Source organism: Moschus berezovskii, chromosome 2 (assembly GCF_049115385.1).
Source record: "Moschus berezovskii isolate FMDL1 chromosome 2, NW_MosBer_1.0, whole genome shotgun sequence".
Classification (NCBI taxonomy): Eukaryota; Metazoa; Chordata; class Mammalia; order Artiodactyla; family Moschidae; genus Moschus; species Moschus berezovskii.
In genome coordinates this window covers 32049419-32262056 of record NC_142461.1, presented here as the reverse complement: position 1 = coordinate 32262056, position 212638 = coordinate 32049419, and the positions used below count along the sequence as shown (strand labels likewise).

At 42.2% G+C, this 212638-nt stretch overlaps 3 protein-coding genes and 1 pseudogene across 6 annotated transcripts; 3 read left to right on the top strand and 1 right to left on the bottom strand.

The window, feature by feature from the left end:
* Positions 1–28762: 28762 nt before the first annotated feature.
* PECR (peroxisomal trans-2-enoyl-CoA reductase) lies at positions 28763–73037 on the bottom strand. Of its 2 annotated transcripts, XM_088827741.1 has the most exons (9): positions 72860–73037; positions 67523–67656; positions 65621–65786; positions 53682–53763; positions 45263–45359; positions 41739–41849; positions 32570–32681; positions 30356–30452; positions 28763–29287 (listed from the first exon to the last, which is right to left on the bottom strand). In XM_088827741.1, the coding sequence occupies exons 1-8, from the start codon at positions 72981–72983 to the stop codon at positions 30358–30360; spliced, it is 921 nt and encodes a 306-aa protein (XP_088683867.1). In that variant the 5' UTR covers positions 72984–73037; the 3' UTR covers positions 28763–29287; positions 30356–30357. The 2 variants fall into 2 exon arrangements, with proteins under 2 accessions (XP_088683867.1, XP_055254415.2); XM_055398440.2 differs by lacking the exon at positions 30356–30452 and having other exon boundaries at positions 72860–73030.
* On the top strand, positions 46359–49633 carry LOC148778514 (tripartite motif-containing protein 75-like; annotated as a pseudogene).
* An 80-nt stretch (positions 73038–73117) lies between the features above and the next one.
* Positions 73118–86449, top strand: TMEM169 (transmembrane protein 169). 2 transcript variants are annotated; one of them, XM_088827738.1, is made up of 4 exons: positions 73118–73243; positions 82017–82413; positions 84100–84701; positions 85370–86449. In XM_088827738.1, the coding sequence occupies exons 2-4, from the start codon at positions 82143–82145 to the stop codon at positions 85421–85423; spliced, it is 927 nt and encodes a 308-aa protein (XP_088683864.1). In that variant the 5' UTR covers positions 73118–73243; positions 82017–82142; the 3' UTR covers positions 85424–86449. The 2 variants fall into 2 exon arrangements, with proteins under 2 accessions (XP_088683864.1, XP_055254598.2); XM_055398623.2 differs by lacking the exon at positions 85370–86449 and having other exon boundaries at positions 84100–85296.
* Positions 86450–90347: 3898 nt separating this feature from the next.
* Positions 90348–177103, top strand: XRCC5 (X-ray repair cross complementing 5). 2 transcript variants are annotated; one of them, XM_088827732.1, is made up of 21 exons: positions 90348–90504; positions 94765–94878; positions 97709–97892; positions 98854–98902; positions 99425–99547; positions 102328–102519; positions 105568–105682; positions 107186–107324; positions 110899–111011; positions 114479–114541; positions 120960–121097; positions 122186–122276; positions 126416–126549; positions 133346–133542; positions 140618–140711; positions 142138–142207; positions 162727–162836; positions 164139–164235; positions 166024–166091; positions 175782–175856; positions 176864–177103. In XM_088827732.1, the coding sequence occupies exons 1-21, from the start codon at positions 90484–90486 to the stop codon at positions 176876–176878; spliced, it is 2202 nt and encodes a 733-aa protein (XP_088683858.1). In that variant the 5' UTR covers positions 90348–90483; the 3' UTR covers positions 176879–177103. The 2 variants fall into 2 exon arrangements, with proteins under 2 accessions (XP_088683858.1, XP_088683859.1); XM_088827733.1 differs by lacking the exon at positions 90348–90504 and adding an exon at positions 90736–90863.
* The last annotated feature ends 35535 nt before the right edge of the window (positions 177104–212638 follow it).

The window sequence follows — 212638 nt, the reverse complement described above, 5'->3', positions numbered from 1 at the left end:
ATTACAGCCTTTTGTTATTAAAATAATGCTGCAGTAAATATCCTTGAACTATGTGTTTGGACATGTATATCTCTTGAATAAATATTTGGCAGTTGAATTTCTAGGTTACAGGTAAGATACCTTTTTAATTCTTGATGGATCTTGCCAAAAAGTGAAGTGAAGTAAAGTTGCTCAGTCGTGTCCGACTCTTTGCGACCCCATGGACTGTAGCCTACCAGGCTCCTCCGTCCATGGGATTTTCTAGGCAAGAGTACTGGAGTGGGCTGCCATCCTTCTCCAGGGCATCTTCCACCCCAGGGATCGAACTCGGGTCTCCTGCATTGCAGACAGACGCTTTACCATCTGAGCCACCAGGGAAGCCTGGATCTTGCCAAATTACCCTCCAAAGAGGTAATTCCAATTTGCACTCTGACCGGCCACATCTGAAAGTACATTTCCCTAGACAATCACCAATACCATGGAATTTTCATCTTTATCAATCATGTTTATTCAACAAATGTTTATCAAACATCTGTAGGTGCCAGGCATGTTCCAGGCTCTGGGGACACTGCAATGAATGAAATAAATAAAAAGCCTTACTTTTTTGGAGCAAACATTCTACTAGAGGAGTTAGACAAATGAAATTCATTATTGAGTGTGTTAGAAGGTGATGTGTACTATGGAGAAAAATAAGACAGGAAAGGGGATAAGCAGTGCCAGGAAGGGGCGTGCGCACGCGTGTGTGTGTGTGTGTGTGTGTGTAGTGTAGTGTACTTGGGAGAGGAGTGGTGGCTGCAGTTTTAAATGGGGTGGTCAGGGAAGGCCTCCCTACATGGTGACCTTTAGGGAAAGATTTAAAGATGATGATCAAGCTAGCCCTGGTTTCATGGGGAAGAGTATTGCTGGGAGAGTGAAGGATGCATGCAAAACCCCACAGGAGAGAGAATAAACAGTAGGGTGCTCAAGAAAGAGCAGGGGTTCCAGGGGCCAGAGAGAGGAATGGGCCAGGAGGAAGAGTAATAGGAGATGGTAGAACCAAGTGGCCTCTTAGGACGTGGTAAGAACTCGATTTTGTCCCATGTGAGTGAGCAAATCTTTGGAGGCTTTTGAATAAAGGGAGAGATGTGGTCAACATGGATGGCAATAGGATTCACTGACTGCTGCCTTGAGAAGAAACTGGGTAACAAGGACTGTTTTAGAAGAGGCGAGTGGAGGCCATTCTAATGACCCACGTGATAGATGACCGCGATTTAGACCAGGGAGGAAGCAACTAGAGGTGGGAAGAAATAATTGGACTCTGAATGGAGTGTGAAGGCAGAGCCAATGAGATTTATAATGGATTGGAAGTAAAGTATAAATGAAAGTCAGGAGTGAGTCCAACGTCGGGGGCTTACAATTTGTGAGAGCAGAATTGTGTTATTGATTGCGATAAAGATGGATGTCGGGCAGGTTTGAGGAGGCGAGGAAGAAGAGCAAGTTTATTTTCAGAAGTGTCAGTTCTCATGGGCAGTGTGTTCATTTAAAAGTGTGTTACTACACCTAAGTTTACCCTGTTCTGGCTACATTATGAGGCCGAAGGAACTTATCAAGTGCATATTCATTGAGAGGCTGGCTACTGAGAGTTAAGGAAGGATAAGAGAAGGTTCCTTAGAGTTCTGACTTAGCTGGGAAAACAAGATAGGGACCATCATGAAAAATTATGAGGACATGACAGAATACCAGTTGTCACCAGGCAGCACAGGGCTCTGGTATCGAACCCAGCACTGTGTCCTTGATACTTACAGCTGTGCCAGGATGGAGACTGTGTTCTTGACAGCAGACTTGCTAGCAGTGGGAAGTCCCTTTGGTGGATGAACTTTGTTCTGAAATTGGATGTTGGATTGAGTTCACTCACCTATGTTCAGGTAGAAAGTGGACCAGGGGGGCTGCTAGCGAGAAGATGAAAGCTAGCATCCAACAACTTTTATTAACTACTGAAGTTGGATTTGTTGAGAATGGAGAAATCAGAGAAGGCATTTAGTTCCTGGGAAATACAGGTTCTCTGCCCTCTACTAACCTTGATTTTAGACAAGTCACTTAATTTATCTTTTTTAAGAAGTTTTATTTATTTATTATTTCTTTTTGGCCACACTGGATCTTCATTACTGCACTCAGGTTTTCTCTAGTTGTGGAAAGTGGGGGCTACTCTCTAGATGAGGTGCGTGGTCTTTTCATTTTGGTGGCTTCTCTTGTTATGGAGCACAGGCTCTAGAGGGCAGGCTGAATAGTTGCAGCGCATGGGCTTAGTTGCCCCACAGCATGTGGGATCTTCTCAGACTAGGGATCAAACTCAGGTCCCCAGCATTAGCAAGTAGGTTCTCAACCACTAGATCACCAGGGAAGTCCCACTTAAGTTTTCTGAGCCTTAGTTTTCTAATTTGTGAAATGGAGATGCTGAGTCGGGAGACTCAAATGAGACCATTGGAAAGCCATAAAGTACTATAGGAAGTAGTAGAATTCAACATTTAGTTGACTAAATCCAAATAGTAAGGCCTGCTGAGCAAATGTCAGTTCCAGTACTACTTGGCTGACATATGACAGTATTTCTTTTCACATTTGTACCTCTGCAGTGTGGGCATCTTTCATGTGGTCCGTTTCAGACTGGATATTTCTGGACAGCCACAGAACTATGTCCATTTTAACAAACTTGATCAGAAGGTTAATGCTCTTCCTTACTAAGGGTTACATCTAGTGTTTGCTTGCTCTAACAACTATTAATTTTTTAATTAATGTTAACTGTTGAAACTTGTGATCACCATCCACAGTCCTGTCTCCTTTCTAGCCTCCTCAGGGTAACCATTATTATCAGTATGCTACAAACCTTTTTTTGGACACATACACACACATATGTTCCCTATAATGCATATATGCCATCATTGTGTGTGTTGTCCTTTTTTGGACGCACCATGAGGCATGAGGGATCTTAGTTCCCCAACCAGGGATCAAATTCTCGCCCCCTGCAGTGGAAGTGCATAGTCTTAACCAGTGGACAACAGGGGAGTCCCTACCTCATCATTTTTGGTAGTGAGTTTGGTTTTAATATACAAGGCATGCATTCATCTACCTGCAAGCTTTTTCCAGTTAATCTCTTGGAGATATAGCCTTTTAGTACACATAATACTACCTCATTCTTCTTAACCGATGTGCATCCATGCTCAGTCGTTCAGTCGTGTCCAACTCTGTGCAACCCCATGGACTGTAGCCTGCCAGGCTCCTCTGTCCATAGAATTTCCCAGGCAAGAATATTGGAGTGGGTTGCCATTATCTCCAACAGGGTTAACAGATGTGAATATTCTATTTATTAGTTTTCTAAACATTATTATATTGGTGTTCTCAAGTATTAATCTTCCCAGAAGTTAAATACCTTCATGATTTCCCTTTTTTTTGTTTTGTTTTGTTTTGGTAACTTGAGGAATGACAGTGTTAACAAACCAGGCAGCTTCAGCTTGTAGATAGCTGAGACCACATTTTGACACCCCCCACTTCCTGTTTCAGATTTCATTAGTAGGAGAGCAGCAAGCTTTCCTTTTTTTAGAGTGATGTTACGTTGTTCCTCCTGCCTGAGTTTACGCCAATGCCACCCACCACTGGCAGCAACATCTGACATTTCCCAAGAGCCCTTGAGCACCTGATGTTGCAGGAGTGGGCAGTGCCCTGCAACAACTGGTGACTCAGAGACCCATCAGCTGCTAGTTACAAGACAGAACTGCCATCCTATAGTTTCAGATTTCTCCATGGCAGAGAAAACTAGAGTTTGCTTGGAAAACAAGAACTGGACACAGCTGAGCAACTAACAACAGTATAGTTTGAAGTCCTATTTCTTTAAGAACTTACTGAGAATTGGAGGAAAAGGCATACTATACGCAGGGTGGGAAAAATTCTTGTGTTCTAACACCATACAATTAGCATTCCACAAAAAAACTATGCTTGCAGCAACATAGCTCAGGTTGGTATCATTCAGTTATTTATTCAACAAATATTTATAGAGTCCAGTACTAGGATACAATGGTGAACTAGAATGTAGGTTCCATTCATGAAGGTGGGGATATGGGTTGTTCTTTGCAATATTCTAGCATCTAAAATAGTACAGACCTATCACAGAGAATAAATAGAAACATAAGCTGTATCACAACTTTCAAAACAATGTAGGTATATGGTAGACACTCAATAAGTGTGTTGAATAAATGTGTGTATGAAGACAGAAAAAGAGCTAATGAACCCAGAGTTTGCATTATGCCAGTTTGTGAAGAGTCTATTAATGAGCTTCCCAAATCCAGTAAAGACTTCAAAAGCACTGTCTTCTTTAGAGAAAAAAGACATCTTCTGAAACAAACGAGCACTCCAAGCCAAGGCCAGCATTATCATCCCCCGCAAGGGGCCCAAGATGGACAGCCCACATGCCTCCTTATGGGACTCTGCAAAGATCCCATCAGAGAGTGGACTGGATGTCACCAAGGTAAAGCCAGCCAAGGGTTCCTCTTGGGTCTGTTGTATGGGGCTCTGCAAAGATCCCATCAGAGAGTGGACTGGATGTCACCAAGGTAAAGCCAGCCAAGGGTTCCTCTTGGGTCTGTTGTTTCTGCCTCTGTGGTGTGCCTTATCCCTCCTTTTGTTACCAGCTCTTTGTTTTCCTTTGAGGAACACCCCCCACCCCCCACCCCACTTTCAATTACATGAACCAGGAAGACAGTGAAGGCACTTCCCCCACCTCTCAGTCCCTGATTCCCAATGAGGGATGAGCCTGTGACCAAGACAGACCAATCAGACACTCTTCCTGAAATTTGCAACTTAAGGGCAAGGACCCAAAGATGGAAAATAATTGAGTTGAGATATGAATTATTTGGGGGACATCATCTTGAAGAGGAGGTCCAACAGCAATGCATATATTTATACCTGTAGCATTTCTGGTTCTGTGTTTTTCCAAAATCTAGCCATTCTAGCTGTTTAGTTTTCCCATCATTCTGTGGGTTACTCCATAACTTGTGGATCAATAGTTCTTTTTTTGCTTAAGTAACTAAGAATCAGATTCTGTTGCTTTCAGAAATAAAGGGTTTTACAAGGCAAAAAAGGGTAATTGTGACAGGAGAGAGAGAATTAAAGAGTTCTCTTTCAAGCCAAGCACAACAGTCCACTTTGATTTAGTCAGGTGAGACTTTTATTTCTGTTTCTCTACTTGGCTTCTCTCTGAAGAGAACCATTCATTATCTACTATCTGAGAATTTGTCAGTTACATCACTCTGTGGTTTCCCATCATACTTTCTAAATTTTGAAACTATCTTTATTTGCTATAGTTTGCTGGTCAGTTTCACTTCCTTCCCTCCTCGCAAATGTATATATTCTGGGAAAACCTTAATAATCAGTCCTTGTTCCTTCTTGAGTTCCAAGCAACAAACATCTTGTCTCTCCTCAAAATTTAGCTGAATGTCTTTTTTAAATAACTTCATACTTAGGAACAGGTCTGACCTTTTAAAAAGAGGCCCTTGGAGAGAATAAAAACACAGTAAGCTAGAAAAAGCTATAAAGCATAAGGAAAGATTCTCCAAGAAAACTGGATTCTTACAGTCCCAACGTGAAAGGAATCTAACCCTGCTGTGTCTCAACTCTATGTAATACTTTCTTTGTCTAGATTTGTGTGACCTCTGTGATAATCCTTTGGGTCTTAATTCATTAATTTTGAATGACAAAAGCATCACTCAGACTAGTTTAAGTTTAAAAGGAATTTACTGTCCCAAGTATCTGAAAATCAGGAAGTCATGCTAGCTTTAAACATAAATGGATCCAGGCATCAAAAGATTTTTAAAAAAAAGGTTGGTCTTTGCTAGAGATAGAATGTTTATGTTTCTCCCTGATTCATATGTTGACACCTAAGCCCCAATGTGATGGAATTTGAAGATGAGGCCTTTGAGAGGTAATTAGGTCATGAGGATGGAGCACTCATGAATATGACTAGTGCCCTAATAAAAGGAGCTTCCCAGGTGGCACAATGGTAAAGAATCCACCTGCCAATGCAGGAGACACAGAGATGTGGGTTCGATCCCTGGGTTGGGAAGATCTCCTGGAGAAGGAAGTGGCAACTTACTCCAGTATTCTTGCCTGGGAAATCTCATGGACAGAGGAGCCTTGCAGGCTACAATCCATGGAGTCACAAAGAGTTGGACATGACTGAGCACTACGCACCCAATAGAAGAGACCCCAGAGAGCTCCCTCACTCCTTCTGCCATAAGGACACAGACAGGATAGCTATGTATGAACCAGGAAGCAGGCCCTCACCAGACCTTAAATCTACTAGTGCCTTAATCCGGGTTTTCCAGCCTCTAGAACCACCCAGTTCATAAGCCACCCAGTCTGTAGAATTTCAGTTATAGTAGCCCAAACAGACTCAGTGGAGAAATTATCAATATGACTTATCACCATCAGTGGTTAACTTTGGTCATCTGACTAAAATTGTGAATTAATTATGTAACTCACCTCCTTGATAATAAAATACTTATATAAATTCTTTGCATTTCTCTGCATAATTTTTTAATAAAACTTATGTTAATATAAAGGAAAAAAAAAAGACTTAGTGGAGAAGGGAATGGCCACCCACTCCAGTATTCTTGCCTGGAGAATCCCATGGACAGAGGAGCCTGGCGGGCTACACAATCCATGGGGTCACAAAGAATTGGACACGACTGAGCGAGTGACACATGAACACACAAACAGACTAAGAACTCCATTGTCTTCTCTGGGCTCTGAGTTAGTGACACTCTCAGACTCCCGATGACACTGGATTTCACCATCTTTTCTGCTGATAATCTCAGCAGAAGACAGGAGCTCCTTCACAGGCCTGGGTCCAACTCTAATTGGCCCGAAATGGACCAATGCTCTTTCAGAAGGAGGAATATACCTCCTGAGTCTCAAGTACACCCTGTAGTGGTCAAGTGAAGAGGAATGGGGGAGAGAGAAAAAGTAAGACAGTTGGACTGAGTGGGAGGGTTTCCTAATGAAAACCAAACGGAGCCACCAAAAAAGGAATCAATGTTGGCAAGGGAAAACAACATATGTCATCAACCCCTGTGGCTGCAGTCAGGATTAGGTGAGATAATACACAGAAAGCACTTAGTACAATTTCATGAAAAATAGGAAGCACCCTGTAAATGCTAGCCATAATCATTGTTGTTAATAAAGCACATGTACTTTAGTCAGCTTGTAACCTATCACTTTACACAGCCAACTGTGACCACCTAAATTTATCCAATTTAACAAACACCTGTGCTATGCTCTGCTAAGTCACTCAGTCGTGTCTAACTCTTTGCTACTCCATGGACTGTAGCCAGCCAGGCTCCTCTGTCATGGGGATTCTCCAAGCAAGAATACTGGACCAGGGATCAAACCCAGGTCTCCTACATTGCAGGTGGATTCTTTACCATCTGAGCCACCAGGGAAGCTCAAGAATACTCCAGTGGGTAGCCTATCCCTTCTCCAGGGGATCTTCCCAATCCAGGAATAGAACTGGTATATATGTGCTCAGTCGTGTCTGACTCTTTTCAACCTCATGGACTGTTGCCTGCCAGGTTCCTCTATCCATGGAATTTTCCAGGCAAGAATACTGGAGTGGGTTGCCATTTCCTACTCTAGGGGATCTTCCCAACCCAGGGATCGAACCCACGTCTCCTGCAGCTCCTGCGACAGCAGGCAGATTCTTTACCACTGTGCCACCTGGGAAGCTCCAATTGAACCGGGGTCTCCTGCATTGCAAGTGGATTCTTTACCAGTTGGGCTACCAGGGAAGCCCAAGAAATACTTATTTGGTGTCAACTTTATAAACATGGCATTGTGCTCAACTTCTTATGAAATCAAAGATGAAAAATAAATAGTACTCATCTTCAGAGCACGACACAGAGCAAAAACTGGAAAATAATGAAACAAGTGGTTCATCTGTGCCCCAACACACCCATCATTTTGATTCTTGCAATGTGCCCTTTCTTACCTCACACCTGACTTCCCATGTTTAACTGCTATGCCTAACTATGCTCTCATAGCTAACTATCCTGTCAGACCTTTACTAACTATGCTCCCACAGCTAGCTATCTTGCCATACCCAACTATGTTTCCATAGCTAATTATACTGTTCCTTCTAACAATACCCCCACTCTAACTATATTCCCACATCTAACTATACATTTATCTAACTTCCCTGGTGGCTCAGAGGTTAAAGCGTCTGCCTGCAATGCAGGAGACCTGGGTTTGATCCCTGGGTTGGGAAGATCCCCTGGAGAAGGAAATGGCAACCCACTCCAGTACTCTTGCCTGGAGGATCCCATGGATAGAGGAGCCTGGTGGGCTGCAGTCCACGGGGTCGCAGAGTCGGACACGACTGAGCGACTGCACTCGCCCACGCACTTACTGTCATACTAACTATTCTGCTACAATAAACACTTTTCAGATACCCAGAGCAGCTTCAATTCTCACATCTTCAGATGTAATCTAGAATCAGACCTTTTCCCACCTCTGAAGACCACCTACTCCTACAATCCCAAGAATTCTACAGTCTCTAAAGTCTCTCTATATTCCATCTAACTAAAGTTAAACATAAACCTAGACCCTTCCATCATGCCACAATTAGTCCTAATCCAATTAAACTCACCTTAATAAACATTTATCAGTGTTGGTGGCTCAGATGGTAAAGAATCCACCTGTAATGCAGGAGACCGGGGTTTGATCTCTGGGTCAGGAAGATCCCCTGGAGAAGGGATTGGCTACCCACTCCAGTATTCTTGCCTGGATAATTCCATAGACAGAGGAGCCTAGTGGACTACAGTTCATGGGTCGCAAAGAATTGGACACGACTGAGCGACTAACACTTTCATTTTTCAATAGCAGAAAATCTGATAATTCTGAAGCAGCATTAATCACTGTCTTGTAGGTGTAATAAACTGGAGGCTGGTTGTTACATTCATCAAAACATACAGCTATTTTATCTGAATAAAGGGAGGCGACTTGATGAAAAAAATAAACACTTATTAAACATCTGCTATACACAAGGTGCGGAGAAGGCAATGGCAAGCCACTCCAGTACTCTTGCCTGGAAAATCCCATGGATGGAGGAGTCTGGTGGGCTGCAGTCCGTGGGGTCGCTAAGGGTCGGACACGACTGAGCGACTTCACTTTCACTTTTCACTTTCACACATTGGAGAAGGAAATGGCAACCCACTCCAGTGTTCTTGCCTGGAGAATCCCAGGGACGGGGGAGCCTGGTGGACTGCCGTCTATGGGGTCACACAGAGTCGGACACGACTGAAGTGACTTAGCAGCAGTAGCAGCAGCATACACAAGGTGACACAAAGTTGTATAAGACAGGCATCAAAATCCACAGTAATGGAGAAAACATGACCACCTGTCATATGTGCTATGAAAGGCCCCTGAAAGTTTGCCCCAACTTAAACCCAATATGAGTGTTAATAGACAACCAAATTTAGGCCAATGATTCTTCAGTTTCCCATTCATTTATATTACCTCTTTCTCCACAACACTCACAGAGATACATAAACAAACCAGAACTCTGCAACTTTTCCACACAAGTTCTACCACTGTAAAAGGACTAGGTAAATCTCCCCATCAGTCCTGAATATTCATTGGAAGGACTGATGCTGAAGCTGAAGCTCCAATACTTTGGCCACTTGACGCAAAGAACTGACTCATTGGAAAAGACCCTAATGCTGGGAAAGATTGAAGGCAGGAGGAGAAGGGGACGACAAAGGATGAGATATTTGGATGGCATCACCGACTCGATGGACATAAGTTTGATCAAGCTCTGGGAGTTGGTGATGGACAGGGAAGACTGACATGCTGCAGTCCATAGGGTCGCAAAGAGTCACACACTACTGAGCGACTGAACTGAACTGAAATTTCCCCATGAAAGTTACATATAAACCGCCTGTAATTCTCCATGCTGCCACCTTGTGGGCTTCTGTTGTAAATGAACTACAGTTTCTCTGGAGATGGGGCTAAGGATCCTTAGCTTAAAGGGCCAATTGAATTGTAGTATTCAATTTGGAGGTTTAAACTGGCGCAAGGCTAAACTCTAAACCTATAGGGCACTGCTCAGCTGAGCAATAAGTCCTCTCTTCTCTTGACTTGCATGGGCCAAACAGCATTGATTACTCTTTTAATCTTTCATTTGATCTTATTAACCACTGCTACTTGAATTGTTAGCTTGAAAACCATAGAAAAGAGCAGAGGCTATTACATATATTTCTTGACTTATATAAAAGGAGTAATGTATGTAAAATGATTAAAGTGGAAGTGCTTTGGGTTTTGCATTTTAATATTTTATTTCGCACTTTATCAACTTTAATAAATCTATCTTTGAAACAGCTGGAAGACATAAATTCAAAGGTATGCATACAATTTCCCAGAAGAACATTTTAGCACATTTAGCTTTATTATTTTTCTCTTTTTTACACACCTACACACCCCTATATCTATATATATTGTCAGTTTTTTTTTTTTTTGGCCTATTTGAGATAAAACTGCAGCAATCAAGATTCATCAGCCCTAAATAATCTAATGTATCTGCCAGGCGTAAAATATGTTCTTATATAACCCCAGTGTAATTATTATCACGTTCAAAGAATTTAACATTAATACATTATTTTTAAACTTACACAATCAATATTCAAACTTTGCCAGTTGCCCCAATATTGTCCTTTATATCAACTCGTTTTCCCAATACAGAATCTGTTATAATCTCATTCATTTAGGTTTTTTATGTTATACTTTTTATTTTGAGATAATTATAAGAAATAATGCAGAGATATTTGAGTTTTCCCATCTTGTGGGAAATATGTGGCACATATCCCAAGCTGGATATTGACACCAATGCAGCTCATCTCAATACAGAACGTTTCCATAGACTCAAGAATCCTGCAGGTTGCTCTTCATAGACACACCTGTTTCCTTCCTGCTCCACCCTCTCATCAACCTCTGGCAACCACTATTTTGTACTCCACTTGTGTTAACTATCATCTCAAAAATGTTTTATAAAGGACTTCCTTGGAGGACCAGTGGTTAGGAGCTTTCATGGCAGGGGGCACAGGTTCTATCCCTGCTGGGGGAACTAGGATCCTGCAAGCTGCGGAGGCGCAGCCAAAAAAACCCAAACTGTTATACAAATGAAATCACACAATATGTAGCCTTCAGGAAATGGCTTTTCTCATTGAGCTTAGCTCTCTAAAAATCCATGTGGGTTGCTAAGTGTATCAATAAGTTTGCTCCTTTTTATTTTAATGGTTCACAGTTTGTTCATCCATTCATCCATTGGATAATATCTGGGTTGTTTTCTGGTTTTGTCTATTACAAATAAAACTATTAGCAATAATAATAATAAAAAAGAACGGTCTTCATTTGGTGAAAGGTGTTAATAGGTCGTTGGGCTGTGTAAAGATTCCCTCTGATAAATAGTGTAGAAAAGGGGGAAAAAGAGAACTACATTGTTCTACATAGAGATGGAGGCTGAGTATGAGGGTGAGGAGCAGGCCTGGGGACAAGTTGGAACACACAGGATGGAGCAGGAAGGAGAGAGGCCAGTACAGAAGCCCATCGGCAGTGAGTTGTATCTGAAGGGAGGCGGTCTTCTGCCCCTCCATCACAGAATAGCACCATATGCCAGTATTTGGACAAGGAAAGAGTGAAACTCAGCAAGCTGATAGATGCCTAATGCTCTGCTTGGCTGGAGTTGAGGCTCTTTTCAGTATAAGCCATGAGGGTCCTTTCCTATGACTGTAAAGACTGCTACTTAAGTCTGTAAACTCCATTCTCCCTTCCCTTGCTGAACCCCACATCAGCTCTGCCTGAGCTGTTTCCAATCTAGAAAGGTGTTTGTCACTTCAGGCAGGGTTTTTACATAGAGCCACCCTCCATGTACATCTTTCCTATACACCCTATAAGGATAAGTTGCCCTGTTTTTGTTCTGTGGTTGTTTTTTGTTTGTTTGTTTGTCTATAGGCTACTTTAATCATAAGGACTCCTCAGTTAAAGGGAAATCCATCCTTGCCCAGGTCATATTAAACACTGATGGTTTTCTGCCTCTAGAAAATGTATTATAAAACTGAGGAACTGGTATAACAATTTAGTCCCAAATTTGAGTATATCCCCTTCCTGATTCCTAGCACCACTGAGATCCTTGACAAGGCGAAAGAACCCTTGAACATGCACATATTGGTCGGATGGGAGAATGATTTCCATGGGAAATCAGTTCAGTCACTCAGTCATGTCTGACTTTTTGCAACCCCATGGACTTCAGCATGTCAGGCCTCCCTGTCCATCACTAATTCCCAGAGCTTGCTCAAACTCATGTCCACTGAGTTGGAGATGCCATCCAACCATCTCATCCTCTGTCATCCCCTTCTCGTCCTGCCTTCAGTCTTTCCAAGCATCAGGGTCTTTTCCAATGAGTCAGTTCTTCGCATCAGGTAGCCAAAGGATTGGAGTTTCAGCTTCAACATCAGTCCTTCCAATGAATATTCAGGACTGATTTCCTTTAGGATGGACTGGTTGGATCTCCTTGCAGTCCAAGGAACTCTGAAGAGTCTTCTCCCACACCACAGTTCAAAAGCATCAAGTCTTCGGCGCTCAGTTTTCTTTATAGTCCAACTCAAAAAAGACTTAACAAATAAAAAAATCCTTAATTGCTCCCCATCCAATATCCAGAAGAGACGTTGCTTTAAAGACCTTGAAAGGAGAAATTATTTTAACTTGGAGAGACGATCTCTGGTAGTCTCCAGTAGGAAAAAGCTAAGCTTCTCAGCTTAGAGAAGGTGCCTGACTTCATTCCTGGAATGTCTCATGGAACCATGCAAAATTTGGGACTATACATTGGGTTTCCAGACTCTGAGATTGAGTGAGTTTACAGAAGATTAGCAGGAATCACTCAGGGCTTACAGGAGGCATAATGGAAAGCACACGGCTTCCCAGATAGCTCAGTGGTTAAGAATCTACTTGCCAATACAGGAGACATGGGTTCCATCCCTGGGTCAGGAAAATCCCCTGGAGAAGGAAATGGCAACCCACTCCAGTATTCTTGCCTGGAAAATCCCATGGACAGAGGAAGCTGGCAGGCTACAGTCTTTGGGGTTGCAAAGAATCAGACATGACTTAGGGACTAAACAGCAAACAATGGAGAGCACATGTCTTACAGTAGGTTTAGCTGGGAGTACTCAGAGGTTTAGGAGGCTTAGTGGGGGGCACTCATGGAATCAACACCTGTGGAAGGGAAGGGAAGAAAAGGGAGCAGGGCTGGGTCTCAGCCAGCTTTATGGGGACTTCACAGCTGAGCTGTTCTGTGTTGGTACAAGAGGGCTTAGCCTTTCTACCTCCATGATATCAACCTCTGGATGAGGACCACCTGGAAAGGGAACATGACCTTGGCTAGGGCAGCTCTCCAGCTGAGACTGGCCGGCAGGGGGCTGGTAGCTGCTGAGGGATGACTGCTGGCAGCACTTCTAGTAGTCGCCCTAGTAACTCCTTTCTTTCTGAAGATCTGGGTGGCACGTCCTAGCATCCATTGCTTGGTAACCCCAAGATCTAAATCTATACCCCTGGTCATTCCATGAGCTCAGAAGTTCCTTCCTCTGAAAATTCCAGGAATTCTTGTATCAGATTACTTCAGAGTGAGATAGGCTGATCTTTATTTTCTTCCTCCTTTTATCATAGTAAACCATATTAAGTTCTCTAGGCATTATCACAAAATCCTTTTGCTCTTAAGAAGGAACATTCTATAAATAAGGTTAAGAGAATTCTGTCCAACAGTGGAGGCCATCTCACCTACATAAATTGATTAAAAATGCATGCTACAATTTGGATGAACCTCAAAAGCATTATGGTACATGAAAAAAGCTAGACACCAAGGATCACATATTGTACAATTCCATATACATGACATACCCCAGAGTGGGTAAATCCGTAGGGACAGAACTCTGCCTGATTGTTGCCAGGGCGGCAGAGCGGGGAAATACAGAGTAACTGCTTTACGGAGTATCCCTTTGGGGATATTTTGGGACTAGATAGAAGTGGCGGTTGCAGAACACTGTGAACATACTAAATGCCCTGAATAGTTCATTTTAAAATTGTTAACATCATGTCAATTTCACCTCCACTTTTTAAAAATGAGTTTTTTAAAAACCTCTTCTTTGGAAGCAATGTGTTACATTAAAACTAACCCTCTACTGCAGGAGCCTTCGCTTTCGAGTAACTTGTTTAGTCGCTAAGTCATGTCCGACTCTTTGCGACCTCATGGACTGTAGCCGGCCAGGCTCCTTTGTCCATGAGATTTCCCAGGCAAGAATACTGGAACAGGTTGACATTTTCTTCTCCAGGGGATCTTCCAGACCCAGGGACCAAACCCTGAATCTCCTGCACTGACAAGTAGATTCTTTACCACTGAGCCACTGGGGAAGCCCCTTCTGAGTAACTTGGTATTATAAAAATATTGTGACTCTGTCCTCAAAGCAAATTTAGATTACACAAGGCAAGTCAGCTACTACTATTTGTTTTTAAAATCAACCATTCTAGTCAAGCAGACATTGAATAAATCAAAATTATGTATAACTATAAGCAACTCAATTAAATGTAATGAGTAATTTCTATTTACAACTAAAGGGTATTTTCCTTCAAAAGGAGTTTGAAATATTGTTAGTCACACAGCCTTAAAAATTTGTTGAAATAAAAAATAACGTTCAGAGATTTTAGAATCTCCAGAATGATTTGGAAAGGCACACTCCAAACAATTTTTAAAAATACTTGATGAAAATCATTCATCTTTTATTAGTAAAACATGAATAACTGCATCTGATTGTTTTCCTTTAATGTGTTTGGTATTTGGAAAACAAGAAATAGCAAAAGTTCATGTTCCAGACAAGTGAGAGTCAAATCAACTATCCTGTCTCCCATCCTCTCTGAAAAAAGAACCACTTATAAATTTCATTGTTTTTTTAAAGCATTCCAAATTTGAAGATTTTGTATAAAATGCTTTCTAAACTTCAAAATGCATTTAAAACGTACTATATAAGGAAATTTAAAATTTTAATGTTTACCTGAATTTTCAAGAATGCAATGTTCTTTATTTTTTCTTCAGTACAACTTCTTCAATCTAAAAATTTAAAATTTGAAGCATGGCATACTGAATTCTATACAAGAATTTATCTTTCACTAAAACTAACTAGCTAAAATTTCATGTAAATATAAAACATGTGCTTTAGATTGAAATAAACTACATTTGAAGTGTGTTGTTTGTAAACCAAAGATGCCTTTTATGAATTGTCTCCAAAAAACTTAGACAATCCAAAAATATATACAAATCAATAGCAAAGTTTCTACTTGATCTTTCTAGGCAGGATTTAAATGTCATATCTTCATGTTTTCCCAGCTATTGTATATTAATTTAATTCTACTTGACCTTGCTATATTCTGGTTTCTTCAAATAAACTTGAAGTTTGAAAATTTGTATTTGTATACCATCAATGTAATACATATTTGAATTTATCCTCAGTTATTCGAGAAATTGGAATTCTACCTTAGGGTTGCCTATAAGTAAAATAAGGATCGTGTACCTAGAAATGGTTAAAATGGCAAGCTATATTATATATATACTATAATTAATTATAGTATATATATATATATGATGGTGGTGATTTAGTTGCTAAGTCATGTCTGACGCTTGTGACCCCATGGACTGTAGCCCGCTAGGATCCACTGTCCATGGGATTTCCAGGCAAGAATCCTGGAGTGGGTTGCCATTTCCTTCTCCATATAATATATATGGCCACATTTTAAAAAGAGGGAAAAATCAAAGATCGATCTATCTACCTATCTGAGAGAGAAAGAGAATTGTATTTCTGATTATTTTCCCTATCAGAATATAGACCTATATCAGTTCAGTTCAGTTCAGTTCAGTCGCTCAGTCGTGTCCGACTCTCTGCAACCTCATGAATCACAGCACGCCAGGCCTCCCTGTCCATCACCAATTCCCGGAGTTCACTCAACTCATGTCCACAGAGTCGGTGATGCCATCCAGCCATCTCATTCTCCGTCGTCCCCTTCTCCTCCCGCCCCCAACCTTTCCCAGCATCAGAGTCTTTTCCAGTGAGTCAACTCGTCGCATGAGGTGGCCAAAGTATTGCAGTTTCAGCTTTAGCATCAGTCCTTCCAATGAACACCCAGGATTGATCTCCTTTAGAATGGACTGGTTGGATCTCCTTGCAGTCCAAGGGACTCTCAAGAGTCTTCTCCAACACCACAGTTCAAAAGCATCAATTCTTCGGCGATCAGCTTTCTTCACAGTCCAACTCTCACATCCATACATGACCACGGGAAAAACCATAGCCTTGACTAGACAGACCTTGGTTGGCAAAGTAATGTCTCTGTTTTTCAACATACTATCAAGGTTGGTCATAACTTTTCTTCCAAGGAGTAAGAGTCTTTTAATTTCATGGCTGCAATCAGCATCTGCAGTGATTTTGGAGCCCCCAAAAATAAAGTCTGACACTGTTTCCACTGTTTTTCCATCTATTTCCCATGAAGTGATGGGACCAGATGCCATGATCTTTGTTTTCTGAATGTTGAGCTTCAAGCCAACCTTTTCACTCTCCTCTTTCACTTTCATCAAGAGGCTTTTGAGTTCCTCTTCACTTTCTGCCGTAAGGGTAGTGTCATCTGCATATCTGAGGTTATTGATATTTCTCCCAGCAATCTTGATTCCAGCTGGTGCTTCTTCCAGCCCAGCGTTCCTCATGATGTACTCTGCATATAAGTTAAATAAGCAAGGTGACAATATATACCCTTGACGTACACCTTTTCCTATTTGGAACCAGTCTGTTGTTCATGTCCAGTTCTGACTGTTGCTTCCTGACCTGCATACAGGTTTCTCAAGAGGCAGGTCAGGTGGTCTGGTATTACCATCTCTTTCAGAATGTTCCACAGTTTATTGTGATCCACAGAGTCAAAGGCTTTGGCATAGTCAATGAAGCAGAAATAGATGATTTTCTGGAAATCTCTTGCTTTCTCCATGATCCAGCGGATGTTGGCAATTTGATCTCTGGTGCCTCTGCCTTTTCTAAAACCTGCTTGAATATCTGGGAGTTCACGGTTCACATATTGCTGAAGCCTGGCTTGGAGAATTTTGAGCATGACTTTAATAGCGTGTGAGATGAGTGAGATGCCACGCGAGAGACGCCGGCCCCAGCGGCGCAGACACGCAACCGACCACGCTAAGAGGCGCGGCCGTGAGGAGCTACCCCATGCCTGGGCCAGGGCCGGCGGCCAAGAGGAGCTACCCCACATCCAATAGGCGGTGGCTGCGCGGGCACAGGAGGGCCCAGAGGAGCTACTCCACGTTCAAGGTCAGGAGGGGCGGCCTTGAGGAGATACCCCTCGTCCAAGGTAAGGTACAGCGGCTGCACTTTGCTGGAGCGGCTGTGAAGAGATTTTCCACGACCAAGGTAAGAGAAACCCAAATAAGACGGTAGGTATTGCGAGGGGGCATCAGAGGGCAGACAAACTGAAATCATAATCACAGGAAACTAGTCGATCTGATTACATGGACCACAGCCGAATGTGGTCCACTGGAGAAGGGAATGGCAAACCACTTCAGTATACTTGCCTTGAGAACCCCATGAACAGTATCAAAGGGCAAAATGATAGGATACTGAATGAGGAATTCCCCAGGTCGGTAGGTGCCCAGTATGCTACTGGAGCTCAGTGGAGAAGTAACTATAGAAGGAATAAAGGGATGGAGCAAAAGCAAAACCAATACCTAGTTGTGGATGTGACCGGTGACAGAAGCAAGGTCCGGTGCTGTAAAGAGAAATATTGCATAGGAACCTGGAATGTTAGGTCCATGAATCAAGGCAAATTGGAAGTGGTCAAACAGGAGATGGCAAGAGTGAACGTCGACATTCTAGGAATCAGTGAATTAAATTGGACTGGAATGGGTGAATTTAACTCAGATAACCATTATATCTACTACTGTGGGCAGGAATCCCTTAGAAGAAATGGAGTAGCCATCATGGTCAACAAAAGAGTCCGAAATGCAGTACTGGGATGCAATCTTAAAAACAACAGAATGATTTCTGTTCGTTTCCAAGGCAAACCATTCAATATTACAGTAATCCAGGCCTATACCCCAACCAATAATGCTGAAGAAGCCGAAGTTGAATGGTTCTATGAAGACCTACAAGACCTTTTAGAACTAACACCCAAAAAAGATGTCCTTTTCATTATAGGGGTCTGGAATGCAAAAGTAGGAAGTCAAGAAACACCTGGAGTAACAGGCAAATTTGGCCTTGGAGCACGGAATGAAGCAGGGCAAAGGCTAATAGAGTTTTGTCAAGAGAATACACTGGTCATAGCAAACACCCTCTTCCAACAACACAAGAGAAGACTCTACACATGGACATCACCAGATGGTCAACACCGAAATCAGATTGATTATATTCTTTGCAGCTAAAGATGGAGAAGCTCTATACAGTTAGCAAAAACAAGACCAGGAGCTGACTGTGGCTCAGATCATGAACTCCTTATTGCCAAATTCAGACTTAAATTGAAGAAAGTAGGGAAAACCACTAGACCATTCAGATATGACCTAAATCAAATCCCTTATGATTATACAGTGGAAGTGAGAAATAGATTTAAGGGACTAGATCTGATAGATAGAGTGCCTGATGAACTCTGGACGGAGGTTCGTGATACTGTACAGGAGACAGGGACCAAGACCATCCCCATGGAAAAGAAATGCAAAAAAGCAAAATGGCTGTCTGAGGAGGCCTTACAAATAGCTGTGAAAAGAACAGAAGTGAAAAGCAAAGGAGAAAAGGAAAGATATAAGCATCTGAATGCAGAGTTCCAAAGAATAGCAAGGAGAGATAAGAAAGCCTTCCTCAGTGATCAATGCAAAGAAATAGAGGAAAACAACAGAATAGGAAAAACAAGAGATCTCTTCAAGAAAATTAGAGATTCCAAGGGAACATTTCATGCAAAGATGGGTTCGATAAAGGACAGAAATGGTATGGACCTAACAGAAGCAGAAGATATTAAGAAGAGGTGGCAAGAATACACAGAAGAACTGTACAAAAAAGATCTTCACGACCAAGATAATCACGATAACGTGATCACTGACCTAGAGCCAGACATCTTGGAATGTGAAGTCAAGTGGGCCTTAGAAAGCATCACTACTACGAACAAAGCTAGTGGTGGTGATGGAATTCCAGTTGAGCTATTTCAAATCTTGAAAGATGATGCTGTGAAAGTGCTGCACTCAATATGCCAGCAAATTTGGAAAACTCAGCAGTGGCCACAGGGCTGGAAAAGGTCAGTCTTCATTCCAATCCCAAAGAAAGGCAATGCCAAAAAATAGAACTATACAGACCACTCAATATTTACAAATAGAAATTCTAATTAAGATAGTAATACAATCAAAAGGACATGTTATGTTCTTAATTATTTACTTTTAAAATAAAAGGACTCAGGTAGTTTCATGGAAGGTGATATAAAGAAGGATTGAGGGAATTCCCTGTGGCCCAGTGGTTAAGAATCTGACTTGTAATGCAGGGGACATGGGTTCAGTCCCTGGGCAGGGAACTAAGATCCCACATGCTGCAGAGCAACTAAATCCATGCACTACAACTAGAGAGTCTGGGTGATGCAATGAAAGGTCCCACGTGCCACAACTAAGACTTGACGTAGCCAAATAATAAATAAATACACAAAAAAAAGAAGGATTGAGGCTGCTAAGTTAGAGCAGACAAGGCAGACGATTAAAACCAGGCAGGAAGTGTGATGAACAATTCCCACTGCCCACAGGCTGGCACTCCAGGTCTAGTAACAAACCTGTTTGCAGGTCTAGAAACTCAAACTTGTATCTGTCTCTCCAGAGTTCTCAGAATTCAGGGATGCTTAGTCATGCTCACAAACTCACCAAAAGTTGAAGAATGTAGCCTAGACTTACACACAACTCTCAAGCTGGCTGAAAATTCCTATGTGCCAGACCAGCCCATGAGTTCCCTTTATTAAAGCTGCCCAGAAAATCAAAATTTATTTATTTTTGGACATGGTTTTAGAGGAAAGGGAAGTGGTTTAATTTAGCACTGAGAGTCTGATGTATCCTTCTGCAAAAGTGGGATGTATACACCAAGCAAGACGCTAAGCAAAGCAAACATTTGCAGCCCAAGGAGGGGGCATGTGCCTTATGGCCAGTGGTAGGTGACCACTACTGTTGGTGGCCACGTGGGTTTTTCTTATGCTATCATGGTGAATCACTGTCCCACTTTTGAGAGTGATCTATGTTTTTCTGTTCACATTAATATTTTCAATTAGATTAAAATTAACTTTCTGAGAAATGACAGGACATTTGGAATTTGCCCTAAAATACTTAAAAATCAAGTAGGAGAGAAATAAAAATTTGGAAAAAAATAGATCATTATTAAAACTGGGTTGGGGCATGATGATATTATTCTCTTTACTTTAATGTGTGTTCAAATAGTTCCATTAAAATTTTTTCAAAATTTTATTTCAAAAATTATTTCTTGATGTCTTGGTTCTGGTCATTCTCAGTATATTGCATTGGTCACAGGCTCTAAAGCTAAACTACTTTAATTCAAATTCTACTTCTGCCATTTGCTGAGATCTTAAACAAGTTACTTGATTGTTTATGCCAGTATCCTCATTGTAAAATACTGTTACTGATGAAACCTATCTCACATGGTTTTTGTATGGTTAAAATATGATCATTCATGGAAGGTGCTTGGCATTGTCTGGCATGTGGTAATCATTCAATAAATGCTAGTTATTATTATCCATCATTTGTGATTCTGTAGTTCACGGGCAATGTATTTTCTATTCTCCAATTTGAGCTCAAAAGCCAACTACAAGGTCCATTCCTACACACACACACACACACACACACACACACACACACTTTGCTTGTTCAACAAAATGTACTTTTCTGTATCCACTGAAATCTCTCTAGTTTCATTCCTCCAAATGAAACAGTAAGAACTAAATAGTAAGAATCAGAGAAAGGTAGCCACCCTCTGAGGTCCCCTAACCTCCATCTCAACAATGTAGAAGAGAAGGCTGCTCCATGTCTTTTCCCTTCTGGCCACAGTCAATCCCACTAACCCCAAATCCACACTCAATGCCTCACAAGTGAAGCTTCTTGCAGGAATAAATAGACTATACTTCTTGGTTTAAGAAGAAGCTGAAGAAGCCTAACAGGGAACTGAAGAAACCTAACAAAGCAAAGATTTGATATATAGCTCTTACCTCAGAGTGTTAAAATTACAGGGTAAGAAATTCTGATTAACATGTACTCTGAATCACCCATAGAAATGACTTTTTAAAAAATCTTTGCTATTTAAGTCCGTGGTAATTAGTAGCATTTGAAAGAAGGTGATTTTGTTGAGTCATACTTAGAACTACAAACTCTAAATAAAGGTGTGATTCATTCAGGACAGATGAAAAAACGGAATGATTCAAAATATGCAAGAGAAACCAGGAATATTGTTTTCACTTCGCTGATTTGAGTTTTTCCATATTTACCAACTGGACATCATGTCCCCATTCAAATATATGAACTCAGGTATATCAGCTTTATCAGAATATCAGATGGACTAGAGTCCATCTCTTGCAACCCTCCATGTTTACTCAACTGGCTTGCATTAGAACTAACTGGTCACGTTGACTAAGCCAGTGTGGGAGGCTGGCCAGGAGCTTGGATGGGTTACATCCAAGGTCTACAGGACAGAATTCAGTTTAAGAAGCAATGGCTTTGTATCACCAAATACATACTCCATTTGGAATTGGTCTCCCATGCCCTCTGTCACATAAACCACTAGCTGTCCAGTGAAGTCCTCCTGTTTCTCCCAAATAACCCTTATTTATAACCAATTAACTCTTGCCCACGTCACCCTCTATCCAAGTAATTAATGAGACCATTTTTATTTTCTAATTATTTAGTTTTTAAAATTTTATTGGAGCATAATTGCTTTACAATGTTGTATTAGCTTCTACTGTACAGCAAAGTGAATCAGCTATATGCATACATATACCCGTTCTTTTTTGGATATTCTTCTTCTTTAGGTCAACACTGAGTAGTTTCCTGTGCTATGCATTGGTTCTCATTAGTCATCTAATTTATGCACAGATGCACACCTAGTCACTTCAGTCATGTCTGCCTCTGTGCCCCCATGGACTGTAGCCTGCCACACTTCTCTGTCCATGGGATTCTCCAGGCAAGAATATTGGAGTGGTTTGCCATGCCCTCCTCAAGGGGGTCTTCCAGACCCAGGGATCGAACCCAGGTCTCCTGCACTGCAGGCAGACTCTTTACCACTGAGCCACCTTATACACAGTATCAACTATATATATATGTCAATCCCAATCTCCCAATTAATCCCACCCTTCTTTCCCCGTTTGGTGTTCATACTTTGTTTCCCTCATCTGTGTCTCTGTTTCTGCCTTGCAAATAAGATCATCTGTATATAATTTTTTATTTGGGGAATTTCTAAACTTATCCAGATGCAGAGAGAATAGCAGGATCAGCCATATTCTGTATATATATATACATATATAGCATATAGAGTATTTGTCACCTTGCTTTAACAATTACTACCATGCTTCCAATGTTGTTTCATCTGCTTCCTGCCTCCCCACCACCATCTTTTCCTAAACTGGAGTATTTTAAGGCAAATCCCAATACCAATATTTCTTCCCTAATGGGTAAAGGCATTTTTTAAAAATGTAACTGCCATACCATTAGCAAATCTAACAAAATGTCCAGTAATTATTTGACATTACCTACATAACCAATCCACATTCAAATTCCTCAATTTTCTCAAAGCTGTCACCAGAGTAATTAAGTGGTAGAAGCTAGGATTTGAACCCAGGCAGTTGGGACACTGGCAGACTCTAAAATCCATAACTCATGGAAAGAGAGCCCACCAAGAGCTCTGCAGAAATGGACAGTAAAGGACAAAATAAGGAGGAGATGATACAAGGAAGCAATAAGCATAAAGGTTATTAATAACCTCAGGGCTTCCTTGGTGACTCAATGGTAAAGACCCCGTCTGCCAATGCAGGAGACTCAGGTTCAATTCCTGGGTTGGGAAGATCCCCTGGAGAAGGAAATGGTTAGCCACTCCAGTACTCTTGTCTGGAGAATTCCATCGACAGAGGACCCTGGCGGGCTACAGTCCATGGGGTCACAAAGAGTCGGTCACGACTGAGCAACTAACACTTTCACTTAATAGCAACCTCAGCCAAGTGGCTTCAATCAGAAGGGATTTTCGAAATGTTTCCTTTTAGAGAACTGACAGCCTCCAGGAGAGTAGGTTTGGAGGCTGAGCAAAGGTGAGGAGGCTCACCTTTGAGAACCAGCTGAGAGGGCAGAGGAGGAATCAGTAGATCTCCAGGAATGCAGTGCTGCTGATGAAAGCATCAGGACCTGGCAGGTCCCCACAATCTAAACTCCCACTAGGGCAGAGGGCAGGCGTGCCTCTTACTCAGAGGGGCACGACTGCGCTAACCAACAGATGGATTTAGTTGCCACACGAGTCATAAACAGTGTTGTCCACAAGATTCAAAATATCCCTTTAGATAACTGGAGATAAGTATTCCTTTAGATGACAGGGGAGTTTTGAAGTGTGTCTGTATTCCATTGGAAATCAAAGTATATATGTGTGAGTCACTCAGTTGTGTCTGACTCTTTGCAAGTCCATGGACTATAGCCTGCCAGGCTCTTGTGTCCATGGAATTCTCCAGGCAAGAATACTGGAGTGGGTTGCCATCTCTTTCTCCAGGGCATCTTCCCAATCCAGGGATTGAACCCAGGTCTCCCACACTGCAGGCAGATTCTTTACCATCTGTTGTTCAGTAACTCAGTCGTGCGCAATTCTTTGTGACCCCATGGACTACATCACACCAGACTTCCCTGTCCTTCGCCATCTCCTGGAGTTTGCTCACACTCATGTTCATCGAGTCAGTGATGCCATCCAACCATCTTGTCCTTTGTCGTCCTCTTCTCCTCCTGCCTTCAATCTTTCCCAGCATCAGTGTCTTTTCTAATGAGTCAGATCTTCACATCAGGCAGCCAAAGTATTGGAGCTTCAGCCTCAGCATCAGTCCTTCCAATGACTATTTAGGATTGATTTGCTTTTGGATTGACTGGTTTGAGCTCCTTGCAGTATAAGGGACTCTCAAGAGTCTTCTCCAACACCACAGTTCAAAAGCATCAATTCTTTAGCACTAAGCCTTCTTTATGGTCCAACTCTCACATCCATACATGACTACTGGAAAAACCATAGCTTTGCTTTGACTATGTGGACCTTTTGTTGGCAAAGTAATGTCTCTGCTTTTTAATATTCTGTCTAGGTTTGTCAGAGTTTTTCTTCCAAGGAGCAAGCGTCTTTTTTTTAATTTCATGGTTGCAGTCACCATCTGCAGTGATTTTTACTGTCTGAGCCACCAGAAAATCAAAAAGGCCCAACTAAAAGACTTGTGGACTGACTGACATGACAGCTGTGGAATGAGCAAAACTTCTTTTGGAAAGGGCTGTCTTGATGTTTATGGATGTACTGCTTCTCAGCTCTGTGGAAATGTATCTAGGCCTTTTAAATAGCCTCTCCTTTGCCAGCGAGTGCTGAAACTTTGATGGAGAGACACTGCACAAGGGAAAGGGTTTTGCTTTCCCAGTTCAGTGCTTCCTATACTGCTGATTACCTGGCAGCCCCCAGTCAGCAATGCACTTGGGTCAGCAATAGCAGCAGCTGCCTTGGCACCCTAAAGGGCAAATTTCAACCAAATTCCAGAGGGCAGATTTCTAGCAAATTCCACCAGCAAAGCCCCATAGATGACTAGTGACTTCTCAGCCATCCAGTAAACCAGAGCTATCCCCTCCCAACAGGGTCTGTCAGCTTTGGGTGAAGGGGTGGGAGAAGCTCTTCTCCTCCTATCAGCCCAGTTATAGCCAGTTCTTCTACTACTCCTGTATTCTTTAAAAGTGTGTTTACTTCCTACTATCCAATCCCCTGCTGTGCTTAATGATTCTTTACATTAAACTTTTCCTGTTTAAATGACTGTGTGGTATTTGTGTCATGCCTTATAACGACAGACGCCATTCCAGTTAAATGAAAGAAAGTGAACATGACTCAGTCATGTCCGACTCTGACCCTATCGACAGGCTCCTCTGTCCATGAAACTCATTCCTGACCCAGGAATCAAACCAGGGTCTCCTGCATTACAGGCGGATTCTTTACCAGCTGAGCTGCCAGGGAAGCCCTACCATTCCAGCCAAGAGTTTGACTTTCCTGTCCACAGGGACTCAGACACCACTGCTATCTAGGACAAGGGTCTCCAATTCCCAGATCTAATGCCTGATGGTCTGAGGTGGAGCTGATGTAATAATAACAAAAATAAAGTGTACAAAAACTATAACTCACTTGAATCATCTGGAAATCATCTCTCCAGTACACAGTCTGGAAAACTGTCTTCCACGAAACTGGTCCCTGAGGCCAAAAATGTTGAGGATCACTGATCTAGGGGTTTATACAGGGCGGGATACACAGGTATGGAATCCCGTGCACCAATATCCAACCAGGTGATCAGAGTGGGTCCCTGATCATGGAACCACTGATTGTATCATACCCCAGACTTCCAGAGAAAACCAGCCTCACAACAGGACTAAAATAACCAAGACACAGCAGAAGTACCATCAACCCTCTGAAAGGATGGGGCACCGTCTTTCAGGATGCATGTCCTCATTGGCTTTGGGAACATGTTGGGAACCAAGGAGTGGAAGAGGTAGTGGCCCTACTTCCCATCACTCCCTAAGATCCACCATGGGATTTATCCCTGCGGTTCTGGACTCTGCAGTTTTGGAGATCCTAGTCCCAAAGGGCAATTCTTGCCAAGGGACACAGCCAGGTTACATTGAATTGAAACTCTGATTCCAGGGCACTCTGGACTCCCTGTGACCAGGTACCAGCTGGTGAGAAAAGGCCCTGCCATCACCAGTAGGAGGAATCACAGCTACTTTTACAGAGTGGGGACAGGGAGGAAGGGCACATGTGGAACCAGGTGACCTACTGAGCACCTCCTGATACACTTCTGCCCCACTGTGACTGTGATCTCACACATGTGGCAACTCTGGCTGTAACCCGAGCTGTTTCCCGCCCATCCCTCTCTCCCTCCCTCTTCTACAGGTGTCAGACACCATTGTGGTCTGAAGGTTATGGATGCCTTCTTGGACTCCCTGCCTTTTATCCTCCATTGGCACATTCTCCAGACATCTCATGCACGTTTTACTGTGTCTTGGCATCTTTTTCTCTGCGAACCTGAACTAACACAAGCCATGAACTAAAAGACCAGTGTGTGTGTCTGTGTGTGTGTGTGTGTGTCTGTATGTGTGTGAGTGTGTGTCTGTGCATGTGTGTGTATAACATCCACAAAGGTCATCTTATCAAACCTCTGCTGACATGAGTAACTATAGAAATGTCTTATTTTTGTTCCCCTTAGATGTCCTTTTCTTCCTTTCTTTCTTATATGCCTTTAGTACCATGACCTTATCCTTGTGAGCACTTAAAGAATTTTATGCTGGAGAGGGTGCAGAGAAAAGGGAACCCTCCTATCGTGCTGGTGGGAATGTAAACTGGTACAGCCACTATGGAAAACAGTATGGAGGATCTGTAAAAACTAAAAATAGAGTTGCCATATGATCCAACAATCCCAATCCTGGGCATATTATCTGGAAAAGAGGAAAACTCTAATTCAAAAAGATACATTCACCCCAATGTTCATAGCGGCACTATTTATAATAGCCAAGACATGGAAGCAAGCTAAATGTCCACTGACAGAGAAAATATGGTACATGTATACAATGGAATACTGCTCAGTCATAAAAAGAGTGAAATAATGCCATTTGTAACAACATGGATAGACCCAGAGATTATCATACTGCGTGAAATGTCAGACAAAGACAAATATCACTTACATATGGAATCTTAACAATAATACAACTGAACCTATTTACAACACAGAAACAGACTAACAAATATAGAAAACAAATTTATGGTTAACAAAGCAGAAAGCGGGGATTAATTAGGAGTCTGGAATTAATAGATACATACTACTATTACCTGGTGGCTCAGAGGTTAAAGCGTCTGCCTGCAATGAGGGAGACCTGGGTTCAATCCCTGGGTCGGGAAGATACCCTGGAGAAGGAAATGGCATCCCACTCCAGTATTCTTGCCTGGAGCATCCCATGGACAGAGTAGCCTGGTGGGCTACAGTCCACGGGGTCGCAAAGAGTTGGACACGACTGAGCGAGCAACTTAACTATTACAAAATAGATAAATAAGGACCCACCTGTATAGTACAGGGAACTGTATTCAGTGTCTTGTGATAACCTATAAGGGAAAAGAATCTGAAAAAGAATATGTGTATGTGCGTGTGGCGGTGTGTGTGAGAATCACTTTGCTATACACCTGGAATTAATACCACATTGTAAATCAACCACACTTCAAGAAAAATAGATAAATCATAACTTAAAATTTATATTTCTGTATTATATATATATATATTTTTTTTTTCTTTTTTACCACTGAACATCCAACTCCTACCATAATGTTGAGCACATAGAATGGGCACCAAATTATTAGCTGAATGAATGAGTTCCATTCAGGAACATCCAGTCTACAGCAAAATTTACCAAGTGCAGTCACAGAAGAACATTATTGACAAGGCACTATTATGACACACAGAAATCCTGGAGTGCAGACCTCTAATTCTAGGGCACAGATAATGATCAGCTGTACAGCAATGGTCGAACAAGAAGATCTAATAAGGAGTTGGAGTTAAGTTTAGTGCTACATAGGGCAGGCTCCATGTGTTAAATAGAAATAAGCAAATTTCAACCTAGGGATCAATAAGGGGTTATCAACCATCATCAACAAGAGATAATTTGAAAAGCAAGACCTGTTTCTTTCATTTTCTGCACCAACCTGTGCTGGGGCCACCCTCCCCTTTAAGTCAACTTGTAATTCTTAGGAGCTGTGATGTTATCACCTTCAAAAAGCTACTACTAAAATGTAGTCTAGGAGGAAAACATTTCTGCTACGTACATAGCATGCATACAATGTTAAAGGGAGCTTGGGCTCACTCTCAAGGGCGACCCTTCCCTGTTCACAGCCAAGAGTGAGCAACTCCCTCAGCGGCACCCACAGCAGCTCATTAGCCTCATCCTAGTCCCAGACCTGCTTGGGATGCTGATAAAACTGCAGATTCTGCAATTTCTGCAGCCCACACCTGCCCTTCCCCACGCCGCTCAGGGTTTGGTCAATCAATTTGCTCTGAACTGAGTGTTACTGTTAAAGAAACTACTTCACTTCTACAGGGAATAAGTCAATTTAAACAGGTTTCATTGATGAAGAGAAAAAAAATGAACATATACAGTTTGTAGATGATACTCCACAAATCAAGATCAAGGGATAGAAAGGATCAACAGAAGAAAGAATACTGAACCCTAATATAGCTGTATAGATTTTAATTTAAAAAATTTTTGCATATAAAAGGAGAAACATGAAGAAAGGGGAGCACTTTGGCTAAGAAATCAAGACACATATCAAGCCAAGGGCGGAAAAAAAAATACCACTTATGACTTCATTTTTCTTTTTTATTAAGAGGGTTTGTACAAATATGACTTCATGAACAAACCACACATCAATAATTATATAAAGCTTTATTGATCCAAAAGTATTTGCCATCAAAAATGAGTCATTGTTATAAAAATCATAATGATGCCACAATTTAGATTTATTATAATATTTATAATGAAATATTAGAACCTTCTGGGAGATCATAATACCACTATCATTAACTTGAAACTATTTCACTTTTCAAAGACCTTTCTTAGAATTAAAAGTATAATCATAAATTATGCTAATTTCCATTCCTAAAATTTGTTTTTGATCACGAGTTAAAGGACACTGGTTGGCACTTTATTTCAGGAATAACTTTTGCATAGATGTAATTGATTAACATTAAAAAATCAGAATGTGAGTTTCCCATACAGATTATAAGTTCCTGTAAAGTACAGAAGCACGTTGTCGAGATGTTAAGGCACTTGGGGACAAAGGACACTTCCATGTTTCTTTAGCTTACAGTTTGGCTTTATGCTTAGAAGATTCTTTTAAGCTTCTGACAACAGAAAGGTCCCCTGTTCCCTTGGGCCACTTGTCATGATCTGTTAAATGGAAAACCTCAGGTCAGACACGAATTAACCTCATTAGTTCTCTTAGTTCCCACCAAACCCATTTGTCATTTTCCCTGGATCACCCCTTTTCTTAGCAAGAAAAAGAAATCACTGGGACACATGGCAAAGGTTTTGAGAAAAACCTCAATTTGAATCCCATCTCTACCACTTAGTAACTTTGTAGAAGTTACTTCTACAGGTTTGGAGAAGTTACTCTTGCTGAGCCTCAGTTTCCTCATCTGTTAAGTAAGAGTCGCTCACTTTGCGACACCATGGACTGTAGCCTGCCAGGCTCCTCCATGAAATTCTCCAGGCAAGAAAACTAGAGTGGTTTCCCGTTTCCTTCTCCAGGGGATCTTCCTGATCCAGGGATCAAACGCTGGTCTCCTGCATTGCAAGTGGATTCTTAACCAGCTGATCAACCAGGGAAATCCCCATCTATTAGAGCAGATAACAATACCTCTCTGTTAAAGGTGAGAGAGTTCATGTGATCCCTGCATATAGCACTGGACATAATGTAGACATTCAACCAATCTTACTTCCTTAATAACAGTACCTTCTGAAACATGCTTCCTTTGTACCAGACACTTAGAGTTGCCCTCTCCTGGCATCCAGTCTCCCGTCTCCTCCTTCCACTTAGAAAACCATGAGGTTCTGGAGACGAGACCCTACTTGGATCACTGAATGATGTAAGTTCATTCTATTCCCCTTGCTGAGGTTACTGGTCAAGCATGGACACTTGCATAAGCCAGTACCAAGCAAAGAGAATCTCTTACTTTGGTTAGATATGCTGAGAAAAAGTCATCCCCTCCCCTTTGTCTCTGTCCAGATGGATATGAACAAAGAAGCATAGAGCTTCAGGAGCAGCAAGCACCAGGAGAGTCCATCTTAAGATATGGCCAACATCATAGCAGCAAAAAGAGAGGGAAAAGGGAAAAAATGCCCTCAATGAAATCACTGAGCTGCAGTCAAGACTCACCTGTTATTTGAGACAATAAATTCCTTCATTGCTTGAGCCAGTGTGAGTTGTAACTAAAAGCATTCTATCAGATACAGTACCTTTAATGTGCATTAAGCTTCCCTGGTGGCTCAGAGGTTAAAGCGTCTGCCTCCAATGCGGGAGACCCGGGTTCAATCCCTGGGTCTCGAAGATCCCCTGGAGAAGGAAATGGTAACCCACTCCAGTATTCTTGCCTGGAGAATCCCATGGACGGAGAAGCCTGGTAGGCTATAGTCCACGGGGTTGCAAAGAGTCGGACACGACTGAGTGACTGAACAGAACAGAACAGAACTAATCTAACCCTCCAAACAGCTGATGAATATTGTCAGGGACCTCACTTTATAGAAAAGAAAATGAAGGCATACAGAAATAAATTTCCTCAAGAATATCAGCTAATAATGGTATAGCTTAGCTTTCATCCCAGGCATTCTCACTGCAGGACTGGCAACCTTAAAACTTCAGAAGAAAAGGCTGAATATTCCCACTCATTATTTCAGGAGAGTATATTCTTAAAGGGAAGCCTAGGTGGCACAGTGGAAAAGAATCTGCCTGCAAAGGCAGGAGACATAAGAGATGCGGGTTCAATCCCCCACTCAGGAATATCCCTTGGAGTAGAAAATGGCAACCCACTCCAGTATTCTTGCCTGGGAAATCCCATGGACAGAGGAGCTTGGCAGGCTACAGTCCATGGGGTCGTAAAGAGTTGCACACAATTGATCGACCAAGCATGCATATTTTCTTAAAACATGGATGTGGCTGCTTTCTTCAAAAACTTAAAAAATATTTTTTGTACTGATAAAAAAAAAAAAGTGTTAGAATTACAAAAGAAAACCATTTCATTGGAGGCCTTGAGAAGCAGTCACCTAGAGGGTTTTTCCCCCCCACCTCTAAAAAGGAAATGGGATGTACCTCACTTTAACAAACATTGACTCAACTCCACTGGTTAGGGAAGTGGAAAGATTCTCCCTCCACCTGTGCTACTTTAAATGCTATCAGAAAACAATACTGTATAACCATGAAGGCATTTCTATGTTTCCAAACGAGATCCTTAATGTCACAGAATCTCATACACATTACTACAATGGTACTGTTAGTAAAAATTTATACTGGGGGGAAATAATGAGTAATATTATAGATCCAAACCAATCAATGATTAATGCAAAGAAGAGTTGAATCCTCAATGAAACTATTAGCACATGAAAGAGTAGGTTGAAAAGAGTAAGTCCTGAACAGGAAATTCAAGTACATATACGCTATTATCAACTACATTATAATTTCCTGTGTGTGCTCAGTCGTGTTTGATTCTTTGCAACCCCGTGGACTATATCCCACCAGGCTCCTCTGTCCATGGGATCTTCAAGGCAAGAATACTGGAGTGGGTTGACATTACCTACTCCAGGGGATCTTCCTGAACCAGGGATTGAACCCATGTCTCCTGCACTGGCAGGCAGATTCTTTATCACTGTGCCACCAGAGAAGCCCTTTAATTCGCTAGTAATCATTTAATCAACTATCTTTGGCAACAGTTCGGACACATTTGAATTTCATATCCTTTTCTACATTTTGGGAGTGATTAGCTTGGACATGCCTTGGTTCTATGGATGTGTTTTGTCATGTATGATGAAACTGAGATACCTGACTAATTTTTTAGGATTCTTTCAACTCCAAAGTTTGATGGTCTAGTCATAAGATACACACACATACACACACACACATTTGCACGCAATATCTACATTAGATTGAGATATATAAAACTGCTTTGTACATCAAAAATGAATGAATACAGCAAATTCCTATGGTTTCCCTCAATCTATAACCCAAATATACTATAAAATTGCACTCTACCACCCCTCTCCACCTAACAGGTCTGATTCTCCCCCTCATATACACAAGCCACTAACTGGATAAACAAAGAGAAGTTAAATATCAAAAGTATGGCACCTTTCTGCCTCTGTTCTTGTCTCTTTCTTGTACATATATACTCACACTGAGAATATTTTTCAATGTTAAAATTCCACTAGCCTATGCACACACGAACAACTTTTTAAATAGGTCAATCTGTGTGCTATAATAAAGATACTTAGATATTTTCTGCACTAGAATATTGCCTTTAGAAATCATAAGATGACTATAAATATTTTATACATTTTTTTGATGTTCTACAAGAAAAAATAAAAACAAGACCCTTATCTCTTAAGTACCTAGAAGAATTTTGAAAACCTGAACAGGAGAAGGCACAAAGTGAGGGACAGACTCATTTCCTGACCACTCACCTGGTACCTCAAATATATGTGCGTACAGAGACTGGCCCCCATCCACATACACCAGCTGTCCGGTGACAAAGGAAGCAGCAGGAGACAGCAGGAAGCATACCAAGGAGGAGATCTGGAAACAGAAGCACACACATGCACACAAAAATTAGATACCCCTCACTTTTGGCTGCTTCCCATTTCCGAGTAGACACATCGGAAACTACAGAACTGTAACATGAAGCCTACAGCCTAGAATGCCAGGCTGTGTGTACTATAATCTGAAGGTACATGCTGCTGCTGCTGCTGCTAAGTCACTTCAGTCGTGTCCAACTCTGTGTGACCCCATAGACGGAAGCCCACCAGGCTCCCCCATCCCTGGGATTCTCCAGGCAAGAACACTGGAGTGGGTTGCCATTTCCTTCTCCAATGCATGCAAGTGAAAAGTGAAAGTGAAGTCGCTCAGTCGTGTCCGACCCTTAGCGACCCCACGGACTGCAGCCTACCAGGCTCCTCCATCCATGGGATTTTCTAGGCAAGAGTACTGATGCCTTTTTCTGTTTGAGCATCATTAAAGTCAGGGATGTGACTAGGGTGAAGGCAAGATAAAAAGAGCCTTTTTTGTTGTTGAGTCACTAAGTCGTGTTTGACTCTTTGCAATACCAGGGACTGTAACACGCCAGACTCCTTTGTCCTCCAGTGTGAAATGAATTACATAATGGGAAGTAGTTAAGGGACTTTCCCAGTGGTCCAGCGATTAAAACTCCATGCTTCCACTGAGGAGGGCTTGGAGTTCAATCTCTGGTCAAGGAACTAGGATTCTGTATGCAGGGTCACGTGGCCAAAAAAAATTTTTTTAATCTTTTTAAAAATAAATAAAAACATGAAGGAACCAAAAGTGTCTCAGTGTCTGCTCTCTCCCATCAAATAATTCAGTTCCTTCCACGATCCTCATTGTTTTCAACACCATCACATGCCTTTTATAGTTTTCTCCTGAAAATCACTGTGTCTGTGTAACAATAAACTGGCATTCTAGCTTGTTTAGGCCATGGTCCTCGCAGGCCCAAAGCCCAGGATCTCAGAGTACAGGAGCTTTCTATCAGGGGGACTTCAGAATCCTGCTGCAGCCCCGAGAAATAGGTAGGTGATCAGTGAGTTCAGCAACAATCACTCCCAAAACCAAAGAAAAAGATGGAAACATTTCACTGGATGTAAATGAAGTCTCACATGAGGTTGTTGACACAAGCAGAGTTTCTCAAAGGGTGATCTTAAGCTCCTACATTAGAATCCCTAGGGCTGCTTACTGAAACTCCAGACTCCAAGATCCTACTTAAGATCATCTGGATTGTCAACTCTGGGGTTGGAGCCGCAGAATCTTCCATTTATCAGGCTGCCAAGCAGGGCTGAGACAAGCGTGAGACTAATGAGGTGCTTGGGATGCAGCAGTTAAGGAGGTGCTCGCTCTCAGAGGTGGGTGGACCCTGCACCTGAGCAGCACTGAAAGCAAGCGAATCCTTAAATATTGTTTGTGCCTTGCTTGTCTCACCCCAGTCCTGATCCCGTATGGAGCACTATAGTGTGTGTGTTCACAGGGCTATGCCTCTTTGAGGCTCTGAGACCTGAGAGAAGGCAGGCATAGCCTTCCCTCCATGCTTGTGTCCCCAGCAGGTAACATAGAACTGCACTGTACAAAAAGGAGGCCACTAACCATATGACACAACCAAAACATTTCCACACAACTAGTCTGATTAAAATCATACACCAGATTCAGAAGACATTTTCTTCTTGGAAAAGAAAAATGTAAAATAGTCTCATTAATAATTGTTAAAATGATAATGTTTTAGGTATACTAAGTTAAATAAGATTTATTCTTAAAACTAATTTCACCTCTTTTTAAAACTTTTCTTAATGTGGCTATTACAAAGTTTAAGATTACATATGTGACTATTATTTCTATTGGACAGAGTTGGTGTGGAATTAATAATTTAAAAGTTCCCACATTCCTGGGAAAGGGCTGATGGGGCCTGGGAACAAGTTAACAACCAGAACTAGCTTTACCCTGTGTAATCAATCAATGACAACTCACCCTGTGAACACTGTTTTGTTAGTCAACCAATCAGTGAAAGTTCCTTGACCCTGTAAGTTAGCCAATCAGGAAGACTCATGCCCATAAGTTCCTTTCTGAGTGTCAGCCAAACAACGACTCAAGTAACCATGACCTCTGGAAGTCTGCAAATCTCTAAAAGCATACATCCCCCAAGGAAAAAAGAAAACTCAATAGTCTACTCCGAGAGACTGTACCTGACCAGCAATAAATGTGCTTTAGTGCGGAGTTCTGTTTCAAATATCGAGTGGTGGCCTCATCCTTTGACAGTGTTTACAATAAAATGACTGCTTATTAAGTGTTTACAGAGTGAAGGAATCTTTTTGCATCTCTCCCCTTCAAATAAAGGGATTTTCCATTGCCTAACTCAGAAAAGACACGAACCCTTGTCTCTTGCATCTCCTGCACTGGTAGATGGATCCTTGACCACTAGACCACCTGGGAGGCCCACATGACTTACGTATGGCTTCAGGCAAATTACTGAACATCACTGGCTCTTGGTCTCCTAATTTGTAAAATTAGTATAGAGTACAACTACAAGCCATTTGAGGGGTCAGCCAATTGCTGCATTCTGTCTCCAAGAGATGGGGAGGGACATCGTAGGAGCTCTGGCAGTTCCTTTTAAAACTACAGCTACAATGACCCTCATAACTCAATCCCAATAACTATTACTTAAAAGACAACTCATTGATAAGCAGTCCTGAACAGTCCACCAATAGCCTATTGTTAAAGCTCAGCTCCAAAAGTGACATTAGTGATTAGCTGGGTCCATCAGAGGATCTTGAAAACATGACCTGGAGATGCTAGGACCCTATGAGACAGAGCCTGAAACTCTCTCCTTATTCTGCGGCTTATTGCCATCCATTGTCTCACCTTCCCAATTAGTCACAGCATGGTCGGCAAACCTGGGCATACCTAAGATCTTCTCAGGGGATCTGTGAAGTCACAACTGTTCTATAACAATACTGAGTCCTTATCTGTCTTTTTCACTGTGTTGACATTTGTACTAATGGTGCCAAAGCCATGATGCGAAAAATGCCTGGACCCTCAGCACAAGTCATGGCAGGAAAACAAACATGAAGCATCATACTAACAGTCACAATATTTTTCACCAGTAAGTACTCCTGGGAGTGGAAGGGGAGAGTCTGTTTCACTTTCAAATGTCCTTGATGAGCACTAAAATTATTAATCATATTAATCTCGGCTACTGGGTACACATCTTTCTAATATCCTGTGTTATGAAGTGGGAGTTACACCTTCAGCTCTTATGCTGTACATGGAAGTATAAAGGCTGTCTCGAGGAAAAGAACATGTGCTTGAGCTGCAAACCAAACTAGTCATTTTTTTCACAAAACATTTTTTTTGTTTTGTTTTCTCCTTGAGAGAATGACTAACTAACTACAGTTATTCACACTTTGGTATCTGGCAGACATTTTTCCAAAAAAGAACCAAGTGGGACTGCCACTTCAAGCAGCTGAAAACAACTGACAGCATTTGTTGTCAATGATAAGATTTGAGCTTTCAAGTGAAAACTAGAATTTTGGAAAAGTTGCATCAATACATGTCACCATGACCTTGACAGTTTCCCAATACCTAAAGAGTTTTTGGAAGAGATCAGTGGTGACATTCATAAATGTGATCATCTGGTATTGTATCATGAATTGTGTATAAACATTCAGAAGATGTCTATAACTCAGTAAATCAATATTTTCTAAAAGACCAACGTCTGATGTTACAAAATCATCTATGCATGAAAGACTCAGTAAAAGTGCAAGGAATACTAAGAAATTTTCATGTAATGGAATACAAAAAGTTCAATGAATGGCTTAGATTCCACACTGCAATTAATCTTTAACTGCCATTTGTTAAGACTGGATATTAAATATATATATATATATATACTTCGATGTCAATTTTCTTATGCATTTTAAGCATTGACTAACACCTTATGGTTGTTGACACTGGAAAACAATACTCTGTATAGGCTCAACCACCTGTTGTTTGACTGTGCTAAGACCTCAGATGGCCAGAGTTGCCCACAGATTTTTAAAAATTCATATGTATGACACCATAGTTATGGGTGCACACGAGCTGACTAGTCATTAGTCCAACAAGATGTCTTGTTTAGTGAGGAAAAACTGGGAGATTTTATAAAATACAAATATATATTTATATAAAAATACACATAAAATCCCAATGTGCAACAACAGGGTCTAATTAAATACACTATGCTACATCCTTAGCAAGTTGCAGAAAAGAACATACAGCAGAATCTAATTTTTTAAAAAAGTAAACAGAAATACTTTTAAAAGTAAGAACTAGATGTCAGATACAGTTCAGTTCTAGAAACCACCACATGCTACGGGCCCAAAGCAAGAAGAGAGGCATGTTTATGGATGAGTTGTGGATTTCTCAAAACTTGAGATTAAGGAAAGTCATTGGTTGTGATAAGTATGGTGACTAGAGTTGATTTGACTTAATGCAATTTGTTACATAATTATGTAACAAAATAACATTTTGTTCTGCATAATTATGTAACAGTCATCCTTTGTCCTCATGCACGAAGTAAACGATATGATTATATACAGAATGTATCATTAGTACATACATCAAGTATGTACTGTGTGTGCTAAGTCACTTCAGTCGTGTTGGATTCTTTGTAACCCTATGGACTATATGTAGTTCACCAGAAAACTCTACATGGGATTTTACAGGCAAGGATACTAGAGTGGGTTGCCATGCTCTCCTCCAGGGGATCTTCCTGACCCAGGGACAGAACCTGCATCTCTTATGCCTCCTGCATTGGCAGGGAGGCTCTTTACCACTAGCGCCACCTTGGAAGCACCATGTATGTTCCAATACATTGTAATGGGGCAGGTCATTTAATACACAAAATACACAGCTATAGGACAAAAAAGAAACTGTCACTTGTTGAATATTAAAGAAGAATATCCACAGTTACTCAAAAAGACTGCTAAAATACTCCTCCTTTTATTTTAACTGGCATGAAGCCAGATTTTCTTTGCATGCTTTACCAAAACAACATATTGTAACAGACTGGAAGCAGAAGCAGATATGAGAGTCCAGCTGTTTTCCATTAAGCATACATTCAAGAACTCTGTAAAGCAAAGCAAAAATTGTTCATTTTTGTATTTTAAAATGCAGCTATTTTCCATTAAAAATATTATAGTATGCAATGCCTTTATTTGTTGTTCAGTTGCTCAGTCATACCCAACTCTTTGGAACCCCATGGACTGCAGCACGTCAGGCTTCCCTGTCCTTCACTATCTTTCAGAGCTTGCGCAAACTCACGTCCATCGAGTTGGTGATGCCATCCAACCATCTTATCCTCTGTCATCCCCTTCTCCTCCTGACTTCAATCTTTCCCAGAATCAGGGTCTTTTCCAATGAGTCAGCTCTTTGCATCAGGTGGCCAAAGTACTGGAGTTTCAGCTTCAGCATCAATCCCTCAAATGAATATTCAGGATTGATTTCCTTTAGGATGGACTGGTTGATCTCCTTGCAGCCCAAGGGACTCTAAAGAGTCTTCTCCAACACCACAGTTCAAAAGTATCAATTCTTTGGCGCTCAGCCTTCTTTATGGTCCAACTCTAACATCCATGATTTTATTATTTTGTGAATTCACAAATATTTCTTGAATTTCTCAATGTCAAATTTTAATACATTAACTGGACTCTTGAGAGTCCCTTGGACTGCAAGGAGATCCAACCAGTCCATCCTAAAGGAGATCAGTCCTGGGTGTTCATTGGAAGGACTGATGCTAAAGCTGAAACTCCCAATACTTTGGCCACCTCATGCAAAGAGTTGACTCACTGGAAAAGAGTCTGATGCTGGGAGGGATTGGGGGCAGGAGGAGAAGGGGACGACAGAGAATGAGATGGTTGGATGGCATCACCGACTTGATGGACATGAGTTTGAGTGAACTCTGGGAGTTGGTGATGGACAGGGAGGCCTGGCATGCTGTGATTCATGGGGTCACAAAGAGTCGGACACGACTGAGCGACTGAGCTGAACTGAACAGACCATAGACAGAGGATCCTGGTGGGCTACAGTCCATGGGGTCTCAAAGAGTTGAACACGACTGAATGACTAAGCACAGCACAGCATACAGACAATACATAATTGTTCAGAAAACATAAAAAGGGTTTTCTCCAAAATAAAAGCTTAATCAGATAAATCCCTTGATTAAAATTCTTTCAAAATCACTCAGTTTTCCAAATAAAAATCTGGCACCTTGCTCAAAATAGCTCATCAACTGTTGGATTTAACAGTATCTTCTAAAATTTAATATGCAAGTCTATTTTAGTTCAGGAATTCTACTTATAGAAAGCTACCCTCCACATAAGAGTTCATGACTGTAGTCAAGAATGTTCACTGAAGAATTATTACACTATAAAAAAAATTAATAAAATCTCAATGTGCAGCAACAGGAACTATTGCTACAGCCATAGCAAGTTGCAGAAAAACATACAATAACACCCCATTTTTCTAAAAAAAAAAAAAAATTCAGTAAAGAGAAATATCTTTAAGCATACACAGTAAATTTCTAGAAAGATATACATCAAACTGATAATGAAAGCTAGCTCGAGGAATTAGAACACATTTTTCTCTTAGAGTTTTATGGCATTGCTTTTATATTTAGCATTTTAATATATCTGAAAATTATTTTGTATGTGATATGAGATGGGTGCGTCTAATTTATTTCTAAATGAACAGCCAACTGCTGCAAGACTTTTGCTGAATATTCTTTCCTTGTAGATTTGAAATGTTACTTTTATTCTATAAACTGTGTGTGTGTGCACAGTACTGCGTGAGAGCCCATTCTATCCCACTACTTTTAATCTCTTCCAGTACTAGCCCCAAATGTAGGAAACAACAATAGCTTTATAGTATGCATTTGAGGGGGTGGTTAAATAATTTTATGTCTTTTTGGCCATGCTGGGTCTGCACTGCTGTGAGGGTTTTTCTCTAGTTGTGGCAAACAGGGGCCACCCTCCAGCTATGGTGAGCAGGCTTCTCACTGCAGTGACTTCTCCTCTTGCAGAGCACAGAGCTCTAGGGCATATGGGCTTCAGTAGTTGTGGCACGTGGACTCAGCAGTTGTGGCTCCTGGGCTCTAGAGCACAGACTCAATAGTTGTGGCACATGGGTTTAGCTATTTGTAGCATGTGGGATTACCCTGGACTAGAGATCGAATCCGTGTCTCCTGCATTGGCAGGCAGATTCTTAACCACTGAGCCACCAGAGAAGCCCTACAGTATGTTTTGACAGCAGGAAGGTCAAATCCTCTCATTATTCTTATTCCAAACATTTTGGGCATTTTGGCATAAATATTTTTCTAGGTAAAACTTTAGAATCAATGTATTAATTCCAAAGATATATTAAATGTGTATGTGTGATTTAGGGAAACTTGATTTTAGTAAAATTGAGTCTCTCCATTGAGGAATATGGCATGTCTATTTATTCTGGTCTTTTTTTTCTGTTCCTCAATAATAAACTTTTTTTTCGTCTAGAGTTAAGTTAACTCTGGGTTTTTTAGTTTTTTTTCTTGTTATTGTGTAATGTATTTCCTTTTTAAAAAATTACATTTTAAGACTGATCTTGCTGGCATTAAAGAAAGCTATTGATTTTTACAGACTTAAAACTGGTCACCTTACAGAAATCAGGTACAGAATTCATTTTGTCATAATTGTCCGACTTGCTTAGATTCTGTGTTGAGTTCAGTTCAGTCGCTCAGTCATGTCCGACTCTTTGCAACCCCATGGATCACAGCACGCCAGGCCTCCCTGTCCATCACCAACTCTCGGAGTTTAATCAAACTCATGTCCATTGAGTCGGTGATGCCATCCAACAATCTCATCCTCTGTTGTCCCCTTCTCCTCCCACCTTCAATCTTTCCCAGCATCAGGGTATTTTCAAATGAGTCAGCTCTTCACATCAGGTGGCCAAAGTATTGGAGTTTCAGCTTCACATCAGTCCTTCCAATGAACACTTAGGACTTATCTCCTTTAGTATGGACTGACTGGATCTCTTTGCAGTCCAAGGGACTCTCGAACACCACAGTACAAAAGCATCAATTCTTCAGTGCTTAGCTTTCTTTACAGTCCAACTCTCACATCCATACATGACCACTGGAAAAACCAGAGCCTTGACTAGATGGACCTTGGTTGGCAAAGTAATGTCTCTGCTTTTTAATATGCTGTCTCAAGTCAGTTCAGTCGCTCAGTCGTGTCCGACTCTCTGAGATCCCATGAATCACAGCACGCCAGTCCTCCCTGTCCATCACCAACTCCCGGAGTTCACTCAAACCCACCTCCATCGAGTCAGTGATGCCATCCAGCCATCTCATTCTCTGTCGCCCCCATCTCCTCCCGCCCCCAATCCCTCCCAGCATCAGAGTCTTTTCCAGTGAGTCAACTCGTCACATGAGGTGGCCAAAGTATTGGAGTTTCAGCTTTAGCATCAGTCCTTCCAATGAACACCCAGGATTGATCTCCTCTAGAATGGACTGGTTGGATCTCCTTGCAGTCCAAGGGACTCTCAAGAGTCTTCTCCAGCACCACATGGTCATAACTTTTCTTCCAAGGAGCACACATCTTCTAATTTCATGGCTGTAGTCACCATCTGCAGTGATTTTGGAGCCCCCCAAAATAAAGTATGCCAATGTTTCCACTCTTTCCCCATCTATTGCCATGAAGTGATGGGACTGGATGCAATCATCTTAGTTCTCTTAATGTTGAGCTTTAAGCCAACTTTTTCACTCTCCTCTTTCACTTTCATCAAGAGGTTCTCTAGTTCTTCACTTTCTGCCATAAGGGTGGTGCCATCTGCCTATCTGAGATTCTGTGTACTACGAAACAAGTGAAAAGAGCTGAAAAGTGCACTGAAACAATAAAAACATGCTGCTCTTAACCCACACTGCATTCATCCTGAATAAACACTGCTGTGAGTATTCAAGGCACCACTAGCTCAGTATTCCTGGCAGCCAGAAAGCTCAGGGAACATAGTTTGAGGGCATAGGAGCCATCTTCTCTATTAACCAATCAGACCATGTGAAAAAGACATTACCTCCTCAGGAACTCCCAATCTTCTAGCTGGGATCTTGTGAATTAAATTGTTAAGCAGGTCCTCTGTCAAATAATCATAGTTGCTAAAAGCAGTCTTGGAATAAATGGCTCCCTATGTTTAAAATAAAAGAGGGAAAAATAAAGTACATAAAATTAAATTGTAATAGGAAAGACAACAAGGCAGTCTGTCATCCAACACTAACAATTAAGTGGTTTAATAGCGGTTCAAGTTCACATTTGTAATGTTTTCTCAATACGGTCAAAGAAGTACAGTCAACCTCTACTAAAAAAGGATAATCTGAATGTTCATTTTGTGACCTCCCCTCCCCTAATAACCAGCCAAGCTCAGGATGTTTTCATAAAAGACTTGGCTTCTGAAAGCATAATCATATGAGCATATCAGAGAAGCCCTTAACTGGGGACAATGGGACAGGGTAGACTATTTTGTCTTCCACTAAGGCTTCTATGTTTTACGATGGAAAACTGGCCTATGGTTAAGTGGGGCTTAGAAGATACAATATTTTCATGGCTTTTTACCTAGAAAGAAATCACAAACAAAAAATTTGAATCCAATATAAATAAATTAAAATTTTAATTGTTTAAGAACTCTTTTATTCAACTTTTAGTAGCTTTCAATGGTTTATAAAGAAAAAAATTACTCAAAAACTGATAAAGGTGCTTGTTATTGGGTCATAACTACAACAGATTATTTGAAGGAGGGGAGAAGACAGAAGGGATGAGAATATGAGGAAGAAACTTGGCAGTATTAATTACTCCAAACAATACTGGGGTGATATGCTGGTTTCTGATTAAACAATTTCTCAGGCTTTCATTTAAAGAGGACGGAATCTTCCAGAGGTATTAAGGTTTAGACATTAAACCCCCAAACATCTCTGGAGGACAAATGTGACTTTAGTATTATGGTTACAGCATCAACACCTCATTAAAAGTTGTCCAGAAATGCGTATGTGGAGACCAACATTCCAAAGAATCAACATTCAGAATGGAAATCTATCCAATCCGTCCTATAAATATTTGAGACTAGGTAGAAAAGGTAATGTCAGCCCCAAAGGATTAAAAGAATGTGAAGCTTCTGGCTAGGAACCTGCATTTGTTAAAGATAAGATCTCTCTAACATCCACAAGTCAGCTCATGCTTAGTTCCCACTGAGTAGCATAGATAACAATATCTATTCTGCTGCTGCTGCTGCTGCTAAGTCACTTCAGTCATGTCCGACTCTGTGCCACCCCATAGACAGCAGCCCACCAGACTCCCCCATCCCTGACACTCCAGGCAAGAATACTGGAGTGGTTTGCCATTTTCTTCTCCAAGGCATGAAAGTGAAAAGTGAAAGTGAAGTCGCTCAGTCGTGTCCGACTCTTCGCGACCCTATGGACTACAGCCCACCAGGCTCCTCCATCCATGGGATTTTCCAGGCAAGAGTACTGGAGTGACGTGCCATCGCCTTCTCTGAACAATATCTATAGATATTATCTATATATATTATCTACATATGTATATTATCTATAACTATATAGATATTAATAAATCCATAGGTAACACCCCCAGACTGGGGGATGATGACTCTCTTAGCAATGACCAGGAATCATCACAGAGAAGTGAATTTGAGCTGAGTTTTGCAGGATATGTGCAATGTCTCATTTATTATCCCTCTTGGATTATGTGGTCAACATGTAAGGACCAAGGAAGCTTAAAGTTAAATCTTTTAAAAAAAAAATATTTATTTTGGCTGCGTTGGGTCTTAGTTACAGAATGCAGGATCTTCATTGCGTAAGTTATGTCTTATGAAAGTGAAAGATGCTCAGTCATGTCCGACTCTTTGTGACCCCATGGACTATACAGTCCATGGAATTCTCCAGGCCAGAATACTGGAGTGGGTAGCCTTTCTCTTCTCCAGGGATCTTCCCAACCCAGGAATCAAACCCAGGTCTCCCACATTGCAGGTGGATTCTTTACCAGCTGAGCCTCAAGGGAAGCCAAAGAATACTGGAGTGGGTAGCCTATCCCTTCTCCAGGAGATCTTCCCGACCCAGGATTAGAACCGGAGTCTCCTGCATTGCAGGTGGATTCTTTACCAACTGAACTGTCAGGGAAGCCCAACATAATGTGACAGTTTCTGAAGCTGAACATACAGTAATTTTTTTCCCCTATTGTTTACATTATACTTCAGAGGAGTTTTCCCTTGACTTTCAGTTGACCTTCAACCGGAAATTCCTTCCTAGAACTTTGACTCGAAGTTTCTCTCTCTCCTAAAAAAGAATTAATGACATACCAAAAAATAATCTAGGAAAATTCATTCCTTAAAGCAGCGATTCTCAACCTTCACTGAATCTCAATTTCCTTCACTGAGAAATTGAACCAGCTTTTAAAAGCACCAATACCTGGTTTCCATAGTTGGGTTCAGTTCAGTTTAGTCTCTCAGTTGTCTCCGACTGTTTGCAACCCCATGGACTGCAACATGCCAGGTCTCCCTGTCCATCACCACCTTCTGGAGTTCACTCAAATTCAGGTCCATTGAGTCGGTGATGCCATCCAATCATCTGATCCTCTGTCGTCCCCTTCTCCTCCCACCTTCAATCTTTCCCAGCATCAAGGTCTTTTCAAATGAGTCAGCTCTTCACATCAGGTGGCCAAAGTATTGGAGTTTCAGCTTCAACATCAGTCCTTCCAATGAACACTCAGGACTGATCTCCTTTAGAATGGACTGGTTAGATCTCCTTGCAGTCCAAGCAACTCTCAAGAGTCTTCTCCAACACCACAGCTCAAAAGCATCAATTCTTCAGTGCTCAGCTTTCTTTATAATCCAACTCTCACGTCCATACATGACTACTGGAAAAACCATAGCCTTGACTAGACGGACCTTTGTTGGCAAAGTAATGTCTCTGCTTTTTAATATGCTGTCTAGGTTGGTCATAACTTTCTTTCCAAGGAGTAAGCGTCTTTTAATTTCATGGCTGCAGTCACCATCTTGCAGTGATTTTGGAGCCCCCAAAACTAAAGTCTAACACTGTTTCCATTGTTTCCCCATCTGTTTGCCATGAAGTGATGGGACCAGATGCCATGATCTTAGTTTTCTGAATGTTGAGTTTTAAGCCACTTTTTCACTCTCCTCTTTCACTTTCATCAAGAGGCTCTCTACTTTTTCTTCCCTTTCTGCCATACAGGTGGTGTCATCTGCATATCTGAAGTTACTGATATTTCTCCTGGCAATCTTGATTCCAGCTTGTGCTTCATCCTGCCTAGCGCTTCAAGCTTATATATTACTATTTTGTAACTATTTCACAGATAATTCTCATATACAGCCAGGATTGAGAATCATTGACTTAATTTACCTTCTTGACAATCTGGCTGTAAATCAAAGAATACTTCTTTCTGATTTTATCTATTTTTAAAAGCCAATCTTTTCTAGTACACATGCATATTAACAAATACCTCTATGATCAACACAAATGAAATCAGAAAAGCACAATTTGTCAACAGCTTTCATATTGAACACTTACGTACAGGGGCAACACTATTGATCCTTACTCCACTCCTGGCCCATTCCACAGCTAAGGACTTGGTGAGGTTGTAAACACCTTCTCTGGCAGCTCCGCTATGCCTTTAAAAGACAAAATACAAACATCACCATCAGCTTTTATTGAATATGTCTCATATTACCTAAACTGATAGGTGTACCAGTGACCTGTCAGAGTCCCACAAGAACATTCTTATTATGAGTCCCTGTCTGAGCCATAAAAAAGAACCAGGTCCCTCAATATTAAAGTGAAACCATAGCTATCTGCTACTCAAACAAATCTCACATAAGTCAAGGCCCACATCTCCCTGTCTGCGTGCATGCTCTGTCATGTGCAGCTCTTTTGAGATCCCACGGACTGTAGCCCTCCAGGCTCCTCTGTCCAGGGAATTTTCCAGGCAACAATACTGGAGTGGGCTGCCATTTCGTACTCCAAGGGATCATCCCGACCCAGGGAATGAACCTGTGTCTCTTGCGTCTCCTGCACTGGCTGGTGGATTCTTTACCATTGTGCCCCCTGGGAAGCCCCAAGGCCCACACAAGTTTCCCCCAAATCACCATGTGCAAAACAGGAATATTTTGAGGAACTTTTGATTATGAAAGAAAATAAACAAATTGGTAATTTGGAAGGTTACAAGTGTGGTTATTCTTTAAATCAATTTTAGGTAATAAGGTCGGAGAAGGCAATGGCAAGCCACTCCAGTACTCTTGCCTAGAAAATCCCATGGATGGAGGAGCCTGGTGGGCTGCAGTCCATGGGGTCACTAAGGGTCGGACACGACTGAGTGACTTCACTTTCACTTTTCACTTTCACACATTGGAGAAGGAAATGGCAACCCACTCCAGTGTTCTTGCCTGGAGAATCCCAGGGATGGGGGAGCCTGGTGGGCTTCCGTCTATGGGGTCACACAGAGTCGGACACGACTGAAGTGACTTGGCAGCTTGGCAGCAGGTAATAAGGTATATGAAATTCATATGTCAGGCTAGAAATAATATCAAAAGAACTTCTAGACATACCAAAATTTAAATAAATGTTAAGATATTTCCAGGGAAGAGGTTCAAAATATTTTGGTCTGCACCCACATGGTGCAAAAGGTAGAGACATACTATGGTTTAGAATTTCCAATTATGAAGCCTCAGAACCAAGCACGTAACTACTCCTCACTAGAGATTACCTCTAGAGCCCCAATTTCCTGATGAAAGCCCACTCCCACCTCAGTGTTGGCTGCAGAAGCCCTAGCAGGACTCCAGGCAGAAGCCAACCGCTCCCATCTGCCAGAGTTACCTGAGCAACCTCATCACCATCAAATGCAGCCAACACCTGTGTCACACTACATCCACCCATCCCGGGGGGGAGCCACATGACGGCTTTCCTTGCTTGACACCCATGCTAGGAGGGGCCCTTCTGGAGTACCTCCCAGCTGGGCAGGGTCACAGGGTTAATGCGTTGCTTTACACTACCGGAAGCAAGAGGCGGGAACAGAACAGATGAGCATCTGCGAGAAGCACAGTCAAGCCCAGGCCCCCTTCTTTGAGGAGGACCTAGAGGTGCTTGGCCCATTGTCCTCATCCCCTGACCACCAGGGCCACCACATGAGGTCCAGAGTCTCGAACAGCCCCCTGAAACTAAGAGAGAGGCGTGGGGGGGGGGGTTGGGGGAGATAGAGAAGCAGGTGGAAGACCAGAGATGCAAAGTACTCTCTGAATTTCAGCAACAGAAGCAGTCTGCAGAATGTGAGCAAGAGGTGGTTGAAGGGTAGTGGAATACGCCCCCCGAAGTATGCTGCTGCCCTGGTGGAGTGATCATTTTCAGCTGGGGTCCCTTGAAAAAACAGCAGATGCAGAGAGAGGCTTTCTCTGAACTCCCCTTATTGGCCAAATGGAACTGAGTGTCATAAATCCCCTCCCAGGGAGTCTCACCAGCCAGGGAAGGCTGACTATTGTCACGGGATAGAAGACTAGAGGTCAACACCACATCCAAACAAACATCATCACCGACTATCATATCTCAGATCTACTCTTCAAAGGGCCCATCCATCTTTCCTAAAGATCTTCTCCTCCCCACCCCAAGAGGTCGATAACCCCTCTCCCCATTCCCTGTTAAGTGAAAGTGAAAGTCACTCAGTCATGTCCGACTCTTGGCAACCCCATGGACTGTACAGTCCATGGAATTCTTTAGGCCAGAATACTGGAGTGGGTAGCGTTTCCCTTCTCCAGAGGATCTTCCCAACCCAGGGATTGAACCCAGGTCTCCGCATTGCAGGCAGATTCTTTACCAGCTGAGCCATGAAGGAAGTCAAAGAATACTGGAGTGGGTAGCCTCTCCCTTCTTCAGAGGATCTTCCCGACTCAGGAATCAAACCAGGGTCTCCTGCATTGCAGGCGGATTCTTTACCAACTGAGATATCAGGGAAGCCCATTCCCTACTAAGATAGTGTTTAATCCTAAATTCAAAGCCCTAGCAGGCAGTTACTCATTTTTCCCTGGGTGTCTCCCAAGTATACACGAGGTACACATGTGAATCAACCTTTATTTGTTTTTCTCTTGTTCATCTGTCTTTTATTACAGGGGTCTCAGCTAAGAGCTCCAAAGGGCAGAGGGAAAATAATTTTTCCTCCCCTGCATAGTTCTCTCAATGTTAGCTGATAAAGAGAAGGACATTTAATACAGACTCAGTGCAAATACAATAGCACCTTCAGACTACATCTCCACACTCAAAGATCTACTGAAGAGGTTGGCAGAGAAAAGTGTGATGTCAGAAGGGAAACTGCTGCTGGATGGTGAAACCACCTATGACAGGTATGACAGCCTGAAGTCCCCAGCTCTCTGTTCGTTCCATAAGGAAGAAGGGACATGCCCTTCCTCTGCAGTATTTGGCACTGAAGAAAATTACACAGAAATTGAAAGTTACTCTGGATCTTGAAACAGCACATCTTAATCTGTTTGTTTCTAGGGATTAAAAAAAAAAAAAAAAGGTGACATTTGTGAAGAAAAAGCAGAGAGTTTATCCAGAGAGGTTTACTGCTTATCCAGTGTTGCAGTGAAAAGGGTGGGGGAAAAGAGTGAGTTTTTCTTTCCTTTCCTAAGAACAAAGAAGATGAAGAGAACGCTGAGCAGACCTGGTTACTCCTCGTTTTTACTTTGTTCCTAATCTGTTCTGCCCCCTAACTCTGCGTGGACTATATTCTGTACCTACTGTCCTTTAACTCTGTGCTAATTACATCCTGAATTTGGTGCCACCTGTACAGAAATCTCTTGCTTGGCAAACCACACCTTGTGATTTTTCTCTTTTGCGTTATAGAAAGAGGGCAGGAGTAAAGTTAATAAGACAATGGATCCAACCACCAGGCTACTGGGCTGCCAGACCCAATTACTATGCTGCTGCTGCTGCTGCTAAGTCACTTCAGTCGTGTCCGACTCTGTGCGACCCCATAGACGGCAGACCACCAGGCTCCCCCGTCCCTGGGATTCTCCAGGCAAGAACACTGGAGTGGGTTGCCATTTCCTTCTCCAATGTATGAAAGTAAAAAGTGAAAGTGAAGTCACTCAGTCGTGTCCGACTAGTAGTGACCCCATGGACTGCAGCCCACCAGGCTCCTCTGTCCGTGTGATTTTCTAGGCAAGAGTACTGGAGTGGCTTGCCATTGCCTTCTCCGAATTACTATGCTACCTGATGCCAACCTATGACTTTCTGAAACAATGCAAGAGGAAGAAGAATACAAGATCCCTATACCTTTATCCCTCATCTCCGATCCCTGACTGCTAGCCCTCATCTATATAATCCTCCAGATCTCTCTAGAAAGGCGGGGGCACAGCTCTTGAGGCACAAGCCTACTGTTTGCCTCTCCACTGGCTGAGGATTAAAGCCACCTTTCTATTTCCTCTAAACTCTCTGTATTTTCTTCTTCAGCTTCAATGGGCAGAGGAAAGTAAGATTTCGGCGGCATCACCAGTAGTCCTGAGTTCTGAAGGATTTGATTCTGGCTGGCATTGCTGGGAGTTCCAGGTGGGTGAGACACCTGAATGGACCATGGGGTTTATAAAAACACCCTTTCCAGGAAGGGACAGTGACCCCCATCAAAACAGAACAGATGGCGGACGATTCAGCTGCAAGCTGGTGACCATGTTATATGGGCACTGTTCCAGCCACTCTTCTTTTAAAGCAAAAGCTCAGAGAGAAGGAAGGGAAGGGCATTTATCTGTACTAAAGTTCCGTGAGATTTCATTTCACCACCTGAATAACAAGTCTCAGAGCCATTACTTCACCGAGAACATTTTCTGAAATACTAAGGCCTTATTCCTGTATCGGATGCGATTTAAAATGTCTACCAATCTGTGCAGGAAGAGATTATGAGTGATAAACCACCTTAAAGTCTATCACACTGCTTCATTTCCTTCCTGTAATTTATGAATAGGAGGTAGAATAATATCCAACTCTCAGTGAATCTAGCACTAACAAAATTTTTAAATCCTTCTAAAACTTAAAACATATAAATGAAATCATACATACATGATCTTTTCCATCTGGCTTCTTTCACTCAGAATATTCGTTTTCAGATTTATCCACATTGCTGCATGAATCAATAGTTCACTTCTCATTTCTGAGGAATACATTATATAGCTACACCATAATTTGCTTATTCATTCATTCAATGATATGTATTTGGGCCACGAATTTTCTCTCCATGAGAGATACCAAGTTGCTGTTTGGCCTGACTCTTGCCCTTGTAATTATTGACAATGACCCAAAAGATCAGCAGGTCAGTCTAAGCTCCTTTGCATAGACTGTAATGGAAATTGGACTACTCTTAGATGACACTGAAAATGTCAGGAAATGATCAGAACCAGAGAAGTATGTGTGAAAACAACAATGCAATTCAAACACACAAACAAGAGATACTCAGGTAGCCTTTTAACAAATGAATAGATGTTCCACTGAGATTCTATATCATGCCCATCAGAGTTGTCCAGAAATTAACAAGACACATTTTTCGTGAGGCTCTGAGGAACAGGCACTCTCATTCATTGCTGATGGGACAGCAAAATGCAAAGAAACTTGCAAATGCCTAAGAGGATGCCTTTACCCTTCACCCAGCAATCCAACTTCTGGGATGTACCCTGAAGATGCTGCTGCTGCTGTTGCTAAGTTGCTTCAGTCATGTCCAGCTCTCTGCGACTCGATGGACTGTAGTCCACCAGGCTTCTCTGTTCATGGGATTCTCCAGGTAAGAATATTGGAGTGGGTTGTCATGCCCTTCTCCAAGGGATCTTCCTGACCCAAGGATGGAACCCATATTTCTTATGTCTCCTGCATCTGCAGATAGGTTCTTTGCTACTAGCACCACCTGGGAAGCCCACCCTGAAGATCAGTCAGTTCAGTTCAGTTCAGTCGCTCAGTCGTGTCCGACTCTCCGCGATCCCATGAATCACAGCACGCCAGGCCTCCCTATCCATCACCAACTCCTGGAGTTCACTCAAACTCATGTCCACAGAGTCGGTGATGCCATCCAACCATCTCATTCTCAGTCGTCCCCTTCTCCTCCCGCCCCCAACCTGAAGATAAACCTCTGAAAATATGAAAGAAGTATTTATAACGTTATTCATTGCAGAATTATTTATAATAGCAAAACATAGAAAAAACACAAATTTCTATTAAATTTGAGACAATGTGTGCATTTGAAACAATCAATTTGAAAAGAAGTCTGTGACTTCATAGTGGTATACCATAAAAGTTAATAATAATAATAATATATATTAAAGAAGGGATGGTTGTAATGTAAATAAAAGTCTTTCTACAGAAGAGTATCAGCTAAAGAATCTGCCTGTAATGCAGGAGACCTAGGTTCAATCCCTAGGTTGGAAAGATCCCCTGGAGATGGAAATGCACTCCAGTATTCTTGCCTGGAGAATCCCATGAACAGAGGAGCCTGGTGGGCTACAGTCCATGGGGTTGCAAAGAGTCAGACATGACTGACTAAGCACTGCACCATCAACTAAAAAACATAGAAGCAATTATGAAATCAGAAAAACCAACATTTTCACAGCCCCAGTGTAATGAGTGATTCACAAAAGGGTCAACAATGGTTGCTAAAATCATGATGGCAAACAATTTTAACACAGTACCAAATTATTGTCTTATCAATTACTTACTAATTGTAGAGGGATTAAGATCACCATCTTATTTAATTAACAGGTTATCTCTGGGATGAAAGAGTACAGAGGACTTGACTTTCTACATTATATAGTTGTTTGTTTAAACTAGTATGCATAATTTAATACTAAGATAGGTCTACTTCACAAAAACAGAAATTCTATGTTGGAAAGTTTTTAATAAAATTTTAATCTAAAAAATGGAAAGAATCAGAGCTTACAAGATACAAAAGAAATCAGCATAACTCATTTTTTTTAAAAAATCATACTTTTTAACTACTAAACTTGGTCAAGTAGCTTCCTGGTATGTTGTTTTTCAACTTTCTGCTTTGAGTAGCCTTTAGGCTATTATGAAAGAAACTACTGTGCCAGTAGGCTGTTCATTCACTTTCTTTAAAAAAAAATGTTAACCAACTATCAGTTCAGTTCAGTTCAGTCGCTCAGTCGTGTCCAACTCTCCGCGATCCCATGAATCACAGCATGCCAGGCCTCCCTGTCCATCACCAACTCCCGGAGTTCACTCAAACTCATGTCCACAGAGTCGGTGATGCCATCCAGCCATCTCATTCTCTGTCGTCCCCTTCTCCTCCCGCCCCCAACCTTTCCCAGCATCAGAGTCTTTTCCAGTGAGTCAACTCGTCGCATGAGGTGGCCAAAGTATTGCAGTTTCAGCTTTAGCATCAGTCCCTCCAATGAACACCCAGGATTGATCTCCTTTAGAATGGACTGGTTGGATCTCCTTGCAGTCCAAGGGACTCTCAAGAGTCTTCTCCAACACCACAGTTCAAAAGCATCGATTCTTCGGCGATCAGGTTTCTTCACAGTCCAACTCCCACATCCATACATGACCATGGGAAAAACCATAGCCTTGACTAGACGGACCTTTGTTGGCAAAGTAACGTCTCTGCTTTTTAATATACTATCAAGGCTGGTCATAACTTTCTTTCCAAGGAGTAAGCGTCTTTTAATTTCATGGCTGCAGTCAGCATCTGCAGTGATTTTGGAGTACCAAAAAACAAAGTCTGACACTGTTTCCACTGTTTTTCCATCTATTTCCCATGAAGTGATGGGACAAGATGCCATGATCTTTGTTTTCTGAATGTTGAGCTTCAAGCCAACCTTTTCACTCTCCTCTTTCACTTTCATCAAGAGGCTTTTGAGTTCCTCTTCACTTTCTGCCATAAGGGTAGTGTCATCTGCATATATATAACCAACTATAAACTAATATAAAATAAAAAAGCTTAAAAAAATTTTAAAAATCAGTTTCCAAAATCAGAATTTATCAAAATCAGAATAAAAGTCAAATAGATCAAATTCTATTATGGAACAATAAATTTATTAGCAGTTCTATTTAAATCTGGATAGGTATATCCACAATGCTCGAAACTAAATTAGCATAGATTGGTTTCATTTCCTCATTTTAACCAAATAGATGTCTCCAGACACATTTAGTTACATCTGGATTAGGACTGCCAGATAAAATACAAGACATTCAGTTAAATGTGAATTTTTACAGGAGACAACAAATCATTTTTAGCATAAGCATGCCCCATGTGAAAATTCCCTGGCAGTCCAGTGGTTAGGACTCCACCCTTCCACTGCAGGAGGGCAAGGGTTCTATCCCTGGTGAGAGAATTAAAAACCTGCAAGCGCACTGTATGGCCAAAGCAAACAAAAAGAACAAGAATGTTCCATGAGATATTTGGGACATACTGATAAAAAAAGAAATTATTTAACTGGGCCTATTACTGTTTTTCTTTCCTTGGAAAATTGGGTAACCCTAATATGATCAATCCTGGGTGTTCATTGGAAGGACTGATGCTAAAGCTGAAACTGCAATACTTTGGCCACCTCATGTGACAAGTTGACTCACTGGAAAAGACTCTGATGCTGGGAAAGGCTGGGGGCAGGAGGAGAAGGGGATGACAGAGAATGAGATGGCTGGTTGGCATCACCAACTCTGTGGACATGAGTTTGAGTGAACTCCGGGAGTTGGTGATGGACAGGGAGGCCTGGCGTGCTGTGATTCATGGGGTCGCAGAGAGTCGGACACGACTGAGTGACTGAACTGAACTGAATATGAATGTTAATGTTTTAGAAGTACATTTCAAAGTTCAATAAAGGGAATTTTAAATATTGAAGTCACAATGCATTAAAGGGATTAACTATCTCTATTTAATAAAATCGCTCTATCTACTCCCCAGCTATTCAACAGACAAACCCAAAGACATAGGAAGAAAAAATGTAAGTGCTTACACAGCTCCCGGAAATCCATTTTTAGTAAGCATAGTGATATTGACAATAGATCCTCCGTGTTCTTTCATCCAGGAGTTGTAAACTGCAGGAGATAGACAATCCTGTTAAATAGTGTCTTGACTCTTCCCTGATACCCTGTTTCAGCTTGCTGCTTATATGATATTTTTGAAATTCTAATTTATAATTTTTTATAAAAATATTGAGGAACAATTTACATACCATAAAATTTTGTGCTTGCTTCGGCAGCACATATAGATAACATAAAATTCATCCATTTTCTGTGTATGACATAATGGTTTTTAATAAATACATATCACCACAATCCAGTTTTCAAATATTTCTGCCACTCCAAAAAGTCCCTTTGTGACCATTTGCAGTCCAACCCATCCCCAGGCAAACATTCATCTACATTCTCTTTCTATAGATTTGCCCTTTCTGAATATTTCATTTATTTGGTCATTTGTGTCTGCCTTCTCTAACTCAGAAGAGTTTTGGGAGGTTCATCCATATTGTAACACACGAAAGTAAAAATGTTACTTTTTATTGCTAAATAGTATTTATTGTGTGCACATTCCATTTTATTTACCCATTCACCAACTGATGAACAACTGGACACTTCCCACTTTTGGGTGATTATGAATGCAAGTCTTTGTGTGGACATATGTTTTTACTTCTAGTAGAGAGATACCTATGAGTGGAATTGCTGTGTCATATGCTAAATCTTCATATGACCTGGTAGCTCAGATGGTAAAAAATCTACCTGTAATGTAGGAGACCCTGGTTCAATCCCTGGGTTAGGAAGATCCCCTGGAGAAGTAAATAGCTACCCACTCCAGTATTCCTGGGCTCCAAAATCACTGCAGATGGTGACTGCAGCCATGATATTAAAAGACAGTGGTCCTTGGAAGAAAAGCAATGACAAACCTAAACAACATATTAAAAAGCAGAGACATTACTTTGCTGACAAAGGTCCATATAGTCAAAGCTACGGTTTTTCCTATAGTCATGTATGGATGTGAGAATTGGGCCATAGAGAAGACTGAGCATTGAAGTGAAAAGAAAGTGAAAGTTGCTCAGTTGTGTTCGACTCTTTGTGACCCCATGGACTGTACAGTCCATGGAATTCTCCAGGCCAGAATACTGGAGAGGGTAACCTTTCCCTTCTCCAGGGGATCTTTCCAACCCAGGGATGGAACCCAGGTCTCCCGCATTGCAGGCAGATTCTTTAAAAGCTGAGCCACAAGGGAAGCCCTATTAAATAGTGCTTGACTCTTCCCTGATACCATTCCAGCTTGCTGCTTATATGATATTTTTTAAATTCTAATTTATATTTTCTTTTTATAAAAATACTTATTGGGGCACTGAAGAATTGATGGTTTTGATCCGTGGTACTGGAGAAGACTCTTGAGAGTCCCTTGGACTGCAAGGAGATCAAACCAGGAAAATAGCCCTGAGCTTTAATATAAAGGCTACCCAAAGTTACTCCAAAACTACTGACATCTCATAACTCATTACTGGACACTTCATTGTACTTCAGAGAGAAGAAATCCAGCTCCACCCACAAGAACACCGATACAAGCTTCTCTAACCAGGGAACCTTGACAAGTCACCCGTCCAATCCCACCCACAGAAAGGAAACTCTACAAGAAAGAGAACTCCACAAACTGCCAGAAGACGGAAAGGCCACCCCAAACACAGCCATATAAGCAAGATGAAGAGGCAGAGAAATACCCAGCAAGTAAAGGAACAGGATAAATGCCCACCAATCCAAACAAAAGAGGAAGAGATAACACGCTAATAAACACATGAAAAGATGCTCAACATCACTCATTATCAGAGAAATGCAAATCAAAACCACAATGAGGTACCATTTCACGCCAGTCAGAATGGCTGCTATCCAAAAGTCTACAAGCAATAAATGCTGGAGAGGGTGTGGAGCAAAGGGAACCCTCTTACACTGTTGGTGGGAATGCAAACTAGTACAGCCACTATGGAGAACAGTGTGGAGAGTCCTTAAAAAACTGGAAATAGAACTGCCATACGACCCAGCAATCCCACTGCTGGGCATACACACCGAGGAAAATAGAATTGAAAGAGACACATGTACTCCAACGTTCATCGCTGCACTGTTTATAACAGCCAGGACATGGAAGCAACCTAGACGTCCATCTGCAGACGAATGGATAAGAAAGCTGTGGTACCTTTACACAATGGAGTATTACTCAGCAATTAAAAAGAACACATTTGAATTAGTTATAATGAGATGGATGAAACTGGAGCCCATTATACAGAGTGAAATAAGCCAGAAAGATAAACTCCAATACAGTATACTAACATGTAAATATGGAATTTAGAAAGACGGTAAGGATATCCCTGTATAGGAGACAACTAATCTTCGAATATATAGGCATAAAGTTGTTTCTATTATTTATATTCTTAATGCTTCTATGAATAATTCCCATTTTGAATAGTTTATTTGCAAGATATTTCTTGTTGATTATTGTTACCTGATGTTTCCCTTTTAAGAGAAGCTTTTTAAGGCAGCTTTGACTCTGTTGAGCCTCTCAATTTTATTTTTAATTTTATTGCATTAATACCTAGTTTATGTATTAGGTGCTTTCTTTTATTTATGACTATTCTGCTTATATTGCTAACTTCTTAAACTGGCTGTATACTTGTATACTCATTGCTTTTCCTTTTTATGTAAGGTCTATTACATTTAAGGCCTCAGTGGATAATGTTTTCCATATCCCGTAGGTTTTAAGACTTCGGATATTTGTTATCTTTCTTTAATGATGTTGTTTTTAAATGCCATGTACTCAGTGAGTGATATAAACACACTGTAAATTTCAGTTTTCTAATAATAAATAAATTTAAAAAAAATTTTTTTATTAGCCAAAAATAAAACCTCCATGTTGAAAAAATAGAATCTTCTCATGTGCTTATTCACCATTTATATATCTTATTTAGTGACCTATCAATTCAAATCTGTTCCCTTTTTTTTGTTTATTTGGGTTGCTTTTTTAAGACTTTTTGTATATTCTGGATATAAGTCTATTATCAGATATGTGATTTGTAAAACATTCTTCCCAGTCTGTGGTTTATTTTTTCACTTTCTTATTGGTGTCATTTGAGGCACAAACATGTTTAATTTTGATTAAGTCCAATTACAATTTTTTATTTAATGTATGTATTTTTGGTGGGTATCTTAGGACTCTGCCTAACCCAAAGTCATAAAGATTTTCTCCCTTACTTGCTTCTAAAAGTTTTATAATTTTACTTTCTGCATTTAGGTCCATGATCCTAATTTTGGACTTTCAGTTAACTTTTATTTATTATGTGAGGTAAGATTCTTTTGCATGTGGATATCCAACTTTCCCAGCACCGTTTGTTGATGAGACTCTCATTTCCCCATAGAACTGCCTTGCCACTTCTGATGGAAATCAACTGATCATAAATATAAGAATTTACTTCTGGATTCTCAGTTCTGTTTCATTGATCTATACATCTATTCTTATGCCAGTATTACACTGTCTCGTCTTAAAATCAATAAACAGTTTTGAAATCAAGAAGTATTTCTTCTTTTGTAAAATTGCTTTGGCTATTTTGAGTCCCTTGCATGTCCATATATATTCTAGGATCAGTTTGTCAATTTTTGCAAAAGGATTGATAAGGACTGCACTGAACCTACAGATCATTTGGAAAGAACTACCATCTTAAACATATTGAGTCTTTCAATTCATAAACACAGAATGTCTTTCCACTTACCTACTTCTTCTCTCATTTCTCTCAGCAATGTTTTGCAGTTGTTAGCATATAAACCTTATACTATTTTGTTAACTTTATTTGTAAATATTTTATCCTTTTTGAGGGCAGTTTGAAATTTAGGCAAACTTTCTATTCACACTCAAGGCAATATTAGAGATGCACATCAGGACTCACTTCAGTGGAAGTCCAGTTTTTAGAATGGAAAGACCAGAGAACAAATACCTATTTCTATTAAAAGTTTGAGCAAAAGTAAGCCTGTCTACCCACTATTATTTAACTCTTTCTAGTGAATTCTCTGGAGAAGGCAATGGCAACCCACTCCAGTACTCTTGCCTGGAAAATCCCATGGATGGAGGAGCCTGGTAGGCTGCAGTCCATGGGGTCACTAAGAGTCGGACACGACTGAGCGACTTCACTTTCACTTTCATGCATTGGAGAGGAAATGGCAACCCACTCCAGCGTTCTCGCCTTGAGAATCCCAGGGACGGGGGAGCCTGGTGGGCTGCCGTCTATGGGGTTGCACAGAGTTGGACACTACTGAAGCGACTTAGCAGCAGCAGCAGTGAATTCTCACTAAATCATAACACACGACAGAAAAAATGTAGGTAAAACCACAAGAAAACATAAAATACAATATTTTTTAAATCTAAGACAATTTTTTCATACTATTTTCAAACTACTGAAATTAGTATATGTCTTATTGTTGGTGACATCTTACAATTACAATTACATTGTTTTTACTTTCTTAATATGTGAAATAATGATGCATTTCACAATTGGCTACATCTTTGACTCTAGGAAATAGCACAGTAGTTATTTTTAGACAGCCTGAATACATACCTAGAAAACCTAACAGACTAATTTGACAAGCCATTATATAAAGCAACAAAATAAATTTGAAAAATTCTTCTGTAAACCAACAATAATCCAGTTGAAAATAATTGAAAAAAAAAAAAAAAGAGCCCGTTCAAAATAGCAATAGCCATCAAAAACACCTATGCGGGCTTCCTTAGTGGGCTCAGACAGTAGAGAATCTGCCTGCAATGCAGGGGACCAGGTTCGATCCCTGGGTAGGGAAGATCCTGGAGAAGGGAATGGCTACCCACTCTAGCACTCTTACTTGAGAATTCCATGGACAGAGGAGCCTGGTGGGCTACAGTCCATGGGGTCGTAAATATTCGGACAAGACTGAGTGACTAACACTCACTTTTTAACCTTAATAAAAACAAGCATATGAGATATATACAGTAAGAACCACAAACCTTTGCCAAAATATATGAGTTCATTAATGAAAAGACATGTTATAATGAGGAGACAATACTAAAATATGCTAATTTTTTCCACATGACTAATAAATTTAATACAATTTTAATCAAATTCCCAACAGGATTTTTGAAGAAGTATGAATATATAAAATTCATCTGAATAAGATAAATGGTCATGAATAGCTAAGAAAAGTTTGGAAATGAAAATAAAGCAGTATACATGTATCAAATATATATTTTTAATCGTAAAATTATTGGCTATTAGCACAAGAAAGGAAAATAAATTTATTTAAATTACCCTACATAGACTTTCTGCTGGGTTTCCCTGATGGCTCAGATGGTAAAGAATTTGCCTACAGTGCTAGAGACCCTGGTTCAGTCCCTGGGTTGGGAAGATCCCCTGGAGAAGGGAATGTCAACCCACTCCAGTATTCTTGTCTGGAGAATTCCATGGACAGAGGAGCCTTGTGAGCTACAGTCCATGGGGTCACAAAGAGTTGGACATGACTGAGCGACTGGTCCAGCAGCTAAGATTCCAAGCTCCCAACGCATGGGGCCTGCGTTCAATCCCTAGTCAGGGAACTAGATTCCACATGCCACAACTAAAAGATCCTACTTGCCACAACTAAGACCCAATGCAGCCAAATAAATAATTTTTTAAAAAAAGAATTAATAATTAGGAAGTGTGAAGGTGTAGAAACAAAGCATAGCTGTTGGGCTGGGGAACTGGTAAAAACTTATAAACCAGACACATAGCAGAGTCATCAAACTTCCAGTTCCCTGAAAGATACAGATAAAGGCTTGACACACATTCCTAAGTTGTTTTTATAGGAAGACCCTTACCAGATGAAAACTTCTGACTGTAAGCACGCATACACTGCTGCTGCTGCTAAGTCGCTTCAGTCGTATCCGACTCTGTGTGACCCCATTGACGGCAGCCCACCAGGCTCCCCCGTCCCTGGGATTCTCCAGGCAAGAACACTGGAGTGGGTTGCCATTTCCTTCTCCAATGCATGAAAGAAAAAAGGGAAAGTGAAGTCTCTCAGTCATGTCCGACTCTCCGCGACCCCATGGACTGCAGCCTACCAGGCTCCTCCATCCACGGGATTTTCCAGGCAAGAGTACTGGAGTGGGGTGCCATCGCCTTCTCTGACACATACACTAGACCAGCTGAAACCAAAAGATCAGTGATGCTCAAAACCACCTGGACGCCAACCAAGCTGAAAATTGTGCACAAGCTGATCACCTGCCCTGCAGCACCCTCCCTAACGCTGACATTAAAAACTCTCCCTTGGGGCTTCCCTGGTGGCTCAGTGGTAAAGAATCTGCATGCCAACGAAGGACACATGGGTTCCATCTCCCATCTGGGAAGATCCCACAGGCTGCAGAGCAACTAAAGCTGGTACGCCACAACTACTGAGCCTGTGCTCTAGAGCCCAGGAGCCTCAACTGCTGAGCCCAAGTGCTGCAACTACTGACGCTCGCCTGCCCTAAAGCCTGTGCCCTATAAGAGAAGCCACTGCAACGAGAAGCCTTCCCACTCCAACTAGAGTAGGCCCCGCTCTCCACACTACAGAAAAGTCGGAACAGCAACAAGACCCAGGACAGCCAAAAGTAAAATAAATAAATAAACAAAGTTATGGGGGAAAAAAAAAACCCTCCCCTGAAAGCTATTAGGGAGTTCACATCTTTTGAGCATAAGCTGCTCACTCTCCCCATACTATCCTTCACTGCAACCCAATGTTCAGTTGACTGGCTTCACCACATGCAGGCGAGCAGACCCAAGTTTGGTTCAGTAACATATCCATATAGCCTCCTAGATTTCTGTTGGAACAAAATATTCTAGACTTATCTAGCACATTTCCTCCCCCAGACCTGTAATAAGCTGTTTCACTAAGGAATCCCAGTTCCTTTTAATTGGAAGTAACATTCAGACATCACATAAAGGATGCTAGGAGGACACACTGTCACTAAATTAATTAGTTTATTTTCAGGGAACAAAGCCAGGGAATACATATTTTATTTTAAAGAAAAAATATATCTTGAGTCCACGCTAATGTTTCTAATTAATTTCTGGACTATAGGGGTTTTTATTCAGCCTCATCTGTCTACATTCACTTCTCCTTTTGCCAATGCCAAAAATCTTGGTTCTCCATTGTACTAAAATAACTTATTTACAGAGACAGGGAGGCCTGGCGTGCTGCAGTCCATGGGGTCGCAAAGAGTCATCAGACACGACTGAGCGACTGAGCTGAACTGAACTGGTTTACTCGAGTTAGCCCACACTACACACCGTAAAGTCTCAGAATAATATCGCCAACACTACTAGACTTTACGGGAAATTCCAATATGACCATGTGAAAATTGATCTTACTGAATTACTATATATTTCCTTTGGTGTGATAATGCTATTGCGGTTGCATAAAAAACATTTCTTTATTCTTTAAAAATATAAGTCAAAGTGTGATGATGTATGCAATCCACTTTTAAATTATTTGTGAAAAGGGTGTGGGGGGCTGAAGGGAGAGAGAAAGGGAGGGAGGATGAGAGGGGTAAAGACACAGAGATTAGAGAATGCAAATACAGCAAAATGTTAGCACTTGGTCAATCTAAATGAAAGGTATACAAACAGGGCTCAGAGATAATGGTAAGTTCAGTTCCAGATCACCACAATAATGCAATATTGCAATAAAGTGAATCACACAAATTTTTTTTCTTTCCCAATGCATATAAATGTTATGTTTACACTACACTATAGTCTATTAAATTTACAACAGCATTATGTCTAAAAAAAAAAAGTACAACCTTAATTTTAAAAATATTTTATCACTAAAAGAATGCTAATCATCACCTGAGTCTTCAGCAAGTCATAATCTTTTTGCAATAGTAACATCAAAGATCACTGATCACAAATCATCATAACAAATACAATAATAAAAAAGTTTGAAATATTGTGCTAATTACCAAAATATGAAACAGAGACCCAAAGTAAGCAAAAGCTGTTAGAAAAACATTGCTGACAGATTTGCTTGATGGGCAATAACACAAAACATAAATAAAACAAGGTATGCCTCAGAAGAGTTCACTGCATTAGTTCTTTAACTTTTTCATATATTCAAAATTTTCCCAAAAATAAATGGAGAGAAAAAATTTCTATGTTAGTAAAATGAATAATTAAAGGTTATAGAAAAATCTAAATTCACCAGAAATTTAAACGTGGATCTTTCCACAATTCTTTAACAGCAGCATGTGGTGTCAAAGAGTACAAACTGAAGAAGCTGGAAGTTCAGGGCAGTCATGCCTTAAATCATTTTAATTATATAAACAATACACATTCAATTTAGAAAAATGAGAAAAAGCAGAAAAGGAAAAAGAAAAAGATGAAGATAATATGTAATTTTACCTCCCAGAGATGTCAATGTTTTATTACTCTTTCAAAATTATATCAATTTATATATATATTTATACTATATATGTTATATATATAATATATATTATATATATATTTATATGGCTATATATATAGCCATATAATAAATACATACTGCTTTTTGCAGAAATGTGATCACACTGGATAGAATGTTTTAAACCTTTTTTTTCACTCAGTGATATCTAGGAATATCTTTTCATATTGAGAAGTAGACTTCTGTACCTATATTTTTAGTGGCTGCATAGTACTTCACAGGACTTTATACTTTAGTACTTAGCATACATAGTACTATAAAATATACACAGTACTTTACAGTACTGCATAGTACTTATACACCCTATAGATGTATAAAACTTCACTCAACTAATATTTTACTTTAAAATAAATAAATGGCTTTCAGTTTTTCACTATTATTATTCTGGTATAGAAAATTATATGTCCCATATTCCTTGTTGTCAAAACTAAAAGCTAAGTCCCATTGTTTAAAGTAAAAACAAAATAAAAACTATAGGCCTTGGATTCTTTAATTCAATTCTGGCTAATAAAAATCATAACTGAAACTAGACTCTGCAAAGTTCTAATTGAAGGAATTTAAGGTTTGTAAGAGATTGCTGACTTGAGTGCTGGAAGATGTCAAAGCACTGAACTATGAAGGCTGAGTTGGAGACTAAAACCTGTTTCCTAGTACTCATTCTCCTCTTCTTACAAGAAACTGAATTTGTACTTAGGCACGTAGGTAAACATTCCATTTCCCAGTATCACTTATAGGTAGGAATAATCATTTAACTGAGTCTTAGTTGATGAATGTCAGTCAATGTAATGGTGCTACTTCCTGACCATGCTGTTAAAAAGTTTTACACTTCTCTGAATTCCTGCTGTCTAGATGCAGTTTTCCTGGCTGCAATCAGCATCTTCAGTGATTTTGGAGCCCAAAAAAATGAAGTCTGACACTGTTTCCACTGTTTCCCCATCTATTTCCCATGAAGTGATGGGACCAGATGCCATGATCTTAGTTTTCTGAATGTTGAGCTTTAAGCCAAACTTTTCACTCTCCTTTTTCACTTTCATCAGGAGGCTTTTGAGTTCCTCTTCACTTTCTGCCATAAGGGTAGTGTCATCTGCATATCTGAGGTTATTGTTATTTCTCCCAGCAATCTTGATTCCAGCTTGTGCTTCTTCCAGCCCGGCGTTCCTCATGATGTACTCTGAATATAAGTTAAATAAGCAGGGTGACAATATTCAACCTTGACGTACTCCTTTTCCTATTTGGAACCAGTCTGTTGTTCCATGTCCAGTTCTGACTGTTGCTTCCTGACCTGCATACAGGTTTCTCAAGAGGCAGGTCAGGTGGTCTGGGATTCCCATCTCTTTCAGAATGTTCCAGTTTCTTGTGATCCACATAGTCAAAGGCTTTGGCATAGTCAATGAAGCAGAAATAGATGTTTTTCTGAAACTCTCTTGCTTTCTCCATGATCCAACGGATGTTCGCAATTTGATCTCTGGTTCCTCTGCCTTTTCTAAAACCAACTTGAACATCTGGAAGTTCATGGTTCACATATTGCTGAAGCCTGGCTTGGAGAATTTTGAGCATGACTTTACTAGCATGTGAGATGAGTGCAATTGTGCGGTAGTTTGAGCATTCTTTGGCATTTCCTTTCTATGGGATTGGAATGAAGACTGACCTTTTCCAGTCCTGTGGCCACTGCTGAGTTTTCCAAATCTGCTGGCATATTGAGTGCAGCACTTTCACAGCATCATCTTTCAGGATTTGAAATAGCTCAATTGGAATTCCATTACCTCCACTAGCTTTGTTCCTAGTGATGTTCTCTAAAGCCCAATAGACTTCAAATTCCAAGATGTCTGGCTCTAGGTGAGTGATCACGCCACTGTGATTATCTTCGTCGTGAAGAGCTTTTTTGTACAGTTCCTCTGTGTATTCTTGCCACCTCTTCTTAATATCTTCAGCTTCTGTTAGGTCCATACCATTTTTGTCCTTTATAGAGCCCATCTTTGCATGAAACGCTTACTCCTTGGAAGGAAAGTTATGACCAACCTAGACAGCATATTAAAAAGCAGAGACATTACTTTGCCAACCAGGGTCCGTCTAGTCAAGGCTATGGTTTTTCCCGTGGTCGTGTATGGATCTGAGAGTTGGACTGTGAAGAAAGCTGATCGCTGAACAATTGATGCTTTTGAACTGTGGTGCTGGAGAAGACTCTTGAGAGTCCCTTGGACTGCAAGGAGATCCAACCAGTCCATTCTAAAGGAGATCAATCCTGGGTGTTCACTGGAAGGACTGATGCTAAAGCTGAAACTCCAATACTTTGGCCACCTCATGTGACGAGTTGACTCAATGGAAAAGAGTCTGATGCTGAGAGTGATTGGGGGTGGGAGGAGACGGGGACAACAGAGAATGAGATGGCTGGATGGCATCACTGTCTCGATGGACATGAGCTTGAGTGAACTCCGGGGGTTGGTGATGGACAGAGAGGCCTGGCGTGCTATGATTCATGGGGTCGCAAAGAGTCGGACACGACTGAGCGACTGAACTGAACTGAGAATGCAGTTATGATGGCAGGAACTGAAGCAGCCATTTTGGACTAGGGGATGGACATGTTAAAGACAGTAAACAAGAAGAAAGATCATTATTCCCTAATGATTATGAAACTACCATACTATCCCTGGACTATACACCTTGAATTTTTATGTGAGGGAGAAACTAACTATCTTATTCAAGCTCCTGTATTTTTCTGGATCTCTACACTTCAGCAGTCAATCCTGTTATCACAATTAATACAGAACTCTGTATTACCAGTTAGAAAAAGATAAAGCCTGAAAATGTCTGCAAGACCTTTGATTTAGAAATACTAAGAATATAAAGCCTAATCCATGTCGGGGTGAAGATACTATGGGTCAGAATTATACTCATTTCACATTTTGCAGCGTAGAAACGTCTTGCATAACTTGTAAGGAAACTCTTCAGTTATCCAATTTCAGGGTTGAATATTACCACCTATGAAAGATAACCTTTAACCCAAAAACTATGCATGTGTGCTAGTTACTTATTAGTCAGAAAATTGTGGACTCTGGTATTCTCCTTGAAGGTTTCATGGAATTAATAGGTCCTTACAACAGATTTAACAGATTCATTTCTTAAAAACAAAATAAGTGTGGAGCTTTCCTTAACATAATGAAGCACTTTGTAGCTATATCTTTGTACAAATTCTTAACCATTTTTACATGATAACTTCCTAGAAATAAAATCAACAGGTCAAGCAAATTAATATTTTTTAAAATACTGCCAAATTACTCTCCAGAAATGTAGCAATTTACATGGCTATATTGTATATAAGTTAAATTAGGGCAATAAGTGTTGATGACATGGAGCTTCTGAGCCCCTCACAATTTCTCTTTCAGGTGCCCTATGATCTTAACATAAATATACTTTGACTTTTTGGATTATTGATCACACTTGCCTGCTTTGCACATGTAGAAGGTGCCCGTCAGGTTGGTTTCAATCACAGCATTCCACCCCTTTGAACTGATTTTTTCAGCAGGAGAGAAGAACTGGCCTCCTCCGTTGTTTACTAAAAAATCGATCTTACCATAAATATCTAAGGTGGATTTGACCAAATTATTTACCTAAAGAAAAACAATAGAACTAGTTACAAACACAAATACTGTATGACAGCATTTATATGTAGAATCTAAAAAGTACAACAAAAACATAACAAAAAAAAAGAAGCAGATTCATAGAGACAGAGCATAAACCAGTGGTTACCAGTGTCAAGAGGGAAGCAGGGAGCAACAATGCAGGGGTAGGAGATTAAGAGCTACAGCCTGTTAGGTATAAACTAAATTAAATGAATATACTATACAATATGGGGAATACAGCAAATATTTTATGGTAACTATAAATGGAATATCACCTTTAAAAATTATGAATCATTGTATTATACACCTACAACTTATGTAATATTGTACATCAATTATACTCCAGCAAACAAATAAAATTTTAAGCATGAACTGGTTAATAACTAACTTGCTCCTTGGACTTTATCATCTGCTTTAGAAGAGTAGCTCAGATGGTTAAGTGTCTGTCTACAATCCGGGAGACCTGGGTTTGATCCCTGGGTCAGGAAGATCCCCTGGAGAAGGAAACAGCAACCCACTCCAGTATTCATGACTGGAAAATCTCATGGACCGAGGAGCCTGGTGGTCTACAATCCATGGGGTCGCAAAGAGTCGGACATGACTGAGCGACTTCACTTCACTTCACTTTAGGAGAGTAGCAGAGCTTACGATATCTCACAGTGAATAGTAACTCTAAGAACCGTAAAAAATGGAGAGGTAGTGTTCTTGCCTGGAGAATCCCAGGGACGGGGGAGCCTGGTGGGCTTCCGTCTATGGGGTCACACAGAGTCGGACACGACTGAAGTGACTTAGCAGCAGCAGCAGCAGCAGCAGTCACAATGAATAAACCTGAAAATCCTGTGTCACCCATAGATCAATATGCTAAATACCCATATGCTTCAATATGCTTCATATCAATATGCTTCAATACCCATAGATCATAATGCTAAATTTAGAATTTGGATGACAAGATTTATCCAAGGATTTGGATCACTCATCTAATAATCTGTAATAATCGGTAAACTGCAAATATATATAATATCCTGGGTGTTCATTGGAAGGACTGATGTTGAAGCTGAAACTCCAATACTTTGGCCACCTGATGCGAAGAGCTGATTCATCTGAAAAGACCCTGATGCTGGGAAAGATTGAGGGCAGGAGGAGAAGGGGACGACAGACGATGAGATGGCTGGACGGCATCACCGACTCAATGGACATGAGTTTGAGTGAACTCCCGGAGTTGGTGATGCACAGGGAGGCCTGGTGTGCTGCGGTTCATGGGGTCACAAAGAGTTGGACATGACTGAGCGACTGAACTCAGAACTCAGCAACATGGATGGACCTTGAAAATACCATACTATGTGAAATAAGAAAAACAAATACTATATGACATCACTTATATGTGGAATCTAAAATATGACACAAATCAACATGTCTACAAGACAAAGACAGACTCACAGATATACAGAACAGATTTGTGGTTGCCAAGGAGGAGGGAAGAATTGGGAGTGTGGGATTAGCAGATGTAAGTTATTATATATAAGACGGAGAAACAACAAGGTCCTACTATATAGCATACAAAACTATATTCAACATCCTGTGATGAACCATAATGGAAAAGAATATGAAAAAGGATACACACACACACATATATAACTGAGTCACTTTGCTATACAGCAAAAATTAAACATGACATTGTACATCAACTATATTTCAATTTTAAAAAAAAGAGAGAATAGCTTTACCTCCTCTTCATTACGGATGCTACATTTTATGGGAGTAACTCGAGCCTGGATGGTAGGAGGCAGACTGGCATTCAGTTCATCTGCAGCAGATTTTAACCTATCAAACTTACGGGACGCAATGACCACATTACATCCTGAGGAGACAACAGTCAAAGAGCCAGTAAATATTGATATATTTTCATTAGTTGTCTATATTCCAAAAGCAAAAATGTTTAGAAAATATGAATATGAATAGAAATATGACTGAGAACTTCTGTTATGGTAATAAGAGCTGAATGGATACTAATTCAAACAAAACAACGAGAATAACTAAAACACTGCACAAATATATGCAACAAGGATTTCCAGGCATTGGATATCAGGGAGCACAGGACAGTGGTAGTGAACACAGGAAACAAAATGTGAGCCCTATTATTATTCCAGATTGCTGCCTATAGAGGGTCTTCAGACTGCAGCACAGAGAGGAAGAATCCATTTAGAGCCCAGCAGTCTCCTGGGTAGAAGAGATGAAGTTGGGAGTGTGGGGAGGCTAAGACAGCTAGATTAAATAGCAACACAGAGAGAAGGGAGGTACACAGGGAGAGAACTCCAGAGATCTCTAGCGTTCCCTCATATCTTCAGCTGAGCACTGAGCAGTACATAAGAGAGAAGACACAATCTGAGGCTGGGGAAAGAACCAACCAAAATAAGCAGAAGGAAAAAACCCTGACACTCATACAGCACTAGACAAGTTAGTGTTCCAACCAGGAAAAAACTCTGACAAGGTATTGAGCAACATACCCAGAGGATAGGGCCTGAACAGTGAAGCAAAATTAATCCTAGATTAAAGGCTGTTTAGGACAGTACTTAACAGAAAGAAAGCCTCTTTAAAGTACTAAACTGCTACCAAGTTAACTACATCACAGAACAAAGTTCAGCAATGTTTGCAAGAATATAAAAATAACCATACAATGATAATAACATAGTTACCTAGGACCAAAGCCCCAAGATTAAGCATCTTGTTACTCCCCGTGTTCTGCAACACAAACACAGGCATGTTGCTCTGAAGAAACACCGTACTTAATAAAAATAAGGAAGGGGCTGCAGAATGCTAAACTTTTGGTCAGGAGATTGAAGGAAACCAAAGAAAAATGGCAGGAACAGATTACCAAGAGAGGGACGCTGTCCTCTCTGGGAGCTTCTACTTCTGAGTCCAGTCAAAAATGAGATGTTCTAAGAGTAACAGACTGGTTCCAAATAGGAAAAGAAGTACATCAAGGCCGTATATTTTCACCCTGCTTCAGTTCAGTTCAGTCGCTCAGTCGTGACCAACTCTTTGCGACCCCATGAAACACAGAACACCAGGCCTTCCTGTCCATCACCAACTCCCGGAGTTCACTCAAACTCATGTTCATTGAGTCGGTGATGCCATCCAGCCATCTCATGCTCTGTCATCCCCTTCTCCCTCTGCCCCCAATCCCTCCCAGCATCAGAGTCTTTTCCAGTGAGTCAACTCTTCACATGAGGTGGCCAAAGTATTGGAGTTTCAGCTTTAGCATCAGTCCTTCCAATGAACACCCAGGATCGATCTCCTTTAGAATGGACTGGTTGGATCTCCTTGCAGTACAAGGGACTCTCAAGAGTCTTCTCCAGCACCACAGTTCAAAAGCATCAATTCTTCAGCGATCAGCTTTCTTCACAGTCCAACTCTCACATCCATACATGACCACTGGAAAAACCGTAGCCTTGACTAGACGGACCTTTGTTGGCAAAGTAATGTCTCTGCTTTTTAATATACTGTCTAGGTTGGTCATAACTTTCCTTCCAAGGAGTAAGCGTCTTTTAATTTCATGTCACCCTGCTTATTTAACTTATATGCACAGCACATCATGAGGAACGCTGGGCTGGAAGAAGCACAAGCTGGAATCAAGATTGCTGGGAGAAATATCAATAACCGCAGATAGGCAGATGACACCACCCTTACGGCAGAAAGTGAAGAGGAACTAAAAAGCCTCCTGATGAAAGTGAAAGAGGAGAGTGAAAAAGTTGGCTTAAAGCTCAACATTCAGAAAACTAAGATCATGGCATCTGGTCCCATCACTTCATGGGAAATAGAGAAACAGTGGAAACAGTGTCAGACTTTATTTTTGGGGGCTCCAAAATCATGGCAGATGCTGATTGCAGCCATGAAATTAAAAGATGCTTACTCCTTGGAAGGAAAGTTATGACCAACCTAGATAGCTAACTAACTTGAGGACAGAAACAAGGATTTGTCTTGAATTCAATGCGAACGGTCTTAGGTTCAATACTCCTTGATGGAATCAGGGCTCCTTTCGTCTAACAGCATCTGTCAAATAGATGACAGAGAGTTCCAGTTCTGTTTACTACATCCTACTCTTGTGAGCTAGGGCTTTCACCATCCTCACTGAAAAAGAACAGTCAAAGTCATTTTGATGTGAAAGACAATAATCACCAATAATCACCACTTGCCTCAAAATCCAACTTGTATTTCATGTCAAAAAATAGTAGCCTTCTCACTGGAAAGAAACTATTGTTTAATTTGTCCTAAAATTAAAAAGAGGCTATTGTTTAATTTGTCCTATTTGGGTTGCTAACAATTTGGCCACCTCATGCGACGAGTTGACTCACTGGAAAAGACTCTGATGCTAGGAGTGATTGTGGGTAGGAGGAGACGGGGACAGCAGAGAATGAGATGGCTGGATGGCATCACCGACTCGATGGACATGAGTTTGAGTGAACTCCGGGAGTTGGTGATGGACAGGGAGGCCTGGCGTGCTGTGGTTCATGCGGTCGCAAAGAGTCGGACACGACTAAGTGACTGAACTGAACTGAACAATTTTCAGAAACAACCATTAATTCTGGTAGAAAAAAATTAAGCTGAGCAAGTCAGAGTAAAAAGTATTGCATATTCTTTCATTGAAGGAAATGTATTTCCAATACAACACTACTGTTTTTTACAAGTACATTGGAAGGTTGAGCCAGGATCTGATGAATCTGCTGTGAAGCCTGCTATCTGACCTTCACAGAAAATGACAACCGAGACTACTTTTCTTATGGATTTTCCTGAACAGGGATACAGTTTGGTGTTGGGAGTAACGTAGTAATGGTCATGAAGTTGCACCAGGGTCAGATTCAGTTCAGTTGCTCAGTCGTATCCAACTCTTTTCGACCTCATGGACCACAGCACGCCAGCCCTCCCTGTCCATCACCAACTCCCGGAGTCTACCCAAACCCATGCCCATTGAGTTGGTGATGCCATCCAACCATCTCATCCTCTGTCGTCCCCTTTTCCTCCTGCCTTCAATCTTTCCCAGCATCAGGGTCTTTTCAAATGAGTCAGCTCTTTGCATCAGGTGGCCAAAGTATTGGAGTTTCAGCTTCTACATCAGTCCTTCCAATGAATACCCAGGACTATTGTCCTTTAGGATGGACTGGATGGATCTCCTTGCAGTCCAAGGGACTCTCAAGAGTCTTCTCCAACACCACAGTTCAAAAGCATCAATTCTTCGGCGCTCAGCTTTCTTTATAGTCCAACTCTCACATCCATACATGACTACTGGAAAAACCATAGCCCTGACTAGCAGACTTTTAAGAAATGCTAATTTCCCTTTTTTTTCTTATTAAGATGTATTTTTTCATTTTTTTAAGCTCATACTATGTGCTGAGCATTAGAAACATATGGGAAGCAAAGACAATTTACATGTTCACTAAAAATATCTGAAAAATGAACACAATTGAACCACTCATCATTCAAGTCATTTCCAGAAAAAGCAGTTGCTGATAAACAATGTTTTAAACTTCTTTCCAGTCTTTTCCTGCATATATCTCTTTCATCAACAATTAAATTGCAATAATATATTTTGTTCAGAATCCTACTTTTTAAATTATACGGTATGCATTTGACAACACACAGTCTTCAATAGCAAGGTATTTAAATAGCATATTTTATTGTTACTGATTTATTCGTTTCCCTTATCATGTCTCACTGCTGAGCATTACACTCTTCTACACATGTCTGTGCTTGTCCCTGATTATTTCCAAAGAATTAATTCCTGACAGAGGAATTACTAGGTCACACAGCACAAACACTGTTAACATGTTTCGATTTTTTTTCCCTAAGCTGACCTCTAGAAAGCTTGCAATATTTTACATTCTTGTCTGTCCTCTCTGTCATCAACATTTTCATTTTCCCTAATGTTTTAAAATTTTGTTAGAAAAACAATGGACCTTTCTATTGCTATATTTTGCATTTCATTGCCAAAAAAATTGACTGTTTCTTCAGGCACTTACTGCCTTTTTTCAGTTCTTTATTTAAAATGCTTGGCCCGTTATCATAAGCCTATTTTTCTATCAGTGTGTCCCTTATTTATGAGATTTCTTTATACAGTAAATTTGTTGCATATTGCAAATGTTTTTCTTCATGGACCTTCAAATTTTATGCATGGCTATTTTTTAATTCAGTGAGGATTTACATTTTCATATTTATTTATTTTCTCTTTTGTGGTTTCTTTCCTCCTTATGTACTCACAAAGTCCTCCCTTCATCCACATCAAGTTAAGCTTGGCACATAGTATGAACTTGAAAAAAGTATGCTTTAAGCATGAAAAAATGAAAAAATACATCTTAATAAGAAAAAAAGGGGGATTAGCATTTCTTAATCTGACCCTGGTCAAACGTCATGGCCATTACTACCTACTTAATTCCCAAGTCAAGGTAGATATTAAGAGATTCAAGATTATAAGATGGGAGCCTCTCCACATGTTAAAAACTTTTCCAGGTGTCTTTCCATATTTCCTAATCATTCATCAGGCAATAAAGAGAATGAAAAAACAGGGGTTTTTTGGCCACAGTTGCATGGCTTGCGCGATATTAGTTCCCTGACCACATATTGAACCTGGGCCCACTGCTGTGAAAGCGCTGAGTCCTAACCACTGGACCGCCAGGAAATTCCCTAGAATTAATTCGAAATACATAACCAATTCCATATGAATAATTAATTGACCATAACGATTCCATAATTACATACTAATAATGATAATGGTTTCATAATTAATTCCATAGCAAGCTTCCACACATTTCCTTAATCCCCACCTCGTGCACTGTATCTTTGGCTCGAAAATTTCACTTTAGTTTACAAATAGTCCATCCAATGCTTGTCCATAACTTTTTAGAAAGAACTCTCCTCTCCCCACTCGCGCTCGCGGTTCTAATTTCACCCACAGCTACGCCACCCGCTGGCTCCCGACCCTCCTCCCCGCCCCGACCCCGTCCCCGGTTAAACCAGCCTCTGAGGACCCCTCCCTCTGGATACCCTAGCCCAGGAACCTGCTCACGCACCCAGATGCAGGAGCTCGTTCACGATGGCCTTCCCGATGCCCGTGCCCCCACCGGTGACGATGGCCACCTGGTGCTGCAGCAAGCCCGCTGCTAAGCAGCTTTTGCCCTTAACCCAAGAATTCATGGCCGTAATGCGTTTGAGCGACGCAGAGCAGGGCAAGCTAAGCCACAGAAGTCACGCCCACGTCACCTCCCAAGCCCCGCCCCGCCCACGCTCGGTGGCCCGCGTCGCCCCGCCCCTCTCCGTCGCCCCGCCCCACCCCAATCCCCAACCTGGCACGCCCGCCGCCGCGGCTCTCCGTCCCTCCAATGCAGACCCGTTCCCCAGCGGCTGCATCCTGGCGCTCAGCGCTCTCCGCCTGCCTGGGTCCCCAGCACGTGTAGGTGAGACTCCTTATTCCTTGTGTGTTTTATTTCGATGCTGTTGAGGGAGGGAAGAAGAGTGGCGCTGTGCTCTATTTTAAAAAATTTAATCCTCAGTAGTATACCTCTCACGGTTTTAATTAAAATTAAATCTCCAGTGCGTCTGGGAAAAGAGGCTGCAGCTCGGGAGCCTTGCTCCGCCCTCTGGCGGAGGGCGTGGTGTCGAGAGCGGCTCTGGCTCCAGCTGCTTTGTGCAGCTGGCTGGAAAGGAAAGGGGCAGCCTTAGCCGGGGAGGAGAAAATCCTGCTTCATCCTCCGGAAGGGATGGGAACAAAAGAGGGAGGGGGCGGAATACAATTGTAATTATCCAGAGACCAAAATAATAAATGATTTTTAAAAGACACAACCCCACCTCCACGTTATCTACCTCTCCTCACCCAGGAATGAAGGGAAGAAGGACTCTTTTAAGGTTTGATTTGAGGTTTGATCCATTTCAGCTGGGCTGCATAAAATTGATGAGTCCAAAAGAGGATTTTTTTTTTAAGCTGTATGCTTCCTGCAAGGCGTCTGTAGGTGTGTGTTTGAGATCCTACCCTCTAGTTCATTTCTTATGTAGGGGAGCCAGCCTATTGAGGATGGGGGAGATTTCTCATCCGCGGTTTGGTGCCCATTAACAGCGATTCGCTCTTCAAATTCTCCATCTTGTTTTGTGCTGTCTACCCACCAGAGTGCAATTACACTAGCCTCAGGAGACTTTGCCTAAGAAAGTGGCTAATCTAGGGACTATGATAGGTGCTGTGATCCTAATCGTCCATGCAGGATGCTGTTTCTAAGTCTGTAGGAACGGGGACCCTCCAGGGCTTGAGAGTGGGCTCTTGTCTAACACTCACAAAAGTATTGTCCAACGAGACACACATGCTGACAAAGCAAGAGACTTTATTGGTAGGGGGACATCTGGGCGTGGGGTGGGGGTAGCTGCAGAGTATGGGAACCCAGGAGAACTGCTCTGCCAAGTGGCTCTCAGTCTTGGGTTTTATGGTAACAGGATTAGTTTCTGGGTTGTCTCTGGCCAGTCATTCTGGTCCAGGGTCCTTCCTGGTGGCTTGCTTATCATTCAACCAAGATGGATTCCAGCAAGAAGGGGAATCTGGGAGGTTGGTAAGACATGTTTACTGGCATCTCCTCTCTCCTTTTGACCTTTCCCAATTTTTCTGGTGGGCGTTAGCTTGTTAGTTCCATGTTCCTTACCAGGACCTCCTGTTGTAAGGTAACTCATGCAAGTGGTTACTATTGTGCCAGCCAGGGTGGGCAGTTTCAGTCAGTGGTTCCCCTAACAAGAATACTGTATTTCCCCCTGCAGAGTATTAAAGTAATGTAAAAGCAAACACATGGCATCATTCTTTTGTTGGGTCCACCACCGAATTATTCAGAGTGAATTGGAAATGGATCTGGTTGAGAGTGGAATCAGACATCACTTCCTCCCTGTTCCTCCATCCCCCTGCCCTCCTCTGACCTCTTTTGAGAAGAACTTACTTCCTATCTTTGTTGCTGACAGATTCCAAGCTATGCTCCTTTAAGAAGGGAAGATACCTCTTCCGCTTCTCATTTGCTGATTAGTTTATGAAGGGATCACTTCTACTGGTCACCTCTCAGTTCTGAGAGGTTTCTTATTCCAGAAAATTTGAGGCCTTCTTTCTCGGGAGGAAGGAGCACTTTAAATTTCTTTCAATGATACTTTGATTGAAGATGTGATTAAATGTGGTTTGTGACCTGGTCTGGACTTGTGGATTCACGGAGCTCTGCCAGGGTGGTTCCACATGGACCTGGCTGTACTGCAGCCATTGTGTGTGTGTGGTGGCTCAGTGGCCTCAGAGAGGCATTCTGCGGTCCTCCAGTGAAAAGGTGACTGACTGGACAGGCTTCAAGCCAGTTTTGCTTGCCGAGGATGACCAGAAGCCATTTTGCAGGCTCAAGGAAGTTGCACTATGAGCAGACAGAAAGCTCTTTTTCACAGTCCAAAGAGAGCCTATGATTTAAGGAGACGTGGAATCTTTTTGAGAGATCTTTTTAAAAAAGACCTGTTCTAGAGAATAACATGGAAACTTACACTACCATATGTAAAATAGGTAGCCAATGGGAATTTGCTCTATGGGGAACTCAAACTGGGGGCTCTCTAACAAACTAGAGGGGTGGGTTGGGGAGGGAGATAGGAGGGAGGTTCAGGAGAGAGAGACATGGGTGTACCTATGGCTGATTCTTGCTGATGTTTGACAGAGAACCACAAAATTCTGTAAAGCAATTATCCTTTAATTAAAAAAAGAAAGTAGCAAAAATAAATAAAATAAAACCCATAAAAAGAATTCCATTTTCCATGATCCGGTGTTTCTGGAGAGATTTCACTTCGGAAAGTTTAAAAAAAAAGAAAAAGATCTGTCCTCTCTGCCCCTGCCGCTGACTTCAGTCAGTGTTCGAATGTCCGCAAACCCCAACAGGCCTGGAGACCCAGCAACAGCTCTGCCTTTGGGAGGCTCTTTGTTTCCAGATTTTAACGCGGATTGAGCTCTCATTTCTCAGGGCATCCACGCCCTGCTGCAATGACTGCTCCTTTGGCTGAATCAAAGATCGCCTGGTGCTCTGCATCACTGCCCCCTTTGTCCGGGGGAAAAAAGCATCACCATGGTCATGATCCTCCCACCCTCCCACTTTGTCATAGCCCATTAGCACTCCCTCCGTTCATCTTCTGAGATTCTCTTGCTGCTCACCCATCTTCCCACTCCCCCGCCCCCCCCATCTGCCTAGTATCTTTATTTTCTCCCCTCCACAAAGCAGCTGCTGGCTCAGACTGACAGGGGCCTGTGGGAGTCTTAACACTGAGACAGAATCTCAGTGCTGAAGGAATATCAGTGGGGCATATCTAGCTCTGCCCTGCCTTGATGTAAAAGCAGTCCAGAGCGAACTTGTATAAGTAAGATTCTTATAATGTGTTAGTTGCTCAGGTCACGTCCGGCTGTTTGTGACCCATGGACTGTAGCCACCAGGCTCCTCTGTCTGTGGAATTCTCCAGGCAAGAATACTGGAGTGGGTATCCATTTCCTTCTCCAGGCGATCTTCCCAACCCAGGGATCGAACCTGGGTATCCTGCATTACAGGCAGATTCTTTACCATTTGAGCCACCAAGGAAGCCAGTTCACAATATTCAGCCAATATTTATTGAACATCTTTCATGTGCCAGATACTGTTCTAGGCATGAGGATACAGTACAGTGGACAACAGTTAGGTGTGCTGAACAGAGAGAGTTTATGTTTTAGGAGGTTGGGAGTTGAGGATGGAAGGGGCATGTGTGCCATAAGAAATAAAACAATAAGCAAATGAAAGATCAGACAGTAAAGATCATATCTTATAGCTCTTACAGTGAAAAGATGCTCAAGCTGCTTATAAGCAACTAGTTTCATTACCAGGAGCTATTTCCTCTATAGACAGATGCTTCTGAGGTGATGAACTAGCCTCCGTGTGAAAGCCTTTCAGGACCAGGAGACAAGAGAAATGCTGCTTACAGGACCACAAAGGAAAAGGCTATAGCCTAACTGTGCTCACAGTCAATCACAGCAACGGGTGGGAGACTGCACGTTCTAAGTTGCTTTTCCATCATTTTCCAATCACTCAACACTCATCTGAACCAATTTTCCTTCCATTTTTACATTTGTGAGAGTATCTCTCTGAGAGGGTCTACTAGTCATTTTCAGTGGTGAAATGGCAAACATTTCATCTCTTAGTTGACCTAGTACATCTAATGGTGTTAAGCCAAGATGCTAACCAGAGAGTCTGGTCACCCCAGACAGATGACACTTAGCTCTTTGAGTGACAGATCCACAGATAAGAAAACAGGAAGAACAGCAGGGCTGGAGCAAGGCACAGTTCACTGTTGTTTTTGTTGTTGTTCAGTTGCTAAGTCGTGTCTGACTCTTTGCCATCCAACGGACTGCAGCATGCCAGGTCTCCCTGTCCCTCACTATCTCCCAGAGTTTGCCCAAGTTCATGTCCATTGAATTGGTGATGCTATCCAACCATCTCATCTTTTACCTCCCTCTTCTTTTGCCTTCAATCTTTCCCAGCATCAGTCTCTTTCCTAATAAGGAATAGTCGTAAATGAACTTGGAAATGATGATACTTTACTCACCTGGCCCCAGTTCAGGTTCCTTGGAGAAAGAAAATGTGTTAATTTCAGTGAAGGTACAAAAAGTCAATTCCTGATTGTACTTAATTAAACCAATGGAGCAGAGCACCCTAATTTGGAAGCTTTATAAATCAGAGATGGCAAAATGGCAGCCTGTTTATGATTTGTTTTGGTTGTTTGTCCCCATGGTAATTTATTTAAATTTAGACTAATTGCAACAATTAAAATCACAAACTTCCACATGCAATTTCAGACAACGCCTACTAAATGGACCTGAATTTTTCTGTGAAAGCAGTTGGCTGCATACTGGGCTTGGTGGGAAGAAGAGAACAGTAACTTCCTATTTCAGATGAGACCTGAGCTCTTATATTTTCCATAGCCCCCACCACTGCTTGTGTCCAGATGCTAAGTCTTGGTATCATTGGCACTTATTAGCTTTTTCCAGCAACACTTCATCCATGTATGTTACTTGCTTCCCTGCAATTGATCCAAGAGCAGAGGCTTCAAAGCTTCCTGGCCTCTCCCACCCATCAAGTCCAGAAGTTCTGCTGAGGATCTCGATGGGTTTAGAGAAAGCACTGGATCGGGTCTGCTTCAGTGACTACCTGGCAGCAAAGAATTATAAACAGACTCAAGGAAAATCATGCCCAATGGTAAGAAGTCCATGAAACACCAGTGTTCCACCACTGTGGAGGTGGGGTTAGTGACCAAGTGACTGATTAATTGGATGGGAGTAATGTCCATTCTAAAGGAGATCGGTCCTGGGTGTTCACTGGAAGGACTGATGCTAAGGCTGAAACTCCAATACTTTGGCCACCTCATGCGACAAGTTGACTCACTGGATAAGACTCTGATGCTGGGAAGGATTGGGGGCGGGAGGAGAAGGGGACGACAGAGAATGAGATGGCTGGTTGGCATCACCGACTCGATGGACATGAGTTTGAGTGAACTCCGGGAGTTGGTGATGGACAGGGAGGCCAGGCGTGCTGTGATTCATGGGGTCGCAGAGAGTCGGACACGACTGAGTGACTGAACTGAACTGAACTGAACTGAATAACCAGACTTGTGCTGATGACCCAGACCTACAAATGCAGTATACCCGGGAAGATAAGTTCATTTTGTGGTCTTGTGACTGTTTGGGTGTTTACTGACTGCTTCAGAGCTATTAGTTTTCTTTTAATAAAATTCTGGAAGAGTACTTAGGCAGCTAGAGTGATTGAAGCATTGGAGGTATATGTGAAGGAGATGGTGTAGGCTAGGATGGCTGGACAGGGAGGGGCCAGATCCACAGGTCTTTAGGCCACAGGACTAGTTTAAATTTCATTTTATACCAATGGGAAGTCACTGGAGGATTTTAAACAGAAAATGGCCTGATTTTACATATGTCTTTAAAAGACCTTTCTAACTGCTAAGTGGAGAATTGATTGTAAGACAGCAAGAACAGAAGCCAGAAGATAAGGAGCATTTTTAGATCCACAGTAAGAGATGATGGCCTCGTAGACCACAGTGGTAATAGTGAAGATGGGAAAAAGTTGTGGATGTATTAGATAATTATTTGGAGAATTTCTTTCAAAGATGGCTTAATATAAGTAGTTTATGCATTGAGTCCCAGAGTTTGAGTAGTATATGCTTTAAAACCTATTCCCCCTAGTTCAGAATGACTGAGGATTCAGAGCTCATGGTGGATTAACAGTCTGCAGTATCACATTGGTTCATAATCTTCGGACTACGGGTGGTAGTAGATGGGCGAAGCCTACCATCCAGGAAAAAGAGCGAAGTCCTGTCTCTTCTCTTAATTCTATTATTTAAAACCTTGGATAAAGAAAATTTTTTTCCTGCTTTATCTGTTCAATTCAGTTCACTCGCTCAGTCGTGTCCAACTCTTTGCGGCCCTATGGACCACTGCACGCCAGGCCTCCCTGTCCCTCAGCAACTCCCAGAGCTTACTCAAATTCATGTCCATCAAGTCGGTGATGCCATCCAACCATCTCATCCTCTGTCATCTCCTTCTCCTCCCACCTTCAATCTTTCCCAGCATCAGGGTCTTTTCAAATGAGTCAGTTCTTCGAATCAGGTGACCAAAGTATTAGAGTTTCAGCATCAGCATCAGCATCAGTCCTTCCAATGAATATTCAAGACTGATTTCCTTTAGGATGGACTGGTTGGATCTCCTTGCAGTCCAAGGGACTCTCAAGAGTCTTCTCCAACACCACAGTGCAAAAGCATCAATTCTTTGGTGCTCAGCTTTCTTTATAATCCAACTCTCACATCCATACGTGACTACTGGAAAAACCATAGCTTTGACTAGATGGACCTTTGTTGGCAGAGTAATGTCTCTGCTTTTTAATATGCTGTCTAGGTTGGTCATAGCTTTTCTTCCAAGGAGCAAGCCTCTTTTAATTTCATGGCTGCAGTCATTATCTGCAGTGATTTTGGAGCCCAAAAAAAGTCACTGTTTCAATTGTCTCTCCTTCTATTTGCCATGAAGTGCTGGGACTGGATGCCATGATCTTAGTTTTCTGAATGTTGAGTTTTAAGCCAGCTTTTTCACTCTCTTCTTTCACTTTCATCAAGAGGCTCTTTAATTCTTCTTTGCTTTAACCATAAGGATGGTGTCACCTACATATGTGAGGTTACTGATATTTTTCCCTGTAATCTTGATTCCAGCTTGTGCTTCATCCAGCCCAGCATTTCACATGATGTACTCTGCATATAAGTTAAATAAGTAGGGTGACAATATACCGCTTTGATGTTCTCTTTTCCCAATGTGGAACCAGTCGGTTGTTCCATGTCCAGTTCTAACTATTGCTTCTTGACCTGCATACAGGTTTCTCAGGAGGCAGGTCAGGTAGTCTGGTATTCCCATCTCTTTAAGAATTTTCCACAGTTTATTGTGATCCACACAGTCAAAGGCTTTAGCATAGTCAATAAAGCAGACATAGATGTTTTCCTGGAACTCTCTTGCTTTTTTGATGATCCAGCAGATGTAACTGTTTCAGTATATATCTCTTATATATAAATACTCTCTTTTTTGAAAAAAGATAATCACAGTATCGTGTGTGTGTGTTCCGTTGCTCAGTTGTTATCTGACTCTTCGTGGCCCCATGGACTGTAGTCCTTCAGGCTCCTCAGTCCATGGAATCTTCCAGGCAAGAATAATGGAGTGAGTTGCCATTTCCTGCTCCTGGGGATCTTCCTGATCCAAGGACTGACCTCTATCTGCGGTGACTCCTGAAATGATGTCTAATGTTTGCTTTTAAATAATATGAGGAAATGAAAGAAAATTGGCTACTGGTGTTTTGATTATTGTTGAAATTGGGTGAGAGGTACAGTGATGGGTCATTCAAATTATTCTCTTTGCTTCTGTAAAGGTTTGCCACTTTCCCTAATAAAAATTTTTTCCTTTTACATATTTGAAATTTTCCGTAATATTAGGTTGCAAAAGTAATTGCGGTTGGTGCAAAAGTAATTGCAGTTCAAAAGTAATTACGATTGGTAGAAAAGTAATAGTAATTGCAGTTGATGCAAAATTAATTGAGGTTGGTGCAAAAGTAATAGAGGTTAAAAAGTAATTGTGGTTGGTGCAAAAAAAGTGAAAGTGATAGTTGCTCAGTCATGTCCGATTCTTTGTGATCCCATGGACTGTAGCCTGCCAGACTCCTCTGTCCATGGAATTTTCCAGGCAAGAAACCTGGAGTGGGTCGCCATTCCTTTCTCCAGGGGATGTTCCTGACCCAGGGATCAAACCCGCCTCTCTTGCACTCCTGCATAAGTCAACTACAATTACTTTTGAACCTCAATTACTTTTGCACCAACCTCATATAATAACAATTTTGTTAAGAAGCATACAAGCAGCTACCTGTTTAAATGCCACTAGCTGGATACTTGCTAATTGGCACCTCTTTAGCAATAGCACTCAAAACATTACTTACCCCTTTATGAGTCATGTACCAAGAACACAGGCCGATCTGTTTTTTCTTTAAAAGATGTTGTATAGACTCTCCTCTCTCCTACTTCTTTTTACCTGAAGAGTAGAAGAGGAGAGAAAGTGTTAAGAGTGAAATGTGTGCATTGTTTCCACTGGTCTCCCAAAAGGTGCTAGATCAGATCCCATCTATTCTGGGATCTTGGAGTAACAAGAAACCAGTAGACAAGTGTCCTTTATAGAATACCAGGGAAGGCATGGTTGGTGAAGTGGTGCCAGTGTTGAGTGGCAGCACTTGCTCAAAGTTGCATTCAACCATTTGAGTATAGTTGTAATGTCTGACCTAACAGCCAGAAGCCTGGAATGTTAGTCCAAGCCATAGGAATCTCCATCTATGGTGTGAGGAAGAATGGTCCTTAACCTGTCTGTAACATTCCTCACCCAACTTCTTTATACTTGGCATCCCCCAGCTAGATTGATGGGTTTTACATAATACATGCAACTCAAAATATGGCAACACAAATAAAATTTTATTCATGATTCATTCTTGTCTGTCCGTATTACTCTCGAAATAAAGTTGTATGAGAAATAAACGGAGGGGAAGGTGTCTGCCAAGTTGAGGACCATTTCCTAAACCCGTCTCCATCTCACCCTATTCATTCCCTGTTGATGACTTTATTTCCCTGTCTTTCAAGTGCAACTCGTCACTGGAACGCCTTTGCATTAGCTGCATCCTGGAAGAAGCTCTGTGATGTGTGGGTCATGAGTTTGCTCTGGCAGATTGGACTCTTGACAAGGAGCAGCTAGATTTGAAGACGAAGATGGAAGAGCCAGCACCAGTGGAAGGCCAGAGTCAGCTCCCAAGCCCCCGCCACAGCTCCCTGAGGAAAGCCATGGCAGCTGCTCTGGTCCTCGATGGGGAATCCACCATGGGGCGCAGGAAAAAGAAGAAGAAAGAGTCCCGCCCAGAATCTATCATCATCTACCGGTCAGAGAGTGAGCCACTGGATGAAGAGCCTGGGGAATCAGAAGGTGGAGATCAGCCTAGAGAGGAGGAGGGAGATGATTTCCTAGACTATCCTGTGGATGATGGTGAGTCTCTCTGGGGTCACTTACTTAAAGCCACAGGGAGGAGCCCAGTACGGATCCTCCAGAAGACAGACAGGCATTCAATTACTGACCTACTTCTTACTGATTTATTTCTTCTCACGATGTTGCAGTCTTCATCCAACAAGTCAACAATATTTATTGAGCATTTATTGTGGTTCTCTTCTAGGTAATATGGAGGAGAACTCTACTTTTTTGAAACTCCTAGTATAATAGAAGAGACCAATTTATACACAAAAATTAGTAATATAAGCCAACCAGGCTAACTATTTAATAAATGTAAGATAAAGCCACAAGAATAGTTGACATTCATAATAATCAGGAAAACGTGAATTATAACATCATGAGTTATAATATTCCTTCACTATATAATATTCACTTCCTATATGGATGGCAAAAAATTAGGTAAAAAGCATCAATGTGAGGAAATGGATATACTCTCATATACCTCATGTGGAATAGGTATCTGCTTTTGGGAAATGTGTCAATATCTGTTAAATTCAAAATAGGCATAGCTTACGTCCTAGAAATTCTCAGTATCTACCACATGCCCATGTGCATAAGGAAGCAGTTATAAAAATGTTTGTTGCTGCTAAGGAAACTGCAGGACGTCTATATTAAGTGTCACTGTGCAGCGATAGACAGACGTGGCAGATTTATTTGTGTATATGGGTCATCCCCAAGACACATGCCCACGGCGAATGAGATGAGCCCTGTTGCTGCTCTCATGCCATTTGCCTTCCAGTCAGGGGAAGACAGACAGCAAACAACTCAGCAAACAAAGGATTATGAAAGATAATAGTGGTACAGTTTCCAAAGACAGTAAACCTCTGTGACGGGAAGGAAGTGACCAAGTGAGGGAACAGGAAGGGACATTTGCTCTTGAGGTGGCCCCATTCTGTCCCTCTTCCAGCCAGGGGCTAGAAGTCCACAGGGCCTCAGGGAGCTGCCAACCAAAAGCCTTCATATACTAAGGATCATGGACTTTGCTGCATGCTTTGCTTTCACTACCTGTGGCCTTACTCCCAGGCCCGCCAAAGAGTGGCTGTTTGGCGGGGGCGGTGGGAGTGATGCTGCTGGTGGTGGCACTGGTGGTGCGTCTGTGCTGGGGAATGTGTGTGCGGTGTGCGTGTGTGTATGTGTGGTGCCTGTGTGTGTACGGAACTTGGATATGAAGGCTGGGATGCCGACCGGTTTGTGAAGAGGCCTCTCTCAGAGGAGCATGGAGGTAGGCATGAGGATAGAAGAGGAGTGGGCTGCCCATCAGTATAACACACATACGCACTGCCACCTTCACACACAGTAGCTGATACTCAGTATTTTCACAGCACTTACAAACCAGAAATACAATCACGCTGAAGAAGTATCTGTGGTAGAGTTCTCACTCCCTTCCATATTGCAGACATGATAGAAGCCCAGAGAAGTAGAGATAATAAAAAATAAGCTTAACCTGCTTCACAGTCTTAGCAGGGCCCTGGCAGGGGAGTTGATCACAGGAATACTAAGCCTTCTCGAGGGAGACTCACTGAATCTGCTGTGAAATCACTGACTTCGTATGGTGTCAGGGACCAGAATAAAGGACCTTCTTTCCCTCGGCTCCAGTCTCAGGGGACAACACTGATGAAATGTCTGTTCTTCTGATCTTGACTTCCGCCTCTTTGTGCCCTGCAGGCGTGTGGAACGTGCCCGTGGACAGCCGCTATGTCACATTAACTGGGACCATCACCCGAGGAAAGAAAAAGGGGCAGATGGTAGACATCCATGTCACGTTGACAGAGAAGGAACTGCAGGAACTCACCAAGCCCAAGGCATCATCAGGGGAAATGACGCCTGGAGGCAGAAAGGCCTGCCAGCTGGGAGCAGACCGTGGGCCACACGTGGTCCTCTGGACGTTGGTCTGCCTGCCTGTGGTTTTCCTCCTCTCCTTCGTGGTCTCTTTCTACTATGGCACCATCACTTGGTACAACATCTTTCTCGTGTACAATGAGGAGAGGACCTTCTGGCACAAGATCTCATGTTGCCCTTGCCTCATCCTCTTCTATCCACTGCTCATCATGGCCATGGCCTCTTCCCTGGGCCTCTATGCGGCCGTGGTCCAGCTCTCATGGTCCTGGGAAGCCTGGTGGCAAGCTGCCCGGGACATGGAGAAAGGCTTCTGTGGCTGGCTATGCAGTAAGCTGGGTCTGGAAGACTGTTCTCCCTATAGCATTGTGGAGTTGCTTGAATCAGACAATATCTCAGGCAATCTGTCCAACAAGGATGCCACCCAGGAAGTAGAAACCTCCGCTGTCTAAATTCCCAATGACTTACTTCATTCTCTGGTCTTAGTAGCCTGTTTATCATCTTCCAATTCCAGAATACTCCTTGTTTAAATTAATCCTTCTCTCCCCACCATACACTGTTCTTCTGGAAAATTTTAGCCAACACTTATCTATCCTACCATCTTGTTGGTTTCCAGGAGGACAGGAAACGGAAAAGCAATTTGTGCCCAAATAGTCCATCTAATGGATAAACTGTTCTTTGTTCCTTACCCTAAGATATCCCTTTATCTGAGACAAGGAAGTTCAGGTGTGCAACAGTTCAGGAACTTGAAGGTATTCCTGGTGCCTGGAACCCAGGTTAGTATGTGACTAAACGTGACAGGGAGAATAAGGAGGCTCAGGGAAGACCAAATCCACTAATAAGACAGTGGTGATGGAGTGAGACATAGAAGAAGCAGGGTTGCTACAGTGTAGCAGAATGTAAGAATGTGTGTGTATCACGTAGATTTTGATTTATATCTTAAATAGAACTGAAGTCCAAATATCAGTAGTTAAAACAAGACAAAAGTCTGTTCTTTCCTGCACAGAAGTCTGGAGGCAGACCATCAGGGAAACTGATGAAGTCATCAGAGTTCCAGGCTTGCTTTTTATTTCCTAACCCTCATCGCCTTTATCCTCAGCACCCAGCGCTGACTACATCTCCAGTCTTCCCATCCATGTTTCAGATAGAATAGAGGACAGGGCAGAGACGAGCACATACACTCTTCCTAAGCTGAGGAGGTTTCCTAGGAGTCCCTCTCAACACTTCTTCTATCTCATTGGCCAGGCCTTAGTTACATGACCTCATGAGCAAAAGAGGCTGGAAAATGTAGTCTTTTGACTGGGCAGCTGTATTCTAAATATTTGGATTCCGCTAATTTAAGAGACAAGGAAAGAATGGCTATTTTGGTAGGCAAGTAAGAGTCTTTGGCTTACAGTAATTATTTAAATACATTCAGATCCCAAACTGTGAATATAGTTCTATTTATGTATTTATTTATTTATTTAAGCCTAAATCTTACACAGAGAACTTATACATAGATACTAGCTACATATACTATGCATAAACCACACAGATATTAGCAACTTGTGTGTTGCAATTATATATCTGTAATGCCATATGGTTCCAGGTGTTTTCAAAAGGAAGAGTGGATCTGAGTACAAGTATATCATGTACAAATTATATCATAGTAGCATAGCTTTTTTCCAGGTAGTGAAGATGGACTGGGTGGTGATATTTAATGTAATGTACAGATGAAGGACTGTGAAGAGAGGCATTGCATCTGTCAATCTTCCCCCCACACAACCCCCAGCAGGGTCAGTAACCCTAAACAAAAGAAGATGGAGTCAGCTTTGGGTGTGCGGGTGTGCTCAGTCATGTCCAGCTCTACAACCCTATGGACCCATAGCCCACCAGGCTCCTCTGTCCATGGGATTTTCCAGGCAAGAGTACTGGAGCAAGTTGCCATTTCCTTCTCCAGGGGGTCTTCCTGACCCAGGGACTGAACCTGTGTCTCTGTGTCTCCTGCACTGGTAGGCGGATTCTTTACCACTGAACCACCGGGGAAGCCCCAGCTTGGGATGGTTTGTCCAAACCTCACTCAGAGCCTCACTCACTCAGAATTTTCTGGAGTTCACCAACAAATACAATCTTTGCTGAGAAGCTTGGGTCTTCGTGGCCACCAGATGAATCCAGACTAATAGATTCTGAACTTAAAAAAATTCCTGAGGGATCACTTTCTAATTAAAAAAAAAAAAATCCTGAGGTCAATGCAGATTTTTATAGTTTGGGTCCTTACAAGAAGAGCTGGTGTCCATGTTCATGTTTCGGGAAGAAGCTGTTGAAAGAACTGCTGTGAATCAAACCCAATGGGTCAGGTAACACTGTGCCACAGAAGGCCAGGGACATTTGCCTAACGCATGGTGCTGAATTCCACCTTCAGGGGAAACCCATCCTTTTAAAAATAACTATCATTAGTCTGAAAAAACGCAACTCTGTCCAACATTTTTGAAGATAACTTTGGTGCTGTCTGGTGGTTTTGCAGAGATGCAAACAATTGAAGACAAAAATAAATCTAATTAACGTTTGCTCACTTTGTCTCTGAGTCTCTCCAACATTGCTTTGAACACTACAGTTTTCAGAAAAAGAGTGAGCATAGGTGTGTCACGGTCTTAATATGGGTCCTTAACATCTTGACTCGTCCCACGGACCACCAATTTGTGAGGCTTCTGTTTCGGTGGACTCTTCCCACAGATCACAGATTTACCTCAGCCTACATTAGGAAGTTGCAGCTTTATTTGTCACATTTTTTTCAAAGGTTAAGGAAACCAGTGGGCAAGGCCCAAAGCAGTCATGGTGAAGACAAAGGTAAAATGTCCCTGCGGGATGGAGGAGGGTGGGGTTAGGGTAAGCAACAAGGGATCCCTAGGTGAAGTAGAGGTAGCCCTCACCCTAGTTGAGCTTACCAGCTAGTGGACCCCATAGGCTCATAAAATCATTTCAAAAGGGCTCTGAGAGATGGAAAAGTCTAAACTAGAGGAAGGAAAACTTCACCAAACAGACCCAAAGCAATCTCATCTCAGCTGTTAGCAAATGCCTAGGGAATTTTAGAGGAGAAACTAGAGAGTTAAATGCCATACTTGAACATTCTGTTAGCTCATAGTTACATAATCTTGTTAAATATCAGGAGGGAGGACTGTGCTTTCCAGTTGCTTATGGCCATAATATACTTAGCTGGGTAAACCGTATTTGATCCAGTGTGATTGGGGGTGGGAGGAGACGGGGACGACAAAGAATGAGATGGCTGGATGGCATCACCGACTCGATGGACATGAGTTTGAGTGAACTCCGGGACTTGGTGATGGACAGGGAGGCCTGGCGTGCTGCAATTCATGGGGTCGCAAAGAGTCGGACACAACTGAGCGACTGAACTGAACTGAATAATACCAATGTTGCCAAGTCTTTTTGGTGGGGGGGGCACGCAGCATGTGGAATTTTAGTTCCCTGACCAGGAATCGAACTGTGCCCCCTGCATTGGAAGCACTCCGTGCTTGCCTTGTTGGTTATTATCTTGCCTATAAAGCTTCCTGCCTTTGTCCTATTTTGTGGTTCTTTGAATCTGCTTCAAAAAGTGTTAAATAAAATCTGTATCACTGGCACTGTCTAATCATTTTTAACAAGCATATTATGTCTTTTTAATGACATTTAAAAATCACATCAACATGGTACATCACTGCTCACATCTTTCTGGGATATAAACTTATTTCATATCTGTACTTTGTTAAGATTTTAAACTAATTTTTCCAATTGCCCATATAAACATCGTTATACCTCTGTCAGATCAGAAAACCTGCACATTTTAATTTTGTATAATGTTCATAAATTCATCACTTATGTAGTTCATCAGAGCAATATCAGAACAATATCAAACTCGAATACATTTCAGCAACTAAAATTATAATTTCAAATTAAAATTTTTACTTGCCTGTGTTAACTACTCCAAAGGGAAGCTTAGTCTACACTACAGCAAGATTTTAAAATAGCCCTATTGTTTCAATTATCTCCTGTTGTGTCACAGGTAAAACTTAACTGGATTAAAATAAGAATCATTTGATTTATTTGCTCATAATTCTCAATTTGGGTGGAGCTTGATGGATATGACTGGTCTGTATCTCCCTAACACTAATGAGAAAAAAGAAGGAAAGAGGCTACACACAAGATAAAATCATGGACATAAAGCGTGGAGATTTCCTTCACCATGGTGAAGTGAAGTGAAGTCGCTCAGTCGTGTCCAACTCTGTGACCACATGGACTGTAGCCTACCAGACTTCTCCATCCATGGGATTCTCCAGGCAAGAATACTGGAGTGGGTTATCATTTCCTTCTCCAGGGGATCTTCCCAACCCAGGGATCGAACCCGGGTCTCCCGCATTGGAGGCAGATGCTTTAACCTCTGAGCCACCAGGGAAGATCGAACCCAGGTCTCCCACATTGCAGGTGGATTCTTTACCAGCTGAGCCACCAGGGAAGTCCTTCACCATGGTGAGTCACCAGTAATTAAACTGTCATACAAAAAAATACTTTAAAAATAATATTTCGGCCTTAAAAGAACTCCTTGAAATAGCATCTAGGTGAACTTCCTGGACTCTAAAGCACAGTCTGAAAGTCTCTGACTCTCCTGGCTTCCGTCTGTTTGTGATTCCTGTTCCCTCAAGATCCCTCCCTCCTCATGGCCTCCCCACATCTTCCCAGCTTCACATCTGCTTTTCTTAGGTCTGATTTTCAAGAAGATGATTGGACTTAATGTTCTAGGTTGGCAGACACTTGCAAGTTGCCAGATTCTTTGTCCAATCAGCCGTCAGATTGTGGGCCATTTGGTACAGAAAATAGCCTTTTCTGTGCAAGGTTCAACTTGGGCCTGCCTCCCTCAAAGGGGCTGCAGGCTGGACAGTTTCCTTTGAAAGGGGGTCGGGAGATTGTCAGGCACAATTGACAGCTGCCACTTCTAGAACATGTCCCTAGATGATGCTTCTTGAATTAAACCTCACTTCCCCCTTTCCAAACTAGGTATGTGCTAAGTCACTTCAGTCCTGTCTAGTTTTTGTGACTATATGGGCTAAGCCCATCAGGCTCCTCTGTCCATGGGATTCTCCAAGCAAGAATACTGAAGTGGGTTGCAATGCCCTCCTCCAGGAGATCTTCCCCACTCAGGGACTGAACCTGCCACTCTTACATCTCCGGCACTGGCAGACAGGTTCTCTACCACTAGCACCACCTGTGAAGCCCAGGGATACTCTGACGTATTAGGAGATCCTTAGCAGATGCTGTTCATGCCTCCAGGGCTATATACCTCCCAACTCCTCTTCAAGAAAGAATGCTGTTTCCACTTTTGATTGCCTGGAAAACTACTTTTCCTTCAGGAATTGGTTCTAAGGTCATTGCATCTGCTGTCTTTCCTTATCCTTCTTATAAGAGGAAACAAAATTTTAGGGAAGTCAACTGACTTTCTGGATTCATGCTCATATACAAGAAGATCTAATTCCAGATCTCTGACATAAAACGCTGTGTTATTCTCAATGTGAGAAAAGGAGAGTGACTCTTTTGGAGAAGAGATTCCTCTTTACCTAATTCTAGAAATTTGGGAAGTTCGAAGAACACAAAGTCCCTTCAGTTCAGTTCAGTCGCTCGGTTGTGTCCGACTCCTTGGAATCCCATGGACTGCAGCACACCAGCCCTTCCTGTCCATCACCAATTTCCGGAGTTTACTCAAACTCATGTCCACTGAGTCGGTGATGCCATCCAACCATCTCATCCTCTGTCGTCCCCGTCTCCTCCTGCCTTCAATCTTTCCCAGCATCAGGGTCTTTTCAAATGAGTCAGTTCTTCGCATCAGGTGGCCAAAGGATTGGAGTTCAGCGCCAGCATCAGTCCCTCCAATGAATATTCACGACTGATTTCCTTACGTTCCTTAGAGTGAAAGTGAAGTCGCTCAGTCGTCTCCGACTCTTTGCGACCCCACGGACTGTATAGCCTACCACGCTCCCGCGTCCAGGGTTTCTTAACCGGGGGGAAAAGGCGGAGGATCCGCGCATGCTCAGAGTGTCGACGCAAATTTCCCTGCCCGCTTCCGGCTCCGCGGGAAGCCGCTTCTCCTGCAGCCCCCAGCCACTCCAGCTCCGAATCCTGCGGAACTGAGTTTCGGCGCCGCGGGTTCCCGATCGGAAGAGGCGGCCGAGGCGCTTGTGGGGCAGCAGCATGGCGCGGTCCTGGAATAAGGTAGAAAGATCAGTGAGCTTGGGCCTATGTCTGTGCCTGGGGTCCGGAAAAGGTGGTTCGGAAGCAGGAATCGTGGGATCGCGGCGGTGCCGAGGAGTGAGGAGGGCCGTTCCCGGTGGCGGGCTGAGCGAGCGCTGCGCTGCGAGGAGAACTGGGCGTTTGGAGTCAGAAGAAAGGGAATTTAAGCCTCGCCCACTCCCCCCCGCCTCCTCAGCCCTTCCGTGCTCAGTGTATCGCCACTGGGTCACGTTCTGTCCCCATCCCACTGCGACATCCCCTCCATCTCCAGCCTGCCTCCAACTCCTCCATTACTTCTGAATCTGGTTTGTAAAAATCTGTGAGGATGGACGTTAGTTATGGTAAGCACCAATCCCACAGACTCGTAAAACGTCAGCGAGGGATTGCAAGTGAAATAATTTGAAATGTAAAACATCCTTATTGCTGTTGTTTAGTCGCTAAGCCGCGTTTGACTCTTGCAACCCCATGGACTGTAGCCCGCCAGGCTCCTCTGTCCCTGGGATTTCCCAGGCAAGAATGCTGGAGTCGGTTGCCATTTCCTTCTCCAGAGGATCTAACCAACCCAGAAATCACTGAGCCACCTGGGAAGCCCTGTTCTATTATTACCTCTATCAGTTCAGTTCAGTCGCTCAGTCATGTCCGACTCCTTGCGACCCCATGAATCACAGCACGCCAGGCCTCCCTGTCCATCTCCAACTCCCGGAGTTCACTCAAACTCATGTCCACAGAGTCGGTGATGCCATCCAGCCATCTCATTCTCTGTCGTCCCCTTCTCCTTCCGCCCCCAACCTTTCCCAGTATCAGAGTCTTTTCCAGTGAGTCAACTCGTCGCATCAGGTGGCCAGAGTATTGGAGTTTCAGCTTTAGCATCAGTCCTTCCAATGTAGTGATCGAATAACAAATATTTTGCATTTATTGAAAGCTTACTCTGATGAAGCACTGATCTAAAGGCTTTATTCCTGCCTTACTTAATCTTCACAACAAGCCCAGGAGTTGAAATGTTTTTTCTCCTTTACAGTTGAGAAAAGCAAAGCTTAAAGAAAGCGATTAGCCCCAAGGTCACCCAGTCCATAAGCGGTAGAATCCGAATTTGAACACAAGCTTTCTGCTCTCAGAGCTCTGGAGAATGTTTCTCTTGCTAGGAATCGATGATTCTCAGTGACCCAGCTTAATAACATATGGTGATGAATTTATTATATAGTGTTTTCAGTATAGGCAGAAAGTGGTACTTGTCTCTGAGGGATCACTAGAGGTGTGTGTGTTCGGAGCAGTTGTTCATTCCTCCATCCATCTGTAATCTCAAGAAATAGGCCCTTTATTAGGCAACTGGTGTACAGATAAGATAGGAGCTGGAGCAGGTGGTCCCTAGCGCCCTCACCTCCCCATAGGGAAATTAAAATGATTATAAAAATATGCCACATACCTCCTTTATTCCTTTCAGCTGCTGAAAACTTTCAGCTCTAATAAAGCAGATGTTTATGGCAGGTGGACATATAGCAAAATTCTAATACCCTTGTTGCTTCAGTGTTTAACTGCCTCTCAGTTTCTTTTTCCTGGTTTTCTTACTGCTGTCAGAAAAGAACTTGAGATACTACATAGACCATCCTCTGCTTTCAGATAAGAAGTTCCATACTGTGAAACCCTTTGTTGACATTTTTTGGATAGCTGATTCCTGGCAAAGGACCTTTACTCCTCTTTATTTTAGAGTTTTCTTTTTTAAAAGTAGCTTTATGAACTTATTTATATATTAAGTTAGGGCAGCAGCATATTTGGGGACTCTAACTTTTTTAGAGATTCTTATGCTCAGAGCATTGAAACTATGGGGTGTAAATTTTGTTGCTCACAAAGGAATTTCTCCAAACATGCTGTTTATAACCTGGAGCTCTCTTAATATTAGTGCATTGTGTTTAATTTTTTGTAAATTAGGGAAAAACTTAAATAGTCTTTTCTTTCCATAGTTTTGCGTTGCCTGAGATGTAACCAAATTAGTTATCATCTGTAATGTCCCTGATAGGAGCTCATCCATGTTTTTCAAAGAATTCTAGGGTCAGGAGATAGTTGTTTCAGGAAACAATTTAATTGATTACTTCTAGGTATCATGTTTTCCTCCCTTCAGTTTAGTTCAGTTGCCCATTCGTGTCCGACTCTTTGTGACCCCATGGACTGCAGCTCACCAGGCCTTCCTGTCCATCACCAACTCCCAGAGCTTACTCAATCCCATGTCCGTTAAGTCGGTGATGCCATCCAACCATCTCATCCTCTGTCGTCCCCTTCTCCCGCCTTCCACCTTTCCCAGCATCAGGATCTTTTCCAATGAGTCAGTTCTTTGCATCAAGTAGCCAAAGTATTGGAATTTCAGTTTCAGGATCAGTCCTTCCAATGAATATTCAGGACTCTTTTCCTTTAGGATGGACTGGTTGGATCTCCTTGCTATCCACGGGACTCTCAAGAGTCTTCTCCAAACACCACAGTTGAAAAGCATCATTCTTCAGTGCTCAGTTTTCTTTACAGTCCAACTCTCACATCCATACATGACTCCTGGAAAAACCATAGCTTTGACAAGACAAACCTTTGTTGGCAAAGTAATGTCTCTGCTTTTCAATATGCTGTCTAGGTTGGTCTTAATGGAGTCAAATCAATTTCCATGTAACTTCCATCTGTTAATCCCATTATCTCTCTTGCAGAGCTGTTTTTTTGTAACACAGCTGTCAACTATATGAGGATAACAATCAGGTTCCTCTAAATCTTCTTGTCTGGTTCAAATAGCCAGTTTTTTCCACCTGTTCCTCTCATCACATATGCTCCAGATCCTTCTGTAACCTGCTTATTTCATATTCAGTTGTAATTAGTCTTATAAGATGTGATGATCAGAACTGCTCAGTTTGTCAGATGTGTTCCAATCAGTACAAAGCATAGGTGAGACTGTCAGTCAATGTCAGAGAATGTTAACTCTGGAAAAGACTTTAGATCTCATTTAGTCCACTTAGTCCAACAACTGCTCCCTGCCTCCACAGATGAGCAGTGAAGTTAAGTGACATGCCTGAGAATGTAGCTATTTGATAAAAAAGATGGGACTGATTCCAGGTCTCCAGATTGCTAATCTAGTCTTTTTTTAAAAAAACCATTAAACCTGTCTTTTCCTTCCATGAATTTACTACAACGTTGAAAATATTTTTTACCATACCATTTAGGACCAAAAATATTTTAGAGGGTGGAATAGGGTAGGTGTGGGGAATCTACTACGGTAGCCATGCCATACTGGTGACATTTTATAATCCACCCTGAAATTGTGAGCTGCTGTTTGTTTAGGTCTCCTCCAACCCAATTCAGTTAAATTTTGGATGCCAAATGTAGGACTTTACATGTATCCATTTTACTGTCAGTTTACGTTTGCCCTATTTCCTTAGTCCCCAATATGCATGATTACTAGCCGTTGACTAGAGTCTTTTTTTGGTTTCCTCTCCCTAAAATTCCCCTTGTTCACAGAACTAACTCCTACTCATCCATTAGTTCACCCAGGGATCATGTCTAGAAAGTTCCCGCTTCCTTACCTGTCCTCTGTCACTTCCACCAGTCTTGGGTAGGTGCCCCTCCTGTGTGCCGTGTTAGTGCCCACTGCATACCTCGGTCATGGAATATTGCGCTGGTATCATTTTTGTGTCTGTGTCCCCTACCAGAATAGATTTGGTGTCCTAGTCTTCATTTTAGATTCTTCAGTTTACAAACTGATTCAAATTATTGGAGTATATCATTTTAGCATATATAGATTGTGACAGTCACCTGTTGCCACAAAAATGCTGTATAACAAACAGCAAATCAGTGGCTTGCAACAAAAGCATCTGTCCTCATGCCGTGGGTCTGCAGATCAGTTGAATTTTTTAGTTTGATGGATTTGGGGCTGAGCTGGGCTGGACTTAGCTCTTGCCTGCAGATTGTTTTCAGATCTGCTCCCCATGGGTTTATGCTCAGGCTCAGGCCAAAGGGGCAGCAGCTACTTGGAGCATGCTCCTGTCCTGGCAGGTAAAATACTATGCAGCTTTCAGAAATAGCAGGACTATTTAAAGTTTCTCCACAGTAAAAATTTATATGTCTTACATCCATTCTCTGCATTGAACAACTCCCCTCCCTGTATCATGCATCCCCTGAATAACTGAGTGAAATAAGCAAAGGACATGACCTTTGTTTTCTTTTTTTAATGACCAATAATATTTTCTCATACACTCTCTGGGACTTCGTTTCTAGGCAGCAGTGGTGCTGTGTATGGATGTGGGCTTTGCTATGAGTAACTCCTTTCCTGGTGAAGAATCCCCATTTGAACTAGCAAAGAAGGTGATGACCATGTTCGTGCAGCGACAGGTAAGATTGCGAATGCTCCTGAGCTTGTAACTCATGGTTTAACTGTCTATGGCTTCAACTTAGTAATGCAAGATACCCGCTTCTTTATGTTGTCCACCCTCAGTGTTTGGGGTAATCTGAGGAGTTATTCTTATACACACTCACGTGCACGTCCAGCTGCCATTAGAGCCTGATGTTTTTTCTTTTCTCGTTTTGGCTCCTCCACTGGATATTGCAGCTTTTCCGAAACAAGAGACAATGTAATGTTTAAATATGTAACCACTATAGTCAGATGACCTGGGTTTGAATCCTTGCTCTGTCATGTCACTTACTAACCTTGCTATCCTGAATAAGTCTTTCAACTACCCTGTGCCTATTCCATTTACCTTTTACTGGTTACAAACTACCCTCCCAAAACTTAATGTCTTAAATGACAGTTAAAAAAAGTCATCTCTTATGGTTTTGTGAGATAACTGGGTGTCTGAGATGGGTAGTTCTCTCTGAGGCCTCTCATGAGGGTGCACTCAGTGGTGGCTGGGGCTGAGTCATCTCAAGGTTCAGTGGGGCCCTACATATACACCTGAGATGGCTCACTCCCGTGGCTGGTAGCGTTGCCTTCTGGTGGCTGTGTGCTCAGTTGGGACTGTCCCCCAGAACCCTTACATGTGGCCTCTCCATGTAGCTTGGGATGCTCAGTATAGCAGTTGGTTCTAAATATCCAAGACTGGATATTCTAAGAGACCTGCTTACGTGACTTTTTATGACCTAGCTCTTTAAGTCCCAGAAAGTCATTTCCCCTGCCTTCTGTTAGTCAGGTCACTTAGCTAGCTCACATTCAGTGGGGGAGAAGGGGGTGAGAATTAGACTCCCCTGTTGTTTTCAAGATAGCCTCTAAGTACAGAGAGAGCAGGAATGGATGGAGGCCACTTTGAAGAGTACATGATGCCTCAGTGTCCTGTGTGCCAAATAGGGGAAAATAATTGTACCTCTAAGAATAAAGTGCCTAGAACGGGACTTGGCATATTGTAAACACTGTATATGTTTTTATTATCATTATTACTACAGTTATTCATTTCTGCCCTTTCTACCTGGTTTGACTGCTGCTGCTTTCGCTAAGTCCATGAAGCTCTGCTTCATCCACTGCTCCCCCGGACACCTCTGTGCTTCTTCTGGGTATTACCTTTTCCACTTTGAACTACTACCTACCACCTGTCATCCTAGTTTTTTGTTTTTTTTTTTACAAATTCTGATAACCTGAAGCCCTAATCTAATGTCTTAAAGAAGACAAGGCTGCTTTGAACCCCATTCTTGCTTATAGTAGTTTGTGTTGATGATATTGAAGTAGTGCAGTTGTGCCCCCATGTAGTGTGTGTGTAGTTTTTAAAGAGTAACAGTGCTTTCGGTCATTATTTTTGATTCTGCCCCTTGCATGGGAGTCGGAGTGAATCTGGAAGGCCAGGAGACAAAACCTGGTGCCACTCCCATGCTACATGCAATTTTCCTCCCCTCTCCTGACTGAGATTCTGTTGTCAAGTAAGAATACCCTGCCTCAAGATGAATACTTGTGTGGGATACAGCTAGAACTCTCGCTGGCCCGCTCCACGGGTGTGCTGGAAATATTCGAACCCCAGCAACTGGGACCTTCCCTCCATGTACAACCGGTGGTTGTAGCTGGAATTGTTAACAGACTGGAATTGTTAACAGAGCAGAGAGAGATAAAGAAAAACAGAATTCCATCCTTTACCCGTGCAGCATTCTTCTTACTAATGGCTGATGTTAAAGAGTAGGTGGGAATAGGACTGCCTTTTGTGTCATACTATTTCTTGTTTTTTTTAATTTCATTATGAAATGCTTTGTAAAAGAAGCAATTACAGAGTATAATATAATTGAAAGCTGTTTTCCTATTGTCCAGAGCTATATAGCCCTAAAGTTTTACACTATTTGTTTGATTTCTTTTTGTTTTCTTTCTTAAAAAATCTTAAATTAAGGCCTCCTGTGTGTCCCCTCCTAACACTTTTCTTTCCTCTTCCTCCCCTCCTTTCCTCAGAATTTTCAGTTATTACTGTGCATATTTTATACTTTGGATTTAAGTGTATTTGTAAATAATAATTAGTATTGTATGAAGCTCTCAAAAGTGTATGTGATAGTATTATGCAGTACATATAATTCCACAAGTTACTTTTTCTCAACCTTATGTTTTTGAGATTTATTCATGTTGGTAAACACTGAACGAATTCATTCATTTCTTTTAACTAGGGTATACTATTCCATTGTCTAACTGTTGTGCAGTGTGTTTTTGCATTCTTCAGTTGATTGTTTTCAGTTTTGCCCTGTTATGAACAGTACTGACGTGAACTTGAACTTTCTTGTCCCTTGTCTTAAGGGCTTTTCTATAGTATATATACCTACAGGTGAAATTGCTGGGATATAGAATATGAACCAGTAATTTTCTTTTAATCTCTGGAAAATTTCAGCCAGGGATAGTCATTCCAGAAAGACAGACTAAAATCTTTTCAAATCATCTGTAATTAGTTTTCACTGAGAATGAGAGTCTGCTTTGGGTGGAAGCACATCAAAGAAACTCATCAAAAGCAGTCAGTGCCCACCCATTCCTCCACCACAAAGTGTGTTGAAAGGATGGGACCTTTAGTCAATGAAGAGGTCCATTTAGAACCTAGGAACTATCATTGCCCATCAATCCCAGGGGCCAGTTAGCCCAGTACCCTGTTGTTGCCAGTGGCCCCAGGGGCCTCCCAAGGGGAAATACGGTTGTTTTGCTCCCGGAAGGTTAACTGTCTAATGCTTCCAGGTGGTACTGTATGATTTGCAGCCTTCTCACCGACTTCTCTAGGTGTTTGCTGAGAGCAGAGATGAAGTTGCGTTAGTCCTTTTTGGTACTGATGGCACCGAGAACGCCCTTGCTGGTGAGGGTCAGTATCAGAACATCATAGTGCGCAGACACCTCATGCGCCCGGATTTTGACCTGCTGGAGGACATTGAAAGCAAAATCCAACCAGGTTCTCAGCAAGCTGACTGTATCCTTTCTTCAGCCAGAGAAGACTCTGAGGAAATTTCCTTTTGTCTGGGGAATTGTCCAGTGAGGTTCTTTAAGAGTCCTTGCTCTGCATGTATGGACATTTTTGGCGCTGAGGACATCGTGGATGTGATGCGCATTAGGACTTACTGTGAAATTAGTTACACGTTAATTGGTTGGGTGGGTGGACTCCAAGCCCAGTAATTGGTTGGGTGAGTGGACTTTTAATTACACATTAGAAGGTTGGATTGGGTGCCCGGACTCCAAGCCCTCCAGTCTCTGCCCAAGTGACGCTGAGAGGATGGGAAGTATCAGAAGGGTGTGTGTGTGTTGACTGTGTGCAGAGGGCATGGTGGTGGCGATAGTTAGATATGTTTGGACATAATGCTGTACAAAGAGTACGGCATTAGCGTTCTCCTAGCCTTCCTGCATAGAGGATATTTGTATGCCAAAAATCACTGATGCCCCAGCGGTGAGACTTAACAGTTTCTTCCACAGGTGTGCTGATTTTAAGGTGTCCCATTCCTCTTACTTTTTTAAACAGTGATGCCATCTCTGGTCACTGGGAGGTGCTGCTGTGCTGGGAGTGACTTAGAGATGCTGCATTATGGCTCACTTCATGTGTAAGAATGGGCTGTAATCACGGAAGATGAGTTCTAGATACAGTAAAATGGCATCATAATTTTTCATTAAATGAGTGGGAGTATGGGAGATTACCTTTCGGCTTACTTCATTTTTCCTGGTTGTATGTTTTAGGAAGTCTACTTTGATTTTTAGTATATATATGGATATATGTTAGTGAAATAAACTTGGAAGAAGGGCACTTGGGCAAGTACTTTTAAATCATCACACAGTCAGCCCAGTGTCCAGAGGTTCCAGCACTGGATCTCACTGGGGAAAAGTTGCATTTTGTGGGGATAAAGGGACTGTTTGGTGTTATCTTCTGCCCTTAACCAGCTGAGTCCTGGATGCCCTCATTGTCTGCATGGATTTGATTCAAGAAGAAACTTTGTAAGTATCTCAGCTGAAGAGAGTCGGAAATGAACCTCTCAGTGTGGAATCAGACTAGAAAATGAACCCCTGCACTGTCGTAGTTGTTGTACCCTGCAAACCCAGGGATTGAACCCAGGTCTCCCTCATTGCAGGTGGATTCTTTACCCTCTGAGCCACCAGGGAAGCTGGGAGAGTTCCTTGTTTATATTCTACCTTCTGAAGGCTGGAAGGGGGTCCTTTTTTATCATAGTGACCACACCTTTAACTGAGGTGGTTAAAGTTCGGAAATCAGAGACCTAATATTTCTATAATGCTCAGAAATTTTGCCTAAGACGTTTAAAGTGTGAGTCACAACTGGGTTGATTATGTGTTTAGTTAGAACTCAGCATCAACAGCAGGTGGACTTCTAAAATGTAATCACATTGTTAACTGGAGCTAATTGATTCCTCACCCTTTTTCTGCTCCATGATCAAGTATATTTGAATTTGTAGGAAATGATTCAGAAGAATGATTTGTCAATGTGCTGACTCTGTCTTCTAGAGGAAAGAAGTTTGAGAAGAGGCATATTGAAGTGTTCACTGACCTCAGCAGCCCGTTCAGCAGAGATCAGCTGGATATTATAATTCATAACCTGAAGAAATCTGGCATCTCCCTGCAGTTCTTGTAAGACCGAACAAATAATAACTCTGGACAGCCCTTGTGCTCTCATGATGCAGTGATAGGACCCCTTCATAGAGCGCTTGGTTTGCAGGAGTCCTCTCTGCTCTTGAGTCAGAATCTGCCACGTCAATCACTTCAGCCAACACTCTTTGATTACGCTCTGTGTTCTGGTAACTCTTCTGAGTTTTGATGATAAAGGGATGAAAGTCACAGTGAAACATGGGAATTTAGCTCTGTAGCAGATGTTTGCTTGTGCTGTTCCTAGACTCAAAGAACTAAGGAATTAGAGAAATCCATTAAGATCATTCAGTTCATCCCCTGCCTGCAGAGAAGACTTTACCCAACAGTTACCAGATTGGTAGTGTCTTCTCTTAAATGTCCTAGAGAACTGTGCCTTAAAGACAGTAGATGTTTTTAGGATAGAGAGGAATGTCAACTTGGGAAGCATTTTAAACACATATGTTTATTTTTAACTCTTTTTCAGATCCAAAGGATACATGCACGTTTGTAAAATGTAATTTGCTGTGTGTATTTTCAGATGAGGTAACAAACTTAGGGGGAAAATATATTTCACAATTTGCTAGGGAGAGTCCCTCCTCTCACTAACTTGAATTTCCCCTCGAGGTACTTTCTTTATTTTATATCTCTTACAGGAAGTTCTTTTCACTACCTTAATCCTTCCTGCTCCATCTAAAACCTGTTTTTCCTTGTCCTATTTTTTGGTAAAACCAGAGTGATAGTATAGAATGTTGAATTATTAGTCTTCCGAGAACACTCATTTTTCAGTTTGAGAGCTATACCAGGAAGCCTCCAGCTCCGAGTGGTAAGCCCATGGCTTCTTTAAAATGTCTACCATGGGGAATTAAGAACCTCTGTTGCATGTATGTACTTCCTAAGACTGCTGAGGGGCATCTCCTTTCTGTAGAACTGTAGAAAAATAGTTCAGAATAAGCCATCAAGCTTATACTTGTTAAGATGGTACTTCAGAGAAATTAAGTGCTTTTTAAGTGATTCTTCTTACTGAGTCGAGGTTTTCTCAGCACTTCAAAAGCCCAGCGTGGTTTCTGTTCCCTGCTCATAATCTCAGATGTCTTTACATCCTTCACACATCCTGTACTTCTGTCAGTTTCACTGGAAAGGGCTACTTTTCCTTTTGTGTAAGCAATACTGTAAAGCAAACTGAGACAGAACAGAGCCTTTTCTTCCACTGGCTTGGTATTTGACTGGTTGTTTATAAAATGCTGATTGGATTGTTTAACTCTCTTTTCCTTTGCTGAAGACCTGTAGCATCCAAACTAGAGTTTTGGGTTTTCTTGTTTGGTGTCTCCCATGTATGATTGATTGTTCTAGTTGGACCAGACCTTCCTGACCCTTTATTTTCATCATCCCTTCTTGGTTGATGCTCTGGAAGCAGCAATAGTCTCACGCAAACACGATGTGCCATATCCTGCTCCCTGGAAGCTCTTTTTTCATGTAATACAGGACATACACATCTGTCATGCAAACAATATGTAGAAAAAAATGTAAATGGGAAGCTCTTTTTTAATGATGGCAAATAAAATGATAAAGGAATCACTTTAAAAATCCACATGTGGTGACTAACAGATAATGTTGAGTAAACTGAAGAAGCCGTTTGGGTTTCCAGGGACAAAGTGGAGTGACATGCTACAGTGGAAAGGCCCTTGCTGTTTCAGTCAGATGACCAGGTCTTTGCTTCATCACTTACTAGCTATGCAGCTTTGGCTAAATTATTTTAATCTCTGTATATTCCATTTCTTTTCAGAAGAAAAAGACAGAAATATCTGTCTACCTATAATATAAAGATGAAATGAGATTGTTTATATGAAAGTATTTATAAAGTGTCATATAGATTATTATCATTAAATGTGTTTCGTTGGTTTACTTTTCAGTTTGTATATTAATTATTGACTGTTCCCATGACTGTTGATCCCAATCTAGTTTTAGTCTCATTACAGTCAAACAACTGGAATGAAGTGAGAACAAAATTGATTTTACTTATTTCTAGCAATTAACTGATTTCTATATAAGAATTTTATATCTAAAGTAATGATGATAATGTTTGTGTTAAAGTATTTTAACACTTTGTCTTACTGATCTTTATAATAACCTTGAGAAATCATTAATGGGCATTTGTTTGTTATTTTTGTCTGCCTAGAACGTCACCCAGCTTTTTTCTAGGAAGCATTTCTTCCTACTCTTTAACCTTATGGCTTGAATGAAAACTGACCTCTTCTAGATCTGGCCCCCAGGTTACCACTGATTCCTGCTTTTGATTTTGTGTTTTTTGAATTGGAGAGTAGAGGGTTAACCCTTAATCCCTCTTTGGTAGTGGAATTGGGCTTTATGAGCTTGAGGGTGTTCAGAAGCAATGTGGAGGAGAGAGCAGGGCCAACATAAAGGCAAATGAAGATGAAGTAGGGAGATAGAGTGAAAGGCTCACAGAATCCTTGTGGTGTTTGAGACTTTGGATCGTCATCCTAAGGCCATGTGCAGCCTTGCTCTTTCAGTTATTTTGTTATGTAAGCCAATAAATTTCCCCCATAAAATCCAAACCAAAGAGGCTTCAGTTACTTGAAACTGGTACGAGTACTGGCTAAGGTAGCTGAGTGTTATTTGACAGCTGAGAAATGTAAAGCTCAGAGAAGTTGACTGACATGCCCATTTTCTCACAGCTAGTGAGTTACAGTCACAGACTTGGAACCCAGTTTATTATTTGGCTTCAGAACTTGTCTTCTTAACTATTGCTGATCTTTTCTTGATAGTTTGCCTTTCCCAATTGGCAAGCAAGGTGGAACTGGGGACAGAGGAGATGGCACCTTGCTCTCAGACCACCACGGGTCTTCCTTTCCTCCAAAAGGAATCACCGAGCAGCAAAAAGAAGGTATTCAGATGGTGAAAAAGGTGATGATGTCTTTAGAAGGTGAAGATGGGCTGGAGGAAATTTATTGCTTTAGGTAAGAAGTGAAAACATTGTCTACAGATTTCAGTTGTAAGCATATTCATTTCTCTTTAGATCAGAGAGCTCTCTAATGCTTTTCCTTTCCTGAGCCATTCTTGAATTAGCAGTTATACTAACACTTTATTAAATACTCTGGTTTTTATTAAAGAAATGGTATACCAGCCTCTAATCCCTTTCTTTGAAGTTTGCATGGTTGGCACAAGGTTTCTCCTTTATTTCCAGGACTGTCAGGAGAGGTTGGAAATATATAGATATAATGAAAGATTTATCAAGTCAAATGATAAAAGATGAGGTGGTAGATTTCTTCTTTATGTCAAGCTTGGGGTACATTTCTCAGGCCCTTCCTTGTTATACACCTAAAAAATAGTCTTAATTGTAAAAGTGGTATCAGATCTGAGATAATGCTCAGTATCCTCCTGTCCTCTGATTTAGGTTTTGGAGGCAGTATACTATAATATAGTAATTTTTGCCATTTATTTATTTTTAGCTTTTTTACTGTTCTGTGCAGTGTGCATCCTGACCAGGGTTTGAACCCATGCCCCCTGCCATGGGAGTGCCGTGTCTTAACCACTAGACTGCCAGAGAAGTCCCTATATATAATAGAGTGATTTTTTTTTTTTTTTAACTTTTGTCACAAAATAGTTTGGTCAGGCAAAATCAAAACAAAACCCCCAAATTTATAACCTACTTATTCCATATGGGCTTTGTAAAGGCAAGAAATGTAAAATCCCTGAAGTACCATATAACAGTAAAGCAAGCTGCTTTTTTCAGCCATCCAGAGATAGTGGGAGAGACAATCTTTGTGTTATTCTTGGTTGGCATTGGATATACATTTAGTTTTAGCAAAGAACCTGAGAGGGCCCCATGGCATCTAGAATGTTGTATATTTGACGGGCTTGATTTGGTAAAAGTGGTGGTGGCATACTCTACCACACAGTATGGCTGTTTTAGAGTTTCAAATTTTCAGGAATAATACTAATTAATGTTAAAGAATTCATTCTAGTTTATCAATAAATACACAAAGCACAAGCATTTTAAATAAAATTCTTAATTGTTGAAGTGGAGGTTCAACAATTAAGATTTTTTTGAGTAGCGATAGTGTATATCCGCTCTAATTTTTCTTCTCAATCACAATTTTTACATATTTCTAATGAGCTATAGTTGATAAATGATCAGCCTGCTTTTCTACTCTTGGAAAATTGCAGGTAAATGGGGATTTTGGAAATTAAACTGTAATTTCCCAAGGGGTTGGTAAAAGAATCAAAGAGGAATCCTGTAAAGTGACGTTTCTTTGACTTAGTATGTCTTCTAATTATGATACATTCGAATGTGTGTTTCTAAATTATTATTCTCTCAAATTTGAACATGGCTTGCTTTAATATGGGAATACATGCCTAAAGTAAATGCATCACCATGATATTGAAAGAATTATCTGCCAATAAAATTATTGTTAAAAAAGTTTCTTACAGAAATTACTATGTGTTGTCCTCACCTGTTTTTAAATGTTTATTTATTTGGCTGCACTGGGTCTTAATTGCTGCATGCAGGGTCTTTAGTTGTGACACATGGGATCTAGTTTCCTGATCAGGGTTGGAACCCAGGCCCTCTGCACTGGGAGTGCTTAACCACTGGACTACCAGGCAAGTCCCTCTTAGCATTTTTGAAGCTGTGTTGATTTCAGGCCTGCCATGAAGGTATGGATCAGAACTTGGCCATCTGATATAGTAGCCATTATCCACAGGTGGCTACTTAAATTTAAATTCAGTAATTAAATAAAATTAAAACTCTAGTCCCTCAGTCATACTCTCCACAGTTCAAGTGCTTAGTAGCCTATTGTACAGGCACAGTTGGAAATACAACACTTCCCTCATTGCAGAAATTTCTACAGGACAGCCCTGGGCTAGGCTTATTCTCACCTACAAGACGTTAGTGGGGGATAACGTGACTTCTAATTTGGAAAGGTTCATATCTACTGCAGAACTTATCCAGTTGTTCTCAGATGTTACCTATAAGATGCTGGTCTTTAGAAACTTCCTCTGGAACAGAATCCAAACCTCTTGATTATTTTAGACATGACTCATAGTACAACTAGCAATGGCCTATGAGACAGGTAAAACCTGATTTCAGACCCACTCTTTCTTCAACAAATACAAAGCCAAGGTGTACCATAAGCTTTGGAGCAGAGTATCAGGTAGAATATCTACTATTCATTGTAAGTTGTTCCTGAAAATTAGAGTCTCTTGAGACCTATTTGTCCGTAACTCTGGATAATGCCAGATAATCTTTAGTGAATTCCATAAGTTCCACCTCTCTCCTGTATTTTTCTTTGTTATATTTGATTAGGAACCAGATGAAAGTAGAATTGATCTTCAGTAATGTTCAAAGGAACTAGGTCTGTACATTGTGTTTGCTACTTCCCAGTTCCCCTTCCCTGCCGACTGAGAAACCTAGAGTTATTATATCTGCTTTATTTTAAGACAGTATGGACTGCTAAGTTCCTTTATCTCCTGAAAGATCACTTTTTAACTCTCTTCACAATGTGCATATACTCATCATGTCTTTTATTTAAGAGAATGGAAATGAACTAAAGAATTGTAGAGTTCAATGACATTGATTAATGATGTTATAGGATGGAGCCCACCCTTTGATATCCTAGAGTAGGGCTTTTTATCCTGAGGTCTGTGATTTTAAGGGAGTTGTGCAAATGCATTTATGAGTGTGCTGCTATCATATCCTCACAGTATTCTTGATCCTGAAAAAAAAAAAGTTACACACAACTGGCTGAGTTGAAAGAAAAGATTGAATGAGGGAAGATAGGGAATTTCACCTGTTAGTGAAATTCAGCTCCTTCCTCAGCCAACTCGTGTGTACTCTGGCTCGCTCCCAACTGCGAGTTGCCACAAGTTTTGCTTGTCATCGCCTGCTGTTCCTCTCTTTGTGATCAACAGCATCTCACTTCTCAGTCTAGAAAACTAAATGCAACATCCAGCAAAGGTTAACATTTTAAAATTGCTGCTTTCATAATACATTTTTCTTTGTTAAGTGAGAGTCTGAGACAGCTGTGTGTCTTTAAGAAAACTGAGAGATGTTCCATGCCCTGGCCCTGTCAACTGACCATTGGCTCCAATTTGTCTATAAAGATTGTGGCTTATAAATCGGTAAGTGGTAGGTACACATTTTTTTAAAGAAATGTTACCAGGCAGACAAATGTGCTTATGTAAGAAACTGGCAATTCATGTGTGGGTTATTCAAAACCATAATTACTGCTTCTCTAACTGCTCTCCCTGTTTATTTCATCTCTATTTAGCTTTTATGTAAAAGGCATGCTAGGAGAGGAAGTTTTAAGAATTGTCTGTTAATAGAAGTTGGTTCCCTCCTCTTTCTCTTTCTCTCCATTGACAATTGATAGTTAATCATGAGTTTCAGGACTTTTCTTCTCCTTTTCTTTTTTAAAAGAAAGAAAATGAAATGCATTAAGCTGCATTATTGTAGTATTGTGTTCTTGCCTGGAGAATCCCAGGGATGGGGGAGCCTGGTGGGCTTCCATCTATGGGGTCACACAGAGTCGGACACGACTGAAGTGCCGCAGCAGCAGCAGCAGCAGAAATACAGATACACACCAGAGTTAAGTTCAGAGTTTTTAAAGCTCAGTCATATCTATTCAGTTAATGATCTGGTAGTTCAGTTCAGTTCAGTTCAGTTCAGTCGCTCAGTCGTGTCCGACTCTCCGCGACCCCATGAATCACAGCACGCCAGGCCTCCCTGTCCATCACCAACTCCCGGAGTTCACTCAAACTCATGTCCACAGAGTCGGTGATGCCATCCAGCCATCTCATTCTCTGTCGTCCCCTTCTCCTCCCGCCCCCAACCTTTCCCAGCATCAGAGGTAGTAACAGCATCTAAAAAATATGAACACATTTTGACCCATTACTGTGAAATGGCCTTTTGCAGCATATGTGCATAATAGCACACTTTCAAAAATTAGTTGTTTTTGGTAATGACTTGATGACATTCCAATTTGAATGTCAGTCTCTGATCCATGCCTCCACATGACCCTCCTTGCCTTTTTCTTTAAATGCACAAAATAAATATATAAACACACTTAAATATATAAAATGTACAAAAGCATGTTTGTTTATTAAGTATTTGTTTTCTTTTTCTTTCAATATTCAAGGACTTAATTCCAAACCATACTACATGCATGAACACCATGGAGGTACTTCAAGGCCTGGAATAGTGTCCCTGAGAATGAGAATAAGTCTCTTTCCTTTTTTTTTTTCTTTTGGTAGTTTCTTTTTTGTGTTTTCTTATTGATTTATGACTACTGATAGACTGCTTTCCCCTTTCTTCTCTATTGAAAAAGTATGGTAACAAAACGTAGGGTCTTTAATTAAACAGTCTGTGGGTTTTGTATAGAAAGTGTTTAAGTATCTGTGAGTATTAATATTTATCTGTGGATTTCCTTGGGGAAAATAAAATGTAGAAAGGATTATAAAATAAACTAAAATTTTCACAGTAAGCCAGAGACGACAAACCAGTGTAGCTGGAGTGATTGTTTTGGATTTTTTTCTGTAAAGCAGAGAGTATATTAGTTTTTCCTCTTTCGTCAGTCTGAATCCTGACTTTCCTTGTTTTCCCTTTATTTTTCTTTCGGAAATCAGATTACACAGGAGAAAGTAAAAAAGTGTTGGACAGTTGTGGATGCAAGAACTCTGAAAAAAGAAGATATACAAAAAGAAACAGTTTATTGCTTGAATGATGATGATGAAACTGAAGTTTCAAAAGAGGATACTATTCAAGGTATTATGCCAGTGAGAGTTTCACTGTTTCCTAGAAGATTTTCTTCAAGATGATACGAGGCAGGCTAGGTTTTGTATTATTATTTGTGTAGAGGCACATCCAGAGAAGGCACTGGCGACCCACTCTAGTACTCTTGCCTGGAAAATCCCATGGACAGAGGAGCCTGGTAGGCTGCAGTCCAGGAGGTGGCTAAGAGTCGGACACAACTGAGCAACTTCACTTTCACTTTTCACTTGCATGCATTGGAGAAGAAAATGGCAACCCACTCCAGTGTTCTTGCCTGGAGAATCCCAGGGACAGGGGAGCCTGATGGGCTGCCGCCTATCGGGTTGCACAGAGTCGGACACAACTGAGATGACTTAGCAGCAGCAGCAGCAGAGACACATCTGTGTGAGGGAATCATGGGATGCTGGGTTCTGTAACTCATCTCCTGGGGCTTGGGCAGGGCTGTTCTGAAATAGGAGTATGCTCATGCATCGGTCTCTCTGGGTTTTATTTATTTTTAATTGTTGATGATTGCTTTACAATACTGGTTTGGTTTCTATCATACATCAACATGAATTAACCATAGGTGTACACATGTCCCCTCCCTCTTGAATCTCTCTCCCACTTCCCGCCCATTCCCAGCCCTCTAGGTTATCACAGAGCCCCAGTTTGAGTTCCCTGAGTTGTACAGCAAATACCCATTGGCTGTCTATTTACATGTGTTAGTGTATATGCTTCCATGCTGCTCTCTCCATTCATATCACCCTCTCCCTCTTCTCAAGTGACAGGACTTAATACTTGGCTTTGTTTTGAAGCCTGAAGCTTACTAGCTAGGGAAATGCTTATATTAACATGGGTGAAGCAACTTTTTTTGTGAATCTTTGACTTCCATGGTGATCATTTTTCTGAATGCCAATTTCAGGTCTCATAATGTGCCAGATTAGCTCCCTTAAGATAATTTAGGGGATAAGAAAAATTATTTATATTTGTCATGTTGCTTTATATTCATTGGGATCTTTAGAGTTGTACTTCATATATCCATTGGCTCTGTATAGTGTATTTAGATCATGTCTCTATCCAGAGGGCTTAGAAACCAGCTGAATGTTCAAGAGCTAAAATGATAAGATACCAAATGATGGTTAAGATAGAAGCCAGAGTCTTTATATAATAAATTTACCACCAGACTACTATGTGGTAAATAGTCTCAGTATAATTTTAATTTGCAAGCCTTGAAAAAATTTCTTTTATCTGTGGCATTGTATCACAGTATTTGTGTGTATTTATATGTTTTGCAGGGTTTCAGGGGGTAGAAGAGTGATTAAAAGTGGTAGTGGTTATGCCTCCTTTCTTTCTTCTCATGGGTTATGTTTAGAATGTAATTACCATCACATAATCTCTACTAATTCTTTAATTCAGCTCATCGGTAGAGTGTGGTTAAGAACAGAAATTTTGGAGTCAGACTGGTTAGAATCTTGGCTCCACTCAGTTCAGTTCAGTTCAGTCATTCAGTTGTGTCTGACTCTTTGCGACCCCATGAATCACAGCACGCCAGGCCTCCCTGTCCATCACCAACTCCCGGAGTTCACTCAAACTCACCTCCATCAAGTCGGTGATGCCATCCAGCCATCTCATTCTCTGTCATCCCCTTCTCCTCCTGCCCCCAATCCCTCTCAGCATCAGAGTCTTTTCCAGTGAGTCAACTCATCGAATGAGGTGGCCATTGGAGTTTCAGCTTTAATGACTGTCTCATAGTAGGAGGATTAAAAAGATTAAGGGCATAAGACCAGAATAGTAGAGGGCCTTCTCAGTGGTACTGAGTATTTGGGTAAGATGTACTGGGCATATACAGATTCGTGATCAGAGCAGTATATAAAAGACAACTTACATTTTCTCTTTTAATCTTCACAGCAAGCAGTGAAGTAGGCACTCTTGTTCCCATTTTACAGATAAGAGAACTGAGGCTGTAAGACATTCACTAACGTGCAGTGTCACATAGTTAACAGCTAGTAGATTTGAACCCAGGGCTGCAAGAGTCTGTGTTTCTCCGTACTATTCTGAGTTAGGAAGGGCTCTGAATGATACACTGAAGGGTTGATGCTTAATTTTGAGAGCAGCATGGAGAGGAGCAGAGTGTCAGAGTTGTGTTTTAAGAAGATTAATAGGACATCGGGGTATAGGATGAATTAGAAGGAGAAGGGACTAGACATGAGGGTGCCAATTCTTTTGGTTGCAAGCAAAGAAAGCAACTCTGGTTTATCTTAAGCAAAAAGCAAATTCATTGGTAGAGCAATGGAGAAGAAAGAGTTAAATATGGTTTAAGTTCAAAGAGTACAGGTGTGTAGCTTCTCTCTCTTAGCTTTTTGCAGTTCCCCACATCCTTCTTTTGCCTGTTCTCTACTCTCTACCCCCTAATAGGTAGAGTTCTCTCTTTTAGATAGAGGGGTTACTTAATACAAGCAAAGACTGTGGTTGTATTTGTAGTCTCTTCTCTACTTTTGGCCATATACAAAAGTTACAGTAATTGATTTGCCCTTTAAAAGATGAACCAGAAAACATGACACTTTTAATGAGAAGTTTCAAATTACTCCTAAACAATTCAAGTAAGATGTCTATGTGCCATATATTTCCCTCTTAATTTTTTGTTGAAATTTTTTTTATCATTAGCATTTATTAAAAGACATACAGAAACGTGTTTCTTTTTAATCAAATACATTACATGAACAAAATGAGAGGGACTAATAAACATTGGATCACAGAATCTGCCCCCAGACACATGTTTCTTTGTTTCTTGGAGTAAAGATGCACGTGTGTGCTTTTCCTTTTTATCTGCCCAAGGTCATACTCTTTGGATTTTGATGATGTTTCTCCCTATTAAACGTATAATACTATATAGTGAAAGGGCAAGACCTTGCATAGAGCAAAGACCCTGAAACAGGGTTGGAGATTTTTTAAGGAGCCAAGAGCCTATATGTGTATGAATACCCTAAGTAATTAAAAAAAATATATATATATAGACAATCCTACCCAAGAAATGAAATAAATTTAAATGCAGAAAAATATCCAGCATATCAATTGACTGTTTCTGAATAGAAAAATTTTGGCATCTTCCATTAGGCATTTATATCGCCAGCATCCATTTTTGGGAACATTTTGTTCTGAAATTTTCCAATGGGCGTTTTTCTCTGTAGATCTCCAGGTTTCTGAATAAATGTGTTCTTGTTATTATTTTTACAAATCATGATTATACTTTATAGTCATTCATGGTTTATCTTTGGAGGATAGCAGGTACATTGCATTTGCTGCTATTCTTTCTTATAGGCTGGATAATCATCAAGGTAACTAGATGGCAGAATATGCTACTTAAAAAAATGTAATTAGATTTTAATTATCTCTATATTGTATATGTTTGTGGATCTGCTGCTTCTTTTCCCTCATTGATCACAAGGGACAGAAATTAGATTCCAGGGAACAGTATACAGAGGCTTGATCTGGAGTGTGCATATATTGTTAATGTATGTGTGGGACCAATTTCAGCTTGTAGAAAATGAGGCCCCATATGCTTAACAGATGCTCTTCTCTTGTTCTCCAGGGTTCCGCTATGGGAGTGATATCATTCCTTTCTCTAAAGTGGATGAGGAGCAAATGAAGTATAAATCGGAGGGAAAATGCTTCTCTGTTTTGGGATTTTGTAGATCTTCTCAGGTAAAGCACATATTCTGCTAATTGTAAACAAAACAGATGAGTTTTTTTCTCATTATTTGAAATGGTGTGGTTTTGATCGGACCTTTTATTTATACTTATTTCACTTTTAATTTTTCTAAATGTAGTTTGCGGTGCTACTATCTTTGATTTTTGAAGATTGAAAATCAAGAGGTAGAGAAGTCAGCATAAATGAGAAGAACAAACTCAATGAAAAGTCACTTCTTAGCTTTGGTGTCAGTGGTAGCTCATGGTAGCCTTAAAGAAACAGCAACCAATTCTTCGCTGTTATATTCCTTTCTCTAATTGTAAACTGGAATGTTTTATAGGAATGAAAGTCTAGTTGGGTTTTGAATGACCGTAGATCTCTTAGAATATCATTGATTTATGCCAGTCACCCTTCTCAGTGCCCAACAGAGATCTAAGATGTGAAGCTTCTTCATAAGTCATGTTTTTTAGACTGCAATACAGAGATGCAAAATAGACACAATGGAGAGTGCAGTAACTCAGTGAAGGCTCTGAGGTACGATATACGGTCCTAGAAAGAGTCCTTAAAGATCCACAGAGGTCTTAAGTGAAATGTACTTGAATGAGTAGACAGTGCATCTTTTCAGGCTTCATAGGAATGAAGAGATTCTTGTTGGCTCTAGAATTCAGTTCAGTTCAGTTGCTCAGTCGTGTCCGACTTTCCGCGACCCCATGAATCACAGCACGCCAGGCCTCCCTGTCCATCACCAACTCCCGGAGTTCCCTCAGACTCATGTCCATAGAGTCGGTGATGCCATCCAGCCATCTCATTCTCTGTCGTCCCCTTCTCCTCACGCCCCCAATCCCTCCCAGCATCAGAGTCCTTTCCAGTGAGTCAGCTCTTGGAATGAGGTGGCCAAAGTATTGAAGTTTCAGCTTTAGCATCAGTCCTTCCAATGAACACCCAGGACTGATCTCCTTTAGAATGGACTGGTTGGATCTCCTTGCAGTCCAAGGGACTCTAACTGAAGTGAGAATTAAAATAAAGTAAATATAACCCAGTATAACAGAATTGGACTTCTTCATGTTGCTCTAGCGTGTAGTCCTTGTGTGAGTCAGTGTTAGACTACTTCAGTGGAGTTGGGGAGAACGTGTTGCATGATATGCTCAAACTGTTAAGTGCATCTTTAAGACTCATAAGCCAAAAACTGAGAATATTTACTTAAAGTCAATACAGTTTTAATGGTGAGATTAAATACTTTTTGGAAGTTGAGTGTCTCTAACAAATTACAATCAACGTATTTTTCTTTAAAATTATTTACTTTGGGAGGTGTGATTAAACTTAAAATTTATGGTTATTAAAGTCAGTGCTTATGAGTCAAGTGAAACAAAGCCTCCATTCAGACCTGTTTGTAGAAACTGGCCTCTTGGGAGCTAATTCCAGATAGGCAGAAAATAATTGCCTGTCTAAAACCACTACAACTGTAATTCAGGACTCAAAAAACATAAATCATCTGTGCCACAGTGGGTGTGGGGGCCCATTTAGTTAAATGATGAAGCAAGAAAGACTGAGCTGAAAAAGTATATATTCCATTTAAAGAGATTTTTATTCACTTAAACTGAAGTTTTAAGTCATGAAGTATTTTCTAAATGAACTTTTTTGATGCTAAGCTCTAAGTTATTTTTATCTTAAGTACAGCATCAGACAGATACAATAGAAATAGTCATAATAGCTACCATTTATTTAGTGATTACAATATTACAGTCAGTATACTAAGCATTTTATATAAATTCCCATTTAATTCTTATTATAACCCTCTTCAGTTCAGTTCAGTTCAGTTGCTCAGTTGTATCCAACTCTTTGCAACCCCATGGACTGCAGCATACCAGGCCTCCCTGTCCATCACCAACTCCCAGCGTTTACTCAAACTCATGTCCATTGAGTCGGTGATGCCATCCAACCATTTCATCCTCTGTCATCCCCTTCTCTTCCCGCCTTCAATCTTTCCCGGCATCAGGGTCTTTTCCAGTGAGTCAGTTCTTCGCATCAGGTGACCAAAGTTGAAGTTTCAGCTTCAGCATCAGTCCTTCCAATAAATATTCAGGACTGATTTCCTTTAGGATGGACTGGTTGGATAACCCTCTTAGGTAGGTGCATGATATGTACTTTATATATTAGGAAATTGAGGTTCAGAGCTGTTAGATAATAGGTCCAAGGTCACCCAGTTAGAAGGTGGTAGAGATGGGTTTTGAACAAGGTTTCTCTGACTCTAAAGCTATGCCATTAATCAGCTGTGATCTGTGCACCGATAGGCTCATTTTTGAATAGTCTAGCTTTTACATACTTGCTTTTGTGTATTGTGTTAACAAATGCATACACAGCGTCTTAAGAAGGTTTTTCCATAGCAACTAAGGTAAAGTGTACATGTGTACCTTCTAACAGACTAGTAATTAGCTTTAAATAAATAAGATCACATAGTTTTCCAGATTCCTTTAAACTGAGGGACACTAATATTTCTGGATTGAATTAGTATTAAACTTTTCGTTATATAAGATGGACTTTTTGGGTTTTTTTTTTTTTTTTTGAATTGTGAATTACTCTTTTAAATTTTCAAGAGACTTTTCATTTTGTCTTCTTCCAAGTTGTCAGTGTTCTTGATATCTAATTATAGGATGGATAAGAATTTAGCCAGAAATTCCCCAAATGTCTGACTGTCCTTTGAGAAGTCATTTAGGTGCCTTAGGAAAAGGTATTATTAACTGTTCTTGAATCAATCAACTATTACAGATTCTAATAAAAGGGCAAATAAATCTATACAAATCTAGCAGACTGAAAATATAAAATTATTCCCATATTTCTTCAAATAATGGTTTTCAGATGGGGAATGGATGTGAAGATGGAGGGTATTTGGATTATATAGGCCTCACCCCCACACCTTTGAGACTCAGTTTTCTTGAACTGCTGTTACTGTGAAAGCGCTCACAATTTCTCAGCATTAGAGGTGGGAGTGCAGAAAAAATATTTGAGAAGCATTACTTCTCTTATAGCACCTTCTTAGAAACTCTGGGCTCAAGATGACATAGATCAAAGAGATGTTGATCTTGGTTGATAGATGCAGGTGGTTATAATGTCAGGAACTCTTAGTATTCATTTTCTAGTCTGTCTTTGACTCTGATGCTGTGTTAGTTAATTAATTTAAAGGACAAATGGTACTCTAGTCTCTTTGCAATTCATCAGTGCTTCGTCACTGCTCTTAGGATGAAGTCCAAACCACTTTGCTTATGAGACTTCATGGTCTGATCTATGCTAAATCTTACTCATCTGACTTTACACTTATTGTGTTTAATTTATTTGTACCTCAAGTAGTAAGTTGTTTCTAGTGCCTGTGAATGTTTTTCAGCAAGAGCGTTTTGAATAGAATTTCTTCATAACATGTGGCATTATGGTTTCGTATGTTCCTTACTTTGGATCTTAACCAGTTCTTCCTCACTTCCTCCTGTAGGTCCACATGAAATATTTTATGGGAAATCAAGTTCTAAAGGTCTTTGCAGCAAAAGATGATGAGGTGAGTTGACAGTAGGTCTTTGAGGCAGGGCCACAGAATTGAATTGTCATTTTAAGTGAGTTGTTTGGGGCTTTTATAGTTTAAAATAACATTAATTCTTGCAACAGCAGTGGGAAAATTCACTGACCTTTAGCTTTGAAAATGGAGAAGTGATAAATGAATTTGTCGTAGCATGAGCACAAGGCCTGAGAACATAGTCCTGCAACTGGAGATCAGGTGAGTATTAAAAACAAGAACGTTTGAACAAATACATTTAATTTGGGGATCTCATGGTCACAGGATCAGGAAGTGTGGCATTAGGTTAATATTTTCATTTTCATAAGCAGAACATTTAGTGCTGGCTTGAACTGAACCAAGCTAGTGGAGGTAATGGAATTCCAGCTGAGCTATTTCACATCCTAAAAGATGATGCTGTTAAAGTACTGCACTCAGTATGCCAGCAAATTTGGAAAACTCAGCAGTGGCCACAGGACTGGAAAAGGTCAGTTTTCATTCCAGTCCCAAAGAAAGGCAATGCCAAGAATGTCACCCTGCATGTTTGACTTATATGCAGAGTACATCATGGAAATGCCAGGCTGGGTGAAGCACAAGCAGAAATCAAGATTACAGGGAGAAATATCAATAATAACATCAGATATGCAGATGACACCACCCTCATGGCGAAAGTGAAAAAGGAACTGAAGAGCCTCTTGATGAAAGTAAAAGAGGCGAGTGAAAAAGCTGGCTTAAAACTCAACATTCAAAAAGCTAAAATCATGGCATCTGGTCCCATCACTTCATGGCAAATAGATGGGGAAACAGTGGAAACAGTGACAGACTATTTTCTTGGGCTCCAAAATCACTGCAGATAGTGACCGCAGCCATGAAATTAAAAGACACTTGCTCCTTGGAAGAAAAGCTATGACCAACCTAGAAAACATATTAAAAAGCAGAGACATTACTTTGCCAACAAAGGTCCGTCTAGTCAAGGCTATGGTTTTTCCAGTGGTCATGTATGGATGTGAGAGTTGGACTATGAAGAAAGCTGATCACTGAAGAATTGATGCTTTTGAACTGTGGTGTTGGAGAAGACTCTTGAGAGTCCCTTGGACTGCAAGGAGATCCAACAGTCCATCCTAAAGGAGATTAATCATGAATATTAATTGGAGGGACTGATGCTGAAGCTGAAGCCCCAATACTTTGACCACCTGATGTGAAGAATTGACTCATTGGAAAAGACCCTGATTCTGGGAAAGACTGAAGGCAGGAGAAGGGGATGACAGAGGATGATATGGTTGGATGGCATCACTGACTTAATGGACATGAGTATGAGCAAGCTCTAGGAGTTGGCGAAGGACAGGAAAGCCTGGCATGCTGCAGTCCATGGGGTCGCAAAGGGTCGGACACAGCTGAGGGACTGAACAACAGCAGCAAAGCATCCTGAAGATGCACTTACTCACTGGACTACTTCCATCATTGAGAAATTTGTCTTATTCCCTTTGCCCCTTTCTTTTCATTCTCTTCCTACATCCCAAGAGATTCTGTTTTCAGGCTGGTTTCTATCTGACTAACACCCATGAATGTTGCATCCTACGTGCACACCTGCCCTCTCCGCAGATGTTTTCTATGCAGTCTTCAAGTCAGAACTCCCTTGGAGATTTTGATGTTAACTGGAAGCTTACCATCCTGTGTCTGTTTCAGACTACTTCAACTACTCCAAGTTCCAGAAGTCCTTTATATTTGGGACTGGTAAACTGGATGCAGAAGGCTTGTTTGTGTGGTGGTGTTAGGGATCTAGTCCTCCTTTTCCCCTCACCTCTGAAAGGTCACTGGCTGCTGATTTAGCAAATGGATATGCCAATATCCATTAGAATAGTAAAATTAAGAGAAGAAAATGCTTGGCTTCCACTCAGTGTTGAATAGATTTGTTAATGCACAGTAGGTGTATGTGACTTCTCAAATTTGAAACTCCTACTTCATGGATTTCTCCAGAATCAAATCCTTTTGGGAATCATGCAGTTCTAGTATATGTTGTCAACATAACTGCATTTTTAACTTCTGCTGAAGTTTTAACTCCAGCTTAATATCCTTTTACCCAAAGAAAATTTTGATCACTTTGTGTGATTGCTGGATATGAGTAAGAAAAGTCACATCACAAAGCCATGTTAGCACATGTCATTGTCTAGACTTGCTAGCTCAGGTTAGGGCAGCCTTGTGGCTTGTATAGTTCACATCCAGCCTTATATGGAACCTATAGATCACAGGGTCACTTTGTGTCACTCAAGAGAAAAAAAAATCTACTAACAGCAGAGGGCTACTCTGTGGTGTCAGTTCTTGATGTTATACTCAAAGAATAATAGTAACTAATTGGAGCTTAATGAGATAAGCTGAGGAAGAAAGAAACTGTCATATGGAAATTTTTGGTAAAAGATAACATGGAGAGGACTTGTGTAGGTAGCAGGGGAGTAGGAGGGATGAGGGATGTGATAGCCTTCTTCAGGTACTTAGCGGGTTATCATATGAAGCAGAAACTAGACTCTGCCTCCTGCTAGAGGGTAAATTGGAATCAACAAGTGGTCGTTTTGTTCACAGTAAAGAATTATTTTATCAACAAGGATTACTGTCTCCATATGGATTGGTTCCTTGTGAGATGGTCCAGTCCCCATTCCTGTAAGTTTCTAAGCAGAGTCTCCATCAATCAGATGTGGGGAAGGCAAGTCCTTCATCATGTGGGTGCCAAACTAGATGAATACTTTTGTTTTCAACTCAAATATTCTAGGAATCTATGCATATATTCCTTTTAAAGAATATTTTCTTTGGTTATTAGCATATTTTTTTTTTACAGACACTCTACACTTAGGCCCTGGTTTTCACTGTGTGGAAGAGAAGGGAAGAGGAGAAAGGGAAGGAAATAGAGCTTTAGCTGAGTTTCCTACAAGTGTAGTGTTGTGTTATAGCAGACACTGGGGACCCTATCCTTCCTTCTTTAAATATCCCAGTTGGTTCTATCAGTTCAGTTCAGTTCAGTCGCTCAGTCGCATCCGACTCTTTGCAACCTCTGATTCACAGCACGCCAGGCCTCCCTGTCCATCACCAACTCCCGGAGTTCACTCAAACTCATGTCCATCGAGTTGGTGATGCCATCCAGGCATCTCGTTCTTCTTATTCTCTGCCGTCCCCTTCTTCTCCCGCCCCCAATCCTTCCCAGCATCAGAGTCTTTTCCAGTGAGTCAACTCGTCGCATGAGGTGGCCAAAGTACTGGATCAAAGGCACCCAAATAAAAACTTGCAGATACATTGGAAGTAATTTCTTCTTTAGTTTCCCACTGTGCTGGTGTGGTCTCTTATAATGGCCTTGTTAGAATATATACATTCTGTATTTGATACACATCTTGTTTCTGCTTGTCAAGAGGGAATTAGTTCAGTGAGAGCAGAGACTCAACTTTTTTTTCTTAGAGTACCTAAGACAGTACCTGGCAACATGGCGGCCCCAGCAAGCAGTAGATGTGGGACTTGAATTCCTCTCCTTGTATCAGCGGCATCTCTGCTGATGGCATCTCTGCCATTCTGTGGTTCGAAAGGCAATGCCAAAGAATGCTCAAACTACTGCACAATTGCACTCGTCTCACACTCTAGTAAAGTAGTGCTCAAAATTCTCCAAGCCAGGCTTCAACAGTACGTGAACTGCAAACTTCCAGATGTTCAAGCTGGTTTTAGAAAAGGCAGAGGAACCAGAGATCAAATTGCTAACATCCACTGGATCATCAAAATAGCAAGAGAGTTCCAGAAAAAGATCTATTTCTGCTTTATTGACTATGCCAAAGCCTTTGACTGTGTGGATCACAATAAACTGGAAAATTCTGAAAGAGATGGAAATAGCAGACCACCTGACCTGCCTCTTGCGAAATCTGTGTACAGGTCTGGAAGCAACAGTTAGAACTGAACGTGGAACAACAGACTGGTTCCAAATAGGAAAAGGAGTACGTCAAGGCTGTATATTGTCACCGTGCTTATTTAACTTATATGCAGAGTACATCATGAGGAACGCTGGGCTGGAAGAAGCACCAGCTGGAATCAAGATTGCTGGGAGAAATATCAATAACCTCAGATATGCAGATGACACCACCCTTATGGCAGAAAGCGAAGATGAACTAAAGAGCCTCTTGATGAAAGTGAAAGAGGAGAGTGAAAAATTTGGCTTAAAGTTCAACATTTAGAAAACTAAGGTCATGGAATCCAGTCTTAATCATAGCAAATAGATGGGGAAACAGTGGAAACAGTGACAGACTATTTTTGGGGGCTCCAAAATCACTGCAGATGGTGGCTGCAGCCGTGAAATTAAAAGACGCTTACTCCTTGGAAGAAAAGTTATGACCAACCTAGACAGCATGTTAAAAAGCAGAGACATTAATTTGCCAACAAAGGTCCATCTAATCAAGGCTATGGTTTTTCCAGTAGTCATGTATGGATGTGAGAGTTGGACTATAAGGAAAGCTGATCGCCGAAGAATTGATGCTTTTGAACTGTGATGTTGGAGAAGAGTCTTGAGAGTCCCTTGGACTGCAGGGAGATCCAACCAGTCCATTCTAAAGGAGATCAGTCCTGAGTGTTCATTGGAAGGACTGTTGTTGAGGCTGAAACGCCAATCCTTTGGCCACCTGATGCGAAGAACTGACTCACTGGAAAAGACCCTGATGCTGGGAAAGATTGAGGGCAGGAGGAGAAGGGGATGACAGAGGATGAGATGGTTGGATGGCATCACTGACTCAATGGACAGAAGTTTGAGTAAAATCCAGGAGTTGGTGATGGACAGGGAGGCCTGGTGTGCTGTAGTCCATGGGGTCGCAAAGAGTCAGACACGACTGAGCGACTGAACTGAAGACAGTACTTAGCCAAGAGTAGGCACTAAGTTAATATTCCTTGAATTGAAAAGGTAATCACTCTATCATGACATCTGTAGAGGATTTTGATGGCAAGGTGTTTATATCATAGGTTTTTTTGTGGAGGAGATGGGAATATACATAGCTAACTTTGATGGAAGTTAACTGTGGCCCCTGAGAAAAATACGAAGTGTTTGAGAGGTTAGGGAGATGGGGGAGGGCTTAGTAAAGCATATCTGAGGTGGAGAGATTGTCAGTTTGCTGATTCTTGAGGATAGGAAACTTGAGAGCCAAAGATTTGGGGAGAGCATTCCAGTGAGGAGAAATTGTACATGGAAAAGGCTACTGGGGCGGGAAAGCATAAGACTTGCCTGTGAATAATGATCTGCTCTACCAAGTCTGAGAAAGAGGTGCCTGTGGAGGTTTTTATGGAAGAGAATGACAGAGTCAGCTCTCAGAACAGGGGACACCATGATGGAACAGGGCTGATAGAATCTGAAAGATGGCATAGAAGTCAAATTTGTAGAGCTTGATGAACACTTGAAGGTGCAGGACAGTAGGGAGGCCTATCAACAACTTTAGGGCTTCTTATTTGGAAGTGATGTTTATAGAAGTAGGGAGTACAGGTGAAGAGGGCAGTGATGCTAAACTTAGTTTCGGTCACAGACAGTTTGAAATACCTGAGGTATAATTGTGCAAGTTACCTACCAACTAGCAGGCTGTGTCTTGCCTGGAGAATCCCAGGGACGGGGGAGCCTGGTGGGCTTCTGCCTATGGGGTCACACAGAGTCGGACACGACTGAAGTGACTTAGCAGCAGCAGGCTGTGTAAGTCTAGATCTTAGGAGTTTTAAAGCTGAATATACAGATTTTTGATTCATCAACTCATGGGACTGGATGGAAGAAACTGTCACCAAAGTAGAGTTCTTTTAGAGTGAGAGGAGAAGAGAAAGGCCAAGAGCAGGATTTCAAGATTGGAAGACGGGAAGAGCTGGGGAAAGAGTGGTCCACAAAGGTAGAATAACCGGAGGAGAGCGTTTCTTCTGAAGCCAAAGGAGGAGCAAGTGTAGAGAAAGAGGGACGGTCAGATGCTACTGAAAGGTCAAACAGATAGATTGGAGACTGAGACTGTCAACTTGGAGATCCCAGGCACTTCAGAGTGGTTTCAGGAAGGAAATGGCTACCTGGTTGGTTTAGATTGAAGGATGATTGTGTTCTAAGTGGTGAAACAAGATTATTTCATGAAATTTAAAGATGAAGGAAAAGAAGGTTACAGATAGTAATTTATGGAGAGGGGGCAAAGAAAAATTTTGTTTAGAGTTAGGTATGAATTCAGAGGAGGAGGAAAGCTGAAGGAAAAAGAGCATGTAACAAAGTTCCCGAAGAGGTACAGTAAATGTGATCAAATGCAGATGTGTACAGTGTAGCCTTCAAGTGGATAGAGGGGTGTTTAATATCCGAAACAGGGAGAAAGTGGGTAGCAATCTTACACGTATTCGGTTGTGCTGTGAAAATCCTCACATGTTGGACACATGTTAACACAGGCCTCTCTCTTACTAGGCGGCGGCAGTTGCCCTCTCCTCCCTGATTCATGCTTTGGATGAATTAGACATGGTGGCCGTGGTTCGATATGCTTACGACAAAAGAGCTAATCCTCAAGTTGGCGTGGCTTTTCCTTTGATCAAGGATGCATATGAGGTAGAACCTGCAAGTCTTTTATTCATATTAATTTTTTCCCTTCAGTTGCTTTGTTCTAAACAGTGTTTTTCAACTGTTCCTGTGCATGGAAGGTGCTGAGGGGATCTGGTTAAAATGCACATTCTGATTCTATAGCTCTGGGGAGGGGGCTTGCCTGAAATTCTGCGTTTCTCACCCACTCCCACCTAATGCTGAGACTGCTGGTCTGGGAATCACACTTTCAGTTGCAGTGAAAGAACATAAATTACGACAGTGTACAAGGAGCTTCCTAATAAAACAGCTGGTAAAGGTTGACTGTGACTTATCGTTTGCCCAATCCAGTCACTTCCTCTCCATTCTCATCCTTCCTGACTTCTCAGAACCTCAAGGGAATACAGGTTACCTCCCTTTTTACAGTAGTCTTTACTATGGATAAAGGTGGAGGGTGTGATTTTCTTGTGATGCTGCTGAATTTATGTTTTTTAGGGCTGTCCTGTTGAAAACACAGGTCTAGATTCCTTGCCATTTCCTGTGTCTCAGAGAACTCACTGTGGCAGAAATGGAAGAGAAGTCAGGTGTCCTGACTTCCACGTCAGCCTGCCAGTCACCTTGACTCTTCTCATTTGTTGTGTTGGTCATGCATTTTGCAGATATTTGATAGTCTTTCTTTGAGCATTTCTTTTATATTTACTATTTCTGTACTGTTTGCAGTTGTGTACAGCTAATCACAGGACTTTCCAGGTGACTCAGTGGTAAAGAACCCACCTGCCAAGCAGGAGCCCCGAATTCAATCCCTGGGTCAGGAAGGTCCCCTGGAGAAGGAAGTGGCTACCCACTCCAGTATTCTTGCCTGGGAAATCCCATGGACAGAGGAGCCTAGCAGGCTATAGTCCATGGGGTTGCAAGGAGTCAAACATGACTGAACTGAGCAACTGAACAGCAGCAGTGGCTAATAACAGATCAGAGCACTTCACTCTCCATGTCCTATACTTTTGCCTTCTGATTTTTGAAGTCCTTCTGTTGAGCCATTCTCATAGCATTTGGGATCAGCTTTAAATTTTTCCATTAATTCAGTTGTCTCTGTTTGTATCTCCGCTGTTTCTCATTAGTGTTTAGTGTACATACAGCTGCCTTTCATGGAAGATTTGCGCCAGTACATGTTTTCATCCTTGAAAAATAATAGGAAATGCACTCCCACAGGTGAGTTTATTTCCATTTTGCTCACTGGTTTGCTCTAAATACAGACTGGGGGAACCACCTGTCGTTAGTCATATTTGGGGGCTAGGATTTCACAGGGTGGGGTTATAGTTGACCCTGGAACACTGAGGTGGTTTGGGGCACTACTCCCCCCAGTTGAAGATCCATGTATAACTTTGAAGGGCCCTCAGTATTCACAGATCTGTATCTGTGGATTCAGCCAATCTCAGATTGTATAGCAATGTGCATATTTACTTGTAATCCACACATAAGTGGATCTGAGCGGTTCAAACCCATGTTATTCAGAGTCAGCTGGAGTTGGATTCCAGTCACAGTGGTATATGGTGATGATGAAAGGTGATTCTTTTCCCAGTAGTAGGGATAGGTTTGCTGCAAACATTCTCCAGCATCCCCCTTCTGACTTAGAGGTTGTGTCTAGGGAGCAGTTTAATGGACGTGGATATACATTCTCTAATTATGAGCAGAGAGTTTGTCCTTCAGTGCAGTGAATTAACACATAGTATCAAACTTGTGACTAGTGTCCTACATAAAATATGATGTAACTTTAGCCATACTTTTCTCTTTGCCCTTTCTTCCTAGTTCACATTTTCAGTCCAAGTCCTGTTGCTCCTTATTGCCAGGAGTTCCTGGGAGCTTAATGAGAAGAGGCCTTTGTTAAGCATCTGGCTGCAGATGTCAGGATGCTGCACACAGTGATTCTCACACACATAGATCCTGTCTTCCACAAATCTCACAGTTTAAGGCAGTTATCATAAGATATAATAGTGGGCTGAAATAGAGAACATACCCAAAAGAGCACAGAATGACAAATAGATGTTTTTGTTGACGACTTTAAATCTGCCTTGGTGTAGAGTGAGGGAGCTGTGAGGTGAGTTCAGAACTGGGTGGTCTTTGTATGTTGGGAGCAGGGTGTGGGAGAAGCGCCAAGAATCAAATCCGTCATGTGGAGTCAGGCGTGGACTTTAATGTGTAGAAGATGCCAGTGTATTATAATACTCAGTCTTTTCCTCTTGATAGTTCCTTACTTTAAATGAGAAGAACATTTAAAAAAGAGAACTTTGTTGCAAGAGAACCTCATAGATATGAATCACTCAGGATCTAAAACATTATTTTTCGATCTGTTGATTTATTTCCTATGAGTTGACACTTTCGTTTGCATTTGCTCCATTGGCAAAACAGATCATTAAAGCTGTTTGACATATTTCCCATGTCGACATTTATGTAAGGGTGTGTGATGCCAGCGTGGTCTGGACTGATACTAGCCTGGAGTAGCAGATGGAAATCACTGAATATTCACCCACACAGGTACCACCTCCTTCTTATTGCTGACTGGACCCTGCAGTCATCAGTTTGAGATGGTGCCTGAACCTGAAACCTCCACTAGAAAGTCAAAAAATGGGACAGAAATGTCTCATGATAAATGTCTGTATGCTCGTTCCTTTTGTAGTAGCTGTCTGAAAGGTGAAGAACAGAAGTATAATAAACTTTGAGGAACTGTGTACTCTCTTCCTCCTTTGGCCTGGTGGCTGTGAATGATCCCAAAATGGCACTTCAGCTTTTTGGCAGCTAACTGCCATATGAATCAGCAGAATGAAAGTTCCTCGTGGTACTTTAGGTAGAAGCATTTTGGGGAGAGTTGCTTTGGGCTGTGCCATTTTTATTGACTTCGTAGATTTTTACTGGGAAGAACTTGTATGCAGGACATTTTTCCAAAGAAGACATACATATGAATGGCCTGCAGACACATGAAAAGATTCTTGACATCACTAATCATCAGGGAAATGCAAGTCAGAACCACATCTGTCACACACACACACACACACACACACTCACACACTCACACACACACACACACACACTCACACACACACACACACACACACAAAGAAGACATACATATGAATGGCCTGCAGACACATGAAAAGATTCTTGACATCACTAATCATCAGGGAAATGCAAGTCAGAACCACATCTGTCACACACACACACACACACACACACACACACAAAGAAGACATACATATGAATGGCCTGCAGACACATGATCATCAGGGAAATGCAAGTCAGAACCACATCTGTCACACATACACACACACACACACACACACACACACACACACACACACACACACACACACACAAAGAAGACATACATATGAATGGCCTGCAGACACATGATCATCAGGGAAATGCAAGTCAGAACCACATCTGTCACACACACACACACACACACACACACACACACACACACACACACACACAAAGAAGACATACATATGAACATATGAATGGCCTGCAGACACATGAAAAGATTCTTGACATCACTAATCATCAGGGAAATGCAAGTCAGAACCACATCTGTCACACACACACACACGTATTACTCAGCGATAAAAAAGAATTATATCTTGCCATTCGCAGCATGGATGAACCTAGAAGGTATTAGGTTGTCTTGGGTTTTTCTGTTACATTTTATGGAACCTGAACAAACTTACTGGCCAACTCAGTATTATTCCAGGTAAAATAAGTCAGAAAAAGAGAAATACGGTATGATTTCACTTAAATGTGGACTTTAAAAAACAAATGAGCAAACAAAACAGAAACAGACTCATAGATACAGAGAACAAACTGGGGGTTGCTAGAGGGAAGTAGAATAAGGGGGTAAGTGTAATAGGTAAGAGTGATCAGAGGTAAAAACTTTTAGTTATAAAATAAGTCACAGGGATAAAACACTTTTCACATTGCGAATATAGTCAGTCAGTTCAGTCGCTCAGTTGTGTCTGACTCTTTGCAACCCCATGGACTGCAGCATGCCAGGTTTCCCTGTTCACCACCAACTCCTGGAGCTTGTTCAAACTCATGTCCATCAAGTCGGTGATGTCATCCAACCATCTCGTCCTCTGTCATCCCCTTCTCCTCCTGCCTTCAGTCTTTCCCAGCATCAGGGTCTTTTCCAGTGAGTCAGTTCTTCGCATCAGGTGGCCAAAGTATTGGAGCTTCAGCTTCAGTCCTTCCAATGAATATTCAGGACTGATTTCCTTTAGGATTGACCAGTTGGGTCTCCTTGCAGTCCAAGGGACTCTCAAGAGTCTTCTCCAACACCACAGTTCAAAACCATCAATTCCTCGGTGCTCAGCTTTCTTTATGGTCCAACCCTCACATCCATACATGACTACTAGAATATAGTTAGTCATACTGTAATAACTTTGCATGGTGACAGATGGTAACTAGATTATGTTGGTGATTTTGTAATGTTTAGAAATACTGAATCACTACATTATACACCTGGAACTAATGAAATGTTGTAGATCAATTCTACTTCAATTAAAAAAAGATATGCATGCTAGTCTTTGTGATTAATGCCATGAGACTTGTGAGAAGAAAGAACTCTATCTGCCTTGAGAGCTTGTAAAAGAATCCACTCCCTCTGATCCAGTGACATCTTCCTGTTAAGTTGGTATACTCCAATACAGGTTATGTTAAATCCTTATAAAGCTGATGTTTCATTACCAAAGGCATGTTTTTAATGTTTTTCTCCTTTGCCAGTTACTAGTTTTTTTAATGTCAACTCAAGGGCTTCCCTGGTGGCTCAGACAGTAGAGTCTTGCTGCAATGTAGGAGACCTGGGTTCGATCCCTGGGTGGGGATGATCCCCTAGAGAAGGAACTGACACTGTAGTATTCTTGCCTAGAGAATTCCACGGACAGAGGTGCCTGGTGGGCTACAGTTCATTGGATCTCAAAGAGTCAGACACAACTGAGTGACTGATACTTCACTTTTTCCAGGAATACCCAGTATTTTGAATTACCATATGGAAGGTGGGTTTTGTGGTGCATTCCTCTGGAGCACTTTTGATAAGATAACCCGTTGTCAGAAGTTCATCAGTTGGTAGAGCTCGAAAGTACCTAAGAGACGAGCTATTCTAAATAGCTCTCTTTGCCAATAAGAAAACTGAGGCTTAGGTTAAATGACTTACGTAACTGGAGCCTGCTTTTGGCAGGGCCAGGACTGTCTGTCCTGCCAGTGTTGCTGTGAACATCTGTGAATGGAAGGCATTTGTTTGGGAGACTGATGGAACTAATCATTGTTTCTTTTTGCTGCTTTGTTTGTCCTTGTCTTAGAGGCACAGTTGAGTGCTGTTGATGCTTTGATCGACTCCATGAGCTTGGTGCAGAAAGATGAAGAGGAGGGCACCATTGAAGACTTATTTCCAACCACCAAAATCCCAAATCCTCAATTCCAGAGACTATTTCAGGTGAGAGAGGAAAGATGAACCAATCATAGACTTTTTTTTAGATGAAAGAGAGCAGAGTGAAAAGTTAGGGCAATTGGCTGGTCCAAGTCAGATCAAGAGCCCAGTTGCTCTGTTTAATGAAAGATTAATACCTTTCTCTTCCTACTGAAAAACTATTAAAAAAATACTCTGAACTTTTAGAAAGAAAGAAGTAAAGTTCGAATGTTCTTAAGTTTTTTTTCTGGGAGAAGGCTAGATTTTTGGTTTTGTGTCTTAAATAGTAGGGCAAAATAAAAAACATATTCTTCTTTTATATATATATATATTTTAACAGAGTTTCCTCCTATGTTTTATGTGAATGAGACTTTTCATTGTTTTTTAATATTCAAATAGTAGGGGAGTTTTTAGGGGTTGTATAGTATATAACCACTATTAGGGAAGAAGTGTTAGAAGTCAGATATAGAGGTTATAGTATGAACTTATTAAACGGTAACTAAAGAAAATTTTAAATTTCTGAATCTTGGTCCAAAGGAATTAGAAGATGGAGATTGGATTAAAGGAAACTGGCAACTTGATAAGGGAGCTGACTTATACAATGAAAGGGGAGGAATGGTTCAATGATGAAGTTCGGTCCCAGTCCTGGAATAACCTTTGACAACAGGACATAGGCATCTCTTAACCCCACAAAGGTCTAAAAAGTCACCAGCAGCTTTTCTAGGCAGACTTTTCCCCGAAGAGGAGTGGAGGGCCTACTCTTATGACAAGTGGGGAAAGGCAGGGACTTGGGAGTGGAGGCTTCATTTTGGGGGCCCATTGTTTGCCCCTTTGACTTATTTCTGAAAGCATCCTTAACTAATTCAAGTCCATGTTAGGACCTGTTATGATTTTATGGGCTCTTCTACTCAAAAGAAGCTGCCTGGTTTTTTGATACTAGGCGGTTTCCTTTAAATATCCTTTAAAAAAGTCTTTTATTGTAAAATAAATACTATGAAGCTTAACAGGTCAAGATCTGAGTCAGTAAGTACTTTTGTATTCTAAGTATAATCAAGTATAAATTACTTGTATAAATTCCTTTGCTGTCTTTGACAAGTGGACTTCAAGACCTGCTGTTTTTGACAAATGGCCATTGCCACTTGACAGAGAAGGGAGGAATAGATTAGTTGGTATGGAAAGCTTGCAAAAACAGGTCACTGTGGTGAAAAATAGAAACTTCTAATACTTGGTAGATTTAGCAAGGGTGGGTACTGTTACCTTCAACAAATACTTGTTGGATTAATTGAACAGATGCAAGCCATAAATGCAGGCATTGTTATCTTTTAAAGCTTTAAGAACTGGCAACTTTGATTTTTACAACCTGCCAACTTTGTTTTCTTTTTGGGGGTGAGTTTTTAATATGGCTTATCTGTATAAAGAAGTATCATTACTGGGGTATTTATAAATTTAATTCACTTTTTCTAAAACAAATATTGGATACTCATAGTGTATCATGTGCTGGAGATACTGGAAGCTCACTCCCTGAAAGAACTCCTCCAGAGGTGTGAGAGAATAGAAAGGAGAGAGGAACAGAGGGTAGCGTAGTAAAATTCGTAGGCTCAACAGTGGTGGGGTACAAAGTGCTGTGGGAATAAGAGGAGAGAAATTCTTGCAAGTGAGTGACTTAGGAAGATTGCATGGAGGAATAAAGCTGATGTGTGATGTGACGAGAGCATGCCAGGCCAAAGAAGTAGCACATGTAAAAACAAGAGAACACAAGAAGTGTGATGTATTTAGGGATCCACAAAGAGTTCCATTTGGCTGGGAAATAGGCTTTATGGGAAAACGATGGGAAAGGTGGCAGGTAGCAGGCAGGTCATGAAGAACCAGTAGTTTGGGTTTCTATCCCATAGCAGGGGTAATCGGTAAAGGCTGTTGTCAGTGGGCAAGTGACGTGAATTTTAGAAAGTAGGTCTGATGGTGGCACGGGAGATGGACTAGAGACCAGTTCAGAAACCTGCAGTGGCCCCTAGGGAGACTTGAGTTACAGCAGTGACAGAGAGTAGAGTAGAGAAAATTTCAAAGCTCGAGTGGATAGATTTTAAGGGATTGGGTGGTGGCTGATGAGAAATAGGAACTGAAGAAAACAGAGTCCTAACTTGGACCCCTGGAGGGGTGATGTCACCATGAATTAGGATAAGGAGTATAGAACGAACAGATAGAAGAGGTAGTTCATGTATTCTTGCAGGTGTTCAATTTGAGTTATCTGTCGGCTATCCCAGTACAGACACTCAGGGGAAAGTTGGAAATAGGGGTGCAACGCCCAGGAGAGCCTTCAGGACTAAATGTCTATACATTTGAGAGCCCTCCTCATTTAGATAGAAACAGAAGTGAATGAGGTCACCTGGGAGAGTGTTGAGTGACAAGGCGAGAGAACGAAGTCCTGAACACCAGTGTGACTGGACAATTAGGGAGAGACAGAAAGGCTGCTAATCGGTGTTCTTACTTCCCCCCTCCTGCCGCCCCCAACAAGCTCAGAGAGGGAGAAGGAACTGGGAGGGTGTTGGAGTCAGACATTGAGCAGTGGTGAAGAGAGCCGAGCCTGGCAAAGGGCCTTTGGGGTTTGTAGTGATGTCTCTGATGACTTCGAGGACCCAGTGGCAGTAGAGTGATGGGACAGGAGCCAGGTCCCAGTGCCTGGAGGAGAAAGCTGTACTGATGAAGGGGAAGAGAGACAGAGGAACCAGGAAGCTACAGGAGGAGGTAGGACCCAGAAAGACTTTTCTTTTTTTTTTTCCTTTTAAAATGTCATAACTAAGCGTGAATGAGCTGGGAGTAGAGGGCAGAAGGGAGGAGAGGTTAGTAATCAACTCATTGGCAGGAGGAGTTAATTTAATTCTGACTTTAGAAAAAAATGCTGAAAAATATCCTTTGTCAAGTGTCCAGTTAATACTGCCTTTTAAATAATTAATACTTGGAGGCAAGAATATAAAATGGAGAAAAGACAGTCTCTTTAACAAGTGTTGCTGGGAAAACTGGTCAGCCACTTGTAAAAGAATGAAACTAGAACACTTCCTAACACCATACACCAAAATAAACTCAAAATGGATTAGAGAGCTAAATGTAAGACCAGATTCTATAGAACTCCTAGAGGAGAACGTAGGCAAAACACTCTCTGACATAAATCACAGCAGGATCCTCCAAGACCCACCTCCCAGAATATTGGAAATAAAAGCAAAAATAAACAAATGGGACCTAATTAAAATCAAAAGCTTCTGCACAGCAAAGGAAACTATAAGCAAGCTGAAAAGACAGCCTTCAGAATGGGAGAAGATAATAGCACATGAAGCAACTGATAAAGGATTAATCTCCAAAATATACAAGCAGCTCCTGCAGCTCAATTCCAGAAAAATAAATGACCCAATCAAAAAATGGGCCAAAGAACTAAACAGACATTTCTCCAAAGAAGACATAAAGATGGCTAACAAACACATGAAAAAATGCTCAACATCCCTCATCATCAGAGAAATGCAAATCAAAACCACAATGAGATACCATTTCACACCAGTCAGAATGGCTGCTATCCAAAAGTCTACATGCAATAAATGCTGGAGAGGATGTGGAGAAAAGGGAACCCTCTTACACTGTTGGTGGGAATGCAAACTAGTACAGCCACTATGGAGAAAATAGAGCTGCCATATGATCCAGCAATCGCACTCCTGGGCATACACACCGAGGAAACCAGAATTGAAAGAGACACATGTACTCCAATGTTCATTGCAGCACTGTTTATAATAGCCAGGACATGGAAGCAACCTAGATGTCCATCTGCAGATGAATGGATAAGAAAGCTTTGGTACATATACACAATGGAGTATTTTTCAGCCATCAAAAAGAATGCATTTGAATCAGTTCTAATGAGGTGGATGAAATTGGAGCCTATTATACAGAGTGAAGTAAGCCAGAAAGAAAAACATTAATACAGTATACTAACGCATATATATGGAATTTAGAAAGATGGTAACCTTAACCCTGTATACGAGACTGCAAAAGAGACATAGGTATATAGAACAGTCTTTGGGACTCTGTGGGAGAGGATGAAGGTGGGATGATTTGGGAGAATGGCATTGTAGCATGTATATTATCATATGTGAAATGAATCACCAGTCCAGGTTGGACACATGATACAGGCTGCTTGGGGCTGGTGCACGGGGATGACCTGGAGGGAGGATATGGGGAAGAGGGAGGTGGGAGGGGGGTTCAAGAAAGGGAACACATGTACACCCAGGGCAGATTCGTGTCAGTGTATGGCAAAACCAACCAATATATTAATTGGAGGTAATTTGCCTCCAATAAAATAAATAAATAAATAAATGATACTTGGTTGCTAAAATCAACCTGTTAGTAACTTACGACCTAGCCATGTGGCCTGAAGTGTTGTTTTTTTTATTCCTCTAGCCTTTTTCAAATTGTAAAAATCACATAAAGGAAAATAGTTGCTTAAAGGAGAAATTAAGTAGACTGAGGCCTGAGATCTCAGTGTCTTGGCTACTGAAAAGTGTCACTTTCTCATAACCTGTTGTTTTTTTTTTTTTAATGAGATTTTTTTGATTGAATTTTTACCACACTGAGCCTTATTTAAAATGTGACCTTTGAGAAAACATGAGAATTTGATGGTTTTGAACATCTCTTGTGGGTTCCTTATTACTGACTTAAGGATAATGATACTATTTGAAAGAATTGCCTAGAATTCACAGTTCTTTCCCCAAAAATGTCACTTGACTATCACAGATAGAATCTCCCAGAGTATTTGAGAGGTAGTGTGCTGTGTTGGGTGTTGGATTTCTGCTTGCTTCTTTAGGGCTTTCTAAATTGTTGTTAAGTATTTTAATGACTGACCTGAGGGAGAGCGTAGTGAATTATAAATTATTCATGAGAAGATCAGGGTAGATTCAGAGTTTGAGATCTTTTTTGGTGTCCCCTTTTGCTGTGTATTAAACAGGCCCAATGATGCGCCAGGGAAAGTAATTAGGAAAAAGGAAATCAGGATTCTGAAACAATGAATTTACCAGGAGAAGGAAGGCTTGGGGTTGGTCAATTGAAATCAGGGAGCAGTACATGAAATTTCTAGAGGAAATTGGTATTTAATTCCTACCTCGGGGTTTTCTTAATTTGTAGAACATTGACTCTGATGATATTTACTGCTTAAGCCCAAGTATCTTTTTTTTTTAGAACTAAGAAGTCTAGCTTCCATTTTCGACAGGGTAGGATAACATACTTATATACTTTGTGGTATGAAACAGTAATTTTAAAATTGTAGGAGCTATTCAGTTCCCTGGTTTTTTCCTTCACAGTTACTAACATATAAATTGTTTAAAAAAGTGGGAATAGAAGTTTTGTTCTCCAGCCTAATTTTGTAATAATCCTCTAGTAAGGGGAATAAAACATCAGTATATTCATAAGTTTCCCTTTTTCTCTTTTTTTTCTAAATGGTTACTTCATTCTTTGATGACATTCCTGCGTTCCTTTTAGAGTATTTACTTTTCTGGGCAGATAACAGTACTTTGCCAAGACCTGGCTTCCTAGTCTGAGAGCAGTTATCAGTGATTGAATAGAAATGGCCTGCTCTCCGGGTTTCCACTTGTGTGAGCAGTGGAAGACCTGTCCTGGCCTTGATCTTGGCCCCACTCCTGGTGCAGCTTCCTGAAACCTCTGTCAACATCTTGAGTTCTGAAGAAGAGCACCGTATTCACTCAGCCAGTACCTGTTAGGTGCTTATCATGTTGGGGCACCATTTTCAGCGCTTGGGATTCAGCAGTAAACAAGACAAGCAGTATTTCTACTTTCAGGGGGAAAGTGGAGGTAAAAAGTAAACTAAAAGGTTGATAAGGTAATTTTAGATAATGATAAATACTAAAGAAAATATAAGATCAGGTTCACGATTGGGAATGACTAGGTGGTAAAATGAGGGTAAAGGTCTCCTTCATATAGTGTCAGGGGAAGCCTCTCAGAAGAGGTGATGAGTGAGCAAAGAACAATGATTTTAAAAGGGCCGGCTCCATTGAGATCTAAGGGAAGGCAGAAGAGGCCGAGGGAGCCTTATGATGGGACCTAATATCTGGAGAGAGCTGGTCTTTGAGTGGAGAAGGAGGAGCCCAGACTGGTTGGGTTGTGGTGAGTAAGCAGGAGAGAGGCAGTCAGCGACTCTGTCGTGGTTGACTCCAGACAGGAGAGCCATGGGAGTGGACATGGGGAGACCGGCTAGAAAGGTGTTGTGGTGGCCCATGTGAGAGGTGAAGGTGCCGGACGAGAGCGCTGTGGTGGAGATGGATGCAAGTGAGTGGATGACTAGGGGAGGTTTGAGAGAGACCTCTGGTGTCACCTCTTGCACAGTATTCTTCCTGGGACTCACTGAGCACCTAGCCTTTAGCACCTGATTCATCCAGCTTATGTTGTTTTCTAAGATGGCGCAAGGAAGAAAGCACAGCATGCTGAAGGGAGGTAAAAGGATGATAGCCAAAAGGTTATACTCCCAAATTGTCAGAGGCTGAGGAAGCCCCATATATCCTCCATGAAGCCAGAGCAGCGGACTCTTTTTGTGGGATGAAGCTCTTTTCCAGGAGGGCTTCAGCTGATGGTGCTGCTAGGCTGGGATCTGTTTTACAGTTGTTTTTAGACATTACCAGCGTGCTACTAACCAGGGCGGTTCTGGGTCCACCCGCTTTGCTGTCTTTTACTAATGGTAGGAATCTTGTAGCCCTCCCAAGCTAAAGCTGGAGGATCACTGGTCAGCTGTGTGTGGTGTCCACGTCTGCATTTCACAGTCCTTACTCCTATTCCACAGTGTCTGCTGCACAGAGCTCTCCATCCCCAGGAGCCTCTGCCCCCCATTCAGCAACACATTTTGAGTATGCTGGATCCCCCCACCGAGGTGACAGCCAAATGTCAGGTTCCTCTCTCCAAAATAAAGACCCTCTTCCCTCTGACGGAAGTCATCAAGAAAAAGAACCAAGTGACTGGTCAGGACATTTTCCAAGATAAGTAAGTACTCAATGGAGTTGCGTGTGAGGTTGGAGCACAGAAGACTGGTGGTGGTCTTAGAGGGGCTCTGTCATTAAGGATTGCAACCTGGGTTTGTAGAATCACAAAGGTGGGAGAAGAAAAACTCTTGCTATTTGGCCTTGCATTGGAAATCCAGTGTGGATACGTTTTATCCCACTTGTGCATCTAGAAATTAGAGCTACCTTTGGGGTTGTTGACTTTTTGTTCAGCATCAGTTTCTTACTGAATTATATATATATATATAGAAAGATAAACGATCTTTGAATATCTGCAACTAAATTTTACCATTTTTAAAGTAAGGTACTGGGGATGAGAGGAGAGGGGTGAAGGTCATAAAGTTTTTCATTTTGGAGGTAGGCTCTCAGGAGAATATCAGTGAGATTTTTGGAAGGAAAATTGGGAGGAGAATGAGAAGCCTGGCTGTCTGTAGCTGTGCTGTTACTGTGTTGATGTGCTTGGTTGTACCATTAGTGAGGTAGTTACAGTTTAAGGATTGTAAAGTGATTTTCATGCCCTTAGATCAAGCTTTCAGGTAGCTGTTAAGTGTTTTTTCCCACACATCAGAGTCTGTTTAGAATTATATCAGTTTCCATTCAAAGCAGAACACAACAAACCTTAGGCTGTTCTTATCCAGAATTATTTGGGTGTATGACATTGATTTCCCCAGGTTTTGGTCTGATTATTGGTAACTTTTCCCCCCAGATCTAAATGATCTACTCATTTTTGTAGGTTGCATGCTGGGATCCTATTTTAGATCACAATTTTTTTTTTTTCCTTTTTCTTTGATTTCCTTCCCACAACTGTGTCATTATTGACAAAGTTTTTATTTGTCAGTACCTGATTGGAACAGTATTGAGTAATTTCCAGAAATCTTCACAGGGTTCTGTAAAGTGTTAATTCAGTGAATTATCTTCCAAGTTAAAAAGACATCTTTGCATTTTTTGTGGCTTTTTAGAGGCTACTACCCCAAGCTTGACTTCCCTGGTGGCTCAGCTTTGTCAGAATTGAAAAAAAAAAAAAATCGTAGGGTTTAAAGATTCTATCGTGTGCATTTCTAACACATCTAGAGAATTTTATGTTTCTCTTTAGTCTGTTGTGCCTTTTTCTACATCAGAAGACTCACTAAAAACCCTCTTTCCCTCTGCTACCTCTAGCTACTTCTGGATTCCTCGTGTCTCAGAACAGTAAAAACTCTGAGTCCTTTTCTTCCCACGACAGCCTTGTTGTCGTCTCCCAACAGTCATATGGCTATTCTCTGTTTTAAAGCTTTCGTTCATGATCTTGATTACCTTCCTGTGTCGTGGGAAAGAAATGGGCCATTTACCCCTCCTCCTGTTGATTAAAATGTAAATTAGCTGGTTAAAAAAAAAAAAGCATACCACTGAGACCCAGACCCTGAAGACTGTTGTTCTGTGATTTGATCCCTGCTTGTTCTTTGCTCCCATAAAGGTTCGGTTTGCCACACAGCCAAGTGAGCTGCCTGGGACCGGAGAATAATCTTGCTCATACACACCTACTCACACTCCAGTGCTGTAGTCTTCCTTCTCAGAAATCTTAGTTTTTAAGAATTGCAGAAACAACGCATTTAACAAGTATTTATCAAGCACCTCATATGTTCAAGAATGACTCAGTCCCTTCTGCAAGGTTCTAGAGACTCAGTTTTTATGATTAAACCCCAATCAGCTTTAGAGGTGGTCTCCCTAAGGGAAAGAGAGGTTGCTTACAAAAAGCTACAATTTTGTGTATATTCAACGTCCCTGTATCCAGGGTACATATTTCCATGATGATGATGGTGATTTCAAAGAGAAAATAGAAGCCCATAATAGGTCAGAACGCCTTGGTTTTGTCGCCCATCACCGAAAAACATGTCTGCATTTTATCTGCCTTCACTTCCTTTCTCCCTGTCTCAGTGGAGGAGGGTACCACTTCCTGTCCCAGGTTAATCCTTTCACCTGTGTCCTTGGATGCCGTCTTCCATCCTATCTGGTACCTTTCAGTCCACTAATAATTTCTTCCTTCTTTCTGTAATTTTCAGCTTCTCCTGTACCAACCCCTTCCCTCCACACATTAACATTTTATTTCTTTCCTCTAAAAGAAAATGAAATAATCCTCTCAAGTTTCCTCCCTCTAATTACTACCTGTTATCATCTTCTTTCCTTCCACAGCCAGGCTTATTAGAAGAATAGCCCACACTGCTGCTTTTCCCAGCACTTGTTGGCTTAGGCTTATGCCTCCACCACATCCCTGTACCTGGTTTCCTGAAAGACACTCGCTGCTAGGTTTACTTAAGCTTGGCAGTCCTTTTCTTACTTGACCTCTTTGTAAAACTTGACATTGTCAGTTATTCTTTCCCTCTTGAAATTCATATATCTTCCTTAACTTCAGCTTCTCCAGACTTTTCTTTCTAAACCTTTGACAGCTCCCTCTCAGATTCCTCTGGGGCGGCTTTTCTTTCCCCATGAGTCTTTCAGGTTGATATTTTGTAGGTCTCCTTCTCTGAAAGGGCTGACATTTATTAGATACAGGCATGTTCTGGGAGCTTTACGTGTATTATCTGTTTGGATCCTTCTGGCCACCCTTCTTTTATTTACTCCATCTTAAAGCTGAGGACCCTGAAGCTTAGAAAAGATAAACTTCCTCAGGATCACAGCTGGTTAAGTGTTAGAGTGAGGATTTAAACGTGGTAGTTCGACCCCAGAGCTTACACTCTCAAGGATTATGCTGTGTTGCACATCCTAAGACCTTAGTTATTTCACATATGGGTCTTCAAAAATAACTGAACACCTGTCTATCCTAAAATATTTCCATCTTATCCACTGGATCTTAAGTGTCTACAGATAACTCAAGGTCAGTATGTCCAGAAACTACTTTATCACCTTCTTTCTCTTTCCACACTCCTTTCAGCCCCTCTTCATGTTATTATTTTCAATTTCAGTGAATGACACCTAATTTCTAGGGAGTCATCCCTTTTCTTCACTTTCCAAATCTAATTGGTTTACCAGGTTGTATTAGATTTACCTCAAGTTCACTCCTTTCTCTTCAGGTTAGTATAGTGGCTAATAGCATTGATTTTAGAGTCAGATAGATTTGGATCAAAACTCAAGCATTTCTTTTTAATAGTGGTCAAAATCGGCAAGTTGCTCTATGCCAAGCTGTGATAACAAATACCTGCGTTTTAGGAGAGTAGTTAAAAGTACGGGGTTAGCTGTGGACCCCTTACTTTGTGCTTAAGACAAAGTCAGGCCCTTTTGACTCTTGGTTTTGCTCATTTGTAAGAGGACTGTTTAAGCTAACTCAAATGCTTGGCTTCATGATAAATGGTAAGCATTTTTTTTTTTTAAAAAGGTTAGTTCTTAACTAGCATTGCCCACTGCCATTACTTTTCTGTAGGTTTCACTTTAGCCTGCTTTACTGATATAACCCCCTTGGCCAATTTCCCTCATTCCGGGCTTCCCCTTCCAGTTCATTCTGCAATCTGCTCTCTGAGTGACTTTTTAGAAAACAAATCTTATCACATCACTCCCTTGCTTAAAATTCTCTAATGCAGTGATTCTTCATCAGTGTGTGTCTGTGTGAGATGGACCCTTTTATCTTCTGATAATAACTATGAACCGTCTCCCCAACTTAATAAATTTTGCATATAATTTTAGGTGGTCACAAATTCGTTAATGTCCTTCTTGGAAGCCTGATTAAAAACCTTTGTACTCATGGCTTTCCGTTACCTCCAGCTTCAGATCAAATTCTATTACACAAATGAGAAAACCCAGATCCCCAGAAGGAAAAGAAGTATCTATCCTGCTAACTGGAGAACTACTTTCTGTCCTCAAAGTTTTTATGCCTATAGTTTAGGTATTTTCTATCTTCATCTCTCACTACTTCCTAGCTTATGCCTTGTGCCCTAGCCCAATACAGCCTCTCGCTGTTCTCTCAAAGGGATGCACTGCTTACCATAATATTTTGTTAATTGCCTGTTTATATATTATCTTTCTTATTTGACTGAACTTCTTAAAGGTGATGATTATGTATTCTCGTGTGGGTACTCAGCCATATCTGACCCTCTATGACGTCAAGGACTGTAGCCCACCAGGCTCCTCTGTCCATGAGACTTTCCAGGCAAGAATACTAGAATGGGTTGCCATTTCCTTCTCCAACCTTACAGATTATAAGAGGCTATATTCATAAAATTTGCTAATCTGCTGCAGAATACTGGGATAGGACAGATAATTTGCAGTTGTCTACTTCCTACTTTTCTGTATAAAATAAAGATTGCTAATGGTTACAAATTTTAGAACCTAGAGCCTAAGAGTAAATGAACTAAGGTATATGTACTTGTAAATGAACTACAAGGTATATACTCATGTATGAAAGAAAATGAGAAAAGGAGAGAAAGCAACAAACTATCTAGGGCCCCAGCATCCAGATGCAGCAGCTGTTAACACTTCTGTGTCTGCCGTGACCTCGCCTGGATGATGTGTACTTTCCAGGGCTCAGCTTGTTCTTAGATAACTTGGGGTTGAGAGTCATTGCACTTTCCCACTTCAGATAGACATTGTGAGTTTAATATATGTAAATTCCCTATTAATCCTGTTAAGTGATTCAATCTTGAGGTTATTAAATGTATTTTTACTGCTTCCTGCTCTTTTCTGGACTGGCCTTTATCTGCCCAGTTCTGGAGAATTAGTATATATGTTTTCTAATTCTTCCTTCCCTAGAGTCTAATTTGGGAGAGTTGAAGAAATTCTTCCATGTGATTTGACCTTGTGTTCTCACAGAACTTAGCTTTGTATGTTTAATGCTTTTTAATACTACTATATAAGTTAATTTGTACTTTTGGAAGAGAAAATGTGAATAGTTGATATATGCGTGGTATTTTTCATCTTAGTGTTTTCCTGCGGAACAAAGTGAAGGTCAGAGAGGACAGTAATTTACTAGACTCTAAGCATACAAAGATTAATACAGAGTCAGTACCTTCAAGAAGGTATAAAACTCCAGGGCTAGCCAGTAGCAAAAACTGAGACTAGAATCTGGAGGTTTTTATCTTTAGATTTTCCCTGATCCATGTTATCTTTCTCTTGGGAAGAGCTGGCAAAGGTTAACTAAAGTGGCTGTGACTTTTTTTTTTTTTTAAAGAACTACTCAAATTCTGATAGAATTTCATGCTTCCTCAGGTTTGTGCATTTTCCCTTGTTTTCATCAGCAAGGTTTCGTGTGTTTGTTTATTCTGCTTGAAGGAAAGACTCACCCCTTATCTTTTCTTTACTTCTCAAAGGGAAGAAGGCAAGTGGTAAATGGGAAAAATGTCAAGTTCAGTTCAGTTCAGTCACTCAGTCGTGTCCGACTCTGCGACCCCATGAATCACAGCACACCAGACCTCCCTGTCCATCACCAACTCCCGGAGTTCACTCAGACTCACCTCCATCGAGTCGGTGATGCCATCCAGCCATCTCATTCTCCTCCTGCCCCAAATCCCTCCCAGCATCAGAGTCTTTTCCAGTGAGTCAACTCTTTATGTGAGCTGGCCAAAGTATTGGAGCTTGAGCTTCAGCATCAGTCCTTCCAATGAACACCCAGGATTGATCTCCTTTAGAATGGACTGGTTGGATCTCCTTGCAGTCCAAGGGACTCTTAGGAGTCTTCTCCAACACCACAGTTCAAAAGCATCAATTCTTCGGCGATCAGCTTTCTTCACAGTCCAACTTTCACGTCCATACATGACCACTGGAAAAACCATAGCCTTGACTAGACGGACCTTGGTTGGCAAAGTAATGTCTCTGCTTTTTAATATGCTGTCTAGGTTGGTCATAACTTTCCTTCCAAGGAGTAGTGTCTTTTAATTTCATGGCTGCAGTCAGCATCCGCAGTGATTTTGGAGCCCAAAAAAATGAAGTCTGACACTGTTTCCACTGTTTCCCCATCTATTTCCCATGAAGTGATGGGACCAGATGCCATGATCTTAGTTTTCTGAATGTTGAGCATGTCAAGTAGTAAAACTTTTAATTCGTATTTATAAGACTATAACGATGACTTTAGTTCTTTCATCAGGCTGGAAGAGGAGATTCATTATTGAAATATTATTGAATAATCTAACTTCTGTCTTATTTTTCTTTGCTTTATTTTGAGGATAACCTCTTCAAGGCTTACTGTCTAAAAGTTTGGCTTTTGAATAAAAACATCCCGTTTAGAATCGTAGTTCTTAGATATTACCATTTTCCCTTCTCATTCAGCCAGTTCTTGGCAGCTTCTCTTCCCCCAGATTGACTATTTGTGTGGGAGAAAAATCTTCATGTCTCTCTGTTCTGTAGCTTAAGGAAGATTATGGGCAGAATCTTTGGATCTTTCGTCTCCTTTGCAATTAACTTGACCTCTCAACTTTAAGGCAGACTGTTAAAGCCAGCCTGTTACTTGAGGCAAGATGTTTGATACACTTCAAACTTTGGATTCATCGTTCCCTTATCACACAGATGCTTTTGCACTCTCTTAGCATATTGCCCAAAACACAATTAGGTTAATAAAGGAACACATTAAAAGTTTTCTTTTGAAAGTGGTTTTTTATAGTTTAAGACTTCTTTAAGAGCACGCTCTTGCATATTTAATTAAGGATTGTCTAGTAAGTTTTGACAGCTGTAAGTAGGAGCTTATAAAACTCTCACATACATGATGAAGAAGATAGGTTATTAGACACAAAGGTCTTCTATGTATCTGGAAAGCTAATATTACTAGCTATCAATTCTCAGGCAGAAACTAGCAAATAATAACCGAAGGGTAAATGGGTTTCATGCTGAAATGTGAAGTTTCCATTACCTGTGCATGCAGTTTCATCTTTTGAAAGGGCTTTGTGATGCGACTGCTAATTAAAGCCCAGGCCGCTGTAGTTGGTCTGTCAGGAGCTTGGAGGCTGGGAAGGGGAGGCAGCTGCTTGTCAAGGAAGACTAAGTGTGGCTACTTGTTTTTGATTCTTGAAAAATAAATTTATATTTTTCACATCAGCAGTTCTGGGTTTTGTATTGTTTGTTCTATTTTAAGGGGAGGAAAAACCCATTTATTTCTTTTCCAGTCATGAAGAAGGACCCACCTGTAAAAAACTGAAGACTGAGGAAGAGGAAGCCCACTTCAGTATCTCCAGTCTGGCCGAAGGCAGTGTCACCTGTGTAAGCAGAACTTCCCTGCTGTGCTCCCCTCTTTTGGGAAAGTTGGGACTTGGGGAGTTGGCATCAATTTCTGTTAGTCCTTTAATGTAGCACTTTCTCTGGTCCTTTCAGTATATAAGCCATGTTTGTCCATCCCACACTTCTTCCTTTTTTCTTTTAATTATTGTCAGTGAATCACCTATAGGCTTATTCATATGATATGTAGTATCGATACACAGAGCCCTATATAGAGCATGAAACATTACTTTTGTAAAGTTTTTTCTGGTGACTTCATTTTGCAGCTTTCTGTTTAGTCACAATGGTAGGATAAGTGGGGGCTTAGTGATAGGAGTCTTATCTCCAAGTATATTAGCTTTAAGAATATAAGTCTTGTTTCCTTTCTGATGTATAACTCACTAGTTTACGATTTCTCCAAACCATGCATCCTTTGACACTTGAGATCTTTAATGGAATGGTTTTTGGAACTTGAACATATTGCCTTATTTTAAGTGACATTGTTTTGAATCAGTGGATCTTAAAAATTGTTCTTTACTACTAGCCAAATAGACTAGAAAGGGTAGCTAGTATTAGGGCATGCCTTTTCCCCTCCTGAAAAAGCAATGCTCCAGAAAAACTGAATGTCTGAAAATTTATTTGGATTTTAGTGCAATATCTTTATAGTAAAGAAAAAATTAAATCATGACCTTTTTTATTCTCGGAGCTCTTTTGATGCTATACTAGAGCAGACTGGAAATCCAAGTACTTTTGTACCAGCGTTTACCAGCCTTTATAGAACCCCATTGTCTTCTTCCCCTTGAGCTCAAATTAGCCCCTATTAATTAAGGTTGAGATCAGAAGATGAGAGACACGGGCATGATCAGAAAGTGCCATATAGCGTAGCAGAGACTTTTGTCTTTGAAACTCTCCCACCTAGCACTGATTTGTTTTTATTTGGGGGCCATGTTTATTTTGGGCATGTTTGAATAGTCTACCAAGATTTCAGTGCCACAGGTTTGATCAGCAGCAGTCCCCAGAAAGGACAGTTCAGTGAATCAAGGCATCAGGCTATCAGTTCCTGTGTCATCTTAGTGGGACAGAGATACTCTGAACTGATCCTGCACCCCAACATCCTCCCCTTCCTAATTGGTTGGGTGTCAGGACAGACAGGTTGTCTGGTTAGCTAGGCTGCCTGGTGCCGCGGGCGTCAGAGTTCTGACCCCTCTGGAATGAAGTCAGTTTGCATGGAAGTACAGACAGACGGCAGCCCTTTGAACACAGGAATCTGCTAGTTTTTAACAAACCATGGAAATGAAAATGAACAGCAAGGGCCTCACTTTGTCTTTGCCTGTTTTATAAGAACACACTACATTAAGTTGTCTTGTCTTGCCTGGGGTACTTCCGAAAAGAGAAGTGATCTGTAGGTTTACTGTCTGTTGGTGTGTTCTAGGTTGGAAGTGTGAATCCTGCTGAGAACTTCCGTGTTCTAGTGAGGCAGAAGAAGGTCAGCTTTGAGGAAGGTAAGAGATATGCCGTGGGCTTTGCACTTAAGGAAAGGTGTTTAGTTAGGTTAATGTGATTTAAGTCTAGATTAATAATTATCACCTTTTGTTACACTGTTTTATAGAACGATTTTCTTTCCTGGTAGATCTTTGTGACTGTCCCTTGTTGGTGAGCTCACCAAGGCCACCATATGAGCACAGGAAGGTAGATTTAGCACTGGTCTTTTAAACAGAGAGGAGCCAATTCGTCGGTCTCCCTGTTAAGAAAACAGTGGGCTGGAATCTTGGAGCTTTTAGTTCCACTTCACTGAAGTTCTCTGGGAATAAAACATTTTTATGTCATATCTTCCCATTTTCTGAGACATAATTCTTGTTCACCCCTAAGAGTTTGAGCCCCTTGACAGTAATCTCAGAAAGACCTTACTCCTGCCCTTAGACTTGATCCTTCTGAAATTGATTACATCCTCACATTTTTCTTATCAGATGAAGCCTAGAATTCCATTTAGTCTTGAGCTGATAGTAAAGCAACTTGAAGGGATGGATAGAGGGTGTCGGACTGACATTCATTCACTTGATTGCATTCTGGTTCCTGTTCATTTGCCTTTAACAAGTAGCCACTGGCAATTGTAATCCTACAGCCTTGTGTATATAACAGTATTGTATTCATTATTGCTACCCAGGGTCAGGGCCTGTGAGCTGAATAGAGACTTGAGGTAGAGACTGAATCGGTGTTCCCCTGGGGAACAAGTACTTATCAAAGGATTTTCCCAATAAAAATCATTTTTTCAGAAAATTCTGGTACCAGTTTTGAAGCTCTAATATTTTCTGTTCTTGCTCACATGACTGCAGGATTGGTCTGTGGGGGTAATTGAGACAGAAAGTGAGATTAGGGGCCAGTGGTGGGGTTCAGAGAAGAGGGAAGCTGCTGGCACCACAGAAGTGGAAAAACTGAAGCTATTTCAGGAGAGGAGGGAATGAGGAGAAACAGGTAAGAGGAGAGGACGTGAATGAATTTGCATAAGGGCGCAGTGTTCTACAGCATATTCTCAACTCCTGACTGAGGATATTCTTCAGTGTTGGTAAAACTCTGGGATGCTTGGCCTGAGTGTTCTGCCTGGGGAAGTTGGTGAGAAAGGCAGAGTTTTGGGTCTGGAGTTAACCTCAGGCAGAGCAGAGAAAGTTCCTGAGAACACCAGATGCCAGAGTCTAAAGGGGTCTTGAGAGAGTAAATTCTTGAGAATTTGCTTATATCTTAGGAAAACACTGTTTTTCCTAAACTAATTGGGGATTAAAACAGTCTTGTGAAAATAACAGGGGCAAGTGACCCCTCAATGGCATATAGATCGCAATGTGTGCATGCTCAGTCACGTCTGACTCTTTGTAACCCTGTGGACTGTAGCCCACCAGGCTCCTCTCTCCATGGGATTTCCCAGGCAAGACTGCTAGAGTGGGCTGTCATGTCCCCCTCTAGGGGATCTTCCCGATCCAGGGATCAAAACTTGTGTCTCCTGCGTTGGCAGGCAGATTCTTTACCACTGAGCCACCTGGGAAGCCCATAGATCACAATAGGTATTATCATTATTCCCATTTTACAGGAGGAAAATCTGTAAAACTGGAAGAAATAAACTTCCCCCCCAAAATCACACAGGGATTCAAATCCATGTCTCCTTCAAATACTGGATTTTTCTACTTAGCCGTACTATTTCTCCTGATTCCTAATGCCTTCCTTTCCTATGCTCTTTTTTTTTGTTTGTTTGTTTAAACGTTATAAGGTCAAGCATCTCAAACCTGTGCCCGTAGCTAGGATTTTGATCAGTAGACTGTTCTTCCCTGTTGAAGGTGACTGAGTCGTGGCACACTGTAGTGTTGTAATGTTGGATGTCCCTCTGGACCTCATTCCAGAACTTGGTCAATCAGAGATCTCCAGTGACATCACAAAAGCGGACTTTCTGCCAAGCTGCAAAAAAATGGGACTGCCCACTTGTTAGCAGTTACTTCTGTCTCATGGTCCTCATTTGGCTTCCCTTTATTGCTTCAAGCTTCAGAAATTTTGTCTTCGTTCCTTTTCTACCTTCCATGTTCTTCTACTTGAACATCTCTTGGTGAGCCAAGACTCACCTCGTAAGCCTGAAGAACTCTCCCAGACTTAAAGCTACCTCCCTGGTTTTGATCTTCTAGAGATCTCTGCCTTCGGCAGGGGAGGCAGAAGTCCTTCTCTCCTCTCCTGTATATCTATTTTTTAAATGGAATGGCCAAAAATGTGATTAATAATGGGTAGTTTTACCCTTTGTTAGAACTTGGCCCTTTCACTTCTGTTATAAACTAAAGTACGGGTGTAATTCCTTTGCCCTCGAACCAATAGCAGAGTCATCCAAAACTCTTTAACTCAAATAGAGTTTTGTGATCCTGTCCCCTTGACATGAGCAGTCAGCAGCACACATTTTCTTTTCTGGTTTTTAGTGTAAGCAATGTTCCTTGTCCTAAGCTTACTGGCATAGAGCAAGTAACACTGAACCCCAGGAACATGTTCATTCTGGCTGTTGACGCTTCTATAAGATGTCTTTAATTCTTATGTGCCCTTCTCTTTTTGGTCCAACTTTCCTCTTTCCTTGCTAGCCACCTGCCATTCTGTTACTACAGTTTTACAATAGAAAATTCTTGACCACAGCTCTGTATAAACTAATCATCTCTCACTTGTGAAGGTGGGTTTGTTTCCCTCACACAGTATTCATAAGCCCATCAGTTCCATCACCTGTGATGTCTGTTATGTGCAGTTGTGAGTTATTGAGAGAACCCGAGTTCTTGGAGACCCCTGAGTAGTGACAAGGTAGCAGAGCTCTGTTCCACCAAATTGAATTCACAGGAGCATGATTGGTTAAAAAACAAACCTGTCAAGAAAAGACGTCCTAAGTAGGAGTGGTACGGACTCTTGTTTGGGGTCTGAGATCTAAAACATCCTACGTTGGAGTGGCACGGACTCCTGTTTAGGGTCTGAGATCTAGCATCAGATTTATTTGCAGTGAGTGGCGCGTGCACAGCCATTTGACAGATGATGCTCACTCAGTTCTGTGGCCACTGAGGTCTTTCACGATCCTCACATCTTCTTCCTGTCGCTTTGTTTGGATCATGTCTCAGCCTCTAGTCTGCTATCTTCGTTCTCCAGCCTCTTAGTCTCATATATCAAACAACATCCTTCCAATTTTAAAGGACATTTCTTAAAATTTACTTCTGCAGGATTGCCCAAAACTAGGCAAACTGTTATTAACAAAACTCTTAGTAATGAAATTATATTATTCAGCAAAGTCAAATAATTTCTTTCAACTCTGTGAGTAGAGCACTGACCCATATAATTTTCTACCATGAATCAAGTCTAACCTCTGGGTTCTCAATCCAAGTTTCTTAAGGGATCTGGGAAAAAATTCCCATATGTGTGTGTTTTATGTATTTTCTTTTGTTAATGGTTTATTAATCTTCACTATGAATTATATAACCTGTCATACCCCTTTCTAGATAAACATAAGAAAATTAAAAATATGGCCTTTATCTGTTTTGCACAGAGCAAATAACAGAGAAAAATAGCTTCTGTTAAATACCTTAAACATCTTGAAAAAAGGATACTGAATACAAACAGAACTAAAATTTTTAGTATTGTTGGCCCTATAAAAGTTTTTTTTTTAACAATTTGACATACTTTATTAGTATTTCCCAAAACAACAGTGATCCATCTGATCATGAGAGAGAAAATACATGATTACAGATGCTAGAGATTTAGTCTATACTTTTATATTTTTTATTAAATATTTTGTCCTTCATTGACTTTTCTTTTTGACTAAATTGTTAAACTCTAAAACTTGATGATCCATGCTTATTTTATACCTCACTTATCAATGTGAATTTTAAAATAAAAGTTTATTTGGAATTTAAAGGACCCCTACTAGAAGGATATGCTATTTGATGTGATAATTGTGTATCAGTGACCCTTAGGGTCTTGTTCATCTTCCATGTGGCCCATGGGTTTAGGCCCAGAATGGTTGAGATAACTTTCCACAGATTATTGCAAATGTGTGGATCAGATTCAAGAGCCAATTGTTGCCTTTTGTGGCCTAAACATCTCCATTGGTTGCTTACATTTCATTAGATGGTACTCAACTGCTCTGAAGTTTACATTTTAGTATAATAAAACTCATTAAGCAAATAATTCCAATGAAATCATTGAAGACAAAAAGAAAAAATAGAAAAGACATGACATAGAAATCAAAGACTAGCATATACACACAACCACTTTATAAGTAAGTGTTTTCAGTTTTCACATTTGTCCCTAAAAGGCTCCTGTCCGTTCTTACTCAGCTTCTAACATCTTTTCAAATTCCTGTCAATCTGTGGATCAGAGTTTCTCTAATTACGGCGTATGGCTCTTGTAAATTGTAGCCTAGCTGTATGTTAACAATGAGAGAATGCAAATCAAAACCTATTTGCTAATAGGTAAGCTCTGTCAGTAAGCACCAGGATTTCTTCCTGAGAGCATTAAAGGACACCTATGTGTGATACACACAGCATTTTCAGTCTCCCAATGTTTTGTTTTCTCATGCCAGGTGGTAAAGTTGCTTGTCTTAAACTTGCTGAGTTTTTTTTTTTTCCTTTTTTATGTTAAAAATAGAAAGTTTTTTTCTGTGGCTGAAAATGTGGAACTCACATGAATGGTTTCCTGTGTCAGAACAGCTGGAAGAACACGGAGTTCATTCTAGCCTGCATGTAATGCGGTGACCCACTGGCTTGCATTGATGACCCGTGCCTGCAGTGCAGCCAGGCAGGTGCTCACAGTTGGCTCTGCTGGAAACAGAATTAATCATGGGTTCTCTGGAAAAAGGGTGTGGTATCCAGCTTGCTGTTGGTGTTCACCCTTGCAAGAAGTGCTAATGAGAGTGATTTGTGAAGCAGAGAGCTAATGAAGTACTTAGGGCAGTTTGGTTCTTTTTCTTCATTGCCTGTAATTCACAGTGCATAATAGATCACTGTCATGCAGGACATTGTACTTGGTTCTCCTCGTTGTCCTTGAATTGAGCTGTCTTCACGACTGCTTCGTAAGCCCAGCTGGTTGAGAAAGGAAACTGATTTCTGATTTTGCTGATCTGCAAACTGCTGTAATCAATGACTGAAAATGACTGCTTGTAGCAAACATCAGAAGCTCTTAACCAATTGAAATGTTTAGGAAAGGATGTTAGTCTTTTGTTAAAATAGCCACTAATAGGGTGAAATGTGTTAAGAGGAACCCAGAAACAGCTTAAATGCAGTAAAAGTGTTTTGGTTCCCCCCACCCCACCTCACCTTCAAATTGCAAGCCCAGGGCAAAAAATATGCTGACACGGAAAGAAATGGTAAGTATAATTTGGTACTGTTAGTCCTGTCTGTTTCCATGTCTACATAAAACTTTAAAAAATGGCATACTTGTTTCTTGGGCCAGAAAAGGGAAGGGAACACAGTTCCAGCAGGGCTTGAGAATGTTAGCAGCATAGATGTCCTTGGATATAGAGGGGAAAAAAATCACCTTTTTTTTTTTTTTTTTTACAAGTCCTTCTGGACAGTTGGAAAAAAAAAAAACAACTTTTAGTTAACAGTTACGACTAAAGGCCTTGCTGTAAACTGAATTGTGACCTCCCCAAATTTGTATATTAAAGCCCTGACCTCTCATGTGATGGTATTTGGAGATGGAGCCTTTGGGAGGTCATTAGATTTAGATGAGGTCATGATATTGGAGCCCTCATAGTGAGATTAGTAACCCTTATAAAAAGAGACGCTGGTTTGCATTCTCTTCTCTCTTCTCTTTCTCTCTTTTCTGTCTGATGTGAAGGTGACTGTTTGCAAGCCAGAAAGAGAGCCCCGACCCAAACCTGACACCAGCTTCCAACTGTGAGGAAATAAATTTCTGTTGTTGAAGCCAGCTGGTCCATGATATTTTGTTATGTCAGACTGAGCTGGCTAATATAGGCTCATTTTCTTTTCCTTTGTCAGATTAAGCTGCTGAAATTCTGTATTTTATCTCTTTGTCTTTTAGCAGTAATGAGATGCAGCCATAACACTCAGGATGGTCACTGTACAGTGTTTCACTGGTAGGCCATTGGAGTCAGGAGCCATTTCTCATATGGGAACTATCAAACTATAATTCTCTTGCCCTTGGAATCTAGTAGAGTTCCCTTGGAACATTAAAGACAAGATTTATTGTTTGAGCTTTTTAGTGGTTATTCTGTAGTAGAATACCTAGTGTCTCCCTTCTGTCTGTGGTAAATCTCCACAAATCTTTAGTTAAATTGCACTTATTTATTGCCAATTTTTAAACAGTTTATTGAAGTATCATTTTCTGCTATAAAATGTACTCATTCTAAGTATAATTTTGTGATTCTTTATAAATGAAAAAGGTTATGCAGTCATCACCGCAACCCAGTTGAAAAACTTTTCCCTCAACTCCACAAAGTTTCTCTTGGCAGTTTATAATCAGTTCTTTCTCACCACCACCTCAGCCAACCACTTTCTGTCTCTATAGATATGTCTTTTCTGGAAATTCCATGTAAATGGAATCACTCAGTATGCAGGCTTTTGTGTCTGGCTTCTTTTATTTAGCATAAGGTTTTTGAAGTTTGTCTATGTTGTAGACTGTATCAATAATTGACTTCTTTTTTGTGCTGAATAATATTCCATTTTAATGAATATGCCACATTTTGTTTATCCATTCACCAATTGATGGATATTTGGATTGTTTCCAGTTTTTAGCTATTAAGAATAATTCTGCTATGGATATTTGTATGTGTATATACCCCCTAAGATTTTCTACTAACAGGATCATACTGTGCAAATAAAGGCAGTTTTACTTCTTCCTTTGTGACTTGTATTGCTTTCAGTTTCTTTTTTTTTTTTTTTAATTTTACTGGCTGGAACATCCAGTACAATGTTGGCTTTTTAGTCCATCACCATTAGTATAATGTTAGTTCTAAGTTTTCTCAGATTCCCTTAATCAGCTTGAAAAAGTTTTCTTCCATTCCTAGGGTGCAGAGAGTTTTGCTGTGAATGAGTGTTGAGTTTTGTCAGGTGCGTGTTCTACATCTATGAGATGATTACGTGGGTTTTATTTGTCTATTTATGTGGTATACTATATTCATTGATTTTCAGTTGTTAAACCAGTCTTGCACTACAGGAATAAATTCTAGTCAGTCATGGTAAATAATCCTTTTTGAATGTTTCTGAATTCATTTTGCTCATATTTTGGTAGGATTATTGTATGTATATTTATAAGTGATAATTTCCTGTAGTTTTCTTGTGGTATCTTTGTCTGGCTTTGGTATCTGGGAAATGCAGGCCACGTAGAATGAGTTGGGAAGTATTATTTCCTCCTTTTCAGAGTTGGCATGGTTTCTTCATTAAATATATGAGAAAATTTGCCAGTGAAGCCTTCTGGGCCTAGTTTCTTTGTGGGAAAGGTTTTAATACTAATTCAGTTATTTTACTTATGATAAATTTAGTCAGATTTCCTATTTCCTCTTGAATCACTGGTGGTAATTTGTATCTTTGTACAGATTTGTCCATTTCATCTACGCTGTCTAATTGTTGGCATAGCATTGTTCATATTATTTTTCCCTTATAAATTTTAAGTTCTGTGGTTGTTAGGTATATGACTGCTTTTATTCCTGATTTTTAGTAATTTGTATCCTCTCTTGGTTAGTCTAAATAAACTTTCTCTTTTATAGAAGATCTTTTAGTTTTACTGATTTTCTTCATTATTATTTTTTTAATTTCATTGATTTCTGCTCTGATCTTGATTTTCCCCTTCCTTTTACTTGCTTTGGATTTAATTTGCTCTTTTTTAATTTCTTGTGGTAGAAGTTTAGATTATTGATTTGAAACTTTTTTTCTAACGTAGGTATTTAAATCTGTACATTTCCCTCTAACCAATTCTTTAACTGTGCACCATAAATTGTTTTCATTCTCGCTCAATTAAAATACTATCTAATTCCTTTTGTGATTATTTTGATCTTTGGATTCTTTAGAACTGCGTTGTTTAATTTCCAAATACTGGGAAATTCCCAATTTTATTTCTGTTGTTGAGTTTTAATTTAATTCTGTTGTGACCAGAGAACATTTCAGGTGGCTTCAACTCTTTTACATTTATTGAGACTTATTTTATGGCTTAGCATTTAGACTCTTTTGACAAATGTTTCATATGTCCTTTAAAAGAATATCTATTCTGTTGTTGCTAGGTTGAGGCTTCTGTAAATATCAAGTTGATCACTTTGGATGATAGTTTGTTCAAACCTGTACCTTTGTTGATTTTCTGTCTGTTTGTTTTCCATGATGTTTTGAGTATGGAAGGTTATTTACCTCCAGACCTTGTGGGCTAGTGAGACCTTTGTAATTTTTGCCTCATCTAGCTAAACAACTGTCTAGAAATCCAAGTGAATGTCTGCGGCTGCTGCTGCTAAGTCGCTTCAGTCGTGTCCGACTCTGTGCGACCCCATGGTCAGCAGCCCACCAGGCTCCCCCGTCCCTGGTATTCTCCAGGCAGGAGCACTGGAGTGGGTTGCCATTTCCTTCGCCAATGCATGAAAGTGAAAAGTTAAAGTGAAGTCACTCAGTCGTGTCCAACTCTTTGCGACCCCATGGACTGCAGCCTACCAGGCTCCTCCACCCATGGGATTTTCCAGGCAAGAGTACTGGAGTGGCGTGCCATTGACTTCTCCGAAGTGAATGTCTACAGAGTACCAATAAAGAAACATTGTCAATTCAAGTAATAGGATGTATTTTAAATAAAGGTCTTCAGGTATTGGAGTTAAAAAAAAATAAATGTAGGTATATATATATATCACAGGATTATGTTTGTATATTGGAATTCTCTGCTTCGTGGGAGGAATTCATTTACATTAGTAAAGTATTGGTCACTTAGTTGTGTCCAACTCTTTGTGACCCCATAAACTGTAGTTCACCAGGCTCATCTGTCCATGGAATTCTCCAGGCAAGAATACTGGAGTGGGTAACCATTCCCTTCTCCAGGGGATCTTCCCAACCTAGGGATTGAACCTGGGTCTCCTGCATTGCAGATTCTTTACTATCTGAATCACCAGAGAAGTCCCTTAAATTAGTAATTGACAAGCTTATACAGTACAGGGAAAGCCGTGGTGATTTTAGGAACTTGTTAGCAAGTCTCACTTTAGTGTTCATAGATTCGGAAAATTCAAAGGTTTCGTTGCTTCCGCCTTTCATTGGTTTCTTCTTTGTGCCATTTTTTCAAGCATAGGCGTATTTTGTTTGATTCATTATTTGTCTCACACATAGGTTGGATTATCCCACAATTGTCTGCTGATTACTCTTAGATGTACTATAATGAAGCCACTTACACATTGGAATTTAAAATATAAGTAATTATAGAGGAGATTGAATCTATAAACTAAAGATAAAATTTGCCTTCTACATATCTGATTCAAATTGATAGACTAACCAGAAGGCCGGTGGGCAAAATTAAATATTTTCTAGGGTCCTTTTTCATACTGCCATTTAAGTAAATGAGTAATAAACAGAAAGAAGGAGGTGGTAGAGAAAGAAAACAAAAGAAATTAAAGGACCAATGAAATAGAAGTGTCTGGAGTAACTGCCACCCATAAATGCCAATCCATGAAAAATGTGTTTCCGTTTAGAACTCACTAGAAATAGAAATGATTGTTTATTGTTTACTTATCTAGTAGTCTCTTACAGTTTCAAGATGATTTAATTGCTTCTTAGACCTCTAATTAAAAAATAAGTATATACTCATTGAAAAAAAGTCAAATAATAATACAGTAAGTAGCACATGAAAAGAAGAAATCTCTTCATTCATTGTCCCCCTCTCTTCCAAATCCTCCTTATAACCAGCATTCTCTGTCTTGCTTTCTCACTCTCTCTCCATAGGAATAACCCTGTTAATCCCTGTTAATGTTCTACACTATAGTCAAGATGATTGATTGTTTTAGGGTATGGTAAATTGAGGCTGTAGCCATAGGCAGTGAGGTCAAGCATCTTGACCTAAGAGGGTAAAAAGAGCTTACAACAAGATGGGGTGAGGCTAATTCATTCTTAGTAAATGACAGCAACAAAGATGCCTGCATATATAGTTATAGTAACGTGGAAATGATATATCTGACTCCTGTATACATCTTTCGTAGGCTGTTACTCTTTGTCTCTGCATTTTCTCTTTTAAGGGATCTTTGTTTTAATTATTTCTTTCTCTGTAAAAATTAGAGTGGTGATAAGAATTCTAGGCTGTCCATTCCCCCCAGTGATAGCCAATACTGAATACGCAATGTATGGATTTAAGTTGAAGGAACACAAAAAGACATCTTCATGTATTTTAGACATGAAGCTTTTAGAGGAGTAACTCAGGAAGCCTCAATCATTTATTCATCCATTCAGCAAATAGTTGTTGAATGTCTATTATGTGCTAGTCATTTTGGCAAGATACAGTAAATGAATAAAATCGATGTCAAGTGGTGGTAAGCACTTGGATTCGTTTCCTAGGGCTGCTGTAATGAAGTACACCGACTGGCTGGCATAGAATAACAAGTTTATTTTCTCTCAGTTCTGGAAGTTAGAAGTCCAAAATCAAGGTGTCAATAAAGTTGGTTCTCGCTAAAGACTCTTGGGAGAATCCATTCCGTGCCTGTCTCCTAGCTTTTGGTGACAGCTGACAATCCTTAGTGTTCCTTAGCTTGTGGATGCATCCGTCTAGTCTGCCTCATCTTCAGCTGGAATTCTGTGTGTCTGCATCCAGATTTCCCTCTTATATGAACACCATCTTACTGGATGAAGATGAACTCATCTGGACTTGATTGCTCTGCAAGGACCCTATTTCCAAATAAGGTCACATTCTGAAGTTCTGGGAAGAACATGAATTTGGAGGGAACCCTGTTCAACTCATAATAGCACCATCACTATAGAGAAAAATTAAAACAGGATAGTGGTGGGAAAGTGAATGCTGGGGTTGTTACAGGCTTGTGATTTTATGTAGAGAACCAAGGAAGGCTTGCTACTTGGTTGTCATTTGAATAGAGAATTGAGGAACGTGGAAGGTAGAGTGTGGTAGCTATCTCTGGGGAACACTTTGCAGCCAAGAGGGAGCATTGCCCAGGAGTATCGGGGAAGCCATTGTGGCTGGAGGAAAGAAACAGAGATGAGATCAGAGCGGTATCTGGGGCACATGTCATGCAGGGCCTCCTAATCTTTTGCTTTTACTCTGAGTGAAATGGGAAATTGCTGAAGAGTTCCGAGTAGAGGATGAGTTGATTGATTATGTTTTTAAAGGTACTCTGGCTACCCTGTTGAGACTGGGCAAGGTTGAAGTAGGCTGATGAGTTAGAAGGCCACTGCAGTGATCCAAGTGAGAGGCAGTAAAAAGAGGTCAAACTCTTGATATATATATAGATATATATATTCTTGGCAGGTTTTTTTGATAGTCTGAAAATAGGATGTGAGAGAAGGAAACAAGTCAAGGGTGACTCTTAAGTCTGAACAACTGAAAGGTGTTGACATTTATTGAGAGCATAAAGACATATTAAGTTGGTTATACAGGTCCTGACTTTAGGAAAAAGGCCTGGGTTGTAAATATAAATCTGGGAGAAGTCACCATAGAAATGGTTTGTAAAGACATGAGAATAATGAGATTCTTGAGTAGGGAAGAGGTGTGAGTTCTAGGGCACAGGTGGAAGGAGTGACTTAGATAGTTGCACACACAGATGGTTTATCCAAAACAATAGGAAGGATGCAGAGTATGGGTATAGGTGCAGGTGGGTTGACCAGTGTGAGGAAGAATTGATGGAAGAGGCTTGCAGACCTGAGCAATAAAAGGCTGGATAGGAGAGGGCCCAGAGGAAGGTATCCCAAGTGAAGCAGCAGCCAGTGATGGGGTGTCCTAGTACCGTGAGCGTTAATAGGACTTTCTGCAGAAATAAGGGATTTTTGTTACTGCTGTTATTTTACCTCTTGAGTTTACTGTTGATGAGTGTTTCTAAACACTTTGTATCTAAGTTTCTTCTAATTTTTAATCACTTTCTAATCCAGTTGTCTTTTCCTTTGCATCCTAAATACCACTACTAGAATTTAGGCTTCCATCATTTCACCGTTGGACAGTTATAGCATCTTATATTACCCTCAAAATTCTTGTTCATCTCATCCTATGTATTGGTACAGATTTAGCTTCTTATAGCACAGATTTGATTATGGGTCAGCCCTTCTTAATCACTCTCCGTGTCTTTGAAATTAGTCCTCCAGTTAAGACTTCACACAACCTGGTCGCATCCTGCCATTCTAGACCAATCTTCTGCAGGGTCCCTCTGTGTACCCTGTGCCCAGGCCACACTGGACGTCTGCTAATACTCTTGTGACATTCACTTCGCTGCCCTTCTCTATGAATGTCCCTTGTTTTTTCTCGCCCCACCAGATCCCGGCCCCAACCCCACAAAGAAATTCTTGAGATTTAAGAGCCCATGTATCCTGGGATATTAATGCCTGGTAGTAGTTTTATTGTAATATGATTCATTATCAGAGATGCTGCTGCTGGTCTATGCAAATAAAACCTCCATTTGTTTTTATGCTCTCTGAGTACTGCCAGTAATTTTTTGTTTCCATCATTGTCCTTAATAAAACAGTGCTTGGGAATAATCATGATTTGAATTTTTCAGTTACAGTCAGATTAACCCTCAGGTTTTCTTTGATTTATAAATCTTAGCCTCATCAGAGAAGCATCTCTGTATTTTGAGTTCTAGAATATTATACAACTTTCTTCACAAAAATCAAAAACAGAGGGGAAAAAATGAAGAAAAAAAAGGGGGTCTGAAGAGTCCTTAAGGAAAGATATCAGATAAGCACAGAACATCATTATTTACTAATTTTTAAGAAGATTTATACATGGAGTATGGTTTTTAAGTTTCTGGTTCTTGGTATTCCATTTAAGAAGGAGTCAGGTTCTTGAGGCATTGTAAAGCTCTGTGTCCTGCCTACCCCTCCTCCATCATCCCCAAAAGCACATTCAGCTAGCAGCCATCTGCTTCTCTCCTTGCTGAGGAGTCTGACTCGTCACTCACTGTATCTCTTCAACTGATACATGGATTTCAGTTCCATTCGATTACCAACTTTTAATTGGATCCCACTGCCAGATTGGTCTCCGGTTCCAGCATTTTCTCTTGGTTGCACCATTTCTGTGTCTGCTTGGTTCCCTCTGCCTACTTCCTGTATTAGTTTGGTGACATCCACTCAGGTATGAAGCTGGACAGATACTACAAAATTTGCATTCTGCCTCTCTCCCACTGCTCATCCAGAATGGACTCTAGATGGTTTAGTTCTGAATTCTTCTGTATCACTGTAGTATTTAGTAAAATACCTTATTTCAGTATGCTTCACCATCATGGAATTTAAAATTTGTTTTAGGACCTTAGAACATTACGCAGATGCTCTTTCTCTGCCCTCTCTGCTCCCTGTTCCCGTCTTCGGTGCCTGTGTCCAAGCATATAGCGAGCGTGTACATTACATAAGTGAGCTGAAGACATCACTCCCTCATTTGATGAAAGGACTTCCTTTCGTTTCTTCCTTATGTTAGCGGCATGCCCCAGTTTTGCACTACCTAAAGTACACTCCTGTCTGGAAATGAACGAATTAGACTAAAGAGTAGATGTTCTTTGGTCTTTAGTTAATTGCTATAAGCCTTGAAAATATGAACTGATAATCTTCAGGTTGCATGGGATGTATTCGGTGGGTCTTTAATAGTTAAACTGAATAAATAAATAGAATTTTTAATAAAAAATTGAAAGGCCATAGAATTCCATAAAACCCCCACCCACTGACCAGCAAGCCTAAAAATTTCCAACTGACTTGGGGACAGATCTAGTCTTACACCCAAGTTATTTAAGATGAGAAATATTATTCATCCAGAATGAAAAAGTCTTGTCATCATGTTCCCTTTCATAAACTGATCTTGAAGGCAATGGGCTGAACCAAATGCCATTTTTCTAGTTTCTCATTAGCTTACACTATCACTTGTTTTCTAGAGTGAGCTAAGACCAAGAGACCTTCAAAATCTTTCTTCCTGTGGCTACAAAGTAGGCCTCACAGCTCAAATAAAAACAAAAATAAAATGAGAGAGATCTCATAGTCTGCCGGATTGCAGTCTGAACAATAAAGACTTTGCATTTACTCTGCTCTTTGTGCCTGGGGTTTTAATTTAACACATCAATGAAAAGGCAGCATTTAAAAAGAGGGGGAAAACACCCAGCAAGACTTACTTTTATTAGTGCAATTTGTAAGAAATTACTGCACTTAATGAGAAAATCGTTAAGCATGAAAAAATGGGCTGTGACTTAATTTACAGAGCTTAAATGGTGAAGTTTTAATTGAGTTTTTTAGTTATTGGTAAGAAAAATATTAATAATAATAAAAAACAACTACCAGGGCTGTATCTGTACTATTGAAGTGGTCAGTGCTTTTACATACCTTAGTTCAATTTCCTGTGTCACTGGTCATGCATAATATTATAGCTGCGGTATTCTCTGTCATATCTGCTGACTTTTTCTGTTCTTTCAAGGGAGGCAGGCAACTTCTTCTGTCTGCTACATGAGGAAATTTGGGGCAAAGAGTCTAGCAGAACAGTTTCTAAAAGGGGGAAGGATGGGGCAGAGGTAAAAGGCAGGACAGAGCAGTGTCCACTCCACAGTCCACCTGCTTAAAACGAGACAACAGTTGAATGTCACTTTCAGGTTCATAACGCTTGTCCTTTCCCCCTGGTTCTTAGTTTCTCTTGTTGCCGCCAGTGATTTATTTTTCCCTAGTAAGCAGATTTTATTAAAGACTGCAAAACAGTTTTCAGGAATAATACCAGACCAAGAAGCACAAACGTTCAGGACAAATTCCTGGGATCATAGATCCAAATTCTTTTGGAACTAGAAGTCGAAAGAGTATTTAAAGAAATAAATCAGCACATCTTATGTCATGTAGAGGGAAAATATTTAGGATGCCCTCTTTTTGTTCTTACATTCCCTGAAATGCATTTGACTCCTTAAAGGTCATGAGCATCATGGGAAGGGTTCAGTAATGAAGAAAAGTCATATATACTTTATATTCCTTTATTATTTAAGTTAAAGACTGCTGTGTTAATTTCTGTCTCCTGCAAATATCTGATGTGTAAAAGGGGCATTCACGCCTGTGGGTTCGTGATAACACACTGTGCCAGTGGCCCCTAGATCCTCTGCTCACCCCTTTCCCCGTGTGCCTTGGGTCTGCAGGGAGGAGTGGGGTAGAGCCCGTCCCTGCAGGTTGCATCTTCCAGGCTCCCACAGCTACTGGCTTCCTACTGGGTTCAGATCCTGGTGAGAAGTAAGGAGGGAGGGAGAAGCCGGGGTATTTCTCTTTCTCCCCTTTCCCCCCCATGCCCGCCCCGAGTGGGGCAGCATCCCCAAGTCCTCCATGGTTTCTGCGCCTACAGGACAGGCTTGAGTTAGCCCCTCCTCTTACCTCCTTTCTGCTCTGTACTGTTCCCCTGTGGTGCCAGGGGGTGCTAGGGCCTTCTTGCTGTTTCTGATCTCTGGGTTACAGCACCCATTCTCAGTTGGCTTTACAGTTCTTTATCGCCTGTGTTAACAGTTGCCTGCATTAAGTTTCCTGGGTTAAGTATTGAGTGATTTCTGTTCTTCTCTTTGGACCCTGTCTGATAGCGCACAAAGCGTCTACCCACAATGGCCAGTTTATACCCTATTTGAGACACAGGGAAGCCTCTTAGTGACTGATTCTTGTTCCCTGTATTAAAACACAGACTTGTTTTCTTACCAGGCAAATGTTTCTTGTTGATTTTTTGCTTTAAAAACAGTGATAGTAATTTCCATGTGGATTTCATTGGCTATAAACTGGACTACTTGCTTAGATTTTTATTTGTTACTGAAAGATGTTCCGTTCCGTTCCGTTGCTCAGTCGTGTCCAACTCTTTGCGACCCCGTGGACAGTAGCCTACCAGGCTTCTCCGTCCATGGGATTCTCCAGGCAAGAATACTGGAGTGGGTTACCATTTCCTTCTCCAACTGAAAGATGTTACTCCTTTTAATTCTCTTAATGACTGACCTGATGATATACTTTTTTTTTTATTTAAATGCTAGATTTTTTATTGTCACTTTATTTTCTTTAATAAAGATGCCATGTCATTGACTATGTAAACTGTTGAACATTTTTAAATGATTTAACCACTGACATCTGTAAAATATGCACCTCTTCAGTAAGTAAAATTCACATAAGGCATTGAGATCACAAGAAGAATTAAATTGAGAAACATCCTGAATGATGCCTGGGTTTAGCAAAATCATTTGCGATAGCTTTCCAGTCCCTTATACATAATATGTGACAGATGAGTGAACTACTGCTCTTTTGGCTCTGTAGGATAGAGGGAAAAAAACCCTCAGTAAATGACTTCCTTTCACTTTGTTAGAAACACCTTTGCAAAAAAGAGAGGAGTAAGTAAATGTCAAGTCAGAGACCAGCAAGCACATGGCCCCAGATGGTCATGACTAAGCAGCAGGAAGAGGGATGATTCATTCTGTAGAACTTTGGGGGCTTCCCTGGTGGCTCAAATGGTAAAGAATCTGCCTGCAATGCAGGAGACCGAGATTTGATCCCTGGGTTGGGAAGATCCCTTGGAGAAGGGAATGACAATCCATTCCAGTATTTTTGTGTGGAAAGTTCCAGGACAGGAGGAGACTGGTAGGCTACAGTCCATGGGGTCGCAAAGAGTCAGACAGGACTGAGCAACTATCCCTTTCACTTTTGGAAGGTGTTGAGAGAGGAAAAAAAGCATACATTTCAGATTAAAACAAAAAAACACCACCATTTTCCTCTTACATAACACTTTTGAATCTTGATAAGATTTTAATATAGCACTAAAGTATTATAAGTATGAAAACTCATTTTGTGTATCAACGATCTGTACTCATGTCAGATTCTAGGTTAACATATTAATGCTCCTATTAAAAACCTCAAAATCCAGAACAGACAGGTTTGAAATCCAGAATAGACATCTTGATTTTGAAGACTTCTTGAGATAAATGACAGCCTTTGCCTGACTTACTATCCTAAGATGGATGGCCCTTCCAGTGGCCATTTTTTATATTAGCTGCTAATGAGTATTATTGAGCCTCTGAGTAATTCTGAAAAAGCATTTTGGTGAATTATAGTTGGGGCTGTGATTTACTGAGTGTGAACACCGTGATTGATGTGAAAGCAGAGGAAAGCACCCCAATGCTCAGCACTTCCTATATGAGGAGGAGGAGAGAAGGGGGAATCCAAAGCATAATCCAGCCAGAGTTAGATTACTTTTGTCAGCCATTTCTTCATTTTTACATTTATTAAAAATGGCAGGGAAATGCCACCAAAGTTTGGATGAGAAGTCCCTTATCCTCATCCCATTCTGATATTCAGTATATTAGAGCATCGTCCATCACATCTACTCACTGGTGTTAAAAGGTTCATTATAATCAGTGAAGCACAAAATAGTCTAGGTAGGGGCCAGATGCCCAGGCCACATAACTGATTGTTCCAAGAAGGACAGAGTCTGGTCCTGTATATTCATTGGGTTTATCTGAAGTTTGGGTATATTTATCTACTTCCATTCCTGAACCTTCTGGGGGAAAGGACAGAACAGTCCAACATGTAAATAGGAAAACTAAATCCAGGTGGGCCCACAGATACGTCAGGATGTCATTCTTAAATGGAAACTGAGTACTGAGATTGCTACTTCCTTTTCTTTGTATTCTTTCTTATCCATATCATTATTGCAAATGGATTATTGGCTTTCGCATTTGCTTTATTTTAGTTTCTTTTGCATATTTTTTTCTATAAGATGGCAGTTGTGTGTGTGTGTGTGTGCCATCAAAATTTCAAGATAAAGATGGGTGCAGAGACTTTTTTACAGAGGAATTCAGCACTGCCTAGTTGTTTCATGGGCTCCCAGGCCCAAGGACACCCTATGTTTTAGAGTCCTTTATCTTCTGTGCTCATTACACTCTTCCTCGCGGAATTTATGTAATAATAACGTGTAATTTTATTTATGTAACACTTTATAACACAGTAGACAATTCTTCTCTTCAGATAATTTCTTCTCTTGGTATCTGTGGTGCCATCCCCTCCTGACTCTCTCCTGCCTCCCTAGCCATCCCTCCTTGGCCTCCTTTGTCAGCAGCCTTTCCTCTGTACAGCCTCTAAATCCTGAGGTTCCTTAAAGGCTTGGTCTTGAACCCTTTTTTCCCTGGACTTTCTCTGTCCTGCCCCAGCTCCTCACACTCCTTGGGACGCCCTTCCCTCCACCTCTCCTTTTTCTTCTCTACCCCTGGCCGTGGACTCTGTGTGCCAGACCGTGTGCTTTTCTCCATATACACCCCGTGCTTTCCCACCTCTCTGCTTTATACTTTTGCTCGTTCTGTTTCTTGGCTGTCTGATAGCCAAACTCTACTTTTCATTCATTGCCCAGCAAAAAAGCCATGTTAATTCACAAATCTTTCTTATAATCACCAAAGAGTTTTTAAAATTCAGATTAGTTGATATATTTCTGACCACTCAGCGCTCTTCATGTTTACCTCCTGTTACTGTTTTTATGTATATGTGTTATAGTCTCTGTTAGCCTGTAAACTCCCAAAGGGCAAGGATCTTATCTTCAACTTAATTGTGTCTCCTATAGAACATAGCATAGCATCTTATATGTCACAGTTACACAGTAAATATGTACTAGGCTAAATTAAAATTATCGCTGTATCAAGCAAAGAGAAATATTTTATTTTTACGGAGATTTCCTCATTCACATTTCAAAAGAAATGAGAAATGTGATGTCTCTGGGATTATTGCCCTTGGCCTTTAAAAATTCTCATTTGTGCCCAGGTAGGAAATGCCGAGTGAACTTGATATCAGACTATCTGAGAAAGCAGGCTGCTTGAGTGGAAATATCAAACATTTCTCATACTTTACCTTTCCAGGCTAAAAGAGGAAGATAGCTTCTGTTGGTTTCAGCTTCTTGTTGATAGTTTTCTGCTCTGCTTACTGATCAGGGTTGTATTATTTAAAACTTTGTTTAAAAAGTCCTATCCAAACATTCCTTCTCTGCTTTAAATCATAGTTGGATGTTAATTCAGTGCTGTAGGATACATGGGTAAAGATTTCTGAAATTTCAGAAAAGTGTTTCTTTAATCCCTCAAGTTGGTTAAGTAGTTCGTTGTGATGGAGATCATAATCTCCCAGTTGGTAGAAAAGATGAGATGGTTACCAGGATGTTTTCACTTGCTGCAAAATCATTATATTAGGAAATACTTCTTCCAGTTTTTTAATCCTTCACACATGCCACAGGATCCTTAGCAAACAAGTTGACGGCACCGCATTTCCTGTCTTTCATGAGGTATTGCAGTGCTCTGATCACTGTGATTCAGCTAGTGGCCCTTAGCCTTTATAGGGAAGCCTTGAAAGCAGTTTTCATCAGTACTGCAGGCACACATTCATAACTATGGGGAAGCTCAGATGAGGCCACAACAGTGGCAAATGTGCACTCTTAGAATATCCTGACCATTCAGCACAAGTTGCTGAACAGCCAGCTAGTGAGCAGTTTCAGGGAACAAGTAAGAATGAGCCTTTAGGTCATGACTTGTGCCCGTCTCCTTGGTTTGTTCTTCCGCACAGATCGTAAGGGTCTGTTTTGACCTGCTTAACCACTTTAAGTTCCCTGATGACTTTATGTTTTAATTTCCTCTGCTTTTTTAAATGAAGAATGTTTTGTTTATGAGGCAGTCTCAGATTGCAGCCCACCTTGGAAACCGTAACGTTATTAATGCATTTCCTCTTTCTGAATCCCTTATGACGTTGCTTGCTGACCATTATCATTTGTTAAGTATCCATGTCTTTGTAGAGTGCTGAGTACCTTAGAGACTCTTGAGATTCAACTAAGGGCAGAAGATAAGTAGCGATGATTTTCCATTCTATAGGGATATTACTAAATTAAGTTGATGGCTGGTCTTTTCTAATGTGACCTGTGATTGGAAGAGGGTGGAGTGTCCCTGGCTGATTATTTTTCTTTGTCTGACACTATTTGACATTTATCCTGAGTGGAATTAGAGGAGGAAATAGAAGATCTGTTTTCTATGACGTTATCAGGAAATGCAGTTTTGAAATACCCAAATGGTCCCTAAATTTTGGGGGGTAAATAAAAAGCAATAACAGCTTAATGTTTGAAATTCCAAAAGGAACATTTAGCTATAATTCTAAGCACTTAAGAAATTTTATTTCTTGACAAATGTCAGTAAGTATTACCCAAACCTTTTAAATGTAGACTTTTGAAATCATTTCATCTTTCCTTCCCATCCACCCCCTTAAAAGAAGAATGGCTTTTGTGCAAACAGACCACAAGGGAGGCTCTTGATCCATAAGAACACACTACTTACAGGCACACAGGAGCATCCATTCTCTCTAACTAGCATCACTCAGATTGAGGAAAATAAATTTATTGTCTTATGTTCTAGCGAGTCACCAGCTAATAAATCACATCGAGCAGTTTTTGGATACTAACGAAACACTGTATTTCATGAAGAGCATGGACTGCATCAAAGCCTTCAGGGAAGAAGCCATTCAGGTAACTCTATCCTGTGTCCTCTTCCTAAACAGTTGGCCACCATCGCAGGGGAGAGAGATGCAGCACCCCACAGATAAGCCTGGGCTTTGAAAATAATCGTCCTTACTGTGAAGCGCAGCATATGCCAAGAGGAGTAGCAATGACTAGCTCACGTTACTATTGCTGTCATTTCTGAGGAAGAATAAAGGTGGGTGGGTGACTGGGATGTTGTATCCCTCAGGGTTAGCTTTTTATTACACTATAGCCCTGGCTTTATGATTTCTACTTACTGAGCCAGCCAAATTTCTCTTCTACTGGATTCTATTTGGCTAACTATTTTAGGGAAATGGATGGAGAAAATACAGTTAGATAATTATTGAGAGGATTGAGTGAATGACCAAATTACTTCTTGAATTGTTTAGGTAGTTACAAAGAGTGATAAGAAAATAAAAATATTGTTAAAATTAGAATGGGATGAAAGATTCAGAAGTAGATAAACCAGATGCCCTACAGATAAATATCAGTTTTATCAAATATCAAATTTTGGCCAAATAGAGTCAATATAAGACTAACGATGACTCAGTCAGGTGGAGAAAGAGTTGCTCAGCTGAAAAGGTAGTGGAAATAGTTTTTTAGTGCACACATCCCCCACTGCCTGGATGGAATGTCTGATAACATTTCTGTACCGTTGCCACCACGTGACCTTTAAACTACCAGGTCATTGGATTCCAAAAAAGAAAGAGAGAAAAAGGTGGAGGAGGAGCCAAAGAGGCTTTAGAGACATGTCAGTCAATCTTAGTGACCTTTTTTAAAAACTAAAAATATAAAAAAGAAAGTTGGGAATATGTGAATACTGACTGGTTATTACTCTTATTATTAATTTTTTGTGAATTTTTAAATTATATTTTAGATATTGCATATTTGTAGATGAGCTGATATGGTTGAAATTTGCTTCAAAACAATCCAAGAGTCGTGGGAGAAAGTGAGGGTATAGATGTGACAAGGGTGATGGTTACATAGCATCCACTAAATTGCTCTGTTTTTGTTTGAATTTGTCTATATTAAAACTTAAAAGAACAAAGTACCAGGCCACAAAAAAAACCTGGGTGGCTATGGAAGTTTCTGTGCCTTCAACAGATGGAAAGATTTACAGCTCCCAGCAAACGAAGCTGAAATTTACCAAAGAAGAACATTTTATGTGTTTTTAATAAATATGGTGGATTTGTATATATATGTGTATATATATAAAACGCTTTGCGGTTGAATTATGTTTCTGTGTAAGCTCTGACCTGCCACCTTCCCTACCCCCACATGCTCTCGCAGTTTTCAGAAGAGCAGCGCTTTAACAATTTCCTGAAAGTCCTTCAAGAGAAAGTGGAAATTAAACAATTAAATCATTTCTGGGAAATTGTCGTCCATGGTAAAGTATCATTTGTCTTTTTCTTTAAATAGTTATGCTATATTTTCCAAGTATAAATTCTTAATATAAATTATTTTGTGTGATGTGTTATGTGAGGACCTGATGACTTCCCATGTGGATTTGGGAAATGCTCAGGATTTAGTGAACTAAAAATCTTAATTAATAAGCAGAAATACAAAGTGATAAATAATAAGTAAACATATAAGTCCCATCTTAAACTCTTTGTGTAGTGTGTCCCTTTCATGACTGTGCCTTTCTGTTTGATGACCGAAGAAGCTGTGTAGGCATTCATTGATTCCTGTCTCAGATTCTTAGACCTGTGAGTCCTGCTGGATCCATAGCACTTTCATTACTCTCCCACACATTTTGCCTTCCTCCATCTTTCATTGCCATGTTCTTGGGTATTTTATATTAGCCAACCAGCACCTTCAGGCACCAAAGCCACTCACTTATTCACAGTGACCAATGCAAATTAAACATAGAAAGAGGGCAACAAGCATTCTTTGACTCTTAGGCTTGTTGTTTGATTTCCATCATGCCCTTTGCCTATTTCCTTTAACCTGGCTTGATTTTCTTTCGGAACCGAAACATAAGATATTACCTGTTAAAAGTACATATTATGAAAACAATGATGTTGCAAAGCACAAAACTTCTTACTTGAAGTGTAGCCCCCAAATTAGTTTCAACCTGTCCTTCTGTGCAAACTGTAAAAAAGGAGTCACATGCCTATCTCTCCAGCTTCTAACAGGCAGTTTTTCATCACACAAACAACCATTTCCCTGACAGTTAATTTTTCAGCCCTTTAACTTCTACACTGGGGAGCAAAAGCAATTAGAATAGGTGGTGAATGGGGCTTACTCAAATCACTTTTGTGTCTCTGCTGTCGACCCAGTAGACGAAAGAGATTGGTTTTGGTAGCTATTGAATGCCTCCAGTATATTGCTTGCTGAAAAGAAATTTGCAGGACATACACAAGATATATATATCCTGTTGAGAGAATGCACATGACCTTGTGCCATTTCTAGGTACAAATGGATGTTAAATGCATGTGCTTTTCTGAGAGCATTTCGTGCATCAACCATTTGAGACAGAAGAAAATCTTAAGAAGAGAAAACTAAAGGGTAGATTTTCCATCCTTGATTTGCTCTCACTGAGCTCAACTCAACACTCTAGGCTAAATGATAGACAAGATCTTCATAAGAGCGTGTTTCCTTCTGACCTTAGCTTTCTTCCGTTCCATCAATAGCTGGTCACACTGCTAGAAGTCAGAAAGTCTGCAGATTCCCGTATCTGGTACCTAATGGGTTTGGACCAAAGCATAGTTACTCAATTTGCATTTCTTTACTGAGCTCCTGCTATGAAATACGCTGAGGGAAATACAAGGATGAATAAAATGTAATCCCTGCCCTAGAGAAAGTATAATCTGTTAGGAGGGATAAAATATTTATAGTCATACAGGATACAGTGTGGCGAGAGCTATTTCAAAGGGATAAACAAAGTAATCTGAGAGTTCTAAGGGAGAGATTCAATCAAGAAAGACTTCACACAGCAGGTAGCATTTGTGATGGCCTTCATTTTCTATGAGCAAACATAGGAGAAAGGGTGATGGAAGATGGAAAAAACGATGTGAGTTCAGCGCCTTTCATAAAGCTTTATAGAGAAGAGTACCTTTATATTAGTAATTCCAAAAATCTCCCATGCAAAGCTGGGAGGAGGTGTGGTGGAAAGGAAGGTGGGATTGGGCTTGAGTCTCTGTACTTGCATTTTCCTCTGTGAATTACTTTATAGATGGAGTTACTCTGATCACCAAAGATGAAGCCCCTGGCAGCTCTGTCACCGCTGAGGAAGCCAAAAAGGTATTGCTGGGTAGCTGCCTGTCTTTAGATGAATTATTGCAGGGGAGATTATTTTCTTGGTGTTTATTCTTCCTTGAAGAAGTAAAATTCTCAGGGTAACTAGATTACTGTACTGTTCTTTACTCAGCCAACAGGCAAATTGCTTCAGCTGCAGCATCCTCATAGGAGAAATTGTAATCTCATTCAGTTTGCCATAAGCTTCGATAATGTTTCTAGAACTCACCTACAGTTGCACTTCAGTACCTCTAGAGTTTGTGATCCATAATAGACCCTGGTTAAGGCTAGGAAATCCATCCAGCCCAGTGATCCCCACCCAGGCCACACATTAGTCACCAGGGAGTTATTTTTAACAACAAAAAAGAAATATATATATATTGATGACCCCTTCCGCTCCCCTGAAATGGGTCTGAAATGCATTTGGAATGTGGTTTTGAGTTTTTCAAGCCCCTCAGGTAATTGTATGGTGCAGCAGGATAGAGCAACGCTAGTATTCTAACATAAGGCACATCCAGGTCTTTATCGTAACACGCCCCGGATATGCAGGCCCCATGGGCTTCATATTGATGCACATGGTCAACATACTTGGTGTCTTCCTCTGTGGAGGGCGAGCATTACATCTGATTCGGTTGTGAGTCAATAACATACAGCTATTTAGCTCAGTTCTTCTTATACTGCAGATTTGTGATGAAATTTCAATGAAATTAAACTGAGTGGCTCAGAAGTATATGGTTCATAACATCCAGTGTTATTTACAGTCAGTGGTTGACCCATCCTTGCTAGTACAACACATGGCAGCTGTCAGTTATGTACTAAGCCTCTGCTGTTTGCTGGGCACTGTACTGAACGATAAAACAGCACCCCCACCTCTAGAGACTCAGTTGCTTACACGGTAGCAGAAGGAAGCAATGGAGACTCAGAAATTAACTGCCCAGCTAAGGGAGAGCTTGGTCAGGGACTGATGAATAGGAATCTAAGGGAATGGCAGAAACAAGGCCAGAGATGTTCATCTTTGGGCTAAGCTCAGGCCAGGGTTTAGAAATCTTGAATTTTCAGTTCAGAAAACACATTTGGCAAAAACCATGATATTGTTTGGCAAAGAAATTAGAATATACAAGACTTTTTATTAAGCACTCTGCCTCGCAAAAGCATTTTGTTAAAGAACAGATATGGCCCCTGCTCTCAGGAAGTAAGATCTCAGAATTTAAAAAGCATTCTTCAAGATGCTGACTGTTGTCTCAGAGAAGGTTCTGTGATGTCTGTACCCTCTGCTGCCACAGTCAAGACTGAGTACTGTGGGCTTCAGAGTGCCCTTTAACTGGTTCTATTTCTATTTGTTATTTTATACAATGGCATGATAATACTTCCCCCTTGAACTAGGGAGTGTCATTCAGGGCTCTGCAGAGAGAACCAATAGTGTGTGTGGGGGGGGGGGGAGGGTGTGTGTCGGGGGTTTGATTCATTTTAAGGAACTGGCTCACACAATTGTGGGGGCTTCAAATCTGGAATTTAGAGAGCAGGCCAGCAAGCTGGAAATTAAGGCAGGGTTTCTGTATTACATTCCAAGGGCATAATTCTTTCAACTGATTGGATGAGGCTTACCAACATTATTGAGGGTAACCTTCTTTACTTAGTCAGCTGATTGTAAATGTTAGTCACATTCATAAAATGTGTTTATGAATCATCTAGTGTTTGCCATGACAGCTGGGCACCATAGCATAGTGAAGTTGACACATAAAATCATGTAGAGTGAAGGCTGATCGATCAGTTTTTGGTAAACAGGTAAAATAAGGCAGATAGTTTCATTTTAATCATTATTGCATTCAGAAAAATCTGTCATCCAGTTGAGTGTTGAGTACATGTTACAGTTTTGGGAGGAAGTGGAAAGCCCTGACCTGAAAAGGCAGTCTTTTCCCCCAAGCAGTACCTCTTAACTGAAGGTGTCAGAGTTGAGTGAGGCCAGAATACGAGAAAAGGAAGAAAGCTAAGAAGGGATAATGTGCTTCCTGCAAGTGTCTGGGCCTCAGTCTTTGTTGCGAATGCAGTATCACCTTTGGAATTTAAGAGCACAGAGCATAACCATCAGGAATTTTAATGTCTGGTAATGAAGCTGCAGAGAGGAATTTCAGTGAAGACTAGATATGGGTGGGTGTCCTTACGTAATTCTAATATCAACAGAACTGATTTCAGTTGTTTGCAATTTAAGACAACTCCGAAAATGTCACCATGTTTGAAGAGAGAAAACAGTTAACATAGCAGAGTGAAGCTTGCGATTGTGGCTGACTCTTGGCATACACTCTGTCATGTCTGACCTGTAAGATTATGCTTTTGTGTCTGCTTCAGTATCACAGGAGCCCTTTTTTTTTTTCCAGAATGAAAACTTAGTCCTCTATGTTAAAAAAATTTTTAAATGGCACCTATTGATTTTTGGAGAGAATTGTGGAAGGGAGAAGGTACATACGGATGATAATGGGGAGAATTAGTACAATTCTGGCTCAAGGAAGTTGATTCCTTATGGTTTTAATAGGAGAGACATGCTTCAGCTTTTTCTCTTAGCCAAGTTATGGAAGTATAATCAGTTTTGACCACACAATAAAATACTCATTTACATTTTCTTCAAAGCAATTGTTATGTTTGCTCACTTCCCAAAGAATCAATTACAGAAACTTGGCTGTAATCAGACATTGAAGAACAGTCCTCATAGTTCATTAAAATTCTTTCAAGATATTGACCATAAGTTATTTAAAGTTGGCATACTGTCACATTATTGCTGTTAAATGTTGATGATTTGAAAGGAAATATTATTCAGGGATGCCCATTTCAAATGAAAATTAAATCATGACTTTACACTTGCCCATCTTAAGGACAGCTTTTTCCCTCTGATATATTCCAGAAATGTGTGGATTTTATGATTCTTTGAGAATATAGGTAAGTCATTATTGCTGTAGAAATAGAAAATTCTCTCATGACGTAAGCTTAGACAGTCACTTTTCCTTTCAATAACTGATACATCTGTTTCATTTTGAAGCCTAGATATAAATATAACCCCTGTTTTCCATTTGTGAATTCTTTCACTTTTTCTGTTTTCTGGTTGTTAGTTAGACACGCCATTAATTTTTATTTTGTTTTCTTTTTATTAAGTTAACATTGCTTTATACCATTAGTAAATTTCTGTGTACAACATTATATTTCAACTTCTGTATACACTACACGCTCACCACCAAAAGTTTAGTTTCCGTTCATCCCCATACAGTTGGTTCTCTTTACCCATTTCGCCCTCCCCTCACGCCTTCCCTTCTGGTAACTACTAGTTTGTTCTCTGTATCTGTGGGTTTGTTTTTGTTTCATTTGGTTTGTTCGTTTGTTCTGGTTTTGTTTTATATTCCACATATGAGTGAAATCGTACAGTGTTTATCTTTCTTCATCTGACTTATTTCACTTAGCATAATCCTCTAAGGACCATATTTCAAAAAGATATATACACCTTGGTGTTCACCACAGCATTATTTATGATAACAAAGATATGGGGGGAAAAAACTAAGTGTCCATTGATGATGAGTGAGTAAAGAAGATGTGGTATACGTACACAGTGGAATACTACTCAGCCATAAAAGGTGAGGTCTTGCCGTTTGCGCCAACATGGAGGGGACTTTGTAGCTCCTGTGTTCCCTTTGTCATCTCATTCACAGGGCTTGGCTCTGTGGTGGGTAGGAGTTGTGCCTGTTTATCCTGCCACCTTCCAGGAGCATCACAATCCAGGACCAGGGAACCATGGTCCATGAGAGACCTGGACTTGTAAAAGGTCAAGAAAGGCTGATTCTGTTTGTTAGCTTTATAAAAAAATATTTTTTTTTTAATTTTTTCCTACTAACCTGTGTTAGGGTTAAAACAGTGGTTCTCAGCCAGGAGTGATTTTATTCCCCAAGAGATATTGGCCTTGTCTAGAGACATTCCAGGTGGTTACAGCAGGGGACCTGCGACTGACTCCTAGTAGGTAGAGACCCTCACAACAAAGAATGATGAGAATCCCTGGGCTAAAAGGATTTAAACAAGTCAGATTCTTAACTAAGGCAGAGGATATTGGCTTATGTTGTACAGAATTTTATTCAGCTGGAAGGAATCCTAATGATGCTCTAGCTGAGTTTTTATTTTTAAAACTGAAAGCTTACAAAGAAGCCTGATACACAAAACAGAGAAGGGTGACACTTCTCCCTTGATGGACAGTGGGAGTGGAAATTTGGGGTTACCCATGCCCTGAGGACTTGGAAGAGCCCTCAGGGAACAGAACCTGAAAAATACTGATCTGGTCCAAACTCCTTATTTTATATACACATGAAGAAACTTAGGGCTGAGACATAAAATGATGTGCTTGCAATCTCATAGTGTCACTGGCCAGGAGTCCAGTGGTAGGACTGAGCCCCAGCCCTCCATTCTTTTTACTCCATATTAAGAGAACAGAGAGGAAAGAGAATTTATTCCCATGGCTTTGGAATATTGTTTCTCAGAGGATTCCAAGGTTGAGATTTGCCTAAATAATCATTTGATACAAACTCTATGGGGGAAAAGGCCTCATTTTAGCACTTGTTTTTCTTATAGCTGCCTAATCTAGCCTTCTTGATTGGTGTTGACATTAATTGATTTTTCCATCTGAGCATCATAGATGCCCGAAGCTTAGTGATCTGGCTGTTTTCCAGAGGCAGTCTAGAGGGGTGAAGTTGACTTTCTCAGTGTCTCACAAGTTCATGGCCAGCAGAACTGGTTAGAGTCCACACCCTGGACTCTTAACTGTAGTCACCTCCATGCGTTTTCGTGCCTCCACCATAGAATGCCACCAGCCACGTGTACATAGAAGATTCTCACACTCCCTCTTCCAAAAAAGATCCCCAAAACATTGTGAGAGATCACAAGATTAGAATCAAGAATCATTTCTTGAGAACAGTTGTCTCTGACTGCTGGCCACTGTTGGACCCCATGACATTTTCCTTTGTTCTTTTCTTCCTTTTCTGCCTTAAATCCCTAGTGAAGTTCTGTATGTTAGTGCAAGAAAAGCAGTAATTAAAATATCACATTGTTACTTTATATTTGTTTAGAGCTTGATATTTTTAAGATATGATTTTAAATTTTTTATTGAGCTGGAACATACAGTAAAAGCACAAATCTTAAATATGAACACTGATAAATTCTTATATAGTCATATATCTGGGTGCCCACCGCCCAGATCAAAATACAGAGGCAGTCTAGAGACGTGCCAAAACCTCAGAAGGCTCCCTGATACCCTGCCCAGTATTCTGACATCTGTCACTCGAGAGTAGTTTTGCCTCGCTCAATCTTCATATGATTGGAATCATGCCTTTTATGACTCATCCATGATGTTAAAGTTGTTCATTCTTTATTACAGCTATGTAGTATTCTCTTTTGTGGTTATACCACAATTTTTTCATCCATTCTCCTAATGATGGACATTGGTTGTTTCTAAACACTGGCAATTGGTAATAAAAATGCTACGGGTATTCTTGTGTCTTTCATTTGGTAAAAATATATTGGGTGTATTCCTAGGAATTGAAACATAAAATCTACAATTCCACAAGGCATTTTTTGTATATTTTATTTCATCTGAGAAGCAGTGCAACCCCAAGAGATAAATGGGGTCAGTAGTGGTATTCCCATTTTATTTTTGAGGAGAGCTAGTATAGAAGGAGAAGGCAATGGCAACCCACTCCAGTACTCTTGCCTGGAAAATCCCATGGACGGAGGAGCCCGGTGGGCTGCAGTCCATGGGGTCGCTAAGAGTCGGATACAACTGAGTGACTTCACTCTCACTTTTCACTTTCATGCATTGGAGAAGGAAATGGCAACCCACGCCAGTGTTCTTGCCTGGAGAATCCCAGGGACGGGGGAGCCTGGTGGGCTGCCGTCTATGGGGTCGCACAGAGTCAGACACAACTGAAGCGACTTAGTAGCAGCAGCAGCAGTTATAGAAAGGTCAAGTGGCTTACCCAGGGTTACTGGGAATGGACAGTGCCTCGATTATATGGTTCTTTTCCCCCACACTGGTTTGCAGATTTATCTCCTGAACTGTATTCCCTATAAAGCATGAAAATAGCATTAATGAAACCTAAATGTGTGTCATTTTAAACAAAATACATGCAAACAGGTTTTCATTCTTCATGATGCTATTGTATATCTAGGCTTTGATGTTGAAATCAACCCGGTAGAAGCCATGTGTTTTCAATTTGGGGATTGCTCAGTGTTCTTGCCTGGAGAATCCCAGGGATAAGGGAGCCTGGTGGGCTGCCCTCTATGGGGTCGCACAGAGTCGGACACGACTGAAACGTCTTAGCAGCAGCAGCAAGGGCCTTAGACAAGCTGATTTTTAGTTTTTAGTCTTATGGAGGAATAGGACTGGAAGCTTCTGTATAGAAGTGACTGATGCAGTTTCTCTGCTTGTGGGCAGGATTGTATTTCAGTGTACCTGAGAAGTAGTGGTTTATCCATCTCATAACGATCTCCAAGTAAGAAGGTTCTTTCTTGGTAACCCCAAATACATGACGGTGGCTTGAGGATGGAGGACTGTGTCTCACGACTGTTTGTTTTTTTTTTTCTATTTGTCCTCTTTCTTAAGCATATTGCAGAGAGAAAGAACATAAGAAAAGTCAACTGTTGACTCGCACCCCCTTTGGCTGCATTCAGAGAATCTGTTGCCTTTTTTGAGAAAACAGGCCAGTCGTTGAATTCTCTGCTTTATCTCTAGCTTCCCTGTCATGCACAGCCTGGAAATTACTTGTAGTTAAAAACTCTGATGGTGAGGAGTGATAAGTGTAAGAGATCAGCTTCGCCTGGGGCTGTGGGAAGGATAATGGATGGCAGCCTGCTCTTAGCTGTAAATTGCTTAAGCAGAAATGTAAAGCAGATCTGTCAGGAAATCAGCTCCAGATGTTTAGCACTTGATGGAAAGGAGAATTTATTTGCTGCCTTTTCTTTCTTCCTGGAATTTGGCCTCATCTCGGAGACGTGCCATTTATGTTTAATGGTATATACTATGGTCATATGATGCAGACAGTCCTATCTGAATTTATTCTGTAATTGCACTGTGAAAGGGGCTTTGCAGGTGGGATGGGAATGGGAATGGGAGCTTTTAGAGACTGTGTGCCAAAAAGCATTAGGAATTTTCTAGATTCATCAATGGTTTAGTCACTAAGTCGTGTCTGACTCTTGCGACCCCATGGACTGTAGCCTGCCAGGCTCCTCTGCCCGTGGGATTCTCCAGCCAAGAATACTGGAGTGGATTGCCATTTCCTTCTCTAAGATTCATCATTGCATACCTACTATGCGTCAGGTTTCTAAGGGGGTGATATAAGATACAGCGGACTACAAAACGATTAAGACCGCAGAGTTTGTGTTTGAAGGTACCAGTCACTTGTAGCCCCCAGAGGCTTCTGGTAAGACACAGCTCTACTTTTTTATTCTTTCCTCACCTAAAGGATACATCTTTATCTTTTAGGCTGATGTTCTCGATGTGGGGAAAATCACCTGGGGGTTAATGATAGTAGGAGAGGAACAAAATAAAAATCGTTTTTAATATTGATGATAATTAGAATCATAAATAAAGATTAATTTGGGAATCTAGGAGCAGAGTCTGACCTTTAGATGTAAACCACACGCAGATGCACGTGTGGATTGCTGACTCATTTATCTCTGTGTGGCTGTCGAGTATCTTTATTAATAATCAACCCGAATAAATAAGTAGAATTGACGATATGAATCAGTTCTGTTCTGTTCCAGACTGTGCCTCCACTGCTAGCATCTTCTGTCTCCTAAACCACAGATAGATTTCCAGCCCTGACCATGGTCCAGTTCAGAGTCAGCAAAAGGCTATAGAAAGATATATACATGTCCTTAGAGAAAGGTGAGCTCCTTAATCTCTCAATCAGAATTGAAGTCAGTGATGGACGAGGTGGTTTTGACTGAGGGGGGAAAAGTCCAGGAGGGAGGATGGGTCAAAAACAGACTGTCATGGCCACATCCAGATGCTAACGCGGCCTCACCCTGTTCTGCACGCGCAGCCTTCCTCTTGCCCTTCTTACCCACGTGAGTCAGTTTCCACACCCAAGGAATGAAAGGACACACAGCACTTGCTTCCTGAGACTTGTACACAGCCTTGTATTTTAACTGTAACTTTGGTCTGTGGTGTAAGGAGACATATTTTTATATATAATTCTGAGGTTTCAGAGGCCTTGATTGTGCCCTTGGTACCATAAAAATTACAGAAAATACAGGGAAAGAAATTCTTGCCCTGCTTTCATGTCGAGAAAGTGTACACATGAACACACCTTTCCCTCTTGGGTGGAGCTACCACAGGAGCGAAGTGGGCTGGAAGGCTTGTTTACTGCCCGCCAGCTCCATGCACACCAACCCTGAGGGATGCTAACTGGAAGAGACCTGCCACACTTCCACGTCCCCTTTTAAAAACCCTCCTGCAGGCTGGTCTCTGCCACCATGCTGAGTACTTTTCCTACAAGATCAGCTCTGGTGTTAGATGGACAAGAGATTGATAAAACCTAGGTCTTCAATACAGTTACCACACGCCTTGAAGGACAAGAATCCCCACTGCTGTCTTTGGAGGGCAGGAATGTTCGTTCAGATAATCTTCATGGACACTCACTCACCTTTGAAAATCTGAGTTGCATTCCTCGATCCTTGCAGACTTCAGTTCAAGGCCCTTTGCTTTTCTGCATATCTGCCTTTTACAAGTTCCAGGTCTAGAATACTGATGCTAAACAGAAGCGTACACTGGAAGTTTTCTCATCCACCTTGCTGTTTTCAAACAATTTCTAACACATATTTAAAGATTGCCAAAAAAAGAATTGAACAAACCCACCCATTTTTGTGTTTCACATCTCCTAGAAGTCCTTCCTTTTACCTCTTTTGTTCTCAGTGGAATTGAGTAGATGCTTATGATCTTAAGTCCAGACACTTGACCCTTAGTGCTCTCTTCAGAAGAGACTGAGATTTATTGTATGCCAATTACACCTCAGTAAAGCTTGCTTTTGTTAAAAAGAGAGAAAGAGACTGAGTCATACTGGTGGGATGCGACGAGCTGACTCACTGGAAAAGACTCTGATGCTGGGAAAAGTTGGGGGCGGGAGGAGAAGGGGACGACCGAGAATGAGATGGCTGGATGGCATCACCGACTCTGTGGACATGAGTTTGAGTGAAGTCCAGGAGTTGGTGATGGACAGGGAGGCCTGGCGTGCTGTGATTCATGGGGTCGCAAAGAGTCGGACACGACTGAGCGACTGAACTGAACTGAACTGAAAGTTTGCTTTTGTTAAAAAAGAGAGAGAAAGAGACTGAGTCATACTGGTTTGGGGTGTTTGGTTCTTTTCTTAACACTAATGAGCCCGCATACCCGCTGTGGAAGCATAAATCGGAATACCCGGTGTCCTCGGAGCCTGATGGAGTCCCCTCCACATGTTCACTGCCTTGGCGAGCCACATCATCTCCTCCCTCTTCCCAGGAATTTTCTCCATGACTAGTTAGTGGACCGTTCAACCTCGCATGGGTCCTCTCATCCAGAACCAAAGGAAGGGGCGTCCATCAAGATGGTGCTTCTTTTGGGCCATTTGCATGTGTTCCTCCATCAAAGGAGGCAAAACTGTCCTTGTGGTATCATTCCTGACTTTTTGTTCACAGTTTCTGGCCCCCAAAGAAAATGCAAATGCAGACACAGCGGCTGCCTTTGAGGAGGGTGGGGACGTGGATGACTTGGTAAGTACTTTTAAGGTGTACCAGGTGTTCTGATGCTTAAACTTGCCCGAGCTGTAAATACAGCCACCAAGCCTGCTTATCATGGACTTATTTGTGTTTTAGTTTCTAACAAACCAGCAGCTCTGAACACTATTATTATTTATTGCCATTATAAATGTAATCAGATAAGTAATTTCATAATAGACAGTCCTGTGCTCTGTGGTTCTTTAAATTTATTGTTCACTCAGTTTAATCCTCTCCTTGAAGGACTGAAAAAGAGCTGGGAAGGTTATTCCTTTAGCAGCAAAATGTCATAATTTACTGAAATCGCTCTCCACCAAAATAAGCATTACAGTGTGCAATCTGTGTGGGCTGACAAATAAAAACAGCATTTATAAAGCCTCATTCTTAAATGTTCTCAATGAACTTAATGTAAACAAAATAGACTGATCGGCATTTGAGGATTTCTGGACCTTAACACACCATGTCTGGATGCCTGCAAGGCTGGGTAGAGTGTTGCTTTTTGTATCCATCTTTCATGTATGGGGACTTCCTGCCTTTAAGCCTCACATGACAGCAGCCCAGTAAAATCTTTCAGCCTTTTTGTGAAGTTCTTAGTATTGAAATAAAAAGAGATGCTTCGAATTTAGCTCCTGAAATAGTTTGTTGTTTGTTCGCTGTTTAGTCGCTCAGTCATGTGCAACTGTTTGCAATCTCATGAACTATAGCCCTCCAGGCTCATCTGTCCATGGAATTTCTCAAGCAAGAATTCTGGAGTGGATTGCCATTTCCTTCTTCAAGGATCTTCCCAACCCCAGGATCAAATACATGTCTCCTGCATTGGCAGGCATGTTCTTTACCACTGAGCCAACAGGGAAACCCCCTAAAATAGTTAGTGGTGAATAAGTGTGCAAGTCCGTGCATGTCACCAGTGAGGAGAACCATTGTCACTTATGGTCCCCTCCCCAGAGAAGCAGTGCTCTGAAGTTGGTCTGCTCCCTTTCTAAATGTGTTGTTCTTGTTCACAGCTGGAGTTGATATAGCTCATGGATGTGTGGAGAATCTGTGAGAGCTGCTATCACTGTGGTGCTGAGAGTTCTAAACAGAGCAGCATGGAGGAGGTCACTCAAGCAGGCCCGGAAGTTCTGGCGGTGGTCCCTGCAAGTTACACAGAAGTGAATCACCTGATTTCTTGCGGAATGAGTACAAACATTTATAAGGGATAGTTTAGACCCCGTACATGTTTATAAAGAGTCTTTATTTTCTGATTGGTGTATTGTTTCTTTTTTGGCCTTACTGGTCTCAGTGTATTACGCGTGTGCCTTCCTGACCTGGTACACCGGTGAGGATGCGGCCCTCCTGAAGTTATCTCATCCAGAACGATAGCATGGCCACTGGTGGGCTTCTCAGTCTTCCCCAGGAAGTCTCGTCCATTGTCTGATCCTCTAACAGCATCACAGCTTACTCTGATGAAAATGGTGGCATTGGTTTCTTACCAACAGAAAGCTGTCTTTGGGCAGTCATGGCTAAGGGCTGGCCCATTCCTCTTTTTATTTAAAGCTTTGAGTCATCACATTACTTTGGCCTGCAGCAGGGTAGGAAGGGGAGTACCCATTTTAAGCAGAGTTATGGCGATGTTCTCATGAAGGAAAGAGGCTATTTTGGCCCAGCCTCTGACATATCAGTGAACCTAAAAACAAAAGGAAACAAAAGCACAGGGGCTGAGAGATCCACCACCAGTAGTTAGGATTCTGTCATTTCATCTCACTCTACCCGCAGGTCTCACAGAAGGTTTGGTTGTGTTAAAACATTTCTTCCTTAATTTCCCAGTCTTCCCCGGCTCTACCCAAGTCTCCTTTTCCTATCTTTCTGGATGATGTTTCCTTTCCTAAAATAAGAAAACAGCAAAGTCTCTTTTTTCTACCCACATTTCTTCCCTGAATTCTGACTCCTCCTTCCTGGGTGTCCCAGACCCAGTGGTGCCCTGTCTCCCGTATCACAGCAGTCCCATACATGGTCACTGATGCACTTCACTCTGCGAACATTAATATTAAAGGTGTCAGTGATTCGTTCCTCCTGTGGACTGCTGCTCATTACTAATTGCAAAAGAATTCTTCAGTGTTGTGCTGAGAATTAAAGACCCTCTGTGCTTTGAAAATGCATCTCCACGAGGAGAGAAGGGCCTGCTTTACTCTGGGCCTCTAGGGCATCCTATTCCACTACACACATTTGACATACAGGTGCCCATTTAAAGCCACCCCAGTGAAGGAGGTCATATCTTACAGTCCAGTCAGATATTGGGGCCCAGGGGATTTTTGTGAGTTGGATAAAACTGAGACATGTCACAGAATCAAGAGGGAAAACTTTGTTCTGTGTTATTCTCATCAGATCCTCCTGGCAGAATGAATCAGTTCAATGAGTATGGCCTCACAAGCACCCCCGTCTTTGACAGTCTGGGGAGTTTTTTCTCAGAAACATCAGTTCTTCTGTCAGACCAGGAAAAGTTTGAATTGAGTTAGTCCTGTGTGATATGTTTTGATTTATATTATACACAGTGGGATTATCTGTGCTTCCCCTAATTCCATTTCTACCTAAATTATCTGCATACCCGAAAGAAGAAACAAGTTTAACAGGCTGGGGAGAGACAGGACTAAGTCAGCCATGAAATTTCTGTCTCTGTCTTACGTAGGCAGCGTGTGCATGCTGTGTGGGCTTGCTCAGAACACGCTGCTTTGAGTAGAGACGTCCCATTTTAGATTAACACACCCAGGTCGTGTTTCCCTGAAATGCGATGTGCAGAGCTGTGGAGCTCCTTGGTGCTGTGCCAGCTGTGGCCCCGGAGAGCGGCTCGCAGGTCATCCTCAGGACACCACAGGCTGGTCCTCGGAAGACCGCCAGTCCCACGGATGGTAGACGTGTGGGGACTGGAAGCCACCCTTGGGCCTGGCACCTTTGGTCCTCTGTGTCACTAACATTCACTGACTTACAGGGGAGGCAGAGAGAAAGGACGGGGCTCGACCCCGGTGACTACCCAAATGGCCCATTGAGGTTATATAACACCACCCCACCCCACCAAGAACCACTGTCTCAAATGTTGGGGCTTGGTCTTTTGCCAGTTAATATTATGTGTAAAATCTAGGGTCTTAGAAAATTCCTCAGAAAGCCATGTTGGGAATGGGCAGTGTTTCGCTTAGTTCAGGTTGGTTTTTGAAAGTAAGTGACCACACGCGTATTTCTCTTTCCACTGTGCACAGTGTTAACGCCTGGCTTTGAGTTCATTTTGGTTCAGACAACACTATAATAGGTCCACCATCTCCCCAAAGCCTCACTTAGGATCGTTCTCCCAGGCGGTCTAGGCTCAGAGAACAGGCTGGTGGCTCCGTGAGTGGAGGCCATCAGGGGCACAGTATGGGTGAGGACAGGCTCCCCCAGGTCCTACTCTGTGCTCTGTGCTCCTCGTCTGTGACCGTCTCAAAATGCTGATCTTATTACCTGCCTCCCAGGCTTCTTAAGGCAAAGCGTGCTCATGGAAGTACTTTGTAAGCTGTAAAATGCTTTACATGAATAAAACATTGTGGCATTTTGAAAACTCCAAGTAGAATGCATAGGCAGAACTTTTTAATAGGTGTGTCTTTATTTCCATCTTCTTGCAGACCCTTAAGCATTCTAGTCTCTGTGCGATCAAGGCAGGGTGTTAGGACCCAGGGAAGATTTTTAGGGTGACCATGAATTCCAGTTTACTTAGGAGTTGTCCTCCTGGCATAATTGACAGTGTCTTCTTTCACTCTCAGAAGTGCCCTCCTAATGTGGATTATAGATTTTGTGGTTCCTCTGGGTTTTGGTCATACTAGTATAAAAACCTGGGCCCAAGGAATGGACATATCTTACCTTGCCAACCCCCACCCTGCTCCTGTTAACACCCCACTAGAGCTAAATACACAGGGAGCAAAATGGAAGTCAGGACCAGCTGAGTTGTAGTTCATGGCTTAAGTGTGTAGTCTGCCTCCTGTGTCCAGATCTAGCCACCGGAGGAGAGGGAAATGCATGTCAAGTTTAACGTACTTACAACCTGTCAGGTTTTAGTGACCCCTAATAAATAAGTCACCTTCGTCCCTGCAGCCAGCAAGATGACCTGGGAGAAAGCAGGACCTTCTCAAAGAGGGTTCACAGCTGGCTTTGTAGGAGCCGCTTGAATAAGGGGAACAGGTGCTGCCCGGGGCATGGAGGAAGCAGCCCAGGCACACCCCATCCCCAGCCTCACATTTGTGTCTCCTCAAGTCCACTGCCTTTGCACTGCCACATGCGGGGCGGGGCGGGGCGGGAGAGGGCATTGACGGGGGTCTGACAGACCTAGGAGGGGTCCTGAACTATTGTGCCTTAGCTTGGGTGAGTCTGAGTTTCTCTAAGCCCCTCTTCCCATTTAGCATGCTGGGAATTGTGATAGCCCTCATGGGGCGATTGTTAGGGTTAGTGAGCACACAGTGTGACAGCAGGGTGGGGAGGGGGCTGCAGAGGGACGACGGCGTCGTGGGGGGAAGCTGGAGGAACGGCAGTGGTGGCGTGGGTGGTTCTGGCTGATTACCAGCCTCCTTTTGGATGAGCGTTCTGTTGTCGATGGGAAAAGAGTTTTCGAGATGGAGGCGGGTGAAGAGCAAGAAGCGTGGTCGGCAGCTGGCAGGGAGGGAGACCTTGGGAGCAGGGGCAGGCATCCCGGGGGCATGTCATCGGAAGTCCTGTGGGGGGTGAGTGGGTCTTCATCTCCTACTCAGTGTCCAGGGACGCTTCTGCTTCCCACTGATGTGTTTCAAGTTGGTTATTTTAGGGGATGTGTATAACTGTGGGGAGCTCTGACCTGCTTCAAGGAGGGCATGGGTGAAACAGGCTGCCTGCGGAGAGTCCAGTCATCTCTCAGTTACATGGGTGCCTTACTGCTGAAACCTGAAATCAGTCACGTGGGTGACAGCAAGCACTACTCCTCAGGTCACAGGTCCCCTTGCCTCCATGCCTGGATTTTATGGCCAAAACCAAACATCTGTGTAACAGCTCTTTCCAGATGTAAATGAAAACGGACTCTGTTCTTGAAAGTAGCAGCAGGTAACAATCTGACTAGGAAAATATAGAAGTAACATGTGTGATACCTTTTGTGATTACTCAGGATTTTAAAATTGCATTCCAAGCTATAGGGCATGAATTTGATTCAATGAGGGAACTGAGGCAAGATCCAGCACATCAAAGATGCAGACATGTGCCACGTGGCCACACGCCTTCGTTGTTTACTTCACAGGATGCTGTGTCTGTCAAGGTTAAGACCGTGCCCTGCTGAGAGGTCTCCAGTGATTTTGAAAATGAGATTCCATTCCCTATTGTGGTGGTCCACCCACCTGGATTAGGAACAGTCCTGCCCAGGGAGGCTAAAGAAAGGGCATGTTGAGCCCCTGGCAAATCCTGCCTTACATAAGGTGTCCATGGATTTTCTCTATCTTTGCCCTAGAGAGAATAAAAGGTTGAAAAAATGTGTTCATTTCTTACCAGTTTGCCTCGACATAAGTTGGCAGAGGATAGGGGTAAAAGGAAGTTACAAGCATTTCTAAAGCCAGGTGGTATGACACCCTAGTCTCACCTGGCAATGTGCGGCAGGAGTTGGCAGAATCCACGAGAAGCTGTCCAAGTCTGACCTCTCATTTCTGCAGCTTCAGCAGCACCCAAGAGACCTCTTTGTCAACACCAAGTTCCTGCGGGCTGTGTCTGTGTTTGCTAGAGAAGGTGAACACAATAGAATGGACTCACCTCTAAGGAGATGAGAGTCTGTCTCAGACCAGTGTGTCTTGGACCAGCTTATGGCTGGTCCCTTATGGCTCAGCTGGTAAAGAATCTGTCTGCAGTGCAGGAGACCTGGGTTTGCTCCCTGGGTTGGGAAGTTCCCCTGGAGAAGGGAAAGGCTACCCACTCCAGTATTCTGACCTGGAGAATTCCATGGACTGAATAGTCCATGGGGTTGCAGAGTCGGACAAGACTGAGCGACTTTCACGTCACTGGACCTGCATTTAACAGAGGCACGAGTCTTACACAAAATAATACAGAAATCCCAGTCCCCTCCTGACTTTTCTTAGTAAAAGGGGAAATATCACCCCAAACTGGTGTATCTGTGGCATGAGTGTTTCACAAGTGGACAGAACTGAGACACTTAGATGTGAGCTCTGCCAGCCTCAGCCTGAGGGCTGCAAGGCAAGGGCAGTTGAAGAAGGCCAGCCATTCCAGACGCCATGCCTGCTAGTCTGCAAAGGCAAGGGTAGAGAGGGGACTCAAAAAAAAAAGTAAAAGGAGGCTAGAGTTCCTGGTGTACTCTATCTTGGGAAGTAGCATGCTTGTTTCAGTCGTTCATTTAGAGCAAACTGGCTGCACCGTTTTGATCATTATTCCCGAGGTTTGACTAGAGGTGACTTTCACTATTTCCAAACATCAAATATACTCACAATGTTGAGACTGCTACCGAAATCCTAAAGGATGAACTAGAGACTTCAAGGACAATTTGAGAGAGTTTTACTTAACCGCAGCATACACATGTTTTGGCCTAAACAGCTCAAGTATTCATTTCAAAGGAACTTTGTTCTCTTAAGCAGCAGAACTTATGATTATTAAAATGGATCTGTGGACTCTTGTCCCTGGAGATGAAGACTCAGCCTCCCATCCTTCTCTCCTTGTGGTCCGAGCAGAGGAGAGGCAGTGGAAAGGGCACCGTGAGCTTGGGAGAACCTAGAAACCAGACAGGTCCAGCAGTCTGTTTCATGGGACCTTTTCAAATGTAGTAGCTCTTCACATCTAAATGCCGTTAATTATGTTAGTTCAGTTGCTCAGTTATGTCCGACTCTTTGCGACCCCATGGACTGCAGCACACCAGGCTTCCCTGTCTATCACCAACTCCCAGAGCTTGCTCAAACTCATGTCCATAGAGTCAGTGATGCCATCCAACCATCTCATCTCATCCTCTGTCATCCCCTTCTCCTCCTGCCTTCAATCGTTCCCAGCATCTGGGTCTTTTTAGAAAAGTCAGTTTTTCTCATCAGGTGGCCAAAGTATTGGAGCTTCAGCTTCAGCATCAGTCCTTCCAATGAATATTTAGGACTGATTTCCTTTTGGATTGATTGGTTTGATCTCCTTGCTGTCCAAAGGACTCTCAAGAGTCTTTTCCAACACCACAGTTCAAAAGCATCAATTCTTTGGTGCTCAGTTTCCTTTATGGTCCAACTCTTACATCCAAAATGACTACCGGAAACACCATAACTTTGACTAGATGGACCTTTGTTGGCAAAGTAATGTCTCTGCTTTTTAATATGATGTCTAGGTTGGTCACAGCTTTTCTTCTAAGGAGCAAGCATCTTAATTTCGTGGCTGAAGTCACCATCTGCAGTGCTTTTGGAGCCCCAGAAAATAAAGTCTGTCACTGTTTCCACTGTTTCCCCATCTATTTGCCGTGAAGTGGTAGGACCAGATGCCATGATCTTAGTTTTGGGAGAAAAGCAAGTGGCCATTTTAGTTTGCATCCTAGTCTTTATCATGTTAAAATGCTACAAAGTATGGAGGGATGACATCGAGTGCCTGTCTGTTGCTCTCCTTGCTGTCGTGGCAAGAATGTGAGCTCCCCACTCAGAGGACAGTCAGGAGAACTTGAGGCTGTGGACAGTGGGAACACCAGCTAACACTGGCTGAAACACAGCAAGGCTTTATTCTCTCCACATAAAAGAAGTGTGACACAGGCAACTGATTCTGTGGCTCAGTGACGTTGTGGGGAAGACCACTTCTTTTGACCTTTGCTCATTTCGTTACCATTCAAAGCAGGAAGAAAGGTGGACAGGGCAGCACCAGCTGTGGCTGCCTCTTTAGTAGGAAAGGTAAGGGTGATCCTAAAGCCACAGACTTCTCTGGGCAAAAATTCAAGGGCACTCAGGGAAGTAAGAGGATCTGTGTTATTTCATGGGCTTCCCTGGTGGCTCAGATGGTAAGGAATCTCCCTTCTATGCAGAAGACTCAGGTTCAGTCCCTGGGTTAGGAAGATCCCTTGGAGAACGGCATGGCAACCCACTTTAGTATTTTTGCCTGGAGAATCCCCATGGACAGAGGGGCCTGGTAGGCTACAGTCCATGGGGTCGCAGAGTCAGACACGACTGAGCAACTAACACTTTTCACTTTTTCAACTTGAGACAAGCCATGGAGAAGCAGGCAGAAAATGGATGTTGGGCTAGCCAACTGGCAGTCTGTCACCCAGTTCCTTCACGTACGAGCTGTAAACTCAAGAGAAGTTGCCTCCCCTTTCGAAATTTCCATTTCACTCCACATATGGTACTTGGTGGGCTTGTCTGAGATTTAAAATCAGTTAATTAAAATAACACTTCGACAAAGTGAGCCAGTAAGTGTTGGTAAACGCCAGTCCTCCAGGACTCTTGCTCATGCTCCTCCATCTTGTGTCGTAGCCAGAGATGCTGCAGAAATCCCTGAATGGAGCCGGGACCATTCTGCCGTCTGCCCTAATGCTCAGGGCCCACTGTCGGGCGTGCTGGGTCCCTCCCTCGGCCTGTCTGCTGTCTCTGCCCCGGAGCTCAGGAATGCACTGAGGAGGTGCAGCTCTGCTCGCACCGGGACCGCTGGCCCAAGCTTGGTGGCTGTAGGAGCTGGGGGGCAGGGGAGGGAGTACAGACGGGAATCCAGGGCTGTGCCCCTGGTGATCCCACAGCTCTGTTTTCATTCCTCCTCTCTCCACAGAAGCCTGCTTTGTCATTTCCGCCAAGCATCATGAGTAAGAGCGCAGCTTAGGATCACACTGCTTCCCTTTCCAATCCAGTCGTTGCCTAGCTGTGTGACCAGGGCCCAGTTGCTCAGCCATCCTCAGCCAGCTGATGCAGCTGTCAGACAGGGCCTGTTATGTTCACTGTACCTCACCTCCTGAGTTGTCGGGATAGATGAGGACACCCCACATGATATGCTTGGCACATAATCAGTGCATGGTAACACTTCCCATTACCATCGGCCCCTCCACTTCCATATTTCTTCCTTCTCTATACCAGCATCTGTCTGGCTTTAAAATGCCCCCTTTGCCGGCTGCAAATGGATCCCGTAGCCCTCCATGGATTAGCTGATAGGCAACTCCACCTCTGCCCTTAACTTGCTCTGGGTCTCTCCCAGTGTGTCACTCCCAACAGGCCATCTGTTTTCTCCTATCAAATGGACACCTGCCTCTAAGGGATGGGGGAACATAAGATGAATGGAAAAGCTCTCTAAGAGAAAACAAATTGAAGGCATTTTGAGTCCTGGCTGGGCAGAGACATGTGTGCACACGCATGGGCATATGTTCCGAGTGGTGGAACCTCGGGAGGTAGGTCAGATCGCAAGGCATCACTGCACCAGGCTCCTTCGTTAAAAGCCTTCCCTCCCCTTCTTCCAACTCCCTGAGCCTTGAAAGGTTGCTGCTGATCCACAGAAGAAGCCGGGATTCTTGGCCAGAGACGAGGCTTGATCACTCAGAGCTTTTGTGTAATAAAGTTTTATTAAAGTATAAAAGAGATAGAGAAAGCTTCTGACATAGACATCAGAAGGGGGCAGAAAGAATACCCCCCTGCTAGTCTTTAGCTGGATGTTATATAGCTACTAGCAGTCTGCTAATGAAAGAAAGGAAATGTTGCAAAACTCTGAGAACGGCACCAGGCCCCTCACCCACAAATTTTGAGATAATCTTGGCACCAGGTGAGGCATCCCAGGCCATAAAACGATTGACATGAGTCTCAAAGAAAGGCATATTCCCATACAATTACATAGTTTCATTAACATAGATTAAGAGAACAGTGTATAACATACTAGTCTGTCAAGTCAGTTCTGAACCTTTAGGTGGAATGGACTTGAAGACTGGGGTAAGTGCATAGTACATTAACATAGCTTAAGACAAACATTTCCATAGGAAAAATGCATTGATTAGTTCAGGGTTTGAGAAAAGTTCAGGTGGAGCCAGGTGTCATTATGGCAACACAAAGTTTTAAGAGAAACCTCTTTTTAAATTTGTATGGAGAAGGAGAAAAAATATGTAACACCAGTTACATATTCCTGCCACATAAAAGAGATTTAAAAAAAATGTCTGAACCTTGAAGCCTATTTCCTCCATTTGGAATCCCCTGGCCTTTCTGCCTGTAACCCTTTCAGCCTTGATCCTCCAATACCTTCAGGCCTAGATGCCTTTTATGGGCTCTGATGATCAGTAGAGATGAAACCTAATAGAGGTTTAATCACCACTCATATATTGCAGTACACCCACCGGCACAGGGCCGCAGGGTTGCGCACGGCCACCAACAGGACTCGGGAAGGTTCAGGGCTAAAGGCTACTGTGTGTGTGTGTGTGTGTGTGTGTGTGATAGAAGAGGCGCAAAGATCATTCTTGACTTTACGTGTGTGTGTGTGTGTGTGTGTGTGTGATAGAAGAGGCGCAAAGATCATCCTTGACTTTACATGTGTGTGTGTGTGTGATAGAAGAGGCGCAAAGATCATCCTTGACTTTACATGCATAATATACAGGTGCACACAGACTTAAAGCCTCCAGCACTCACCCATTACACATTCAAAGCTAGTCCTATGCCCAGTATCCACGCAGACATGCACACATTTCCTTTCTGGGCCACTGTCTTCATTTCCGTGGCAGCATTTCCTAAAGAACAAGTCATAATGGGTCAGGAGCCTACTTCACCCCATAGAACCTCATCTTTTTTTTAATTAATTTAATTGGAGGCTAATTGCTTTACAATGTTTTGTGGTTTTTGCCATACATTGACATGAGTCAGCCATGGGTGTACATGTGTCTCCATCCCTCTCACCTCCCTCCCCATCTCATCCCTGAGTGCACCGGCCGTGAGCAGCCTGTCTCATGCTTCGAACCTGGACCGGCAATCTATTTCACACATGTTTCAATGCTATTCTCTCAAATCATCCCTCCCTCACCTTCTCCCACAGAGTCCATGGGACCTCATCTTAATAATCACATCAGCAACCCTGTTTCGAAATGAGGTTGCATTCCGGGGGTGAGGACTCAACACAGCTTCCGTGGGGACACGGTTCAGCCCGTCACAGCCACTGAGACTGTTGACTGCATCTGCAGGGAATAAATGTGTGGAATTAGGAGAGAGAGAGTGGAGTCATACACAGAGGAGGGGGGTTGAGTTGGGCGCACACACAGACATGTGAGCAGGCTTCTGGGGAGCGTGCTTTGTATCTGTTGGCTACCTAGAACAGTGCCTGAGATGCAGAAGGGAGGTAATGATTTTAGTCCCCTTCTTTCTGTAAATATAAAGAAGTGTGTGTGTGGTGTGTCCAATCAATGAGGATAACATTTGTCCACCTTGTGTGAGTGGGAAGGATCAGAGTGCCGACCTGTGAAAAAAGAGTCTGTGTGTCTGTATTTACTGAGAATATGAATGTGAAACAGACCACACAGTGTTCTCTGAGTGTTAGCTGTTATTGATAAGTATGTGTCTTTGTATCCTTTTCTTCATGAAATTTCATATGTTCCAAGGACAGAGACCAAGTGGTCAGTGTCCTACCTGGCCCAAGCATATGGCCCTACACATGCCACTCTGGACATAGGTGGGACACGCAGCTCTTACCCAGCTCCAAGGCTGGCCAGAAGAGGTGTTTCTCTCTTTAACAAAAATTTCTTTTAATTGAAGGATAATTATGTTACCTATTGTGTTGGTTTCCGCCATTCATCAACATGAATCAGCCATAGGTATATATATGTCCCCTCCCTCTTGAACCTCCCTCCCCACTCCCAACCCATTTCACGCCTCTGGGTTGTCACAGAGCACCAATTTGAGTTCCGTGAGTCACACAGCAGATTCCCACTGGCAGTCTATTCAGCACATGGTACTGTATATGGGCTGCCTCTCTCGATATTCCAGCCACCCCACAGGCAGGTCCCACTGTCCCCCATTCCCTGACCTGTGTCCTGGGTTCCTTGTCTACAAAATTCAATTTAGTAAGCATACATTGAGCATCTGCTGTATCCAAAACACAGCTGGGCACTCCAGAAGGTTAGAATAGGAGAACACATTGCTGGTCCTCCAGATGGTCACAGATACCCGAACCCACAGGGTGAGAAAGGCTATAAAAGGGACAAAAAAGAGCTTGAGACACTGAAGGAGCAATGGAGTCCAGGCTTGGTAGCTGGAGACACTTTCTAGAGTTGGTGGCATTTAAGATGGGTCATGAATGGAACAAGAATCTAATGGGGGAAAGGCAGGCTGCTCAAATAGAGGGCACAGCCAAGTTCAGGCCAGACCTTGGAAAGGGTAAGTGGTTGGTTTGGCTGGAGGGTGAGGTGCCTGATGGAAAACGGCGAGCAGTCAGACTGCAAAGATAGGTCAGGCAGTTGTCGTGAGAAGAACCGTGTTTTTGAAAAGAAAAACGCAATCAGATGGGCCCTTCAAGGTTATTCTGGCAGAGAGGATGGAGGGGATGCAGCGTCAGCAGTTTGCAGGCTGCTGGAGTGGCCTCGGAGCGAGATGAGAGTCCAAACCAGGACAGCCCCCAGGGAAGTGGAGAGGAGGATGGCCGAGAGCATGACCCCGCTGACAGCCATTCAGCAGCGGGAATCCAGCCCCTTCACCCTGGGGAGCCTGAGATTCCTGGAAAACCAGAGCCCGCTGTCAAGGGCATGTGTCTGTCTGCCCTCTTCAGCCCACTTGTCAGGCTGAGTTAGCTTGTCCCCCAGTTCTCCCCTCTCCTCTTCAGAGCACACCTCCCGGCTGCTCACTGCCCCACCTTGACACAGCTGGACACAACTGTCCATCTCCCTCTGGCCTTAGCCGCATCCCTCTCTGACCTTCCCTTCTTTGCAGGAAAGTGCTTCTGACCTGGCACCTCCTGTTTATGCAGCCTCCTGCAAAGCTCTTGTCTGTGGCTTGCCTGTGTCCCTAAGGAGCAGGAAGCCCTGGGGAGCAGAATAACCACAGGCTGCAGGTGTGCCGGCCCCTCTTGGTGCCTCTGCATCTCTGTCCTGTCCAGCTCGGGGCTCCTGTCCCTGGAGACCCATCCTTTGAAAGAAGTGGGGTAAGCCTGGGAGGCTTCAGGGAGGACTGCCTACCCCGGCCAAGTTTGAGCACCATCTCTCTCTCCCTCTCAACCCTATTGAGCTCTCAGTATGAACCAGGGACACGAGCAGAAAGGCTGTCTGGTCACTCCTTCCCGTGTAGTCACTTGGTATCTGAGCCCGTGGAGGCACTTGGTATCTGAGCATCTCAGGACTTCCGGGAACCAAGCGGGGATTCTTCGCCTCTTTCCCTTCTGATTTCTCCCCTTTCTCTTTTCTCCTACCAAGTCAGATCCTAGTCAATGAGCAAGAGTTTCCTCCCACTGCCCAGAAGGAAACAATAATCCCCCAAAGAAGCACAGGCAAGAAGGTTTGGGTCTCGTCCCCACCTCATCCTTTTCTGGCTTCTTTAGGGTCATATGATAAAAGGAAGTGAAATCTCCCCCAGAACCAACCTCTGCCTCAATCCATACTCCCTTCTCCTTCCATTCCCCTAACAGTGGATTTTGTTTGCTTGCTTTTTAAACATGGGAACCCTTTCCTCAAGTGAAAGCCTCTACAGAAGCTTAACATACATGACAGACAAAGGTAACGCCATTCTGGTTGAGAAGACTTGGGGTGGTGGCCTGGCGGGGTCCCTCAGGGGTAGCCCCAGAGCAGTGGGGAGAGCCACAGGCTGGGAGGGGCCCTGGACTGGAGTTAGCTCTACGTGTCTCTAGTCGCTTTCCTCCGGGTTCTTTGTTTGTAAATTCAGAGTAGGGGCAGGTGAGGGCTTCCTTGCCCTGTTCATACACACTTAAGAAAAGAGCAGCACCTTATCTGTTTTCCTCATTGGGAGTCCCTGTAAGATATTGTATCATCAGAGGGCGCCATGAGCTTAAAAACTTCAAAGACACTGGACTCCATGAAGGCTTAAAGGACATTTCTTAGTCTCTTTTCACTCACGTTTCCCGTGGGCATTTACAGAGTACTTACTGTGTGCCAGGCAGTGACCTGCCTAAGGTCACTCCCGTGGTCGGCGCACCGCTGGACCTGGAACCCAAGCCTTCTGACTCCTAACCCTGTTCTCTCCGTGTCTAGATACATCAGTAAACTCACATCCAAGACTGGGAGTGTCCACATTCTCAGAGAGTGGGCAGCGGGACTTTGAGACAAGCTAATATTACTGGAAGCTCCCCTGTTAGCATTCAGTCTTTTATCACAGGAACTTTTCCTGATTGTCATCACATTTCCCTAAAGCAAGTCAAGAGAGAATCTCCATTTGTAAAAAGAAGCCAATGCAAAAATATGGGAACTTTCCCTTACAGTCAATGGTGAATGTGGAGCAAAGCAGAACTTGAACTCGTAGGCCATCTCTCGGTGTGAGTCAGTGTCCCCCACAAGGAACAACCCCAGTTTCCTTCCCAGCCTCTCTCTCAGTTGTATTTGTTAGGTACTCAGCCCGACTCTCACGCCCAACTCTTGTCTCCCGGCCGTCTCTCCTTCACTTTATGGTATCAGAACCACAAACACACCTACTGGAAGCAAGATCCTACTCCATTCCAGGACATCTGTGTCTTCATTCCTGAGGGGGTGTGAGTGTCACGTGACAAGCCGTCCAGAGGAGGAAGCGCTCTGCTTGGGCCCGAGGCCTTTCCTAGCACCTTGCTCCATACACAGCTGGGAGGGCAGAGAGCGAGAATGATGACAGGGTCTCCACACGGAGAGGAAAGTGGGAGGAGTTCACTGCGCCTGAGCATAGGGCTCAAGGAAAAAGAGGCGGAACCCTCTTTCAAACCCCAACACTTCCTGCTCCTGGGAGGAGTAGAAAAACCCTTCCCTAACTGAACTGAAGGAAATCTTACTCAGGGGACAACTGCACGTGATGGAATTTGAGGATCTGGCTCACCATTCTGCCTCCACTTAATTAGAGTGGGTTTCACAGGGAAGGAGGCTCTGCGGGCAACACAGGAGAGGGAGGCAAGGGGAGCAGCCACAAAGACCCTGCTCTCTGTCTCTGGCGCCGGTCTCTGTAGGATCCATCAGAAATGATGGGCTGGAAGATGCTCCGATTAATTGCTTTCCGGCCCTGAGATGGCACCTCCATTGCCAGTCAAAGTTTTAATTAATCATGCCAGCAGATGGGCTGTCATGGGCCTCAGCAGCATGGGTAATGAACTCATTTATTATCAGGCTCCATCAGTGGGAGGCCGTCCAGGCTTCTGGGGAAAGAAGAGAGGCTCCTGACACCAGGGCCCAGGATCCCTTCAGTCTGGGGAGTGTCTCTGGAAATGCTTTGGTTTCAGACCATCCACTGGCCCTGAAGAAGAGAGGGCCGGGGTAAGAAGGGGACTTGAAAGCCTGGCCTTTCCAGTGATGCAGGAAGCTGGCCTGGCCCTCTGGTACCCTCTGCACCTGACGCGTGAGATGAGGGCAAGGCCGTGACACCCTCTTAGGCAGGGGCACATCAGGATGCTTCAATACACAAGTGCTCAGAGATCCAGGCTCCTGGCCTCTGGGCGAGGAGCTGGATTTTATGCTCCGGGCCGTCTCGTTCATTCTCCCCAGTGCCCACACCGTGTTCTGCATGCCACGTGTTTAATCAGTGCTGTCAAATTAATCGGAAAATGGATAAGCGAGATGTGGGTGCCCAGCATGGACGCTACCACTATAAAAAGAAAAAAAGTTTTATTGTGCCCAAGTGAGGTCTGAGGTTCTAAGCAATGCCTCACATAGGAGCCTGGAGTTGATCACAGACATGGGCCTTGCTTTGGGGGGTCACAGTATACTGCTGGCAAGACTGGGACAGACAGAAGACATAACAGCTGTGGCCAGAAAATGGGACAGTAAGAATACCCCGTCTCCCCCGTCCTTGGCTGAGAGACTGAGGACCAGCAGAGTGGACCTGCCTAAGGTCACTCCCGTGGTCGGCGCACAGCTGGACCTGGAACCCAAGCCTTCTGACTCCTAACCCTGTTCTCTCCATGTCTCCACCCCCCAGGCCCCCGCCAAAACCCTTCCACGACCTGCTTACCCGGGTCACTCACAGTGGCCTGCCCTGTGTCCAAGGGACCCCAGCCCTTACTGTGCTTGTCCTGCTCTTTGGGCTAGCATGTGTCTTTTCTTCTACAGAGTCCTTCCTTTCTCCATCTGTAGTTTGTATAGAGGGGAACATCTTGACCCAGCACCTCCACCTCCTGCTGTAGCTGAACTCTGAGGAAGTGGTGAGTCTGGATCCAGGCCGCCCACCTTCACGTACTTCCACATGGGGGACCAGGCCAGGGGCCCCCGACCTGTGCAAAGGCTCAGGTGTCCACTGTGCTCTGTAGTCACTCTTCCCAGTTTGTTGAGCAGTGGGCAGAGTAAACAGGGGCTGTTCTATTGGGTCCATTTCCTTGGAACATGTCATCACAATTATCTACCAGTGTGGAAAAACGATGAAGTGCCCTTCTCTGAAATCAGAAGCCCTGAAAGAAGGAAATCTCTGTGGAGTTGATACTCCGTGGCCATGGTACTAAGACAGAAAATAGTCACCATTTTCCTCTGCCTACTCAGCACTGGTCAGATCAAATGGTACAGTGGGTGAACTGCTGAGAACTGGGTTTGTATTTTGTGAAAATGACAGCAACCTCTTCCATGGCACTAGCTGTGCCAGGAGCTGAGACAAGCACCCTACTCACTTTAGTACAAATTCCCATTAGGGAAGGTGAGACACGGGGAGACCAAGGAACATTTTCAAGTACAAGTGAGTAGTGAGTGTTGAAGCCAGGCTTAGGTTTAGGTAGTGTGGCTCCCAGATCTGGGCTCTCGGTCACTTTATTACGTGGTCTCCTGAGAAAGAAAACCAGTGAGGCATAGTGGGTGTTTCCCCAGCTCCTAGAAAAAAAGAAATAGACAGCTGGGGTGTTAAGGTCAGCCTCCTCACAAGCACGTTCACACACTCAAAACACTGTTGTTACCAAACGAAAGGAATGCTTGGTGCTTCAGAGGCTCCTGAGAACTGGAGAGAAGCTCAGAGCTTGCAGCATCTGTGGGGCCAGATGCCAGACTCAGTGACGAGGTAGCGCTTCCAGAGAGGAGAATGGTTGTGTGGGCAGCTGAGGGAGGGGCCCTGAGAACTGGACGGGTGTGGCACGGTGCCAGGTGAGGGGATTGTTGAGCTGCCGCCCTTAGCCCACTTGGGGCCTGTGTGCCATCTGTCTCGTAGAGACATGAGCCCAGAGAGATCGCTGTCTCCACAGTTCAAAGCAATAGCAAACATGTGACAATAAACGAAAACTCTAATTTTTCATGCCTGGGGTGGTAGGGAGTGGTGAGTGCTGTGATCCATAGTTGCAAGTGCCTCTTCTAAAGGGACAGCCACCAACCACAGGTCACCATGTGGGTGTACAAAATGAGGGTTATCATGCTTGGGGCTTTTTTTTTTTTTTTCTTGAGAGAGAAACTCTATTTGTGTGTGTGTGTGTGTGTGTGTGTGTGTGTGTGTGAAATATTCTGATTTTTTAACGCGGGCTCAGAAGTCTGAGATTTTAAGTTCACTTGCTGGCTCTGGGGCTTGAGGAACACACGGTGGAGGGTGGCGTCCTGCAGTGTTACCTCTGGTCAGCTTTGTCATGAACCAACCACTCCAGCAGGGAGAGGCCCAACTCTCTGCATGGCCCTGCGTGGTACACGGGAATGTGGCAGGTGGTGACGGAAGTCAGGCAAGGTCCCTCTTAGGACTCTAAAGTCCCAGGGACAGGGAGGACCCCAAAATGGTGACAGGGAATTCCTACTGATTAGCTTATGGGTGGCTTTCATCTGAATTGGAGGAACCTAAGAGCTGACTTCACGGTCAAGAGAGTCACATAACATGATCACTGACCTAGAGCCAGACATCTTGGAATGTGTAGTCTATTGGGCCTTAGAAAGCATCACTACGAACAAAGCTAGTGGAGGTGATAGAATTCCAATTGAGCTATTTCAAATCTTGAAAGATGACGCTATGAAAGTGCTGCACTCAATATGCCAGCAAATTTGGAAAACTCAGCAGTGGCCACAGGACTGGAAAAGGTCAGTCTTCATTCCAATCCCAAAGAAAGGCAATGCCAAAGAATGCTCAAACTACTGCACAATTGCACTCATCTCACACACTAGTAAAGTCATGCTCAAAATTCTCCAAGCCAGGGAGGTGGGAGGGGGGTTCAGGAGGGGGAACTTATGAAACCCGGGGCGAATTCATGTCAATGTATGGCAAAACCAACCAATATAATATTGTAAAATAATTTGCCTCCAATAAAAAATAAATTAATTACAAAAAAAAAAATTCTCCAAGCCAGGCTTCAGCAATATGTGAACTGTGAACTCCCAGATGTTCAAGCAGGTTTTAGAAAAGGCAGAGGCACCAGAGATCAAATTGCCAACATCCGCTGGATCATGGAGAAAGCAAGAGAGTTCCAGAAAACCATCTATTTCTGCTTCATTGACTATGCCAAAGCCTTTGACTGTGTGGATCACAATAAACTGTGGAACATTCTGAAAGAGATGGGAATCCCAGACCACCTGACCTGCCTCTTGAGAAATCTGTATGCAGGTCAGGAAGCAACAGTCAGAACTGTACATGGAACAACAGACTGGTTCCAAATAGGAAAAGGAGTACGTCAAGGCTGTATATTGTCACCTTGTTTATTTAATTTATATGCAGAGTACATCATGAGGAACGCAGGGCTGGAAGAAGCACAAGCTAGAATCAAGATTGCTAGGAGAAATATCAATAACCTCAGCTATGCAGATGACACTACCCTTATGGCAGAAAGTGAAGAGGAACTCAAAAGCCTCTTGATGAAAGTGAAAGAGGAGAGTGAAAAGGTTGGCTTGAAGCTCAACATTCAGAAAACAAAGATCATGGCATCTGGTCCCATCACTTCATGAGAAATAGATGGAAAAACAGTGGAAACAGTGTCAGACTTTATTTTTTTGGGCTCCAAAATCACTGCAGATGCTGATTGCAGCCATGAAATTAAAAGACGCTTACTCCTTGGAAGGAAAGTTATGACCAACATTGACAGTATGTTGAAAAGCAGAGACATTACTTTGCCAACAAAGGGCCGTCTAGTCAAGGCTATGGTTTTTCCCGTGGTCATGTATGGATGTGAGAGTTGGACTGTGAAGAAAGCTGATCGCCGAAGAATTGATGCTTTTGAACTGTGGTTGTTGGAGAAGACTCTTGAGAGTCCCTTGTACTGCAAGGAGATCCAACCAGTCCATTCTAAAGGAGATCAATCCCAGATGTTCATTGGAAGGACTGATGCTAAAGCTGAAACTGCAATACTTTGGCCACCTCATGCGATGAGTTGACTCACTGGAAAAGACTCTGATGCTGGGAGGGATTGGGGGCAGGAGGAGAAGGGGACGACAGAGAATGAGATGGCTGGATGGCATCACCGACTCTGTGAACATGAGTTTGAGTGAACTCCAGGAGTTGGTGATGGACAGGGAGGCCTGGCGTGCTGTGATTCATGGGGTCGCGGAGAGTTGGACACCACTGAGCGACTGAACTGAACTGAACTGAAGAGCTGACTCACTGGAAAAGAGTCTGATGCTAGGAAGGATTGGGGGTGGGAGGAGACGGGGGACGACAGAGAATGAGATGACTGGATGGCATCACCAACTCGATGGACATGAGTTTGAGTGAACTCTGGGAGTTGGTGATGGACAGGGAGGCCTGGCGTGCTGTGATTCATGGGGTCGCAAAGAGTTGGACACGAATGAGCGACTGAACTGAACTGAACTGAAGGGATGTGACCTTTCTTGGTGTCATGGGTAAGGCAGAGCCAACAGTTCATGTGGGTGACAGCGGTTTCATTGCCTCTCTCATCACAGCCCTGAGAAGTAAAAAGCAACCACATTGTGTTAACAGATTCATATGGGCCAACTGGCCCAAAGGGACGAGGTAATGGGATTGTAAATACAAGCCTAAGGACATGGAGTTGGACAGACCGTGCTCCTTGGCTCACAACTCAGCTGCCATATGGTTTAGAGCAACTTATAGTTTCTGGGCCTCCATGTCCTCATCACTGTGAAATAAGTGTGAAGCAATACCTACCAGCTGGGCCGCAGAATGGACTTCTTTAATGCACAGAAATGCTTAGCACGCTGCCTCTCTCCTAATGAGTAGCCTGTAAACGTCAGCCGCCTGTAAATGTCAGCTGTCACTACTGTCCCCAGCTCCAGGTCTCCAGACATCACAGTCTCCATAGCCAGTGCTGGAGATGTGCTGTGAGTAATACATGGTGTCAAAGTCTCAGGATAAAAGCAACAACATACAATATCTCACTAGTGTTTTCTGTACTGCTTACATGTTGAAATGGCACTGATAATACCTTGGATATATTGGGTTAACTAAAACAGATCATAAAAATTAATTTCACCTATGTTCTCTTCTTGATGCAGCTGTTAGAAAGTTTAAAATCCCATGTGTATGAACTTTTCTGGTGGTCCAGTGGTAAATAATCTGCCTGCCAAATCAGGGCATGTGGGTTTGATGCCTGGTCCGGGAAGATCCCACATGACACAGGGCAACTAAGCCCGTGTGCCACAACTGCTGAGCCCGAGTTCAGCAATGAGAGAAACCCCACAGTGAGAAGCTCATGCACTGCAGCTAGAGAAAGGCTGTGCACAGCAATGAGGACCCAGCACAGCAGAAAAAAAAAATTTAAATCCCATGTGTGGCTTATGTTAAATTTCTATTGAACAGCATTGATCTGGAACATGGAATAATGCCTGACCCAAAGTAGGCCCTCAAGAAATATATGTTAAATGAGTACATGTGAATGAATGGATGGATGGATGGATGAATGAATGATTTCCATGGGTTTCTCAGGGCTTTGTCTTCTCGCTTGAGCCACATGCCTTTTTTCTGGATCCCCTCTCCCCTACACAGAATGCCCACCACAGACTCCCAACTGTCAATCACCCTGGACAACCCTCCAGCCCCTGTACCCCATCTATAATACCTGGGGGTGGAGGCTCCAGGAGAGGAGAGCCTTGAAAAGGACACACACCCAGGAAACAACAGAGTGAAGAGTGGAAGCAGAATGTCTGCCTGGGCATGGGCACTTAAACACAACCTTATTTTGCCAGGGAAGCTTTAGATGTTTATAAACATATCTTCTTCGAGGCAGGTGGAAATTCTCAGGGCAAGGCAGAGTAAGCGGTCACGTGGCTAACTAGCAAAAATTGAGCTCTCTGGAGACCATGCCATTCCAAGGTCAGCCTTAGCCCAGCTACCCATCCTTCTAGGAAGCATTGAGGTTGCAGCACTTTAAGACAGAAATCAGCAGTCCTCTCATTTGGGGCACTCTGTCGTATCTTTAAGTAAAAGGGCCTTGGGGTGTCCTTGTAATAGTGATAATGGTATTGAAAAAAGCCAAAGGATTTGGCAATAGTTCTTTGGAAGTCTCTGAAATCATTACTGTTATTGATCCAGAGACGCTGCCAGTTGGCACTGGCCAGGTTGTTTCTCGGTTACACACACACACACACCACTACCAACACCAACACCAAAGTGCAGAGCCAGGCCCAGGGAATCATGTGTTCATCAATAAAGATTGTGGACAATACACTTGGAGTCACTTAAATCTAAATGTGAGACAGTTCCATAACGTTATAAATACTTGCATGGAGGAAGGCTGAGAAAGGCAAGCGGCAAAAGTGATAAGAAGGACCAGGGTATATAAGAGTGATGAAAATATAAGACAAATATAAAACTGGGTGATTTTTTCCCCCAGTATTGATCACTTTCTGATAACAGCTGCAAGTCTCTCTGTCCTATTTCTTCCGAGGACCTCAGAGCAGTTTACAGATTACACTCATCATTCCCAAGCCCTGATAAGGCGTGTGGGTGAGCAGAAGCTAGTGTTTCCACTGAGTGAATGGGAAGTGCTGGCCCAAGGACTCACCAGGCGGCCAGAGCACACCTCGCAAGTCACACACACCAACATCGCTTAACTGCACGGTGACGCCAGACTATCCTCCAGATGCTCAGAGACCCCGAAGGAGGAACACAGCTTCATTCTCACTCTTGAGAATCTAAGAAGGTGAAGAAAATAGAACAGAAGCACCTAATGTTCAAGGGAACTCAGATCAAAGAAAGTCAACTACTAGCCACAATTGGACAGGGTTGCAAACATAACAAACAGAGATTGCTGGAAACACTGCTTTGAGCAGAAGGCAGAGCTGCATTTTAAAGGTGAAAGAGGCTGTTTTTTGACTAGAAAGGAAGGATGGAACCTTTTGATTTGTAAGTAGGCCCTGAGGCCTGGAGGCATGGTGTGAGCAGGTGGATAAACTGATTGACCTTGCTGGTAACATTATAGAGCTGGAGAAGACTCTTGAGAGTCCCTTGGACAGCAAGGAGATCAAACCAGTCAATGCTAAAGGGAATCAACCCTGAATATTCATTGGAAGGACTGATGCTGAAGCTCTAATACTTTGGCCATCTGATGTGTAGAGCCGACTCACTGGAAAAGACCCTGATGCTGGGAAAGATTGAAAGCAGGACAAGGGGGTGATAGAGGATGAGATGGTTGGATGGCATCGTCAACTCAATGGACGTGAGTTTGAGCAAATTCTGGGAGACAGTGGCGGACAGGGAAGCTTGGCATGCTGTAGTTCATGGGGTCACGAAGAATAGGACACAAATGAATGACAACACAAAGTACTAAATGGGAACCATCCTTGAAATTGCTTTTAAGACAGTCCTTATGCAAAGTGGTCACAGGGAGCTTGGAAAGAATTAAGTAGATTGGACCAGAAATCACCCTTTTGGTCATGGCTGTCATTGATGGCCTTGCCATCTTGCTTAATCAGCAGGGTTTTTCAATAAAACTGAGTTTACTGCTCTCAGGGCTCCCACCGTGAAGGAGCCGGGTCAGGTGGGGGTGGGTGCTGAGCTGTAGGAACTGGGTTTGGCCGGCTCCCTGGAAACACCCACCTGCTGAGAGCTCCAGGTGTCTCCTTGCCGGCGTGATGAACGTGACACAGACACAAAAGTGGGGCAAGTGGGAGAATGAATTGAAATAAAGGGAAGAAAGCAACCTGTGAAAAACCAGCAAACAAGATGCCATCAGCAGTGAAAGTCAATGAGGCAAACACCATCTGGCCCTGAAAATGAATGGAGCGAAAAAGGACGGCCTGGCCTCCTGGGGATCCAGCCTCCAACTGGGCCCAGAGTCACATCCAGGCCCGCCTGCCTAAGACTAGCCTGGGCTGAGGGGACAGGTGGCAGTGTGTTTCTGCTGAGCAGGACCTTGGAGAGAGACTTGTCCCTTGATAATGTATCAGGGTATATTTCCACCTAATGGAAACTCTTCAGCAGGACCAGTTATAGTAGAGCTGCTTTATTTCCATCTGCACTTAATAGCAGAATTTGGGGCTTTGAATCCAGTGAGCTGTCCTTGAGACAACACAGCTGGTTCGCATCTGCCCACCTGCATGCACTCATTCGTTTCTTGGTTCATCCAGCCTTCCATTCATTCATCCCTCCCTTTCTCCCTTTTCTACCTCCACTGCTTTAGTCCATCCTCAGTATGTTGCTCCCCAGCCCTTGCTGGGCCTCCTCTATGGCCTGTTTCCCTCTGAGCCCTCTTCTATGTGGCCAGCAGAGCCTCTCTCCAAGCCCAAATCTGCTTTAATAGCCCCCAATCTTCAACAGCTCCCCACAGTGCACATGTAATACCCCGCCATGATGGGGCCACTGCCAGCCAGCCCAACTCATCTCTTGCTGTATCATCCCTCCTCATACCCCAGTCCACACTCCATTCGTGCCAGCTATTACAGGCCACCAGTGAGTCCCATTGCTTCACGCCTGAGTATCTGTTCATACACATTCCTCGTCCTAGAGCGTCTTCCCTTTTGTCTTTTCCCACATCCCCTCACCGACATGCTGCTGATACTTGCTTAAGCATAAAGACCAAGTGTGGCAGCCATGAAAGTGTGCCCTCATATCTCCTGTTGCAGGGAACATCATTAATGACGCCTCCACTTGCTGTCCTGCTGGTCCTGCCACCATGTTCTTGCCAAGGCCATGATTCTTGTGGACTCTTCCCAGCCACTGACTGGGGACAGTGGGTCATTAAGGCAGCCCCACCCAACAAGAGCTGAGATTCCTCCAATGGCAACTTGGGTTCAAGGACTCCCCATTGTTCTGGCCACAGCTTTCTTGGGACTGCCCTGCAGCCTGAGACTCTCCCTACTCTATCCTCCTTTCTCATAGCTGTTAGGCTGACTATGGTCTGAGGGCTCTTCCTACCACCTCTGTTCTCCCTACCAATGAATCTCTTGCATGTCTAACCCTCTTTTTGCACGCATGTGTGCTAACTCATTTCAGTCGTGTCCGACTCTGTGCGACGCTATGGACTGTATCCCACCAGGCTCCTCTGTCCGTGGGGATTGTCTAGGCAAGAATACAGGAGTGGGTTGCCATCTCTTTCTCCAGGGCATCTTCCCAACTCAGGGATCGAACCTGCATCTCTTATGTCTCCTGCATTGGCAAGCAGGCTGTTTATCACTAGCCCCACCTGGGAAGCATGAACCAGAACTAATGGATCAAGTTAACATCACCTCTGTCCTGAAGGCTTTCCTAATCTCCCTCACGTAGACTTGAACCTTCTCCTTCATACCCTCCCCTCTACCTTTGATGTACTGTTAACGATGGCACTGTAACTCTTCGCTGTAATTATCTGTCTATATGGCTGCCTTCACCTGCCAGACTTCAAACTCTGTGAGGACAATGGGTCCACAGTCTTATCTGTCTTGTTAACATCAGTGCCTAGAACAGTGCCTGTTATATTTGGATGCACCACAGAATTTATGAAATGAGTCAGTGATTGATCTAGTTATCCATTTATTTAGTTCCCATTGCCTAAGACCATGTGTAGGTGCTGAGGATAGAAAGGGTCACAAATCCAAATCCCAAGGGACTTCCCTAGTGGTCCAGTGGTTAAGACTCTGGGTTCTAAATGCAGGGGGGCGTGGGTTCCACCCTTGGACGGGAACTAAAATTCCCACATGCTGCATGGAATGGCCAAAAAGTGAGGGGGCACTCTCGGGCTACTTGGTGGAATCAGCATGCATATATATAACTATTTTAAAAGTGTGAATGGAATAGCTGCTGTCAACATGGTACAAGAAAAGGACATAAGAACCCAGAAGGAGGGTTCTTCCCACTGGGTGGTGGAGGAGGAGCCATCAGGAAAGGCTTCTGAGAGAAAGTGGCATTTGGAGTGGGTCCTGTAGGATTTGTAGGATTTATGCATGGAGAGTGACAGGAGGGACCTTCCAGGCCAGTGAGATTGCAGAAACCAGGTGATATGATGCAAGCCATTTTGTGGCTCAGACAATAAACAATCTGCCTGCAATGCAAGAGACCCAGGTTCAACCCCTGGATTGGGAAGATCCCCTGGAGAAGGAAATGGCAACCCACTCCAGTATTCTTGCCTGGAGAATCCCATGGACAGAGGAACCTGGCAGGCTACAGCCCATGGGGTCACAAAGAGTCAGACATGACTGAGTGACTAACACATTTACATTTACATTGTGAAAATAGTTAAATACACACAAAAAGGAATGTAACTTGCTTGTTTTACTCTCTTTTTTGTTGGTGTTTTTGCCACTGAAGAAAGCTTTGTTTATTTGATATCTGTTTGTTTACTCAGCCTGATTCCCCAGGGTCACCATCTGCCTCAGAGCCCACAAAGCAGCCCTAACTTTGTTTGTTCTCAGATTCTTCACATTGTCAATCTCCTTGACTGACTTTCCCCAGTTACATCTGGCAGGTTCTGAGGCCAGGACTGGCGCCTAGAAGGCTTCAGGCATTTGGCTGGACAAGCAGGAGCCTGCAGTGACTATCCCGGTTGACACGTCCCCAGGAAGAGAACGGACTGGCTTCTATTATCAGGGCCCAGAGGCTCCCAAAGGCTGGAACCCAGAGTGGGCATGGGGAGGGGGCGTGGTGTCAAACATCCCATCCACCATCACCTGCCATTAGAAGGCACCATCTGGCTGCTGCTTGAAAACGCTTGCCTCGGGAGGATTGGGAAGGTGGAGACAAAGGGGCGGGAGAGAGAAGGGGGCGAACCAGGTGCCTGCAGCCTGGACAGTGCTGGCTCTGTGCTGGCCAGCTTTGCCTGCATCTTCTTCGGGCACACGCAGAGCTGGGCCAGCAGGACGCCAGTCTCAAAGACACGCTGCAGGTGCGCTCGGTGCCTCCCAGCCAGGCTTCACTCAAGTGTGTGCTGGCAGCAAAAGCTCATGATCTTGGGAAAAACTCTGATCTGGAGGCCCAGGGCCAAAATGCACTTGGGGGAGGCCGCTCCCGGAATCCAACCTGAGGTCCTCCTCCCTGCCATTGACCTCCCTTAGCTCAGCAAGTCAATACTCAGTTGCAAATTTCCTGGCTCTCAAACTTTCCTTGGGCTTCCCTGATGGCACCATGGTAAAGAATCCACTTGCCAATGCAGAAATGCAGATGTGGGTTCAAGCCCTGGGTCAGGAAGGTCTCCTGGAGGAGGAAATAGCAACCCATTCCAGTATTCTTGCCTGGAGAATTGAATGGACAGAAGAGCCTGGCAGGCTACAGTCCAAGGGGTTGAGAGGATAACAGGCAGGAAGGCCAGGGGTCTCCAAACAGAGGAAATAGGCTGCAAGTGTCAGACATTTTTTTTATCTCTCTCTTAAGCGGCAGGAAGAAACAAACTAGTGTTATATTTTTCCCCTTCTCTATACAAATTTAAAAAGAGGTTTCTCTTAAAATTCTGTGTTGCCATAATGACACCTGGTTCCACCTGAACTTAACTTTTCTCAAACCTTGAGCTAACCAATGCATTTTTCTTATGGAAATGTTTCTCTTAAGCTATGTTTATGTACTCTGCCTTTACCCCAGACTCTGTCTTCAAGTCGGTTCCACCTAAAGGCTCAGAACTGACTTGACAAACCAGTATGTTATACATACATACATTGTTCTCTTAATCTATGTTAATGAAACTATATATTTGTATGGGAATCTGCCTTTCTTTCAGAGTACAGCATTTTAAAACTGAAATCTGGGTTCCTCTTTGGCTTCTCAACACATATGTGATCATAGTGCATACTGTCCTGCAGATAATAGTTCTTAGTTAACAACGTGACTGTGAGATCTGTCCCGGTCGGTCCCTCCAGATCTATGACATTCTGTGTGCTGTGAGTGATATCCTGTGGTTTCAGTTTCTCACATATCATCACTCCCATGTTGACAGACACTGAGGTTTATTTCCAGTTTGCCTCATTATTACGATGATCCCACTCTGATCCTCATTTCCCAAGCTCTTTGAGAAGGGAACATCTGCCACTGTCTCTCTAGGAGAGTTCCAAAGAAATAGAACTCCTGGGTTGAAGGGTATGTGCACTTTACACTTAATAGAACATTACCAAATGGCCCTCTGAAAGAACACAGTGATTTATCAGCCTACCCACAGGGTGGGGCAGGTGCCCCTTGCTGGTCTAACCAGCATCCCTTCTCATCTCCTTTTCCCTTGGTGCATTCCACAGCAGGAGCTGAGAAGATAAATAATCACTTTCCAAGCCCCTCCTGCAGCTAAGGGTGGCTCTGTGACACATTCCTGGCCAAAAAAAAAAAAATACGTGGAAGCCTCTAGGAGTAGAAATGTGGTTCTAGGAAAGATTTTGCTTTTTCTGATATAAAGAAAGGATGAGACACGGTCATCCCTTATTCCTTTCCTGTTTTGAGCTATCATAGTCTACTTGAGACTCTAAGGTTACAGCCATGGGTGACAGGTCGATAGGCTAAAGGTGCCTGAGCACAAAGAAAGTGCCTGGATCGTAAGTTATATTACTGCCGTCAGCCACTTACTCTGGATGTCTCATTGCAGAAGAAAAATAAAAGCTCAATTGTTTCAGCTCCTGCTAGTCGATATCTTTACTTGCAGCTGAATGAAAACCAAACAAGACAGAACATTGGTGCCAGGTACCCACTTTTGCTTTCACTTAACCTTGCTTTTTATATGCTATGGTAATGGTGGAACTTTCCCATTACTCTGTTGAGCAATAAAATGATAATAGAAATAATTTATTCACTGCCTACTTTTTAGAGAGTTGTGCTTATTTATTTGGCTGCACTAGATCTTAATTGCGGCATGTGGGATCTAGTTCACTCACCAGGGATCAAACCTGGACCCCCTGCATTGGGAGCTCTGAGTCTTAGCCCCTGGACCATCAGGGAAGTCCTTGATGCCTACTTTATATGCACTATTTCTGATATTACGAAGATCCTGAAAGGCAAATTGATTATTTTAAAGAGGAAGGAAACAGAGACCAAAAAAAAGAAAACAAGTGACTAGCCAACAGAGGAGTTGTGGCTGCTTCAGAAGTCCCCAGACATAAAGTCAGGAACCCGGGGTGGCTTACTTAATCCCATAGGAACAATAGCAATAGCAGTAAGGTGGCACTCATGTATGGGACCATGCCATTTACATGGTCAATGCCAGGAAGAATGGGAAAACCTTTAGTTGTAGCTGGTGGCCAGGGTCTTCGTCTCAGCTTGGCCTCTTGCCTTCTTCTCGGAGTCTTGGTGTCTTGGCTTCTGTCCCGTGGCCTCATAACTGGATCCTGCCCATTTCTATGCCTTTAAATTGGAGTTCTGATTACAGTTTATCTACTTGTCATTTTAGACCCTGTCACTATCTCCCCCAAAGTAATCTTAAGGAAAAGTTTTAAAAGGAACTGCTTAAAAAAAAAACACTATTTTCATGTATGCCTATGCATATTACCCTCTTATTTAATCATTGACAACCTTGAACAGATTTATGAAAATAATTAGGGGAGGATGATAGTTGCAAATGCTTCTGCTGTGCCAACTTGGACCCCAACCCAACAGGAAAGAGGGGCAACCCACCCTAGTGCTTTTGGCCCCCAATCAATGTACCATGGATCTCACTCAAAGTTCTGTCATGGAGTGTATGGAGATCTTTGTATTCATGATGGATATTTTCAGTTGCAAGAAAGATATATCCGGCTTAGACTAATGCAAGTAAAAATAGGATTTACTGGCAAATGTCCTGGGATATCTAGCAGAGACACTAGATCAATCATGGATCTAGGAGAGAACCAGCATCGTCTCTCTCCTGCTGTTTTGCTTTGCATGTCTCCTCTTGACCTTATTCTGATAGATAAGTGCTCTCTATGAATGTGTGGCAGAAAGTGGGGTCTTTCATTTTCCCTGACTCCCAGCTAGCAGCCATGGCGGAAGGAAACCGTTTCCCACTAGCTCTGGTAGAAAAATCCCAGGGGGGACTTGGATTGGTTTTGGTTACATGTCTACTTCTGAACAATCCCTGTGGACAGAGGAATAAGATACTTTGGTCATCCAGACCTGGGTGGAGTGGTTTCAGGGCTTCAGCCCTACCAAAACCACATGATGTGTGTTCCCCGTGGGAAAGAGCGTTTCTGTGTACTAGATGGACAAAAGCAACAGGCAGGCACCAAACTGATTTGAGAAGACCTGAGATGATGCTTCAGCCTTGAGGCTTTTGAGGGAGGAACTAGGGCTTACCATAATATCACCATGGGACTTTCCTGGTGGTCTAGTGGTTAAGAATCCGCAAAGCAATTCAGGGTACGTGAGTTCAATCCCTGGTTGGGAAACTAAGATCCCACATGTTGAGGGGTAGTTAAGCCCTCACACCACTGCTAGGGAGCCTACGCTCTACTGAGCCCACCTGCAGCTGCAATGATGGAAGATCCCTCATGATGGATTGAAGGTCCCTTGTGTCATAACTCAGACTCAATGTAGCCAAATAAATAAATATTTTTTAAAAAACCAATAATGTCATCATGATTTACTAGGCAGGAATGGACTCAGCATGCTCAGAGTTTCTACATCCCTTCTTTGAAGAGATTCAGTGGCCTATGTTGGAGGGTGCAGAAAGTCCCCGTCTCAACAAGGCACCTGTTGAAATGGTCATTGGCTGGGGCAGAAAAGGTGATATCACAGATCCAACCTCTAGACAAAGAGGCTGCTCAAACCAAGTGATAAGACAGAGCCCAGAGGGCCTGAGAGAGATGACTCTTTTCCTGCCTCTTGCCACCTGTTACCTGGGTGTCTTGGTTCTCCCGAGGGAATCCAGAGAGCTGCTCAGTAGAGAGAACTTTTGAGGTGTCACTTTTGAGGGAATGCATTGATCATTCACTCTATTTCTGTCTATGTGTTTGTGGGTCAAATGCACACCCACAGTTGTGATCTTCTCGGCTAAAAGTACTCACGACAGCCTAGCACCTGTTCGATGATGATTGAAATTCCACCCCTTACAGAATGACTTCTCTTGCTTAAGAATGATCTCCTCTTAAAAATGCTAATTCCACAGGAGAGGGAAGGTTGTTAACTTATTTACAGTTAGTAAGAGGAATCTCATCAAGCTCTTTCATGAGAACAGCTTTTGATCAGAATACTGAGCCTCTTCTCACTAGAATCTAATAACCAGACCATGAGATCCCTGAAGGTGATTATATCCGGTTTATATTTGAGACACCCACATGGCAAGAACCTTCCACATAGTCATTTCTTACTGCAAGTTTTTCTGTGAAGAATCTTCAAATTACTTCAAAATTTATAATAAAATTATATTATGCACAATTGTGTGTAACTGCGGGTTAGAAGAAGTCTGAGAAGGAGGAATCTCATCCAACATTTGGGCTTAACCTAGAGTCAAAGAGATGGCAATAAGGTAGAGGAGAGAAACCCTGAGTTTAGGAGATTCTGAACATTCGAGTGGGAAGCACCTAGAAAACATGTTCAGTTCAGTCGCTCAGTCGTGTCCGACTCTTTGCGACCCCATGAATCACAGCACGCCAGGCCTCCCTGTCCATCACCAACTCCCGGAGTTAGTGTCTGAGTTATTTAAAATGCTGATGAGCATTGACCTTCCCATAGCCTGAGGAATGCAGAGGTCTCGGCAGACCTCAGCCAACTCTGAGGCAGGTGATACAGACGGTGCCTGGGTTATGTTCAGCTGGTATAAGGCTCATTCACTCTTCTCCAACACCTCTTGAATCAGGGTAAACCTTTTAAATGCATTTTCACTTTTCTGAAAGGCCATATAATGTAGTGGTTAAGCCCAACATATAAAGGCTGTAGAGATATAGATTCTAGTGTGGCCATGCACAGCGATGTGACCATGTGTGACAGGTTCAACCTCTTCATGCCTCAGTGCCCTCACCAGAGAAACAAATATAATAGTAGTCCCCAACTTTGTGGAGTTGTTTTGGGACACTAAATGAGTTAATATACACAAAAAGTTTGAGATGAGCCTTGGCATATGGAAAGTATTATGTTGTTGTTGAGTTGCTCAGTTATATCAGACTATTTTGCAACCCCATGGACTATATAGCCTGCCAGGTTCCTCTGTCCATGGTATTTCCCAGGCAAGAAAACTACAGTGAGTTGCCATTTTCTTCTCCAGGGGATCTTTCCAACCCAGGGTTTGAACCCATGTCTCCTTCCTTGGCAGGTAGATTCTTTATCACTGAGCCACCAGGAAAGCCTGGAAAGTACCATAAGCTTGGCTATTTTTATTATTTCCCCAAAGTGATAGGGGAAAGGAAAGCCATATTAGATGGAGAACTTGAATATCCCCTTTCTTATTTAACAGAAATAGAAGCAGACGGTCCCCTCTCCATCGGAGAGGGCCCCTCAGGATCAGGGATGCCCTGGAGGTGCTCCATGCCATGCTTCTGACTGGCCCAGGTACTGTGCCCTTTCTTGCTGGCAGGACCTTAGGTGGACAGCAGAGCACCAGACTTTGACCAGCACCGTGGGCACTGAGCATGCTCTGTTTTCACAACTTTTCTGTCTCGAAAATCAAGAAGGCGTGGAAACAAGGTAAACCTGCTTCTCTTTTCTTCCTAAACCTAAACCCTTCCTAAACCCTCCTCAACCATGGCTTCTTTTCCCTAAATATCTACTAGGCCCTTGGGTCAGAGTTGAGTGTGATGGGGAGGTGTGTGGCGCATGGTTATGGGTCACTCATGACAAGATGAGAGACTCACCTGAATGACCAGTGGTCAGGGCCCAGGAGGACAGCGAGGGCTGGAGCTCTCATCAGGTTGGGGGTTGGGCCAGAAGAAAGCCTTTGCCCAGTGGATTCTTAGTCCCATGATGGGCTGGGTGAGGAGGAGATAGGATGCTGGAGTAGAGACAGCATGAAGGACCTATGGCCACTGCTGGTGGGACAAGGGTGCTCAGACACCATCCCAATACAAGCCCAGACCCCGGACTCAGATCTGGGGTGAAGTCAATCCCAGATCCTCACCACTTAGGGTCCCCTTGGAGTGTCACTTAATCGTCTATGGCACCCCAAGCACACTTGCCCATCTGCCAATAAGGGGGGTGGTGGAGATGTGGGGGCGGGGGCAGTTTTAGGACCACTGCATCAAGACTCAGACTCAGACTCGTACAGATGAAAGTCCTTGATTGCTTGTTACTGGTGACCAGGATGGCTTGAGAAAGGGTGATTAGAATACTGCAGAATGTGCTTCTCCTTGCCCGAGCTCTCTCACCTCCACAAGGTAATGCATTCTGCTTACAAAGCACACTGTTTCTCTAAGAAATTGGTTGTTGTTGTATCCAAACCATCCCTCTACTCTCTGATATCTTTGAATCTCGTGGGCAACACAAACAAAAGAATGCAGTATATTATCTCATAGAGACTTAAAAATTCTATTGACTTTCATGGTTCTGTGCTCTAAGATGGTTACAGATTTGATTCTCCTGGTAGACAGGGATAAGGACTCAGAACTGTAGGGTCCTCCTAAATTTGAGGCTGTTATTAGACCCCCTCCCAACCACTACTCTATGCCACTCACTTGGAACCAGGGTCAAAAGTCTTGTCCCCAGATAGGATAATTTTTTTCCCCCAAGGAAAGGCTTCAGTGATCCATAATAGAACATGGCCCTTTGTCCATAGAATATGGTTGAATTGTGTCTTTTGTCCTTTCAGAATTCCCCAGTATCCAGATACATACAGCCAACTTTCTACTATACCTGCTTTCATTCAGCGGGTGTATTATCTGCACAATATCAAAAATTGTTAGGTCTGCTCAACTTTTTTTGGTAGGAAACAGGAAGAGCTTTTAATTATTAAGTCCTAATTTTTCCAACCTCCAAAATTTTTCAATATATCTCTACTATGATGACCTCCTTGCAGTGTCCTGACCCAGATTTCCCTTAACTTGGTGCCACTTGTCCTGAAGGAGTGGATTATTTACAATCAAAGCCAGATCATCTGGGATGGAGTCCTGGCTGGTAATGACCAGCTAGTGACTTAACCTCTTTGCCTCAGTGCCCACAGACGTAAAATGAAGATGATAATGGTACCTGCTTCATCGGATGTTGGAATACTAATTGCATTGATACACGTAAGAGCTTCCCTGGTGGCTCAGTTGGTAATGAATCTGCCTGCAATGCACAAGACCTGGGTTTGATCCCTGGGTCAGGAAGATCCCCTAAAGAAGGAAATGGCAATCCACTCCAGTATTCTTGCCTGGAGAATTCCATGGATGGAGGAGCTTGGTGGGCTGCAGTCCATGGGATCACAAAGCATCAGCTGGGGACTGGCACATAGCAAGAGTTCTAGATGTTAGCTGGTATCTGGTCCCACACACGAGAGGTGATGTACAGGTGAATTCTCTGGACTACTTCTCACTGCTATGCATGGGAGAAATTACAGGAAATAAAGGCCTTTGCTGGTGGTGTGAAGAATGATTTGCACATTTGGAAAAGGACAGTGGTCTCAGATTGGCAGGGTGCACTTCTACGTTGATCACCACAATGCATGTAAAATATAAAAACCCAGTTCATGCATTTTTGTTCCCAAAAGCTCCATTCCCCAAGGCACTGGGAATTTACCATCCCCTTGGGTAAAGCGGTCAGGCATTATCCCTGTCTATTCTATAACTGACCTTGAGAGCCAGAGCATAAATTGAAAGAAGTGGAGGCATGTCTCCTGTGTGTTGGAAGGTCCTCCCATCCAGTAGTCTTATTCACTCAAAAACATTCATTGATGGACTTCTCTGGTGGTCCAGTGGCTAAGACTCTGAGCTCCCAATGCAGGGGGCTCTGGTTCTATTCCATGTCAGGGAATTAAATCCCATATGCGGTACTAAGAGTTTGCATGCCATAATTAAAGAATCTGCATACAACAAAGATTGAAGATCCTGAGTGCTGAAACTAAGACTTGATGCAGCCAAATAAATAAAAAATTTTAAAAAGCATTTATTGAGCACCTATTGTATGCCAGGCACTGCCATAAACTTGTAGGTCCTGGATATATAGTGCTAAATGAGACAGATGTTGTCTTTGATCTCCTGGTGCTTCTATCGCCAAGATTCAACAAACTCAGCATCCTATTAGAACTTCTCATTAAACACCTCTTCTTCCAAACAGCATATCCGAATGATGAGCCTATATGACCACAAGATTCTGAAGTGCCCCACAAATCAGTGAATCACCAAAGAAAGATAACATAACGGCCACTATAGTTTTGATGATGTGCATACTTTGCTGTATTCTGATACTTTTTTGAAATTAGATCATGCATGTCTGGACACATCTGTATTTTTCACAAATATTTAATTAAACTGAATGTCCCGTTCCTAGAATACATGAAAAAACAGACACCTCCACTTTACAAAAATTACTTGTATGGTTTTGTTGGTTTTCACTTGCGTGTCTTCTTTGTATGAGTCCTTTGGTGTCTCATTAATCATACGTCTTTCCTAACCCTCTGGACTGTGAGCTTCATCAGGAGAGGAAACTTCCTAAATCTGTGTCCATCCCACTGATGACATTTCCTAACTGACTGCCCCAGCCCCGTCGGGAGGAGGACCAGATCAAGTTAGAGGGAAGGAAGGTCTTCTCTGGGCCTAGTGATATGTCTGAGCCTTCTCTCAGGGTCCTGCCCTGGGAGCCGTTTTCTGATGTTCAAAGAAAACTGTCAGAAAATTGTTTGATTCCACTTATACGAGGTACCGAAAAGAGTCAAATTCATAGAGTCGGAAAATGCATTGGTAGATCCCAGGGGTTGGGGGTGGGGAGGGGTGCGGAGGGAGAATGGGGTGTTTGAGTTTAGGAAGGTGGAAAATTCGGGAGATGGATGACAGTGAGAATTTCACAACAATGTGAATGTACTTACTGCTAGTACTAAGTACTTAGTACTAAGTGCTTAGTACAGTTCAATATGGTTAAAACAGTATGCTTTATATTATTTGACTTTTACAACAATAAAAACCTTTAAAAACAAATAGAAAGGAAAACTGTCAAGAGAAGGAGGCCCTAACACGGCCCTCACCTGTGATTCTCTCAGCTTCTCTCAATGACCTGATGGAGTGAAAACTCCAAATCTCCTCCCAGCACTATCTCTGCTTCCAGGAGTCATAGGCAGAAAGCTGGGGAGTTGGTCCTCTGTGACTTTTTTACCTGCTAGGAAGCCCAGAAGAGGCCGGGAGTCCCAGGGCTTCCCGTAGGTTCACACACACACACACACACACACACACTTGCCCCACCCCATCTGTACCCATGAAGGTGAAACAGTTCATTATGGGGGGGAAGATTCTAGGGGTGAAGCAGACACAAGGAGAGGGAAAGCATCACAGAGGGGGACAGGACAGAGAAAGGAAAAACCGATGGAGAAGGACACTAGTGGTAGGGAAAGAAATTTTATTTTCAAGCTTTAAGAGAATAATACAAACAACAGAGAGTTTTAAAAAACCCTAAAAACTAGTTTAAAAAAGTACTTGACAGTGTCCCTTTAATACCCACGGATGATGCGGCCATTGTGCAATGACAAGGAGAAACTGCAGGTGACCACCCTGTGGCCTTCCCTGGCAGGGTCCCAGAACCAGCAGGTGGGCTCAAGGGACAGTGCTCCCTGCAAGGGTCCCTTGGCCCTCCTTGTTGCCCGGGAGGGACCAGGGAGCATGCAGCACTGAGGGACTAGTCGAACTGCCCCTGGGAATGGGCCCCAACAGCAAGGAATACCGAGATGGGTCTCCACTCCACTCCTTGGGGACACATCTGGCCAGCTTCCTTCTGTTCACTGCAGCAGCTCTCCTGGGAGACCCTGGGAAGGATGTGCCCTGCCGTGGGGTGCCCTGGGGTCTCAGGATGTACCAAACCAGGAGGGGCAGTGACATGGCCAGGGTGGGGTTGCATGGTTGGGAAAATCACTCCTGGATTGACAGTTTGAAGGCTGAAGCCACAGCAGCAGGACTGTGCTTGAACTGCCCATGGGAAATCTGTACTTTAGTTGTGTGTGTCTGTGTGTGTGTGTATTTCCTGTAAACATCTTTGAGCCAAATCACCATAAAATAAAGTAACAAGGGCACAAAAAAAACCCAACTCCAAACCTAAACCCTCTTTGAGCCCATCTGAAATTCGGAGTTCCAGTTTGGAAGGTTTGGAGGGAGCAAGAAACCCCCCTCCCTCTGGCCATTCAGACCAGCATCTCCCTCCTTGCGCCATCGTCCCCCCAGGCCCTTGAGTCAGGAATCCTGCCCACCCAGGGGAGCCCAGGGGTTCACAAACACCACGTATCTCCTCCCTGCCAGCCCACACCCATCCCTCTCCCACCCACCTCAACGGCCCCTGGAACACAGCCCAAGAGGAAAGTAAAGCAAGCTCAGGGGTGAAACAGGGCAGGCCGCAAGTGCTTTTGTTCCCACACGTGTGCCTGTGGGC

Excerpts from the sequence above, each read along its gene's own strand:
- PECR (XM_088827741.1), bottom strand. The coding sequence starts at position 72,983 with ATGAATTCTTGGGTTAAGGGCAAAAGCTGCTTAGCAGCGGGCTTGCTG. Across the intron at positions 65,787-67,522 it reads GCATCCGTAATGAAGAGGAG|GTAAATAATTTGGTCAAATC; the intron begins GTAAAGCTATTC and ends GTTTTTCTTTAG. Across the intron at positions 53,764-65,620 it reads CTTCTACATGTGCAAAGCAG|TTTACAACTCCTGGATGAAA; the intron begins GCAAGTGTGATC and ends TATCTCCTGCAG.
- TMEM169 (XM_088827738.1), top strand. The coding sequence starts at position 82,143 with ATGGAAGAGCCAGCACCAGTGGAAGGCCAGAGTCAGCTCCCAAGCCCC. Across the intron at positions 82,414-84,099 it reads AGACTATCCTGTGGATGATG|GCGTGTGGAACGTGCCCGTG; the intron begins GTGAGTCTCTCT and ends TGTGCCCTGCAG. Across the intron at positions 84,702-85,369 it reads ACAAGGATGCCACCCAGGAA|CACCCAGCGCTGACTACATC; the intron begins GTAGAAACCTCC and ends CTTTATCCTCAG.
- XRCC5 (XM_088827732.1), top strand. The coding sequence starts at position 90,484 with ATGGCGCGGTCCTGGAATAAG. Across the intron at positions 90,505-94,764 it reads TGGCGCGGTCCTGGAATAAG|GCAGCAGTGGTGCTGTGTAT; the intron begins GTAGAAAGATCA and ends CTTCGTTTCTAG. Across the intron at positions 142,208-162,726 it reads GAAGGTCAGCTTTGAGGAAG|CGAGTCACCAGCTAATAAAT; the intron begins GTAAGAGATATG and ends CTTATGTTCTAG.